Source organism: Tauraco erythrolophus, chromosome 1 (assembly GCF_009769465.1).
Source record: "Tauraco erythrolophus isolate bTauEry1 chromosome 1, bTauEry1.pri, whole genome shotgun sequence".
NCBI classification, from domain to species: Eukaryota; Metazoa; Chordata; class Aves; order Musophagiformes; family Musophagidae; genus Tauraco; species Tauraco erythrolophus.
In genome coordinates this window covers 68,367,317-68,655,674 of record NC_141465.1, presented here as the reverse complement: position 1 = coordinate 68,655,674, position 288,358 = coordinate 68,367,317, and the positions used below count along the sequence as shown (strand labels likewise).

At 39.6% G+C, this 288,358-nt stretch overlaps 2 protein-coding genes across 5 annotated transcripts; both read left to right on the top strand.

Moving 5' to 3' along the window:
* Nucleotides 1–3,970: 3,970 nt before the first annotated feature.
* ATP11A (ATPase phospholipid transporting 11A) lies at nt 3,971–88,577 on the top strand. Its single transcript, XM_086615865.1, has 30 exons — nt 3,971–3,988; nt 23,645–23,767; nt 35,033–35,122; nt 36,267–36,347; nt 39,912–40,019; nt 43,557–43,685; nt 44,173–44,276; nt 47,513–47,563; nt 49,479–49,543; nt 52,172–52,253; nt 53,522–53,672; nt 54,891–55,088; nt 56,184–56,357; nt 57,726–57,889; nt 58,173–58,244; nt 60,301–60,374; nt 60,612–60,715; nt 62,137–62,318; nt 62,998–63,249; nt 65,774–65,948; nt 67,207–67,309; nt 67,558–67,703; nt 68,641–68,700; nt 70,249–70,376; nt 72,094–72,229; nt 72,794–72,817; nt 78,602–78,667; nt 78,988–79,091; nt 80,922–81,087; nt 88,320–88,577. The coding sequence occupies exons 1-30, from the start codon at nt 3,971–3,973 to the stop codon at nt 88,575–88,577; spliced, it is 3,588 nt and encodes a 1,195-aa protein (XP_086471991.1).
* A 26,517-nt stretch (nt 88,578–115,094) lies between these two features.
* Nucleotides 115,095–283,300, top strand: MCF2L (MCF.2 cell line derived transforming sequence like). Of its 4 annotated transcripts, none has more exons than XM_086610764.1 (33): nt 115,137–115,314; nt 214,530–214,613; nt 224,898–225,012; nt 243,766–243,856; nt 254,635–254,754; nt 255,582–255,698; nt 256,183–256,332; nt 257,030–257,154; nt 258,925–259,039; nt 259,995–260,114; nt 260,980–261,171; nt 261,389–261,580; nt 262,279–262,438; nt 262,588–262,658; nt 263,708–263,784; nt 264,760–264,826; nt 268,075–268,190; nt 269,147–269,216; nt 270,883–270,975; nt 271,121–271,213; nt 272,527–272,652; nt 273,371–273,592; nt 274,188–274,280; nt 274,806–274,884; nt 275,036–275,102; nt 276,371–276,486; nt 277,151–277,237; nt 278,095–278,154; nt 278,504–278,578; nt 282,024–282,151; nt 282,766–282,878; nt 282,980–283,083; nt 283,206–283,300. In XM_086610764.1, the coding sequence occupies exons 1-33, from the start codon at nt 115,137–115,139 to the stop codon at nt 283,298–283,300; spliced, it is 3,711 nt and encodes a 1,236-aa protein (XP_086466890.1). The 4 variants fall into 4 exon arrangements, with proteins under 4 accessions (XP_086466908.1, XP_086466890.1, XP_086466894.1 ...); XM_086610775.1 differs by lacking the exon at nt 115,137–115,314 and adding an exon at nt 150,878–150,956; XM_086610782.1 differs by lacking the exon at nt 278,095–278,154 and having other exon boundaries at nt 115,095–115,314.
* The last annotated feature ends 5,058 nt before the right edge of the window (nt 283,301–288,358 follow it).

Genomic DNA, 288,358 nt, shown 5'->3' with positions numbered 1-288,358 from the left:
GATTTAGATATGATATGGCATGAAAATTATATCAGTTACATTGCTTGTTTTATGCCTTTGGTGATGTGCAGTGGAAAGCTATCTATGCCGATTTGATATGTGGAAATGACATTACATAGGTAAGTTGCTCTGATGACCTTTGGTCCAGTAAGGATGAGAATTAATCTTGTGTCTTTGACTGGCTTTACAGTAGTTCTCAGTGAAGGATGATGTTGGATTTAATTTTATTCAGTGGTATACAGATCCTTAGTAGAAGATAGAAGTGATGCTGATAAGCGTAAGGACCTTCAGAAGACTGAAGTGCTTTATCTGTGCTTGAGGCTACTTGTATTTTGGGCTTTTCTTTGTTGTTGTTTTTTTCTGGGTTTATGGTTATGTGTCAAATACAAGGACCTTATGGAAGCATGAACTAACTTGTCCTTCCATCTATGTAAGGTCTTCATTCTTGATGTGTCACGTAGAAAAAGCTACTCACATTTTGTCAACTTCAGATGTATTTGTTACTATGCCTGACATGCTTCATAACCTTCAAAACCTTAAGTAGATATAGAGTCGTTGAGCAAACAGGATTTGTGTGACAGCATAGAACTTTGTTTTGGCAAAGTTTGACAACCTGCTTAATTTATAAGGTTAGCTGTGTTTTTGTAAAAATCTGTGGCCAACCGACATTTCCCCCAGACATGATCTCCTTTCCTGTTTTCTTCTGGACTTTTGTTAATGCTTGAAGGCTGGGTATTTAAGGTCCTCTGACCTTGGAAATTGATCCACTTGAATTCTCTAGAGCCTTTAGATGATGCTCTGAGATTTACTTGCTCAGCATATATAGTTTTTTTCTGTTTTGCTTTGACTTCATTTCTCTTTATTTGGCTGTTTGGTTTTATATTGAATGTAACTAAGAAAATGGACATAACAGACTGAACAGACCAAGTTAATATTTGTTTTAAATGCCAGGCTGATGTGGTTATTACAGGCACTCTTTAACAGAAGCTGGGTATGCAATGTGGTTCTTGGCTATGTCTGGTAGTGGGAGAAACACAGCAAAGTACATTTAGCCAAATGTAAGCGATGATGATATTGGTGAGTTTTTTCTTAGGGCAATAAACATATCATATGTTCACCCCAGTCACTGTAATTATTAAAGCTCAGAAATAGCATTGGCATTTAAATGATCTGTACAAAACACCTATTAAACATACCTTGGGTATTGGTGTAATATTAAGCAAACTAAAGTACCTTTAGTGCTTTTTTCTGTTGCATTTCTCTGAAAGAAAGAAGCAGCAAACAGAGAGCTTGTGTGTGGAAGTGCCTTTATGTTATCATATTTCGCCTACAAGACACAGCGCTGACCTGTAATCTTGATGTAATGGTATTGAATGTCTATCTAGGGATGTGTAAAGAGAAACCTTGAACATTTTTAGAGGGCTTGAGCAGGGAAAGGAAAGTATCAGGAGAGATTGTGAGTTTCAAAATGTCCCAAAATGAACAACTGCTAGTCATTTTTTCAATTTAGAAGCTTGGACAAGTAGTAATCATCTCCTTAAATCTCACATAACTTTTTAAATTTATCTTATTTGCATCACTGGAAGTAATTTTTGTAATTAGAGTTAACTTGCAAAAGCTGTGATCTGTTCTCTTATTTCAACACAGAAGAATGGGAAAAAAAATGAAAGTAATAGATTTGATGTGTATTGATTCCTATTACTTACTATGACTTGAAGGAAGAGTGTTTAATGCGGGCCTTCTTATTTATTTATTAAGTCTAAGGAATCACCAAGGTGATTTCTTTTCTTAGCCTAGCCTTCTGTAACCTAGAGAATTTTTGAACTAAGATGATGGGACAATCCAATAAATTTCATCATTTGTCTGAATTTAATGTGAGTTCCCTGGAGTGAAACTTCTCAAATCAATAGATTTTAGTGCTGCTTATTTTTGAAGGAAATGGCACTGACCAATAATGACAAGCTAGCAATAAAGGAGGAATAGCCTTTTTGGAGAGGTTTCAAAAGAATAAGAGTGTTCTTAGATCTTTTGGTGTGTGATCATTGCAGAGACACTGGAACTACTTAACTAACGTTGGAGAGACCAAAACAGAAAGCTGGCTAAATGTTGGCTCTATATGAAATGGGAGAGATGATCAAAGATGCCGTTTGCAGTTAGATGTAAAGTACTATAGACTTTAAAGTAAAATACAGTAGCAGAAGACCTTCAGACTTTAATTTAGGGAGTTCATTAGTTTATGGCAATTTGAATATCAGTACAAAAGTCAAAGATAATCTTAAAAACAGTGCAAATTAGTTTTAAAAGGCCGTGAATACAGGCTATATGTGTTGTTTTAAAATCTCGAAACAAATTGTCCAATTGTCAGTTGACTTAACTGTGATTCTGCTTAAAGAAAAGGACTTTCCAAGAGGAGTAATTACGTATCACCCCTGCTCTTTCCCAGTTTCACCATGTGAAATAAAATGCTAAAATCAGTGCAACATTTAGTATTGGCATCGCCGTTTTCAGATGATGAGAGGGACTGTGGTGTTTACTGTTATCTATTACAGTATTGACAGCTTAACTGATTCGGTGGTGTAAACTGATCTGTGGTATTTAGAAAGCTTAGAACTGAAAGTGCTAATAGAAGTTTGAGATCAACAGGGTGGCAATATGGGGCTAGGTGATGTGGTTTGGCTACTCTGTGTAACTCTATACCAAATCAGTTTTAACAGAATATGTCATTTGGAGCAAAATTTGATCCCATAGGTGCAAGTCTTATCAGAGATTAGAAACAGTTTTTTCAGCAAATTTAAGGTTGCTTTGGAAAAGATTAATGATTACTTAAAAAAAAAAAGTAAATGTATCTTTTGTTTTGCTAAGATGTGTCTGTTTGTTTGTTGTTTTTTTTTTTTCCCCAAGTAATACATACATTTGTGTAGAAGGTGAAAGGGGAAAAATTTATTCTCCATAGCAAGGGAAAATATGCATCTTCAGAAGGCCAGAATAGCAAAGGAGAAGACTCTTTGCAGTGTCTCTCAACAGCAAGAGGTTGTTGCAATAATCGTTCCAAAAAATTGCATCCCTAGTGCAAGTCAGTATATTTTGCTAAGGTTGTATCTTTGATTTTTGTACTACACTGCATAGGACCTTCTCAGGTAAATGACTTTCCTATCTCCATGCCTGTAAATTAAATTTGAAATTAATGAATCTCTCTGGTGCTATATTTTTGTAGAAATTCTATGTTTGCTTTTGCATCACCTTACAGAGATCTTGCTAAAAAACTTTCTTACCTGATAGTAATGTTCATCTTACAAGGTGTAGAATAAGCAGATTGTTCTATGTGTTGCTCGACCTTTTGGTGGTGATCTCACTGATTTTGCCAGACCTCCAAAATAAATGTGTTAGGTTTTTTAACATCAGGAGGCTGAGTATCGTGTGAACCCAATTCCTTCATCCAGGTGTGTACACTTCAAAAACATTTCTCAGTGAAACTTAAATGCTTGGAGAAAGAAAAAAAGAGTGCAGATAGGTGAATTCCACCTCCAACCTTAAAGGACTACCTCGTTTACTCTGATGGTTTCACTGTCTCACAGGCAGGGGCTTTGCAGCTGTCCAAGAGCAAACTACATCAGCGTTGTGTCCGTGCACCTTTGGTTTTTGGGGAGCGTGTGCTCTCAGGTGCTCCTGTCTCTCTGGGACCCCCCTGTGCAGGGCCTGCCAGCGATGGGGTGCTCCCTGTCTCCTTCCCCATGGCACGGCTAGTTTGGCTGCTTTTCTACCCCTTCCCCTGCTGCCTTTCCTGCTGTTTTGGGAGCACTGCATTAAATTTGTAGCCAAGTGTTGGCTTGCTTTTTGTACTTAAAAGCAGGGCCTAGCAGACGGGGCCCTCGGGAAGGCTCGGAGGGACCCCGCTGATGGTGGCAGCCATTAAGTGGCCGGCCCAGGGCAGCATGGTGAGCAGCTGCTGTCTTCCCGTGTACCTGCAGCCATGGAGGCTGATGCCGAGGTGAGTTTACCCTGTTGCACGTTCTCCTTTGGTCAGTGCCTTAGCATGGTACTTATTCTCCAAAGCCTTTTGACCTTGTCATGGTTTAGCCCAGCCAGCAGCTAAGCTACCACATGGCTGGTCCCTCGCTCCTCTCCCTCAGTGGGGTGGGAGGAGCAAAATGTAGCAAAAGGCCTGAGGGTCAAGATAAAGAACAGGGAGGGATCACCCACCAACCATGGCCTTGGGCAAAACAGACTTGGCTGGGGGACAGATCAATTTAATCCATTAACAGTTTATTCAGAGAGGATAATGAGAAACAAAGCCAGATCTTAAAAAAACACTTTCCCTTCACCCCTCCCTTCTTCCCAGCTCTGCCTCCTCCCCCAGTGGTGCAGGGGCACAGAGAATGGGGGTTGTGGTCAGTTTGTCACATGCTGTTTCCACTGCCCCTTCCTCAAGGGGGATGACTCCTTACAGTCTTCCCCTGCTCCAACGTGGGATCCCTTCCCACAGGAGACAGCTCTCCACAAACTTCTCTGATGTGAGTCCTTCTCACAGGATACAATCCTTACCCATCAGATTACTCTAACATGGGCTTTTCCCACAGAGTCACAGCTTCTTAGGGTACAGCCACCTGCTCTGGCATGGAGTCCGTTCACACAGATGGCAGATGCAGCTCTCCTCCGCTGTCAGTCCCCAGCAGTGTGGGGTCCTTTCTCACAGGAGACAGTCATCTACAAAATTCCTTCAGCACAGGCATCTCTGCTCCAGTGTGGGGTCCTCCACGGGCTGAGGGTGGATCTCTGCTCCACTGTTAATCTCCATGGTCTGTAGCGGGGCTGCTGCTGCCTCATCAGGGGTCGCAGGGGAATCCCAGCTCCGGCACATCTCCTCCTGCTCCATCTTCACTGACCTGGTGTCTGCATGGCTATTTCTCTCATATTCCAGTCTCTTTTGCTGCAGCTGTGCCAGACCTGACTGGCCCCATGAACCTTGGCAGTCCCGGCGGGACAAACTCCGTCCAGTGGGTGCCCCGGGAGCAGGGCGCTTCGGAGCTCTCCAGAGCCATGCTGCTGTGGCCACCTCCACTTCCTTCACCACCTCGGTGGTGGCCGAGCATGGGCAGCCACCTGCCTAGGAGGCCGGGGGGGACTGGCCCCCTGCCTTGGGTTCCTTTGTCCCCTTCTTAAACAGGACGTTTGCAGAGGCACTGATTGACTCAGCCTTGGCCCGAGGCGGATCTGACCCTTTTTGGAGCTGGGAAATCTTCTAGCAGCTCCTTACAGAGGCTGTGTCTGCAGCCCCTCACCCCATACCAAAGCCCCACCACATAAACCCAGAACAGACCTGTATGAACTTTTCCCCTTTATGTGGTGTGTTTTGTTCCCTGCCCCCCCCCCTCCGCTTTTTAACAGCTCCTATCATCTAGAATTATTTTTTTTTCTGTTGTAAGTACAAGAGATAGTATTGGGGACATTAACATCTTTACAGATAGCAAAGCTTTTAGGATTCTTCCAAGGGACTTGCATGTTTTTCTGCCTCCTACTGAGTAGGTCTAACTTCTTCTATATAAAACCCTCTGCTTGCTGGCTCTTCACTTCTTTCACCAGTCAGTCTTCAGTTTACTGGTTTGCTTAGCAAATCCCATTGTGAATAAATTAGTAAATCATACCTATGACATATAGGTATTTCCCTTTCTTTGAACTAGAGAGCTTGTGAAACTCACCAGCATGGGTTGCCCCTCTGTGTCCTTTCCTCTTTGAGGAATACCTGAGGTATACCAAGACTATACCTCACAAGACATCGAGACAAAACCATATATTTGTCATGAGAGTATTCCTTACTATTGAATATTTGGCAAATCGAATGCTGTATTGTGTCTTTATAATATTTAGAAATGCTTAGACTTTCAGAGCAGAGATGTCAATAAGGATGTTGATATTAAGGTGAGGGATTAAAAGGGAGAAAATACTCAGTTTCATCTTGAAGCCAAAATATTTATTAACAGATGGAATTTGGTTTTGTCTTGTTTTTTACCCATAAGGTTTCCAACTAACATCACATTTGAGGAAAATCCTTTCCCATCTGTCCAGTTTCATATCTGCAGATGTATAAACAAAGCACAAAAGGATTTATAAATAATATTTCACTTATCTTGAGTGTATAATGTTGAAATAGAAACATTAGGAGTAAGCAGATTTCTATACAATTAAGAAGGAAACTGGTATGCTATTTCTTCCTTGTTCTGGTGTCCGCATTGGAAGAAATCTGTTTAAATGTTGGAGAGAGTGCAATAAAAAGCCAAAGATAGTGTCTGAGAATTAGAAGGATTACCTTACACTGATTAAGTTGAGAGAAACATAGAAACTAATATTTCATGGCACAGAACCAAAGGCTGCTGAGGCAGTGTGCGTTCCATGTAATGGTTAACCTAAATCAAGTAGCATCGCGGTTGTGACACTAATAAAATTTATATAAAATTTAAATCCAGATCTGACTACTTTTTTAGACATGTTCTGTAATAATGTATTGTGATATGATGTTTAAATTCCTTGAGAGTTGAAATCCATCTTCATATTAATATTTCAATTTTTTTTATTATAACCTGTTTATATGCTTACTCTTCATCTATTCAAAACATTTTCAACAGTGAAATAGTTTCAGACTTTGATATAAAATATTGTTTGTCCTTGGAAGTACTTCAATCTGGTAAGCAAATAAACTTTAGTTTGTCATGCCAGCTATTCAAGCTTATACTTCTTCTTCTGTGTCTGACTCTTGTTTGTGTTTTTTTAAAATATGATGGAGTAACTAATTTTTCTTTAAAAAAAACCCATAAAATGTACTTTTTATCACAGGATCAGCAATAGTAATATTGTTTTCATGATTAACTTGAAAGGAAAACTAGTGATAAGAGAGTCTTGCAGGAAGTGTTAATTTTAATGGACACCTTACCATACAGTACAGATTTGGGCTTTCTGGACCATTTATCTAGTTTGCTGAAAATCAGTTAGCAATGAATTGGGGTTTTTAACAGTTTAAGTTTCACCAAATAATTTGTTGATCAACTTGATTTAACCTCCTGCTTCCATCCCAACTTCCTCTACTTCAGAGAGTAATTTAGAATATTGTTGTCACCCAGTATTAAATCTGCTAATATTGAAGTATGGAGACCCTTAAAATGGTCAGCAGCATATAGCTTAAAATGATAACAAGGGGAGGGAAAGTTACTTGCTTAAGTATTAATTGAAGTTGCTTCATGATACCTTGTTCCTTCCATCTCTGTGGCCTAGCCTGCTTCCCTTTGTGCACACGCAGCAGACAAGACTTTCTGCTAAAGTTCATCCTATTTCGGCTCCCTGAGCAAATGTAGAAGAGTTCTCTCTGAGGGTGATACTGGTTTTTTTTTCCGCAGTGCACTCAAAGAGACAGTAGGGAATATGGTTGTAATCTCTGTGTACGTTCAGTAGATCTGAAGTGACCAACTTCATCAGCTGCACATAAGTAACACTGTTGTAGAGAAACGTTTTTTTAATTTGATGGTCTTGAGTGAAACATTAGTTATTTCACAAGTACTCAAAATTTAGATGTTCTCTAAACCAGCTAATTTTCATGCTAAATTTACAGATTTGTAGCAAAGTAACTTGAAGAATAATTAGTACTGTAGAAATTGAGCAGCTTTCAAAGAAAAATACTACAGTTTTTACAGGACCACAAGGTCAATGTCACTTTTATATTTGGGACATAGCAAGCCTTTCTTTTACAGTATCTTCAAGTCTTTCAACTGTGGCACTATGGAATAAGTGAAAGTATGCAGTTTATTGTTATGCATTCATTCCCTATTAACAGCCCCATGTTGGCATTGCTCCTTACTAAGACAAACCTTTGCTTTTATCTAGTGCTAAGGCTTCATTTTATTGTCTTTTCATAGAGTATATGAGAGGGAAGATACACATTCTAATACAGATAATTTAACATGTGTGATTTACTCAGGTTTTGTAGTTTTTGCTTTGTTTTTGCTCGAGATGTTGACAAGTGCAATCATGGTTGTTCTTTGATGGTTGATATTTTGACGCTATTTCAAAGGTACAGTGAGTCAAGAGAAGTGTGCCTGCAAACAAAATCAGTCCTGGACTTGTCTCCAGAAAGTGTTTTTATAGCATACTATGATAATTTAGAGGCGTAGTCCTCTGATAGGACTTCTTGTAGGATTTTAACAGTTTTTATTTGAAAAGATTTATAGTAAGTGGTTTTGTAAATGTAAGAAATTACCCTGAAGAAGCACCCGTTATCGGCTTAATAGGCTTCTATCAGTGTCCTTGTAAAAGCATCTGTAGGTCTTGTCTCAAGGTTTGCAACTGAAGTCAGTTTTCTTCCTTCTATAATGTTACACCCTCACTGCAAAAACAAGCAAACAAAGCCAAAACAATGTTCTTGACTCTATGAATATATTCTGTAATATATATCCTGAAGAGTTAATAAGCTTTCTTTTTATTCAAAACAATAGACGTTTAACTCGCTTGTGATAGAACTCACCACATAATACCCTTTTTCCTTTTATGTGTCAGAACTCGTCAAACTGGTGTGAACGTGACTTCACCTACCATTAAAAAAAAATCATGTCAGCACCCCATTGACTAGAGGCAGTGGCTCAACTGGAGTAATAAAGTGTTCCAGCTGCCACCAGATAGCCTCTTACATAAGCACATAATCAACTTACGTTAAGAAACAAAGTAAGTAATTACATCTTACAATCAGAACACTTGCTCCATTTATATTCAACTTATAATTTGTAATTGACCCCTTAAGAGCCATGTGTACTAGAAAAAAAAAATAACAGGATAACTGGTAGACTCATGATCTTTCTCTGCACTAGACTTACAGCAGCTATGCACTTCCAGGGGCATGGTGGCTGGATACGGTAACTGGTACTGCTGCTGTGGCAGGGCCTCAGACCCAGTCATGTAAGAAGTAAAGTAGGTGTGAAAATACTTTGTTTTCTTTGGTTTTAATCATAGCTGCTGATTTATAAGATAAAATGGTGAGTTTCCCTTTTTGTTTGTACTATGCCTGCTAAAAGAGTTCAAGTCAGGATCTGTGCCTGGTATTCCCATCTGCATTTATTAAGCACAGCTGTATTTTATTTCCAAGGAATTGTCTAACAGAATGCCTCCTAAAACCAAGAAAGAGTAATTGTTTCTAGAAGGTGAAAGTAAATTGCTTTCCCCTCTTGAAATTACCCCTCTTACTTATGGATTAAATCTGCTTATGTTTAGGTGGAAAAAAAGGAAAGTATTAGGAACTAGACAGAAATAACACCAGTAAGACTTTGTACTACTGACCAGGGTACTGCCAAGGATTAGTTATCTCCTTTGTGGTAATACTTCTTGGGCTAGCACCTGAAGTTTTATTTTTGGCACTGTGATTTTGGTGTCTTGCCCCATCTTCTCTGCCTACAGGATAGCTGATCCTGCCTGTAGGATACATGTCCTGAAGTGTGCAGCATGTCGCCAAAACCATTTGGAAATATGCAGATTTTAAGAAACTGATGATATGCTCTTCTGCAGGAGCCGAATATGCCTCATTTGTTATGAGTGTGTATTTGGGATATGACTGTAGTAGGATTTGTAGAATCTTCTGCTATTTTACTGCATTATTTTTCTGGGGGATGAGAAGCAGGGTGTGTGTGTGAAGAGTCTAGAACAGTGATTTCTGCCTTGATTTGGGTTTTGCCCTGGGCTTTAAATCTTCTTAAAGGCTTAAGGTAGAAAGCTACTTGGTAGAATACATGTCTTGAATGGTCAGGCTTGTGTTTACAAACATGTAGTTCTTACTGAAATTGGCTTGGTAGTCAGTAAATGCATATTAACTGATTTTAGATACAACATAAAATTACGTCTCCTAAAATCAGCTGAGTTGTAAGTGTTTGTGTGGAAGCTTATGTAATCAATTAAACTTATCTGTTGAAATTGTTTGGTCCAAACCTCGGCTCAGAATATGGACAGTTTCACAGTTTTATTGAAATTTGAAGTCTAGTAAACCTGTAGTCATTTAAGAAGATCTATGAATAAGAAAGTGTGAATCAAAGTACAGAACTGCTATGGTCATATATTTTCTAAATAAGCAATATTTGATATATATCTTACAGTATAATAAGAGTACTGGGATTCACTTTAGACTTCATTTATATCCTGGACACAGGGATGTTAAAAAAAAAAAAAAAAACCAAAAAAAAACCATGACAAGCTAGTTCAGAATTCCTTAATGCTTTTCCTAAGCCAATTTTGCAGCAACTGAGGATTTGCAGTATTTATATACATTTTCAAATAGAACAAAATGTTGCAAAATAGAAAAAAAAATCCCCTTTTTATGATTACTTAGCTGTTCCAGTTTGTAGGTTCTTTAGCCTGTCATATAGAGCAGATGAAAATAGATAATCCTAGTAATTCTGATGTAAAGGGTTTTTTCATACTTGTTCAGCTGAAGTAACACCTCTCAGATGTATCATCCTTCTATTTAAAGACTGTCTTTTTTCTAAGATATTCTGTCATAGAGGCTTTCCGTAAACATGATACTCTCAGTGTGGTGCCTGAAGAGCCCATGTACCTTGTACTGGAAGTTTGCTTATGGTTACTTATGGTAGAGATTCCCAATGTGTGGGGTATGGGAAACTGTCAACCTTCTGTAAGCTACTCTTGGCTAATGTTGGTTTCCTTTGTGGTCTTCTATTGAGAGGAAAATGTGTCCAGGTTTTTTCTTATTTTTTGTTTGCTTATTGTTGACAAAAAGAAGGGATGGCAGATCAGCCTTCAAAGTGTTAGAAACATTTGTTTAGGAAGTAGTTCACTAAACGTTAAAGATCTGAGTTAATGTTGTGGGGTACGTTATCTAGGGGCGGGGGGAAAGGGGGATTTTTTACATCGTTAGAGTCCCAAGAGGGACTTTTATGACAAAAGATACTATCCCATCACAAGCTGGTTTGGGGGTGATGTATTGTAACTACTCGCCTCCATCCCTCCCCACATCAAAGAAATCACAGCAGTAAATCAAAGCCTAGAAGTAGGTGCCTTCTCGTGTGTTTTTGTGTATGCTTCTGCTGCTGAATGGAAACCTGCAACATCAAAAGGTTGTTTCAGCCTTGTTCACTGAATGGCAGACATGTGGAGGTGGAGATTACACTTATCTCATCCCAGACAAAGCTATATAACCTCCTTTGTCTTTATTATCAAAATCATTGCAGCTCAGAATATATTAATCACAATGTAGAGTATAATTCTAGACTTGACAGAAAAATCTTTCTTTAAAACTATCTTTGCTTTCCTGCATGAAGGACACAGTTTTGATACATTAAAGTTGAATGTGGACATTTCTTCCACATATAAATAAAAGGAGATATAGAAAGCATTGAAAACTTTCAAAAGCATGTTCCCCGTGTTCTGTAATTACACTGATAGCAGTCTCATAGCATTATTTAGAACCTTGCTTACTGAGCTATCAATAAATGTTGGAGTGTGTGATTTCCAATTTAAAAGTGGGGAAGTAGCTACCGTTTTTACTAGAATAAAGTCATTTATATTTTCTCTACTTTTGATGAAGAGATGGTCGTTGACACTGTACTGAATATACTGGAGCTTGAATTCAGATGTGTTCAGCATACCGTGTTGACCTTACTATGAGTTCCCTGGTTATCGTTAATGTTTTTGTTAGTAGTAGTTTACAAGTATAGAATGTCTACTCAGGATGGACAGTCATTGTGGATCAACTTGTAGTACCTTACAGGTCACTGAATGTATGTTGGAAAAGAGAATGTTTTATTTAAGTGCTCCTCACCTTTGTTAACTCAGAGGGAACTCCTCCTGATATATTAATGATATTTTGGTTTCATCTTTACCTAGTCTTCACAGAACTATTTAAGATGTTAAAAAAATGAAGGTCCATCCTGGACTTCCAGTGTCCTGTCTTGTTCAGTGATTACTTAGGTGTTGGAGTTTCTCTGAATTTAGTTACCAAAGAGTTGAGTTACAGAACTTCCTTTTCACGGTTTTGACTACTAAGCATTGGCTATTTTGATTTCTGAAGTTTGGTATTTAAATACTTGTATAATATGTTCTGTACTTTTTAGATTATTATTTTTTTAAAATAGCAACGGGCATCAGCTTCTAACTGACTAGACAACTTGATTTAATTTATTTTGTATTGTGACTAATTTTTTGAAATGTTGATTACATTTTTCTGAGACTATATATGAGAAAGGAAATAGCTGTAATGTAAAATAATTTCGTATGAATATATAACTTCTACAATGCAACTAGTAGTAGCAAATACTCTTAGAGTTTACTTTCTGTAAATATTTGACTGTTTACAGTAGAAGTGTTTGTTCTTGAAATATTACTTTCACAAACATCAAAAGATTTAAGTTGTGAAATATTTATTGTACTTACTGTTCAGTTGCAAATCCTTCTTCGAGTGTAAAAGTAAATATTGAAAAGCTCAGTACATCAAAGGAATTATCAAGTAATATTTAATCTTTGTGGAATTCATGTTCCTCAAGTGCAGTGAAAACAAGAATTCTAGAAATCTTGTGGATGTGGTTATTGGCGTCATAAAGCTTTTTATGCATCATAAGTAGGTTTACTCATGCCCCTGACATGAGCACCTAAAGGTGATGAATGTCCTTCATGCTATTTTATAAGTTTAAAACTCTTGGGTTTCATCAGTATAGATTTTATCTGGTCAGATTTATACTCCTGATGCCTACTACTTTTGGAAAGTTTGAAAGATCTTCACTATTATGCATAGAGATTGAACGGGATAGTGTATCAGCAACACCTGTATGATAGTAGTAAAACTGTAAAATACAATTTATGAGCTCATACTTGAATTGGCACATGACCTTTTCCCTAAAATACGGCAACATGTGGCATAACTTTGCAATGTTGAAAGAAGTAATAAATTAATATTTTATTCCTATAGTGTGCCAGAGTTGTCCTGGAATACTATTGTATAATTATGTAAGAGTTTGAAGTTTGTTGAAAGTAAGTTTTTCCAATAGCTCTAAGTAAACATTTTATTAACCTTTTAACCTTATCTGTAGTTAGGGTCCTTTCTCCTGTCAAGGTGTGTGTGTCTGTGTGTTGGTGTTCACCAAGCTGAATTTGCGTAACATGGGTTTTGGTGCTGGTGTGCAGTAAAAAGTAAGGAGATGAAGGAAAATGCTAAGTAGCCTCTAATTATACATATTATTATGTATCATTATATAACTGATTGTAATCAGTTATTCCAAACAGTCAAGTTATTTCTGAACTGTTGTCGTGGGTTAGGCCGCTCCGGCAGCTAAACCCCACACAGTCGTGCACTTACCCTCCCGCAGCCCCAGGGATGAGGGAGAGAATTAAAGGATAAATGGGATACCCATGGGTTGAGATAAGAACAATTTAATACAGATGATTTAATACACAGTGTATGTGCTCACCACCCCCTTGTATGCGAAGCCCGTCTCGTCCCGAAGCTGCAATCCCGGACGAACGCGAGGCCCCGAAATAGAGAGGGGCAGAGAGAGATAGTACTTGGAGAGTGGGAGTACTGAGAGAGAGAGGGGAAAAAAAAAAGGCAATAGAGCCAAAGCGCAAAAGCCCTTCTTTCTGACTGCCCCTCACTTTTATACTGGGCATGACGCTGCATGATATGGAATACTAATTGGCCAGTTCGGCCCTCAGTCTTAAGTTCCACCACAAATCACAAGGGGAATCGTGTACCCCTTGTCCCGGCTATGCTCCCCGCTTATCCTGCCATGCTTCTGCACTCCGGGCAGGACATGGCACACTGAAAAGTCCTTGGAGTTTCACTTCCAACTACAAACATCAGGTTGCTATCAACATTCTTCTCAGAGTGAGCCTCTGAGTAAAACCAAAACACGGAGCTCTTCTAGCTGCTAAAAAGAAGAGCTAACTCTGTCCCAGCTAAAACCAGGACAACTGTAGAGACAAGGTTTGTTCAAGATGAAGTATAGGTATGCTGAGATTATTTTGTGACTTTTTAAATAGCTCTCAAAACCAGTTACATATAAAAGAAAGGAAGATCTATAATTTGCAAGTTACACTGCAGGGAATATGGCAAAACATAACTACCCATAGTAGAAATTTGGCTATTAATATTGTTATTTTGACTAATGCCAGGGCTTCCAGACTGTTCATAAACGTAACACAGAGAAAGCTTGTCATTTGTACCTTACTTGTTTACTCCTGTGGTAGTAACTCCATAGTTAGGTAGGCCCATACAGTCTGCCCTTAGACAGGGAGAGTAAGTTGGGAACTGGAGTAAGTGAGTAGAATCTTTATTTGAGAATTTATCAAAACATGACACCCGGTAATTTTGCTGAGGATTTACATCTCTCCTTATATGTGTGGAAGACTAATAGGTAGCAACTGCATTAGTTGTACTGCTTTCAGTAGCACCCATGTGATTGTTTTCTCTCTCATTTTTCTTTGGGTGTTGGCTTCTGATGAGATTGCAGCCCAAGCTCAAGCATGTATAGTAGTATAACTACAGACATACACTGAGAATTTTATTTTTTTTTAATTAGTCTTTATGTAGCAAAGAAAACAAGATGATGTTAAATAATAAATCACCGTTGATTTAGAAATTGTAATTCAGTTTCAGCTAAGTATAAATAGATGAATATGAAAATATATAGAGAGATTTATAAATGAGTTTACAATAAATATTTTGGTGAAATTTTGGTACAAATATGTAACATAAGGACTAAAGCCCTGGGTTATTACAGGTGGAACAGTCCATGTAACAATGTTTGGATGTTCTTTGGCTGCTGTCTCAGTGGATGGGAAGACCAGCATTTTATGAACTGTTAAACTTCTTAGAGTACATGATGACACCACAGAATAGCCCCACCTTTTCTCTGCCAGAATTGAAGTTTCACTAGCTCTTTATCCACTTAGGAATGAAAATCCTTTTAAACTCTAACAAGAACTGACTAGTCAGGACAGTGAATGTAGTGAACTTGTGTTACAGATTTAAACGTGATGACAAGTGTTTACAGGGAAGGAAGGTGTTTTCTTGGTAGGAAAACTGCATTATATTTCTCTAGTGAAAGTAGGAATAGAGAAGTCTCCTGCTCAGCTATGTGTCAGTAGACTGTAGGGTGCAATAGTTAACTTTGGGTTTTTGTCCATAGCTCACCTGAACAATTTAGAAACTGGCTAATGTATAGGTAAGACATTTTGACAGCCCTTGTACTAAGTGTAAAGAGGCACATGAAAACTTACATCTTTTAATTGTCTTTGTTCTGGAATCCAGGCCAAAAATTTGATTCTTCCACTTGCATTTTTCATTTAGGTATAGTCATAACATGATTTTGGCCTGAGGGTCTGACAAGACTGCCGCTGTGTTACAGGTAGGGTAGGTACAGTACAAAAATACAGTTTTGTTTAGTGCTTGCTTACAGAGCAGCTGCACTTCTGAGACTGTGGAGAGAAGACAGGTAAATAAATTGAATATTAGGTTCACTGTTTGCTTTGTGGAAGGCAGTGTCACTGGCCAGTTCTGATCATGTTCATGTGAAGGCTGATGGTAACGTAATTTTGCTGCTCTAAATTTAAAGTGTATTTTTAGAATATGTCCCCTTTTGAATAACCTGAAGCTCCTCTAAGAACACTACTTAGAAATGACTTTTAGTTGCATCTGATCTTGTTGATCTTACCAATGCATATTGCTCCCATATACATTAACTTGTACTTTTGAAAAAATTGACAGCAGGTATTATTACTTTATTTTTCTTCATCTTAATGTCTTCATATAAAAGGAAAAAAAAACAAACAAAGGTGTATCTGTGGGTGCTTTCATTACTTCTGAATGAATGAAAACAATCTGCTGCTTGCTTCCCTCCATCTTCCTGTTTATTTATAATCTGTAAAAAGAATATTATTTTAAAATTTCAATTAATCCTCTGACATGAAAATTTTGATCTCTTTAGAATTTTTCTTGATGAATTACTGCAAATAAAAGTATTTCCTGGTAACCGAGAGAGTAAGAAAAGCCCCTGCATTCTGAAGTGTTTGTACAGCGCTCTCTTTAAAAGTATCTCTAAGTGTCTCTATAGATACTCTGTGAATTTGGCTGGCACTGCCTGCAAATCTTAGTGACGTTTAGTTGGCTTGCAAGAAATAAAATTGCTCTTGTTGTTTTGCAGCTTTTGTTAGCACCTAAGAAAGCTGTACGCTTTCTCCACAAACCTTAATTTCATCAGTTGGTCTGGAGCTATTTAGATGTAAACTTGATTTATAATTAATTTAAGTGCTAAAGCTGCCAAATATCATGTGTCTTGTGTGACACTTTCCTTTCTAGCTTTGCTTATCACTTCTATTTGCAGTGTAGTTTGTTTCTCATTTGCCTTTCTAATTGCAAGTGAGACACTCTTGAAAGGATTTCCATGTAGCAGTTCTTCTTGACTGGGGCTGGGGAGTCATTCAAGGAGGCACGCTGTCTCCCTGTCCCACGGGCAGCAAGGAGCAAAATGTGCCAGAACTGGTACAGTGGAGGAGGAATGAGGAGAAATGAAACAAAAGCAATTTTCAAGCTGTCTGGTAGTTCACATATTTCACAGATCTACCTCTTGCCATCATCCCAGTGATTCCTTGAAATTGGTTGAAGACAGCATGTGTGAAAGGAATAGGAGACTTTAATCTATATGGCTTTTATCACTACTTTTCATGGAGATAAAGAGGGAAACTAAACAAGATTCCTTCTCTCTAAGAGAAAAGCACAAGCATCATAAATAGCTATACCTACTGGGCCGGTATGTCAACAATATTTGGAGCTTAAACTGGCCATTTATGAAAGATTTTAATCTTGCTTGAATAATTTGGATTGTTTTTTATGTATTTGAAACAAAGAATTATGTAGCTCTTTAGGAAGAACATAGATCACTGGCCTTATCATTGTGAAGTGGAATGATTCACTCTAATATAGAACGCCTAGAATTCAGTTAAAGGTGACGCTCTAAATTGGAAATCAAAAAGCACTTTGTAGACAATCATCTCCTACATTAGAATGTCCCTGTGCAAACTGATGTGATGTGATTAGAATATAATATTAGGATTGTATCCTAATTGTATTAGGATAGCTTTGGAATCCTTTTATTCTAGGTACAGTGCTCAAGGAGGCATGAACTACAAGGCTGAGAAATTTATATTGACTACACATACAGAAAAGTTAGGTATTTTACAGAAACTGGAATGTTTGCTATTGTGTCAGAATGTTTGTTCTAACCCATGTGAATTACAGAACTTTACATGATTCCATCATCATATTTCTGTGTTTCCTCTTTCCACCTTCAAGCAATTTCACAAAACTTTGTGCAACCTATTGCTATGAAGCCCTTCTGCCTGCATGCACAAGACACTTGCAGGAGATGAAAAGAAGGATTGGAAAACCAGTATCCACCAAGTGATATGGGTATGGCTTGGTCAGGAAACTTATTTGTTTCCTAGCACCATTTTCTGGAGCTAAGATCTACTTGACTTTGCTTATAATCACATCCCTTACCTGAGATTCATAAATAAAATAACCTAATTGAAGTTAAAGAATGCTTACAATCTTCTCTTCTCGCTCTACATATGCTTGTGTCCAACATTGCGTGATTTGCAGGCAATTGGGAGAGTTTTATTTTCAAGTGTTATTTCTAATGAAAATCACCAGGCAAGGATTTAAAATGCATTTGCTGGAAAGAAATGCAGTAGTAAATATTTTGTAGCAACAGTATAAGACAACAGATCCCATGACAGTGGCATCTCCCATAGGAAATGTGTTAATTAGTCATATGAGTTTCTGGGAGAGAATTGTTATGGGTTTTTTTTTGTGTGGTTGCCTCTGAAGTGCTGCATTTTGGTATTCGGTTAAATTAGTGCTTTAATGGCATATGTCCATATGTCCTATGCTTGTAGGTGCAGGAATTAATTCACTTTCTGTTTATAGTACCTGATATCGAGGTAGTCCTTTTTCAGATTATAAAATCCGATAGGGAATTTGTCTGATAATTATGTTTGAATTATTTTGTCTATGCCATTCTGTATTCATGTGAAACACAAAAAAATCTTAACAGCTTTTAAAGTTGTATTTAGTCTTCATTTGGAGCTTCGTTCATTTGTATGGAGGGCTGCAATAATACTGTGAACAAAATTTAAATCTTAGTGTTCTATATAGGTGAGTTTGCCTAACATTTAAAATCTTACTAAGATTCTTTAAGTAGATGAGAATTTCACCCTTTATCTCCACAAAGAAATACATGTAGATCTGTGAGATTTTTTTTGCAAAGTGTGCTATTTCAATTCTTAATCTCTTTTACCGGCGAACAGTTACCAGAAATGTAGATTATTTTTTTAAAAATTTCTTTAGAAACAATCTGTTTTACAATATTTAGAGAGGGATTCTGTTTTTTATGATTTATAGATCAGATCTACCTTTAAAAGGACAGTAAATTTGATTGGATTTGGAAAGGTTAGGTAAAAATTTGCACAGTGTGCCATTGTTTGCATAGGGAGATGGCTGCATGTTTACCTGCAGAATGGTGCTGGGTCAAGTGTAAAAAAATAGGTATTCATACATTTGACAAATGAAGACAAAGATGAGATTATATGATTTCATGGTTTGGTAAATATCATATGATAAGTAAAGAAGACAGTTTGCTTAAGATGTTAGTAAGGAAAATGAGTTCCTTTTTTTCATGTTAGTGGATTACAGCTTCCTGAGATATTGAAGGTGTTTCTTTCCACTGAATGAAAAATTAGAAACTGAAGGCATTTTTTTAGTGCAGAGCTCTTGTAATGTATCCAATTAGATAAGCGCAAAATGTTCTACATGAGACAGCTTTTTTCACACTGTGCACCATTAGTTCTTCATACAGATTTTGAGTGATACATAGCTTGTCAGTATCTGTTATCCTAATATCCCAAAAGTGATTCAGCAGCTGTGTGTTTGGTGTGCAATTTTAACTAATGGTGCTAATTGTTTTACGGAGATCCAACAGTAGTGTTTTATTGAAACACCAGGCTGTTAGCAAAGCCTGCCTCCGTGAGACTTAAGTATTTCTGTGTGAAAGAACTTGAGTTACAGCTTGGGCAAACAGGGCTACAGTTGATGCTGAGAATTCTTTGCTGTTAAGTCTGTGGTTAGAGTGTACAGTCTGTTTTTATGACTCTGAGAAAGCATTTAGTAAGACAGTAGGAGAGAATATTGTTCAACAAAGTGTACTTACAGCCTGACCAGGACAGTTTTTTGCAGTTTTCAGCTGTACTTAACGCATATTAACTTGTGTTTAGTAGAATTTACATGATTGGGAGAGAGAAGATAATTTTGAACTGAAGATTGTGGCTACTAGTAATGCCCAAATCAGTAGTTCAAGTGGAGAATCAGGAAACATCATTCAGTGTTTCCATTGATTTCCAAACTGTAAGTCAAAAGTCTTTATTAAAGATACTTGGAAAGACTTGGAGTCTTTCAAGGTCAGTTACTTTTCCAGGAGTTACCCACCGTACTGACAACCCCAGTATGCCCCGTTTTAGTTAATGAGCTAAAATTATCTTTGGTTGGAAGGAGCTAAAAGAAAAAGTGAAGAATAACATGAGTGGTTAATCTGCTGGACTCTATCATGTTGGTTTTAGGCTGCTTCTGTGAGAAATTATAGAGACATTTTCGAATTAGTCACAAAGACCTCCCCCCTTGTAATAGACTGAAAAACTGCTAGTGTCTTCCTATCATCCTTTCACCGTCACCTGTTGAATACTCCCTTATCTTTCCAGAGGATGTATTTTTATTTAAATTAAATTTAGATAAAAATTGACAGAGTAGCATGAAGGTGAATCTCAAGCTAGTTTCAGTTTGATTTTCAAATCAGAAAAATAAGCTGCATTACTGTTTGAACTCATACATGTGTTAAGGTGTAATCGTGTTAAGTGGCTCTATTTAGTGTTATGTAAAGATGACTTAGTCTTTTGCTGGTCTTAGCTTTTACTCGTTCAAGCAGGTCAGCATTACTGAAAGCAAAGTAATGCGTCTTCATTGATGTGCCAATGAAACTAGGTCTCAGTACATTGAGCTTTATACTATTAATAGAAGCAGATAATGCTAAGGTTTATTTATGGTTTCTTGGACATATCCTTAATGGGCTTAAGTAATAGAACTTTAAAAAAAAAAAGTGAATATAGTTCATTGTACTGGCAGCAGCATCGGATTGCTTTTTTCAGTTACCCTGCTCTCATTCAGTAAATGATCTCTTGTGCAATACCTGAACATTAAAAGAATTGTTGGATCAATGTGTTTGGTTTTGTAGGTTAGTATTACCAGACATTCAGTTGGTGTGTTTTGGTTTCTCTAAGTGGCATGCGTCCTGACTTATTGTGATGTTTTTCTAAAAACATCTGTTTCTGATTCATGCAAGTGAGTTTTCTTGTGGTCCCACTGAATAATGCATGCTACGTTTTGCATTGCGCTTTTACCTCACTGAACAATAGAGCCTCACTGTTCTCTGCTAAATTTTGCACTCGGACTGTGAATGTTTCGGAGTTTTGAAGTTGTTGAATTAGTTTAGTAAAGTGTATTTGCTTTCTGTTCGCTGTTAACATACTGAAAAACAAACCAAATGTTCTGTGCTGACAGATAGTTAACATTGTTAGATATGGTTTTGTACTTTGTGGTGAATTTATCAATTCAGGATAAAGTCATTAAGCTAACGGAAGAGGTTGTCTTGATTTTTCTATCCAGGCTTAAAGTAAATTGTATAGAACCTTTCTTTAGGGATACAAATTCTGGGTTGTAGTATTAAGTTGGTTTACTTAGTGTGAACATAGTACTCCAGGGCCATCAAACCTTTAAAAACTGGTAGTGAAACAGGAGAATGCTGTTTAACGAGGTGTCTTTTGTAGTTCCTAGTGTGACAGGTAATTTCAGAGGACTGTTCTGAGTCATGATAAAGATAAGTTTATATTGTGAAATTAAAAATCTGCTTTCTTGAACTAATAATATCCTTATCAAACTGTCTTAGAATGTCTCATAGTAAATATAAGACAAGACTGTCAGGCTGGGTGTGTGTAGAGGGAAGGAGAAGCTGAGGGATTTCTTCTTGATGTTTAAAGATTCAGGTGTTGAATTCCCATTAGCCGTTTATGCAGTCGTCTCTGAACTGAGGCACTTAACTGCATTAGGAGTAATCTTTGTGTTACTTTTATGTCTGGATTGTCCTTCCTAACAAAAAATTAACAAACATCATACAATTTAATCGACTACTTGGGAATATCTTACACTCTTGCACTTCTAGGGGTATTACTTGGCACAAGCGTCAGTCAGTCATTTTCGTGCTTTGTACATTCAAGTGCACTGACAAAATAAAAGTTATCATTTTATTGGTGACCAATATAAGATACTGTGTTTAGTTCTTGGCATAGAAGGAAGGTGGAATATGGGAACGTTTTAATTGCTTTACTTCCTTCCAAAATATTTTGACGTGGTGAAAGAATCCTACCTGGTCTTCAGAAATGGACTGAATGGCAGTCTGCTTTTTGAGTTGTCAGGTCCAATTAGGGATACAAGAAGAGTCGTCCGAATGGAAGATCAGTGTAATTTTTCAACTAACCCACATCCTAATTTTAGGTTCTTGGTGGAGGGATCTGATGTGTGAGAAATGTTTTATGTGCACTCCCACTGAACCAGAGATAGTTATGGAGTTTAGCAGAAGGTGTGACTGGGCCATCAGTGTGTCTTACAAATGGCTATCGCTTTTACTTCCTTTAAAAGTAGTTTGTCTTTGTAGAATATTCAAGTGACTCTTTCAAATTATTGAATGTTGAATAACATATTAAAATGGCTAAGGAAAACTCTTAATTTTACATTTATTTTTAGTTTCATAATTTTGGCTTTCAGTAGCTTCTGAACATAATGCCTTTGTTTTTCTGTAATGTGCAAGAGCTAGTAATGATTTAGGGTCCTTTTTAACTGATTCTAGTATAAATGTCTGGGACAGCAGAAATTGCTTTTCTTTAAGCCCCTTATTTCATTTTACACTTTACTTCATGACTACTCAGCTATTCTGTGGTTAATAGTCTGAGTTCAGTAGTTTTTTTCTGTATTTCTGATATTGCACCCCCTGAAAGTTGTACACATCACGTAAACAATTGTTTTATAAGCTTAACTGTTCCAGTTTTCAGAGTATTGCAAGATTTTATATGTATAGTTCAACAATAATTTATATTGAAAGTTTGTTCTTCATGTATGTGTTCCAATTAAGGCAGTGGAATAATCATATAGAAGTGAACCAATGAAAGAAATGTTAGGGTGAGTACTTTTTTAAGTTTGAGAACTAACTTTTATTTTAGACTTACTAGCTATGTCTGTGATAGTAAAGTAAATAGGCCCAGAACTATTGAAAAAAAATACCATGTCTATATGACTAAACTCTCTTTTATTGTCAAGAACTGCGTGGCTACATCCACCTGCTTTGGGGAGTAACTCTTTGGCTGTGTTAACTACTAAACTGCTTCTGGTATTTGTTTGATGTTAGTTTGCTAAGTAGCAGTCTGACAGTTCACCCTTAATGACAAACAATCAAGCACCAGTGCCCAGGAGCACTTTCGGGATGTATTTTATATACTAAATAAATGTTGCTGTTGATGCAGAAAAGAAGCTTTACTCTAATGTACTTAATGGAAGTATATGTAAATGCATCATTACAACATAAACCAGAATTTTTTCAGTTTAAATTGATTACATATTTAAATATTTAAATTCCTCCAAACTTGACATAATGATGATGCTAAAATAGCTGATGCCTGGGCTTCTCTGTGTAGGACAAAGTATTAGGAATGTGTTCTGTAATTGAGAAATATTTTTCATGTGGTAGACGGGAATTAGTAAGACTGTTGATTAAGGGAGGAGCATTTTGTAATCCAAGTCTCTAAAAAGAAAATATATTTCTAAATAAACAAGCCCAATCATTTTGATTTTATGTAATTATTTTTCTACAGTGATTTGTACTTTTTACTTTTTTGCAGTGAATTGAAAGCAAGTGCCAATTTTGGACAAGCTGTAGGTGTGGTGAGGTTTCATGATGGGACTATATGAATTTTGCTTCGGCTCACTTTTTTTTTCCTACTTGCAGACACAGCTTTCATTAAAGAGCAAGCTGAGGTCCTGTAAGAGTTCCTAAGCTTACTGTCCTGCAAATAAAATACCAAGTTATGTCTGGCTAGTCTTGAAAAGGAGATGTGCTTGTCATATATATATATATACACACATGTAGAAACATTTTAATTACCGCTGATATTTTTTATCAATGGTAAAATGACTAGCAACTACATAAACACTTGCCAAATATGTAATTTGACTGAGAAAATCTTAACTTGTTCTTCTTTGTTATAAAACTAAGAAGTCAGAATAGTAGTTTTCATGGATTCCCTTTTATTGCCTTGAGGGAAAGTACAGTGCAATTAAGGCAGAGTTTTGATGATTGACTTAGTTTTATGTGTGTTGGTGGTCTTGAGATTATGCAGAGAAATGTGAGGGGTCATGCGCTGATGGCTATGTATGTGTCAATCATCAGACACAGGATTACTTACATCTTGCTGCAGAAGTACTAAGTGAACTGACATGCTGACTCTTTTTCCCTCATAGTGTGCTGGAGAAGAGAATTGGGTGGACAGTCGGACTATTTATGTTGGGCATCGTGAACCACCTCCAGGCACTGAAGCGTACATTCCACAGAGATTTCCAGATAATCGAATAGTCTCATCAAAGGTAGTAATATTTTCTTCTGTTCCTTTAGGTAAATCAGCTTAAGTTATTCTTTGTGTGTTCATTTATTTCCTCCAAGATTTTCTTTCTGTACTTCCTATGTATTTCTCCTTTACCATGATTGGCAAAGTTAAAATAAAGGTATCTCAAATTTCTTGCACAAAAACTAATTGCCAAATTGCCTCTAACATGAACAGGAATAGAATGACTTCTCCGGTGTTTACTGTAGTGCATAGTAAAGTCTTATACTATGCTTTTCCACAAAGGAGTAAGAAAGCAATTTTCATTTGAGGCAAACCTGGAGTAAAGAAAATCTCCCCAAGCAAAGACTGCATCCTTTGTAATCTAAAGCAATACCTCAGAGTACTAGAAATAATATGATCAATATAAGTAATCAACAAATGAACCTATCTCCACAATAACAGTGCCATTCCCTTCGAAAGCTGATATTGACAAAACTCTTTAGAAATAATATTCTTTGTTATACATCTATAAGTGAATAATTATTAAACTCTTGGTATTGTGAAACATTCGTGCCCTTTAGGAACCGTTCAGTTGTCCCTCACTTTAACTAGTGAATCTTTCCATAAGCTCCAGCAGCTTTCTGTGAGCATTTGGGTTGTTGGTACTCTCCACCTGTTTAGACTGACTAAGGTAGCCAAAGGCTCGTACTGCAATGGCATGGAAAACTGAATGTTTGCAGCTTATATGACTAACACCCCAAGAACTTCAAGTTTTTGATGTACTTAGATTTTTAACCTTCATGAGCACGCGCCTTCAACTAATTATGAGGTAGTGAATTCAAAAGAATATCTCCTCTACTGCGAAAATTTTTTTTGAAGCGTGGCTTAGATCCACAGACTCATTTTAAGAACGTTAGTAGAATTGTGATCTCAAGGAACTGAGTGCTTACCTTCGTGGATCTGAACACTTGCTGTCTGTTAATGTAACGCCTAAAGCTGTAGTAAACCCTACACTTTTCTCAAACTGTGTTTCATTTCTTATGTGAAATTTTCTATTTTACTACCTTCCCTCACTACTATTTTTACTACCTTCTTTCTGTACTTCATTCAAAACCAGTATAATAACAAACAGCATAGTATCTAGGCATCCTTAATTAGATAGAACGTGCAAAAGTTACTGTAGTAGATAATCCAGATGGAAATCAGTCAGACCAGTACCGTGGGAAATCCTGTGCTCTACATATTAATTTGTATTGCCTTTTGGATTATTGAGGAGTAAATACATTTTATGCAAATCTTTGTACTCTTGTGACGAGTCTTTTTTCATCTCTTACATGTCATCTGGGACATGCGTAAATAAAGCCATTCAAGTTACTGCTGGTACTTCTTGAAATAAAAACATCCTACTCAACTCTGCAAGATGTTTGACGTCTTCTTGTGATGATGGAATTGGTGGAATTTTTAGGTTACTGCGCTTTGCAGAGTGAGATTTTTAAGTGTGACTTAAACCTGGATTGAACTGAGGATCCCTGCCATAAAAATGTATGATTTCAACTAGGTCGAGAAAGAGACTTCACTATGTTTTGATTTGGATATAAAGCATATTCAGTTAAATGTTTTACATGTTAAACTCTTTAGTTGTGAACTGTATCTGTAAACGGTTTTCCATAAAATGGAAATAACTTTATATATATACACAGTGTTTCTCAAATTTTCTGTTAATTGATTAAACTTCTCACACATAAAAAATAAAATATAAGGCTGCTTTGTGAAAGTAAGTACAGTGGTGATATTTCAGGAGGGAATAGAGTTCACATAAACGCTTTATAAAATCAAACAGTTCCTTGAACTGCTGAAAGTTCAGTTTTAATGGCAGTTGTCTTCTCATACGAGAACTTTCCATGCTGTCTTGCCTGTACTGTCACTTTCAGGTAAACTCTATTGTTCATATGCTCCATCCCAGGCAGCCTGGGTAAATCACCATCACGATTTGACTTGCATTCATTCTGGTTCTGTAAGCTATCTAGTTCTTAACCTTTCAGTCTGTCCTTGTCTCTTGCTCCCTTATGAACACTCTGGAGGGGCACCTTCTGCAGCTTAGGAAACACAGACGTAAGCTGTTGCTCACCAGAAGGAGGCTTTAGGCTGCAGCTCTAAAGCAGGTTGTTGCTTCTCCTGCAGTCAGGAGGAAATGGCCCACCTTTTGTAGGAAGGGCCTTAACTTCAAGGTAGCTGATTACTTGATTAATTGGTCCTAGCCACCACAATTCCTAGCAGCTGGATCAGCTGGATCCACAGTTCCCCCTTTTTTGTTTACTATTTTTAGAACTTCATGGTGAGCAGAGACCCATTTAAGTAGAATTCAGTAGAATTCTCACGTCCCTCTTTTGGGGTAGCTTCACCTTCTTTGTTGAAGGAATTCTCACTCTGGTTCTGGCTCCAGCTCAGGCTCCAGCACTGACAAGGTTTCTTTTAGGGTCTCTTTATTCTTCTCTTTGTTATCATGTTGGAGTCACCAGATGTTGCTCACCAGAAGAGGGCTTCAGGCTGCAGCTCTAAAGCAGATTGTCACTTCTCCCACAGCCAGGAGGAAATGGCCCACCTTTTGTAGGAAGGGCCTTAACTTCAAGGTAGCTGATTAATTGATTAATTGATTGCTAGCTGCCACAATTCCTAGCAGCTGGATCAGCTGGATCCACAGTAAGCTTTCTGAAAAATGATCAAATGTACAAAGTTAAGATGGAATATCTGTAATTGTTGGAGTAAAATAAAGGTACATGCATGCAAGCACACTGTATAATGTTACTTCAACCATGAAGGATATCTCCTTTGTCTTTCATCAGTAAGACAGTAACTTTCAGCTTTGCTTTTATATGTCTCTAATGCTTATATAAGGAAGTATATGATTGCTCTTCAAGGATGAGGAACTCTGAGCTTCCAATTATAGATTTTACCAATTTAAGACAAACTGAATTTCTAAAAAGGGTGACTTAAAACCATGAAGAAACCTCATCAGTTATGCTATCTGTATGCTGTTATACTAACAAATGTCCTGTAATAAAGCCCTGAAAAAAGATGGCAGCTTGAAATAACTAGGAAAGCTTCAGATTTGTATTATTTCCTTCCAAAGGTTAACTTTATTGTGCTTCACCAGAAGTTTCCTGGTGTCAGCAAGATAGTAATTTAATTCCAGTACAGAGGAATATTTCTTGTATATTGCAGTGTTTCTGTGGAATGTGGTTAATGCTCTGTCTGCTTAATGACATTCCTGGTTGTGAAAAATCATATCTAGACAGACCTTGGCTAGACAAAAATGTTCTTTTGATTTGATGTGTTAATTCAATTATGATTTTAACAATGCATTACAAAAAGGCTGTGTTGGAAGAATAAAAGGCAAAAATTGGATTGTGGATGCAATTTGCTTATGTTCTAGAGGTAGTGACCTTTGTAAGGTGGATCCTTATGTTGATCTAACTTTTAGCTATTTCAGCTGCCTAGGGTGTTAGCCTTTAAAGTAGCTGTTGTGTGCCCTTGATTGAATTTTTCATGACAGTGATGCAGCATGGGAAAAGATCAGCTGGTAGAAAATCCTAAAGTTTCAAATGAGAAGAAAGAAAAAGTAATTCAATTGGCAGGGAGGTTGCTTGCTTTTTTTTCTTTGAAAACTATTCCCGTTTTAAAATTTACTGATTAGAACTGCTATGTCAAAAGGAAAGTCAGTTAAACTTTGCAGCAATAACAGTTAACAGAACTTGGTGGGAAATAACACTTCTGAAATAGGATAACAAAAAATTTCTATTATTTTAAAGACTAATAAATTACAAAGTAACTTTTTAATATGAAACTTCCTTAAGGTCTAAGCTTCATATTTTTGTGCTGGGAGCGTCCCAATCAGTATGCTAAACTGAGTATCTGTACATGCATAGTGGTACGTGGATGTGCCTGACCAGCTAAGAATTGCCAAAGGTCCATCTGCCTCTGTAGGTTGCCACCAGCAGGAGATGCTTAGAGAAGAATACAAGAACAAGTAAGCAGCGTACCTCGCCTGAATATTCTCTTAGTATTTGCTGATCTGTGACTTAGCCATTTGAGAGCCAAAAATGATGATTTTGTAGTTAATAAGTCTTAATGGATTTCTCCTCTGTGAGTTTCTTCAATACTTTTTGAGCCCATGTAAGTTTCCAGCATACATAGTTAAGGCACAGTTAAACTGTAGAAATGTTTGCCAAAAGAAACTATGAACCTTCATTTTGAAACTCCTACTTGCTAATTTCAGCTTCTGTTCCAAGTTCTTGAATCTGAGAACAACCGTTATTCCCTGTTTTATCTTCTCAATTCTTACTCATCTTCCACCATACTCTTTTCCAGGCTGAATAATCTTAATCTGTTCAATAATTGCTTGTGTGGAAACTAGTTCGTATCTTTGCTTACATTGGTCTGTACCTTTTCCCAAGCCAGCTGTAGAGTTTTTAAGATGCAGAAATGCACGGAGCGTTCAATGTATAGGCTAATGTATGGATTTATACAATGGCATAATGATGGTTTTAGTTCTTTATTCATTTTTTAATAATTTCGAACATTCAAATTCCTTTTCCTGATGTTGATCTGATATCTTTATAGAACTACTGTGCTTCAAGGATCTCATTCATTTGTAGACAAAGTAGGGATTTTCATCTCCTCTTCTAGCTGAATCAATGAACCGAAAACTAATTGAATGTGTACATTTGTCTCTTGAACTGAGGGGAAAGTTGTATAGTAAATAGACTCTTTCTGAGACGACAATATGGACTTCTGTAAGAACACATTTAATTACAGCTGCTTACTGCTTTTGACAGCCTAAAGAATGAACCACAAGAAAGAACTACAAATTTCAGAGATGTCAGGATAGGAATAGCCTGTTGAATGAGAGATCAGAGACTTTCCAGTGTGTTGGAGACAGCTGACAAACCTAGAACATGCAGGAGGACTGATTGTTTTTCCATATCACCCACAGAGAAAGCTGAGTTAGAGAGACTTACAAAGTTGTCTATTCTTTTTTTCAGTCTGAGGTAATCGATACATAGTATTTTGCCTTGACCATCCTGTCTAGCTGCAAACTTTTACTGTTGTAGTTTCATAAAGAGAAATTTTTACAGCTACAAAAAACACTTGTGCCTGGGTCACTAACATGACTGGAAGCAGTGGGGCCTCAGCTCCCAGGAGATGATACTGAAGAGCAGTGGGATATGACTCTTAAGTGAAATGCAAGATTGAATCTCCAGTGGATGCAGAACTGTTACTTGAAGAATTTGCCCTAAAGTAAAGAGATTTCATTCAAGTTAATTTATGATATGAAATTATGAAATGCTGCCTTGTGCGGTAGCTTTATTTCCTGTGTAGGTTCTTATAATAAGCAGTGAGGTAAACTTAGATGGGAAACCAGTACTATTATTAACTCCTGCTTTGAAATGCTGTGCAACTGTACTCATAGACCAGAAGTGCTCCCAGTTTTGTTTCACAAATAATGCTATCCTCTGTTGTCTGCATGTTTCCTTGGGACTTCTCATCAAATACTGATCCAAACATTGACTTATATGAGAATGGCCTGAAATAATAATGCTGCATGTTGAGAATCCTCTAAATTGCAAGGGAAACCTTAGCTGCCTTCAGTGCTAATCTGATTAATTGTGAGTCATCTCAATCGCAGTGACTAATAGTTAAATAAAGTTAAGTAGTTCTGACATGTTTTAGTGGATGTTGTTGAAATGTTCCTTTCTTCCGGCAGAAATTCATGCCCTTGTGCTATACCTCTTCCCTGTAGCACTTGCTCTTTGTGTTATTGTCAGTTATAAAAACACAGAAGACTGAGGGGGTGCTGATTTCTCATTTGTTGCCACATTTAGAAGAAATGTTAATACTGAAGCTTAAGGAAACATTAAAATGCCTCTACCAAGATGAGCCACTTGGAACCCAGAGGAGTCCTAGGCTGTCCCAGACGTCTCCAAGGTGATGCTTCATAACTGGAAGGAGTTATCTGGCCTCTCTAGGGCCATGACATGACAGTTTCAAGTTGAGGAGTTCAAACACAGCCCTGAGCAATGACATTTGAAAGTCAAAAAAACATCCCAAGCCCACAGTGGGAACCATCATGGTCATGTGTTTGCGAAGCTGATAAATATTTGTGTGGCATGCTATGTAGGGGTAGAGAGGATGGGTAGAGACAAATGCATATGAGACAGGTACCCATGCAGGGAATGTTGTGTGTGCCTTTTAGAGTGGACATACTGATCTGCTGTAAAAGCAGCTGTAACACAGAGCTCCCAGCATGTAGCCAGGTAATCCAGCGACTCACAGCCATACTGGCTGAAGCAGAAGGTCAGATCCCATGCTGCAAGGGTTAAGTAGTCAGGTTTGCCCAGCCATGCCAAAGGGACAGGAGCTGTTAGCAATGAAGAAGAGTAAATGAACTTGATGGACACTCAATCTCAAATGCTTCTGAATCAATTGGACTCTGTCTGGTGCCAGCTCAGCCATAGCAATACCTATGATGGGATGGGAATGCATGAGTGTGCAGTTCTCCTTCCAGGCACGATAATAGACTTTCCTTCTGTGGACAAGTGCCAGTGCCTAGAGAGAGCAAGGAAGTTAGCTCTTGATCATCCTGCTCGGTGTTGGATTTTCAGGGCAAAGGCTCTCTGCAACCTCTCTTCTGTTCCCAGGAGAAGCCATCTACCCTTCCCCTGACTCAGCCCAGGGTTAACAGTGATCATCTTTTCTGTGCTGGTATGGCCCCAAACAGAGCTCTTAATTTTTTTTTTTGTATCAGTGTGGAGTCTGCATGCAGCAAGACAGAAGTAGAAGAAAGGAAGGAAAGCAAGCAAGTCCAAACCCAACACTATGGAGTACAGGTGTAATTCTCCTCACTTTACATATGAGAAAGTGAAGCTCACTTATGCTCTCATGCTTTTTTCTCTTTTCCTAATGGTCTCTGTCATCCTTGCAGTAAGTTTTTTAAAAATTGTAATTAGATAATCTTCCAGATGCTGGGGGACACCTTTGCAGAGTAGTTCCTGGAGATATAGCCCCTATTTGATAAGATGAAGAGTTGCTGAACAAGGACTACTAAAGATATACTTCTTTAGAAATCCTGTGTAGAAATCCTGTTTTAGCAGCAACTGTTTTTAAGGATCTCTATGACAAAATCTGCATTCTTGTTCATTCAAATGTGTAGTCATCGTTTGAACTGACTTCCCCAAATCAATTTCATTTTTGCGTTCTCTCTGAAGCACACAGGTGGCTCTTAGTCACATGAAAAAGCCCTACACGTAACAGAGCTTACCATCATCTGTGTGATGTGAACACACAGTTAATTATTTATTTCCTTTTTCCCACCCTTTACTATAGGTTTCTCTGCTCTGTTAGACTTTCACAAATTGTGTTTAAAAGAAAAAGTAACGGTTTTAGGTCTGATCTATTAGTTTTATTTCTTTCTCAGCTGTTCTGTTGAAGGAGGCTAACCATAAGTATGTAATATATGTAATACTTATGTTGTTTTAATAGCATAGTAATATATAATGTATCATATATAAAATGTTACATACATGTATATACAGTCCAGTTTTTAAGCTGGCAGCTTTAAGAATTTATTATCTATATGTAGTTGATAAGTACTCTAAAAATCTGTATGTTAAAAATACTGAAGTCTTTATAGACGTATTCGAGTTTTGTGTATCTGTCTTGATCTGTTAAGAGAAAAACATTGCAAAACTTAAAAGAAGTGACTGCAAGATTATTGTTCAGCTTTTCTGTTCTTCCCTGAATTTATTATGCTCAAGATGGATTCTGTTTTGCAGAAGGGATGAGAGTCAGCATAGAAAGATGTCTACAGACCAGGGCTGAAGCAACATAATAGATATTTTTGTCAGAATACTTTTAGGCGTCTGTAAGAAACATTGGAAAAGACTGAGAAAAGAAGTGAATTCAGAGCAGGTTAGAAGAGAGATGGTGACTATTTAAAACAAATAAGCTGTAACAAACTGAGATGTTGACAGAACTCAATAATGCAATATGGAGTGCTTCTTTCTTACAGCTCCAGCTTTTTGTATCAAGTGGTTACTTAAACTCTCCTTCTACTTAAGAAAACATCTGCCTCTTGGAATGGAAAGAGCAGCTTGAAACATGAGCCAAAATTCTGACATACGGATACCAAATGAAAAGGTCAAAACACAGCATTTAAAAAAATTAAACGATTGTTAAGAAGACCCTATTTTATAATTTTGAATTTGTGGGACTAGCTCTAACAAGGAGGTGTTGGAGCTGGAAGCAACATGGCATTAGCAAAGAGGATGCAAGAATTAGTGAGGTGGAGCAGGGACGTAATTGGGAATACTGTGGAGGTATAGGTAGCCCAAGCACATGATTACAGAAATACACCAGCACTGCAGGTGCTATTACTGTTGCCAACAAGAAGAAAATCTACTTGCATTATGCTGTTTTGACTGTAGACAGACTGATTTTTACAGTTCCTTGCGCAGTGCTTCAGATGCATCTGTTCGCACAATGTGTTCATCTCTTGGGTGAATACATAACTACTGCTTGTTGTCTGACATATTACCCCCTGTAAGCACAAGGCATGTATGTGCTCTCACCTCTAAGTTGTTTGCAGCAATTGAAAAAGGTTGTTTAAGCCTTCACCAACTTAAAAGTGTGTAACTATTTGGATAACCTTACTTCCTTCAAGTGAGTTACAGTGAAAAAAGATAGCTAAATATACTTAAACTGCTTTTCAGAGTTTGCAAAGAACATGACTAGGAATTATCTGAAGAAGAGATGGTAGTAACTCTCTATCTGGGCACAGTGATCTGATGTATTTAAGATCTTCATTTTTAATATTTTCTTCAAAGATTTGTATATTGTTCCTGCCTAACTAGCATAGAGAAACTGCCTTGAATGCAGTTAGAAGACAAATCTGGTTTTTAGTGGCAGCCATTCTGTTGTTTCTCCTGGGAGTGGTTATAGTGGTTAAACATTAATCATCCATCTGTAGATACTGCTCTGAGCTACTGATGGCTGGGCAGGGGGAGGTCTGTCTAGACATCTTTGTGGTCTGTCTGTCTTGCCTAAACTCCTTCAAAAATTACTTCTTTGAAGAAGAATGGGCAGAATAAAGATGTACTTTATATGCCCGAAACTCAGTGTAATAAAGTGCTGAAAGTCTGTCAGGTTGGTTGAAAATAAAATTTTGAGAAATTCTCTGTGTTAAAAAAGCATATGTTTCAAGTAGCACCTTTCAGAAGGGAAAAGTGATCTGCCTCCCAGGCTATTCACATTTGTTCAGGTAAGAGAGTTGCTGACCAAAGGTGGAGCTGCAGGAAAGACCACTGCTTGACAGGGAAAGCAGTGAAGTGAGATTGCAGTGTGAGGAGGATCAGATACTAAGGATAAAGATGGACATTCAATCTTTTTATAGATTGTTGTTTACCTAATTTACTTGACTTCCTCAATCAGGTGTTTTAAAGATCTAGTCTGACAATGTACTGTCATCATACGTTTAGTCCAATTACCCTCTAGGAGGTTTAAACAGGAAGTTACTGCTTAAGAGATTTCGTTTTTTATTTTATGAATGGTCATTTGGGGAACTTGTATAAATCATCAAATGTTAATAGTCAAAAAACTGCTTGAACATGGAAAAAATGCTTGTTCTGTCAAAAGAGCTAAACAGAAAAATGTAAACAAAAGTGTTTCACTGAAACCTCTGCATTTTTTCCTTCTCAGCAGGCAGAGATTCATAAAGAAATGCATAAGTAAGATTAGAAAACAGAGGTGATTTGCCGGATAATCAAAGTTAATGATGAAAATGAAAAACTGTTATCATAGAATAGAATCTATATTGTCACGTATCACAGTAGCAGCTCTGAATGATTGGGACTGTTGTGCAAGAAAAAAATAATCCAGTCTAACCAGTTCTGTTTCAAAATTCCAAGGTAAGTAGCTGGGTAGCAAGCAGCATTCCAGTCTGATGAAAAGTATTCTGATTGCGAGATGAGAGCACTTGACTTCCCAGCTGTTGCATGTGTGCCTGCCTGAGTTTTGGGTTACTCACAGGTGATTTAGTATTTAGGTAACTATTAAGCAGGATAAGTGCTTACTTAGAGCATATTTAGAATAGATACTGATTTTTGGCACATGGTAGAAAAAGAACATTTCATTCCTATGTCCTATACCTGTCCAAGCTTTAACCCCAAACAACTTACTCTGCGTAGTAGAAGATTCACCTACAACTAAGGCATGTTCTTGGGGATCCTTTTTATCTGCAAGTGAAATAGAGATATTTTTCTTCCAGAACTGTGTCTGTCTTTGGTTTTGGGGCCTGGCATCAGCAAGTATCAGTGCAATCTGCCCAGAAGAGACAAGGCGCTTTTGTAGCAGAGCAAATAATTGTGAGAAGCTTCTTAACCCATCTCCTTCGAAATTAAAGTTACATTGGAGTTGTCCTTTTATTATGTGTTAAATGATAATTTGGATAATAAGATGATACAATGTTAGTTTTCTCAAGCTGTTTTTCACGCAGTTTTAGCTGATGTTTTTATATGCGTTCCAATAAGCAATGCTTGCAAATTCTTTTGGACCTACAGTATGAGCTATGTAAAAAGTATATTTGAAACTGCTGCAGGGCAGGGGAAGGGACTAGATGACGTAAGGTCCTTTCTCTCTCGCTCTTATATAATTTTTTTTCCCTTTGAAGTTTTTGCATTTTACATACTGTTTCTTATGTCATTTTATTAATTTTTAAATAACTTGTAAGATTACTCTTACTCAGTGCTATAGTTTATTTTGTGGAGCAGGCTTGTGTCCAAGCCATGGAAGAGAAGAGGGGCTGACAACTTTTGTTTAGTCAACTTGCTGTGACTGCGTAGTTAACTCTGAGTGCCACCTACCTCCTCAAGTCATGCATATAAAATGGAAATTAATTAAAAGTGATGTTAGAAGTGACTAGGATGTTTTTAAATTCTTTCGATTTAACTGAACAGTTCCATAAGTAAATCTCTCAATGAGTATTGTTTCTAGTCAAAAACAATTTCAGTCCCTAGTACCAAGATTATCACAGTTCAGAAAATCTTGAGGCAATTGATATGATTCCAAGAATGCACGATCGCCAATTTAAGATTCCATTTCAGTAAGTGATTAAAAAAAGTAACAGAAATACTATCATTTTTTGTTTAGTTTAATCTTGAATTGTGAAATACAAATTTGTTTGACTTTTAGAACATAGAATGTGAATGATACTTCTCTCAGAAACATTGATAATCTGTGCATTTGTTTTCAGTACACGTTTTGGAACTTTGTACCGAAAAATTTGTTTGAGCAGTTCAGAAGAATAGCTAACTTCTATTTTCTCATAATTTTCCTTGTTCAGGTAAGTGATCCTCATTGTTTAATAAATTTCTGGACACTTCCTAAAAAAAATAAGGAGTTGAAAAAGATTTAAAAATCCACTGGTTTTGATGACTGGGGAGAGGTAAATAGTTGAGCTTGGATAGCCTTTTACATTGATGATGTGACAGAAGGAGTTTTATTTCGTTTCCAGGTTGTAAATGTGAATCTAACCTGAAGAGAAATTGACACCATCACTGGTTTGATGGCAAGACATCTCTTTATAAAATAGAAAAGAATGAAAGTAATTTTTTATTTTTGTTTTGAAATAAACCTCCAGATCAGTAAAACCATTGTTATAAGTTATGTGGGCAATACTATTAGTTTTGCTAAATACTCTTATTTTTAATAACAGAATGATGCCTTGGCAGACATCTTCCAACTACATTGTCATCAAAGTCTCTAGAGAAACCAAAATGTATTATACAATACTTGCTTAGGGTAGTAAATAAACATTTGTTTTTGTTATTATTACCTCAGATAACTAGTCTGCTGATTTCTAAGTATCTTCATTCTGAACCTTTCACAATCATGTAAATGTGTTAAACAGTAAAAAACGTTACTAAGTTAAGTGAAAAGCTGTATTACTTTGCATACCAGATTGTGTAGAAAGATTTTCTTATCACTTGGACTCCCTCTCTGGATTCTATCTCTTTGTTTGTAATTGCAGAAGCTACGGCTCAGTATTTCAGGATTTTCTGCTCGCATGCATAAGAACAGCTGCGTTGTATAAAGTGTAAAAACAGTGCCATGATAATTTCTAATGCTGCTCAGTAATTTTGCCTCCAAAGCTGCAGCTTTCTAGTCTGGTACTTACTTAAACTCTTGCAAGCAAATGTTTTTACCAGGCATTAACATCTGAATGTTAATGTGATTTAAATATAAATCACTATAAATTTAAATACTAGATATAGTATTGTATCTTATTATAGCGTATAGTTATTTTTCAAATTTTGTTGGTATAGTACATATTCTTAAAATTGTAATAAAGTACTGTTCTTTTTAATTAAAGTTCCTTGGTGCTTTGTAACATTGGTGAAATGATTACTTGAAACATCTTACTTGAAAAACAGACTGCGTACATTTACAAAAATATAACCAGAAAATATTTGTTCCTTTTGTTGCAGTTAATTATTGATACACCTACTAGTCCAGTCACAAGTGGACTTCCACTTTTATTTGTCATCACCGTCACAGCTATCAAACAGGTGAGTAATTTAGCGAGCAAAAATAAAACTAAAGAGAACATTCTTATTTGTTTGCATTTCAATTTTCCCTGCCTTTTTGTGTTAGACTGCCTTAGGGCAATGCCTAAAGAATGATGGCAATGAATTTTAACAGAGTAATTTTATTTTTGTTTCTGTAGTTTGAGTAGAATTGTTTGCTATATGATGATGTCTCACTAACTGAACTCAAGCTTCTAAATAATTTAATGATTTTGATGTCCTTGTGTTCCAAGGAATCATTTACATTCTTGTGTTAACTCAGCACTTTTTGACTTTTGCTTCTAAATAGCTGTCCACATCCTATTATGTTTTTCCATAATGATTGAAAATGAGTTTAATAAGAACTACAAAAACTTACAAAATAAATCTCCTCTTACCTTTGAGGCTTCCTTAGTCTTTACAGTATGAACAGATGATAAAGATCATTTTGGTTCAAGTCTTCGCTATATGTTGTGATTATAATCTACCATCAATAACAATAGATGCAGTGCTTTATACGGATTAGTATTGAACAGACCTTGTAGTATTCTCTCGTATTTTTGTGTGAAAATCCATAAAATTGAAATGGTTTTTACAAGTCAGTTTTTGTCACATAATTGAGTATAAAAGATCCTATTAGAAGTTCTTCTGTTGAAATAGAATTGCTTACTACAGGTATGGAATTGTACAGGTTTGCCATTTCACTGTCAAGTTAGTATTAGCAAAAGGAAAAGATTACGGTAGTTTTTCACCTGCGACCCTAATGCTGCAGTGTTACAGTTGATATGAGCACTTAAACGTAGATGGGATCTTATTGAAATTAGTGGAATCTCTGATGCATATAGAATGTTCTAATTCATATGGGGATCTTGCAATCAGATCTGCGTGTTATCAGAGCTTCTGATATTACAAATTTGATCTGGATCAGGAATGAATCAGGAATGAGATCATGATTGCCTTTCTGTTGATTTAGCCAGATCCAAATTTGTTGACTTTGTGAGTTTCACGCCAGTTGCAGGAGGACAGAAGATACCCGATCTGGCATAAACCTTGCTAGTGCAAAGTTAGTTCATCAAAAACTTTACTAAATTTGAACTAGGAAGTGAGTTTATAACCAGTACTTTGCATTTGGTGCCTACAATGCTCTTCTGTGTTTACTGTGCCATCTCACTCTAGCCACAGAATAGTTTTTAAAAATCTGGGCTCTTAAAGTAATAGTCACAAACAATGGCCTTTACAGTGGTTCTGTTAAGTGCTTGGCTTTTTGCCTTCAGTCCAATTTAATGATAATTGCTCCTACAGGACAGCTGTCAATGTAAGAAATCAGTAGCACAGTGAGTTCCCTTTTACGGTTCAGTTTTCACTGTTTCTGGGTCTAGACAACAACCACTTTTTTCCCTTCATTTCGGAGAATGGGATGTGAATGTTAAAAGAAAATTTGTGCAAGCAGCTTCATGTTCAGCATCTGTACCTGGACCGTTCAAAGGAGTTAGCACTTTTCATGGGCGTAAGGAAGATCTCTCATGTGATGCTTCAAAAAAATGTTCTATCTTTTGGAAAAAAAAAAAATCCATGAGGTAGTTGAACATGAAGAAAGTTTCTAGGCCAGAGTGCTCCTCGTTTTATGACAAAACTTTGGGGGGGTGTGTGTGTGTGTGTGCCTGTATTTCTTACGTACCTATGATGGGCTATGGTAATTAAAACAGTGACTAACAAAAATGAGGCTGTGGTGGGTTGACCCTGACCAGCAGCCGAACACCCACCCGGTCTCTCGCTCATTGCCCTCTCTTGTGGTATGGGGAGAAAAGAGAGGGAAGCTGAAAAGACTTGTGTGTCATGTTAGTGACGCTTTGATAGGGAAAGCAACAGCTATGCACACCAGCCAAGCAAAGTAAGGAATTCATTCTCTACTTCCCATTGGCAGGCAGATGTCCAGCCACTTCATCAAAAGCAGGGCCACAGCACACTTAAAGCTTGCGTAGGAGGACAAATGCTATCACCACAAAAAAAGCCCCTTCTGCCTGCTTTCCCTGACCTTTTGTTGGTGAGCACAGTGTCATATGGTGTGGAATATCCCCTTGGTCAGTTTGGGTCTGCAGTCCATGCAGTGTCACCTCCCAGCCTCTTGCCCACCCTCAGCCTGCTGGCCTTTTTCTGTTGTGAGGAAAGGTTGGACAGAAAACCTCGATGCTGTGCAAGCACTCTTCAGCAATAGCCAAAACACTGTGGTGTTACCAACACTGTTTTAGCCCCAAGTACAAAGCACAGCAGCACATGGGCTGCTGTGGAGAAAGCTAACTCCATTCCAGTACAGAGGATAATTTTGATTGTCCCTTAATAGGATAACTGATTACCTTCACAGTCTTAATGCTAAATGCAGACTTTTCCTTCATTAGTTTTCAAAGAAACTACGCAGAGCAATGTTTCCATTTCTTTACAGTGCTAACAGTACTCAATTGAGTATATTCTATAGTAGGATTTAGCTCTTGCTGGTGAGCAAAAGTTGTGATGCGCGCAATAGGTAATATTTTAAGTGTGGCTTTACCAGTCTTAAGATTTTAAATGTTACACTTTAGGGTCTTACTGTAGTTTGGTAATGGTCTGTCAAAGCATGGATTATAGCATGCTGTGCCTAGGTACTGCAGTTCCATCTATCTCCTTGAATCTTTCTCCCGACAACTGGTGTAGGCTTTGGGACCTGCTTGAGGAGCTGTACCAGCCCCTGGAAATGTATTACACTAAAGCTATACAGACTCTTGCAAGTTCTTGGGTTCTCTCTGAGAGTTTCCAAGGTAGTGACACTTTTGTTCTACATGGAATTTTCAAATGTGCTGAAGAGAGTTAGATGTAAAAATGCTACGGAATACAAGTGATATTTTCCTTCTCTTAACCACTGGTGCCTTTGTCAGTTCCAGTCTTTATACCATGGCAGGACATTTTGAATGGAAAGTTGCAGATTCCTTGTCCTTTGTCTGTTTATATAAAACACAAATTCGTAGGGTAATTGAGCAATCAAAATAGGGTACTCTGCAAAGTCTCTTGAAACAAAATTTTTTAGGATGGTATATAATATATATAGAGTTAATGAGTCTGACATCATTGTATGACAATTGGGAAACATGACCACTTTCAGTCATGTCGTCGCTTTATCATCTTTCAATATAGAGTCTCAGCCTTCCAAAATATATTTTCTACACTTTTGTCTTCTCAGCAACTGCTTCTGTAAGTACTTCACACTTAATCAAGAGTCAATAGAGCATGAGCAATAGATGATCACTTAAACACCAGAAATTCTTCTGCACATTCTAAACATCCCTGTTCATCAAAATGTCTTCATTAAAATGTATAATTTTGTTGACTAATTGTAACTGAATGCTCTTTTTCATATATGTCCAACATGACTGTATTATTGATGTGTATCACAATTTCATTTGTTCTAGTGAGAATATTTTTTTTTCCTTACCTTGATCAAGGGTAACACTTAAAAAATTTTAGCAAGCTAGGACTGTTCTGTGTCTTTATAGCCAAATACGCATCACTGTGTCCTTCCATTTCACTGTTTTCTAGGGTTATGAAGATTGGCTTCGACATAAAGCTGACAATGCAATGAACCAATGCCCCGTTCATTTCATTCAACATGGTAAACTGGTTAGAAAACAAAGCCGAAAATTAAGAGTAAGTACCAATGACTTAATAAATTTTAGAAGTCAGGCTTTACCTTGCATTTCTTGTAAAACAAATTATACAGAAATGTAGTGTGATGATGATGATGTAGAATTTATTACATTTAATGGAGATTGGACTTACAATATACTAATTTTTAATTTATTGCCTCTGAATAAGGTATTTTTAGAAGCTAGATGTCTTTGCTTTGTTAACTCCTCTTATAACTGTTCCTTTTGTTTTCTATTTTTTAATTTGGAATTTCACTCATGATTTGTCTTTTGTCTTTTCTCTGTGTTTGGTCCTCTGTGGTTATACACATTAATAATTTTTTTAAGCCTAATTATGATAGTCAACACTACTGATTTGTCTAACGTATAAAACACGTATATATGTATACATACATACACAACACATTCAGAATACTTTCTACATTGCCCATCATATCACAGCTTCTTCACTGGCCTTCTGAGTCCTGCTACATTCCTTTCCTAGTATTCTGACAGTTATTCTCAGAAACTGGTTTCTGCTAGGTTTTTTGTGCTTGGTTGTTGTTTTTTTGTGGGTTTTTTTGTGAGGAGATGAACTTTTCATCATTATTTTCTTTAGAGCTCAGTGAATTTGATAGATATTTGTTTGGAATTTCTTTATTTCTAATAACTTTGTTACAGATATCTTTTCCTGCTCTGCCCTCTTTGAACATAAATGACTCTACAGTGTTCACAGCCTTTCTGCTGTGACCTTCCCTGTGAGTGTGATAGTTTCTGCCTAGGGCTTTCTGGTGATAAAAAAATCTAAGACATCACATGCTGAGTATTCAGAGTATGTAGCTGAACAGATTCACAGAACCGTTGATGTTGACAGGCACCTCTGGAGGTCATCTGGTCCAATGCCCCAACTCAAGCAGGGTCACTGAGAGCTGGTTGCCCAGGACCATGTCCAGACAGGTTTTGAACCCCTCAAAGGAAGGAGAGTCCAGAACCTCCCTGGACAACCTGTGCCAGGGCTCAGTCACCCTCACAGTGAAAATGAGATGGACCCTTCCATGTTTCAGATTGTGCCCGTTGCCTCTGGTCCTGTCACTGGGCACCACTGAAAAGAGCCTGACTGTGTCCTCTTTGCGCCTTTAGCTGACACAGTGGCAAATGTTGTCAGAGGACCTTTTAAATTTTATTAAGAATATGCTCTTTGCTAGTATCTTTTAATTGTTTTGAGTGGTTTTCTTATTCTTGCCTTTTTTTCCTTTTGCAAATTGTTTAGATTATTAACTTCTGTTTTGATAGGCTGTTGTATTATAGACTGCTCCTGGCTTGCAGGGTGACCTGTATGTCGTGGCTTACAGAGAGAATCTTGCTAACTTAATTAATGCATCATAGAATCATTCAACAGTATGATCTGTGAAAATCAAAATTAAGAGGAGTCAATTTTGTCTTTATGAGTTGGACCTAAAAACTCTCTGATGTGTAAGTGTTTTCAATGACAAAATGCCCACTGTGTCTGGAGTGGTTTTTTTTTCTCATGCTTGTTCTTGTAGTGGCACTTTACTGTCAGGAGGGGTTTGTTTGCTAAACTGACCTCTTGACTTTCTCGCTGGCCAGATTCAATATTCTGAAGAATTCTGATTTTTTCCTTCTATGACATCTGTAAGAGGTGATTAAACTTGCAGTAGTATTGCTGTGTTTTAGGTAATAGATTATTAAATTAATGTTGTTTTCAGTAGTAAAGAAAGCTAGTAAAATCAGAATAATTACATGGTGTTGTTACACTTTGTTCTAGGAATAGGTGAATTCTCTGTCACCTGACAATTTATTCAAGATAGTTCCCTAAGAGCATTTTGTCTGGTTTTGGTAGAGTTCTCACTTTGAGGGCTTTATTATAATTTACCATGTTACTGTCTTTCATAATTAATGATTTTGTGGCAAAAATGTAGCTTCTCTTGAATATGCATCTTGAAAGAATAAGGCAACTTGAGCAGCAGTCTGGTCCATCAGGGTCCACTGCTCTTTGGGATGAAGGCTCTGTGTTGTTCAGGTTGGTTCCAGCCGAGACATTCACTGCCTTTGGTTCCAAGCCTACCCCTTCACTGTCTCACTGCATATCTTTACTTCCCTAGGTCTGCAGAATGATACATGAGAAGTCATTTAATCAAAAGGAAATACATGAGGAGATTAATCCCTTCCTAAATTTGAACAGCCCAAAACTTTCTATTTTTGGTTACAAGTGCAGCTTTTTTCCCCTAGAAATGGAGTAGCCAATTGCTTTTATGCTATTTCAATAAGTCTCGAATTTTTGTTCAGAGACTGAAAATTCATAAACCACATAGCTCTACTGCTGCATTAGAAGTTGTGATTTTCAAAAAGACACCGTTGTTTACACAAAAGATGGAAAATTTCTTATTGAACTTTCTGTTAATTTTCATACCTGATTGTTGCAGTTGTGCTTGGCAACTTGCATTCTCCTATGCCATATGTACAATCTTCAATTTTTGGTTGCTGGTGGTTAAAAAAAAAAACCCTTTTCATATCTGCAAGAAGTTAAATCTCATTTATTATCATCCTAGTTCTTCAAGACATGTTAGTAAATCTTGTCTAGGATATCACAACTTTATTTTTAGGTATTATTGTTGTTTGTTATCAGACTATTTTGCTTGACTCCTGCCAATTGCTAAGGATATTGGAATTTAGCTTTATAAACGTATCACAAGAACAATGATTAAGCTGAATCTTATGAAAATGAATTATGACATAAAAGTAAATTGAACAGATGTTGAGCTACATGAAAAATTGCAGAAATTATGTATTTTGATGGGATCTTTATTGAAACTTTGGTATTCTTAAAGCATGTAGTATTTCTTTGCCATTTCTTTGGGTTTTTTAATATTCCTTTGTAAAAGATGACCTCCAAAAATGTATCAAAGGCTGTTTTTCTCAAATGAATGGTTTACAGTGGTATTTTGAATTTATAGTTGGTTGGCTGTTCTGTGACACTCTTTAACACCCTGTAAGATATTACCTGTATTTGCATGAATGAAAAATTCATTTGCTCACCTTTAAACACAGACAAAAATAGGGTGGACTTCTAGTCATAGAATTCTACTGAAAATGTATCCTGTTTTCATTGGCAAACTTGGAATTCTTAGCTTTTTCAACTGTCTCTAATTATAATACTCAGAGCTAAATGCTTTTCCTGAAGAAAGAATGAGAGTAGCTCAAATCTCTAGCTGTTTTTGAACCAATGTTTTGTTGTATTTAGTCTTAAAACAAGGATAGTATCTTCCATTTTTGAAATAATGTGGCAAGAATTAATAAGACAGTACTCGCAAAATGGTTATCCTGAGAGGAAAGGTAGTACGCAATAGACCTCAGTCATTCCACAAGGTGTAATTCAGTTTTCCAGAGATATTTCTGTGGTTCTTTGGTAAAATCCTGGTGTACATGTTGATGAATTTTCAAGATATTTGAGTAAATCTAGGTTTTGGGTTTGAAATCTGAAATTTGGGTTGCTACATAAATGATAAATGCATTTTGTTTTGTTGTGTTTTTTCTCTAGGTTGGCGATATTGTAATGGTAAAAGAAGATGAAACATTCCCATGTGACTTAATATTTCTGTCAAGTAGTAGAGGAGATGGAACATGTTTTGTTACAACAGCTAGTTTGGATGGTGAATCCAGTCATAAAGTAATTAAAAGTTCTACGTTTTCTTTTTAAGGCAACGTTTGCATTTCATTTTTTACACAGATCACAATATGACTTCATGCTTATATGTGTGAGCAGATACACTAACGTGTGTAACTCAAGTTTCTACCAGTTGACTTCGTTTCTCTTAAAGTATCATTATTTTATGGAAAGCTTTAAAATGTATTTATTTGTGATTTTGTGTGTGTCCAGTGTAGGCTTGCAGATTGCAGAGAAAATGAATAAACTTTTTTGTACTTAAATGCTTTCATGGTGACCTGATTTGTGAGTACACTGCAAGGTACTTGCATATAATGTAAGAAGATGCCCAATTAGGAGCATTTAAAGGTGCATCTTACTTGAACTACGAGCTCTTACATAGAAGTTGTTAAATCTGTTTCATGTTGAACTGAAGTATATGTGCAGATTAATGTCTTGTATATCTGTCCTTACTGTTTTTATTTTATTTACACCTTTTTATTGATTCCAGACTTACTATGCTGTTCAAGATACAAAGGCATTTCACAATGAACAAGAAATCGATGCACTGCATGCTACCATTGAATGTGAACAACCTCAGCCTGACCTTTATAAGTAAGAAAATAATTCTTAACCTCTTTCATTTAAGGTACCCTAACAATAAATTATAAGAATATCATAATGAAAAGATACTGGCTGCATCTGGCTGATTAGAGTGGGCCCCAGAGTGACCTTGAAGTTAGGTTAATCTTCCATCCGTGCTCCTTCCCTCCACGTACCTCACTGGTCTGCCCTAGGGCAGTGGTCTCTAAAGGGGAATGCACAAGCCAATCCATTGGGGTGCATCACAAAAATTTTAGAACTTATATTTGTTTAATCTAAAAAATAATAAAGAAATTAACTCAAGTAACCCTTGCAAAATGGCTAAGTGGCTTAAAAAGATTCCTGCAAAGAAACTGCAGATTGAAGATAATACTAAAAATGCAAGCACAAGTGAACAAGAAAATGGCACACGTTTCCACTCCTAGTATGAGCTCTTCGTCAGCCACATTACAAGGTAAAACCAATGCCAATCTAATCAGATCTAGAAATTGGCCAGAAAAATTTTAAATCATCAATGCTATTTGAAATATGGATTTGCATCTGCTATTAACGATGAACCTCACCCCATGTGCTTTGAGATATTAGCTAATGATAGTACGAAGCAGCTGTGATTAGCAAGACATTTAAAAACTAAGCATCCAGAACATCATGAAAAACCTCTACAGTTTTTTAGCAATGTTTAAAGTCATGCAATACTCAGTATTTTACAAAGGTACCGTACAAAATTTCCCTGCACTTAATGATAAATCTTTAGAAGCTGCTTTTGTGGTTTCTTTTTTAATAGTAAAAGACAAAAAGCAACATACCATTGAGGAAACACTTATTCTTCCTGCCACAGTAAAAATAGCTGAAATTATACACAGAAAACAATATGGTAACAAACTAGAATGCACTCTTTCATCAGCAAATACTGTTGGAAGATGCAGAGAAAACATTGCTTATTTCTGAGGTGTGGAGATACCTCTTTTCCCCGATCTCAATGACCACGGAACTGATCTAGAAATCTGCGAGAGAACACATTCTTTAGAAAACGGATTCGATGAATGGCTTGGTCCTTCTTTAAATACCTGGCTCACAAAGTGAATGGTTGGAAGTTGAAGCGTACGCTATTATAGATAGTGGAATTTGTTGGGACAACCGTTGACACACGAATAATGAGAATGCTTATTGGTAGACAGCTTCTCTCTGTGCTAATTTTTACTTGGCGCTTTACCTCTCAATGAACCAGAGTGGCAAATCTTTCTTTCCAAAGTTACATGGTCACTTTACATCATCATGCATCGTAACGAACCATACGGTGTCTTTAGATGTGCCTTTACTGTGTTGTATATTCTCTCAGCAGACAAGTCACTGCTCCTCTGAGCCTGAAGGTTCCCTTTCAGGGTCACAGACCCACCAGCTCTGCACAGTTTCCTCTGTCATCCAGAATGCTAATGTCTGGCTTAATCCCTTTGAACTGAGGTTACCCACTTGGACAGTGGTATTGCAAACACAGTGTACTGGGTTGGCTGGAATGGAATAATTCAATTTTCTTCATAGCGGCCCATGCGACATAGTGGTTTTGATTTGTGACTACAACAGTGTTAATAACACACCAGTGTTTTAGCTGTTGCCAAGAAGTGCTTGCACAGTGTCAAGGCTTTCTTTGTTTTTCACTCTGCCGCTCCAGCAAGTAGGCTGGGGTGGGAGGAGGGCAAGTGGCTGGGAGTGGATACAGCCAGGACAGCTGACCTCTGTTGTCCAGAGGGATATTCTGTGCCACATAATGTCATGCTTATCAGTAAAACTAGGGGAGTAGTCTTTCCAAAGTAGCTGTTGCTTGGAGACTGGCTGGGCATTGGTCTGCTTATGGGAGGTGGTGAGTAGTTGCCTTTGTGTCACTTGTTTTTTTTCCTGCACTTGTTAAACTGTCATCATCCTGCTTTTGCTCTTCCGATTCTCTCCCATATCCTGTGGGGGAGGGAATAAGTGAGAGGCTAGTGGGTGCTTAGTTGCTATCCAGGCTCAAGCCACCACAGGTAAAATGTACTTAGAGATATTCAGAAGGAAAATTGCTTATTGGCTTTATGCTTTTGGTTTGGTTTTAGCTCAGTTGCAGGTTTTTGGTTTTGTGAAGGATAGTAATTACACTGGCTTACCTTGGGTAATTTAGAGAATAAGATTTCTTGTTATTTCTTGCTAATGGGTCTACTTAGAAGATTTATTCTTAATTTTATAATCTCTCTTATCTTTTTATATGTTAACTTTACATTGACTTGCTGTTCTATGTATATATAGAATCATAGAATGGTCAGGGTTGGAAGGGACCTCAAAGATCATCTAGTTTCAACCCCCCTGCCATGGGCAGGAACACCCTCCACTACACCAGGTTGCCCAAAGCCTCATCCAATCTGGCTTTCAACACTTCCAGGGATGGGGCATCCACCACTTCTCTGAGCAACCTGTTCCAGTGCCTCACCGCCCTCTGAGGGAAAATTTTTTTCCTTATATCTAATCTAAATCTGCCCTCTTTCAATTTAAAGCCATTGCCTCTTGTCCTATCACTACATGCCCTTGTAAAAAGTCCTTCTCCAGCTTTCCTGTAGGCCCCCTTTAAGTACTGGAAGGCTACAATAAGATCACCCCAGAGCCTTCTCTTCTCCAGGCTGAACAGCCCCAACTCTCTCAGCCTGTCTTCATAGCAGAGGTGCTCCAGCCCTCTGATCATCTTCGTGGCCCTCCTCTGGACCCGCTCCAGCAGCTCCATGTCCTTCTTGTGCTGGGGATTCCAGAGCTGAGCGCAGTATTCCAGGTGGGGTCTCACGAGAGCAGAGGAGAGGGGCAGAATCACCTCCCTCGACCTGCTGGCCACGCTTCTTTTGATGCAGCCCAGGACAGGGTTGGCTTTCTGGGCTGCCAGCGCACATTGCCAGCTCATGTTGAGCTTCTCATCCACCAGCACTCCCGAGTCCTATCTCTAAGTTCTTGTTTATGTTCTGGATAATCAGAACATGTTCAATTAGAAACTGTTCACTATAATAAATGCTTTCTAGAAAATGTTTCTCAAATAATCTATTCTCACATGTATTTTTAAAAGCAAGAGTAATTTGCTTTGGTTTTAAATATGTATGTGTGGTATATATATCTATATGTAGAGAGAATATATGTCCTTGTAAAGTATCTTAAAAACACTGATATATTGGGAGATACATGTGTAAGAATACACAAACTAGCAGTGCTGTTAAACTGCTTGTATATTTCCCTTGCAGATTTGTTGGTCGAATAAATGTTTACCATGATAGGAATGAGCCTACTGCAAGGTAGGGAAAATCCATAGTTTCTATATGTTTAAACATTTTCAGAGTTGAATAAGTATCAATAATGAAAATTACCTTTGGTTCACCAACGTTGTGCTGCCTTGTCTTATTGATAGAATATTTTTCTCTTAGAAGCTTCCAGACTGTTATTTCATATAGCAGAAATATTTCATCTTTTAATCAGATTTCTCTTATTTTATATTTTTATGTCTTTATTCAACTTCAGTTTTTATTTTACATGTATTTAGTTTGTAAATGATGTTGATAGGATTTTGACAGTACTTGTACAATACTGCCCCATTAGCACAGAGTCTTGGTAGTGCACTAAATAATATGAATAGTGTCACTTGTGTGTTTCTCTTTTCTTAGAAATTGAAGAGTTTGAATGTGCCAAATATGTTTATGTTTAGTAAGAGTACTTGTACATTTTTCTAAAATGTCCATGATGTTGTATGTGTTCAGGAAGACAACCACCAGGGAAATGAGTTTGTTTTGTGGTGTAGGAGGTGATGTTTTGTTACCCCGGGTTTGGCACCCAGAGGGTTCTGCCTCCTGTGCAAATAGGTTTCATCCTGAAGGGAGCGCAGTGACTTCTGCTCAAGGAGCAGTCTGTAGCCCAGGATGTTCTTTGTCCAGCAAATAGGGAAGAAAAATGAAGCAGTACAAGAGAGGCACGAGTCTTCCTGTCTTTTCTGCATAGTATCTGCTGTCTACCAGCAAGGAAGAGATTTGCTGTACCTGATTTTGTTCAGGTCCTTGCAACAAAGAGACAAAGCAGTAGGAGGAAAAGCTTCTCGCTTCAGTGATACTCTGAACCTTAGCATGTGGGAAGTTACTCCATTCTGGCTAAGTGCTTTCCTCATCTCAGTGTGTCTAAAGATCCGTGATTTCCTATCGCAATCTGCTACGAAAACTGTCTTTTTTGCTTCTTTAACCTTCAAGATTCTTTTGACTAATAAAGTCAGTCGTATATGAACTTGGGTGGGAGAGGAAAGGAAAATAAACAGAAAATACCTTTTTAATCTCAACAGCAAGAGATTGATCTGTGTATAACACATGAGAAGAAAATCTGTGGCAGTAAGACTTGTATTCCTTAGACAGCATTATTAGAGCAATTGATATTTTTTACTATATTGAGTTATAATATTTTATAATCCAAATCATTCATGTAACATCACTCCACTATTCTAAATGAACCTAGTTTCAAGTTTTACATCAGAGATAATGGCCCTGGGGGTTTTATTTGTATAGAGTTTCAGGATTTTGGGGGGTTTCAGACCACAAGAACACTTAGAATAACATTCAAAAATACTGAACTTCTTGGTTTTTTTTCCATTTCTGTGTAGATAGTCTGACAATTCTTCACGCTGTCTGTCTATAAAGTAGTCCTTGGTCTAAAATATTATTTTAAACTGCATGGGGATTCTTACATTAGTTCTCCTACTCCTTAATAAATGATTTTACCTATATTCATCTTTATGCTTTGAAATGTATACAGTAAATATCAAACAATACCTTATATGTCATTTATACTTGAAATAAAATGGAAGAATGTACTTCCTTAAGTAATTCTAACATGCAGGATGGGATAGTTTATATAAGCCTAAAAAAGACTTGAATCAGAATTGTTAAAAGTAAGCACCTTACAATTAAGATGATGAGTCTTTATTTCAGTATCTACATACGTGGTTTTCAGATACATTGGTTTAAAACTTGAATTGTGAAAATAAGAGCTTAATTTTAGGCATCTCTATATATTTTTCTTAGTTTTCACCTTAAAGCTTTAAATATGCCTAGAAACGTTGTTACGCAAAATAAAAATATTTGACTAAAACTAATTTCCTGTTTTACGTGGCTTCCACTAAGGTCTTCTGTTTCTCCCTAAATGTTCATATTTTGTAACACTTCTCTTTTGCAGGCCATTAGGATCTGAAAATCTACTTCTTAGAGGAGCCACTTTAAAGAATACAGAAAAAATCTTTGGTAAATATTTGTATTGATTATTTAAAAGGACTTGAAGTAATTAGCAAACATCAAACAAGATTACAGCCCTACAGTTACTACTCAGCATATGATTTTTATTGAATCACTTGATTTACAACTTTTTTATAAGGTTTGCTGTTGCTAAAATGGCAGCAAAGTAACTATTAATGATGTACAATGACTATAGAGACTTCTGGGAGGCAGATTCCGTAGTTTAGTCTTTCCATGATTAGAATCATAGCATGGTTTGGGTTGGAAGGGACCTCAAAGATCATCTAGTTCCAACTCCCCTGCCATGGGCAGGGACATCTTCCACTAGACCAGGTTCCTCAAAGCCTCATACAACCTAGCCTTGAACACTTCCAGGGATGGGGCATCCACAACATCTCTGGGCAACCTGTTCCAATGCCTCACCACCCTCTGAGTGAAAAATTTCTTCCTTATATCTAATCAAAATCTCCCCTCTTTCAGTTGGAATCCATTGCCCCTTGTCCTATCACTACACACCCTTGTAAAAAGTCTCCCTCCAGCTTTCTTGTAGGCGCTCTTTAGGTACTGGAAGGCTGCTAGAAGGTCTCCCTGGAGCCTTCTTTACTCCAGGCTGAACAGCCTCAACTCTCTCAGCCTGTCTTCATAGGAGAGGTGCTTCAGCCCCTGGATCATCTTTGTGGTCCTCCTCTGGACCTGTTCCAACAGCTCTATGTTCTTTTTATGTTGACGTCCCCAGAGCTGACCGCAGTACTGCAGATGGGGTCTCACGAGAGCAGAGTAGAGGGGCAGAATCGCCTCCCTTGACGTGCTGGCCACACTTCTTTTGATACAGCCCAGGATACGTTTGGCTTTCTGGGCTGCCAGCGCACATTGCCGGCTCATGTTGAGCTTCTCATCCACCAGCACTCCCAAATCCTTTTCCTCAGGGCTGCTCTCAATCCATTCTCTGCCCAGCCTGTACTTGTGCTTGGGATTGCCCTGACCCACGTGCAGGGCCTTGCACTTGGCCTTCTTGAACTTCATGAGGTTCTCACAGGCCCATCTCTCCAGCCTGTCAGTGTCCCTCTGGATGGCATCCCTTCCCTCCAGTGTGTCCACAACACCACACAACTTGGTGTTATCAGCAAAGGGTGCTGAGGGTGCACTCGATCCCACTGTCCATGTTACCGACAAAGATGTTAAACAGCACCCATCACAATACCGACCCCTGAGGAACACCACTCATCACTGGCCTCCACTTGGACATTGAACCATTGACCGCAACACTTTGAGTGTGACTGTCCAGCCAATTCCTTAACTGCCAAGTGGTCCATCCATCAAATCCATGTCCATTAGTGAAGATGACTCCACTTCTTCCTGTGAATATATGGGTTTTGAACAATCACTGTGAATTAATATTGTTGTCCCAAAGCAGTTAATGAGCTTACTGAAAAATTTTAAATCTGTTCTGCTCATTTGCCAAAACAGACAGGTACCCCAACCAGATAGAAATATATCTAATTAAAAAAAAAAAAAAAAAAAAATTCCACTTAAACAGTTCTTGGTCAAAATTAGACTTTCTGTTAGCCAGTGTATTTTCTGTGTTTGAATTGTCTTTGTTCCATGGAAATATTTTTGAGTATTTTAGCAGAAATAAGAAGCACAAACTGAGATTTATTTTTTTTAAAAAATCTTCAAGAAAGCCTAGTGGCAGTAGTAGTTCTGTTGTGACAAGCCACTCGTTACTGGTGACAAGGATCCAAGTCATCCTCTATCATATAGAATTTCCATACTCCCAAGAAAGAAGATCATAGATAACCATGAACTACTTAACTTCAAATACCAAAATATTGCAACTTTTTCTCCAAAAAGAGTGTAAAAAGTATATATTGATTTAAATTTGCTCTCTTTGCAAACTTCAGAGGATGGTTTTAAGATTTCTGTTAACTTGTATATCGGGCAGAGATGTTCCTAATATGCGTGGTTGGTTGTGGTCTGCCTATCATATGCATTGTTTGCCATTACCCCAGCACTATTCATATCCTAAATTATTTTATTTTAGCAATGTACAGGTGTGCTGGTTTAATAAGTCCTTTAAATCCATCTTCTTGTTTACAACTTCTTGTAGTTGTTATATTTAATTTTCTGAAGTTTAGTTTCTTGATCTGTATTATGAACAGGAAATTGGTAATATAAAAGATCACTCTTTTCATGAATTATTAAATTTTCCTGAAGCAAGCAAAATCAATGGCTGCCTTTTGTTCTTCTTGGACGTATCCTGTAGTAGCCCTGTCTGGATTTTCTTTTACAATATATGACTTAGATTCTAAACTTAAAGCTAAAAAAAGAACTTAAACACAAGGGGATTTGTTCAAAATCTAGCTTTAGTTTGGCTTTGATACATAGCAAAATGTTAGCAATTGGGAACTGTGACTCTGGAATTGTTTGTAATGGGATGTAAATGCTGCTTAAAATTTTTCTCTAACAACCAAGAAATTAAAACTGTTAATAGTTTTTGAGTATCATCCAAATCTTTGTTCTTTTTCTTTAGACTACAGAGTATTAAAGAAATGACAGAGCCTAATAATATAGTGATTTGTGCTTTTATGAAGTTAATGTACTGTGCAATCTTTAGTAAAACAAGTTGTCTAATTTCAGGCGTTGCTATCTACACTGGCATGGAAACTAAGATGGCGTTAAATTACCAGGCAAAATCACAGAAGCGATCTGCTGTAGAAAAGTAAAATTTCTAATATTTGTTTTGGGGATAGAAAACTGCATGTTTGAATGGTGAATAAAAGGAGATGTGATTATTATTTTTTTTTCCCTGAAAGTGCATGTTTAATAGATTTAAATTAAAAAAGATGTAGAGGGATTTACATTTTACGTTTTTTTTTTCTGATAATTTTTTACTTATAAAATCAGTTATGTAAGGCCATATAAATGAGGTTCTCAATACTGAATTATTATTAAATGTTTTTTAAAAAAGGCCACGTTAATGTGATGCTTACCTTTTTAAGATGTGATGTGTTTTGCTGTTCCAGAAGACTTCTCTTTCACTGGTTAGAGTACACCTACTGACAATTTTCCAAGATTGTGTGCTTCAATATCCTAATGTACCTTTAATTGCAATTAAGTCTTGAATTCAGTAAAAATAACTTTTTTTGATGCACTTCACTTTGGATCAACTGCAGTAACACAAAGCCTGTCTGTGGCAGGTTTTCCATGGTTTAGCTAGAACTAAAAGTTCTATACAGGCATGCATGGTGGGAAAGTAAGACGCTATCCTTAAGGAATGAGCTGACATTGGTTGATTACTTTTTTTAAAATAAAAAGAATTGTTTTCTAGACGTACTCTGCTATCTGAAATCATCAGCTCTAACATGTCCAACCTTGTAGAAAAAAAAGATATTGTCGATTAAAGCAAGATGTACTGACCAGCTGATAGCCCTTCTCTTACACAGTGACTGAGCAATGATAATGTATCTCTTTCTATTGTTACTGATGTATAACCCATGGCTTTTAGTTCATGCCCATCATTAATGAAAATATATTTTTAAATGTGAAATGTTCTTGCTCTTTTTTTAGATCTATCTAAAAAGAGTTAAACCATTACAGCTACATAGCAAAGTGTTCTCAATAGATTTATGTTTCTATAAAAGTACTTACGTGAGTGGGTTTTTTTGGTTCAGAGAAATGGCATAAAAAGATCTGCAGATACAAGCCCGGTTATTCTGTTATGATTCCATCTATGATATTGTTTTCACTAAAATATTAGATTTGGTAATGTGTCACACAGATTTTGGAAACAATTATAGCAGTTAACGTTTTAAATAGAAAATGGTCCTGGATAATATTTTTCTTTATTGGGAAAACACTGTAGAGAAGTTAACATCATAGCATTTTTAGACTTGTAGCAAATGTTAGGCTAAAGCACAAGTATAACTTTTTTTAATAAATTCTTTAGTTTATATGCTAATGGAATTCTTATTTTCCTTTTTTTTTTAGATCAATGAATGTATTCCTTATTGTATACCTCTGTATTCTCATCAGTAAAGCACTAATAAATACTGTCCTGAAGTACGTCTGGCAGAGTGAACCATTTCGTGATGAGCCATGGTATAATCAGAAAACAGAGCCAGAAAGGAAAAGAAATTTGGTATGGAAATAAATTGAAACACCAACAAAATTTCACTAAACCCTTGATTTATAAAAATTCTACTGAAAAGAATATTCAGCCTGCTTACTTACCGATCATAAATTGTTGCTTTTTTTTCTAATAATGGTGACAGTATATTTGTAGAAAACTTGTATATTAAATTTTTGCAGTTAAGTTTTATGTGTGAATTTAACTGATAAGAAAATGTCTGGTTTAGTATAGAAAACCTCATTGAAGAGTTTTGGAGTTTCCTGTCATTTATGTGAATTTTGAAAAAAAATGACATCTCGCTGAGAAATACAGGACGGAAAGGAATCTCACAACTATTGTCAATTATATAATAGATGTGTTCCCAAAAAATCTACTGTAGGAATCTGTGTAAAAATACTCTTTAAAAGCTTAATTTCATGTAGCTCTGTAACTCTGTCGTGAGTACTAGAGACTCGCAGCAGAGTTGCCAGTGTCCAGTGTCCATAGGGGAGCAAGGACATAGTCCAAAACAGATAGCCACATGATCCAGAGTAATGAAATGAACCCAGCACTACAGAAAGTGTAATATTAATTCACTAAATCTTCCCAGTCAGACTAGGGGAAAACTTCCTTTTTTACCCAAAATGCATGATGAGCACACCCTAGCCAGGCATGTTCTAGATTTCTGATTACCACCAGTAACACTATCTCAACCTGCTCAGTAGGTTAACTATACCTTTAAGTCTCCACCACTGAAAAAAATCGAGCCAGGTTGTATGCACACCTTCTACTTGTCTTGAGAGAAGGAAGGGAAACACTTTACTATTGAAATGCTGCCTGAAAGTTATGTAATTTGGTAATCCTTGAATGAGTTACTGTAGTTTCATGGTATTTTTCTGGTAATTTATGAATGTACGTTTTCTTCTTTTCCTTGTTCTCCTACAGGTGTTCACCACTCTCATTAGTTGCTCTAGAACTTTACAAGTGATGCGTAACTGTACTCTACACCTGTATGTCTGTAAAGAAAAATACAAATTTAAATCAAAAAAAGCTTTTTTCTTCATGCCAAATTAGTTGTGATGTTATAAATTATGAAGGTGTACATCCTGTGCTGAACTGTGAGCTGTGAAATATGTTGCTTACAGCTTGAAAGTTGTTATTAAAAAAACAATGTGCATATGTAGTCATTTTTTGTTTTTTGATGACACCTGAAAAAAACCCAAAATTTTCATCTTGTTTCTTTGGCAGTTTCTTCGCGCTTTTACAGACTTCCTTGCATTCATGGTTCTTTTCAACTACATTATTCCTGTATCCATGTATGTCACTGTGGAAATGCAGAAATTTCTTGGTTCTTATTTCCTTACATGGGATGAGGAAATGTTTGATGAGGACACAGGTGAAGGACCGCTGGTGAATACTTCTGACCTCAATGAAGAGTTGGGACAGGTAAATTTCATCAATGATCTTTTTTTTTCAACTGTTTTTATCATAATTTTTAAATTGAAATTGTCACTTCATTTTTTTTTTCAGCTTAGTGTGCATTTTCTTTAGTGTTGATTAATTTTTAAAATAAAATTTGAGATCTTATGATTTTCAGAATCAGAAATTCTTATTACTCAGCCAGTCAGTGGAAGTCAATTAGTATTACTATATTAGTAAAGGATAAACGCTTTAAGAAGATCATAATTTCTCTCCATTGACTATAGAAGGAGATTATATAAGTATCTAACTTCCTTAGAGTAAAAGTTAGATGGAAAAAAACCCCTTGTTTTGTCTGGCTAGACTGACTAAATCTCCAGTCACAAGTTTCATCCAGTAGAATGACTGACTATCACTCTCGTTATATACATGCAATCTATATACAATACCTAGATCTGAGATCCAAAATTGAGGTTGTGCTCATCTGTCTGTTCTGGTTTATAGCTGAGGTTTTGATTTCGTTTTTGATGATGTTGTCCTTAAATACTGGAATTCATTGTAAAAGATAAAATTAATGAAAAATTCAATATTCAGGCCAAAAGAACATTTCCAGAGCAGTAACAGTGCCAATGTGTATAACTGTATGTGACCATTAGTCCAGAGGCCTCATTTAAACTAATGTAATTGTAGTGGGGAATTCTGGTACTACCCTAAGGACCATTCTGACACTAACTGATCTGAATCCAGAGATGTACATTAAGTAACGGTCCCTGGGACATGGAATTTGTATGCATTTTGTTTCCATAAATATCTGTCCTGCAGCAAGAAATGCATTAAAAACCAAGAAGGAGCTTGAGAGAAGAATGAAAGTGGGTAAACACATTATTTCTATGTGTTATCAAGCAAAGGATAGCTTTTTTGATACTATTGTATGATAAAATCTTTTGGGCCCACATTTCTGTGGAAGATGACTCCCAAAAGAAATTGTGTCTTCCTTTTCTGGAAGAGCCTGCTTTAGGATCTTTAAAGGAAGATGTAACCCAGTAATAATCTCAGTTTTGTCGAGACCTTGGAAAATCTCTGGTCATATTCTTGCTCTTTTTAATTTGTGCTCATTTGCAGATTGAGTATGTCTTCACAGATAAAACAGGAACGTTAACTGAGAACAACATGGAATTTGTAGAATGTTGCATTGAAGGGCACGTTTATGTACCACATGTTATCTGCAATGGCCAAATTCTCCATGATTGTACAGGCATTGATATGATTGATTCTTCTCCTGGAGGAAGTGGAAAGGTATGATGACTCTTTCTAGGTTCTTGTTTTTTACAATGAATCATGAAAATTGATCTGTGCTGATGAAGGGAATGTTAGAAATATAACATCCTTGAATTTCACTAACCAAAGTAGATAACTGCAGGAAATGCACCACAACATAAACATTTTCCTTTCCTAGTTTAGAGTAAGATTTTAAGGGTTAATAGGAAGTTTCCCAACTTACTGCAACTGTAAAACTGAATTAAATAAACCCCCAAAATAGATAACTTTCTCTGGTTAATAGCTAAAGAAATGTGATAGCTGGTTTCCATTTAACATTAGTTAGAACAGAGAAAGCAAGGCAGGAAACTGCTCAAGGGGGGAAATGAGTGCTCAGTGCAAACACTTGGTCATCACTAAGTGAAGATGTGGGCAGAGAATGGTTTATGATCAAATTAAATTACTTTTAAATGTGACTTAATATAGCCACATCTGAAATGTGCTGCACACAGCATGTATGTGCTGTGGCTTCTTTACTGTGTAAAGCAAAGTTAGTTGGAAGTTAAGGAGAATTCGTATGCCAACTAATGAGCAGGGTGTAAATGGGCAGGATAATCATAGTCAAAGGACAATATATTTTTGAATATATCAGTACAGTCTCACTGGCCACACACTTTGGCCATGTCCTTCACTGTGGCAAAACAAGGCCTCTTCAAATATGTTGGTGTCTTTCAATAGTCTTATGGCTCTCACTCGTGGCCCTCAGAATGTGGTCCCAAGGTACACTGTGTTTTTATACACAAAGATACAGGTGGAACATAGTCAGGTATCGATGAAATAGAAACCTTTCTGATGTCAGAAGCTGTCATTACCAAACCATCTGAAACTTTATAGAAGTTGTTGGCTCCAGCTGCCAAAATGTCCACACTCCTTTTATTTGATATAGCTCTGAGGGGTGTTCAAGCTGCGTGAGAAATTGAAATCTGTAAAGCCTGTTAACACTTGTGCTCCAGGTGCTGCATCCCTCTGCCTGGACTCAGCACTACTAAAATTGTACTTTGACAATGTTTAGTACGTGTTGTTGAAGTTTAAGCAAAAGTAGAGAGAAAACCCTTTAGCCACATGGAGGCATTCAGAGGGGGCAGAAGTTGCACGCTGTCTTTTTTTGGGGTCAGCAGCTTGACTTGCGTGGCGATAGCACTGGCAGCTGTTAAGCATTTGTACGGTTACAACTGGGAAAAACTTGGCTCCCCCTAAGTGACCTGTGACAAGGGCAAGTGACCTGTGACACTGCCTTTATCTGATAATAAACAGTAGTGATGAGCAACATTGCTAACTTTTGAAAGTTCTCAAAGGAATACTTGAAAGTAATAACACATAATGACAACCATTCCTTTTATTTTTTAGGAGAGAGAGGATCTGTTTTTCCGAGCTCTTTGTCTTTGCCACACTGTTCAGGTAAAAGATGATGACAGCGTAGATGGATTGAAGAAAAATCGTCTCTCAAGAAGATCTTGTATATATATTTCATCATCACCTGATGAAGTTGCTTTAGTTGAGGGAATACAGAGGTATGTGTGTAAATAGGTGTTACACCTTTTTAATCTAGAGATCTAATCGCTGAAGTTAAAAATTATTTTCAGCACAAAAATCATAATAACAGACACCAAGTCATCTAGGCTGATGATTTTAACATACAGTCATGATTATTCATATTCATAAATAAAATGAAGATTTTTGTTGTTTTTTTTGTTTTCAGAACATAAACTTGGTCTTAAATCCTTATGACATGCTTAAACTGGATAATTATATATTTGTTGTATTCTTTCTTTTGATGTGTGTTTCATTTTACAGACTTGGTTACACCTATCTAAGGCTGAAGGACAATTTTATGGAGATCTTAAATCGGGAAAATAACATAGAGAAGTGAGTAGTTCAAAATATAACAAAATAGACTGATGAGGAGTTTTTACTGACATGTGTAATAATTCATTCTTTCCTTATACATTAATTTTTAATTCAGAAAAGTTGTAAATTGTACATTTTAGTAGAAATAGAAGTGAACTACCAATATTTATAATTTCAATAGACCCTGTAGTTCTATGTTTTCACTTAGTCTGTTAGTTTGACAGTATATACGATACAAAATATTAATATAACAGCAAAGATGTGGTGTGGGATTCATGACCTAATCTAATAGTTCCTAATAGTTTTAGGAACTCTGGGTAGTTTTCTTTTGTTGGAAGGTTAAATAATATCTTCTTACTAGAAAGCAGTATGTACTCCATTTGTTTTTCACAAACAATCTGTATAATTTACAGAAGGGTAATATCTATAGAATAAATTTTTGTAGCTGGTTCAAACAAAATTTAAAACAGGTACTTTTTTTTGTTATTTTCCTTTGGCATGTAGAATAAGTTTTGTAGACCATAATATGAGTAAAATTTTCAATACCATTTAAGTAGTTGTAGATGTCTACTGATTAGGTCTGTTGTTTATCTGGGTCTTCCTGCATGTGTACTCTAACTACACAGGGACTCTTGGATGTGCATATAGGAACTCTGCTGTTATTTTTTCCCCTTTTAGGGGAATATGGAGGATTTTCCCTAAAGGTTGGTTCAGACTTTGGCTCAACTCATAAGAACTGGAATCAGTATAATTCAGTGACTTCTGAAAGCATTACAATTATTAGGAGTTTTGTCCAAAATGCATTAGAGTTTGTAAATATAGACCTGATCCAGCTCCTTGTTAGAATCTGTTGTAACTTTTAATGAAAAAAAACACTGTGGCCTTAACAGGTTTGAATTCCAGGCTGTTGTAAGGACTTAGAACTGAACGGTCTAATTAAACAAGCACATCTATTTTATAAGCAAAATATTAACAGGGATGAATCCCGAAGAGATTGGAATTAATGATTGGGAGGCTTGTGTTTGTGCTGGGAAAAGTAGGGCTCTCTTAGGTAAAAGGAAATAGGTAAGAGAGTAAATGATAAGAGTATATAAACTGTTGAATGATACACAAACAGTACAACAGGAGCTTGTGTTCATTTTTCCTCCCAGAAAATAAAAGAACATGGGATAAAATCATAAAAAACAATGGCAAACCAGTAGAAAGAAATGTTTTTTCGCTTGAAATCTTGTCATTCAACACTTGAGCAAGATTCATGAAATTAGTTAGGTGCTTTTGGGAGATAGGAGTAGTCAAAATTAGAAAAATATTAAATGAAGACTTCTGTGTAAACACCTATGCATTTCAAGTTCTAAGGCTATGCCTAGGTATTATAGGTAGAATTTGCTTACTCTACAGTAGTCTACTGCAAAGTTTCTAGTCATCTACTTAAATAAATTATATTGACTCTAGATCCAAAGATACTTATGAACATCATGCAGATGAATTATGTTTCAAGTAATTAGGAGCTGAGGGCCTTCCCTGTTTATCTGTAACTTGCTGTTTTATTCTGTACTAGTTCCGTATTCCATAGTACTGAACATGAACTACTCTCTGGAGACGAGAAGGCTCCGGGGTGATCTTATTTGCAGCCTTCCGGTACTTAAAGGGGGCCTACAAGAAAGCTGGAGAGGGGCATTTTACAAGGGCATATAGTGATAGGACAAGGGGCAATGGCTTTGAACTGAAAGAGATTAGATTTAGATTAGATCTAAGGAAGAAATTTTTCACTCTGAGGGTGATGAGGCACTGGAACAGGTTGCCCAGAGAAGTTGTAGGTGCCCCATCCCTGGAGGTGTTCAAGGCCAGGTTGGATGAGGCTTTGGGCAACTTGGTGTAGTAGAGGGTTTCCCTGCCCATGGCAGGGGGGTTGGAACTAGATGATCTTTGAGGTCCCTTCCAACCCAAACCATTCTATGATTCTAATTTTCCACATTAGAAGCTATGTTTTATTTGATATGTTCGAAGTTGTAATAACCAGTTTAGGGATCTGGAAAAGCAGAGTTGTTTAAAAAATGTTCTGTTTCTGTTTCAGGTTTGAATTATTAGAGGTTTTGAGTTTTGATTCTGTGAGACGGCGAATGAGTGTAATTGTTAAATCTTCAACAGGTAGGACTGTCGCATTCTGTTTCTTCTTAGATGTTTTTGTTTTGCTTGCGTTTATTTGAGGTTTATCAGAGTTAAACATTAATCACAGTCTATGTGCCTTTATAAAAAAAGGGACTGGGTACCATCATGAGTGCAAAAAAGTTGGAAGAAATCTTTTTGTAGACTTAGCAATTTAGATGTTTTTTTTTAAGAAAGATATATTTGGCCATTTTGAATTCCATATGCTGTCTCTTTTAGGTGATATATTTCTATTTTGTAAGGGAGCAGATTCTTCCATATTTCCTAGAGTTAAAGAAGGCAAAATTGACCAAATACGATCCAGAGTTGAACGCAATGCCGTGGTAAGATACAGTTTTATTGATCTGAAATTAAGTGACCCGACCTCATGCTTTGTCTGGTAACAGATTTGTCTTCCCAGGCACCGAGATTATTGTATGCCAAAGTGCATGCTGCTGTATGAGTAGCAGTCTGTGTTACTCCCTTATTTGAATCTGTCCTCCATCTCATCTTCGAAGTGGCAGTTGTGGTGAGATATGAATGCATTAGATATGCACAACCATGTGCTCTACCAGAGGTCATCAGTTAGCTTTTTAGTGTGGCATTTCCACAACTGTGGTGGTTTGAATTAACTTCTGAATGAAAGAAAAGTGAACAACTTCACTGAAAATCTCATCCCCTCCGTTCAGTCTCCAGACTTAGCAATTGTGATTGCTGCCTTTGATTGCTTTATAAGCTCTTGAAAGAGAAAATATTTTAGAGCCCGGTGTAGCAACAGTGCAGTGATCATCCTTATGTTTATGGTTTTGCTTGCTAAAAATGAACTATGAACTGCTTTTAAAAGAAATTAGCACCTTTAGAAGAAATTCAGAACTTGATTTTACCTAGGCGGTAGTATTTGAAGTTGTAAAATACTAAATTATACAGTGTCCAAAAATATACAGAACCCTTTGCAATGGAATATAACTGCCAGTATTATAAATAGGATAAAATTTGCTGGCATTCAGCACTAAAACTGAGAACAAACAACTTTTTTAATACTTCTCCATCTTGGATTGGTAATAAGTAACTATACAATGACGTACTGGATTAAAGTTTATGAATATAAATCGCCAGTTAAATGGTAGTGGGAGAGGCAATATATTTGAGGTGGCAAAACTTCCATTCTGTGTTGTGGCAGCTTTTTCTCCTCTTACACAGTCTATACATTCCCTTTCTTACTCATCACGCAGTCCAAAAGTCTGATCTAGTCTGAAACACCCACAGCTAATTCTATTTTTCTCTTGACTGAAATGACACAGATGGATTTTCACTTTAAGCACTCTGTGGTGTTTTGTCCCTGTCTGCTGCAACACAGCATCAAATTCAAACTGTACAGAGCTACTATTTATATTGTTGTTATTTATTCTGACTCATCCTGCCTGATTATATACACAGGGAAAGAAACCTTTGCCTTCAGTCTCTTTTCCCTAGTAATCTCACATCCAGTTGGGTGGCTGAGCTGTTTCTCTTCTGAAGGATTGAGATTTGTCCTCAGGTTGTAACTGCTTCCAGGGCAACACAGAATCAAGCTGATGCCTGTTCCAGTCTAGACTATACTGTCCTAGTCTGTACTATACTCACTTCCCTATAAAAGTGAGCAGTGGGACTCTTCATGTTAATAGTAAAATCATTCAAATTTTTCAAATATTTTAGCATACACAACAGCAAGAAGTCTAAGAAGCATTCTAAGAGGCATTTTGTTTCTTTTGATTACATTCTTTAGGAGGGACTGCGAACATTGTGCGTTGCATATAAAAAACTCACGGCAGAAGAGTATAGCAATGCACAGAAGCTGCTTCAGAATGCAAAGTTGGCTCTACAGGATCGAGAAAAGAAATTGGCAGAAGTGTATGAGAAGATAGAAAGAGATTTTATTTTACTTGGTGCTACAGCTGTTGAAGATCGGTTAGTACATTTCTTAGTTTCTTAAGTTTAGTGATGTTACAAAAGTAACTAAAGACTCGCTTGTATCTCTTTTTCTGGTTTAGAGATTTATTGGAAAAAACCTTTATTTGAATCAATTCCATACCCTTAACTTATTCAAGTTACGCATGGTAACTTTATAATTTAGTAAGCTAGTAACATTAGTTAAGTGACAAAAATCAGTATCTTCAAGCCATTTACATGCAGTTCATGTAATACCTTATTGAACAAATTGCAGGGAAAAGTTTCGGAGGAAAGAAGTACAAAATGGGTATTGAGGAAATGAAGGAAGAATCTTTAGGTCTTAAAAAATTCAAAAACTGTCTATTAAAACTAGAAGGTAATTTTAACTCAACGGTGCTTTACTGTTTGATGTCATTAGCTGAAAGCACTGAAAATATTTTAATTGAAGTACTTGTCTGGGGAATGAAGCATCTTATCTTTTAGGCTATGGAAAGGAAAGGTGAAACTTTGAGCACTTCGAAAGTGTCAGAACTACTCTCCTAAACATTTTTAGATTCACATCTTGGGGAAAATTATTAGATCTGATAACTTTTACTGATTTTTTTTTTGTTCGGTTATGAAAAGTTGTCAGTAAAGACCTCTGAATTTCTGATTTCCAAGCAACCTATCAATGTATGTTGTCAATTTACTCCCACAGACTACAAGAAAAAGCTGCTGACACTGTTGAAGCACTCCAGAAAGCTGGAATAAAAGTTTGGGTTCTGACAGGAGACAAAATGGAGACTGCTGCAGCTACTTGCTATGCTTGCAAACTCTTCCGGAGAAATACACAAATACTTGAGCTAACCACGAAGAAAATCGAGGAACAGAGTTTACACGATGTGCTTTTTGATCTAAGCAAAACTGTCCTAAGACACAATGGCAGCTTAACCAGGGATACTTTCTCAGGGTAAGGAAATTCTCAAGCCAGGAACGGGCGTCTGTGCATTTCATAAACAGTTAAATGATTGATAGATTGCCTTAAGAGCAGCAATATATTATGTTTCAATTTCTGTTGTTAAAGTGTGAATTATTGTATGGCAATTAAGTGTAAGTTTGTTCCATGTTAGTTTAGATTTTTACATTCGTGGTTCTTTGTATATCTCATTTCTGATACTGCTTTAGCTGTTAAAAGAAGAATCACAACTGACATTGTAATTATCTGGTTTTCCACTGCAAAAATATTTATTCTTGGAAAAAATGATTGTAGAGCACAATACTGTTTCTAACTTTTGAAAAGAAAGCAGATATGATATATTCTTGTAGTCATAGTTAGTATGTGATGTGACTTTCTTGCTAAGATCAAGGCAGAGAGCAACAATATATGACCCTCTTTCCAGAGAAGACTAAGCTACGTTTACAGACAGGTGACAGGCAATAGCGTAGTACCTAATCTTCTGGTGTGGATAAAAATGCTTAGTGCCCTAAATCATAAAGAAATCATTGACTTCTGTGTTTTTTAATACCCATAGAATGATAGGTATTGTGTATACAGAAGTGAAACATAGCATAGAATAAGATAGAAAATGACATTAAAAAGCAAAAAACAGGTTTAATGTAAAATATGTCTCATACAAGTAGTAAATTAGACTACTTATTTGAAGCTTCGTAGCTGGTACACATTACTTGCTCTTTTTTTCCACTGCAAAAACCTAAGAATTGGATTCTAAAACATTTTGTCATCTTAAGATGTTAAGAAAAGAAGATACTGGTCTTCCGGACATAATGGTTCATATTTGATTTGTTTTTCTCTTTCATATGGAACCAGCTCTCACGAACATTTTATACATGTTTGTAGTAAGTTTGCAGTAAAGGAACAACAAGCTAACAAGAATTTGTGATATTTTAGCAGAGAATTTCTATAACTCTTAACCTTACAGCTTGAACCTCTGCACCAGAGCATTTTTCTTATCTCTCCTTGCACTTCAAAACCCCATTGATCTGATCAAGAACATTTGTATATTCAGTTAAGTAAATTGTATTTCTCTGTCATCTATACCACATTTAGCTTAAGTCCCACAGGTCTTACAGGGTATGTTTAAACATACTTGTTTAACTTTTTGTGCAACACCAATTTTCTAGACATTAAGACTCATCAGAATTTTTTGTCTTTGGCTCCAGAGTGGGAAAATGTGCTAAGATAGTAATAGCACATTTAGCAGGATAGCAGGATTCAGCCTGGATGTTCAAATTCAGGTGGAAAGTCTTTCACTGTAATACAACAAACATTCAGTACGTTGCCTGAATTTGATAATAATAATACATTTTTGATTGGTATCATTGTATACTAATGGTGTTGCCTTATTTGTGCCAATGGTAACAAAGTGCTGAAAATATCTGTGAACTGTTATTAAATACAGTTTACAGTAGTTTATATAGTTTGTCAGCAATAGCTTGTGTTCTAGTAGTGAAGATGGAGATGCTTGAAATACATTCGTGTTTTAAATACGGTGTTTTCCTCACAAACATTGGTCCTGATGAAACCATGAAACCGCGCACAGTAGTACGACCTTGGAGTACTGAAACTAGAGCACAGCTAAACCTCAGTGTATGTTTATCCAACGCTCACTGCTGAGCTGGAGTCTGGGGCTGCTGTGTAATGCAGGCAAGTGCAAGGGTGCTCAGAAGTAACTAGTTCGGATGCTGCAGAAAACTGCTCTTGCAGTGTGGACTGTCCTCCCCCGTTGTTCAGCACGTGTTGCTGTGGTAAACTGTGCTTCATGCGACCTCGGTTACAATGTCCAAATTATTACAGATATACTAGTAATAGATGAATATAAATAATAATATATTGTAATACTATAGACACCATTTATAATAATTATATTGTAGTATTGTAATTACAGGTATACCTGTACTGGACTTAGCTGCCACACTAAACGCAAAGTATACATACTGTAAATGTAGGCAGTGGCTTTATCTCTCCAGGCCAAGTCTCTTAGGCATTTCCTTCAAAGCATGGTTTACTTCCTTAAACATAGAGCCTTGAAAAACAAGGTTATTTTCTTCATTGAAGTAGATTTCAGCGTACTAAAGGCCTTTCCCTTTAACTTTTTTCTCTATATTATGGGGTGTGCCTCAAAATTAACTTTCTTCCTGCAACTCAGTTTACCTCACTGCAGTTCTTGGAGCCCTTTCAAACCAAATTGAAAGGTCATTAATTATACACTCATACTCACTGGTGAAGTCACTGAGGTATCAGATTTCTGTCTTTTAACTGATGAAGCACTGAATTTTTTTCAACATAATCTAGGATTTTAAAATGTCGTAAATAGCAGTCCTATACAAGGAATTTCCTTTAGAAGTGTATTAATTTTGCAGTATTTCATACTCACTTTTTCATTAATTAATTTTCACAAAAGAACTATTGCCAAGTTTAAAATATGTCTGAGAATTTTACAGTGACTCTTAGTTTATATTTTATCCCTGAACAGACTTTCAACTGATATGCAAGATTATGGTTTAATTATTGATGGAGCAGCATTATCATTAATAATGAAACCAAGACAAGATGGGAGCTCTGGTAACTACAGAGAGCTCTTTCTTGAAATTTGCAGGAATTGCAGTGCAGTGTTATGCTGTCGAATGGCACCTCTGCAAAAAGCACAGGTTTGTGTTTCGTTTTGTAATTGTTTGTTCTTCATGTGCATACGTATATGTTGAATGTTAATATATTCTGTATGACTTACTATGATAAATTAAGATGTTACCATTCATTTTTGTAGCTTCTAAAATGGAAAAAGCAAAATAAAAAAGGAGAGGGGAAAATTTCTTCTGGCAAGCAATTTAGATAATGATATGCTAAAATGGCACCCAGCTGTGCACCTGAATTTGGTTTATGTACATATTGTGCAAATTTTATGGTTGGTACATGCCGATAAATGAACATATTTAATGAACTGAACTAATTGCTTCCTCTTGAACCTAAGAAGCTTTGAAAAGTCTTCTATCTGTTGATACTACAAGAACCGAAGTTATTTATTACTATAGAGTGATATTTCTTCTCTAATTTTTAACATAAGTGAGAAGCCAAGAAAGAAGAATCCAGACAGGAAAATGTGTGCATTATCATTTTTAAGTGCTTCTTGACTGTTGCATACTAGTTTGTATCAAGTAAAAACATATCCTTCCATTATTGAAACATCTCAGTATAGATCAAGAACCTTTAGAGGAAACAAACATTGGAATATACACTTCCTTTTTCTTTCAAACTGTCATGTCTTTTTCTCAGTGCTCAGGTACAGCATACGTAGCCCTTATTCATTTTAATACATTTAGCCAGCACTTTTAACTGTCTGAATTTTGTAGAAGTTCTTAGTTGCAGCTGACTTGGTACCGAATTTACAAAGGTGATCATTTATCATGGAGAGATTTGAAATCCATTGTTTGGACAGTTTCTGTGTCAGCAATGCTTAGATATATACAGAGTCCTATTGTCTTTTCTTAAATAGTAAGAAGAAACTTCAGCACAGTTAAGAAGGCAAGAATCTTTTGGTCTTTAGTTTCAGGATTTCTTTGAAATTGTATGCTCCGTCTCTGAACCCTTTTAATTTATTAATGCACTTAGACAGCATTAAACAATCTCAACAACATCTTCCTTTCTTCTGCTCTTCTTTCTTCCTGTCCATATCTCTCAAAATAGTTTGGAAGTGTTTGAAAAATGTTATTTTATATTTGGAACAAGTACTTGTAATATGAAGAAACTACTGTGATCTTTATGCGTAGTAGTTGCAGTGGGTAATGTTGCGTTTGTGGCCCTTGACAGAATTTCTTATATAACTGCATTGGTGGTTTTTAATTAAGCGTACACTCATGCAAAATAAGCAAACCATTACAGAAAAGAGTTTTTAACACTATTTTTTTCCAGATTGTAAAATTGATTAAGTTGTCAAAGGAGCATCCTATCACATTAGCAATTGGTGATGGAGCAAATGATGTCAGTATGATTCTAGAAGCACATGTTGGTATAGGTAAGTGAACTTTTTAGAATATTAATTCAAGTGAAATGACAAAAAACATTTACTTCTTAAAAACAGGCAGTCTCAAAGAATCAGATTATATAGACAACTTTTAGTGAATTTACCCCAGGAATTTTATGAGATACAGGGGCCATCTCTTATTAGATCAATGTCATAGCATTATTATGTAGTTTTTCAAATAATTGTATCTTTGAAATAGTTCTTCAGTTATTAAGCAGCTTCATCACTTTTTTTTAAAGGAATCATTGGCAAAGAAGGTCGTCAAGCAGCGAGAAACAGTGACTATGCAATACCTAAATTTAAACATTTGAAAAAAATGTTGCTTGTTCATGGGCATTTTTATTATGTTAGGATATCTGAACTTGTGCAATACTTCTTTTATAAGGTAGGAGAATGCTTATTCTAATTACATAAATCTCAAAAACTTACATGGTAATATCTAACTATATCCCGTTTGCGTAGTCAATGGTACAAAAAAGCAATAATTCCATTTTGTTGAGTGCCAGATGCAAAGCTAAAATGCAATTATTGTTTTTATCCAGACCATGAAGTGAAATAGCTTTTCTATAGGTTTATTCTGTAATCTATGGTATGCTTAAAATAAAAATTTGCTTTGTCTTTTTTTTTTCTCTGACAAATTCCAACACAGTAGACTGTTCTACTTATGTTTGATACCTTCTGGCTTCTCTCTTCAGTGGCCTTTTAAATCAAGTTGGAAATAGTATTTGAGTACTTAACATAATTTATATTAGTTTCTAAATTGACTGGGATAGTATAAGTGGAGAAATTTTATAACGTGCATCACTCTGTGTAGACAGTTCTGTTATGTCTAAATGTTGGGATGCAATCAAAGTTCTTTCTGTAAGCAGTGAAGGATTATAGAAGGGAACCTTCAGAAGATAATTCAAGGTCTTAGTGTTTGATGCGTAGTTAGGAGAGATGAAATTTGGCGTCACAGCTAGAAACATCTTAAAATTACTTTGCTGGGAACCATGATAACCGGAGCAATTTATGTCCTACTGTGAATTGTGCCTTATTTGCTTTGCCTTAACTGAGCTGTGCTCCTGGATTGCAAAATTCATTGGCCTTGAATTTTGAAACTGTAGCCTTGTAAGTTTGCTTTGAAAATATTTTATGTATTTTTCTTGACAGTACTACTACTGTAAGATGAGAATGTTTAATGTATGCAGCTCTTTCTACTGTTCCTGCAATGTTTACTATTACTCGTGTTATCAAACTGTGATATACATAGCTATAGCATTGTACAGCATATAAATTAGTGCTTATATTTCACTTGATGACTGTGTCACTTTGTCTTTCAGAATGTCTGCTTCATTTTTCCTCAGTTTTTATATCAGTTCTTCTGTGGGTTTTCACAACAGGTTAGTTGTTCTTTTTCTCTTACTGCCACATTTTCTCTTTGACATTTTTTTTAAAAAAATGGATCCTTTAACACTGTTCCTGTTCGGCTGAGAAAATTTCTAGGTTAGTTTACCTAGAAATTGTAAAAAGAAGAGTATCACTTTTGGTTCATACAATTTTCAGTTGCAATTGCAGTTATTACAGAAATCAATTTTATGAATTATCATAAAAACAATTTTATTTTCAAAGTCAAAGAATACAGGAAACCAAAATTTGGAAATGGCAATGTGAAGTGAAATGTCTTATGTTTAAGCTTATTGAACATGGACAGAGGCAATCCTGAAGGATAAGTAATTGAAGTAGTTGTTCATTTTTAGAATTTGGAATGAAAATGAAAGAATAAATTAGTCTTCTCTGGGATGTGCCGGTATGAATTGCAAACTTCAGACAAATAGCGGCACTCAATTATTTGAAAAGGAAAATAAACACAGAAAGATAGAGGAAAAGTGAACTGCTGCTCACCAGAAAAGTGCCCTCATTCAGGAGAGGATCAAGTATTCTCTTTTCTTAATTTTTTTATTTTCTGCTTTTCCCTTTGCTCTTGTCTAATTGGTGCAGAAAAATCTACCTCTTCTTTCTTATGAATGAGGGAGCAAAAAATGAGTGACTGGACTTAGACAAAAAGAGGATTAAGTTTTTAGGATTAAATTGGACAAGAGGAGGATTTAATTGGGAGAAAATAGTACTGTTGCTTTGAATTTGAGGAATGTCTCAAAATAAAGCTCTAGGAGGAGTAAAAATCACAGAAATTTTTTTTTTGGTCTATTTTGATTTAATTTCAAATGGCCATTGAAAACTTGGTAGGTCTTTATCAAGCGTTATTAGGATTTAGATATGAAAGCATGTGTTGATGAAAATTTAGTTGTAAAATTTCCTGTTCTTTTAAGTGCTAAATATAAATCTGAATCAAAAAGAGAGTTTTGACAGCAATTTTTACAGCATAAATGATCACCGAATAGGTTTTGCAAAACAAGTCGTTTATAGGATGTTGTAATAAGTTTGAGTACTAGTTACAATGATGATACATGCATGGAAAAGTAGTTCAGAGGGAAGAAGAATCAAAGATTTGTTGAGGTGTTTCTTTGTACAGCACATTGCAGTCACCCACAGCTGAAGAACCTCTGGAGTGCTCCCCCTTCCTCCCTGTGTGTCTCCATGTTATATAGACATGGGGTGGATGTGCCAGAGAGGAATTTCTGCCTCTACAGGTTCAGTTTGGTTAGTTTGAAATTCGTGTTACAGTTGAAACGATAGGAGGGGCCGATATGTGGACCAGACCATTACATCGATCTTTTAGTTGACCTTTTGTCCTCCAGATGAATGAGGTACAAGTGCAGAGTTGTGTCTTACATCAGTTAACAGCTGTTCAGCTATATGTGCCTAGATTGTGAAGGGATAGAGTTTTGTTTTTTCTGAAGAAGCTGACTCATTCATTTCAAATTAAGTGTCATGCAGTGGATCGTGTTGTAAAATTAAAACTAGCTGATTTAATTCTTTTCCATCTACAGACTTTATACGATACTGCGTATCTAACACTGTACAATATCAGCTTCACTTCCCTTCCTATCCTCTTGTACGGTCTAATGGAACAACATGTCAGTGCAGACACACTAAAGAGAGAGCCTTCCCTATACAGGTAAAATTAATACATTATGCCCCAAAGTTTGACTGTTCAGTTGCGGATTCACTCTCTGTTGTAACCAAAGGCCTCAGGATTTCTGTACAAGGTTGTAGTAGAACATCAGATCCGCTGCAACAGAAGGCTTGAAGAAGAGCCTGTAAACTACAACAGTTACACATGTGTTTTTACATGCATGTTTACATACTGCGACCCACACCATTCATTTGCTACATTAGTGAGTGAGCATAAAATATAAATTACTGTTCTACAAATCAAAATATGATTTATTTTAGTACTCTCTATTTCTTCCAGCCATGGGCAACAGAAGTATTTTAAAAAGAGAAAACGTCGTTTCTTCTGTATACATTTTTACTCTAGAAAAAAAAGAAGACTGAGCATTAGAATGTTGTATCATAGGATGTATTCTCTGTGGTGTCCAATATTGTCCTCTGCATTTTGTTGACTCACTTCTGGGCTTTGAAATTGTGACTGGTTTAGAGTCTTAGCCACATGAAATACTGTTCTTGCCAATTAATCGCATGTGGCCATCTAAACTAGGAAGAGTGTTCAGTTTTGGTTCTTGTAGCTGCAAAACCAGTACATTTTAGAGAGTGGTAACAGTAGATAATCAAAGGGAAAACATTTTTGGAAAGTGGTAGTATTAGATGCTTAAAGGTTAATCAGTGCAGTGATAACATTTCCACCTATGGATTTGAAGAGGAATATAAGATATTACTGTTGAAACACAACCTCCCATTTTTCTTTTCTCCTCTATATTTTAAATGTTTTCAGTTTAGAAATGGTCATTCAGCAGACTTTTTTGGTTTTTGAAAGCTAGCAGACGTTATTTGGTCAAAACCATTTGTTTTTTTGGTATCTAACAGAGTCTGTTGCTAAGTTGTTTAGGGCAATAATGCCGTTATTCTAGGCCAGATGAGGCTACTGTTAGCCACATAGGATTTTACACTGTATATTGCTAATCTGAAAGGAAAAATTAATTTCGTATGGTCATCGGACAGTTTTTAAAGTGCATATAGTGAAAGTACTGGTCGATAGTAAACGTTTCTGTAATTCAGGGTTTACCTTCAACTATGTTCTGATTTACTCTGCTAAGTTTTATGATAAATTACAAGTTGATGTATACTGTTTCTGTGTGCAAGAACTGAAGTTGTAATATGTAAATTTTTCTGTAATAAGAAAACGCATGCTAGTGATGACCCATATCTTTATTTTTTGTGGGAAAACATTAAAAAAATCCAACTTGACCTGGAGCTTCAACTCAGCTGCAAAATCCTTGTTTCACTTGCTCCACATAAAATTATTATTTTGTTTTGTTACAGTATTCTGTATGAAAGTACCTATGGGAAATAAAGCAAAGTCTCCAGAGACCTCTAGTGTTTCCATTTAAAATCTACAGTGGATCGTCACATGTACAGAAATACTAGAAAAAAGATACCTTCAGTAAAAAGTAAATGGATGCAGGACAGGAGGATTTACCGTGCGGTTGAAATAAGCAGAATTACAGTTAAGAGTTTAGTAAGAATTAAAAAAAAAAAAAAAAGCAGAAATATTCAGGAAGGATTTGGATGTGAAGTGATACATAGTTGTCATGTGGAAATGTGGTTTTGCATGCAGTGTCTCAATTGTTGTTCCTTCAAAAACTAATATGAGCGACATCGTCTAAGCTTTTTCAACATGCTGATGATGAATGGATATATCTTGTTTTACACAGAGATGTTGCCAAGAATGCTTTGCTGCGCTGGCGTGCATTTATTTATTGGACATTCCTAGGAGTGTTTGATGCTGTGGTATTTTTCTTTGGTGCCTATTTCTTGTTTGACAACACAGTTGTGACCAGCAATGGACAGGTTAGTGTTGGATTTGATCCGTCAATCAGAGGTAATATTTTAATGTCAAGTGGGCTATGAACATAGTTTTAATTGTTTTCTTCAAGATTTCCAGCACAGATGGTAACTGTTTTATGAGTTATGGTGAGTTAGATGGGTTATCTTTTTAGCGAAATCCAAACTATGCAATAGGAATTCTGTGTATCATTAAACAGGCATAGGACTAGATACAACTTAGGAGAAATATGTATCATAAATTAAAAGTATTCTTTCAGAATTTATGTAGTAACTTTTCTGTTTCATGCCTAACATGCATTTGAAAAATATCTGATTAACATATCAAAATACTCTTGGTAGAGTAGTTATGAATGATCATAAAAGAGCTTAAATGTAACAAGCTTTTTAATATTTTACTTATTTTTACATATGGCAGCTTAAAATAATCTATCTCTACTTGCTTTGCAGTCACATGAATGCAAGTTTTAAGAACTTTTGCATTTTATTTATTTTACCCATTGATATTTTGGTCTATTTTATTTGTGTGCTTTTTTTCTTTTTGCTACTTGCTTCTCTTCCTATCCTCAGCTAATGACAACCAGCACTCACATGGTAAGACTATTGTGGATTTGTCATAATATCCATTTCATCTTTCACTGTTCTTTAATTAAACTGTTAAAGAGCAGTTAAGTATTTCCTAAAATTATTTCAAAATATCACTTAAATCTATAGATAGAAATGTTCTTTATTGCTACTTTTTAATTACTTCAAATATAAAGACCTTATATAGAATATAAGGTATGTTAAGGTATCTGTGGTGTGGTAATGAGCCAGGAACTTTAAAAAATAAGTGGGCTTTTTGCTTCCTTGAGTTTTGTTATTTTGCTCTGTGCTTTTCCGTGACCTACATTTTGTTGTTGACTCTCTCTGCTGTAGAAAATTTGTTACAGTTTATGATATAAAGTGGAAAAGAAAGGGCTTTAGAAAAGACCCTCAAAGAGAGCGAAAAATAAACTGGGCACAGTTTTGTTGCCTGTATGTAACATACACATTTGCTAGAAATGCAATATCCGTATATCACTAAATACCATCTTTGTGACATTTATCAGGGAAGTGAACTTTCTAGTGTGTGAGAGAACACTTATTAGAAAGAGCTTTTCTAAGGACAGAATGAATTTCCTTTAGACATAACTGTACCCTGCAGCACTTCTTTTTCTGGTACTATTATGTTCTCTGTTAGATGTTGAAGACGCTGCATCAACTCATATTTATAGTCCTGAAAATCAGACTTCTCATACCTGTATGCATTTTGTAAATAGTTTGTATTGCAAATGTTCTGACTGGGTACCTCTTTGAAATTTTAGTCTGCTTCTGTTGCACATATTAAATCAAATTCATCTTGATAAAGCTCTAAAGCCAGACTAATGCCTAATTTCCGAATTTTGAATGTGTATGTCTACAACCAGATACTCATGTTAATATTTGATGATAAAATGAGACATTACTTTATGAGACATTCTGACTCTTGAGTGACAGAGTGGGTTAGAAAATTCATCATCATTCAGCATATGTGCTTGTGTCTATGTATAAAACTTATAGACTTTGAGTTGCAATTTTAGATTTAAAGGCTTGAAAATGTTAGTGTTCAGGAATAGTTAGAGATACACAAGTGAGTTCACACATACGCTAGTTGGTCTTGATGGTTATTTCCAAGTATTTAAACGATGCTCACGTCTGGAAAAAGTCAATGGAGGATTTGAAGATTTGAAAGGTTTACTGCAACAATATGTTGTTATGGAACATGAAATGGGTAGAAAGCAGGAAAGGGGATAAATCATAGAATGGTTTGGGTTGGAAGGGACCTCAAACTAGACAATGTAGTTCCAACTCCCCTGCCATGGACAGGAACACCTTCTACTACACCAGGTTGCCCAAAGCCTCATCCAACCTGGCCTTGAACACTTCCAGGGATGGGGCATCCACAACTTCTCTGGGCAACCTGTTCCAGTGCCTCACCACCCTCTGAGTGAAAAATTTCTTCCTTATATCCAAACCAAATCTACCCTCTTTCAGTTTAAAGCCCCTTTTCCTATCACTACATACCCTTGTAAAAAGTCCCTCCCCAGCTTTCCTGTAGGCCCCCATTAGGTACTGGAAAGCTGCAATAAGATCACCCCAGAGCCTTCTCTTCTCCAGGCTGAACAGCCCCAACTCTCTCAGCCTGTCTTCACAGGAGAGATGCTCCAGACCTTGGATCATCTTTGTGCCCCTCTTCTGGACCCGCTTCAGCAGCTCCATGTCCTTCTTGTGCTGGGAACTCCAGAGCTGAACGCAGTATTCTGGGTGGGGTATCATGAGAGCAGAGTAGAGGGGCAGAATCACCTCCCTCGACCTGCTGGCCACGCTTCTTTTGATGTAGCCCAGGACAGAGTTGGCTTTCTGGGCTGCCAGCGCACATTGCCGGCTCACGTTGAGCTTCTCATCCACCAGCACTCCCAAGTCCTTTTCCTCAGGGCTGCTCTCAATCCATTCTCTGCCTAGCCTGTACTTGTGCTTGGGATTGCCCCGACCCACATGCAGGACCTTGCACTTGGCCTTGTTGAACTTCATGAGGTTCTCACAACCCACCTCTCCAGCCTGTCAAAGTCCCTCTGGATGGCAATTTGTTTGAAACTGTTTGCATGCTGTAGAGCAATGTTACTAGAGTAATGGAAAAGTGTGTTTTTAATCACCAAGATTTACTTCATAAATGCCCGTCTCAGTCATTTCCTGGCAAATAAAATCAAGATGCTGAAGGTTTATCTTTTATTAATATTAATTTGTGATGTTGCTTTGTGTTTGGTGTTCCACTTTGGATATGACATGGTTGGTCTTGTAAAAACATAGAGTCAGATACTAACTACATAAGGGAGGTAGGAAGAAAACAAGGCACTATGGAAGTAATTGCAGATTGTATATATCATCTTAGTTTACCCATATAATAAAATGTATTTCCTATGTGATTTTTTTTTAATTTTAAGATTTGATACAGAGTGGATTAAATATAATTGTTAAGCTGTGTTCATAGATAGCAGAAACTAAGTTAAAAGAAATAACAGAATTGGAAATACAAAACAACAGAAAGGAAGACGTGAGTAGAACGATGAATTGGAACATGGAAGATACAACAGAGTCACAGAAAGAGGAGGGGAAGTCTTGGATAGGCTAGGAGGAAAGCACAGAAAAATTTTTGTTAATAAACTGGAATAGACTTAGGAAAGGATGATTCACAGCTTGAAGACCTGAGTAGTATCCTGAGATAGTCAATGCTGGAAATACATTGTGAGTTTTTGTAACTTGCACCGTCCCATATTACTCTGCTTACCTTTCTCTGTGCCGAATTAGCAGCCATATGGAGTCTGGTGTCCCTGTGCTATGACCTTGTTTTCTGAGCCAAAAAGATGGGTAGGTGAAAGGTTTGGTTGACAAACAGAGACTGGGGAAGTTTGTTTAAACTTTTTTTATTTAATCTAGGAGCTTTTATTGGAAATATGGACGCAGCTGTTCAGTATGCAGAAACGTAGACTGACACTAGGCTCTCTGAGAGATGCCAGATATGACATGAGAGTATTGTAAAATTTAACTGCAAGACAAAAATCAGTAAATGGCATAATTTGAAGTTCCTGAACTAGATTCCTGTCCAGTTTTAACTGCACTGATTTTTCTTAGGGCACACAAAATATTGTAGCAATGACATGACCCTATAAAATTATTACATTATATATCAAAGTAAAAGGTCAAAACGCTGAAGGTTTTCTGCACTTCCATCTTGTGTTTTGTACACTTAGTCACATACTGAGTAATTTTAAAATAATGAAGTGGTTACTCAGAATAATGAATCTTTCAGCCAGTCATCTGTTTATTTTTGAAATGGTTTTCTGTTCCCAGTCGATCAATTGTCTCAGCCTAGTTTCCTCCAGATTTGTCTTGTGGCTGGCTGTGATATCCATTCAGAGTTTTTGCCATGGGAGCACGTTTGTGTGATCGCTTGCCTATGTGGATCCCCTGTCATCTAATATTGGGTGAATTCATACAGAATAATGTAGATGGGAAGGGACCCTGGAGGAGATCCAGTTCAACGCCCTGCTTTGTGCAGTTGCTCAAGGCTTTGTCTATTCTTTTTCAAGTTTTTAATATCCTGAGGATGGAGATTCCATAACCTTCCTGGGCAATCTGTTCCAATGTTTTTCTGCCTTCATGGAGAAAAAAATACTCCTAATACCTAAGCAGAATTTTTCTTGTTGTTGGAGAGAGGTCTGTTCCAGTTCTTCGTCTTTGTAATTGCTCTTCAGATATTTGTGGGCAGCTACTAGGTTGTTCCTTAACCTTCCCTCCACCAGACTGAAGTCCTTCACCTTCTCCTCACAGGAGAGCTATAGACTGCTGACTACGTTGTTGCCTGCCGCTTAATCCCTTCCAATTTTTTTCACATTCCTCTTGATCTGAGCAGCCCAAAACTGGGCACACGGTGTTCCAGGTTCAACCTCACTATATGGGCGTAACAACATTTCTTCAGTGGCCACGTTCCTTCCAGTACAGCTCAGTTTTCAGTTTCCGTTATGTATAGAGAGAGCATGCTATAGGCTTGTATTCAACCTGGAGTTCACTTAACCTCACTGCAGCTTCCTTTTCAGCAGGGCTGTGGCTCGCCCAGTCAGTTCCAGTATACGGCGTTACTCCTCTACAGATACAAAACTTTGTACTTTCTCGTATTTAGTTTTGTAAGATACCTGTTAGCCTACTTCTCAAATCAATTGAGGTCCCTCTGGATTGAAACTCTGCCATTTATTATGTCAGCTATTCTCTATTTCTGTATCGCCTGGCAATTTGCTCATGATGCTCTCTGTGCCACCCTCCAGGCCACTGACAGAGAGATTCAACAATATCAGTCCCAGTATCAGTCCCTAGTGTGCTCCTCTGATTACCAGCAGCCAGCCAAATATCAAGGACATTGATCATTAAACTTTTAGATTCGGTGGTTCAGCCTATTTTCAACTCAAGTAGCAGTCCATTTACTTAGACCCTGCTTCCTTATCTCCCAAATGAGAATGTGGTGCGGGTCAAGTGTCATATGCCTTGCTAAATTCAAAATAGATTGCATCCACGGCTCTCCTTCCTTAACAACTCTTTAAGCTGTTGCTCTGATACTGTTGGCTGCTCCTTTCCTTCCCAAGCTTTGCTGTTAGATGCAAGGAGCAGGTTTTGCTTGTGAAGACTAATATCCAGAGTATTGAGTACTTTAGCATTTTCTTTAACACCTTCCACTTTACCACTCCATTAGTGGACTTACATTTTCCCTCTGAAACAAGGATACCTGTAAATATCCTTTTTATCACCCTCAGCACCCCTCACTAATCTTAGTTCGAGTTGGGCTTTGTGTGATTTTTGTTCCTTTATACCCAAGTAATGCTTTTATGCTACCTGTTTGCTGCCTGCTCATATTGTCAGCTCTTGTACGCTCCCATTTTGCCTTCTTGTTCATTGAGAAATGACATTTCTTCTGCTGAAATTTCATACTTCCTGTAGAAAAGAGTTCACAAGATCTCAGCAGTTTTGGCTTTCAAAATCATTCGGCTATCTTGGGCACCCTTCTCTTTCATGGGTGCATTGTCCCAAATAAAACAAAGTCTCTTCTCCTAAAATGGCGTCCTGACTCTGTTGCTTACTTTCCCAACTTTTCTCTGGATCCCAAACTTGGTCATCTCATAGCTGCTGGAGTCCAAGCAATCCTCTGTGACCATATTCACCACCCGTTCTTCCCACCGTCAGCATTAATGATCATTTCTGCCTATTTGAAAAGCTAAAGTGTTTTTATTTCACTATGCAGATCAGGGGAAAATCAACCACAATCCAAAAGTCTTTTATCTTAAAATGTATGTAGAACATTTATGTACTTAGATGGCTTTGATGGGTATCATGTTCTTTCTTGTACTGTTACTCGTCTGTATAACATGCTGTTGAACCTCCAAGAAATTGTCGGACACAAAGAACAGCAGAGAAGGGAGATCAGAGAAAAGATGACATCCAAGCAGATTGATGAAATTACTGCAGTTCGTTCATAAATCTCAGTGGTTTAACTGTGCTACACTTCATTTTTATTAAGAAACATACCCGTGAACTTCAGGTTGAGTGCATTGATTGTGTTTTTTTCCTGTCTGTATGAAATCTGAGGTTTGTACACATGAGGGCAAGAAAACAAAACGATTTGCACTAGATAGATGACATAAGAATTCAGTGTTGTTGCCTAAGTGTCAGTTCCTGATACAAAGCAATACATAGCTTTAAGAGGTTTATTCTGCACAATTCACAAAGTAGTGGATGATATTACCTATAACTGCTTTGGACCATTTTTTATAGGTGTTTGGAAACTGGACTTTTGGAACACTGGTGTTCACTGTGCTTGTATTCACTGTTACATTGAAGGTAAGGTGTGCTGTATTTTATCCATTGAAACTTTCTCAGAGCTTTTTTCTAATTACTGCTTACTTACATCGGTTTCTCTTTATGACCATACATTGTCATATTAGTTTAAATTAGTTTAAATACAGATTTAAATCAGTTTAAGTACAGATTTTGCTATCTGTGCCTTCTTAACTGTGCTTAAAATTGAATAACTTTTTTTTAGCTAATTCTATGTAGAATCCTTCCTTTTTTTTCAAAGGGCGTCATTTTATTCCATCTGCTGAGTATTCTGTTGCTTCTTGATAGTAATAACACCATATAATCTCTCGTGTTTTTTTCAGCTTGCACTAGATACACACTATTGGACGTGGATAAATCACTTCATGATCTGGGGATCACTGGTATTCTACATTGTCTTTTCTCTGCTCTGGGGAGGAATTATTTGGTATGAACCGTAATAAATTGCATTGAGAATGTTGTTTCAGCAACATACAATTGTTACATATTTTACCTTTTTGTCCCAAACAGAATTAAATTTAGCTTTTATATATTGCAGAACTCCCAATAGCAATCACATTTTAAACACGAGTAATGGTTATTAGAGGATGCTCAGCTCTTCTTTCACTGAATGTCTGCTAAAATGTTCTTAAAGAAGAATATGAGGAGAAGAATAACAGACTTCAGACTGCCACTGGGGCTATCTCAGTAGTGTCAGTCAGAAGCATCTAAGGGTTGGTTCAAGGAGCTGAGGCTGCCTGTCTGAGGCAAAATGTCACAAAGTAGGTCACGTCTATGCAGCTTGGGGCTAGCCACCCATCTGCCGGCCTTCTCTTGGAGGGAACTAGCTGTAGCAATCTAAAGTAGAGCCAGGGAGTGGAACTCACATTGAACTTGTGTAGATGACCAACTCTCCTGTGTTTGAGCTCATTTGCCCCCTTATTTAGCAAAGAAAATTTACTGTAGATGTCTGAACACCTACTTATTCTACGGTTGGTAATAAACTTTTTAAGAATTAGTATAACTCTGTACATAGGTGATTGAAGGTGGTTTGGGATTTTTTTTTTCTGTTCAAAAGTTCTGTGTACTTAAAAATGAAATTTTTGGGAAGGAGGTCAAGCTGAAACAAGTTCAAGTTCTTACTATGCCTGATTGCCATCAGGAACTTGAATTGTGTTTCTCACCTGTACAGTGCCCAGTTACAAGGTTATCTTTTCTAACCTCTTCTGCTGGAGCTGATCTACTTTGTATACATAAGTAAACATTTCAAGGGACCAGACAGAAAGCAGAGGCTAACTGTTGCAGGGTGATTAAGGTGCCATTTAATTTGGATTAAGGACTCGTATTGCCATGTGTCCTTTGCAAATGAGTAACTACCTGTCAACAACTTGGATATTCAGTAGCCTCTTTTTTTTCATTGAGTTCAGATCTCAATTTCTTCAGCATCATAATGAAAACAGTTTACGGAAGCAACATTTGCCCTAATAATGTTTTCCAGCCGGCCTTGCTGTTTGTTAAAGATGTGACTATTTACATGCAGCAGTATATTTTATGTGGATTACCTTTTTAGAATGCAAAGACTTGTGTCAAATTTTGTAAACTAGCAGGAAACTGCCCTACTGGTAGGAGTGCTTTACATTGCCCATTGATCTTTGCTCTCAGTAAACATGGCCTCTGGTTCCCATTACCGTACAGTGATGGCATTTTAATGACCACACAACTATCATGGAGATACAAGGAAACCTGGAAGTGAAGATAGTGAAGGTGGGGGCAGATAAAAACGTGGTGAATAGGTTAGGGAGCATAACATGAAACCGTCAGAGATACTTAGGGGAGCTTGAGAGGTATGAAAAAAGGTGTGGTCAATGAGCCTTACTCTGAGGGTGCATACAAATGAGTGTGTTTTGGGAAGGAGGAGGGAAGTGATGAGTGGGATGCTGAGAAGAAAGGTGGAAAATATCTGGGGCAAGATAGGGAGTAGATAGAAGAGCATAAACAGGATAAGAATGTAACTTAGTTTATCTTTGCAAGGGAGAGGCAGCATGGGAGGAAGGACAGCATGTTATTTCCTGCAGCCTGGAAGAGAAAAAGAAGGTAGTCATGTCTAGTCAGCACGTGTTTAGGTCTCCATTTGAGAAAACTGAGATGAATGAGCTCCCACAAACTGGGAAGTTGAACCTGAAGTGTTTCATCACTGTCATAATTTTTTATGTTTAACATTGCCAGTCTTTCTTTTGTGTATTGAAGTGTAATGTCTGTTTAATCTTTTTCCCACTAGGCCTTTTCTCAATTATCAGAGGATGTATTATGTGTTCATGCAAATGCTGTCTAGTGGTCCTGCGTGGCTGGGTATAATTCTGCTCATAACTGTCAGCCTCCTTCCAGATGTTCTTAAGAAGGTCTTATGCAGACAGTTGTGGCCTACAGCAACAGAAAGAATCCAGGTAAAAATATTTTTCATTTTGAAGTTAGTTTTTTATATCACAGATCTCTAATAATTAGACCTCTTTCAAGGTTAAAGACAAGGTTAGAACAGAGGTTCCCCAGCTGTGGTGTATATTACTGGTTGTATACTACCACTTCTGAGTGGTATGGTGAGAGACGCTGCCTATTATTTACACGGTGGTATTTACCTGAATCCTGGGGCAACCCCTGTGCCTTTGTACCAGTAACCATGGGGAAATCAGCTGATGAGGATGGTGGGAGACAGCTACATGGCTCAACATGATTCCTGATTTGAGGAGATAAGAAGGGCAAGGGGATTGGGACCTCCATGAGGGTAGGTAGGAGGCACTTACGTCAGCCTGGACAGCAGTTGTTCCTGCTGTTGTGGAGTATTCAGAGGCACTACCCACACCTCTGAATTGAAGTAATTCTCTTTGATATCAAGTCATTTTACTGCATAAATGAAATGCTAATGTGGACATCTTGGCGTTTACCATGAAAGCTAAATGTAGTTATCTAAAATGGAAAACCAGCTAAAATAAGCTAAGCTCAAAATAAAACCAGTAGAAAGGGACCATGTGATTTTATTGAAATAACCTTTAAACTAGCGATTTGCACAAGCAGTTGCAATCCTATACCCAGGCACTCTACAACTGCATGTGTGTTTATTATTGATCAAATATAGAGTTTATAGACTTAAAATAAAAGATGAATATATAGTATGTTGGTAAGGAATATGTAGTAAACTCATGCCAACATTCATATTTCATGACCTGTGCAATATAATACTTTTTTAGAAAACTGTTTTATACTGATGCTGTTCCTGTTACAAAAATACATGTATTAAAACTTACTCATATTCTATTATTAATCGTTTTTCCTCTTTTATATTTCACCTTACATTTTGCCTGTTCTGATACATTATTTCTACATAACTGTGCCTTGCTGTACTAATGGGAAGAGTATTTTAAAATCCGTTACCTCCTTTCTTCTGATCAGCCCAGAAGGAGAAGCTACTATGTAAACACAGCCCTGCTCTGCTGAGGCTGAGAGGGAAGCCAGGTTCTGTGGGAAGCATGGTGCTATTCTGGGGCCATCAAACCAACCTCAATAGAAAACGTTACTTGTATTTTTGAGCCCAACAAACTTTCATATATTATATATGTTAGAAGGTGAAGGACAGTAGAGGTGTTGAACCTAAAACTTAATGTTACTGCCCTTGCCCTTTTCAGCCCATCAGCTGCCACTGGTAGGTTAAAATAATGAGTTACCAGCAAATGTATAGGGGGATTAGTTAGTGTTTTGATATTTATTTGAGAAGGTACTTTGCATTAAGAGGAAAGGAATAAAGGAACTTTACTTCCAGGAAAGTAAAATTTCCCCTTTGGCAAAGGTAAAAAATTACTCTCATATCTGCAAAGTAAAATCCCTTGCCGTTATTTTGTATTCTTTGAGTGTACAGCTGCGAAAATGCCCCGCTTCAGGAGGACAGGAAAGAATAAAGGGTAGCAGAAAAGCATTCCCAGGCAGATCAGCATTTAGCATTTTTCTGTTTCAATATCTTTAATAGATGTCTCTCTGTCATATACGCTACTTGTGGAAGAAGTTGATCTCTGTGCAGGTTCTGCATGCTTAATTTCAAAGTCTAAAGAGAGAGGATGAGGATGAGTTAATGCAAAGAAATAAGCTAGCAAACAAAAGCCCCAAACAAAAGTATTAATGCATGTCTTACGGATATTTTATGGTAGTGCTAGAAAACGAATCAGTTGTAAAGCAGACTTTTGGGCTTAACAATGGCAATATTTATTTTTTAATATTTAGTAGAAAATCTTTGACTTTTAACCAGATATATCCCTTGTGTTTCTTCTTCCCTCTCTGTTTCTTCCTGTCTTCCAATCTGCTTTGTCTAAATAACTGCTACCTTGCTTTAAACATAAATGATGTGCACGGTTACTTCCTACAATCTTCTGGGGAAATCAGACTAAACATCAGTGCCTTTCTGTTGAGCAGTCCACCATCTTTATGCTTTCTCAGACTTCAAGCAGTCTAAGTTTCTAATGGAACAAAAGGTGACTTTTTTCTGCCTTTCTGCATGCTTGGCCATTTCATTCAAAGGACAGTAAAAAGTTTATCATCAGAAGTTATTTACCATACTCATTATGTCCATTTCTGATTCACATCAACTATATTTTGAAGAATACTTTTTAGTATAGCTTTTTCCTTCTTCTGTTTATCTCAAAGATTCTATGAATCATTTTCACAATCCGTCGCTATCACTATCATTTTTGTCACTGTTGTTACTGAATTTTACCTAATGTTTCTGCCTCGACGATCTAGGATTCTTAGATCCCCATTTTAATCATTGGTGTATCTAGTTGAATGCATGTCATGTTTGCATTGTACCTGAGTAAATGGAATAGTCGCCACACAAAGAAGTGATAATTCTGATTATGCTGATATTACTAGCATAATACAGAAAATGTTCTGGAAGCCATTTGAGTGATCTTTGGAATATATTAATATATCTGCTCTGCTGTGATAGAAGAAAATGCAAGTTTTTTATTAATAAGTTATTTCCAGCATGCATTTGGAAACTGAACTTTCATTATATTCCATTTTATGAAATTCCGTGCTCTTTCTAGAAAGAAAACAGCTCAAGATCCAAAAATAAAGCTAAAATTGGCTTTTAAGTGCCTTAGGAATTGTTTGAATTGAGCTTTTAACCAATTATTTTTAAACCAATTATTTTAAAACTTGCTGCATTCATAGAATCATAGACTCATAGAATGGTTAGGGTTGGAAGGGACCTCAAAGATCACCTAGTTCCAACCCCCCTGCCATGGGCAGGGACACCTGCCAATAGACCAGGTTGCCCAAAGCCTCATCCAACCTGGCCTTGAACACTTCAGGGATGGGGCATCCACAACTCCTCTGGGCAGCCTGTTCCAGTGCCTCACCACCCTCTGAGTGAAGAATATCTTCTTTATATCTCATTGATGTAAAGATTGAAAAGATTAACATAGGACTAACAGCCACCTCCCAGGTTCTACATTAGTTCTCCTCAGACAATAAGATCACATAAAGCTTTTGAAGCAGTTCTTATGTTTCTGAGTTTTTCAGTTATTCGAGAGTCACTCCAGTGTGTGGTGGGTGATTGTTTACCATCATTATCATTCAGAGGGTTTTAAACATTCTAGATCTAGTTCTGTTTTTTGGGGGGAGGGCTTTTCGCTGATATATATATATATATATATATACACGCACACAAGTACATATATGTATGTACCAGTGTATGTATATATATATGTGCATGTATATTTTTATATATATACATATGTATGAACTGTTGTCTCTCTTTGGCTAAAACATTAATTCTGCAAAAGCTTTGGAGGAATCTGTTGTCTTTTGGTAACTTCAGTCAAAATCTGCTCATGTCTCTCATACATGTAGTCCCAGTGACTCTTTGGCTCAATGAAACAAGCTGAATTTTGTGCTTTAACTGGAAATTGTACGGCTGTGAGGTTTCTTTCAGTCTTTACTTTCAAAAGCAATAGGGTATTTTTTTTTTAATATAGCAAATCTACATTAATTGATTGTATTTCATTTTTCTTTATTCTTCTTTCATTAGTAGCAGAAGCTCACCAGCTCTGTTATGGAAAATATAAATTCAGTTTAAATTACCCTCTTTTCGTTTTTTATAATTATCACTTTGACAGTATTTCAGCAATTCCAAATATTTTCCAGCTGAAATACCAGGTGTTTTGATTCTGAGCTGTAAATAACTTCTGTGCTTTCATCCCTTTTTAAGAAATATTTTTCTTTTTCTCTTCGCTTCTGACTGATGTTTTTTTACTTCACTTTCACTCCAGTCGCAAGATCAGCCCACCAGCCTCATTATGAGATCTCTACCCTTTGCTGCGCTTGGGGAAACCCAAAGGGGTACTTTTGCCTGGGGAAGCCTCTCTGGGGATTCTTCATTCTTCTGTTCCTCAATGGGCTTAGCTGCTGTTGAACAACTGCACGGTGCTCTTAGAAAACTCATCGCCAGCAAACTGTTGCCTTTGTCGTGTGTTGGGCTCCTTTTCTATGGAAAACAAAGAAATGAATCTTACTGTTGCCATATTTGAACGCCATAAAGGAGGTTACCTTGGTGACTGCCCTGCCCTCTCTCCCCGTGGTGTAATGACTAAGTGTAAGTCCGCCTTGATTAGCACTGGCCCAGTCATCGCTGTGTGTTGCACTCCCTTCAGTGTACCAGTTGTTCCGGGGAGTAGTGAGGCGGGACGTCCACTTCTTAGTTTGAAATCGATTTGACCTCATCATATCACGGGGACCTCTCCCATGCAGTACAGGTTGTTGTCGGAGGGGCAGGACACACAACCCTTAGTTATGGTACTGTTAAGTGCTTTTGAGAGTAGTGAAGTATTTTTATCAGAGTTGGAATTAAAAACATCCTCAGAGTTGCTCAAAGGATTCACCTCAGGATCAAGAAATAGAAACCTTCTTTTACACTGCATAAGCTTTCCTTTTTAAATCTGTCAGAAAATCCGTCACTTTTACTGGACTTTGCTACAGTAGTTACATTTGTACCAAATGGTACAATTCATTCACATTTCATTCTTGTATTCAGCAAGAGTCTCACTGTTTTTCCTCATCCTTGCAGAAGAGTATGAGACATAAAACAGCCCTAAATGCACTGGTGAACAGCGATGGGCCACTTCTTGAAGGAAATCTTTCAGCTTCCGAGCCGTAATTAGATCAAAGCTAGGTAACAGTACTGTACGTGTTGCCAGTTTGGATTAATTTCTATTGGTGAACTGTGCTATTTACAAATCAACTGTTTCCTCCAGAGTTTTTGAGGTACTTAATGATTTTATATCAATATTGATAATGTTTTACTTGGAGAGCCTAGTTTTTGCAAGAGATGTTCCATGCCAAAGGTAAGATCTTTTTGTCTTGGACACTTACTCATGTAAGGTAAAACAATGAATCGCTATACCCGTATCAAAGTCCTGTAAATACATTGTGTTATGTATAGGTGTTGTGTGACATTTCATCTGTAAGAACTGCAGTCATCGTTGCAGAGTGTACTCGCATTACACCATGGTGTAGAACACATAAAGTCAGAAGTGATTCTCACACATTAGCAGTTTATCTGTCGTTTCTCGTGCTCTTGAATACATATATAGACCAAACGCAGACAGTAAGAGAGGAAGATCACCATACAAAAGGAAGGGAGTTACTTGTGAGTAGGACCGTGGGTCAGGAGACTGGGACTGTGTATCCAACAGTATCTGCCGTAGTACTGTGTTCTGTATAGACCAGTGCATCACTGCCTCGGGTCAAGAGAGAAGAGCAGTAGCCTTGCCAAATACCTAAGACAGCAGCATGAGTGGTGAGCTCCTAAATCCTCCAGACATTAGGGCAGCAGAATGAAGTTCTCTGCTTTATGTCATCTCTTTGACACGCAACTGATTACACGAATGAGTATAAGAGTGTAAGAAGTGTGTACGAGTGTAAGAAGGTACAGTTTTTACTTCACTCCTACCTGGATGCCGTATCTGCTCCAGTCCCTTCATGCTCTCCTGACCCTAAAAGCAGCACGGGGAGAACTAAATGAAGGTGCAAAGCACCAACATGTGAAGAGGAAAAATGCGATGTAATATGCTGGCATAGGCTGTAGGGCTTCAAGGTAGTTGAGGGGTGCTTTTGATTTACTTTTAATGACTGCTAGACAAGTAGTAGTAGAAAACTCAGCTTTCTTGAGTAGCTTCAGGCATGGCAGATTGAAAGCACTTGCCTTGGAGCTATGCGTAGAAAAAACATTATTTTATTTTTAGAAATAAATATGGTAACTAAAATGCTTCACTTTCTAGCTAGAAGAATAGGAAAAATAGTTACCATATAGCATATGACTACTCCCTCTGACATTTCCAAAACACAGTTTGCTAATCTGTTACCTGATTATCCGCATTTTCTGTATTAATGTTGATATTTGGTCTATATGTGTGTTTAAAAGAACCCAGGCCTCACTGTTAGTGAGCAGTTTGGTACAGCTTGCTGACTTTTCCAAGAGTAACTGTTGTAAGAGAGCTTTCTGATTGCTCTTGGTTATGCAAGAATAGTGTTTCAGGCTTGTGATTGGCAGTAAAAGTGTAATATTGAATCTCAGCCAAACTTCCATAAGCTACACCATTAATATTTATTTTGTGATTTTGTTCCTTTTGCTACTATGTTGCTGTTAGCCGGGAAGGAGGAAGAGGATGATGAAGAATAGAGGATTAACTGGCTTATATAGCATTCATGGAGAGAGTGATTGATAACATTGATTGGAATCATGCTTGTAATGCATTTATATCTTAAATACCATCACATAACGTCCATAGCTCTATACCTCGAAATTATATGTGCATTTAGTGAGAAGAATTAGATAAACTCACTGGGGAAAATGCTGTGCTAGTTTTCTTTTAGTTTGTGCACGTGTTCCAGGGTCTTGTCATTCAACCAAGGTGTTACTGTAGTCCTGACTATTTCCTGAGTGGAAGAGCCGATTCTGCCAGAGTGTGGAGTGATTATGTGGTACAGGTAAATTTTAATGGACAATTAGGCCAAGATAGTATTGTGATGTGTAGTATAAATTGATTGTATAGATGCTACATGTAACCTAAGCAAGTCTAAAATCAGATACTGCTTAGAAGTACAAAGCCAGTGCATTTAACCTCTGGAACTTCCATCTATTAGCACAAACTGACTGTAAAGAATTCGCTTTCTTTGGAAGTACAGGGCAAAGTACTTGAATCTGTTCTGTCTTAAAATTCTCCGTAAGAAATCCTGACTAAAAAGTTCAGAAATAAAAAAGATGTACCAGGAGAGATTGCAAAATGAAATAGAAACCTGATTTAAAACAATTTGACTTGAAAGCAGTCCTCTGTGTCCTCATCTGTTCTCTCAAGAGCCCATTATCAGCTTTAGAATCATTGAGATTGTATGTAAAATTATGCTAGGTTCTGTAGGTCTTAATACAAAACTGATCATGTTGGAAGTGGTTGATTGCTCAACAACATGAGGGTTTATACCTTTATATGAAACAAATAGCCAGAGTGGTGATCTAGTGAAAGGTGTTATTACACCAAGGGCACAATGACCCTATGAAAGAACATAAATTGTAGAGTTTTAACTCCAAAATCATCTATTTACTATGTATTTGGTCTTTTTTTTCCCCTTTTAACAGAATGCATCGAGGCAGTGTCGAGAGCACATCTCAGAATTCACACCTCTTGCCTGTCTGAAAAGCCCAAGATACAGGAGCAGTGACTGCAGCAATTCCCCAGCAAGAAGGTCTAATTCTCATTCTAAAAAAATGATGTTTACGCACTGGAGAGGCGTTGGTTATTCAGTACTTCCGTCTGTCTTTGGCTATTCAAATAAGCATTGCCGTTCCAGTGCGGGCTACCGCTACAGTGGGTCAGGTTTGGAAACGTCTGTATGACAGAACACCAAGTCAAGCCTTTAAAAAAACTGTATTTTTGTTGATTTATTTTTTCAGGAAACAAACATGTCACAGAAATATACTAAACTATATGTGGCTTTTGCTGTCTGAGGTAATGTTCAGACAAACAGGATCAAGAGCTAGAAGTATGAACCCTTCCAGGCCAATAGGCCTCTTTTTATGTTTGAACTACTGGAGCAATGAACAATCTGCACAGTCTGGTACTGTGAGACTGGTAGCACTAAAAATTCTCTTCATCCTGTGTCAAGACTTTCGTGCATTTACTGCTTCTGTCATCTTTAGTCGTTTTCTTTGTTACTTGAAGTGTATAGTTTCAGTCAGTGACCTACATTTTGAGATCAACAGTTTTAATTTTCAGCCAGAAGCAATGACCTCAGTTATCTCCAATGAAAGTCTTCTAAAGCGTATTTTGCAAGTGCTGTTTCTGATTTTCCTCTGTCCTTTTTCTTTCTTTGCTCTTTCTGTAGAACAAACTGGTGTTTCCTCTGTGCAAATCTGCTTTCAAGAAACACTCTCTAATATTCACTTCCTTGTAAGTGGCCAAATCAGGGCTGTGTCTGGTTTTCAGTTAGTTTCCCCCCCTAGAAAGGTAGGCAAAACAGTCCTTGTGTAGAGTATGCACACACTACTTGAAGTGGAGTTGGCTGTTAAATTTTATCATCAGTGTTGATGTCTAGTCAAAAACTGAATGTAATCACTTTGCCTGAAAGGTCTTTGTGAATTTGTCAAAGATGCAGATTACCTGCTGTTCCCACTTCCTATCCCTGTGATTGTAAAATATGCATAGCAGAAAATATTATATATTAAGCTTTTTCTGACACATTTTTTTCCTTAAAACAAGAAAGGCTGTTTTTCCAAATAAGCGTCTTTTACTATCTGGATTCATCCTCTTAATTTTGATTTTATTTTTTTTTTAATGTGTGTGAATGGTTAAATACTGGCCATTCGATTCAGCTTGGTAGATGTATTGCAAAGCACACAACTGTTGACTTTTGCAAGCAAACCACGAGGTGGCACATGGCTGTTCACTAACAGTTGAACCGTATTTGTGATAGAGAGTTGGAATTACTTCAAGAATGACAGCCAACTTGCACTTCTGCTTTCTCTGCTACATTTATGTTACCTTGCACTAATTCGACTATTAGCTGTGTCCTTGTCTTGTTTCTTTAGTCCAGTGTTTTATTTTGGGGTGCAAAAATATCTGAAGGAGCAATCTGATTTCAGTCGATTTCAGCCTGGTGGTTAGAACTGGTTAATAACCATTAAATACCTCTGAGAGGACATTAGCTAAAAATTTATTTCTATGTGAAAACAAAATATTGGAAATCAGAGCTGCAGCCTATATTGGAAGACCTGGCCAAGATATTGTTAGCTGTCTTTCCAATGGACTAGGGTGGCAGAGAAAAATAATAACCCTTTTTGTGTTCAAAAACAAACAAAAAAAAAGAGGCAAAACAGTTTACTTAGTAATTTACTTTTTAATAAAAGAAAAGTCAACTTACTGGGAAATGTTCCTCACAATATTCTGGGTGATTTTCACATTAAATGTTGAAACATTATTAAAATGCCCTGGGACAAGCAGAGATTGTAAAGCGAGTTGTGAAATTTTCAGTATACCAAAGATAAGAGAATTTTAAAGCGTCTAATGGTGAGCACCACCGATGAAGGTATTTTTACCATTTAACATGTAGCACTTTTAAGTTTCAAAGAATGTCCTCGTAGCAGTAACATTTTGAAATACATACATATGTGTGTGGGGGTGTGTACATGTACTTGCCATTGCAGACTTGAATGTTGGTCAGTTACAACCGTCCCCTACATAAAACACTGGTGTATATATTTTTAAAAAGTTAATATGGGTATAAATTTTATACCAGTAGCAGTGACAAATTTCTTGTGTGTAGTTAACAAATTATTTGTAATGTATTTTTTAGAAATCTTAAAATTGCCTTTGCACTGAAATATTTTTCATACTCTAGCTATTTATAAATCTGTTTTACGCATACATTTGTTAACACACCATTTCTATTTTTTTTAAGTATATGTTTTGAAGGCTTTTTTTATACCTATGAGTTTTGGCCACTTAAATTTAGCTTAGAGTGGAGTTGTGGCTGAATGTTAAAATTCTAATGAATGTCAAATTAGAAATATAGGTCTATTGCTCCGTCAGTTTCACCCAAACTATTGATGTTTTGTTGGTATTTGTGATAGCTGCGATGAGAGTGCTGTACCTTCAGTGCTATACTATTACTGCTAGCTTTTTTATTCTATAAAGCCTCCTGCTTTTTCACTCTTCTGAGTTCTATCTTCTAGCCTTAAATAAGGAGATTTTTGCTTGATGTTTTTGAAAATGCTGCATTCCTCTTCTGCCTACTAATAGAGCAGTTCATTGCAAACTTCATGTAGCCCTGCACTTACTGACAGTATTATTCAGGCTGAAACACCTACATAAGTGCTTGGGAAATTTAGTGAAACATGTCATTTTTTTGGAGGAGAAAGAATGCTTGAATTCAAGTGGAAGTTTCTGCTTTGATTTAGCAATACTTTTACCTTTAAAAGTTGGTACTGTTTGTGAAAATAGACCGTTCAATGGAAAAAACATAAAACATCAACTCGGTTTCACTTGATGGGCTTTTGCTTCAGTCCCCGTTACTCTTGCCGTGCAAACCTAGTCCACTGCAGCAGGTGTTAACTTGGAGTTTCATTTAAGTGGAGCAGACGACACAAAGATGAAAAAGTAGAAGTTAGATCGAAACGTATTAGAATGTTTTATTATGGATGGGACACAGAAAGGAGACAGATTTTTACATATTTAAAAAAAAATATTTAAAGGGGAAAAGTATAAAAATCTATGTAACTTCCTAACTTGCCTTGTTTAAATTGTTGCAGCTTTAACAGCATAGTGTCTCCATAACTGCTTCTATAAATGTCTTGAAACTGGTAAGCGCTAACCAAATGTATGTGAAGACGCAGAAAGTATTTCAAGCTTTTCAGCCACTGAAGTTCATATATTCCTGCAGTGGCTTGTGGCAAAAGATCTCTCTCGTTTTACCATGTACGATAATTGTTTGTTCAGCCACTTGGTGTAAAAGCTTACAGTTTACTTTCTTGCTTGCATTAGCCTGTTTGTCTTGACCCAACTGGCTTGCAAATATTAAAGGAGAAAAAGTGGCTTAATTGAGCAACTGCACTACTTTTCTTTTGGAAGCCAGTGGGATCATTGTGCTCATGCTACTGTTTCTGTTAAAAAAGCTTTAATGGAAATTTGTGAAAGTATTATGAAAGTGACAAAGTACGTGATTCTACTTTGCAGAATAATCTAAAAATCAGTTTATATAGCTTTAAGTTTTTACCTTACAAAAATTCACAGAATTTTAATTTGCATTGTCTATGACATGAATTCTGTGCTATGTACACATTGGATTTTAAATATCCTTTCATGATCTAATGTGAAGTAGAATCTGCGAAAGTTGCTATCTGGGGGCTGGTTGGTAGTTATCTGTGCATTAAACATTAAAGATGTCTGTAGTCATCAGCACCAAATACTGACACTTATTTTTAATTGTACAATTATAGGTGCATTTATTTGAAAATAAATCAGCCTTCAAATCCAATGTTTAGATTATCCTATACCACTTCATTTATTTGATTTGAAGAGTCAATGTGTGAACACGTTACTGTAAAGTTTATTTTCAGTGCTATTTTTAACTTTAATTTCTGTAGATAACCAAATATAACTTGTTTATATTCAGTCACATTTTGGATCCTTATGTAGAATATATAAGCAGGAGACATGAATCTGCTTGCAATAAATATAAACATTCAAGACCGGTTTAAGTTTGCTCACGAGTAATTAAAATAATTCCAGTATGAATATGAGACGGTTTCATATTAGTCTGTAATAAAATGTAAGTAGATAACAGAAAAAGGAATGTTTGACTCTGTGATTGAATATGCTTGTAGTCACATTTATTTTCAGAGGTTATATGTAGCCAGCTAAAAAAGCAGGCTAACAAAAAGGGAAACTCGGAGAAAGATGGAACATGAGCGGTGTGTGGGGTTTGTAGCAAAGCTAATAGAAATTGGTGCCAGTCCAGGAGAGCCTTGTTCCTCCCGCACAGATTTGGCGAAGTGCTAACGTTCTTTCCAAACTAAACTCGTAAGCTACACATGAGAAGATCTGGATTTCCTTACGGTTCTGCTCTGCAGGGTGCCCAGAGCTATTTCCCCTTTCTTTTGCAATGCTGGCAATTTAAAGCAGCTGAATTAATGGTGAAAACAATGTGCTTTGCCATCTGAGTTGATAGCAGCGTTCACAGATTCCTACAAAAGACGCTGAGTGCACAGAAGTGCCATCATTTTCTTTCATTTCGTGGTACAATATTATGGGACTTTCTGTAGTTTCAAAACTGTACAGCACAGGAAGGCACTTGGACCGAAGGTATTCCAGACAGCCTCCACAAAGCGCTTCAGAGCATTACGCTAGGTGCCGCCGCCTTCCACTGTGCGGCTATGTAGAATGCTTAGGCACCTTGTTTGGTACTCTGGTTTCATGCTGCCCATAATAAAGATTTTAGATTATAGGTTTTGCATTTATATGAACTTTTTATCCAAACAATACAAGCATGTTGTACCCGTCTCCTTTTTTTGTACATCAAGAAATTTTTTATTTCTGCTGAATGAGCTTCTGGATAAGGTAGTTTGAGGGAAAAAGGTAAATATGGAAGATGTTTTTCCCTTTATTCATGTAAAGAAAAAAATGCACAAATTGCAATTAGATAGAAATATTAAATTGAAACTGCTTTTGAAAGAAATGTGATGATGCATCTGGATTTCAGGAGGAACACAGTAGTAAGATGAACAAATCACCTCATAAGTAGACAACTTTTTACTTTGCATGTAAAAATGTTTACCTATTTAAAGGAAAAAAAAGAATGAGTGGTGTCTGAACAGTATTCTAAATTGAATATCTTATGTTTTCCTTTAGCTCTTTAAATTATGCTCTTTTAGTAAGTTACATTATAGAATTTTCTGAAAACTGTTTCTTATATTCTACCATGAGACTACACTTTTTTCTACAGTATATGCAATACTGCTGTATAAAATCTTTCCTGAAGGTTATTTTGATATGAAGGCAGGTAGATTAGAGACAGACTGAAGTCTCTTGGGTTTGTTTTCTGCATATTCCAATTTCCTCAGGTGGTACTCTACAGGAATTTAAAAATAATATTTGGCCATTCTAATAAGGGTTTATTGTTGTGTGTCTCCATTACACATACTCACAGGTCTTTTAATTTCATTCAAATCCTAAAGGAAAACTCAGCCATTCAAAGGCTTCATTTACACTCTGAAGTGATAGGACAGGGATAGAACCACATACAGCCATTAATGCATCTCATTATACAGAACGGTTTATCCCCTAATGTCCCTCATACAGGTTTCAATGTGTTTATTGGAAAATTACAGTGTGGGATCAGTGCTTTTTTAACTGGTGAGTCTGCAGTAAATTAATAATGGTGACTCTTAATAGTGTTGTGGTTTTTTCCACTTAAAGGAGACAAATAGGAGTAGTATTCAATTTTACACCACCAAAAGGTTTGTTGTTGTTTTCCGTTATTCATTTAGGTTAAGAAATCTCATGGTGCATTAAGCTTTTAAAAATATATACGATGCAGTGTCCTGGTAGGTTCAGAGGCTCCCCATTCAGATTCTATCAGGAAGAACTGTTAACATCCACTCTCCTTATTTAGTGTGGGAAAAAAATTATATGCTGCATGTTCCTAACAAGGGAAGCAATGTTAATAGTTATTCAAAAGGCACATCAACACTTACCTTGAGAATTTAAACATATTTTGTAAATATACATCACACTGAAACATTAATCAAATTTGAAAGCTAGATCTTGCAATCTAATAAACATTAAGCTTTGGAAAAGAAGAAAAACAAATCTTGGTCCAAGGTTCAAGACCATCAAGTGTTATGTCGACTTTTATTTCAGAAAATACTTCCAACCAAGTAGCTAGCCTAGGAGAATATTCTTCTAGGAAATGCTGAGCAGCTTGCTTCTAAGATGATTATAAACTGCATAGCTAGAGAAAGTTGTCAATATTAATTAGGTTGAAGTCTAGTTGTTTATTCCCAGCTATGAGGATGTACTGTATTCCCTTTTATTCTGATAAAATTATAGTCCAGAAAGACAGACCTCACCTCCTAAGGGACTTTAGGCACAAGACCACAAAGCTTAACACTGATGCAGTGATACAGCTCCGTAAGAGTTGTGATTCACTTGGCGTTTTAGTGACTCTTCTTAGAAAGTCAAAACTACATCTTAGTTTAGCCCAAAGCAGTGTTTGTGCATCATTGTGCTTAAAGGAACTGGTCCAGATGGTAAAAAGCTGAAGATCCTTCCATTGTAGATTGTACTGCAACATGAATTGCTTCTCTCTCTCCTCTTGGATAATGCCCACAGCAGATGATTTGTAATCTACCTTCCTTGGAGGCCCTGGATTTGTGTGTGCTTGTGCGAAATGCCCAGCTACCTGATGCCCTCTGACCTCACCAGGTGTTTATTAGAGCAGCTGCACAGAAAGTGAACTTGCATCCATTGTAGTGCATGTCCAGAACAATGCTTCTGCCATTAACAGGTTTGAGTCCAACAGGATCCTACTCCTAGGTCGTGCTGGTCTACGTACAATATAGGAGGTGCTTACTGCAAACACATAGCTGTTGGAGATAATTCTGGGACTTCATTTAAAATCTACTTTTTCAGGGGGTGTAAGTTTAAAGATTTGTTTTCAGCTTAGAAACAAGAGAATGAATTTTTCTAAACAAGGGTTCTGTTCAGTTACTTCTGTTTTCCATTCTGAAAACAGCAAAACAAGGAAACAAAAATCCACAGCCTTACCACTTTACACTAAACTGAGAGTAAAGCTGATCAGCTTTGCCTGCTGCCCTGCCATGTTCCTCATTGTCTTAAAATTATCTTGGTCTTCTAGTTATGCGTCATACCAGGAATTTTTACTAGCATCTAAAATGCTTTATACAACCCTAAGGTAAACTTTTGGAGAAAGTTTTTCTTAAAATGAGATTTTGCACCTAAAGCCAACTATTTAGTTGAAATCTTTGTAATTATACACAATTCACCATCTTTTGCTGTCACCTCCACAGAAAAAGTTCAATTTATGGTATTGCAGCACAGAGCTTTTTAATATGCAGCAATTAAAAAGATTGTGTAACTCATAGTACCAGTGCTGGCTAAGTCAGCTGACCTAAATTTAGTAAGTCCCACTACAGCCATTTTAAGAGTATTGAGATGAATTCTATTTTTTGAGATCTCTGATCTTCTTTTCTTGTCGTAACACTAAACAAAAGGTGACTCCTGGTCTCCATCATGTAAAACATGAGCTACTCATAAAATCATAGAATATCCTGAGTTGGAAGGGACCCACGAGGATCACTGAGTCCAACTTCTTACTCTACCCAGCGCAACCTAAAAGTTAAACCATGGATCTAAGAGTGTTGTCCAAACACTTCTTGAATGCTAAGAAGCTTGGAGCCATGACCCCTTCCCTGGGGAGCTTCTTCCAGTGCTTGACCACCCTCTTATGAAGAACTTTTTTCTAATGTCCAATTTGAACTTCCCCTGACACAGCTTTAAGCCGTTCCCTCGCATCCTATCACCAGATCCCAGAGAGAAGAGATCAGCACCTCTCTCTCATGAGGTAGTTGTAGAGAGCAATGAGGTCATCCCTCTTCTCTAAGCTGAACAAACCAAGTACCCTCAGACACTCCTCAAATCATGCCCTCGTCCTCACACCATCTTTGTTGCCCTCTTCTCTTTTGCCTGGCTTTGGACACATTCTAATATTTTCATGTTCTCCTTACCTGATGTGACCCAAAACTGCACACAGTACTCGGGGAGGCAGCACCAGTGCTGCACTGTATGCAGTCTGATGTGCTGACTGAGGGATAACGAAGAGTTTGAGGGAATTTGGAGAAGAGCAACTGCTTTGACAAGCCAGCAGGAAGAACGTAAAAAAAGTGAACATACACAGTTAAGAGATGGTTAGCTGGGCACACACGTTTGGGTAAGTAAAAAATGCACACAAGTGGAAGAAAAAGCTGTATGTAATTGGGAATTGTCTGTTTAAAGAGCTTCAAACTTTAATGCCTGCTGAACTCGTGTTCTCCCTACAGGTAGGAAATGGGATACACGTTTACATCTCCCCTTTCTTCCTTCTTATCTAGTACCTGATGTGCTGGGGTACCCCCTTTCCCCCCAGAAGTCTGTTTTAGCACTCCATGCTTCATTCTGAAAGAAGGAAACTGTTCCTTCCACGTTTGAGCAAAGCATAGTCCCATACGTGGTAACAACAGAGATCTCCCTTTTCCATGCTGTCTCAGAGGAGCGTTCAGCAGACAAACCAGCGGCTGTGAAGCAGTATGGTCACCACCACAGTGCTTACTGCCTTGGTCACTTCTATCCAAGAAATATTTGAACACGTGCACCCAAACACCACAAACCATGCTCCCGCACCCCATCCCCGGGTGTGAATTTCACGTGGGAGATAATTTCTCTCTTACCTTCCTCCTGCATACAGCTCTCTCGCTTTTCCCAGGTCTCTTTATAAGCAAATGAAGACTTAAAATAAGCTCACCCATCCTTTTCTCTACTAAAATTATGCATGTTCGGGAAATCAACCTCTCTATTGAGTCCATTCATGCTAGTTGCTCAAATAGGATACATGGTCTCATGGGACTTCTTCGATATTTTTTTCCTTATAAAAAGCTGTGATTTGAAGCTATGGGAAAAATGGTATTTTTAACCCACTGAGTTTATTGCAAACTACCTATATCCTACAATATTGGCTTGAGTGACGTTACCTGACCACTCACTTGTTTGAGGGTCTCCAGAGAGAAGCTTTTTAAGACAAGAGAAAAGGTCCACTTTCACACATACACAAAGATTTGAAGGTAACGTAGAAAGAGAATGGCTATTTAAATTCTAACATACTCCCCCCGCGCGCCCCCCACCCCCGCAAGGAAATTCTTATCCATATGTGAAAGATACATTTCCCTCACACTGATCTGGTTCTGCATCAATCATGATTATATCCCTCAACTAACTTTGGGCAATGTGCCACTATCCTGAGGCCAGGAGTCTTTACATTGTAGCCTATCTGAATAATACTTATGCACTCAACTTTGGCATCTTATAGTTCCAGATGTAGTTCATGAGAACCAGCTGCCAACTCTTTATTTCGAAATACATATGAACATTGAAATACGGAAAGTCGAGAGATTATCTTGGTTTCACTGGCAACTAATCTACTTGTTTGAGAAGTCTCCACCCTTAGCCATTGTTTAAGAGCTATTGCTATTTTAGAACAGTAAATAATTGCTTTTTAGAAGGCACTTATGTTTTTCATAAGGTTAATATCCAACCACGCTATTAACTTTTTAACTGCTTCAGTTTATGAAGATTTACATTCCCCTGACTTTTCCCAGAGGTGCACACTTGACAATTCTGAGTTATCATAATTAATTTCATATCCGGGTATTAAGCCAAGACAGTATGTTTGTAATCTCACTGATTTAAGGAACAAAGTAGATGATGTGCGAAAAGCCCAGACAGCTGCTGCCAGGCCCTGTACTATAGAACCCACAATACTCTTGTCTGTCTTCTCGTCATCTCCATGTGTGGACACTACAGATGCTATATTAGAATATGTTGGCTTGGAAGTTAGGAAATTATTATAGCAGGACAAAAATAACTTTCACTGACACAAGGTAGAGTTCAGTCATCTTCTCACATGAATTGACCTGTCAATCTGATGACTGTCCATTTTGAACATTTGCCTGCATGGACTCATCTTTTACATTATTGTTTCACAGATGTTTCATCTTACTGCCACATTACAGTGCTCTTTTCTTCTGACAGGGTTTATGGGTTGCAAATCTGTTTATTTTCTACCACCACGCTGGATGTAGTCAAAGTTAATGAGCTCTTCCTTACTAAAATTTTTAAAGAAATTTCATGGTTTTGTCCAGTCTCCAGCACTTCCTTTCCTTGACTATTAGTCTTCACGATTACGATGGTGCACTATTCAGCTGCTTCATGGTGCACAGCCCAAAACTCTGACCTGCAGTTTGTGTTTCCCACAGAACAGACAGCAGCACGCCATGACTTTGAAATCCCTTCCTTACACGGTGCAGACCAAAGCATACCATGTTTCTAGTCCCAGGAGCTTTTCCACTCTCCTCTTCCCCTCTGTCTCTTCTCTGCATCAGCCAAGGCAGGAACCAAGTGGGAGCTGAGCATTTGAACAACTTGACATCAAAATATGATCCAAGCAGCCAAGCGTGAGGTTCAGGTTCAGGCACTTACAGCTGTGTGCGTACAGTGTACAAGTGTCTAAGCTCCCATTACAGCAGCAGAAGATTCTCGGTTGGATGGTACACTGAGTATCATAACAACAAATAGTACCAATGACATATTTTTAACCATGACATTAAGCCCAAGTCCTTTACTATGTATTATATTTGTTTGTCAGGCATCAAAAATGTATTTACTGTCTAACGGTACCGAATATAAGCAGAGTGAACTTCATTAATGATTTCAGTTCTTTTTTAAACTCTTGATAAAGCAAAGGAAAAAAATCAACTAGAAGGGAAAGAAAACATACATGGCAAAGGATGTTTTGCATCCATGTCCAAGAAAATAAAAAGACAAAATATTCTCAGTGCCTTCTGTCACTATGACAACGTAGACAGAGACATGCAAAATTCAAAACATCAATAGCGGAGGTAGAATTTGGGGCTCTTGCACAAGCCATCAGCAGGATGGACCTACAGGCCCATCCTCCCACATGGCTTTTGTTGCTTATGGCCATGTCCCCAATACTCAGATTAGGACTAATCTTATTTAGCTGACAAGGTCTGGACCTTGCAGCCTGAAGCTGTAGGATTTTGTAGAACCTAAACATCTTTAGAGTCCCAGGTCTCTAGCCCAGGAATCTTCCCCCTTCTGTTTAGATGTATTCCACACTCAGGGTTACAGGCAGATCTCTCAGTCCTCCCAACACCTGTAACAGCTGTGGGACGGCTATTTAGAGGTCTGGCCTGACTCTTATAACCCTGAAAGGAAGGAAGGGAGGAGAGGAAAGAGAATCATATGCTCCACACATCACATATGCTTTACAGGCATCAGAAGCTGGAAGAGTCTGATTCTGTGCCAAGCACCGAGGAAAACAACAGGACAGATTTTCCATGGCCACTTCCAGCACGCTAGAAATCTCACATATTTGCTAAACCAACGTAGAGAGAGATGCCTACCTTGTAGATTTCCCCATGTCTGTAGAAAATCGCCTTCTGTATTGTGGCAGGCCTCTGAGGTCGCATTGCTCAAGAAGAGCCATACCCAGCTCTTCCTGGCCATCTCTGGAAGCTCCACCATGCAAGGTAGCTATGGCATCAGCTGCATGAACACTGCCTGCTTTGTGCTGCTGGTGCTTTCCACACGGTGTCGGTTCCATCAGAATGAAAAAGCACAGAAAAACCCTTTCTGGGTTTCAGAAGAGTTCAGAGATTTTAACCTGTCCTTTTAAAGCAATAGAAATGAAGAGTCTTCCTCCACATTAGCTACGGTTTCCCCTAGTCCCTGCTCATGTTGCTACAGATTTCCTAGTACTCTCCAACAGGAAGGTCCCACCAAAGGATTCCCCTCAGCAGTTGATTCCCTGAAGATCATTTTCTTCCTGGTTTTTTCATTCCTCTTACAAGACTGGAGTGTATCTTCACTTTTGCTCCAGTGACTAGCTCAGGGAATCATGGTAATTAGTGGCAGAAGACTTAAAATGAATGACTTAATTTATTTTCCTTGTAGCAATATTTTTCTATTCAATGCACGTATTTGAGTGTCTTATCCATTTGATTCCTTCCAAAGCCAGTTCCTTTCAACACAAGCCCATTTGTTATGGCAATAATGTCGTGTTTCAGTCAGAACTCTGGTGGGCACAAAAGGATCATCCAGCCATAACAAGCTGAATCTTCAGTAGTGCCCTTTTAGAATCATAGAATGGTTTGAGTTGGAAGGGACCTCAAAGATCATCTAGTTCCAACCCCTGTCACAGGCAGAGACACCTTCCACTACACCAGGTTGCTCAAAGCCTCATCCAACCTGGCCTTGAACACCTTCAGAGATGGGGCATCCACAACTTCTCTGAGCAACCTGTTCCAGTGCCTCAACAACCTCAGAGGGAAGAATTTCTTCCTTATATCTAATTGACATCTCCCTTCTTTCAGTTTAAAGCCATTATCCCTTGTCTTATCACGACATGCCCTTGTAAAAAGTCCGTCTCCAACTTTCCTGTAGGCCCCCTTTAAGTACTGGAAGGATGCTAGAAGGTCTCCCTGGAGCCTTCACTTCTCCAGGCTGAACAGCCCCAACTCTCTCAGCCTGTCTTCATAGCAGAGGTGCTCCAGCCCTTAGATCATTTTTGTGGCCCTCCTCTGGACCTGCTCCAGCAGATCCATGTCCTTCTTGTGTTGGGGACTCCAGCTGAACACAGTACTGCAGGTGGGGTCTCATGAGAGCAGAGTAGAGGGGCAGAATCACCTCCCTTGATTCTTGATTTTTGATAAAATCTAACCTACCATAGGCTAAAAGGACTATTATGGGCTATGCTGGTATTTCTAGCGCATTCAGCTTGAATTTTCAGTCATAGAATAACCCTTGAAATCAAGAGTCTTTGTATTATTTATGGAGAGACTGCTGTTACTTTTAAGATTGGATGAGTTCTTTGGATTTGTATTAAGGTAAATATTTCATTCCAGAGGAGGAGGAATTTCTGGAGACACTTTACACCATCAGAAAGTAGAGTATGATTGTACAGTGTCCCCTGAGCCTATGAGTCATGTTTGTTAATGTTCATGGGATAATAAGAAGACAGGCTAGGTTTTCTTGTAACGTACTTCAAGCATGTCTTGCAAAAACATGGAATTGTGCAGCCCGCCAGTGAGATTCTCTAAAGTCTGGGCTCTTCCTTTTCCCACTTTGTCACTTTTCTGTTATATTTGCCACTAATAAATCATTCAGCCCTGTGCTTTATTACACATATCTCAATTGCTCTGATTTTTTTTCCAGACTGCCTTGTTTTAATCAAAATTGCTTTACATCATTCACTAATTATTGCCACAATTATAGAAAAGAGAATCATTGTCAGTGTATTAAAAAAAAAAAAAAAGAATTTAATTTCCTCTTCCATTACTATCTTATTCTCATCATGTTTCAAAAATTTTCCTAACTTACCCTGGAGACCTTCTACAAATAACAGCTTTGAGGCTTAATGTTCTGCCTATTCTTTTCTAAAAAGATTACTGTGATTTTACAGTTTCAGATTCTGTACAAGACATGGCTCAGACCAGTTGCTCAATAAAGAAAGGTCTCAGATATCTGATAGACACAATTCATGAAAGCTGACGGGTTGTCACTCTGTAGCCCCACCAGACTTCATAACTGGCAGAAACGGGCACAGCTCGTACCAAGAGAACGTCTTGCTACAGCCCTGCAGTTAGTTCTGCTCTCACGTAAAACACACACATGTAGAACCACACCAGACTGCACAGGGCACACAATAACAATGCCCTGTTCAGATACCTTACTAGACCTCTTCTTACTTCTTACAATTTAAAGTAAGCCTATATTTTACAGTGTTCTTCTGGATAAATTTGGCAACAGGCACTGGGCATTAGACCAAGAGAAGTTAACTCGTGAACTAAAGGCCCTTCCCTGAAAATATCGTCGCCTGTCATCCCAACCTGGCTCCCAAAGCACAACTGTGCCAGCAGGTCTCAGATACCTTGCAGAGTTTGTCTGTCCATAGTCTGTAATATCTGTGGAATGGATGAGCATGTCCAGCACCTCAGCATTTGTAACATCCTTCTGGGCTTTCTCATCCCAGCTTTTGTTTGAGCTGAAAAGTTTTTTTTGAAAAAAATAAATCAGCAAAACCACCTCCATATTTATTTATAGCACTTTCACTGACAGAGCACCAGAAATACAACATACATGCATTTGAAGGAGGTGCTCAGTGGTATCATTTTTGCCAGAGCCATAATCCTTTGTCGGTTTACAATTCTTATGAATCCCACCCTACTCCTCTTATTTAGGACGGATATCTCAAGATATCTCAGCCTCATTCCAACCCCTTTACCTTCAGCTGTTGGAACGTGAATGCACACATTTGCTCTAGTGGCTTAGTTATTTTCTTTATTAATTTCTTCAGAACTCCTAATAGCCATCTGTTTTTGACATATGCTTGAAAATTAACTGCTTCCCTGCTGAAATTCACCCCAGCTTCTTGGCATATCTGGAATGAAAGAGTATTTCCCATGGAATATAGCATTCTTATCAAAGCCAGTGATACATTGATGAACAAATTTTATTTAATGCAGAAGAAATAACATTTTTGAGGTAACAAAAGAGAGACTATTCGTAATGAAATAAATTTCTTCCATAAATTCTGATACTACTAGCCAACACAACTGTTATCTTCTTTTGAGCAAAGACTTCTGCAGAAATCCTGCTAAATCAAAAATGTTCAGTCCTTCTTGTCTGACTTCTCATTGCTTGAAACCAGTCAGCACCTGAGGTTCTGGTTTGACACAGAACACAGTGGGGATCTCAAAAGTCAAACCCCTCATGTTTCTCCTAGCAAATAAAGCAGGTCAGGAACTGTCCTTTGGCATGGGAGCCAGCATACGCACAACTAAGCTCTTATTTCCAGAAAAATGTCAGCTGCATGCAGACAGTCTGCTGGAAACGGCCCCTGCTCCACATCGGCTCATGAGCAGTGCTGGGAATTGCTTCAGAGACTGCTAGTTTGCTGGGACAGACCCACGCTGTGGACACCACCACCAAGCAGACAGTACAGAGGATAACCATGTGCCACAGTATGAGCCTGAACCCTAGCCCCATTTAGCTTACTGCTATAGGGGTAGCTGTAGGGATAGAGATCGAAAGGCGCCTGCAACACAAAGCAGAACGGAAATCTGAATTGTATGTTTTATTGATGTCTCCTTTGTGCTCCAAAGACTCTTTCAAAGCTATTTTTGACAGTATTTCCAAATTAAGGTGTCCTCTCTGCTCTTTCATGTCATCATTAATTGGCCCTTTTCTGCTTTCTCTCTGCAGAGTCCCCTGGTTTGCAGTGCAGTGTTGCAGGGTTACTCTTCCCCGTGGCACACTGCAGCACAGGGTATCTCAGGGAGAACAGAGCATGGTTGCTGCTAAGGTGACTTGATTACCTACTCACATCTCAGGTTCTGTTTGACCTGCGTTTCTGGTTAAGCTGCTGTAAGAAGCTGTTAGATACAGAAACCTTGTTTCTGTAAGCCATTTCCTAATACTACCTTGGGTCACTGGGCTTTAAGAAAGAGCATTTCAGGTTATCGAGAAGAACAAGTGCACTCAGCATCTATCATCTGAGGCATTTCTAAAAATCAGATGCCTCTCATCCAAGAAAGTGCAAGAAATACATGGAAAGATTAATGTTGCTAAAAGTGGCTTAAAATACACAGGCACCTACCTGACTGTAGTAACCCCCCCTTCACCCTTGGTCCCAGAAAACTCTTACTGAAAAATTTAGTTCCCAAAACCCGTGGTTTGGTTTTCATGAATGTAAGCCATCACTGTTGCAGCAAGGATGTACGAAGTAGCCTGAAAGACCACTGACAATGTGAGTGGAGAAGGGAATGGAAAAGCCTGTGTGGTCAGTTATGCACCCATCTTGGGTGCTTCCCCTGAAGAGCGTGGCACCTTCTCCGCAGCCCTCGTTTTCCCTATGTTTACATATCCAGCACACAAAAACACATGCAGTGCACTATCTTGCTTACAGGCAGTTTTTACCAGTAAGAGGTAAGTAAATAAGAAAGCAAATACCCATCGTTGGCTGGTTTGTTGTGTGGGTTTTTTGTTTGGTTTTGTGTTTTTTAAGTGGTTAAACTATAATACACTTTCAGCTGTTCAGTTGATGTAAACACAAAAAGTGCTGTTATCTTCATATACACATTGGGATAAAAGCGAAATAAAACGCTGGAAGCCAAACACTAAACCACCAGGAAGTGTCAGAACGGAGGCTGCCAATCTTTCGCGCGACTCAGCCAGGTCCTACCTCTGTGCCGCTACTTTCAGCTGCCGCAGTTTCCCAAAAGAAGAGGCGATGCTCCCACAGGTTGCAACTGCTTTCCTGGAAATAACCGCGACCTCTTCCTACCTCTCCTCCTACCTGAGCCCTCCAGCGGGGCTCAGCGCTGCGGGGCGGCAGTGCCTCACCAGCCTTTTGCCGCCGCGCAGCTGCAACGGCCGCGGCAGCGCTCCTCACAGCCGGGCGCGAAAGCCCGCCCGGCCGCCTGCCCCTCTTGCCCGGTCCCGCACTACTCCCGGCCCCAGCGTGCGGCGGCATCGCCTACCTGCCGGTGGGGGTGAAGGACGAGCGCAACTCGTCCCTCAGGTCGACTCTCCCTCCCGCCAAAACAGCCGTTAACGGACCGCCTGGGTGAGGCGCGAAGGGAGGCGTCGCCGCCGGCCCCGCCTCAGCAGGGTCCCAGCGGCCGCCAGGACTCCAGCGAGGGGCGCGGTGAGGTGGGAGCCCTCGCACGTTGCTCCCGCTCTCCGTCCCTCTCGGGAGCGGGGCTGCTCCCCGCGGCGGCGCGCCCCGAGTTTTCGCCCAGCCCTTGGCGGCGGGGCGGTACAGGTGGCTCGAGGGAAGGGCGGCCGGCGCGCCTGAGGCGGGGAGGAGCGCTTCGAGCCGCTTCGCTTCGCTCCCCTTCCCCGCCCCGCCACACAAAGGGCCTCTCGCCGCCTCCCCCGGGCGCACGCACGGGGCGAAGGTGCTGGTGCCAGGGAGAGAAGCGGCGCCCTGACAAAAGGCGGCCCCTCTCCGCCTTCCCCCCCTCCTCAGCTGCGGGCGGGGCCCCGCGGCGCCTCCCACGCGCCGCCAGCCATCCCGCCGGCCCCGGGGGAAGGCGCTGCCCCACTCGCCCGGGCGAGCTGCTGAGCGCCGGCGGCCACCTGGTCCTGCGGGCTGGGCGCCGAGGTGAGTGGAGGCGGGCGCCTCGTGGCCTGCGGGCAGCGCCGCGCTGCACTGCACAGCCCGCCCGGCCTCCGCTCTCCCCCGGGGAGCGCCACCATCTTGCCGGGGGCAGCGCTCCCCCGCGGGCAGAGGGTGGGGGAGCCGCCGGGTGAGGGGTGTGCGTGTGGGGGCCCGGGTCTCCTCGGTGAGTACCGGCTGTGGGACTTCACCCTCGGCCACCGGGACTCCTCGGGGGAAGGGGGGTTTGTCGGGGGCGGGGTTTCTCTCTCTTTCTCTCTCTCATTTTTGCCCCCCTCGGTTTCGGCGGCGATAGGTCCGGGCTGGGGGAGGAAGCCAAACAAAGGCGAGCGCGGTGACCTGCCTGAGAACGAAGGAGTAAAGGAGTGAATGGGGTGGGCGCCCCGGGATGCTCTCCCCTCCCTGGGCGGGGGGTGGCTGGGGCTCCCTCACCGCCGCCTGCCCTGCGCTCTGGTGGTCCGAGCCTGGCTTGTGCTGTTGGTTTTGTAGTAGATTAATTAAACATTCCGGAATCGGAGAAACAAAGCGGTCCCCTGGTATCAGGAAGATGTTTGAGATATGAGGGTCTTGTTGGCTGGTGTTACCTGCAATGATTAATCGCACGGGCTGCAAAAGAGGATGTTTCTGCCGCTTGTGGTGTTTGTTTACTTTTTGTATTTCACTGAGGCTGGGCTATCAAAATAAATTGGCCAGCTGTGTTGTCTGTGGATTTGTTGGGGTTGGGCTTTTTTTACGTCTGTTTCTTTTTGTGTCTACAAAAGGAAGGAGACCCAAGTGTTTGTAATCCAAAAGCCAGAAAGATTTGTTTAAAGATATTTTTAGCTGAAGACCTTGAAAGAAGAACGTAAAACTTTATCTTGATAGACTTGGCAATAGACTTGCTCTTACAAGCCTGATATTTCATTTTTAAAGCTAGTCCAACTTAGTGATTTTGAAATGACCGAGAATGTGAATAATAAAGGCTCAGAAAGTAAATAAAAAGAAACTAAATTTATTGTCTAAAAGCTCTCCTGTAGCTTGCCTCTTTATGACAATCTTCAAATGCTTTTTGGAGTTTTTTAGTACACATTCAGCCTTTCTGGTTTGACGAGTAGAACAGTGAAAATAATGCTCAGTAGCAGGGTCTCTTTATTAAATGTACTTACCCAATGGACGTTTGGTTAGCATATTGAAAAATAAAGAGTACCGTTCTAAACAAAAGTACACATTTTGTCATGGAAGTAGGAGGGGAATGGCAAAAATCTGACTTGAATCCCAATTCAAGAAGGTGCTAGAGCCCATGCCTAATAAAGGCACAGTCGTAAGGTGGAGTATTGGGCACTCTTGTAGCGCTTGTTGATGTTGGACGGCACTTCTTGTATTTTGAGCCTGACTGCTACCATGCAGCCCTCTTTTCTGTCCTTATTCCTTCTGTAGAGAGGCCTGGGCCACATCCACATGACTCGTTTTCTGTTGGACTTTGGAATTCTTGTGTTTCATATGGCTTCCAGAAGCAATATGCTTCACTGATTCAGGACTGGACTATACAAAAGTAATTACAGAAGTTGCATGGAAAGGCTTTTTTTAATGACAAAGATGTCTGTAAAATCAGTCTTGAAGGCAGCCGCCTGTGTGCTCTGTTGAGGATTTGCAGGAGCTTCAAAGTAGATACCAGGTTTAATAATCTTAAAATGTAGATCTACTTGAAACTTTTAACACAATGCTCCTTTCAAGATGAAAGTTATTGTCAATTGCTATTTCTAACAAAATTATCTTGCTGGGTAAATCTACAACAACTTCATTAGGAAGTATCCAGCATGGTCACTTAACAGAAAATTAAATCCCAAATAGATCAGAAGAGAACTTACCTCTTCTTTCCTAAAAGATCTCCTTTACCTTGCATTTCTCTTCAACAAATTCTGCAGGCACAGGACATTGACAGTGCTCTCCATCTCTGTAGACAGGCAGTAGGGAAGGTTTCTTGAGCCTTAGGAAACCTCAGCCGTGCCTTTTTTCCCCTGTGCGTGTTACGGTAAAAGGCTGAACGCTGAAGCTATGTCTTGAGGGGTTTTTCATGGGTTATTGCAAAACGCTTTTGGTCTGCGACCAGCTGGGGTTGGGAGGGAGCCGGAAGAGAAGGGACTTGTGGAGTAGATGTTCTGTGAGCCCTTTGAAACTGGGCACCTATTATGTTTGTCAGCAAGTCGGTGGGATGAGGTGACCCAAGTGATCTCTGAGAGACCAGTGTCCTCTAAGCTGAGGAAACCACGTACTCCTGTTATATGGTCACTGAACAAAGATGCTGTCCTAGGAGCTTTCTCCAGAGAAAGGCCTTTGACATTCCAAGTTCTGACTTCAAGAGAAACTGCTGATATTCTAATGCTTGTTTTTGTGATAAATTAAAAATAAACAGAACATGCCATCTATTCACTGACCTTCAGAAAGTAGCATATATTCTCCTTCTTTCAACTGAATTAGTCTAGAAGTTAGGATTTGCATGCCTGGCCATGGATACCTCTGAGTTAAACAAATGATATTTGTGTAGTGTCTTCATGCTGGTGGCAGTGTCTTGTGTTTGTCACGGCTTTGCACGTGCAAGAATAACGTATTGGTGAGACAGGAATTACTTTATGATGAGAACAACTTGAATAAGGGGAGATTTATCAGCCCCTTAAAATAAGGGGTCAAGCACATAACCACCTCAATCTCCACAGAATGGTGCGTAGCACTATCAGCTTCTGTTGCGTTTCAGGCTTAATTTAAAAATGAAACCTAGCTTGTCATTCTCTGGGGTCTTGAGAAAAATCTCTGAAACGTGATCCAAGTGGAAACAGATACAGACTGTGAACAGTTTGAGAGATGTAAACTACTCTCTGTGCCGTTTTAGAGGACACCACATTCAGGCCAGTATAATTATTTGATTTCTCATGGATGGAAGGAGAAATGAGTGGAAAAGAAAACTTTAGCATGAGGGGGCAGAAGGACAAGAAGTTTAGATACGTAATTCCAGAAGCTTGGTTTTCAGGAACGTAGGTGGTTTGGTGGGAGTTTTAAGGACTAAGGAAATTATGCTTTTGCTAATAGTGATCTCTAGGCAACTAGAATTCTATAATATGGTGCTTTTCTCACATTTATATTAACACTTCTTAGACTCTGATTTTCTTTGGTTATATTCTCTGAAAATAGGGAAGATCTTTCACCCACTCTTAGACATGAAGTTTGTACAAAACAGACACTTTGCAAGTCCAATACCATATTCAAGTTGAGAGCCTCTCTTTTTTCCTGTGGTGGATCTGAAGTAGAAATAATGTGTGTGTAAGGTCCAGCTTTCTGAAGGACTTGAGGTGCAGCTCAAGTTTGGATGCTTGCAGTTGATGGGAGAGGAGAAGGAACTTCTGGCTTAGTCCATGCCTCATTTCATAGCTGCAAGAAGCTGTTCCCTTCCTCTTGTGCTCTGCTCTGACGGTCTGTGGGCAGCTGGTGTGCACTGAGCCTGTAGCTCTGAAAAGGGAGAGAGAATTTGACTGTGCACTTGAAACTACTACTGTGTGCAGAGTGGTGTAGGCAGGCAGTGAAGAAGGTTGCTTGAGTCTTGGGAGAGCTCACCTACTGTCTGTGATGTGTGTATTTTTACCTTTTCATTCTTTTTGTTAGATGTCTTAAAATATGATGCACGATTCTGGGCTAACTAACAAAAGATACACTTTTCTTGTGTGGCGGAAGGAGAAAGGAAGACAGCTGAGGGACTTCATTTAAACTTGTGAGCATTCCTCAAAAGGCAAGTGGCTATCTATAAGATGAAAAGTTGAATAAATAAAAAGGCATTTCTCTTATGAAACACATTTGTTAGGGTTTTTTTTTTTCCTTTCTTTGAAGAGGCCTCAGTTTAGCTCTTGCTAAATAGTCTTGCAATTTCTTTGAATTAGTATTTCCTACATAGGTCTGTTGGTAATTTCTAATCCTTTGTGAAAAGCTTTTAAATGAAAAATGAGAACATTTATCTTGAAAGACTACTTAGTACTCAAGTTAAATGTTGATCACAGTAAAGCTCCAAATGAGAAAAAATTTAGTTTTTACATTGATTTTGGTTTAAAACATCTAAGAGTATTCTGCGTGCCCTAGAGAGAGATGAGAATGTCTGGGGCTTTGTTGCTGCTGTTTTTCTCCCCCATCTTTCTGAACAAAATGTGAAAGGACTAGGGGAGGGGCAAGAGTTGAAATACAATATCTCCGTAGGCAGAACTTGAGCAGTTTAATAGGCTTTACTAAAATCCTAAAATGCTTTATTGTTTTTATTACATGACTTATTCCTTATGGCGCTCTTATTGGTAGTGTATACAGAAGTGGACTTTTCATCATTCAAACTGAGATTCATCTACAGTTGCCTTGGGCTCTCGAGTCAATGTGAGGGGCTGATGAGCCTCAGGAGATGTCCGTGCTGAAGGCACATGGGTCAAGTAGGTTCTTAACTGAGACCCCTCAGTTTAATGTCTGAATTTAGGTGGAAGGAACCTGGGCTAAAATGTATGTGTCTAATGTATTTTGCTCTTTCCCCGTGTATTGTGCCATGGGAAGGATGACTGGCCAGTATTGGAAAGCATAAAAATTGGAAAGAATGCTGCAGCCCAGATACATGCACTTATTTTAAGATTTTATTTTAAAGATTTTAAGATTCTCATCAGAACAATTTTATTTTAAGAATCTCATCAGAACAATAGAGATGGGTTTAAATACCATTCAGTGTATTTTAATCCATTCTAAGATAAAGAAACGTTAATTAGTACTGTACAGACATTGGTGTCCAGTTCAGTCCAATTCTCCTGCAGAGACCTGTGAAGTACACAGATGAGCTCTTACATTATCAGCTGGACTCCAGTATCTCTGTTGATATGGGTGTACTGAGCCTCATGAATTACGAAGTTTAAGCCTGTTTGTTCAGGCTGGGTAACAATGATGAAAGCATGGTAAAACCCTGCAGTGATTAGATGCTGAGTGAGATAATTCACAGGAGAATCTGAAAATATCAGACAAATGGTCTTAGAAGTGAGATACGTTTAATGTTTGTGTTACACCTGACTAGAATGAATGCCCTGCCTGAATAACTGGTGAAATAGCTGAAGGAAATGCATGGTGTGGCAGCAGCAGAGATCCAGTAATAGCGTATTGACTCAGCAACGGGGACCCTTGGAGTCGGGTTTAACTGCTGTAGTGAAGTGGTTGCAGAATATGGATTTAAGTTTCTGAGGTAACTGGATGCCTTACGTAATCTGGTTACATTTGGAGATGATTATTAACTACTCCATTTGCAGTGCTGTTCTTGAATTGAAGGGGGATTTTGGATGGGAAACTGAAGTAAATTCAGTGAAGTGTGCGTGCAAAGTGGTTGAAACAGAAGGACTCTTGCTTTCAAAAACTGCTCTTTTGTCTGAATTTCATAAGCAATGGTTCAGAAAGCATTTGCACCTTAATTAAGAGGTGTTATGGAGTACTACATAGTAATATTCATATTACTTCTTAATATTGTGTATTTGCAATATTGCGTTATTGGCCCCATATGTAATGACCATTTCAAAGCCAAGATCTCATCCACGTAGTGTGCTGTCAGACCTTGCAGACGAAGCACACTGCACATCTAATTGATACCGGAGTAGCTGGCTACTATGTGTAGTAAATGGGGGGATGGTGACCCCTACCCAACGTCCCCTCTAGAAGTGACTGGCATCACAAGGGGAGAACAGAGCTTTTACATGGGGACTGTGAAGTCACAGTGACCTGTTGTACCTACTGTGTTCTTGGAGACTTTCCCTCCTTCCCAACTGAGAGCGTATGCCAAAGCTGTAATATATCTGTGCCTGTTTTCATGTAGTGGTAAGGAACTATTATGTTCGTCAGATGTACTCTGCCAAGTCCCAAGTGTTCCTGTGTGCTTTGCTGTATCCCCATTAGAATTCTGTTTTGATAGACTTCACTGAGCTGAGAAGCAAGTCTTCACCTGAGTTTGCGTTAGTTGTACCTTAATAATTGGTGTTGAGGAGCAGTGCTGCTGCGAGGCTGAGACAGGACCTGAGGGTGACCCCAGCACGGACGGGGCACTGCTCGCAGGGGCTGAACACTGGAACTGGGCGCTGGTGACAGGCTCTTACCAGTTGTCCCTGACCTGATGAGCCATGAACCTGGTCCCTTCAGGGAGCCCGGTCTAGAGGGAAGGGATATAGAGCCAGGACTGGAGGCAGGGCTGCAACACAGACCTGCCCAGGGGACAGGGCTGTATAGAGAGGCATGACAATGGCATAGATTCAGCAGGGACTGAAGGCCTTGAGCTGAACCTATGTGCAGCTCTTGGGCCCATAGATAGAGGTCCTACTGAGGCTGGTCAGGGCCAGTAAAGTCCACTAGTCCACCTGACAACTGGATCCAAAGTCTGCCTTTGCTTTTCTATGGCTATTCCACCAGCTTTGATGTCTGCAATCAGGTTTAAAACAAAACAGAAAAACCCAAACCCACAAGCAGTATTGGTTTTAGCATGCAAAATTGAGATTGAGCAGTTGTTTAGACGTGTAAGTGTCAAATACAGCTTTCGTTCTTGGGGTTTTATTTCTTGGTACATCAGCCTACTTTTTATACTGGTTGAGAGCATTAATTTATCTTTGGATGTTTTGACATAATAAGAAAAACTACTTGTGTCTGCAGTATCATTGCAGTGATCCAAGTGGACATATGTCCATCAAGGATGCTGTGACTATTCGGAATGTTTTACATTACCTCTTAAGACAAAAGAATAAGTAGGATGTTTTGTTTTCTTTTGTTTTCTGTCATTTTTTTAATATATTTTCCTTTTTATAGGCAACCTTAATCAAGTCAATTTTGTGAATGTCCCTGTGAGCTGCCTCTCTTTGTGAAAAACATACGTAGTGATTATGTCTTGGCCCTCCCATATTTTTTTCACCAACTTCTTTGCCCTCTGAGTCCCTGAGGTGTTGGCTTAAAAACTAAGTTCACATTACTGCTCTTAAAATCGAAATAAAGATGATGAGTGGGTCAGAAAACTAATTAATTAAAGTAGGATTAAGGTCATAAATGTGTGTCTCTAACATGTCTTGCATGTTTGAATATAATTATTTCTGGTTATCTTCAGGAGTTTCCATTCCTTAAGGAAAGGCAATAAATTAAAAACTTATTCCTAGAGTAATTTGCTGACTACTGAAGCATAGATCCAGCTGTTTTTCAGTTCACCTTGCACAGGAGCAGGGGAAGAGCTACTGAAAGTTTTGAGGATTTTTGTCTCTGCCTCAATTCTTGGGGTAAAAAGGAGAGGTTCTGGACAAGAAAACTTTAAACTTTTAAGTGGCTTTAAGAAAAAGTAAGGATAATTGAAAGAACCCCCCGTGCTCCCACAGAACTCAAAAAAACCATTGAAGAGCTATGAAATGCTTATTTCATTAAAACCTCCGTGCATGAGCTGTTTGGGTGCCTGCGTGCGCACACTTGCGCCCATCATTGCGCACAACATGTCAGAGAGCTGCAGAGGCAGATGCAGCTTTAAAGTCCATACTAAGTACTGCTTACATTATTTACTAGCAGCATGTGCTTTAGTACAGCTGTAACTGTTTGCTGGTACCTGTGTGACAAGGAGGATGTGTGTACTGAACCTGTCGGGTTCGACATCTATGGAAAGGCTTGAGTGATTTGCTCGTAACTCCATTACCTGTCCTCTGACAAGCGTTGCAAAGCCTGAAAAGTTTGGGAACAGGCAAAGGGAGAGTTGAGGAAACTGGCAGTATGTTGGCTAAAATAAAACAAAATTACTATCTTTAAACTAGTGAGAAGATGCACTTCAAAGTAGTATTTGGAGAAGAAAGGCTTATCTGGAAATTCTTCTGTTGAAGTGATGTCTAAGTGACAGGGAGAGTACTTAATCCTTTGCAGGTGATTCCTGGGAGATCTGGTACTAAATGATGTAAGATGGGCTTTTTTTTGTGTATTTGTTTTTAGATAGATCACCCTTTTATATCAAGCAAGCTTTTTTTTCATGTTGTTTGCTTTCTTCGGGTCTATAAAACTGTCACCTTTAAATGTAAGGTAGAGAATCTCTACTTGTATCATTGTTAATATCTGTGATCTGGAGTGATGCTTTAACTCAAGATAATCAGCAGCTAGAAACAGAGATTTGCTAGAAACACTTGATTGTGATGCTTGTAGGATAAATGGAGATCGCACACCTTTTCCTGACCCAAAAAGTATTAAATTTGCCGGGAGAGATGCACATCTCCCCTGCTTGGCCTTGACGTTTTCCAGATAGACTTGGAAAAGCTTGTTCATGTCCCTGGTGCTTGGAGGTTTGGGCCATTTTTTGTTGCCCGTATGTCCTCTAGAGGAGACCGGGAACAAACCCATCTCTGGATGTGGTGTAATTTCCTGAAGAAATAACACCTTGCTAGCACTTTGCAGAATTCCCAAATACCATTTAGCAACTGTAAGTATTTGGAAAGCTGAAGCCGTTTCCTTACGTAGAAGAAATCTTTAACAGTTAATGATGCTTCAGTTGTAATTTCAAGAAGGAGGTGATTTTTGTTTATGTAAAAGAGTAAGACCACTGTAGTTCTCTGACATTTGTACATGTAAATTGAGAAACCTGCAGGCATTTGAACGTGCTCACTGTCTTACCTGTATGCACAAATTATTATAGTTATATAATTATTATTATGTAAATAATTAGCTCTATCTAGGCTAAAGGAATTGTTGCCCCTTTCTTCTGCTCAGGAAGAGGGCAGCCCCAAAGGATCTGGACACAGTGTCAGAATCCAAAGCATCTCTTCTTCCTGCCACGTTTCCATTGTCAAGGATTCCTTCAGTTAATCTGTTTTTGAAAATTTCAAACTGTAATTTCAGCCCCCCATATCATGGGAATCATAGTATCTTATTTTTATTATTATTTTAGTGGGGTTTTTTATTCTTACATTGTTGCACTTTTTGACAGTCCATGTTCTGGGATGTTATTTCACCTAGTTATACTGGGTTTCAAAGGTATTTTTAAGGTAAATATTGACTTGTTTTGCTGAAAATATAGAGTGATACTGATATTTTTTTGCCTTTACACAGTTGTTGTTAAGATCACATGTAATTTGATATTTGTGTGTTGTTTGGGGTTTTTTATGATTAACTCCCTGACCTACAATACAAGCATTTTGAGAAACTTCAGAGGACTCTTAAAGTTTTTATTTTGGCTACAATACCTTGGATGGTTTTTATGAACTGCATATGATAGCATAAATGGCTATTATCAACTGCATATTTTTTCTCTAAATAAAATCAAAGATAAAATAATGTGTAGGTAACTGTCAATCTTAATGTTATTTGAGCCTTTTCTTTCAAGTAGCTAGGTTTTTTCCTTCTCACAGAAAATGATTTTCTGTTTGTTTTTGAATTTCAGAAATCAACTAGCATTTTCATGTCTGACTACTGGTATTGGAGGTTGATCCCATGCAAAGAAACTGGAAGCTGCAACTGTTTTGCAACAGCCAACCAGTCTAATGAAGAGAAAGAAGAAGATACAAACCATCAGGTTGTGGTGTCAGATATCATGCAGCTTGTGCGAGATAAGCAGGAGGTGCCAGAAGGTGCAGCAGGTGAGGAAAATGCACTATGTTTTGAAAACTGTCCAACTTGCTGCCAAGTTAACTGTGTTGAGAAAAGGACTGATGCCTTCAAGAATTTTAGCAATGGTGTCTCATCACTAGTGATGAGAGTAGGGTGAGGAGCCTAAAGAAAGGAATAGCTGAGTGTTCACTTGGAGCAGGATGATGTCACCACAAAAACAAACGTTTAGTAGCAGCCAGTGAAGAGTGAAGACCTTTACTCAGGAGAACTGATGCTTGTTATAAGAAGTTAAAATAATTCCATAAATTAATTGATTAGCAAAAAATAGTCATCCCAGAGAAACCTGACCTACCTTCCTACAGTTTTGAAATCACACTCTAGAGAAACAGCTGAGAAGCAAGTACAAAATACCTCTGCACCTTATCACATTGCTTTTGTTGCTATGGTCCATAAGCAGAAAACTGTAGCAAATGCTAGTTTATAGTTAAAAGGATTAAGAATGCATTTTTTTTTCCTATACCATCTGATCTTATATTTACCTGTGCAGGAGGTTGTTGGATTCATATATGAACTTTGTGACCTTTGCCTTAGTACTAGTGCAGATGGACTATAATTCTGTAATTTAATTAGCAGTTGCATCTGATAGCAATTGGTCTTTGTTAACACATCTTAATTTCATTTTGTTAAACAAATTTTTAAAAAGCCTCCCAGGCAATTAAAAAATATCTGCACATGCTTATGCAAACCTCTCTAAGCTGGAAAGATGATCCAAAACCGGAAAGGTGAAATTCACTAAAATGCAGTTTTGCATTTCATACACAATTACAAGGCAGGATATGACTGCTTTGTAATAAAAGAAAAAAAAAGCTCAGTCTTTCAGCCTGAATGAGCTAATGATGTTGGTGCTACTACAGAATGATTCATGTTCTGCTGTGGCTTAACAGGAAATTGTTACTAGAGTAATCATTTTATTTGTGTACTAGTGAGGTCTCAGCGAGAAAACGAGATTTCTTTTCAGGGCAATAAGGAAAGAGGAAGAAAAACTGCAGAAATTCCAGAGGAAGATGTCAGGATTGCTCAGAGTTTTACAAAGTACAGCTTCTGTGGAAATACGGAGGGTGTCTCTAGACTACAAGTGAAAACAGAGTGGAGAGCGCACATGTTCTGACTTTCTAGTGGAGATCTGTGTAAGTTATGGAATAAGGTGGACATGTACTTGTTTTAATTTTCTTGTTGTCCATATCTAATAGAACAAAAACAAGAAAATGTGAACTTGATTTCTGCAGATGAGATTTAGACCTAACTGTGGGGATTGTTAAACAGACTACTTAAAGAGCTTGTGCAGTCACTAGCCTGTTCTTGATGAAATCTTCAGTGAAAGAAACCACTGCTGGAGGTGAGCTGGGTGTACTTGATTCCATCTCAGTGCTTTAAGCTAGGCTAAGAGATTTCAAGAAGTTTTTTTTCTGTATGGTGCTTCTGTGATGGAAGGCAGGCCTGGGGTATGAAGTCAGGGGAAAAGTAGTTCTGTCTTGTGTCGTCTGTAGGATTTTTAAATGGGAAATTGCTGTTCTTCCTCTCCAGAAATTCAGGGGAGAGCTGCGTCAGGTTCAGACTAAGGTGCGTGTGTACTCTTTGTTGATGTGACAGTGAATCAACGGTTGACTGGTTCGCCTGTACAGGAAGCTTAGTGAGCTGCACAAAGCAGAATGAAAGCAGTGAAGGCAGACCAGGAACTGAGTGTATATATACATACTTGATAGGCATGGGACTGCCTATAATAACCTGCATGTACTTGGCTATGCTAATTTCACCTTTCAGCTGTGGCTGCTGTCCTTCTGTCACTGAAGTCCATGTGAAAGGAATATGAGTTTTAATGAAATAAGTTCTGGGCTAAATTTCTTGGCCTGAGATGTAGCAGATTTTTCATTGAGGATTGCATCCTTGCTTGGCTTGACGGCTGAATTGCAAGCCATTAATCAAAACTGAAAAACACCTGATAATACTGTTTATGTTTGGAAAAAGTGAGACATAGTTTTTTTTTTTTAAAATGTATGTTTGTTTTCTTTTGACTTGGAGAACAGCGTGTAGACTGGGAAAGGAGCTTTCCCAGAACTAGGTATGACAAACTAAGTTGCAGATAGTTTTCTGGTAAAGTTATTAAACTTCAAAACTAAATTCAGCATGAAAGCTCTTTCAGTATCATAACTAATACTGTAGCTAGTATTGGGGATTGATAGAATCGTTTTTTTCATGGCCATTTTATTGGATTTTGATTTTTAACAAATTATTGTTCTTAATTTAAGAAATCTGCATGTTAATATTTTCTGGCTTTATGAAGGAACTGCTGAAAAGAATCTGCTCTGAAAAGAACTACAATGGCATAACGGTGAATATTTAAAATGGGCAACTTGTATGTTGAGTATGTGGTGGGATGAGCAGTTGGGTTTGTTTTGCTCTAGTTCTAATACTTGCTCAAATGCTTGTTTCAGGAAAAGAAGCAAGTATTTTTGGGGTTGGTAAAGAAAGCCATAGTGCCTTGTTCTGTGAAGCTAAGCCTTACACTCTTCTGGTGCTGTGGAAAATAGACTCCAACAACATTGCTGGAGTCTTTTTACCTTCTCTCTTTTTGGCTTTTGTAAGCAAATGTGAGGGATCTTAGTTCCTCATGCAGACTAGTAATTCTGTAGTATGAAGAGCATCTTGCTACTCTTAGTTATAGAATCATAGAATGGTTTAGGTTGGAACACACCTTAAAGATGATCTAGTTCCAACTGCCCTGTCATGGGTAGGAACACCCTCCACTAGATAAGGTTGCTTAAAGCCTCATCCAGCCTGGCCTTGAACACTGCCAGGGATGGGACATCCATAACATCCCTGGGCAACCTGTTCCAGTGCCTCACCACCCTCAGAGGGAAGAATTTCTTCCTTATATCTAATCTAAATCTGCCCTCTTTCAGTTTAAATCCATTGCCCCTTGTCCTACCACTACACGCCCTTGTAAAAAGTCCCTCTCCAGCTTTCCTGTAGGCCCCTTTTAGGTACTGGAAGGCTGCAATAAGATCACCCCGGAGCCTTCTCTTCTCCAGGCTGAACAGCCCCAACTCTCTCAGCCTGTCTTCATAGCAGAGGTGCTCCAGCCCTTAGATCATTTTTGTGGCCCTCCTCTGGACCTGCTCCAGCAGCTCCATGTCCTTCTTGTGTTGGGGACTCCAGAGCTGAATGCAGTATTCCAGGTGGGGTCTCACGAGAGCAGAGCAGAGGGGCAGAATCACCTCCTCGACCTGCTGGCCACACTTCTTTTGATACAGCCCAGGATACGGTTGGCTTTCTGGGCTGCAAGTGCACATTACCAGCTCATGTTGAGCTTCTCATCCACCAGCACTCCCAAGTCCTCCTCAGAGCTGCTCTCCAACCATTCTCTGCCCAGCCTGTACTTGTGCTTGAGATTGCCCCAACCCATGTGCATGAACTTCATGAGGTTCTCACAGGCCCATCTCTCCAGCCTGTCAGGTTCCCTCTGGATGGCATCCCTTCCCTCCAGTGTGTCGACCGCACCACACAGCTTGGTGTCATCAGCAAACTTCCTGAGGGTGCACTCGATCCCACTGTCCATGTCACCAACAAAGATGTTAAACAGCGCCGGTCCCAGCACCGACCCATGTAGTTAAACCATGTGTTGCCGTTGCTGAAGTTTTAATGCCTCTGTTCCCTCCCTCTCCCCAGGAACTCTTCTGCTATGCTATTGATACTACATTAATTGCAATATTTTTACTGCAGTGTTTCCTAGAAGTTATAATTAAGATCAGGTCTTCATTGTGTCTATGACTTTACATACTTTTGCTTGAGAACATGTTGCATCTTGGAAAGCTTAAAAGCCTAGCTTCAAAGTGATAGATGAAGAAGCATGCAAAATTCAGCTTGAGGCAGAGCACAACCAAGATGGAAGCATGATAATGTCTGACCAACTAATGTGTGCTATTGCCTCATTTCAAATTGTCTGTGTAGTACATCCTTCCTTTTGTCTTCAGAAGAGGCTGGAAAATGGAAGGATCATGGAGACAGGATGGAGGCATAAGAGAGAGTCATGACTCTTCAAAAATAAATAAAAATAAATTAAGAAAATGCTCCTCATTATTTCTATAATTTCTCAGTGTCTGTTATGTTGTTCTACGTGTTTGGGGTTGGACTTCAGGAGTGCTGTGCTTGGAGGCCTGTTTACATAACAATGTTGTTTTTTAATAGGGCTTTTCTGCTCTGGAGATGGTCCCCTTCAAACAGTGGACACGTTTTATTTGGTTGGTTTTTCCTCCGTTCATGTTCCAAACAGATTTGAGCTGATCTTTTCACAAAGGGCTTTTTAGCCTCCTGCAATGATGCTAAAGCAATAGGGAAGCAGAGGAAACCTTTTGTGGTATCAAGATTTGTTAGTGTGATGTCTTGGGAACTGTACTTGCTAATGTAGCAAAAAGCCATGAGGGTGCTACAGTCAAAGCTTTTACAGAAGTAAGGGGACTACTGTGACTCTGCCCAGGCTTTGAGGAATCCAAGGATACAGGCAACTGCTGACTGAAGTCTCCCTGCTCCAAACTTACCTGAGAAGATGTACTTCATGAGTAGAATTTTTTTGAAAACAATTTTAAATTATAAAATGGATGTCATTTTACATAATTGTTAGGATTTTTGCATGAGAAATTACAAGGCAGCTGAAAAGACAGCTGGGTGACTATGGGATGTGCCAATTCTAACGCTTGTAACAGTGCTGCAAAACACAACATCAGCTGTTGCACTCTCAGGCACGTGAAGTGCTCATCTGTTACATTCATGTGCTCTCGGAAAGAAATGTGCTTGGTATCATCTCAAATGCTAAATTGCATTGTTTTCCATACATAAACACCTTTTAGGCACTGCTCAGTGGCATTACTGAAGCTCAGGTTTGAATATATACTTACTGCAACATCACTGTCTGGAACAGGTTACATTATGAAGACCACTGATGGCTCATCACCTGCATCAGAGAGGGGAAAAAACCAATGACACGCTGTCTCTTAAAGACTTATACATCCTGGCTAACTCCAGTTATACTCTGAACCCAGAGTAAAACTCCAGTTATAGGCATTAGCCCCTTGCTTCCACTAGTCATAACTGTATAAATACAAGATTTCAGTAGTAATGTACAAGGGAAACATTGTAGGCATTCACTGTGATAATAATTACACTGTTTCAAAGTAAGTGACTTTTCAGAAAAACAATAGCTAATGCTGTTTGAATGAGGTCCATTCTATTCCTTAGTATCTACAAATACAACCTTTTAAAAATCTTAACTAAAAAATTAGAAACTTAATCTTTTAGAAGCTGCTTTTATTGGTAGCTAAAAGAGTGCTAGGATTAATCCAGTGCATTTCTGGGGAGAAGTCCTCCATTTATGCCACATATTTGGAAAGTTCCTTGATTCTTGGAGCTGTTTTATGTTCTCCAAGAAGCTTTATCGTACTCAGTATCTCACTAGAATTTTAATTTTAATTTGCAAAGCTGTGTGCATTACACCATACCTCAAGTAACAACTTGATGAAAAGCTTTCTTCAAGGGAGTACTTATGAACTAGATTAATACAGCTAGCAGGCATATGTAGAAAATGAGGCTGTGAATATCATACCAAGTATTGTTGATGATGTTGTTTGCACATGCAAAAAAAAAAAATCAAAATGTCAACACCGAAATTTGTGAGGCAGTTGGAGATTTCTTCTGTATCAGAATTCCGTATGGAGCTGCGACAAGACCTCTTTGTTCACGGGAGCGACAACAGTGTGCTGTCGTCTGATTAACGTTGGTACGTCTTCTGTGGAATGAAGATGGCATTACAGACCTCTCAGCCTGTCCTTGCAGGTGCTAAATAGCCCATGACCTTTTCTGCCTTTAAAAACAAGCCAACTAGGGCAGGAGTCTTTAAGCTATAACACACAAGACACTTAGGGGTCCAGCACACAACTGGGAGCCATTGCTGTCCCTGATGGTATCCATCATAATGCTCAAGGAGGGGGGACTCGGAGTTTACTTTCTTTGTTATGAACATAGAACTGTGATAATCATGACTGTTGGCAGAGAAAAGTGTTTGTTTTGCTTTCCACTGCTCTTTGCTTAGTGGCACTGGGTTGTCCCTAAAGGACTGCCTGGATTTTACTGTGGGAGCTTCTAAGTGTATCCATGCTGAGCTTTCCATTAGCCACGAGTAGTTTGATTGATGTGAGGTGCACATCTAAGTAAGATGTAGCACGTATTATGTGTGCCTGGTTAGCATTTCTCAGTGTTCGAGGCTGTTTGCTTACAGTGGAAATCAGTTTTTTAAATAAATGTCTTTACAGGCCTGTTCCTTTACTGGCCATTGTTGGACTGGTATCAGTTTCAGCACATGTTTATAAGCCCATGTTTTTATGTGTGTGTTAGTTAAAAGAGCTGCTTTTTATTAAAACTGAATTTCTACTGAAAGAATTTAGCAAATTCTTACGAGTTTAGCTCCTCAAAATGAGGCATGTTTAAAGCTAATTGGAAAGGAGAACCTTTGCATGGTAAATCTCATCTGTATTGTGTTGCTGCTTCAAGTAATAGAGCAGTGAAATCCCAGCCTGATTGAAATCAGTAGGAGTCTTGTCAGGATTTTCTTCTTAAGACTTTTAAGCTCTGCAGGTTGACCAGCTTCTTAAATGAAATTAATATTAAATGTCTTATTCTAATTCCTTCTTTCCTGGGAATTACAGCAAATATGGAATATATAAAAATAACTTCTTGTTCAGCTAGCAGCATTCAGTTCAAGAAGTTAGAGCAGAAAAGCTCCATTAATGCAAAAAGGCATTGCCAGCTAAAAATGAGCTATGGAAAGATATTTCAGTAGTGTCAGCAATAAAATTCAGATTGTGTGTAAGTATGTGTGCATATATATGTCTGTAATTTGGTGCCACACTTGATGAATTTTCAGTTCAACTTGCTGTTTGCTTTCCTGCCTGTGTTTTCATACAGTAGTAACAGAGAAAGAATGCAGCTTTAAAAAAAAAAAAAAGACATTTTTCAGGAAACAGTGCTACCTGAAATTATTCTTAGTCTTTATTAACTGGTAGGTTGTTGGTTTTTGGGGTTTTTTTTTGGAGGGGGTTGTGGGGGTAGGGGTGGTGGTGTTTTTTTTTTTTCTTTTGGCCAGGCCACTAAGATAAAGAACCACCTATAGTACCATCTGCAGCTATAGTGAAGGCATGAAAGCATTTTTAATTTTTCTTTGAAGCTCCCTGAACCCAACTGGGAAAGATTTTAGGGAGATGTTTTAATTACTGTGTGCTGCAGTGGCTTATACTTTTTAATGGTGTATTAGGTGTATTGGAAATACCTTTGGAGTATTGTTGCACTTCCTTCTACTTTTTCCTGGTTTTCTGTTGTAATAAGCAGCTCAGCCACAGCATTTGCTATTCTTCCCTTTCTATTCTCCTGTTTCCTAGAGAGTCTTTTGCTTTTCAGGAAGAGTTTGGCTGGGATTCCTTGCTAGCTGTGAGATTACATGAACCTGGGACATATAGCTGAAGCTCTGCCAGCCTGACTGCCTGCCTCTGCCTATTTCGCTGCCTGTCCAATGCTTGGAGAGCTCCTTGCCAAGGGAGAGGCAAACACCAGTAATCTGTACAAAGAAGGAAGGATTTTTAAAGATTAAATTAGTGGGAAGCTATACCTGCTTTGTTCTGTGTGGTGTTCAGAACACTTTCATGGTAAGATGTGGTGCATGTAAACTGAAATTTGGAGTTTTCTCAAACAGTGGTATTTTTATCTTGCGTATGGAGGTATAAAATTATAAAGCTAGTAAAAGTTAATACAACTTTCTTGGGTTATATATTTTAATATGTAGTTATAGGTGTCCTTTTGTTTATAATCTACTTAAAATATATGGCAATTTGATCAGAAGAAAAAGAAGTACCATTTAGTTTAGTATGAAAATTAATAGATTTTGTGATACCTCTGAATGTAATGAATCTCTTTTGATTTAAATCGTGCTTCGCTTTTCAGATATTCTTCCTGCAGGATGAAACACTAGACACTTGCTGAAACTAAAGTAGGAAAGCTTTGTCAATTCTGTTTAGTTCGTAATATAAGTATCTTTGTGCTTTTGGTGCCTCAGGTGGCTCCAAAGAAATTGGCAAAGTGCCTAAGCAGCAAGTGTGGTTGAAATTCATCAGGGGTTACATGACTAACTTGTTTAGGCATTCTGTAAATCTCAGTTTTCTGCATCTGTAGGCAGTGAACATCTCTGCAACTCTACTTGATTATAGTATCTAAAAAGGAAAAAAAAACTATGTTACAGAAACTGGCTTATTCTTCTGACAGGATAATGCATGACCTTAGACATCTCATGCCTCTGATGTACCTCCCATGCAATGAAGAGAGTCACATGGCAAGTTTAGAGTTCTTCCTTGCTTGTTGCCTCCTCTGCTTCTGTAACGGCAGACTGCTTGCTGGATTTTGCCCTTGCTCGGACGGTCATGAAGACGAAGAAGTTGTGAATGTAAACGTTAGATCTTGCAGAGGTTCAATAGAAACCGTCCGAGCTACAAGGTCTCACATGCTGCCCTAATGGTCATTTCAGCGGCAAGTGCACATCTGTAGGGTAAAAAGTGGGGGGTTGGATTGAGACACGGGCTTCCAGCTGGACCATTTGTCATGGAAATGAATTGCTTTGCGAGTGTTCTAGCCAACTCCCAGATTAGCTGGGAACTGTTGGGTTCAGTTGTTGCCTCTGGCACTGAGGAATTACTTAGGGTTGTTTCATGCAAATGCACAGGTTTGCTGGGGTTAATCAATGCACACTCTTTGAGTGTTTAAAAAGTCAAACCATCACTACATAGAAAGAAGGAGCTTTGATAGGAGAAATATTGGAAAATAATTAAAAATTATTTAAGGTATTTTTCAAGTCTATTTTTGCATTTTGCTATAGCTACAACAGGTGTTTGTGTCCACAAGTAAGGTGCGTAGAACTCTTCCTACCGCCGAAAATAAACAGCTCTCTAGGAACACCTTTTGTTCGTTATTCACAGGTACAAACTGCAGACTAGGTGCATACTGACAAGGCTGGGTTTCTTTGCTGTTGAAAATTGTGCTGGTTTAGGGTTGACTAGAATTGGTTAAACTGCCAGCTGTCAAAGGAAAACCTTTTTCCTCCAGCTAAAGATACTATGTTTATTTTAATTGCTGGAGGCTAAAGAGAGTTTATTTAATTTGGACATGCAATTTAAGTTACTTAGTGAGCAGTTTTATTTTCTCAGCTCAGTTTCAGATCTGCCTAAACCTGTTTCTTGATCATAAGGTACATTAGAAAAATTATGATTCTTTAAAGTTATTTGTTGCGTGTAATTAGATTGCTGGTGGTCTTAAAATGTCATCTAAACTAATTATTGAACAGTTTAATTATTTTCCATTGACCATTACTAAACATTTTTTTAATGTAAAGATAAATAAAAATAAATTTGATATTGCATCTGGAGTCCATCGATTTAAGCTTACTGCTGTCAAAATTGTGTGACCTGTTTTGCAAAGGCTTACCTGGGGAAATGTACTTTTACTAATTACTAAGCGTGCAGAGGGAGGGAAGGCTCTGTGGTATCCCTGCAGCACATGTGACTTCCATCCAAGAATCATCTTGAGGTGAAACAGCTACGCTGAAAATGATGGATTGACTTGGTTACTTTTAGGGAAAGCAGTAGTGGAAAATTAACTGTCTGGGATTAACTGCTGCCAAGGAGACCTGTCCAAAAGGTGAAGGTTCCAGGGAAACCACATCAATGTCGCTTCTGCTGAGGTTTCTGGGAGGTGGGGAGCAAGTCCTTGAAAAGCCAGGCAGCCTTGCCAGCAGCTTCTGTTCCAGTAAGGTGTGTGGATACACACATGACGTTGTGTATGTGCAGAGACGGTATTGGAGGCCTCTGTAATTCTGTCAGGATTTGCCTAAAAATCCAATTGGAACAGGACTGGTGGGCCTAGAGCAAGTCAGTTCTCTTAATGCTGCCTGAAGTCCTCTTCACTAGCAGTCTATGTGCTGAGGAGATGTTTTTTCCAGGAGAAAAACTGCAAGTTTCTTTTTCTGCATAGGTAAGGCTTGCAGTCAGAGGAGACGTGGGGGAAAAATACAGCAAAAATGCCCCTTTACACATGTTAAGGAATCTAGTTTACTTTTTTTTCTCTCCCTGTTATTGCTTATTTTGAGAAACAGCTCTTAATTTGAACATGTACTGTGTGTTCAATAACTATACTATATATAGAAATTTGCTGTTCCATCTGTGTACTGTAGTACGCTTTTGTATAATTCCAGCTCTAAGCAATAGTACGATGTAGTGTATCACGTTCGCTGGCATATTTTATTCCACAAATGAAATATTATTTCCACAGAAATAATCTGTGCCTGCCCTTTTTGTTGTTGCAAAACACGTTTAGCTAGGAAGGCTATAAATGAGATTCTAGAAAGTATCACAATGGCATACATGTGTACAGCCAAGACTGGTCCCAAAGGGAGCAGCTGGGTGGTTTTCCCATTTTACCAACCAGTGGGGTTCAGGAGGGCTGCTGGGCCTGCTGTTGTTCACTGCACTGCAAAGGAAGAGGCTCACGAGCAGTGCGTGGGAGAGAGCAGTGGCAATATTTGTGGGACTTCAGTAATGTTTAGGTGTTTAGGTCCAAGAGGATGTCCCTCATTCTCTTCATAATTCCTTCAGTAGATTTTCTTGTAAGGGTTGAGCTACCTGGGGTTGATAGATCACCTTAACTTTGCCCAGAGCTGCTGCCTTCTTGATTTGGCTGTCTGCAGTTTGGCATGTGCTGTGCTCTTGAGCTGCTCCATGTGCCCGGTATACACCTTGCTCAGCTTCTTAAAAGGTAGGATGGTCAGCTTTATTCAGTGCCTCTGGATACAGACGCATTGGAGTTCCCAACGTATGTTGTAGTGAAGTGGTTGGAGCACTTGCCCAGAAAAAGAGAGCACTCTTTGGTTTCCTCTTCAGCCTAGAGGGCTGGGTGGATGCTCAGCTGACTGGCTGCCGGGCTTTGCCTTGGTGAAGGCACTGCCTTGGAGGAGTCAAGATACACTAGACCAAAGGGGGTGTTAGCAAAGGAAAATTTGGTTCCCTGCTGACAGAGTGAGGCCCTAACTTGTAAAATGGGTGTCTTGAGTTTTGCTCTCTGTTCCCAGTAGCGTTCATACATCTAACAAATAATCACTCGATATCTTATGCATAATCAGTGTGTGGAGTAGGGATCCTGTTCTCACCTGATTGCAGTTTAAAAGAAGGAATTGTGTAGATGTCAGAAGTCAGACAAGGGCTGTGATTGTGAACCTGGATTGTGGTGTGTGCCTGTCGTGGGTTATGTTGAACCGCCCCACACACAGCCGGTCACTCCCCCTCCCCCACCCCCAGGAATGAGGGAGAGAATTAAAGGATAAACGTGAAACCCGTGGGTTGAGATAAGAGTGATTTAATACAGATGATTTAATACAATGTAGGTGCTCACCACCCCTCGTATGCGAAGCCCGTCTCGTCCCGAAAACTGCAAATCCCGGACGAACACGAGGCCTCGAAATAGAGAGGGGCAGAGAGGGAGAGAAAGAGAGAGAGAGAGAAAGAAGAAAGAAAAAAAAAACAGCAGAGCAGCAGCGCAGCAAGCGCAAAAGAGCAAAAGTGCAAAAAGAGCAAAAGCGCAAAAAGCCCCTCTTCCCGGCTGACCCTCGCTTTTATACTGGGCATGACGCTGCATGATATGGAATACTAATTGGCCAGTTTGGCCCTCAGTCTTAAGTTCCACACAAATGACAAGGGGAATCGTGTCCCCCTTGTCCCAGCTATGCTCCCCCCTTATCCTGCCGTGTTTCTGTACTCCGCACACTGAAAAGTCCTTGGAGTTTCACTTCCAACCACAAACATCAGCTTGCTATCAACATTCTTCTCAGAGTGAGCCTCTGAGTGAAACCAAAACAGGGAGCTCTTCTGGCTGTTAAAAAAAAACTCTGTCCCAGCTAAAACTGGGACAGTGCCTTTCAGCAGGGAGATGAAACATGAATCTCTGCAGAAAGAGGGGTGGAGCTGAGCTACTCCTCTTCATCTTTGCTTAGATGGAGCCTGCCAGAAATGGGGATTATCCTGTGTCCCTATCACAAGGCCTCAACTCTTCTTGTGCTCTACTTAGGGAATTTTGACCCCAGTAGATTCCATTATGGAAGGCAAATGCTGTGTGTCATTAGGCTGAAGTCCTTTGGGACTCTTGTTCTTAACATCTAATAGGTTCAGATGTGATCATCTTGTTCTCCATGAAGTTTTGGAGAACTTCTGCTTGGTCTGATCTGACTGGTTATTAGTCACTGCTGTTTGGTGGTTGGTTTTTTTTTTTGTTTTTTTTTTTTTTTTAATCTGTGTAATTGTTTAACAAAGAGGAAAGATAAATTTAAAGAGCAAAAAGGTGTATAATAAACCTCTTCATTGCATGAACTTGAAGATTGTTTGAATACTTTTACTAGCAGAAAACCTGTCAACTGGTTTTGCTAGCCCAGTGTGTCTAATATTCCTAAAAGGTGTAACAGAAATATACTGTCTCAAAATGGCAACAAGAAGTCACTGCTATTCTTTTATCCATCTTTTTATTGGGTTTGTTTTCCTTTTGGAGGGATCCATAGAGAGCAAATGCATATTTAAAAGATTTGTTTCTTTCATTTCTGATTTCGCAGTGACTGGGATGCAAAAGTGTCCAGAGATAGGTGCTGTAAGTATTTTCTGCTGCTGTGCATGGCCCTTTAATCTCTTTTAAGAAATAAAATCTTGCCCTTCCATGCCCAGTAGATGTTGCTGTTGAATCAATAACACTGGAAGAGGACAAGGGGAAAGAAGCTTTTAGAGCTCAGAAGGTATCCTAAATATTCCAGTATCTTATCCAGAGAAAAGAGACCTATTTTTTTTTAAAAAAAAAACAACAACCAACAACATAGTGCAGCTTGGAAATCTGCCGCATAAACAAGAAGTAAGTGTTGTGTGTAACTTTGAGTTATAGGTTTAATGTCCTGTGGAAGAACTGCAGGGAAAGTGGATTTTCTACCTTGCATCACCATTATGATTTTACGAAATATTTATATTTTGTACGCTCATCCTAGGAAGCATAAATCATATCAGTCATGGTGATATCTCTGTAGCACAATACAATTTTGCAAAGCTATGCCGTGTGGTAAGGATAGGCATTCCTATAGCCTCTCCAAGTCAGCATTGTTCCTTGGAAGCTGGGGCTTCCAGGTGCGCCAAGTTGTTGGAGCACCTTTTAGGATGAAAACTAGTGATACAGGATGGGTTTGGCATGCTTTTATCGAAGGAGGCAAAGCAGGGGAGGCAGGTCACATGGGAAAGGAGAGTAGAAGATGATAAAGAGGAAAACATTTAAAGGTGGTGTGCTTCCTTTGGCAACACCTGTTCAGTGAGATTATGTGTAGAGAAGACTTTTTAAAATTTTTTTTAAATGCAGTCTGGGCTTTAACAGAGTTTGAGGAATAGTTTGCTAATGATCAGAAAAAATGCGTGAATAAAATATTGAGTAAACGAGTAATCTCACTGATCAATTTTCTTTCTCTCTTATACCTGAAAACATCTGCAGTTATCGGTTTCCTTGGAAACAAATTGACTGCAAAGCTAAATGCACTGTCCTGAGCCTCTCAATTTTACTGCTTTCCAGAAGAGTTTAACATACACACTTGGACCTTTTTACTACATTTGTTTCTCAAATGCTGCGTCATTTATGCTGTCTTTGCATAAAACACCTGATCAAAGGGAATGTGCAACATGCTTTGGATTTTGGACAGAACAGCAAGAAAGGTTGGTATTTACAAGCCTAAATATGGACAGTATGTTGTGTGTGTGTGTATATATTACAGACAGCATCTAGTTTTCTTTTCTGAACACTTAAAGTCTTGCCTTTTAAAGCTTAGTGCTATTGTTTACATATTGTTGCAGTCTTAGCTGTTTTTTGGAGTTGCAGATCAGCGAGCTGCTGAAAGGAATTGCTGGTACATTTGACTCTTAATAGGATTTTGGCAGGATATTCGTTTTTTTTTGTAGTTTAATTAATTCAGTGTGGGATACATGTGTGTGTTCTCACAGATTAGTATTTTTGTTCTGGCTGTGAGAGCAGTATGATTTCATGTATTGTGTTAGAAGATTTTAGTGATGCTTAGGATTAGTTTCAACTGTTCAAGCCAAAATCAAATCTGTGCAACAGTGTGGTTGTGTAATTACATCAGGAAGAATTAATTTAAAACTTACTTGCATTACTGTACTTTAAGAAAGAGAAGCTCTGTTAAGCAAGCATTGTGGAAGAATTAGATTGTTTTTTGGCAGGTATGTTTAACAGCTTCCTGTGTGTACCTGGGTTACAAGTACATGAGGTAGAAGTCTTATTTGTGACTGTCTTTCTGTTAGTAAAATGTTTTCCTGTGTATATTGGAAAAATAACATATAGTACTGAGAAGTACTACACTGTATAGAAAAACACTTTTAACACATGTTAACAAAACATTAACTGTAGCTTGTCAAATATTATAGAGACATCTGGCAGTGATTCCATGGTGGGATTGCTTGCTAAAATAGGCTTTAAAATGTTTCATAAACTTCTTTTCCTCTCTAAAAGGAAGCAGCTGTTCACATGAAATTATATATAAGTTTAGTCACTAGGCTCTTTGCATTTGGGATTTTATTCATGAGTATTAAGCAACCTTTCAACCTGAGACCTTACTGTGTTCCCTGCATGGATAATATTGCCTGTCATTGCTGAGATATATCTTTTTGAAGAGTTGTCTCCCTAGAAAGGGCTTCAAGTGAAGTTTTCATGGACTTGCTTTTATTACTATTTGCTTTGGGTGCTCTAAGTTACTAATATTGCATTAGAATGGTCCATGTGCTTGGTATATACAAACTGAGCCTATCTGGGGATTGAGGAGGTGGGGAGAGGAAGCAGATACTGTGTTTTCCATGAGAAATTAGTCTTTAGTTTTAAATACTCTTTTGCAAATATAGAGGGGAGAGGAAGGAAAGAAATAGAAGGAGAGTGAAAGAATTATTTGTGTGTCAGCTGTTATTCATCTATCTTCCAAATCCTATCCTACCCCTTCTTTTCACCTCTACGCATTTAAAAAACCTAGGAAATTAATACAAAAATACTTATTCTATTGTAAACAGTGCAGTTACTTGAACAGCATGCTGCCTAATCCCATGAAAGCAATAAAATTGAAGTAGTTGTGTTATTAGATGGTTTAACTTTTATTTTTTGGGAGCTGTTTGCCTGCAGGCCATTACGACACCACTGCTTGCTACTGTACATGACATCCCATTTGTACATGCATGCGACAGTAAAGAGAAATCTGATATTTCGAAAGATGAAGTAGGATAACATTTTTTCCTGGTAATACTGTGTTACAGAAAGCTTTTGGGTAGCTAAAGAATATCTGGTTTCTGTATTTGATGACATAATTTCGAACATTATTTGCTAGGTTGTTCATTTTTATGCCTTTCTTTGATTTTGTTCAGTAAAGCCTGCCAGCCAAAGGTGCTTAGTGATTTTTGCTTTTGTAGCAGGAGATCCTAGTGATGGCAGATCCAACTGTACTAATAACCACAGATAGGAGCTGCAGACAGATAGGAGCCTAACAGAGGAGCCTAACCTACAGACAGATAGAAGCTGCCTCATGTTCACAAGCCCTGGTCCTCATGGGGGACTTCAACCACCCCAATATCTGTTGGAAGAACAACACAGCAGGGCATAGGCAATCAAGGAGGTTCCTGGAATGCATGGATGATAACTTCCTTCTCCAAGTGGTAGAGGAACCAATGAGGAGAGATGCTTTGCTGGACCTTGTTCTCACCAACAAAGAAGGGCTGGTGGAGAATGTGACGCTCAAGGGCAGCCTTGGCTGCAGTGATCATGAAATGGTGGAATTCAAGATACTTAGGGAAGCAAGGAGGGTGCACAGCAAGCTCACTACGCTGGATTTCAGGAGAACAGACTTTGGCCTCTTCAGGGATCTCCTCGCTAGAGTACAACGGGATGAAGCCCTGGAGGGAAGAGAGGCACAAGAAAGCCAGTTAATATTCAAGGATCACCTCCTTCAAGCTCAGGAGCGGTGCGTCTCAACAAAGAGAAAGTCAGGTAGGAACACCAGGAGGCCTGCATAGATGAACAAGGAGCTCCTTGACCAACTCAGACACAAAAAGAAGGTCTGCAGAGGGTGGAAGCAAGGACAGGTAACCTGGGAAGAATACACAGCAATTGTCCAAGCAACCAGCGATCAGGTTAGGAAAGCTAAAGCCCTAATAGAGTTAAATCTGGCCAGGGACATCAAGGGCAACAAGAAAAACTTCTATAGATATGTCAGTGATAAAAAGAGATCTAGGGAAAATGTAGGCCCTCTCCAGAAGGAAACGGGGGACCTGGCTACCCGGGATATGGAGAAGGCTGAGGTTCTCAATGATTTCTTTGCCTCAGTCTTCACTGGCAAGAGCTCCAGCTGCACAGCCCAAGCCACAGAAGGCAAAGGCAGGGACTGGGAGAATGTAGAACCGCCTACTGTAGGAGAAGATCAGGTTCGAGACCATCTAAAGAACCTGAAGGTGGACAAGTCCATGGGACCTGATGAGGTGCATCCGCGGGTCCTGAGGGAACTGGCAGATGAAGTTGCTAAGCCACTATCCATCACATTTCAGAAGTCGTGGCAATCTGGTGAAGTTCCCACTGACTGGAAAAGGGGAAACATAGCCCCCATTTTTAAAAAGAGGAAAAAAAGAAGACCCAGGGAACTACAGGCCAGTCAGTCTCACCTCTGTGCCCGGCAAGATCATGGAGCAGATCCTCCTGGCGACTGTGCTAAGGCACATAGAAAATAAGGAGGTGATTGGTGACAGCCAACATGGCTTCACTTAAGGGCAAATCCTGCCTGACTAATCTGGTGGCCTTCTATGATGAGGTTACAGCATTGATGGATAGGGGAAGAGCAACTGACATCGTCTACCTGGACTTATCCAAAGCATTTGATACTGTCCCACACGACATCCTTGTCTCTAAACTGGAAAGACATGGTTTTGATGGATGGACCACTCGGTGGATAAGGAATTGGCTGGATGGTTGCACTCAAAGAGTTGTGGTCAACAGTTCAATGTCCACATGGAGGCCTGTGACGAGTGGTGTTCCTCAGGGGTCGGTACTGGGACCAGTGCTATTTAACATCTTTGTTGGAGACATGGACAGTGGGATCGAGTGCACCCTCAGCAAGTTTGCAGATGACACCAAGTTGTGTGGTGTTGTGGACACGCTGGAGGGAAGGGATGCCATCCAGAGGGACCTTGACAGGCTTGAGAGATGGGCCTGTGAGAACCTCATGAAGTTCAACAAGGCCAAGTGCAAGGTCCTGCACGTGGGTCAGGGCAATCCCAAGCACAAGTACAGGCTGGAGGGAGAATGGATTGAGAGCAGCCCTGAGGAAAAGGACTTGAGAGTGCTGGTGGATGAGAAGCTCAACATGAGCCGGCAATGTGCGCTGGCAGCCCAGAAAGCCAAACGTATCCTGGGCTGTATCAAAAGAAGTGTGGCCAGCAGGTTGAAGAGATGATTCTGCCCCTCTCCTCTGCTCTCGTGAGACCCCACCTGGAATACTGTGTTCAGCTCTGGAGTCACCAGCACAAGAAAGACATGGAGCTGCTGGAGCGGGTCCAGAGGAGGGCCACGAAAATGATCCGAGGGCTGGAGCACCTCTGCTATGAAGACAGGCTGAGAGAGTTGGGGCTGTTCAGCCTGGAGAAGAGAAGGCTCCGGGGTGATCTTATAGCAGCTTTCCAGTACCTAAAGGGGGCCTACAGGAAAGCTGGAGAGGGACTTTTTACAAGGGCGTGTAGTGATAGGACAAGGGTCAATAGATTTAAACTGAAAGAGGGGAGATTTCGATTAGATATAAGGCAGAAATTTTTCACTCAGAGGGTGGTGAGGCACTGGAACAGGTTGCCCAGAGAAGTTGTAGATGCCCCATCCTGGGAGGTACTCAAAGCCCAGTTGGATGAGGCTTTGGGCGACCTGGTGTAGTGGAGGGTTTCCCTGCCCATGACAGGGCGGTTGGAACTAGATGATCTTTGAGGTCCCTTCCAACTCTAACCATTCTATGATTCTATGAAAGGTGACTATTTCCTTAATGCCTGTTTCTCTAAAGGGTTGGTCAAGATCTTGAAGGAAGTAAATGGCTCTTAGGGGGATGCTAATGCAGGTCAGTCTCTAGGGACCAAAGAGACTTTTCCTTTTGTGTTTATCAGTGTGGTATAGCTAAAGTTTCAAGTCAGGCCTTTTAGTACATGGTATCTGGCAGCTTCAAGCCTCCTCTATATGCTGCCCTTTGGAATTGCTGCTTTTAAATTATATTTCATAACTGTAGCCTCTCTGTTCTTCCTGCTGCTCATCTGTGCTGTACTGATGCATAGACAGTATTCATTTCTGAAAATGCTCTTCCTTTTGGGTACTCATGTGGGAATGGTGAAGAGGATCAAAACGTTCTTCAGAGATTCAAGCATTGCCTTGGAGTGTACAGGAACATGATTGGAGGATGGTCCATTATACATCTGCTTGGAAAGGGGCATATGGTACCATAATTCATTCTTTCCTTGAAGTTTTTTCCAGGCTTAACATCCTGACAATAATAATGCAGAAACATTGTATGCTATGACAAATATATGACCACGTACAGTGAAGTAGTGTGAGATGCTGTGATTTTTGTCTGACACGTGTATTTTTCCTTTACTTTCTTGGAAAATTTTGCATACTTCTGTATTTTTTTTATTAAGTCATAATTTTTTTCAATGTTGTCGTGAATAACATCTGATTGGAGGTGAACCAAAACCAGCATTGTAGAGATGCCCTTTGAATCAGCACATCCAAGTTGTACAAGTGTGTTTCAGCAGGCATTCAGCTACGGAGCTTTTGAGGGAACTCTGTGCTGCAGTTCAGTCTTGATGTGGTAGTTGCACCTGATGAGTAGACGCAGATGGGTAAGTGGTGGAAGCGCAGGACAGGACAGCGCTGATGTTCTGCTGAGTCTCTGTCACGGAGCTGGTAGCTGAAGGAGCAAGTCATTTTCACCTATTGAAACTGGTCTCAGAAGAACTCTGAGAGCAAAACTTTGCAGAAAACCTTAAAGAACTTGAGAAACGGTGAGAGTACAGAACCAGAAATTTTATGTAAATCTCACTTCAAACTTTGTTTAGGTCTCATAAAACATGACATGACTCAATGAACAATGGAATACAGTGCAAGAACAGCATGATAACAATGCAACTGTTTAGAATACCAGGGTTGAAGATATTTTGATGCACCGGTTGTTGCATCCTGGAAGTTATTAGTTACCGATAACTGTGCAGCTGACCTGACAGCATTGGATAGGGTTAGAAACAAACATCTCTCATGAGCCAGAACAAGAAATGGTGTACTGTGCACTGGTGATGAGTTTGTTTGTGAGCCTGTCTCGCTGTGTTAATCTTTGTGGATTTATGGAGCCAGGTCTTGGCTGTGGGTTGTGATCAACTCAACTCAAAAGGTGTTTTTTAAAGTATCCAGATGTTATAAAGGTTAGAGAATTATTCGAAATTGAAGGCTTTGCAGCCTCTTATGTGTCATAGATGATTTGTCAAAAATCACGTATTTTTACTGCATTTTAAAGGCAAATAAAGTGAAAATAACCACCATTGCTTTAAGCTTGTCACTGACAAAAGAATCCTTGTTATGGATTGGAAATAGCTGTAAGAGTGAAGGAGGGAAAATAAGAAAAGGCAACAGCAGTACATAATCAAAATAACAAGGAAACTTTTTTCTTTCAAAAGCAGTAACTATTCAGGACTATGGTCCTTCAAGAACAGCAACACTTTCAAAAGCCTATTAGAGCAAAAGTTCAATCTTTCTGTTCCAAGAAAGCATGAAATAGTGGTTTGGATGTGACTTACAATGTAAAGAAGCTTAAATTACATTTTCCTTTCTGACAGCTTTACCATAATGAAGGAAGAGAAACTGTAAACTGAAGAGCCGTCATTTTCCATCTTCTAGTGAGGTACTGTGCAGACCAGCTCCCAGGAAAGATCAATTTAATTTGGCTGGTTTGGGAAGTAGCATCTTCTGTGAAGAATATTGAATGGAAAAAATGATGCAATCTGAAAATGTTCAGTGTTTCATATTCAAATGGAAAAAAAACCACAAACAAATCCTTGTGGACTGAACACAGTGATTTTTGCTTGTCAAGAAATTGAAAGGTTGTAATTGTCTGCAAAAGCCTTTTTTTTGGAGGTGTTTTTTTTTCACTTAGCTGGAATCTCCTGCCACTTGTGATGGGATCTGACCTGGTCTTTCTCTCTGGTTATTTGTGTCGATGGATGCTTAAAACTAAGAAAATAATGCTATTTTATTTACTGAGGATTGTATGCAATAAAATAGATGGAGGGGAATCGGCCTATTAAAGAAACATACATGGAGAAGTTATCAAGCTCTGTTGTGAAAGACACAAAGGCACCATTGAAGGACCCACAGTGAGGGCGAGTGTTCTGCGGCAAGACTGAGATCTTGTTCGGGGTTTGGCCTCTTTGGCTGCAGGCTAAATACCCTTGCGGTTGTTGGAAATGATCCTCCTATTCCTGGATCCTATTTTTCCAGACTTGTTAAATTTTGCTGTTCTGCATCAAGACAAAGCCAAGTCCTTTAACAGTGCTTGGGGTGCAGTCCAGGAGGGCAGAATAGTAAGTAGCCTTGGGGGGAGGACGTCTGCCAGAGGAGGGCAGCTCTGTCAGACCAGTCACAAACTGTATTTGCCCGTGTCCTCAGTGTGTTCCCTCAGAATTGCGCTATTTCCTTTCCTGAAAAGGGAAAAACTTTCTGTCACCTTAAAGCTCCAGTGAATGCTGCGTTTTATAAGTTGTAGAAGTGGAAAAGGACAGTCAAATTTTAAGATACATTGCATTAAAAAAAGTTCTGAATTAAAGTTGACATCGTTCTACTCTGTCCTTTATCTGTGATAAAACTTGTCAGCCTGTACCTCAGGGGTAAGCACTTCAGTTTTATTCAATGCAATCAACTTGAATGGTCCTGGAAATATCCTACTTCTTTTTTTAATTCTGAATACTTTTTAGGTTGCTGATTGTATGTGAAACTAACAATTGTAAGTGACAGTAAAATATCAAATTTTGTTACAGAGTAATTTCCTGAGAATGTTTTAAATGAGCTCTGACTCTTGAATGGTAGACCTGCTAAACTTTTGTTTTATGGCCAGTTCTTCTGAAATAGTGATTTTTACAAAGTGAGGCACGTAATAAAATTTGGACTTTTCTTAATACTCCGAACCTGAAAACACACACACACACACAAATGGATTAATTTAAAGTCTCAATACTTTTTAGGAGACCTCAAGTGTTTGAGCTTTAAAAAAATATGGGACTGGCTTTTCTAGGGGGCAGAAATTACTTCTACGACTCTACTCTGCATTTCCTTTGAAAAGAAAACAACGAAAGATGTATGTTCTGGATCGCTTTCATTTCTGCATTTAAATAGAAAGTTCTGACTCTGGTGGAGAACATGGCTCTGCCATCTCTGCATCCAAACTCTACCACCTATTTAATTATTATGGTACCTTTCAATATCTGCTCTTCTAAAACTAGAGCTTCCCTGATTTCCACTTTTTTCTATGTTTAAAGTACCGTGTTTCATATTTTTTAGGGGTTGGAGTACAGGTTCCCTCGTGTGGGCTTTCCTTTATTTATACATACCTGGGAAGCATCCCAAGGAAGAAAATAACAGTGCTGCTTCATTTATTTCCATGTTATTTCTGTTTGTAGCAAGTTCTTTCCCAACTCACCTGTGTGCTTCCCATCTTTAGTCCTCCTAACTTCCTACTGAAAGCACTTCCTTCATCTATAAAGACATCTTAGTAAACTTAGAAACGTAGGGTCTTACTTGACATTGCACTGGCGAAAAGGCAACATTCATTCATTGCTGTTCCTGCTTTCACCGCAGTGTAGCTGCTGGCACATCTGGGTAGTTTAGCTCCTCGGACTGGAGGGAGATAAAGGACTGGAGCAGCCCTCAGCTGAGGAGGAGCAGTTGGAGGTGTTACGCTAAATAAATTCTTTCAAGGCTGTTGACTCTGCAGTGATTACTTAATCCCATGTCGCAAAAGAGAAGGATGAAGAAGAAAACTGAATGAAGCAGTTACTGGGGAACTTGGTGCTCTTGAGAAACACGGATGATCAGTGGAAGAGATTCAAATGACACTTCATTCATTTGCTTTATACAAGCAAGGGAGGCTGGGGAAAAAGGCGACTCTGCCTGTTATGCTAGGAAGCATTGAAACCCTTGATCTGGTCAATCATTTTAAGCTCATTCAGGCTGAAGAGCCTAACTACAAAGCTTCACAGAAGTACGAGGAATGCTGCTTTGGTATAAAATGGAAATATAGGATATGAAAGAAAGGCATTATGGAAGAGTTAGTGGCTGAGCTAAGATTTAAGAACTAATATTTTATTTTAAGGTGAGGCTAGATTGCAATTGATAAGGAGGAAAGAAAGATGTTCAGGGAAGAAGACTGAAAGTATGGGGAGCTGGACTGTAGCAAGATTGGACTGAACTGGGGAAGAGGCCACCAAATAGAAAGGAGCGTGTTGCATTTCATCCATCTTCTCCTACTTCTCAGCCATGGGTGTGAGCAGTAATGGAAAGGAAGGGGAGCACCTATGTAGAAAGGGGGTGAGGGTGAAGCTTTTCCCCTACTGCTGAGTACTTGGTCCGGGTGCCACCTTGTCCTGGTCCCTGTGTGTGGGTAACACGCATCGCAGATGAGGGAGTGTGGAGAGCAGCTGCTAGGCCTTTTTTTTTCTGTATGGCATTTACTTTCTCAAAGGAAAATACTATGGAGGTTGATGTGACACTGAGGACTTGATAGAGATTCAGTAAATTAATAGATTAGTAAAACAAGGCATAATTTTGATGGAATTCCTATTAAATGCTCCTGTGCATCTGAAGGCTTCTATAGTCTATATGTTCCTAAATGAACCTTACCCATACACTGGCTTTGTATGAGTGTTTGAGTGTCAAGGTTTTAAAAAAAAAAAGCTTTTTTTTTCCTCTCCCTTCCTGCATGTATTTACAGGGTGATGACTTGCACAATGCGAAGTTTTCTGTATTCCTTGAGATTGTGAATCCAGGAACAATTTTCTCCTTGTGGAAGAGCGAGGTGTTGCCAAAAACAGAATACTGCCATCTCTGCTTATGAATCTCAGTTTCAAATCCCGGATGCCTTACATAATAAAGCCTAACTGGGCTGATTACCAAGAGAACTCAGTCATTCAGAAAAATAAAAGGGAAAAATCCCTTTGCTTCGTGAAGGAAAAACTGGTGCCAAGAGGAGGCCGAAATGTTAAAAATGCATTTTCTGTTTGGATCTTTCATATCAACTGTCCTGTCTCCCCTTCCTTTCCCCATTTATTTAAGGCTGGGGATTAGTATTGCTCTTGTGCCGTGGGGGTATGGGGCAGTTTTTTGTAGGACCTATGAGGACCTAGATTATGAAAACCACGTTCCATGGGTCTCTTCCCACTCTGCAGGAGCCCAGCTTAGGTAAGTCTTTCTGGCTATGTCTGCAGTGTCTTAGGGCAGCGGTGGTGATGTGGATGCCTGTAGCTTCATTGCTTACATAGTCTATATAGAGTTTTGTGGCGTGTGATGTTGGGGCCATCTAGGAAAGAGCGTGGCTGACTTGCCTGTCTGATGTTGACCATGTGGTATTGCTGGAAAGCAATATGGGATGTTTGGCAGAAGATTCAGCTGCATAGGCATAACCATCCATATGCTGTGCCCATTCCCTTCGCAGCAAGTGATGTGGTAAGACGCATGCAAAGCAGCAGGGAAACCTGTATGTGTTTTAATTTTGTGTAGTCCTACTTCATATTCTATAAATAGTATTTCTTCCGCTGCAGCTGCTCTCAGGCTCTTAGAGAAACTAAGCTCCTGTGGGTTAAAATGTGAGCCCTTTTGCAGGTTAATAATTGATTAAAAACCAAGAAACAGGGAGTTGCTTTCAGTGATCAGTTTTCTGTGGGTAGAGGGGAGTTACTGGTGCAGTAAAGCAGGGATTTCTGCAGGAGCTTCAGCTATTCAACATAGTCCCAAATAAGCTGGAAATGGAAAGGAAGCGTGGAAAGACAAAATTTGCAAATATGTGGACTTATTCAAAATAGTCAAATGCAATGTCAAATGCAAACAATTAGGGGATAAATTGGTGATGTTAAATAACTGAGCAGTAGAGTAGGGGAAATTAATTGTTTGTAGAGAGTGATACATATGAGAAAAGACAACACTATTCTGTAAGCTAGCTCTACACTCAGTAAGAGACCTTGACTGATTGTGGGTAGTTCCCTGAAAACAGCAGCAGCTCAGTTGGTGCTCAGCGTTGGTCCAAAAGTCAAACAGAGCATTGCAAACTGCTGAGAGGGAAACGGAGAACAACAAAATCCTTATGTCGCTGTGTAATCTCTGCTGTGCCTAGTTCTTGAGTACCATGTCCGGTTTTGTTCGCTTTGCTAGAGCAGAATTAGGGTACGTGGAGGCACGGCGAAGGCGGTCAGAGGTATGGGGTTGCTTTTGTACAAATAGGAACTAATTAGTGTTGGAAATTTTCTGTCTGGAAAAAAGGCAATTGGAGGGGACATAATATCACCTACAGTGGAGGTCTGTATAGGCATGAATGGCTTGGGGAAGTGAATAGAGAGTGTTTATTTCCTGTTTTGGTTTGTTGTTGGTTTTTTTTTTTTCCACTGCTTTGCAAAAAGCAAACTGGGGCACCCAGAAAAATTTCAGGAAGGTAGTTTAAACAAAAGCAGTTTTTCACACAGCACATCATTAGATTTTGGAACTCATGGATGAACGATATTGTAGAGATCAAAGTAAAGTGAGCAGAGAAATCTTTAGGTATATTATTGCAAATATCTTTTGCTCAGGCAAAACTCATTACATGATTATATATTAATGACTTAAGGTTACTGCTTTGGCTCCTCACACAAAGTTAGTTATATGTTACTTCTGGAGTAGCTACTATTTCTTGAAAAACTAGGTAATGCTTTTTGGCTGGAGCTATTCGAAAATAAGCAAGATATAATACTGTGTTTGAACAGGCTTTGCTGGAGACCACAGCCAAAACCAGAGCAAAGTAGAGTACTGAAGTTTAAAAATAATGTTGTGACTTTCAAAAGAAATTAAGTTTAGAAGAAAATCAATACAAACCTGTAAAAATCAGGTCAAATATTACATCCATGTAGCCCTGGAGGTTGATTAAATACAATACATTTAAGGCTTGCTTATTATCTTTGAAGATTCTGAAAGAAATAGGAGTACAGAGCATTTGACAAAAATGTTTTCACTGCATTTTGAACATCTAAGAACTGAAAGGATGTGTGTCCCTCAAATTTCTTTGTAAAAGTATTTTTACACAGTGCCATACTTCAGTATGAATTCCTCTGCTGCAGCAGGGGCTTGCCTGGGGCTGTCGCAGCTGGAAGGCTTCAGGCAGCTCCAAGCAGACCAATGTTCTAATGCAAAGGCTTTAGGCTCTACTCTAAGGAAGGCCCACACTCCTCCAAGGCTCAGGAGGAAATGCCTCACCCTTAGGAGTAAACGCCCTGCCTTAAATAGTCAGGAGTCACATGGTTTGCTAGATGGGTCAAGGCTATTGGTCACTTGACCATCCATCTCCCAGAGTGATTGGCTGAATGCTACAGCACCTGTTTCAAGGTAACCTTCCCAGTGTAACGAGCTACAGGTGTTTCTTAGTTAGCCTGCATAGGGAAAGAACTTTCACAGGATGCTGCAGCAGCCAAAAGGTTTCCCCAGAATTCCCCCTTTTTGTTTTAAGATTAGTTTAAATCAAGCAGGGAGATTTTTCAGCAATACCATGGGAGATACATCTAGCAAACCAGCCATACATTTAGTTATTAATTCTAACATTCTGACTCCGATGGAGACTTGAAATTTAGTCTCTACTTGTGGAAGGAACAGGTTGATGGCCGATGTCATTATTTCCATTAGAAGGGTCATTTGATGGATGATCTCCGTTCTGGCCATCGTTCGGATGTTGCCTGTTCTGTTTCTGATGTTGCAGGTCAGGGCGGACGCATCTTGCGGGTAGCCATCGTATCCCAGTATCTGTGGAAACGCAAGCATACCCACGACCCCAAGCAATAAGCTCATATGGGCCTTCCCACGTCTTAGTGAGTAGGTCCCATATCCAGACTTTCGCTCGGGGCAGGTGCGTCTCGCCTGAAGACTGCAACGAAAGAAAGTGATTCAAAATAATGGGATTATTTGAATTTGATGGCACCGTAAAATGGTTAATTGTGTATAACGCTTTTTCTAGGCGACTCTGTGGGGTTTCTCCATGCATTCCCCCTTTTTGTTTTTCTAAAACACGCTTCAAGGTGCCATGAGCGCGTTCAACAATGGCTTGGCCAGTAGGAGAATGCGGAATACCCAAGGTATGATTTACACCCCATAGTTGTAAAAACTGCCGCGTCTTCTGTGAGACATAGGCCGGGCCATTGTCAGTTTTTATAGAAAAAGGCACGCCCAAGACCGCAAAAGCGAGTTTCCAATGGGCAATGGCATCGCGACTTTTCTCCCCAGTATGAGCAGTTGCCCACATAGCTGAGGAGAAAGTGTCAATAGACACGTGCACATACTTAAACCTGCCAAATTCAGGAACATGCGTTACATCCGTCTGCCAAAGCTGCAGGGCCTTTAGGCCTCTGGGGTTTACCCCCGATGGCAGAGGTGCCGCAAGTCCATGGCAGTCAGCGCAAGCGCTGACAATGTCCCGAGCCTCAGTGGGCGTTAAGTGGAACTGTTTCTGCAGGGTATGTGCACTTTGATGGAAGAAATTATGCGATGCCTTGGCTTGTGCGATTTTATCGGGCTGAGGCGCTACCCATGCGGGGTTAGCTAGCATGTCAGCCCTGGCGTTGCCTTCCGTTATAAAGCCTGGCAAATTAGTATGACTATGGATATGCAGGATGTAATATGGGTGAACTCGATCTTGAATTGCACACCATAAGGTTTTTAACAGAGAAAACAGAGCCGCATTATTCATTTCTTTCAGAAGTGAACAATCTAAGCGTTGCGTTATATCAGCCACATAAGCAGAATCGGTGACCAAATTCAAAGGTACCTGCGAGAACTGTCGAAAGGCCATGGCAACAGCCCTCAGTTCAACCAACTGGGCTGAGCCTGACTCATGGCCTTCCAGCACCTGCCACTCAGATTCCTCCTTCCAGGTAACAATAGCTTTCCCAGACCCATCAGTGAAGACGGTGGGTCCTTGTACTGGCACTTGGCTATTTTTTGGCCGCAAGGTAAAGCTTGTCGATCTTGCCAATTGCAGCAATTTATGGCTAGGCAGATGGTATGCAATTTGTCCTGAGAAATTTTCCAGCGCACTTTGGAGAGGAGCACTGTTAGTAAGGCTCCACTCAAAGTATTCCTGCTGTACTGGCAGAACAATTATTGCAGGATCTGCTGCCATCAATTGTAGACAGCGCTGACGGCATTTGATTATCAGACAAGCAATTAATTCAAATAGCATAGATGCTGTCTTTTTTGGTTGGTGTGGCAAAAAGACCCATTCCAGAATATGCAAGGGGTCAGACCACTGTTTGTTCCATTGGCCAATGATACCTGTTGGATGAGAATCTGGAGTGGTAATAAAAACGGTAATATCAATGGAGGGATCTATTCGGTAAACCTGACGAGCAGAAATGGCCTGTTGAACCTCCTCTAGTGCCCGTCGCGCTTCAGGAGTCAATTTTCGAGGTGAATTCAACTCAGGGTCCCCCTTTAAAATATTGAAGAGCGGCGCAAGTTGTGCCGTGGTTAGCCCTAGATAGGGACGTAACCAATTGATGACGCCCAACAGTTTCTGAGCGTCATTCAAGGTCTTAATAGAACTCGAGAATTGCACCTCTTGGTGTTGTATAGTTTGGTCCAAAATTTTGACTCCTAAATATCTCCAAGGAGAATGCTGTTGAACTTTCTCCAGAGCCACTTGCAATCCATAAGAATGCAGAGCAGCGAGTAGCCGAGGCTGTATCTTCAGCAGCTCGTCCTGGGTGGATGCTGCTACCAGGATATCATCCATGTAATGGTAGCAGTATGCTTCAGGGAACTGCTTACGGATTCTGGACAAAGCTTGAGCAACGTACCATTGACAGATAGTCGGGCTGTTCTTCATGCCCTGAGGTAGGACCTTCCATTGATATCTCTTTGCAGGTTCAGCGTTGTTAACCGCAGGTACAGTAAAGGCAAATTTTGGTTTGTCATTAGGATGTAAGGGGATCGTGAAAAAACAGTCCTTCAAATCAATGATCAAGATTTCCCACCCTGCTGGAATCATGGTGGGTGAGGGCATACCAGGCTGCAATGCCCCCATGCTTTCCATTACTGCATTGATTTTTCGGAGATCTTGTAGCAATCTCCATTTTCCTGATTTCTTCTTAATTACGAAGACAGGTGTATTCCAGGGACTGGTAGAAGGTTCAAGGTGTCCCTGTTGTAATTGTTCCTTAACTAGTTGATGAAGGGCGACTAATTTTTCTTTTGGTAGGGGCCACTGGGGTTGCCAGATGGGTTTGTTTGCTAACCATCGCAAAGGCAACATAGGATATTGTGCGCCCTTCAGTACAGTGGCCCCCATCAAAAATTTGTCCCGATACGTACTCCCTAGGCCGCCAAGACATCCCGCCCCCAGAGGTTGAGTGGAGCTGTAGTGACATAGGGCCGAATTATAGCTGTTTGACCCTCTGCGTTCTTTACCACCACAGGTCGTTCACTTCGATAACTCTGTGTGGTTCCTCCCAGTCCTGCAATAGCTGACCCCGCAGGGGCTAAAGGCCATGTAGGAGGCCATGCGGAGAAGGAGACGATTGTCACATCAGCCCCTGTGTCAATCAAACCTCGGAGCTGAATCCTGGACGGTTGGGCATCTGGCAATATTAAGGTGCAAGTCATCTGTGGCTTTTGGCTGGAGATATCCGCAGTCCAGTAAACTTGCGGAAGTCCTGCGGAACCAAAGCCACCACCTTCACGACTCTGTCGTTTTGCCTTAGGGACACTTGATTTGAAGGGTACAAGTTGAGCGATTCGAGTCTTTTCCGGTATTGTGATGGGGGGGTGGGCGTGGAAATCATCGCACAAATTTGTCCTGTGAAGTCAGCGTCAATAACTCCTGGGTGAACAAAGATCCCTTGAATGGTGGTACTAGATCTTCCCACCAATAATGCACTTAGCCCATGTCCTAGAGGCCCAAACGCATCCAAGGGAACCTTATAGACCCGACAGGATTCTAAGACGACTGTTGTTGCGGTGCATACATCCACCCCGGCTGATCCCTTTGTGCTGGCTGAAAGCTGGCTGAGTAAGCCTGGGTTGGTATCATGCCCTGGGGAAACATTTCTGTCTGAGCGCACATCCCCATTGCGCTCCTGGGGAAGTTTCCCGAACGTGTCAGGGGTCGGCCGTTGGCATGATACAAGGATTCACAATATCTCGCAGAATGGCCTGGCTTATCGCATCTTATGCGGCGAGCAGGTCTTCTGTTATCCTTGTTTCTTCTTTGTCTCGTCTGTCTTTGTCTATTGTCCCTCTTAGGTTGTCTTTTCGGTTCCGGGTCAGCATTTTTGGGTTGAATAGGCCGTAGAATTGTGGCCAGAGCAGACTTATAGCTTTCAGATTCTAGCTTAGAGCATGCTTCGATCATTTCTGTTAGTGTAGGCTCCCCTGGCATGGAATTTATGCTTTTTCTACATTCTTCATTGGCATTGTCTTTTGCCAGCTGCTTACATAGTAGTTGTCTCAGGTTTTCATCTTCGACCTGTTTTTCAAGGGCTGCAGCAACTTTCTCTACGAAAGATAAAAAGTGTTCTTTCTGCCCCGATAAATCTTCACGTACCGTGTTTTTGGAGCAGCCATATCTATGCCCTTTAATAGAGCTCCCACGCCGATCTTTTGGGCTTGCTCAAGAACTTGGGGGTGCCATGTAGCTTGAAAATCGGGGTCAGCGAAAGCATTGGCTCCCAGTAGAGCATCTGCTGGAGCTCCGTATCTGGGGTCAGTTGGGGGTAATTGCATATTTCCGGCTGCAGCTCTCTCAGCCATTCTTCTCCAATTGGCCTCAAAGACCGTATATTGTACTGGTTGAAATAATACCTGACCTAGATGTTTAATGTCGAATGGGGAGAGTAGGTCAGTATTTAATATCCTGATGATCTGCATGACCTGAGGAGAGTCTAGCCCGCATTGTGCTACCTTGGTTTGCAGGTCTTGGACTACCTTCCAGGCAATGGTTTCGTGTTTGTCAATTTGACCTGAGTTAGGAAGCGCCTTTTGTACTGGGAAGGCTTGGATAAGATCCTCTGTTCGTTCATTACTTCCCTGAACAATCTGCTCAGACCCCTTTTCAGGCAACCCAACTTTTTCTATTAGATCCCAGTCGCCAGCCTCCAGAGCCCGCCTCTTGACTTCTTCCCAGAACCGTTTTGAATTTTTTGGACGCACAGTCACCTTGCATTCAGGAAGTGTCCAGGGACGGTTGTGGGCTGGCCATGTTTGTTGTTGTCTGACCATCGCCACGGCTTCCTGCAGTGATGAAACATTATCAGGCAGGGGTGTGTCCAATGGCTTCTGACAGGATGCAGACGCTGGGCCAACGGGTCGTGTAAAGGCGGAGGCTGTGGCCGGTTGTGGAACAGTCCACGGAGATGCAGTCTGGGTTGTGGAAACTTGTGTCGGCACCACTGTCTGTGAAGGTGCCACGGCTGTTGTCAGTGGCATGCTTGGCGCCACTTCCGGGGTCGTTGCTGGGCCGGTTGGCACGGCCAGCCCAGGTTGTCCCGGTACAGATTCGGCAGCAGTAATCTGCCGCAACATTCCCATCAATGCCGTTAGTTGTTGCGACATTCCTTGCAAACCTGCCATAGCCTGCTGTATTATGAAATGCGTTGTTCGGGGTTGCTCCATTTGTGCCCGTGGCAGATAGCCGGGCACTATGGGTGATGCCGCAGGACATGAAGTTGCGGTAAACCAGGGTGCCGTGCCTGGGAACTGTCCTTGTGGTGCCTGGTCTGGTTGAGGGGCCAATGGCGGAGCAGTAGGAAGAACACATTCTGCTGTAATGGCTGAAGTAACCGGTTGAGATGCAGAAGAAGGGGAGGCTGTTGGGGCGAAGGGTGGGGGACGCTCCGATGCTTTGTCTTGTCCGGAGGAGCATTCCTGCAAAAAATCACGAGGAGGACACTTGGGTTGGACATAATCTCCCAGGGAGGGGTAAAGCTTCTGTGCAGTCCCCACAACTTTCTCCATATCTGAGGACAGCGGGGGCACAACTGGTGCACTACCCGTGGTCAGTCCCCTTTCAGATAACTCATCATCCCCTTCAGAAACTTCACTTACAGATTCATCAGAATCTGGCAATACTTTTTCCTTCCTTTCTACCGTCCATTTCTGCATTACATCATATACAGTTCCCCAAATACGTAGCAGACCGGTCAGGTTCTTTCATCCAAATACTGTTTCATAGATTAGCTTATCCCCTAGCTGCTTCCACGCTTCTGAGCTAAAGGGGGTGTTGAGGTCGGTCAGGCATTCATGCTCTGCCGCCCAATCTAACAGCTCACAGAGAGCTGCAATTGTCATTGCAGGTTTGAGAATGGAAAACATCATGCTTTCTTTTGTGGAGCTTTGTCCCATCATTCTAATTTGCAGTTCGTCCCTTGGAGCCCCGTGTACAGAAGCACGTACCTTCAGATCTTAGTTGTGGCTGGATCACGTCGGGGTCACCAGTTGTCACAGCTGGAAGGCTTCAGGCGGCTCCAAGCAGACCAATGTTCTAATGCAAAGGCTTTAGGCTCTACTCTAAGGAAGGCCCACACTCCTCCAAGGCTCAGGAGGAAATGCCTCACCCTTAGGAGTAAACGCCCTGCCTTAAATAGTCAGGAGTCACATGGTTTGCTAGATGGGTCAAGGCTATTGGTCACTTGACCATCCATCTCCCAGAGTGATTGGCTGAATGCTACAGCACCTGTTTCAAGGTAACTTTCCCAGTGTAACGAGCTACAGGTGTTTCTTAGTTAGCCTGCATAGGGAAAGAACTTTCACAGGATGCTGCAGCAGCCAAAAGGTTTCCCCACGTGGGACTAGTGAAGATTTTTTGGTAGAGGTGGTAACGCTAGCAGAAGTTAAAAATCAGAATTCCAGAAGAAGCTTGAATTTTTCAGTAAAAACAAAATATATGTATTAAAAATAACCACATTTTACCTGAAAAAATGAAAACATCTCCTATTGTGTTTACAGACTCTCAGTGTTAGAACTGGACATCAATCCTTTTACTCTGAAATTTTGATTTAGCACGAGATGCGGGGCTGAAATGGCATGTTTAACTCCCTAATATGATTGTCGTGATGACCTGCAGAGGTGTCGGGTGTCAAGTACAAACTTCAGGAGAAGTGAAATTGCAGTAGCTTGTCCCTGAGCTATGCTGATGCTGTTATTTCCACCACTGCACAACTATTTTGATTCCCTAGGTAGATGACAGTAATATACCGGTTTGGTATTTGTAGCAAGAAGGCTCAGTTGGCTCCTCTTGTTAAGAGTTGATTTTAATTAGTTTAAGGTCTGTTTCTTTACTCTGACTCAAGGTTATACGTGAAACCATGGATGATGTGGTTAGATTCCAGTTTCAAACCAGCAGAGATTCTAATCCTGCATTCCGTGGTTAAGTATATTGAAAATACTGCATCTCTGTTTCCTGAGTAGAGAAACTACGCCTAAGCTTGTTACTGTATCTCTCCAGACAGGGCCGCCTGATATCCATGAATGAACATGATTAAACCAAGTGTATGATTACAAAAAAAAACAAACCAGTCTTAGGTAAACTAACAGTCCAGCTAACTGAAACCTTCGCTTTGATGTTCTGCTCATGCGTTGAATGTTGTGAATTTGTTTGAAGGTGTAGGAAGTACATATAAAGTGGTGATGTTGGTATAACTGAGGTTTAACTGGCATGTTAGAGTTCTCCATTCATTTTGCACAAGTATAAATAGATATTATGTGCATGTGATCCAGAAAGTTAACTGGCCAATACGATAAAATTCACCAGTACATTTATGTCTTGCTTTAATTTGCTATTTCACTGAGAGCGCACTAGAAAAAGATAGACCTTATGATATAAGAGAGATGTAAGTAGTTTGCCAATTCTCTGAGGAAAATATGAATCATAGAATCATAGAATGGTTTGAGTTGGAAGGGACCTCAAAGATCATCTAGTTCCAACCCCTCTGCCATGGGCAGGGAAACCCTCCACTACACCAGGTTGCCCAAAGCCTCATCCAACCTGGCCTTGAAATAACAAGGACACTGAGACAGGACACTCGGGGAAAGCTGGGATTGAACTAGCATCTTTTACTGCAGTAGATGCTTATGAATGAGTAAGTCTCCTGCACTTCTTGCTGCACTGGGAAATAGTGTCACCTTACAAGTGAACTTTGCTGTTCTGCGTACACTAAAATGCCTTGGGCCGTTAACTTGTTGCACTCAACAAGTCCCATTGACATCCTCACATCCGGAGTTCTCCCTGGGCTGTCTTTGGACATGGATTCTGTCCCCAGCCTTTGTTTCAAAACAAGCCTCAGCTATCCATACGCACCCATGGACTTGCATGCCTTTTCTAGTTCATTTTGCTCCTGGTTCACCACCTGAGTGGCCAGAGCCTGACCTCGTGGTCGTGGTCCTGCTGCAGATCACTTGTTCCTTTGCAAAAATGCAATCTTAAATGGCAGTCAGATACTAACAAAATACTCTTTACATTTAAAGTTCCTATAGGTGCTGTATTTCCATGGTAATACTTTGTTATGGAAAAGCTTGACTGAAGACTTAATTTTTTCATTTCTGTTAATATAGAAATGGAAATATGTATGACTCTAGCCATATATACTGCATGGAGCTGCTGTAGGCCAGTCATAGTTGAAGTGGAAATGATTTTTATAGATGAATATTTAAATATGATCTCAATTAATTTTATTGACCGAGGAAGCCCAGATAGATTGATGGGTCCTGTTAATTTTTTTTTTTTTTCAGTTCATGCCCTCCCTTAATGTTGTTGTTAAGAGTTATGAACAAGTTGTCATAGATATCCACGTATTTTCCGGAAAGGACTGCTGCTTTTTGCCTGCTGGATGTAATCTGTAGAAAAGAATCTTTATCCCAGATAACACAGTGTAGTCCTTTTAAGCATACAGGAAAACATCCCATTTTCTTTTAGCCGTAGATAGCCATTTATTTGTTTTAATGGCTAAAATACAAGAGGACATAACTAAAACCAGTAGGATGGATAGAAGACTGGGAGAATTCAGCTGACCATTGGCAAAAACATGCCAATAATGCCAATAAATAGTTGTCAGCGAGGTAATCTTGCAAAAGGAAAGTGTTAAAAGCCTCATAGTTTAAAACTTGTAAACGAGTGTGTATAAAAGCACTGTCAATCAATGAGGAGGAGCACTCATGCAGAGAGGCATTGTATGGCTTTCAGTCTTGTAGGATTTTCTGTATCCCTAAAAGTTTTCCAGTGATGATGTACCCTCTATAGCAAATGGAAGTTTACCAGCTGTTAGACTTGCTTTTCCTAGTTACCTCCTGCAGCAGTTCCCTTGTGTATACTCCATACACCTTGTGGGGTCCACAAATCCTGACTCTAAAACCCCTTTGCCTAAGGGAAAGGGAAATAGTTACAGAGGCTGCTGTGGCACAACATTGAAGCCATCGGGCTCCTCCAGATACCCCAGAAAATGGCTGATCTTGGCGTTTAAAGGAAACGTGAAGTCCTCAGCCCTCAAAAATGACCATTTCAAACCGAACGTGAAGGCGTCGTGCGGGCGGGTGGGAGCAGCCTGGCCTTGGCGCGGTCAGCAGGAATGCCTTTTCCCCCGCAGCGACTCGCCCTGCAGCGGGCTGGCGAGAAGGCGGGAAGGAGCCGGGCGTTCCCCGAAGCCTGCGGATGGGGGGGGCTCTGCGAGCTCTGACTGCTCGCCCACCCTTCGCCGCGCTGCCGGCGGAGCGCAGCCCTTCCCAGCGCTCGCCGCGGGCTGGAAGAGACGCCGAGACGTCGGCTCGTCAGCGCTTCGCCTTGATTCTGGCGTTTGAGGACTCCACTGCGAGCAAACCCGTACGCGGAGGAGGGGAGAGAAGTTCTAAGCTGTCCTACTGTCATTGACATTCACGGCTCTGGCTTCAAGCAGCTCCCGCCTCACCCGGGCGCTGCCAGGAGGGAACGTGGGCTCCTGCCTGCCTTTGTGCCGAGGGGGATCCGTGGGGAGTGATTGAAATGCAGGGCTGCGAGGCGCTGCTGTAGTGGTCTGGTTTGGGGGTGGGTTTTTTGCCCTCCCCCCCCCTTCATTCTTGGAGCAGGGGGAGCATGTTTGCTGTGGATTCTTTTTGTTTTATCACAGAATGAGACGCCGGCTGAACGCTGAAGAAATGGCCCTAGAAGAATTGATGCAAAGATTAAATGCGGTTTCCCAGTGCGCTGGTAGGAGGAGCTGCTGGTCTTAAATAATGTGTTGTGTGGCTGCTGTTAGTGATTTTGTAGGATTTACCGAAAGTCCTGGTAGTCTGACTAGCGTTCTTTATGCATGTTCCCATTAATAGGAAAGAAAACGTTAAGAGCTTTTGTCACCAGGTTCAACTTTTGTTTATATTAACACTAATTAACATTTTTACTGCTTAGATATTCATGAGGCAAGCTTTAGAAGGTCCTCTTGAATAGCTTTGGGTAGCTGCTAGCCCAGTCAAATACTCTAAATGGGTCTCGATTCCTTTTTTTATCTCAGACTCAGCTGTAGCTAAGAAGTGGGGGCAATTACGGATTTGTCTAGCAGAATGTGTCTCATATGAAGCGGTGAGAAGCCCAGCTAACTGTAAGGCACTGCAGCCAGTATTTTGGGTGGGTCTAAATTGCACTGTCTTGAGAATGAAGAGTTGAATTCGTGGTTAGATTTACACCTGTATGTATGGATTAAAATTGTGGCAGATCTGCTAAAATGGTTTTAGCATTGCAGAAAGTTTCTTATCATTTCTGAGAGATTTTCTTATTTTCTTGAAAATGTAAATGCTTATGTATTCAAAAGTAGAACTGAACAGCAGTGTACAGTAAGGTGATCTGTGATTAGATCTAGGAGTGTTTTCGTGGCTGTTGCTCATGCAGAGATGTAAACGTATTTCGGAATAAAAAGTTATCTGGAAAGAGAAGAGGTGGGTTTTTTGCATCCTTTGACACTGTTTCTTTTGCCTTTTATTCTTAGTCTGTTGACAGATGTCAGAAGTCTTGCATGTTCTTGTCATCTGAGGCAAATGGGTGGTTTGCAATTATTCATTGCAGTATCAAAACTTGGATTTTTTCTTCCCATTTCCCTGGTCCTCTGTTTCCTAAAGGTGACTTTTTCAGCTTTTTCAATTTCCATGTGTTACAAGGAGATAATTAGCAAGATGGCTGATGCTGTAGTCCAATGAGCAGATAGGTTAAATGACAGATGTGGAACGGACAGATTAGCTGCAGCAGTTTTCCTGGATAGGGGAAGTAGGTATGTTACCTTCTTACTAACGTTTTTTTTTGAGAGAAAACAGGACTTAATCTGATGAGAACAAGCATTAAATTACAAGTAAAGGTCACCATACGTACTGCTTTCTCCTCCTTTGTTTTTCTGATGCAGTTTTCCCCTGATTATCTTCCTATTTTCAAAACATTTCTTTATTAAATGCTTGGAGGCTTGTTTTATTGCCTGTTTTGATTTTCTGAATGTTTAAGTAAGAAGAAAGCTTGCCTGATATTTGCTAGGGCATACTGTCTTTTACAGTTTATTTTAATAATTCGTACATTATTTTTTCCATTCCCTTAAAATTGTTGCAGTAGTTTTTATGAGGCAAGACGTATTTTAATAATGCATGGTAGAATTGGTTGGGAATATGGGAGTCTTTCCTTCCTGAATTGAAGTGGAAGGAGCCTCCAGACTGGCAGGAGGTTTGCCTGTGACAGCGCCTGTCTCTCAGCTGTGCAGATGTAGGTACACTGTGACCTTCATGTAAGCCACCAGCACCTCCGAGTGCTGTTTTCACACTTGCCAGAAGGCTCTGACTGTGTGCTGATATTTCACTTGTTAAACTTGTGTATTTTTCAAAAAAAACCAGCTGTTACTTTACTGCCAATTTCATGTTCATGGGATTTAGCTGATCCCTCTCCTCCCCATTCTCTTTCTCTTTCTGCCTCTCTGTAATCCCTGAGTGGGTGTTCCCAAGCCAAAGGCACCTCTTTTCTGCAGCCAGTGGTTGTACTTATAGGTAACTGTTTCAGTTTTCCTTTTTCCTTCCCCCTCCTTTTCCTCATTCCTTTCAGGTTTCTTGGACCATTTCTCTGTTGCTGTCTCCCATTCTTGGGCTATACTCTGCCCCTGGGTCGAATTATCTGTCTGGCTTCACAAAGCTGTAGACTCAGAAACCTTTTGTAAGCAGAGATTTCCTTAACAGCCCAAGATCACATGCAGGATTTTTTCCAAGCCCATTTTTCAATAGCTCCCTGCTCGGGAGTAATTGAAATGCAAAGGTTCCCCTGGCTGCCCTGCAGCTATCCACCTTCAGGCATCAAGGGATTTTTTCCTTTGTAGGACTATTCCTACAAAAGAAGACGCTATTCATCCTCCTTTGCTTGTTTTTCTGAACTACCCAGGCCATTCCCATGTGCCAAAAGACAAGCCAGCATGGAAGAAGACCGGCCTGGCTGAACCCTGAGAGCTTTGCATGGAACTCAGGAAAAAAAAAAGAGTTTATGACTTCTGAAAGAGGGGGCAGGCAACTCAGGAGGACTACAAAAATGTCATGAGGTTGTGCAGGGAGAAAATTAGAAGGGCCAAAGCCCAACTAGGACTTAATCTGGTTACTGCTGTAAAAGACAATTAAAAATGTTTCTATAAATACATAAGCAACAAAAGGAAGGTAAAGGAGAATCTCCATCCTTTATTGGGTGTGGGGGGAAGCATAGTGATAAAAGATGAGGAAAAGACTGAGGTACTTAATGCCTTCTTTGCCATAGTCTTTAGTAGGAAAACCAGTTCTCTGGGTACCCAGCCCCCTGAGCTGGAAGACAGGGGTGGGGAGCAGAATGAAGTCCCCATAATCCAGCATGAAATGGTTAGTGACCTGCTACACCACTTAGTCTATGGGGCCAGATGGGATCCACTCAAGGATACTGAACGAGCTGGCAGAAGTGCTTACCAAGCCACTTTCCATCATTTATGGAATCATCCATGATGATTTCCATCATCAGCAGTCCTGGCTAACTGGAGAGGTCCCAGTTGACTGGAAGTTAGCAGATGTGATACCCATCTACAAGAAGAGCTGGAAGGAGAATCCGGGGAACTACAGGCCTGACAATTTGACCTCAGTGCCAGGGAAGATTATGGAGCAGATCATCTTGAGTGCCATCACACAGCATGTACAGGACAACCAGGTGATCAGGCCCAGTCAGCATGGGTTTATGAAAGGCAGGTCCTGCTTGACTAACCTGATCTCCTTCTATGACAACTTGTCCTGCTTAGTGGATGAGAGATAGGCTGTGGATGTTGTCTGTCTAGACTTTAGTAAAGCTTTTGACACCATTTCCCACATCATTTTCCTGGAGAAACTGGCTGCTCATAGCTTAGACAGGCGTCCTCTTCACTGGGTAAAAAACTGACTGGTTTGCTGGGCCCAATGAGTTGTGGGGAGTGGAGTTAAATCCAGTTGGTGACTGGTCACAAGTGGTGTTCCCCAGGGCTCAGTAGTGGGGCCAGATCTGTTTAATATCTTTTATCAAGCGTTGATCTGCTTGAGGGTAGGAAGGCTCTACAGATGGATCTGGACAGGCTGGATTGATGGGCCAAGGCCAGCTCTATGAGATTCAACAAGTCTAAGTGTTGGGTCTTGCACTCAAGGCCCCGTGCAATGCTGGAGGCTTGAGGAAGAGTGGCTGGAAATCTGCCCAGCGGAAAAGGTCCTGGGAGTATTGGTCGATAGCTGTCTGAACATGAGCCAGCAGTGTGCCTAGGTGGCCAAGAAGGCCAACAGCATCCTGGCTCGTATTAGAAATAGTGTGGCCAGCAAAACTAGGGAAGTGATCATCCCTCTGTACTTGGCACTGGTGAGGCTGCACCTCAAATACTGTGTTCAGTTTTGGGCCTCTCACTACAAGAAAGACACTGAGGTGCTGGAGCGTGTCCAAAGAAGGGCAACAAAGTTGGTAAAGGGTCTGGAGAGCAAGTCTTATGAGGAGCAGCTGAGGGAACTGGGGTTGTTTAGTCTGAAGAAAAGGAGGCTGAAGGGAGAGAGACTTTATCACTCTCTACAACTACCTGAAAGGAGGTTGTAGCAAGGTGGCTGTCAGACTCTTTTTCCAGGTAACAAGCGGTAGGACAAGAGGAAATGCCCTCAAGTTGCACCAAGGGAGGTTTAGATTGGATATTAGGAAAAATTTCTTCACTGAAAGGGTTGTCAAGCATTGGAACAGGCTGCCCAGAGAAGTGGTGGAGTCACCATCCCTGTAGGTATTTAAAAGATGTGTAGATATGATGCTTAGGGACATGGTTTAGTGGTGGACTTGACAGTGCTAGGTTAACAGTTGGACTCAATGATCTTAAAGGTCTTTTCCAACCTAAACGATTCTACCATATTGCAGACACGCTGAGATTCATCCCAGGTAGTTTTACGCATCTAAGTCAATTAGGGAAGAGGAATTCCCCTAAAATCCATGTGCACTGAAAAGAGAGAAGATGTGTCACAGTTTAACCCCAGCAACTAAAGGCCACACAGCCTCTGGCTCACCCTCCTCCACCCGCAGCGGATGAGGAAGATAATTAAAAGGGAAAACGGGAAAGAGACCCTGGGTTGAGATAAGAACAATTAAACAACAACAACAACAACAACAACAACAACAACAACAACAACAACAACAACAACAATAATAATAATAATAATAATAATAATAATAATGTGTATAATGATAATCATATACAAACAAGTGATGCACAGTGTAATTGCTCACCACCTGGTGATTGGCGCCTGTCCCGTCCCAGCTAATGATCCCGAAACAGGTAAGTCCTGATACCACAATCCTGGATGAGTGAGAGGCCCAAAAAGAGAATGAGAGAGAGAGCACTTTGAGAATACGAGAGAGCGAGTCCTTGGAACAGAGTCCCTTTCTCGTCAGCCCTTGTCTATATACTGGGCATGACGTTGCATGATATGGAATATTCCATTGGCCAATTTAGCCCTCAATCCTAAGCCTAAGTTCAAATCATAAGGGGAGTTGTGGGCCCTTTGTCCCGGCCATGCTCCCCCCCAGCCTGTTGTGCTCCTACACACTGGCAAAACATGGGAAGCTGAAAAGTCCTTGAGGTCTCAGTGCGTTATCAACATTCTTCTCATGAGTCCGAGACTAAAACCAGTACACAGACCTTTTCTAGCTGTCAAAAAGAAGAACTAACTCTGTCCCAGCTGAAACCAGGACAAGGGAGCACATTCAGAAGGGAAATCCTTCCACTTTCTGAGGTGTACTTGTCCTTCTCGTGATGGCAAAGCCTGGAGTAGCTCAGCTTCTAATCTAGTATCTCCCCAATGCCTAACGGTAGGTATGGTAAATCTAAGTTGCAGCCTGTAATATTTTTCTGTTTTACCATGACAGCCCTTCCACCTCTGGCTGCTCTCTTATTAGCAAGTCCCCCGTGTCAGTCTGGTGCTGACACAGCCTTTCTGGGCTACTTGTACAATGTGGCCACGCTAGCACTTTCCTCAGTGATCCTTCTGCTCCCTTTACTCTGTCTAAATTCGGATTTACTCACACTCCCGACCCCCATGGTAAATTACTGACCTCTCTTTCCTTACTCCCTCATGAACGTGTGACCTTCTACAGGATCCGTCGAGTGCCTTCCTCTGCTACGTTTACGAATCTGGACAGCTTTCTCTAGCAAGTCTTATTTCTCATCAAATTTTCTCTAGCAAATTATTTCTCATCTTGCTCACCTTTGCTTTATCATAGAATCATAGAATCATAGAATGGCATAGGCTGGAAGGGACCTTAGAGATCATCTAATCCAACCTCCCTGTCATGGGCAGGGACGCCTCTCAACTAGACCAGGCTACTCAAGGCTCCGTCCAACCTGGCCTTGAACACCTCCAGGGAGGGGGCATCCACAACTTCTCTGGGCAGTTTATTCCAAAGTCTTACCACCCTCCTCCAACACCTCACAGATACATTATCATCCTCTGCTTCCAGTGATATTTAGCTATTATGGTCGTAAAGATCTTTCTCTCTAGTTTAACAGTATCATCCTCTTTGTATTCCTTCTCTGACTCCTGCTCCACAGTTCAAAATGAGCTTGTCCCCTGCCCTCTTCAAACGGCTAATAAGAGTGCTGCCATGGCATCTTCCTCGGTTTTCCCACACACATTTGCTCCTCATTCCTCCCGGACACTTCCCTTCTATGAAACGGCCTCCTGGACTTGGATGACCAGACTATTGCTTTCCCTGTTTTCTCAGAAATCCTTAAAACAAAGCAGAAGCAATTTAAAGAAATTCTGTATTTCTACCTAAGTTTTTTTTCCATTATAATTGTGGGGTTTTTTTCATGAAAACTGTGACATGATTATTGATATTAAAAAAATTAATCCTAAGTTTGTCCCTGAATATTTTTTTGACAGATAATTGTGTCATTTCTGTTCATTTGGCCATAGTTTTTACTTTTCTTCCTCCTTTTCAGTTCTGTTGCTGTGTTAACTTAGATTCTCTTCCAGAAATTACTGTTTGTGGGCAGAACTTCCCCTTCTCGTGGAACAGTAGCTCAGAGGTTGAAGTCCCAGGTTATAAACAGTTCTAGTCTGGGACCTCATACATTGTCCATATTACTCTCTGCCATGGATTTTCTGCTTAGGACTCCATTTGCTCTGACAGATGCAGAAAGGACATTAAGGCACCAGCTCCTTCTGCCGGTCACTACTTAACATTTGCATTGACACTGAGCTTGGAAGCCTTGCAGTGATGGTGTTAGACATCTAATTCATGCAAATGGACAATACAGATCTGATATTCCCAGCCTTAAGCCTGCGGTAGCCCCACTAGTCGTTTCTTTCCACATTGGAATGGTGCCACTACTACAGCTACCATCTGTTTCCTCTCCTCAAACAAAGTTTTGGCACTCTGCAAAAAGAAGAAACATCTGCAAATCAAAGAAGATAAACAGGTGTGTAGTTCCTTAGTAAATACGTATGCTGTGCTAGTGTTTTAAGTACAGGTAGCATCCCCTTAGCCATTTCAGTCAGTTTTCAGTAGCTCTGGATTTTCTGTCGTATTCACAATTTAGGCCAAAACTTTACACTTCGTTTCACTGGCTTTGTCTTCTTGACAGGCAGGGTTTTGAAGTTCTCAAGGCTGGTTCACCTGTCTTGACAAATTAGGAACAGATGTAGGAGGAATGGACTCACATACCACCCCCCCACCCCCCACCCCCGCCCCGAGTGCCTAGCATCACTGGAAAGAGTTGGCTTACTGGAAGGAGCAATGAGGACACCCTCAGACACACTGAAGGGGTGTTATCAAGTTGTGGGCAGCTGGAAGGACCTGTTCTGTGTGTCCTCCCCATGCCTACTCTCTTGTGAGCTTGCCTGCTCTTTCTTCCCCTTGTAGCATCTGTTCTCGGTTCACCTGATTTTCTAGTTCGGGAACTCAAATCTTTCTCCATGTGGCAGAGTGCTCTGTGTGCGCGTGTTAATTTGGCAGGCAGGTCTGAGTGTGAAGGGCATCAAATTACTATTTGGCAACCTTGTCAGCTTTCTGTGTAGCTGGTGGAGTTGCAGACATCCAGCCAAGAGCTCTGAAATCAGCAGGTTGTTGGTGCATCCACTGCAGCCAGGTGGCATTTAATGGTAGTGGGGGATGCGTCTGTCTGGTATTAGCTTGCTGGCCCTGCGTTTCAGCTCTCCTGCTCCCATGTTGAACTTAGCCGTGATGGATGCCTCTGATTTCCCAGGGCATAGGGTATAGAGCAGGCATGCTCTTCCTGTCATGGGGTTTAAAATTTCAGGAATAAGGGTGGCAGCTGCAATTGAACAGACACAATTAAGCAATTAGGAGTGGATTGTTCATGTTTTCTATGAGCATATACTGTTATGGCTTCTGCGTGCACCTACATGGCGTCTGTTTCTTAGTATATTCTGGCCTCAACCAAAATCTTTATTTTGCTACTGAAACAGGTGGATCTAGTGAAACTGGTGAGAGTAAGGTTCAGAGTTGGCAGCAGTCTTGTCGTTACTAGACAGTTGCCTTTTTGGTAATCCGAGGAAAAATATTTTGATCAACATTAAGGTTGATTAAATTTGATTTTTAACCAAACTATTGTCGCTTAAAAATTGCATCCCAAAACATTTCTACTCAGTAGGGTTTTTTCTTTTTTTACATACAATGAAAAGAAAAAAAAAAGAAAATGCCCACTTGACTTTATATCCATGTGCACTTCTTTTTGAGACTGTCAACGATAATGACTTCGCTTATCATATCATCTACTCCAGTCCCTCACTGATTTCAGTTGCAGTTGCTGAACTGCAGCAGTAGGAAAATTGTAATCTGTGTGGATGTCTTTCAAGAGACAAGCAGGTGATTTGGGCAAAATAGGCATTAAACAGTAAACGATGGTACATTTGGAGTGGCTTTATGGACTTTGAGTATATGTACTTAAAGCTTGGAGAGCCAGGAAAGCCCTGCCTGGACTTATATACTTAGTAATATTAAAGAAGAAAAAAGCCTCTTCCTTGGATGCATTTTTATTATCATAGTGACTCAGAATACTTTCTTGGCAAGAGCGCCTGGCACAGCTGCCTGCCACGCTTACAACCGCAGAGAGCCAAGCTGCAGGATTACATCAGGCATATCAAGTAACAGGGAACTTCTGCAGAAAAGGAACCGCACGGCGCGGGGACAGGGATGTGATACCGAACACAGGCTGCGATGTCATCAAGGTGTTTGCTCTAAGCTGACGTGTCGAGCAAACCCAGGGAGCAGGAGGCGTTTGAGTCACTCACCTTTTGCTTTAACGAAGCAGATCAAGTGAGCTACAGAAGAGATTTGCGATTTCCTTGTTTCTGAGTCTGCCCAACAACTTCTTAAGGTTCTCAGTGTCTGAAACAATGCATTTCAGCTGGAAGTTTGAGCCTGCTGTTTTACAGTATCTGGCAAAACCATTTTCATTTTGTTTCATTGTTTCTTTTGTCTTGTCCTACTAAATATCAGCCAGATAAACTTTTATTTCAGACAAAAAGGACATGATCTTGGATGCTTTTATATGGATTAATCACTTGTAGGTCTCTTGAGGTAAGCCTGCAATACCATGTAGATATTTTGACCTCATGTACATTCTCCAGTTATGCCCATAGCTGCATAGTTTGAGCATAAGCCACCTGGCTCACCGCACGAAGGAATGTAGGCATTGTTGTTGAGGCAAACTGGTAGTCCAGCCTTTAACACTGCCCTTAACAGCACTGTGACTGCAGCCAGCTCAAGCCTTTTGGAACAGTGAGCATAAGCATACAGTCCTGGGTGTAGGTAGAAACGGGATCGTCTTGGAGGTTGACTTACTGCACAGTCTGGGCAGTTTCAGACAATAGATGGCCTCACTTACAGCAGTCTTGGATATTAGTTATATCCTCAATCTGTCGTTGCTCATCTTTCTGTGGCTCTTGAGGTTTTGTACTGATGCTTTGAATTTCTTGATGACTGATGGGAAGTGCTGTTTGGGTTGTGGTGTACCAGGAGCATGGAGCTGGCTGTTGGGCTTCCTGCATGGTTTCCTGGAGCAGCAGGGAGTCAGGCACAATGAATCCTGTGCTGTGATGGAGAGACGTTAAACTTGGTCACCCAAAAGGTGGGACTGACTGCGAGTTTCAGCATGAGAGTAAACGGAAATGGAGAAGCCTGGTGATACCAATCCCAAAATGTTTTTATCTTCATGTGAAGGCTGATGGTGTTTGAGCTTGGGAGGAGCCAGTACAACGGGGCCTTAGGCAGTTGAATCCCTTTGAGGGCACAGGGGAAGAAGGCTTCCTGGCAGAACGTGCTGCTCAAATGGTGACAAGCTAGTACGGCACAGCGCAGCGGGATACTGCCTGGTTTTGAGGATGTAGGTGTGTAATGCTGTTTGGCAGCAGTCTGACTTGTTAAAATTGATAATCTGGGCAAATTGGTGAGTTGGGAACTGCACTGCTGTGTGATAGGTAGGCCTTCGCTTTCCACCTGGGCTGTTACTTCAGGGGTGTAAGTGCTGTCCCCCTTAATGTGCTTGAGGCATTTGCTAAGTGCGGTCTTACTAAAAGTCTGTCTTCAGCACTTCATGTAGCAGACAGAAAATTTGCACCAAGCAGTGACTGTCCTAGTTCTTTTATAGTCTCAATTCGTGTTGAGCCAGAAATATATCTTCCTTTTCTTTCAAATCCTGCCTACAGCCTGATGAATTTAAAGGGAAGGTGGCTCTGCGTATGAAACAGCAGGATAACCAATATAAACAGAGAATGATGAGAATACACATAGCTGATTTTAAAAATGATTCTTCAGGCTACAACCTTTGTTAATAAAAATGTCAAACGATAAATTTCAGCCTTTCTGTAAACATTTCTGTGTCTGGCTTCTGGGCTGGGCAAACTGATTTTCTTTGGTCACTATTTTGTCCTGGGCTGCTGGTTGTCGCCTCATGTTACCCCATGTTACTTACCCAGTTGGTCGAGGTTACCTTGTGCCACATGCTTGTGCTTTAACAGCAGCTTTGCAAACCCAGCCTTGGCCTATGGAGTATGCTAAACAAACCGGCGTTCTGCGTGACTCGTGTTTCCTCTTCCTGTGTTTACCTTGCATGTGTTACTACAGGCATGATGCCTCCTGAAGCAACTGCTGTGGAAAGGCCCTGCCAAAATTTAACATTCCCTACGGCTCTGTATCTTGCTGCCACTGAGTATTTGTAATTGAATTGATTATTCCCTGTTTTCGCTATCTCAGCATTTTCAACTTTCAAATTTACTGCAGTGAAGAATGAAAGACTCATTTGGTGAATTCACGTGGAGAGATGAAAACTGAGAGTGGGTTTGTCCGATTCCCTGCTTGCCTCTAAGAAGTGCCCGAACTCTCAGGCAGGTGCCTGCTGTGCGGCAGGGCAAAACTCGCCCATCTTGGCCCCTCCTGCTGCCATATAACATATACTCCTCTCTCCAGACACAAAGTAATTCTTCTCCTGGGTTTTGTTTTCAGCTTCCAGCCGAGTCTGTAGCTTGGTTGTTACTACTCAATGGATTTAACAAAGGCAGCTTGATGCTTTCTTTCCTTAGCATTTCGCTTTTTTGACACATTTTACTCAGACATTCGGTGTATTTGTAATGGCAAAGAACATTTATATAAAGTGGTCTATTCTTGTAAAAATACTTCAGAACAAAATAAAAGCTCCCACACAAACATTCAGTGAAACAAAGTAGAGAAAAAAGCACGTTTGTGTTTGAGGGAGGTGTTTTCCCAGCTTACTTTGAGGACTATTGGACATTGGAAGAAGAGATGAGAAGAAGAAAGATGAGATAAGGAAGCAAAACAGGTATGTTTGGTTGTGCAACTTGGATAAGTATAGAGAGCTGGCAGAAACGAGGTGGTATAGAAATATTTTCTGGATGTTTTGCTCATAGATAGTCATTTAGTGGGACATGGAGCTGGGGCCCCCATAATACAATGTCTGAAACACAATAGCTTTATGTATAATAGTTGTGATGGAATATGACCTACATATACAGAATCACAAGAGTGGTGAAAATTCATCAGCATTGCTTAATTCATGCTTGAGTAGATGCCAAGCTCTAATTATGAGACAGCTCCAGTCTGCTCAGGACCCAGACATTTGCTGTGATCCTGGCACAGCTGGTTTTATTGAGGACAGCCACAGTCCAAAGTGCCCGTTCTAGATTCTGTGCAAAAGCTGCTGAGGCTGCAAGTGACCTGTGGGATGTACTTTGGAATTCTGATACTAGAGATTTGAAGGTAAAGAGAAGCAAAGAGCATCTGAGTGCAGTGGAGAGAGCAAGATGAAGCCATTCAAGTTGTTGGTGGTGTTCGAAATGGTGTCAGCAGTTTACAGAAAAGAATGGTCATTTCCACATCAGACAACCCACTTGTGAAGTAGTTTATGAAGTAAAGGTAAGAAAAAAATACAAGCCAACACATAGCATTCCCAGCTTTCTCATTGTATACTTTCTTAATTTCCTTCTGCTGAGTCTCTTCAGTGTTTCTTATGGCTAGCTCATGCTGTACTTACCTTTCAAGGACATTGCGATCTGCTTCTGACTTCAGTGCCATCATTGCTTCACAGTCAGTTCCTTTGAAAAGAGTATACCTGAATTGCTTTGAGAGCATACAGCCTAGAGCAGGAGTGGAATATTAATAGAAACAGCTTCTCTCTGTTGTTGTGTGAAGACAGAAGATGAATTATTTCAATGTGGCAGGTGGAGGTGTTTTTCAAAGCAATTGTTTACATTTTTTGAAGATCTAACAGGGAATTAAAAAGGTCCGGTAAAAGCTGGATGGCACAGAGAGCTGCCATGCATTTTGTATCAGGAGAGTGAAAGTATGCATTAAATATTATGCTAATTTTGCATGTATCTAAGTTAAAGTAGTACAAACAGTTCCCATCTAGCCTTCAGAAAATCAAGAGCAAACTTTCCTGCATTCTGTCACTGTCACCTTCCTTTTAAAACATGGAAACAGAACAATTACTCCGGGCTTTATTTGACGTTTTTTTGAAACACCCTCTCACCTCCCCTACGGTTCTTAGTGTAATGGTCTAGGACTGAATTCAGTAAAGACTCTGCCTGACATTTATATGGTGCTATAGGGAACTCTTATCAGAGCTGGTGAGAACAGACAGGATTTAAATTTTTTTCCCCTAAGGAGGGCGAGAATTCGGAGAGATCCAAGAGTGGTTTGAAGGGAAATACAGGTAATTGACACAGTCCCGACGTGCAGCTGCCAAGGCAGGAAGGGATCTGGGTGTTGCCGTTTGGCACTTGCATTGCAGAGAAGCCCCTCCTTTTCCCCGACATTCCCTCAGGAGTTCCTCTCCCATCCTTTCCCATCAAGTAGCTCCTGACTTTTTGCACGTGGACATTGCCTGATTTGCGATTTCGCTGGTGGCTCTCCAGTGTATATGGTGCCTGAGAAGGAAGGCAGGAGCAGGCAGTGGTACGAGAGAGGAGCCTTCCTGCTCACTCGTTACCACCACTGCCCTGGACTAGCAGCCTTGCTGGTTTGACAGCCGCTCTGGGAGTCTCCAGGACATGTGAGATGTGATGCATGGCTGGTATAGTGAGTTAGCCCCTTGACATTCAATAGGAGGAAATGCATTATGTAGTATTCAGGTTTAAAGATACATATGGAAGAAAAGGAAGCAAGACAACTTGTACACCCACGCTTCACTCTTTCCTAACCTGCTCCTGGCAGCAGATCAGTTGTGGAGTAGCCGTATAGGGGCTGGTTTTGTTCCTTAGCCTCTGTGGGGACTCACAAGCTTCGCTTACGTGTCAAGAAGTGGAAGGCCCACAGCTCTGCTCAGTTCCTGCCGTGTGTGCAGCTCTGTCTTGTGCAGGGAGCTTGGGCCATGCTGGGTGCTGTGCTGGGGCTTTGCAGAGCCTTCCCCCGCACAGATCTTGCCCTACAGCCTGTCCAGGTCTGCGAGGGCCGTACTCGCCATCAGGGTCCCTTCATCCCATTGAGCTTGGAGCACACCACAGGCAGCTGCACTGACTGTGATTTAACAGAGTTGTGAAGTACTCGGGAAGAAGTTATTTAAAGTATTAGATTTAATCTTATAGCATCATTAATACCAGAGATCTCAGGCTTTGAAAATTGCCATTGCATTCATGAAATAGTTAGGGAGGAAAAAAACTTACTTTGTGCTATTTATACCTTTAGAAAGGAATTTTTTGAGGGTCAAAGCCTGATTTTGAAAGTGTGTTGCTAATAACACATTAGGCAATGAACTAGTAAGTTAGTAAGCTATGAGTAAACAAAACTATATTTGTTTTAAAGGCTGGTCATCTGCTTTGCGCTATTTTTGTTATTGGGTATGGTGCTGCACAGCGTGCCAGGCCCTTTGCAGATGAGCTATACCGCACTCGACAGCTCCCTGCCTCAAGTAACTTGTTATCTGTATTAGACACGGCAAAAAAAGAAACGTCAGACAAGCGTGGTGGAACTGATGAGGGAGGAACATTCTCAGCAAGAAATAAGGTCAGGCGCATCACTGCACAGTGCCTTCAGTAGGCTTCAAGCAATTTTTCTAGCTGTGCCTTCTCTTATTTGGGAGAGCAAGGTGTGTGTGCCCCATGCTATCTCTTGGCAGGTCCTCTGCTTGCAGAGGTGGGAGTCCTGTTGCCGTTCCTGCCCGGCTCAAGTCACCTGGCTTTCCTTTCCTATGGATGGGGTGGGTTGGGAGGGAGCAGGGCAAGGGAGGGCTTGGCACTTGCACCTCCTCCCCTGATAAAGTCAGGGCATGGCTAGGATGGGAGACCGGGGCAACAGCAATCACCCTCACCTTGTTTCATCCGTAGGTAGCCTGTGTGGTTCTCTTTGATGATGGCTGTAGGTAAACCTGGATATCTGGGGCTGTTACCTGGTCTTCTTGGTCAGTAAACAACTGAAGTTATGTTATGAACAGGAAGATATGAAATAATAGTTTTGCTCTAGTGTTTTAGTTTTCATTTTTGTAACATTAAAAAAAAATGATTGGAAATGGCATAAAATATCACGTTTCACAATGCTTAATGCAGAACTGTGGTTTTGTACAATGTAAAGTCAACACTTGGTTAGCTTGTTAGGCCCTGACAGATGTTAGATAGTCAACAAAACTGCAGTTTACCCAAACAAAAGCTTCTAATGTCAAGCGGTAGTTTGACTGCTAGTAATAAACCACACTACTGCGCCTACTAAATTAGGCCAGTTTAAAAAAAACAAAACCAAAACCCAACAACAATTTTCAATAAAGTTTTTGATTTTTGAAGCTCTTTTAAAGCGATTGATCCCAAACCACTTTGCAAGCACATCTTTTGCCCTAGTTTGCCCTCAGTATGTGGATTAGAATGTTTTCCTTATTAGAGCTTTAGCCATGTTTGTAATGAGAAGGCAGTTTTCTGCTAAAGCTGTCAGCAAAAAGGAAGAAAGCAAATTTCAGTGATGTTTTTGCAAACTGGAATTGATTCTAATATACTTCACTACTAAAAGCAAAATTTCAACCAACTTCTGAGAAATGTTCATTGGATTTTATTTTTTGTCAAAAATAATTTTGTGTAGCAAAAAAATTTTCTGTTAATAAAAAAAAATTGCTGGAAATTTGTCATTAGCAGTACTTAGCAAAACAGTATTGTTGAAGCAGAGGAGACTTTAATATTCTTGTGAATGCAAATATAATATGTATCTTATTTCTATATCATAGAATCATAGAACGGTTTGGGTTGGAAGGGACCTCAAAGATCATCTAGTTCCAACCCCCCTGCCATAGATGCCATATTCAGAATCATGGAAGCCTATGAAAAAGATTATCTTTTCTTTTACTGCAAAGATAATGTAAAGTATGTCTGAATAACCAAATTATTATCTAAAATTGTTCTTTCTTTCATTTCTAAAAACAGGTTAGACACATTAGACTGTGCTGGAAAAATAAATAAATCATGACTCTTTCTGAAGGCAGCTGACAGCATAATAAGTTATGGAAAGAACCTGATTTTCTGTTTTATAAAACTGTGTCATAGGATGCATGACTGAAAAGCAAAATATACTTGAGGAAGTAATGGAGCTGCTTGCATGCTGAAAAAATTGCCCAACACTGACGAATTCAAAAGTCGTGCAGTTGAGAAGATTATCCCGTGTGAAGAATCAGCTCCATTTTGTAGTTACAGACTATTTATTCCTTTCAGCCTGTTGTCATGTAATTTGCACCAGCTTTATCTGGCCATCAGTTGCCTCAGCAACAACAATTAATCACTTAAATTCAACTTTATACTTTCTTTAAAAAATAATGTCAGGATTTGATATACTTTTTCATGAGTGTGAGCGTAGTATCACACTGTACTTGTTTATGAATACTGGAAAATTGGAAAATAATGGCCTCATTGGCTTCATGCAGGTGACGTTTGCTCTTTTGGAAGTCCTGGCCTTATGACCTGTTTGCATTTATTGTGAAATACCTTCCCAGCCCACCTCTAGATAACTTGACAGAGGTGTGGAAGGAGCCCTGTGCCAAAGCACTAGTAAATACTGTGACTGATCGCAATGTAGACAAAAGATGCCTCCGTAAGCACATCATTTCTCTTAGCCTTGCTTCCATTTAATTGAGGAATTCAAATATCTAGATAGAGAAAATTATTTTGTATGGCATTTTACTACAGGCAGGTATTCGCACAGGCCGATTTTAGTCTCATAAGGATGATATGAGCTGCCTTCTACAGTGAGTGGAAAGGGACAGTGTCCTCCGAACACCCATCAGTGCAGAATTCAGCTCCTCTGAGCTGCATCTGGAAGGGGCTTCTCTGTGTCCATCCTGGACATTATTAAGCATTATTGCTTAAATAATTAAGCATTATTAAGCATTATTGCTTAAACTAGAGGCAAAGATCTGTAAGATCGTGTAACAGTAGGTAACTCACCAAGGTGTTGTGTTTTACCACACTTGATTAAAATTTGTGTCCCTAAGCAGTCAATACTTGTAATGTCAAAATAAGCTGTAATTAGGTTGTTTCTTATCACGATGCCTTGCTCGCACATGTGCACTGCTCTCTCTGCCGCTCTATCTCCTCTTCCCTGCTTACATGGTAGGGAACATTTCTTCATTGACACAAGATAGATGGGATGATACCAAGTCTTACTTGCCTGTTTTCTTTAACACACTACAGAAAAACAGCTACTCCAAGTGAAGTATCAATCAGCCATGCCCTGAACAGCAAGTGCAGGGGTATTCAGGCAAAGCCAGAAGCAGTTTCCCTTGCATGGTGCAACTACTTTCTCCTCTTCATAGAATCATAGAATCATCTGGTTGGAAGAGACCCTCAAGATCGAGTCCAACCATTCACCCTGCACTGTCATGGTCCCTAAAACAGTCCTGTAAAGTCAACTCCCATCTTGGCCTCATAGTTCCCCATTACTGCTGTCCTAAGCAGGTCCCTCTCCAGATCTCCTGCCTGTGGTCCATCTGCCACACCTTGCTTTATGTCACTCCTCTCCTAGTGCCCGTATCTCCTCTGCCCTCACTCTCCTTCAGTCCCTGGTGCCCTTCCCCAGCCTCCCCTGTACCAAGTCCCTTCCCTTCCACAGGCTTCATCGTAACGTCTCCTCTCACTTAAAGATGACTCTTTTTGCCCAACATCTTCCTTCAGCCAAGTCCAGCCTCTTTTCCCCTCGTGCTGCGGTCTCACTGACCAGCCTTCCCTGAGCTGGCAGGCTGACCTTCACCTTGCACCAGCAACTGTAGTTATTCTGCTGGAGATCCTTCTGCCTCCTGCACCCAGTGGACTTTTGCTGGTGAGAGGAGACAGGGGCTTGCATCAGGGAAAGGAGTGAGCTCCTGGCCAGATTGGTTGTTCCTGGGGAGCTGTGGCAAGCCCCGAGGCTGGAGGTGCTTTTACCTTTCCCTTTTGCTGTTGTTACGCCAGAGGTTATGGGTTTAACACATGTTATGGATAGAAAACTACCTTTTGGGTATGGTGGAGCTCGTACTAGGTGCTCAGAGGGGTTCCTGCTGGACTTAAAATCAATACAAGCTGTAACAGTTTGTCAAAAACAGAGGGTAGGATAATGCTAATACAGTGTGGATAAGAGATGTGACTATTTGTCAGGACACAGAGGAAGTGGATCCTAAATCTTCACTGCCATAAAAGATTGCATCACTCAGTGCCTAACAATAAAGACTACTTTCCGAGGTCCTTTGTTAGAGGAGCCCCCGTCAGAAAAGAAAGGAGATCTTGTTCAGCCAATCCTTTAATGACTATGTCTGTCTGTGTGCATTTGGGGGAAGGAGGGGGTCAGATAGACAGATGAATTTTAACAGAAAGTCTTTGTGTAAAATATATGGACTTTAAGAAAGAAATATCTTTTGAATCAGTTTTCAAGCAAAATGTGACGTTACAGGGCCAAAAAAAAAAAGAGCATAGCAGTATTTTGTTCTGTATTGTGGTTACTTTGTAGTAAATGCTCAAAGGATGATACTTCAAACCTATTTCCATTTTTCAAACCTATTTCTGGTTAGATTTTATTTGAAAAAGGTTGTTCAGCTGCATGTGGAAGACAGTAAATACATATAGAAAGGCTAGATGATGAGGAATTCTGTTTGCTGTACTTATCTTCATCATGTGTGGAGATTATTTGGAGTTATTAGGTATAAAAATTCGGCAGTTCAATATTATTTCTTAGTTCTTTATTTCTTGAGCACCAAAGTAAGAAGACATAATGCTTCATTTAAGCAAACTCTATTAGAGCTCTATTAGAGTTGGTAATTGGAGACTTGAAGATTTTGGATCTGTTCATTGTTTTATAGCACTGTCCACGCATTACAAATGAATTCATAATTTATTCTCCTAGTCTATGATAACCTAATCAGCTGCCAGCACTTCAAAGTTCTGTTCACTTGTGATTTATTCAATTCCATCCTGCTAAAACACGGAGCAGGGCTTTAATCGCCTTTCACGGAGAATTCTGCCAATAGGGAAATGAAGCCTCATTCCTTCATTTGCAGCCAGAAACTGCTTACTCTGATAGCTCTGAAGTTTGTACAGACTTTAGATCTACCTTAAACACATTTGCTTTAGCTCTGTGTAACATCTGAAAAAATTAACACAGATACTTTTCTCCCCTTTGACAAAGGAGTTCGGCTATCATGCTTACAGTTTCTGTACTTTCTAACAAGTGTTAAATAAATAATGCTACACCATTTTATCTGTCTGCATGTGTGTACAACTTGTAAATAATTTAGTGTTTTACTTTACCACTTGGCCTCTTCACATAACTCTAAAATGAGAAAGATAAAATTCTCCTAAATTATTAATTCACTGGGAAAATGAAACAGCCAATATAAATTAAGCACTGAAAATGGTTCCCTTTTTCTCTGTGGGAGTCAAAGCAGTGAACACAGCTGGATAACAGCAAGAGAGATAAACAGGCAAAATGATCATAGAATAGTTTGGATTGGAAAGGACTTCTTTGGGGTCGTCTAGTCCAACCACGTGTTCAAATCCAATCTACTGATTATGGACATGCTCAGTTGAGTTCCAGGATGGAGATGTTCCAAAAGTCTCCTGTGGCCTCAGGTATGTGGGAAGGGCACATTGGACCTCTTGCTTGGCTGGCTGGTGGAATTTGGTGGCAGCCTGCAGTGTTAAAAATTTTCCCACTGGTGAAAATCTTTCCAGCAGAGCACACAAGTGCTCCAGCGCCATTGTGGCAGTTTTTTTCTTGAGCAAAAGATTTCCTGCTCACTCTAAATGGAACTATAATAGATCAAAACATAGTGAGTTTATGAAGGCTTCTAGGTCTTACTACTTAAAATAATCTGGTTTCATTAATTTTCATAGTAGCCAGTTGTTTCTTTTAGTTATTTACTGTTTTTTGTTTTGTTTTGCCATATCTATATACTACACATTGTAGTAGTTTTCCCAGATTGGTTTTAAATGTGTGAAGATAATTAGATGGTTGTATATATGGAAATGTTGTAAGATGTTGTAAGTATCCAGGACAGCAGCAAAGTCCAGGCATGTAGCTGCAAAGCAGAGTGCTCCTCCACTAAAGTCTGATGCAGACAAGCTTGCATGGTATAATTTGTTGTTTAGTAAGGAGCTATGTAAGCGTTAGTTGGGCCTGTATTCTGCAAAGTTTCTGCACTCAGTAAGAACATTTTCCCTGATATGACTTTGGTTTGATTTGGATTTATTTGAATTTAGGAGCAGCTAGAAAGTTCTAAAATGTCTGTTTATTGTGTGTCTTTAACATCAACTGCAGCATCTGTGCCTTTTCTGTTTCATTTCCCTACCTGCTTCTGACTCCAAGGGTATATCTGGAAATCCCATATGTTCTTCGATGGGGAAGGTCATATGCATGATGCTTTCCAGATGTGTTGCCTGTATTTCAGGGTACAAAATAAAAAATATCCTGTGCAGACCTGTGCATTACTAATAGAGGCACCTGGTGCTGGTGGCCTGTACTCCTCACAAAACTAAGCAAAGATTGCTCCTGTGACCAAGTCTCCAATTGATGTTTGATTGCAAAATGAAAGGACCGCTACCCGGGATGAGTCTGTCCTTTGGTTTGGAGTTCTACTGTTGATTGTTGAACACCTTGTTCTGCTAACTGTGTCAGTCGCACAGGGAAACACCACAGGTTGGTTGGGGTGGGATGTGTGCAGGGACCAAAACAGACAGAGTTTAAATGCATAGGGACAGTATATATGGCATGGCAGATGGAGCGGTGACAGCAGGATCAGAATTGTCACCTGGAAGAGATGGCAACTTTCTGGAGCAGATCACCCTCCTTAAAGATCCCAACTGCTTCATCCCTGAAACCAACTATCAGTCTTTTAACGTGAGTGTTGTTGCTGCCTCTTTCTGAATAGTTGCTGTTTCAGTGTCATCATCGTCTTCCTCAGACAAACCAAGATTGATTGAGTCAGTTAGGGATGAAGACTGAGGCAATGGGGTAATGATTTCAAGTGTCACACATTTCGGAAACGCATCCTTGATGGACGACATAGCGTGCCTGTGTAACATTTCTTCTGTATGGGGACAAATAAAAACTGCTGGCACGGCGCTATCTTTAACTGACAAGTGAGAAGCATCATTTAGACTGTCTGGAAAAAAATGATCTTGTGAATCCAAATGTAACAAATGCGACCAAAATCCGAGAGGGAGGAAAGGGCTACTGACTGCAATTGACCTTTGGTCGTACACATCTACAGCTGTGGAGATGTACATTTTGTGCCCTTTGTAGGCTCTATTCACGTGAGAGAATATTCAGGAAAATAAAATATTTTTGCTTGCATATAATTTTTTATGTAATGTTTTGGCTTTTTCTTTCTCAGTAGCTTCCATACTAACAAGATTATCTCCTCCAGTGTTTTCGTGCAGTGAGACTATGTCAAGAGGAGCCATGATTTCATCATTTCTTATTTCTACTTCATATATTTAATTCACAACATTTTCAGTATCTTTCAACATGTTTTGATATAATAATTCCTTTGGAGACTATAACTCCAATGATGTGTTTGCCCGTTTTGCCTTTGTTGGAGCTCTAAGTGTATAGCCATGAATCATAGTCAGTAGTACTGTTTTATTAAATTGTGTGAAGATCTCTGCTGAAGAATCCAGAATAGACAAGCACAGTTTGCAGTACTTGTTTTAGGAAATAATCATTAAGCAATATGTCCAACCTGGAAATTAATAGGTATTCGTAATTTCAGCAGCTTTCCATGTACTGCATTTGGTCCCAGGGTTATTGATTTTAACCAGGAGCCACATCACGTGCCCCTATCCTGCTTGTCCTAGCTGGAACATATCCATGTATAATTCACCATGCGGCTGCACAAATGCAAATGCCCACACCAGGGAAGCAAGAGGGGGAGGTTACTGGGAGCGGGAATCCTCCCTTTTGGCAGCGGTACCGGGTCAGGTCAAACAGTGTCTGTGTGGTTGTGGCTGTATTCAGTGTTGGTGCTTGCTGATAAAATGCTGGAGTTGGAATGAGTTTCTCAGTCTTTCTAAGGATTACAGCCAAGTAACTGCCTATCATACAGCATTTGTTTTACGTTTTCAGAAAGAAATTGTCTGTTGATTCTTAGCTGTCAAAGAGCGTTTTATTTTTAAACGTGGACTTGTCCTAGTCCTTTGCAGTTCCAGATGGTATAAAGATCCTTGATCTCTCTCTCGCTGTGTGGTTATATCTATTTGTTTGAATGTCTTTAATTATAACTGTGTAATTAAAATATGTCTGTTAGAACTGACTAGCTGATAAGCAGAATGAGGCAAACTAACTCTAAACAGACTAAAACTTTGACCATCTACTAAACTGCGAATGTCCCACTGGTAACACCCTTCATCCCCGTTCAACTAAATGTGTTTATCCTATAGGGAAAATAGGGAAAATCCTATTTTGCTGGAGGCCTACGTGAGCGATCCTTGAAATCAGCAGTTAATTAATTCTTTATGAAAATTTCGTTCTTTCTCCAAATACTTACATGATTTATCACTCTTGCACCCCTATGGCCGTTTCAGAAAGTTGCAATAGAGAACCTACTGCACTGTATCCTAACGGAGGCTTGAGAAAAATCCTATTAGATTCTTACAGCCTAGAGATTTTTATAGCATTTCTAAAAGGTCCCTAAAAGGTATTACTTCTAGCTGCGTACCAGCTTTGTGAAGTCTTAATAGCACTGTTTCATTTGTGCTGAGTGGATTACTGCCATATAAATTCGTAATCGGTGTAGCGGTGCATGCAGAAGAATTTCAAAGCAGCTACTCAACTGAAAACTCTTTTGCTTTATTAATACCCTATTCATGGAGAGACTAAAGAGGGAGGATTGTGAAATGTGGAAAAGAATTCAAGTCTGATAGGGAAGAGGTGAGAGCTGAGCACAGGATCCCTCGGGTCCAAAGCGCGTGGCAACAGAGAACATTTTTCAGAGGAAGGAAATTACGGTAGCAGAGACCGAAGGCTGAAAGGGTGGCATGGCAAGACAATGTCATCTATTTGTGTAGGTGCACAGCAGTCATTTCTTACTGTACACACTAGATTATTGAGAACACCATAAGCTTTAGCCAGGCCCACCCCTGCTGGGAGCTGTCTAGATGCATTGATCCAGCAGTGGTCTATACCATATTCCACACTTTGTAATTGTCAAAGGTATCGTCTTCAGGGAAAGACCTTCTGAAAATTACCCATCTAAACACAGATTTTGCAGTGTCCTGAACTTCAGCAAAATCAGCCTTTCTGAACAATTGAGAAACATGCTCCTAAGTGGTGCAAGAGGTTGCTCTGTCTCCTGTAGAGAAATGAAGGAAATGCAGGTTTAATTAGTGATCTGATCACTAATCTCAGATGTGGCAGAGCTGGCTGGGGAAAGCAGCAGTATCTGGCCAGAGTGTAAATGCATACAAACCTCTTTTCCCTCTTTGGCTGCCTCTGCCAGAAATCACGCGGATGGGAAAGTACTGTGTACCTGCTGTAGTTGTTAGAAGATGCGACATCTGAACTAGAACTCTTTTGAGTATAATCAAAGTATTCCTAAATTTCAGCAAAGGTTCTTTCAACATCAAATTTTGGCTTTCTCTTCCTCAGCTGATTCTGCACAGAGCTGTTTGCTGGAAGGTCAGTCAATGTTACTGACTACATGTATTATTCATTTTTGTATGTTCATATGTGTTTATTTAGATATGTATACACGCACATATATACAGACATATTAGATGCAGATGATTTTTGAACAGAACCTCTACTAGCATAACTTAATGTATAAAGGCAACTACTTACCCTCAGCTCCTTAGTTTGATTATTGTTATTGATTATACATGTAGCTGGCATGTGATGGGAATGACCACTGTGTCCCAGGGTGTATGGGCTGGGAATAGCCAATATGCCTGAGACTGTAGTATCTTTACAGGACGTTGTCAATAAAGCTATATTTGATAAACCATTTTAAGCCACTTCTTTCCTCTGCCATTGTTTTATCTGATTTACATCAGCAGCTTCCCCTTGCCGTGACTGTGTTGTGCAGGCACTGCTGTGCAGTGACATCAAAGGTCTCTCATCACTTTTTCTTCTCCTTTTGCCACAAAAATCCCCTCTCTGTGGGCCTACTGCCTGCCACAGTCATCTCCCTCCCTCGCATTGTGCTCACAGCAGCAGCAGTTGAGTACTGAACACAGAGTTGAGCCGGTGTGGTTTGGGTGAAAGTGTGGGCCTGTATCAAGCATAGGACTGAAATAATTCCCAGGATCTTCCTAATCTGAACAGATTCCTATTCTTCACGTTTTCAGTTCTGACCAAAAAGGTGGGCCTCATACCTCTGGCAAATCTGCTCAATCCCAACCTGTAATTGTCATTTGCCAGGTCATTTTACCTAATGGAATTTAAGTAAATGAATGAACTGGTGATGGCAGTTGCTATATTACCTGCAGCTTTGGATTGGCACCAGATGCTAATCAGGCTTTTCCCATGTTTTGCTCTCCTGGTCTCCACCAATGTAAGTGCAGTTTCCTTGCTCTTTCCCAGAACGTGAAGTTTTGAAATTGATTGCTAGTTGCCTTCAAAAGTTAAAGAACTTACATTAAAGGACAAACTAGAAGAGCTGCCTTGTTAGATGTTAAACTGCACTTTGCTTGGCTTGTCAAAAAGAGCCGTTCTCTTCTAGTTATGTGATCCACTGTGATTTTCTGAGTATTTTCTATTGCTAATGATGGAGGAACTTATTCTTTTGGAGATGGGTCAAATTTATTGCTAACCCTCAGGAAATTCAGACGTGCAATATAAGATTACTTAAATTAGAGGACAGATGTTAGGCTTCACAAGTTTTTTGTTATCTTGACAATTAAATATTACCAATTCGAGAATACTGAAACCCTAATTTTATATCTTGTGAATTTTTCTGTTTCTTATTATACATTTAAATTACGAAGCACTCTATTAACCTTAGAATTGATTTTTCTTTATTTTTTTTTATTGCTTTAAAGACAGACCAGCAGCTGTGGTTCAGCAGCATAATGTGCAAGTATAAATAGAATGCAAGCTGTCCATTTATCTCAGTCCTGATCTACTTATTTCATCTGATGCTTATTACAATCGTGGTTTGTCTCTGAGCAGATACATCCAGTTAGGATTAAGCTTGGACAACTAACCTAATTCACTCTTGTGACTTAATTCAGGGTTTCTGTGTAGATTTCTGGTAAAACCAGATAATTCTTTTTAACTCCTAACCTTTAATAAATTAATATCAAAATATTGAGAATGTTTATCACTGTCTATGTTTTTGGGAGATACTGAGTTTGTTTGTAATAGCTTTTATGTTTGCCAGGATATATCTCCATTCATATCTATTTCCGAGATTTCTCTCCACTCCAGCTTCTGTTTATATGTTATGTTATTTTATTAAATGTTATTTCAGTTCACAGATTCTCTAGATTACACTATGGGAGCCCTTTCTTAACTTTTAGTTAGAGAGAATGTTCTGATGGAGTAGCCTGAAAGTGAAATATGAGCACCTGTCCAATTCTAACAAGCGTAAAAATAACACAGGCAATAAATGTACCTAAGCCTTAAATTAATCTCATCCACATTGAGAAAGGAAGATTCATTCTTCTCTTGTATTTCAAGAATGCTAGAATGTTCATGGAATAATGATTTATTTCTTGGGTTTTAAGACAGGCTTTTTCTCAGCATTTTCCCTCTACAAGAGCCCTGTGGAATTTGTGGATATAAAAATACCAAGTTCTGTGCTTTAATGTCTCAGCTACCATTTTTTTTTCAGTTAAAATCAGCCACTAGCTGACTCTTTACTGTTTTAGCCTAGTGACTAGCCTCTAGTGTGGATCTTGTTTTTCATTTTAAGAATCAACACAAGCATAATTCTTGCCATAATTCAACATTTATGTATGGTTGTAAGAAACCTAAGGACTAAGCATAACAACAATGAGTGCTACCTTGTTAACCGTATATGGGTGTTCAACTCTATAAAATAGATTTCAGATTAGAAATAGCTTGAATGTTATATTTTTAATGTGTGCAAAACGATCATTTTGTTCAATAATGTAGCATGAGTCCAATATAGCTTTCTGTTTGTACTACTGTTCTCAACAAAATAAATATGTGTGCAGAAATAATTGATGTAGCATGCTTTAAACGGAAAAATCTAAATAACATTTCGTTTTTCTTCCCCCTCATTTCATTTCCAATGTTCTTGCAAATGTGCTGATGCTGAAAGATACACATGGCACTTGCACCTTTATGAAAAGACTACGAGATTTAGCTTGTATCTATCCTTGTATTTGTTTATTAGAAACCGTTCCAAGAAACAATAATTTCTCAGCTCTACATATGTGTGTGTTAGGTGCAATTCCCCATATAATTTTCATAGTCTTATATTCTTCATGAGAGATCTTTCTTGCAGTCAGTCCTTTGGGTTTTTATCAGGAATGTGATGGCACTTCTGATGCTGAAGTTTCTCTGCAGAAGCTCCTCCCTGCAGGGAATCCAGGGGAAAAGACAGGAGAAGCAGTAGATACAAATCTCAGAGGTGGACTCCTGTGCGGTGTGTGCATGGTGGGATCTCAAAGTGCCAGGTGTGAGAGGTGCTGTGTTTTCTCGTCCATGAGATGCGCTCTTTCCCCTGAAAAACAAGATCTACAATTAAAGAGAAATGGCAACACCAGTGGCTGTGGCATATTGCAGACATGAACATTATCTTGTTTTGAGGAGTGGAAGAAACACAGGAGAAACACTAGAGCAGTGTTGATTCTGCTACCAAAGCCCCTCCTTGCACTCTCCAGTTAGGATTCATACATGGTCCTATAATGTGAACATTTCAGTGCCGCATTGAATGTGAGGATGTAAGGAAGGGCCTGTAAATAATTGTTAGGGTTTGGAGGGAAAATCACAGTAGGGCATTTGAGATGGCCTGTAAAGATAAGGCTCCTGTACAAACAAAAAGATGAAAGGAACAATGAGAACACCCAGTACTGATGAAAGCGATGGCAGCTTAATTTAATGATTCCCAAGAAAACTTGAAATTATTGTACTAAAATATCATGAGATTCCTCAAAAGAAGAGTTGGAGAGAGTATACAGCCATAAGTCAGTGTGGCTGCTTCTGTTGTCAATGTGCAACACTGCGCTTGTGGTCAGAAACAGACCTGGAAATGAAGCACAAGGAAAAATAAGCCCTGTTTCATTGCCACGATTTTGTGGGTCCCATCAGGGACCCACAAATTGTTGTCATTTAAACACAATCATGGAGGTGTTACCCTTTGAATGTTACTGTTTACGTGACATGAAAGAAGAGATAGGTGCAGCCTAGTTGTTTTTGCCAACTAACGCTCAAAGAATGTTACCCTCTTTAGACTGCTGTGTAGTCTGCTGATGCACTATAGACCAGAGAAGAAATCCTTCTAATAGGAGCTTTTGTTACAGTAATGCCAACGGCAAGGGAAAATATTCAGATTATCTTCCTGGAGATAGAGGCTGCTGCTGTTTGGAAAACACTGCATTACACCATCTGTGTCCTTCTGATTGTGCACCACCATAGTCATTGTTGTGATTAATTTCTTTGCTTCTAGGCACAAATTTTGAGTGCTTGAAAGAAGATTAAAAGCTTGTTTTGCGGACAGGGATGTAGCTAATGGCTAGCTTTCAGTAGGATTGTGTGTACTTAACAACTTTACAACGCAAGTCATCAACCTTCTGTATGCATTTGATACACGAAGAAAGCAAGGAGAACGTCCTTTTGCTTCATTGTAATAATCCTCTGCACAAATTGCTGGTGAGGTTTCCACCGTGTGCTACTATTGTCACTGCACACTCAAAACACCGCTGGGACAAAGAGTCACTTTTCTAGCTGGTGGCTCGGCTACTGGAAGAAGATGGACGTCCTACACGATTGACAGATCAGGTCGTTCAGTCAGAAGGCTGGTATGCTCCAAAAGCCTCAAACAAGTAGTAGCCTGTCAGGCAGGAGGAAAACCCTGATGGTTGGCAATCTGCCGCAGGCGTCTCCTGATTATGTTTGGTGCCACCACTCGAAAACTCAGCAGCGAGGAGCAGGTTGCAATGTTTTCTCCGCAGATGCTCTGTTTCCCTATAACTGACTAGAACCACTGCTTTGTGTTCCCCAGTGATAAGCAACACAAGAAAATGTGGAATTTTGTCTAATATGGATGCTGTGCCTTATTTCAGTTCATCTTTTGTTTGAACTCTGAATATACAGTACAGTGGCAGTGTGCACCATGATGGTTTTCCACCACTAAGCTGTTCCCTTCCTTCCTTCCTTCCTTCCTTCCTTCCTTCAGCTGGTAGGCCTTTGATCCACGATGAGTATCATGGCTGCAATATGCAGTGGTCTGTCTGCTTAGTATAGTGAATTTGGAAAACAAGTGATATTTGCATGAAATGCATCAGTTCGTATTTATTTTGATACCTTTCTTAGTCATCATATTTCAAGATTGTCACATTTGCTTGTGATTAAATGTTGAAAGTCAAACATTTTCCAGCTGAAACTGTAATGATTCTCCGCTGTTAGGAAGGTATATTCAAGCTAGTATTTTGTAGTAGGTTAGTTAATATTTGCTTCAATGTGACTTAACTGAAGTTGCGTGTTTTAATTTGCTTTCAGAGTAATATACCATATTTCAAAACACTTCTCCAGCTTGATTGCGCAATGGTATGCACTGGGGTTGTGGTGGATCTGTGGCTATACCGGACTTAGTTAAACTGAATCAAGAGGAAAATGTTGACTGCCAAGTAAAGCAGCATTATCAGTTTCCTCTCTCCTGCACTGAAAGAGACAGGGGGACAGACAGTGTAGGGTTTCCTGATATGTTTTAAGAAAGCCTGGGATTCATTTCTCCTCCCTTCCTTCCTATTAGTTAACTCCCAGGAAGATTCAGGTTTTTCTTGTGAGATCTCTCTGCTCGCATATTGTGGAAATTGGCTTTGCCTTTGAGAGACTCGATCCTCACTTCTCTGCAAATTCAGGAGGAGGAAGAGGAGGAGGATTGATGGTGAGATCCTGACTTAGGGAAACGAACGGAAGAGGAGTTTCTAACTGACAACACTGTATTAACAACAGTATTTTCTTTGAATTTGCTGACCCTGAGGAATTCAGGGTGCTTCAGACACAGGAGTAGGACATGCAGCAAGTGTCAGTGTGAGATTTCTGCCCTCAAAGTGCTGAGCTGTGAATTTGCGAGCAAGACAGTGACGTTCTAAGACCTTCAACTTGCCCTTCTTCAGGAGAAACTTCCGATGTCTCTTCGCAATGACCAAAGATCCCTCACGTTAAGGAGAAGGATGTGAAGACGGAGGCGATAGTAACAGCTACTTGGGATAAGCAGCAGCTGTGGATCGCTGTGTGTGGCTGGAGTGCACTAACAAACTGGATGGCTTGTGGGGGCTTTTCTTCATTGGAAACAGCACAGGGCTGTTAGTTTGACTACAGTTATTTTGGATGAAACACTGAAAAACAGGCTGCTTCACTTTTTCGAGAGTTTCATCTGCTAGCCTGAACTGCTTCCATGAGAAGTTGTGCCTCCTTTATTCATACTAGTCACACTGAAAGCAGACTGAAAGCTGTGGCAAGATGTCCTGTCTGCTGGGTGCAGCATGCTAGGAGCTGAGAGGGTCTTGCAGCTTCGTGCAGAAACTATCTTGGCATTTTCCATCCATTAAATACAACTGATTTTTCTTTTTCCTTTGTCGTAAAACCAGGTTTTGGTTTCTGAGGAAGAGCACATACAATACAAAGAACTGAACTGCACTCATTTCCAGCTCTTTACATCTTCATCTTTTTTTTATCTTTTTTTGGTAACATCTGATTTGACAAAGAAATTTTGTGTTACATGACATTTAAAAACAAAATTGGAGTATCGTTCAGTGCACTAGAAGAGTGTAATTCTGAAGAGCTGATTTTTTTTTCCTGTGGTGAATAACTTGGTGAAGATACAGGGGTGCACATCCATGTCTCAACGCCGCCTTTTACGGGAAGGACATGAAAGTCGTTTTAGGATCCTACCAAGAGCCATCCAAATCCTGCGTGGCAGGCGGCACTCACGGAATAACCCACGCCAAATATGTTCTGGTGAGGTGAATGTATAGGTGATCCTATAGCGTGATTTGTATCTACGTAGAATGTTTGCACTTAAATTGGAGTAGTGTGTGAGGTGAATATGAGCATGTGAGTAGCCTAGTATTGCCGTTACTGATTTTCTCAACTCTGATGATTCTTGCAGGAACTAGTATTTTTTCCTCAAGCATATTCATGTAGGGATCCAGCAACTGTTATAGTTAAAAAATACACATCTTTATCCGTATTAGATATTCTTATGGATAGTGATTACTCTCTGTCACCAGTACTTACTGGAGAAGAATATTGTATCTTGTTTTTTCTTGCAGTTCCAGGTGTATGCTAGTATATAACAGACGTGGATTTAAATGCTTTACACCACCACTCCACTTGATATTCTAGAAGAACTTCACTGAGTGCTCCACTCTTAAAAATATAACTAATTACACCAAAAAATATTTTTAACTGTGCTCAAAAAAATCAGGAAGCCTCTGATCTCTAAGTGTGATGTATTAGATTAAGGACTTGCTGCCATTTATTCGATCTCAAAGCCTGTTTCATACAGTATGTGGGATAATAATATGTTGCTGGACTGATAATTATATAATCTTTGTATTTAGTAGAACTATGTTTTGTTGTTTTTTTTTTTCTGGGAAATACATTTACTGGCTGAGATAAGCTGAAGCAGATTTTTCAATAATTAATTCTTTCTTGTTTCTGTATGCACAGTGACGTATTATGGTTTAAAATAGAACCTTTTTTTGGTTTCCTTTTAAATTAATTTGAAGCATACAAAATTGAAATCGATGTAAGCTAAGCTACCTTTATAGGAAAATATAAAATTTTCAACGTCTTTCAATATTCCTTTCTTTAATGTTGACATTCCTAGGAAAAAAAATAGGAAGAGAAAAATGCCTCTCCAGTGGTTCCTTTTACTCACACCTTCTTTTTTAGTCTGCTCACTTTTTTGATTATGTCATCTATTTTGTTTGGAATTAAAATGGTAAGGTTTTTTGATAGCTTTTTTTTCATGACTTCTGAAATGTAAAGATTTCATCTTTCCTGACTACCAGTTTGGGGCATTCATGAGTCCAAGGCTTGGTACCTTTAGGAGTGCTAACTAATAAATTCTCAAGATTTAACAATTAATTCCCTTCAGCTCAGACTAGAAAAAGTTTTTATGTTAATTGCTGGTAATCACAGTAAAGTCAGGAAAAATTTAATTGTATTTTAAACACATGAATGGAGTCTTACAAAGCAAAGCAAAACCAGGCCTCCTCAAATTTCAGTGTTACCTTCCTTTAGGATTCATCATTACTTGGTAGTAATCACACTGCAGTCACGTTCAAAGTGTAGCCATAAAGATACCACTTGCACCAATTATTTTGTAATGTTTATGTACTTCTGAGTTGTGAGTGCCTGCTGGGCATTTATGAATGGATTGGAGCTGATTCCAAGTATAGGCAAAGCCTTGACTGCATAGGAGAAAAACACAAATTTAATATATTGAACACATTCTAACAGATAGTTTTCCTCATTTTAGCCTAATATCCTTCAGACTCAGATCCTAATATAAATCTTGTAATGCTATAAAATCATCTCTTTCTTAAAGGTCTTATCACTATATATAGGTGTGTGTAGTCAGAAAACTGTATGTTTCTGTAGGAAGTTGTCTGTCTTCTCTCCCACCCATCTTTATTATTATTCCAAAACATCTTTTGATTGTGTCGCAGCCTTTTCTGTTTGAAGTCTTCAAGTATGCAAAAATTCTGTTTCCTTTCCTTCCTGTTACCCATTTTATGTTGACAGTAGGAAAGCAATTATATGCCTCTAATGTTAACCTTACATATCCAGTCAGAATTATTCCATTGTTTTGGTCAAAGCTGTTTTACAGCCTTTTGGACTGATAAAAGTTTTTCCCACCTTCCTGGTGGCAGACCTTAATTGGCATTCAGTGTCACTTCAGACCAAAAGTTGCACAGAAGGTGGATCAAGGGTTTCGATTGTGAAAGAGGAGAGGTACTGCAGCCTGGGAACATTTCTGTCCTGTAGCTACACTGGGTAAAGTTGAAATTTTGGCAAGCATAGATTTACAAAGTAAACGTGCTGGTGATTCTGTGATTCTCATGGTGTATGCATTTCTCTTCTCCTTGTGACAAAATTAAGCCACTCGGTCTTGTTGCCCCAAGTCTCACGGGGCTTTGTTCTGTCTTCATTAGCATCTCTGGAAATTGCTGAGAGCAGGTTGCTTGCTGTCACTTCACCCTTTCCCTCCATGTTGAAAAAAAAACTATAGAAATCTTTATGTGAACAATAAATGTCCTACTTTATATATTGATTTTGCATTACCTTATTTGCCTAATAAGGGAAGCTAGGCTGGCTTCCAGAGTCTTCATGGTTCATCAAATCCATCTCTGTTTTGTTTTCGTTTTTAACAAAGCAGACTTTATTTACTTACAGCTCATGGGCAGTCGAACCTGTCCTTGGCCTAATCCTCATTGTGCGGCTCTCTGCGGGTGTCTTTTACACAGGGCGGCTGTGTTGCCTTTATCCCATTGCTGTGGTTGAACCGTGGCTCTAATGACACTTGCTCTTTGGAATGCAGAGGTTTGAGACCAGGTGCTGTGTCATCCCTCCCGCTTGGGCAGGCAGGGCTCAGGCTGGTATGGCCAGGCTTGTGTGAGACAGGAGGCATCTCTATTTCTGCATCTGTCCCTGACCATACATCTGCATGCTTCTGCATCTCTGACTGCTGGAAGTGGGATAGCAGTTGTAGAATCTGTGGAGGATTTCAGCCCTGGAAACACATGGCTTCGAACAGTCTTCTGTGGGGACACCTGTCTCCCATCAGCAGGGGAGACTTTCCAGGGTGCTGACCTGCTGCAACCCTTTGCAGTGGGCTCCTGGCATGGTGTTTGTAGATTTGAGATTCTCCCTATTCTCACTCTTTTCTCTAAGCAAACAGGAACAGTAAGTCAGCTTGAACCGAGAGCTGTAAACCAGTTTGTCAATTGGAGACTGCAAGAGACATCCGTCTTCAGTGTGTGCTGTGCCTGGTATGGACAGGAGTATCTTTGGAGGCATCCTGTAGTCTGCATCTTTTCACACTGGATTCAGGTTGGTTTTTGAATGAAAGCGACTGAAGCTCTGAAGCTGTTTGCTTTTCATGTGTACACTCTCGGCATGTAATGAATGGATGGATGAGAAGACTGTGTCTCAGGGTCCTTCCAATCCAATCCGAAGAAGTTCTGTGACGAGGTACAGTGAGGCAGCGCTGTAATGTAGATGTATAATACTCATAGACTTCTGTACTGAAATAGTCTGACAAGGCTTGGTTAATCCACAGCTTGGGTAATCCACCACAGCTAATGAAGAAGAGTCTAGAGGAAGAGCGCTCTTGCATCTTCTGTATCAACTGAGGGGATGGAGATGTGATACATCTTTTCCTGGAGTTGTATGAGTGTTTCTGTTGGCTGTTGGGCTTTCTTGTGTGGGAAGAGAGGTTAACTTACAGGTAGGGTAGCGAAATGCATGGATGCAGGAAATGTCAGACTGAATATATGTCAGACTGAATACATGAATATAGCAGACGTACTTGAGTATCTGAAGGCTTTGACATAGCCAAAGCCTGCCTGCAGCCTGTGTAAACATTGAGATTTCTGGTCAGTGTTAAAGTCTGCCACTACAACTTTATTACTGTTAGTCCCGAGTAGATAGGTCCAGGTGAGTAAGGCTATATTTACTGTTGCTGCATTCACACCTTTGTTTGCTGGCTGGATAAACATGTTGAAAAGAGGATTTATTTGAGATTTGGAGTTTCCATGCTTGAAACTTCCATTACCTGTCCTGCTGAAAGTGCCCTGGTACTTTTTCCAGCAGAAAGTTGGAGAAGAGTGTTGGTTATGAATCCATAGCACAGGTGGAAAATATTGAAACTGTGAGTGAGTAATTCATTATAACTAGTTCCAGATAGTGTTATGAATATCTGAGTGAAAAACAGTTTTGCTTTGCCTTGTTAAAGCTTAACGTGAGTAAAAGTACGTATAGGACTTGAGCTTCTAGCCTAGATATACTGTATCAGACACTGGGTATATCTGCAGTCTGTAAATATTCAGGGTGGAGACGTGAGGGGGAGAACGCTGTAATTAAAGCGATAATTACAAGAAGAATGGCATTACTAGAGGTAAATATATTTGTAAAGTCATCTTGTGCCATCTGTTGCGTTTATGGAACAAAGTTCAATTACTATGAAAGCTCTTACCTTCTTGGGGTAGTTTGTTGTGAGCAGAAGAAGGGAAAAGTGGATGTTTTTATTCTCTGACGATGAATCAGAGAGGAATTCTGTAGCAGAAATGAAGAGTTATTATTTTTTCTCTGAATGGTGTTCGTGGCTGGATTTTGTGGCACAGGGTAAGTTGGCTTAACTTTGTAATAGCTCCCAGATTTTATAAATGTAAACAGACTGGGCAGTCTGCTAAGTCAGGGATGGGTAAGGTGTGTGGCTTGGGACTGTATTCTTGGAAGCGTTTTGAACTCCTTGTTTTATATGTGCCGAAAAAGCAGGCATTTCAAGAGTCTTACTACCATAAATTTTGCTAGCTCATTGATTCTTGAAAATACACACTGTTCATAGAATCCACACTGTTGGAAGAGTCTGACTGGTAGGTGGTTGTGTTTAGGTTTTATTTTAAATCTCGTTTTCTGAAGGAAGTAAAATATTAGATATTTTAGGATCTAAATTTTCATATTAGGTTTTTGTAGAACTCTTTTTCCTCTCAAATAGCATCGCTACCCCCAGCTTGTTACCATTTAATATCTGTGATGTGCTTAAATTAAATGATTTATTGGGCTCAGCCAAGTTACTCAGTGAAAAGGGAGCACATCAGCAAAAACCAGTCAGAGCTGACATCCTTCCAAAGTTTCCAGAAAAGTTCCCAAGCAATATGTCCATGAAGAATGAGCTGCTGCTTCCCTCAGAAATCAGTTTCAAAGCATCATCACGCAATTTTGTAGGACAGTTTCTGCTGCTGGAATGTGTTCAGTATATGTTTTCTGATAAAAGGTTGTTACTGTTCAGAGATGCCAGTTCAGCAACACTGGCAAATGTTCTATTTCTTCCTTCACTTAAGTGTCTATATTGACTTGTCTTATAAAACTGTGGGACCCCAGCCTCCTTTTTTAACTGCTTTTTACTGAAATTTTTAATTTGGAGTAGGGGTTTGTTTTAAAATCTTTATTCTTTGTGTTAAAAAAGTAGAAGTGAAGTAAATGCATGATTTGGGGGGTGCATTTTACAGTCACGTTAAGATACATGCTGAAATAGAAAGGAGAATATCTAAAATGGATGACATCAGCACATTTCTGAGACTGGTCCAACTCAAGATCCCTGAAATTGCCTATTATTTCTCATTTCTTGTGTTAAAAGTGATTTGAATTCCTTTTTAAACAACATAAAATTATCGTATTCTAAATTACAGTGTTGTAAAAGTTAATATTTTAAAATTTTTGGTGCCTTAATTTCAGGAAGAAACCTCATTATTTCTCCATCTGTGTGCATAATAATAAAAGAATGTGTAGGCTCTGGGATACTAATGTACAGGCCATCACTTTTATTCCGCTGAATGATGATTCCTCCAAGAAAACAAGGCTTTTAAGAGTCTTTCCAATTAAAGAGGCACACACACAGAATTAGGGGCAATAGAAGGCCTTGCCTCTAGGCTCCTGTTCCAATAGATCCACTGGCTCTGAACTCCCTGAGCCTGCTCCTTTGCCCCTTGGACCTCCCCAAACTCTGCCTATAATTTTCTCTTTGTCCCTGTTTGCTAAGATTTGAGCTATGAGTCTTCTTACAAGGAACAGACCTTTTCTAAGGGTTATTGTTGTGTGATGTTAAGGGTCATGCATGTGAATGGAGAAAAAAACGTCAAAAATAGTTGTGTTGCTTCAATACGTGTAAAATGAATCCTCAGAAAACAAAAAATAACTGTGCCTGCAACTCTTGAAATGGGGAAAAATGTGCTATTTTAAAAGCCCATTTAATTAGAGGCACTAGCATATATGACATTAATGCCATAGTATGCAGTGAATTAGTAGGAAGTTATACATTTCCTGCTTTCATGGCTGCTGAAGAATATATGCCTTTATGAGGAAAGGAGGTTGGAAAAAATAATGCAATAGTGAAAAAAGAACTTAACGGTTTCCCTGATGAAGAAGCAGAGATACTTTGCTTCAATAATTTAAAGTAAAAATGACTTGCTGTTCTTATAGCATGCTTTTGCTTTTCCACATGGAGAATTGTCAACAAGATGGTATTTACTCTCTGGGTAGAACAGTCCTCGAGCCAGGATGTAATTTTATTTACTTCTTTTATCTTCTTCATTGTTCTTGCAAGAAGTTTCCAATCTCATATGCTGTTGCAATGTTTAACTGTACTGAAGTCATGCTTAATAAGATGGCCTGCACCTACTTCCTTCTACTGTGTATGCTTGTAGTGTTTAACAAAGACCCTTGTGATCTTCAAATTAACCTCAAAGGTTAAGCTAACCTGAGAAGGTTGAACATACATGGCCTCGTGGTAAAGCACGCTAAGTTAAAAGGATCAAAGTTTATTGTAAGATTTCTAGCACTTCCTCATTGAAGCTTGTGCTTGAATTGAATTATTTCTTTTTCTTTTTTTTTTTTTTTTTTATTTATTTCACAGCCACTCTGTCTTCTTCCAAAGCAGGAAGCGAATATCAAACTTATATGTGTTCCTTTCTTGCTCAGTGATTTAAAAAAAACGATGAAAGAGATTCTGTTTTAGTCAGCGGTTAATACAGCCTGACACAAACTTCTGTTTCTTGCTCTCTGGCTCGAGTGTGGCATGAAACCTTCCTCAGTCTTGTTGTTTGGTGTTTTTTCTGAAAATAATGAACAAGGGCTGTTGACAGACTTAATTTTCACATTCTGGGACAGCTGGTAAGAGGATCTGGGGCAGGTAATCTTTTCTTCCATCCTTCCAGTTGCGAGCAGTGACACTGGAAGAAGCAAGTGCATTGGAGAGGGACCCTTTACAAGGGCACGTAGTGATAGGACAAGGGGCAATGGATTTAAACTGAAAGAGGGCAGATTTAGATTAGATCTAAGGAAGAAATTTTTCACTCAGAGGGTGGTGAGGCAGTGGAACAGGTTGCCCAGAGAATTTGTAGATGCCCCATCCCTGGAAGTGTTCAAGGCCAGGTTGGATGAGGCTTTGGGCAACCTGGTGTAGTGGAGGGTTTCCCTGCCCATGACGGGGGTTGGAACTAGATGATCTTTGAGGTCCCTTCCAACCCAAACCATTCTATGATTCTATGATTCTATGATTCACTTACTCTTCTAATATCTGTCAGCAGTCTTGGTGTCATTGACGGTGAGTTTGTCAACTTGCACACAATTTGGGGTGAGGGACCAGACTGTTGAATAGGTTAAATCTTTCCTTTTGGAGTGTGGCCAAAGAACTAACTGGAGGACCCTACAGGAATCTTCTGTAGGGGCTGCTTCTTCTTATCCCTTCTTATCCTCAGGTGGAAAAATGTGATATTTTTCCACCTACATTGCCTTCAGCATGCAGTGAGTCTCAGCCTCATCTAATTATTTTAATCAGACTTGTATTTATTTCTCATTTCGAAGTTTCTAGTCAATTTGGAACTTTTGTAAATAGAGGCCACAAAAAAGTGAGTCCAGGGACCAAGTCAGAAGAGGACCTTGAAGGACTCAGTGGGAGTAGTGTGCAGTTGTCTTCTAGTAAGGAGTTTTGTCCATTTAACAAACACATAGCAGTTGGTGGGGCAGTTGGCAGAGAATGATCCTATAATTTCAGATGTAAGTGGTTAGTCAAGAGTATACTTTTAAAAGTTGTGACTAGTACTATTCTGGTGACAATTTATCATAGAGTTGTCCTGGTTTACAATAACTCTGGTGATTTGTGAATTACCTGTGGTAATCTTAATCTGGATGGGGCTGTATTCTGAAAATCATTAGTTTCAGATGGACTGTCTTAACGTAGTTGCTTAGTTGCATTAGTCATAAGTATTCCTCTGAATAATTCTGTCTTTTGATTTACTTGCCTGAGAAATCACTTTAGAAATCTCCACAGTATGTGACATAGTTTATATGAATATATGTCAAAGAACTAGTTGAAGAACTTGTTTATGTATCCTTTGGCTTTTGGGGAAGGAGCTGCTTGCTTTTCAGGCTTTATTTGAAGGAAAGATGCAATCTATGTATTCCCTCCTTTTCTTCTTCTAGCTGAAAGTCATAAGCTTTCATGAAACACAAGCAACTTGTTTCATGCGGTGAATCTGCAGGACAGAATTACTCTTTAATTCCTAAGCCTTCATGATTAAAAAAATAAGCATTTTCTCTGTTTTAGCCAAACACTTCTCTAATTCTTACCATCTTTGGTGGATTCCAAGGATGTATATGAGAAAATGGATAGAGATCATTTGGTCAGTTGTTTTTGAAGAGAGCTAGCATGTGAAACAAAGAATTCAAGATGTTGCCTCTATCTTTTACATTAGAGATGTTTTACCTTTCCAGTACTGCATGTCATAGCTGGGTTTTTGAAAGAGAAACTCAAAACGTGTCCTTCTTGGGAACCCAAAACCACACAGCTCTCCTTCAACTCACTTTCAGACTCTCTGGTTTCTACCATCTAAACCTCTAGGACTCCAGTAGTGTGTTCAGACATTTTAACTGGACTGTGCTTGTGGGGCACAGATAATGATTTGCTATCTATCTCTGTATCATCTACCACAATGGCTATCAAAGATTGTTTAAGGACTTCAGGTGCAAGTACAGGTGGTGTCTACTGTCTTCTTCAGTGTAAACTTTTCCCCTTTTGGTTGATAACATTTGACCTTGGTTCCTTCTCTGATTTTTTTCTGACTTCCAGCTATTGAAAATTATGTTCTTTGCCTGTAAGGTCATATCATAGAATCATAGAATCATAGAATGGCATAGGCTGGAAGGGACCTCAGAGATCATCTAATCCAACCTCCCTGTCATGGGCAGGGACGCCTCTCAACTAGACCAGGCTACTCAAGGCTCCGTCCAGCCTGGCCTTGAACACCTCAGGGAGGGGGCATCCACAACTTCTCTGGGCAATTTATTCCAAAGTCTTACCACCCTCGGACTGAAGAATTTCTTCCTAAGATCTAATCTAAATCTGTTCTCCTTCAACTTAAACCCATTTCCCCTTGTTCTATCCATGGACACTCTTGTAAAAAGTCCCTCCCCAGCCTTCCTGTAAGTTCCCTTCAGGTATTGGAAGGCAGCTATTAGGTCCCCCCGAAGTCTTCTCTTTTCAAGGCTGAACAATCCCAGCTCCCGCAACCTGTCCTCGTAGCAGAGGTGCTCCAGCCCCTGGATCATCTTTGTGGCCCTCCTCTGAACATGCTCCAACAAATCTATGTCTCTCTTATGGTGGGGACACCAGAACTGGACACAGTATTCGAGGTGGGGTCTCACAAGAGGAGAGTAGAGGGGGAGAATCACCTCTCTTGACCTGCTGACCACGCTTCTCTTGATACATCCCAGGATGCGGTTGGCCTTCTACAACAAGATGAGTTGTAATAATAATTTTTGCAGATGCTGTCATGTGACTTTATAGAGTTATTTTAGGGATAGATTCCTTGAAGAAAAAAAAAAACAAGCTACTGAGCTTTTTAGTTTTTTGAGTGTTTTCCTGTGCAATTAGAAGTTATTTCAAAGTTGAGAAGCAAAATTCTCTGATGTCAGTAAAATGAAAACATTTTATGGTATGCTCTGCTATGATAAATATGTAGGTTTTTTACTTGAATCAGATAAGATGTGACAGTCTCCAGATGCACATGCTGAATGATGATAAAGAGTGCTGATTTAATATGTCATGAAAAGATACCTTCTTTGACCGAATGAAGCGTATATATACATTGCTTGTGACGAATCTTGTAATGCTTCGCAGATGAAACAATGTAGATGTAGATCATCTGCAATGATGTTTGTAGACGCAACAGAATGCCCTACAGCAGAAAAAGCATCAGAGAAATAAATACAGAATTAGTCATCTTTTAACTCAAGCAGCAAGACAAAATGTGTATTTCATCTTGCCTGAGGGGAGGTTGCTATTTTTTTAATTCTGTGTGTGACTGGAACTTTTTACAGTGTCAAACAAAGGGGCTCATATTTTTTGCAGTTTGAGAGATGAGCTGCTTTGGCTCCAGTGACTGACTGTGCGGGGCTACCTAAGCATCATGTGAGCCACCGAGGCTCAAAGACAGAGTGAAGTAAATGGAAGTTGGGTACGTCAGCCAAAAAATGGGACCCTCAGAGTCCTTGCTTGATCCTTTGGGTCCCTAGGTATCACTGCTTTGCGAGTACAATTTTCACAGTGGGACCCTTAAGCAAGGAGATCCTCTGTTTCTGTCCTGTGAGGCATCCTGGTCTGGTTAGCGTGCTCTGAGCGCGAGCGACGTGCACCCGCAGTCAGTGGTTCAGCACGAAGCCAACCTCCCCTCCCATTTTCACTGAAAGCATTACAGGAGGTTTGATGGTACTGACCTTTAATACTAGAGCTTAAGAATGTAAGAGCTGTCCCTGTGGCCCTGACAAAGCCTATTTCCTTGCTAAAGGAGGGACTCGGGGGCTTGGCTCTGCTCTTGGAATTTCTTTCTATATTAAATTGTCTCTTAGTTACAGATCAGACTATATGCAAAGCACTTCAGCTGTGTTGGAAAAATTTCTAATGAACCTTCAGGTTTTGAGGTGTTAGGAGATTGTTTTGAAGATACCTCGGACTTGGGTATCAACTTGCTCCTGAAGGTACCTAACCCACCATTTGGCAGTGAATCAGTTTACTGCCCGAACAACTGGAATTTGTCTGGGAGTTTGAGGATAAAGCTCTTACAGTCGCAAGAGTTATGGATCCTCCACCTAGTATTTTCCACTCTGGCAGGCTTCCCGTATAAAAAGAGAAAAGATATTCCCAAGCCCATCTTATCAGGTGGGTTTTCAGCCATTCGCCAAATTCAGGTCACCTCAGTTTAGCTCCCTTCAGTGTTACAAAGTAAGCCAGCATATTTTGGAGAACAAGGAGTCATAAACAATGTAATAACAACTGTTTTCCACATTAGATTGCTTCCTTCTTTCAGTTACGAAAGCCTATTATTATTGTTGTTGTTTCCATTTAAAGAATGAGAATGCTCTGTCCCCTCTCTCCCTGTCCCAGCACACGCCAGCCTCGAACCCGCACGCTCCACAGTAGTTTTACGGATGCTGTGCAACACAATCATGGTGGAGCACTGCTGCCCTGAAGTCTCCACTCCAAACAATGGGCTTGTTCACTCTTGGCTAGTTTAAATTTTTTAAAACAATTTCCTCTATGTGACTATGTTTATTTCAGAAAGGAAAAAACAGAGGTTGCTGTTGATACCTGCGAACAGCATCAGTGGCTCAGAGACAGAAGGCACAATGCCAACAGTTAAGCAAGTGAGGGAAAGCCACATGGTATAAAGCAGTAGCCTAAGAACAGCAAAAAACGTGACAGAGCAGGCTTTAGGTTACAGTTTGCCCAATTGTCCACAAATAAATTAGCTCCTAATTTCTGCTATCGCATGGGAGGTAGTAACTTCAGTTACTGCTACTGCAGATGGGAGTAGGCTTATGTTAGATCTGAGTCCATTTCTCAGTTTTTAGGCTTCAGGAGAAACCTGGGTTGCTGGTTTATAAACACCACGCTTGATCTGAAGACCTGGTTGTGAAAGGAGCATTTGCGCAAGGTCTTTGTCAGCCAGCTGCTGGTGCCTGCACCTGTGAATCTTTAAATGCCTGCAAATCACCCCAGCTGGGCTGGCTGACACTGAATACCCATCAGCTGCCCGGAGGTGCCAGATGGATGCATGCTGCTGTTTTGGGCAAGCTGATGATAGAGCTGCGAGTCTTTTCCTTCCACTCAGGTACAGTGAGAGCTGCTTCCTTCTTGCCTGAGGAAGAACACATGAAATAAGCTCAATGAAGTCATGGCTTTTTGTTGTTAATTTGTGGAGACTAATATACTTACATGTTCTTACTTATTTGCAGCTGAACTGCTGTTTCCTTTGCTAGCTAGTAAACTAGGGAGGTTAAAAAGAAGATGTGGACTGTTTTTTTCTGCTCTAAGGAATTGCATGTAACTAACAGTAGGGACTTGAATACCTCTTATATGTAAGCTGCATCAAATTTGTTCATAGTGTGGGAAAAGAAGTTCCAATGAAGAAAAAAACCTGCGAGCTGCTGGAAAAGATTTCCAGAATCTTAGGATGGGAAAAAAATGAGATATCTGGGGGCCCTTTACACTTTACTTTCCCAAGTGTTCTGAAGAAATCTGTACAAGATATTTCCTAAACAGAAATGCCCTTTCTTGCCCTGAAGTTTCGCTCCAAATGTAGTGCAGCAAATAACTCCTTATTGGATAGTGAGGATACTTCTAATGTTACTTTGCTATTGTTCTTTTTGTCTGATTGATATCTTTGGTGCTTTGCTGGTCCTTGAATTGACCGGGTATCTGTGTTCGTTGTACTCAGTATTGTGCATTTGGTGTCCTGAAAAGGTGCATATATGTGTTCAGCATTAGCCAAACTGCTGCAGCTTAGGCATCAAAACAGCAGTGGTCACAGGGTGTTCTGGGTTTGAGTAAGGGGAGACAGAGACTTTTGGCCAAGGACATAAAATCTGTCCTGTTAAAAAGATGCTGTTAAATACTTCAAAGATTGGCTGCAGGATGAGACCTTAATTGAAGAGGCCTTATTTGCTGCCACCATAGTGCAGGGCACTACAAAGAGTGTCCTCAGCTTTGATCCTTTGGCCTGTGCTTTTTCTCTTAGTGCAAATACAAAGGTAAGAGCGGAGTTAAAATTACATTGAACTAACCAGGTATGTGCTTGGTAAGGCAGGAGCTGGTGGAAACTAAATGCATTTTTTGCGGCAGCAGCAAGAGGAAGAGTGGAAAGAATGGCTGGGGATTGTGTGCGCGTTGTCTCTTATTCCTGTGGGATTCATGGGCGTTAGTTCAGCTGCTGCGTGCGTCAGGACAAGTGGAATTTGCTCTTTGGCTTTCATTTCATCCTTCTTTACATCTTTGCTCTCTTTATGGAAAGGAGAAGAAACACAAAACTGTTTCAAAAGCTTTTCGAGGTCGAGGCATTACCCCAGAACTGCAGAACGGGGACTCAGCAAGTTTTGCTTACTGTTAACTGCCAGGTTCTAATCAGTGAAGATTAGGAGGTGAATATGATGGGTTGCCAAGTTTTTATAGGTCTTTTATAGGTCCTTGTTAGCTAGAAGTTTGCATAATTACATCTCTTGCATGGCTTGTGCATCTATTTTTCTTACTACACATCTCAAAATAGTGTAGTTTTTTGAGGCATACTGAAAAATCCTGCCTTCTGAACTTAGAGGCTAAGGCTAATAACCTGCCCTTGGCAGAGGAGTGGTTTTGTTGTTTGAATCCACAACCCTGCCTGAGCTGTCACACCTAGACCAAAAGTAAACATAGTAATAGGGGAAGTCGCAAGATTAAATGTGGAAAATGAAGGTAATGCTGCTGTTAAAAAGCTTGATCTTCATACTGCTATCCTGAATGGGCCAGGAAGCATCTCAGGAAACTGGAAAAGAAGGAAAATGTCTGTTGCGTTAGGTTGATGAAAATCTCAGGGGCTGGCTGCTTTTTCAATCAGGTAAGGGTATAGGTTTCCTGTTTGCTTCCTGGAGACTGGAAACAGGACACAGTTACAGCTGCTGTGTGTCTTCATTGTGGTTGTTTATAGATGTTGCAACAGCTTTTTGTAGGGTTAGATTTTTTTTTTTGAGACATGTTTTATTAAAGGGATCACTGCCTTTTCTTTAATAATACAATAACTTTGTCTTAAAAATCCTGCATCTACAAAGTAAAAAGATCAGATGTATGTCATGTCTTTCCACAGAGAGTAAACAGTGTGAGGTTTTTCTTTTCTCCCTTGACTAAATTTGACCCAGGTATTTTGTTCTCTTGTTGCGGTGAGATTTTCTTTCTTGGAAGGAAGTGAATTTCTTTTCAGAACCTGAAGCAGTTCTCCACTTTAGCTCTCCAGAAGAAGCTAGTGTAAGTGTATTTTCTGCTATTTTTCTTTTTGATCAGTGGAAAATGAGCTTTGGTTACTCTTTGCTGATGTTAAGTCTCCTCTTCTCTTGAGGGAACTGTGGAGCTTGTTGAAGTCCAGAGGAGTGAAAGGGCTGGCAATGGGAGAAACTGAGATGCTATTTGGGAATCTGTAAGTGGAGGGACCAGTGAGCTTTGAGGATTGTTCGAAGCGTTTGCTTGCATTTTTTCATGCTTTTCCCATGAGTGGGGTCTTAGTGGGTTGCACGGCAAAAGGCAGCTTGCTGCAGCATGCATGTCTTGGCCACAAAAATTCCAAATCAGGAGACAAAATCAAAACTGGCTTGAAAAGCAAGAATCTGTTAAGAAGACAGTGGCGTTTTTATCCTGTCTGTTATGTGGTTTTGACCATTTGCAAGAGTAACCTCACAATAACATGGGTCAGATTTATGCAGGGTGAGTAAGACTTAAGGTCTGAGGGATTTTGCCTATACTCGCCAATCTAAAATGATGGATAACTGAGATGATCTAATAGCCAGACTTTTTTATTTCATTGGGACCTATGAATGATCATCCAGTACTGAAATATCGTAACTAGCTTGTCAAAAAATAACCAAACTCACTATTTTAGAGATGTGATGTTTTCTGTCTCTTAATTGTATCAAAAGTAGGTTTCTCTTCTCTCTGTCCTGTTTACTCTTTCAGGATTTTGGGGGATGATTATTTCCGCAAATGTTCTTTTCCTTTCCTTCCTTTGTAATAAATAGTTTTGCAGCCTTTGTCTGTGTTCATCAGTGTTACAGGAGCATCTGATATTTTTGTTGGAACCAATTCTCTCACAACTTTTGACCTGAAAGTTTTTATGCTTCCTGAGATATCTTGTTAATATGGAAAAAAAAAAAAAAAAAAAAAAAGATTCTGTGTACTTTGAGTCACAAAAAAGGGTTTTCTATTGCTGACAAAGTTTTATTTTATGTTTTGACTATAAATATAGTTGTGATTGTGGCACAGCACTTCACTTCTTGTGATGGTCTGTATTGGTTTTCCTTGCTTTCTGGAGTAATGTTCTTATTAATAGATATTGTTTCAGAATACAAGATAAACCTGGTTTTCCTTTCCTGAGTTCAGTCCTGTGCTGCTTTCATGATATGTTTCTGTTCTCATTAGTCGCTTATGGGTTATCATTTGTTGTTGCCGCTAAACTCCATATCCATTTCTTATCTTCTCCACTTGCTTCTTTAATCCCACTGCTGCTATAAAAATGGATCTCATCCTCTTGATTTTCCTACCTTCTGTCTAGCATCAGTGGTGATTTGATTTCCACCTTTAATTACAGTTTTCAATTCTTACTGGACTGCAGTCTCCCATCCACTGAATTTTGAATAGTGCTGCAGACAACTTCAGCACAGAGCCGGGAGTCCTCTTTTCCTCACTCCAGTGCAGTCTGAGTAGCCATATCTCATTGCGGGCACTGCTGTATGGAGTACTGCTGCTAGTGAAGTTAAAAAGGTCACATACATTTCTTTGTTGGCCTTTGCAGCTGTGGACAGACAGATGGCTCACCAAATACTGCGGGATAAAGGGATAAAGTATTTTACTACTAACTCCTGCACAACTAAATTCAACCTGAAGAAAAGTCTGGTTTTGTGTCTCTGAAATGAGAAACCTTGGTAAATTCTGCAGCACAGTGAAGGAGAGACCCATGATGAAACACTGTGGGAGCTTGTTTAGAAAGGAAAAGTAAACAGAAAAATGTAAACTGGTTGAAATTCAGTCCACAGAACAGCAAAAAGATATCATTTTGAAATTAGAAATGGAAACAGATGTGTGGTAGTCATGAGGTCGGAGAAGTGCCATCACTGATGGAATGTTACGCTTCTTTAAAAATTACTCAAGTCTTCTTTTGCCTTTTGTTTTACTTTCTGGATACCTGATGTAAAGGTTGTGGAATCTTCAAAGCTTTAAAGTTTATTATTGTCTTACAGTGCAAAGTGTGCTTTTAAGATGTAATTCCTTAGTAGCTTTCCTTACATTTCTTCCTGGCAATATCTTTTTGAAAGATTGCAGGGTTCATCCTATTAGTTGAACAGCAGCCTTCACTTTGAAGTGCTGCCCAACTATTGGTATTGTCAGCATGCTTGTTTTCGTGGAAGCAGTGTCTTTCTTTATGGATGGCAACCTTTATGGTTTTCTCTGACCAAGAGTTTTGATTGCTTGTGCTTGCTTAAATTTAGGTTCAGATGTGATACACGGACCTTTTTTGATGACTTAGCATCCAAGTTGAAAACTGCCAAAGCAGTTTCAAAATGGGTTAGTTTTGTTGCTGCTTTGAGATTTAAGAAGCTGCTTTGTATAATGGATTTATTCAAACACGTGTGTGTGTGTGGACGTATGATGTGTTTTCAGTGGTTTGGAATCTTTTGATGTAAACTAAACAGAATTGGCAATTTTGAATTCGTGAAGACTTTAAAGAGAATGAAACCTTTTTTGTGTTTGTTCTTTGAAAGAAACATCAAGAAGGATTAGAAGGAGAAAATGAATAAGGCTTTTAAATAGTCTAGTATGCTAAACTAGGTGCCAACGGATGATGCATCCAATTACTCAATGTCTTCAAAACTCCACCCAATTATAAATTCTGCGGTTACAGGTGTGAGTTAAGTGTATTTTACTAGGTTTTTATAGAGAGACTGTACATCTACGTTATGCTAAAGAGGATCCTATAAGGATAGCTTTTGTCACGCTGAATCCCAGAGTGTCACATAGTTTTATTGATGTGCTTTTTGCTAAGTACTGCACCCCTGAAGGAAAAATACATTTAATAACTGTACTTTAATGTTGAATTTGCCAAATTTTAATACCCTTTACCTTGAACGTTGCCACCTTAATGCTGCACACTTTCACGTGTTTTATTAAGCAGGTACAGTATCTTACACATTTAAGCCACAGTCATAGCTTCCTTCTGTGTGTTTCATGAAACTAAGACGACAGAGCCTTTTACCCTCAATTGACTTTACATGCATCCTTTAACAGCTCCTCCCACAACTTTTCCTTTGCTCAGTGGGCTGGAGTGTGTCACTCACAGCGCATGGTGAGGTGGCAGGGAGAGCTTAACCTGAACGTGGAGCATGAGTGGAGTTGAGTTGAATTGAATTTCTTTGCATTTATAGATATATACATGTGTACCCACACAGATTTTCTCAGGAGGGCTATTGCTCCTGTATGTTTTAATAGAGCTTGAATTTGCCCCTAAGTCTTGTTGCTGACATGAATGTCCACACACCACAGATTTCCTCTCCAGTTGTATTTCAAGCTGGATCATGAAGGCCAAGGAAGGCTTTTATGCTTTGACTTGGTTTTGTTTCTTGCTGCTGTTCTCTGAAGCGCACAGCAAGGAAACCAGGTGTTATAACCATGGAGCAAACATTTCCTCCACGCACACACTCCAAAATTGAATGCTAAAATAAAGGTGCATCTCTAGCCCAGTGAAATATTAAGCTTTCTGTGCAGAATGGAACTGCTAGGAAAAAGAATGACCTTTGCCTGAAATACTGTGTAGCCAGGTGGCTGTGGTCACTTTCTGCAGAGACACCGTGTGGCCTCCGAGTCTCCTGTACAGCACAGGCTGAGCTCTCTGTGCCATTTCTTCATGTGTGTTGTTCAGTCTAAGGACACTCTGGATCCTGAAAGTGGAAGGTGAACATGTGTCTAGTTGGTTAGTATTGAAGAATAGCAGGATTGAAACAAACAGCGCTATATTTTGGTGCTCTTAGCCATGGTCATCATTAGATCTTGAGTGGTCCAGAAAAAACATATGTAACTGTGGATTTAGGAGATTTGAAGGCTAGGAGGAACTTAGGTGGGCACCTGGAGGAACAATATTGTGTGTATCTCTTGTGCTAGTCCCAGAAATTAGGTTATTTTTAAACTATACTTGGTTTTCACCTGAATGACTTGCTCCACTGTTTCCTCTGTTCCTCTGAAGGCAGAAGCCTGTTGAGAGGTGGGTGTCCATGTTATGTACAACAGGAAGGGCCTCTGGAACGGGTAGTGTTGATTAGCACGAGGGTTTGTACTTCCTCTGTCTTTACAATGAGAACATGCATAGCCAACATGCTGTAGGTGGTACTTCTTCTTTTACATTCATGTTTTAGGGTTGTTTTTTTCTTAAGGAAGTAGCCAGCTTGCCAAAATATCCGGTTCCTGTATCTTACTTAATGGGTGTGATTGAGGGTGCTGCCTTTCTGAGAAGGATGTATCTCCTCTTTCACTTGGTTTTAATCTCTGAAGGAAGGCTGTAAAGCTTCCTGTCCTTGTCTTTGCATGTTTGGAAAGCACTCCTATGCCTGCTTTATCATTGTGTAAAACTTTGGATAACAAGAGTTAGGTTTAGAGCACGGTGTGTTGCAGCTGACAGCAAACCCCTTTTACTACCAACAATCATATCTAGCCAGCCAAGCGTATTGCTGAGACCTCTCACTAGCAAATATTTGAGACCAGCTTGATGCTGTTAAGTAAGAAGTGAGTATCAGTGTGTATACTTGCATATGGTGTATCCTATGTAGCAGGATTTCCAGCTGCTCTGGGACTGTTCTTCCTGGAGCCATGTTGTAGCGCAAGAGCTAGAAATAAAATGCTGTACATTGTGATCTTTGTCTGCGGACTGCAAGTCAAGATACCAATCTAGGAGCACCCATCTCCACAGAGCCGGTTAGGTGACGGTCCTGGAAAGGAGGGAGTACAGGTTTAGAGCCAAGAGGTAGATCCTGTTGCTGACATTGTGACAGATGCTGTTACCTGATCCAAGACAGGGCATACTCCATCTCAACTTTCACATGACTTGTGGGAGCAGTATGGACACTCATTCACTAATTTTGAATTCTCTTCAAAATCAAATATGCTACTAATGATGTCATAAAACACCGAACAGTTAAGTAAAGCATTTCTAAGGAGTGTTATTTCTTTTAAATCTACCTTTAATTAAGAACATCTGGTATTGCTTAGTAAACTTGTGTTTTGACATAGTACAAAATGCAATGGGTCCCAAAATGAAATAGCAGAATTTAAAATAAATTACCTCAATTATATCCTTCAGGTCACATTTTAATGCCATGCACTGAATAGAGCTGCTTATACAGATGGTAGATTTATTATAATACAGCTGACTAGTTTGGGATTATCAACAGTTCCTGCCCCCTGGTAGATGAGTGGTGAGAACACAGATGTGGGGCACTTCAGAAAATAACCTCTGGTGTGGTCTGTGGGTGACCTGGGTTTGTTTGGGGTTTGTTTTGTTTTTGTGGTTTTTTTTATGGTACTGTTTGATGGCCAGGAGTGCTGAAGCAGAAACAGAGATTTTCCTCATCTGCAAATGGGATTTTGTGAACAGATGTAACCATCAATCCAAGCTTTTTATCCTCACTGTCCTCTTTCCTTGACCTCTCTTGTTGGGAAAGGGCTCTTATAACACCATGAAGTGAGGAAAAACAATCTGTTTGTTTTCATATGGTTGTTGCTGTCACTCCTGCTCATTGGTTCACTCTTTGTATTAGTGAGTCTGGATGGCCAGTAACTAATCTCAAGTGTATTAATTAACAGGTAGCCTGTCACTAGACAATTACTTTAAAGGATCAAGTAAAGCAAGACAGCTCAGCATTCATGTCTGGAAGATCATTTGGAATATTTTGGTCCTAGTTGACTTCATCATCTGTTGCCTTATTTCCCATTTTCTTATGAATAAGATTTGTACATATTCTACTAGTGTGACTTTGTAAGTTAAAACTGCTTTTTTGGCAGTTCCTGCTGCATTGAGTAGGCTCCTTCATAGGCAACAGGTGCTTGACGGGTTTACCACCAAGGAAAACATCCCAGTTTGGTTCTGCGAAAGGTATGTGGGTGAGAATTCCCTCACAGATAAGAAATACTGGATGCATTTCTGGGGAGCTTCCTAACCAAAGGCTCGTTGGAAAAGGACATCTGCCCCTTGGGCAGTTAATTTCCCTGTGTGGAAGAGGAGTGGGTGGTAGAAAAAGATGATGGTGATGGATTTACTGGATCATCATTTGTTAAGACTAGGGCTCTTACAGGGAGGTTCTTGACAAGGCACACTTAGGATTAATTTTTTAATGCATTCTTACTCTGATGATGGTTGAACAGTACATGTGTTCGCATTTAGAGCAAACAGCTTGTATCTAATGCATGCCAGCGCTTTGTGCAGGAAGAGAAGCAGTAAGTAACCAGCAACCAGTGAGCCCTTCGGAGGACCTCTGAGCCTGCTGACAGGCACAGTTGCTCTGCATGTAATTTGAAGAAAGGTATTGTGTCCCTGGTGGCTTGGCTTTGACTGAAAGATGGAGTTTTGTGCTCTCGTTTTGCACTGAAGACGGGCTCACGGATAAATAGGTCACTGTCTGCGGAACTATTTTGCACTAAATCGATTAGAAGCAACATGACCTTAAGCCTGATCTCCTTGCTCTACAGAGATATTGCCGAATTGTGGCTGCTTCTGAAGAAAAGCACAGGTGTGTCTAGTTTTTCACATTTTCTTAGTTACTTGATTGCAGGTCAGGCAGGAGCTGTGTCAGATAACTTTATCCTATGGAGGAAAATGGGATGTGTTTTAGTACAAAGGCGGAAGTTTTACTCTTTTTGTGTACATTCATATACAAATATAGCTTATTGTTACATGTGTGTGTTCTGTCCTTGTGTAAATTTGCAGTGTAGTGTTTTATTTGCAGATGCATTTCTCAGTACATCAGACATATCCACTAAATCTATTCCTGCATTTTACACGGAAGGTACTTTGTTCAGGATTCACTCACGCAGCGACTATGGCGATCAGAACCACTGCTAAAGCTTACGGAGAGAATTTGCTGTTGCAGAGAGCTGACTTGCTGTTCCTGAATTGTAGTAGGTTTTAATTTTCAATTCATTGCATTTTATGTAAATATCAGATACATAATTTCCCCTGATCTCTATTGGAGGTAGGGAATAAGCATAGTTTCTTTTGCAGGATAAAATTTGGCATCCCCTAGATGTTAGTATGGGAGAGTTAATCTAAAATGCATTATTTCTTAAATTCCTTCAGTCAAAGCTTTCTATAGGAATCTTGTTTCTGTTAAGATATATTGAAACAGTGGAGATATTATTTGCTGTTAATAGTGCAGCTACAGTCCATTGCAAAACTGAAAGCATGTTTTGTGGAATAGGGACAGGCAAAAATCGCTTCCTTATTCTGGTGCTTGAATTCACATTTCCAGTTCTGTTTTCTGCTTCTGGTATGCGTGACTCTTGCAGAGGAGGACTGGAGAAAGAGCACTGAGTCGATGGACTGGTGTCTAACTTTCCAGCGTTGTTGGTTTTGAAATGTCAAATTTAAATGAGAGAGGTACGTAAAGGGTGGATCTCTTAACTAATCTTTAATTAGTGTTACTAATTAAATTATCAACATGTGAGTCTGAGTGCTCTGCTTCTCAGCAGTGCTCCATGCTACTAGAGGTAATACCAAAAAACATGCTGCCTAGGAGGAATGAATGAAAGGTGAGGCTAGCTAGACTGAAAATGTGGAGGGTTAATCAATTTGAGTAACTTTTGGTCTTTACGTGCATCCTCATCTGTGCTGAGAGGGAAAGGGTGGATTTAGGAAATGGCTGATTACTGAGTGAGAGAGGGGTTGTCTGTTTTAAACTGCTGATCTAGGGAGTGTTTTGTGTCAAATCATGGTGATGCACACGTAGCCATGCCCAGATTATTTATATAAATTGCCAAATTTAAGAGTGGGGTTTAATCTGTATTTGATTACTGAGAAATAAGTGAGTAGGGCAGCTTTTGTTAGCAACTGCCAAAGCTTGATTCTCATTTGTTGACTGCCACTTCTTGTGGGCACGTTCAGTGTGCCAGAGATTGCTCCTTCCGGAGATTTAGTGAAAGATTTTGTGTTCAAAGTGGGCAGAGGGGTTGTGCCTTTCCCTGGCACTGTTCTTTCCTCTTCTTCCTGACTGCTGTGTGGGGTATTTTTTGTGTCTACAGTCAGCAGAGGGGAGAAAATGAAACTGAAGGAGAGGTCTCAGATACCCATCTTCTCAACTCTATGAAAATTTCCAAGAAAAACAATGTCGTCTTGGAGAATTCCTTTGTCAGTCCGTGTGTGGGAGTGAGGGTAGGGAGATGGCAAAAAGGATGGACAAACTGGAAAGAGGAGATAGGTTTGGGATATGGGCGCAGGACTCGAGTCTCTGTTCTTCTTAAAGACTGTGCACGTAGTTGTGATCAACACTGGTTCTGGTTTTCAGCATCCAAATGGCGGTGAAAGCACCTCCTGTCTTGTAGGTACATTGCAAGACTAAAAAGTTTCTGACACAAATTGGGTGTTGTAATAGTGAGGTGTGGAGCCAGCGCTGCCGGTCTGTGGCTGTGGATCCCCAGGAGTTAGCAGGCTCTCTCCAGGGGACAGGATCCCATGGATGATCTCTTGTGGAGGTTCTCCTAGTTTTCTTTATAGGTAGGGGAAATGTGGAAACAGGATGACTGGAGTCCTGGCAGAGGTCTTCTGTGCGTGCTTGTAATGAAGGGGAACATCCTTAAAATCTGGCTATCTCAGCTTTATGTGCAATGCAGGTGGACTCCCTTCAGCTGCTGGAGTCACGTGCAGAGCTTGGGAGTTGCATGTCAGGGAACGAATGGAGAAGTGGATGAATCGCCAGCATTTGCTATGTCTTGGGTGTTAAGAACATGCCAAAAGTTTATCTAAAAGGAGGAAAGCAAGGCAAGTCAGTACCATGCTTGTTTGCCTATGAGCCAGGTATGATGTGATCTTCTAAGAGCTATAGCGCTGCAGCAAGAAAGGATCTCCTACTAGGTGATAGTATTGCATCCTGCAAAGCTGTTAGTTGTTAACACGGGACCCTTCTGGAGGGTTGTGAACAGTTCTGTGAAAGAAATTATTGGCTGGATCCTTTTAGAAAGCAGAGCAACTTCATCATGACTCTGGGATGTTTCCTTTCTCCTTTGGAAAAGCTGTTGCTTAAGTTTTCTTTTATTGTTTTAATTTTATTTTCCAGAAAATTTATATACTGCGTAATATACAGTTGTAGACAGATTTTTATTAGCCTGAGATTCAGCAGGTGTATCAACATAACTAACTTTTACCCTATTCTGTATTCATTTCAAAGTCAATTTAGTAACAATTTAGTTTGTATATGTTCATTTGTTGTAAGGCCATGATATCTACATTCTCTTTTCTTTCCATGATTGTGAGGTGGGCTTGGGAACTTCTCACCAAGGAATTCCTTCAAAATTTCAGGAAAACTTAGGTTGGAAGGGACCCCTGGAGTCCTGTCTCCTGCTCCAAGCAAGATTAATTTTAAAGTTAAAGCAGGTTTCTCAGAAACACAAATTTCATATGGGCAAGTATCTTCAAAGATGGAGATTGCTCAGCCTTGCTGGGCAGCCTGTTCAAGTGCTTGGCGTTTCTTATGGTGATTTTTTTTTTTCCCTTGCATTCAGCTGGAATCTCCCATGCTGCAGTGTCTGACTGTTGCCTTATCCCTTTGCTGTGCAAAGTTTTAGTAAAGACATTAACACTTCTCTAGTAAGTGTTAGTGTCCTTTAAAAACTAAAATGAATGCTCCAAACTTCTGTAGAGTACCTCAGTGGTGTTATTTAAACCTGATGCTTACTGGGTCCTAGGGCCAGGTTTATAAAAGTAAATTCCCATCTTAAAACCACTGATGTGACTTTTTTTTGTTCATTTGGCTTTTTGGTTGTTTGTTTTAACCTGCCTTCAGTCTTAAAGGGGCAGACTATCCAGTGAGGTCAAATGAGACTTCAGATGAGACTAACCACCACGAGGGAAGTTCAAAGTCAAAGTTTGCTCTTTAGCCTCTTCACTGCACACGATGTATGAGAGATTCTACCTCTCACCATTACTGCATTACCCTGAAACAAAGGGAGCTGTATATGTTTGTTTCATCAAATGCTTTCATAGATGCTATTTCTTAGGCACTTCTTTAAGTATCAAATATTCAGATGTTTTTTTTCATTTGCAGCCATGCTACATTTATGTTTCGTACAGAAGACTCAAAGTCTTTGAAAATGGAAAAATGGAAGAGCAGTCACTCGTGGTGCTTTTTAAAGACCTTGACTTATAAACATTTGTTCCACAGAGCTTGTGGAATTGTAGCAAACAAAGGTCAGCTTCGTTGTGCTTAGTCTTGTTTTCTGTTTTTAAGCTCAGTTAGGTGAGAGAAATTGTCAAGGTCATCTAATTCAGAGCAAGTGGTGTATCTATTCACTTCTCGGTTTGAACATGACAGGGTTTTGTTGATTTTAAGTTCTAAGCAAGGATTTTGTGTTTCACTTGAGATAATTTATGGACCATGGCTTCTCTTAACAAACAGCAAGTTGTAACTTTTTTAATACGCAACTTCTTTGTACTTTGCACAAACAAAATAGTTTTTTTTTTTTTCTGTTGTTCCAGGAAGCTTAAGTAATTTCCTTGTATGTCCAAAAGGGTAGATTTTTAAGAGAAAGCTGTCAATCTTTGGACTTAAAGTCTAGCAAAACAACCTCTGAAAACAGAGGAAATATCCAGTGAGACTGTTGCACTTACCGAAACAGAATCTAATGGGTATTTTTCAGATGAGAAACTGAAATAAATCCAAGAAATTAACTCTTCATTGATTTGTTTTGCACAGTCAGTTTCCATCAAAAATAACTCCTTGCTTACAGGGCCAGAGCTTTATTTAGCAGAACTCGATTAGTCATTACAGCCATGTGCCAAATTCTCAGATTGGACCATGAATGGATGCTTCATTTGAGACCTAGAAAAGGTGAAAATGGGGGCCTATAAAGTAAAGGGAGGGGAGATTCCTGCCAAACCGCTAGCATGCTGCCTGCAGAACGCCGAATTATGAGCAGCAGACCTGACTGTTGCATTAAAGGACTCTCTAGCTACCTGTGAGAGTTACTGAACTGTGTCCTGCCTCTGTACTACCTGAAGCAGTTAATATTAGCAGTGCTTTAGAGAGACATGTGTTGGGTTTCATCCTTCTAATGGTATTGAGCAGTAAACCACAGTGCTTCAAGAGCTGCTTCGTTAACAACTCTGTCATCTGTGTGGTAAGGTGGTTATGCACTCAGCAACCTCTTCTTTGTAAATCATCTGTAGTAAGAGTCCCAAGAACTGGGAAGCTTACAAACAGCTGCGAGTAAATGTCTTAGCTGAAAACTAGTACTCAGCTCTGTAAAAGCCACTTAGTGAACACTTAGCACTTCCTTCTCTCTCACACCCATGAAATGCTTCACAGCTCCTTTCAAAACATTAGTTTGTAGATGTACAGTTCTATGGAAAAGTGTGCTGAGTGAGAGTACCATAAAATATATTGTTTGTCAGAAGCGATTCTAGCCATCCTCCATATTGTTGAAAGGACAAAATTCAAGAAAGACTTTCTACCAGGGCCTGCAGTGACAGGACAAGTAGCACTGGTTTTAAAGTGAAAGAGGGAAGATTTGGATTTGACATAAAGAATAACTGTTTTTAGGATGAAGGCGGTGAGATACTGGAACGGGTTGCTCGGAGAAGCTGTGGCTGCCCCATCCCTGAAAGTGTTCAAGGTCAGGCTGGACAGAGCTTTGAGCAACCTGATCAAGTGGAAGATGTCCATGGGGCAGGAGAATTGGACTAGATGATCTTTGAAGGCCTCTTCCAAATGAACTGTTCAGTGACAACCTCATGATTGTTAGCACTGCAGCCTAATGCTGTGATTAACATAAAGTCATGTTTCCAGTGTTTCAAGCAGTGTGCTGTGCAGGCTTGTACTGTAGCCATGGGTATCAGAAATCCTCCTTTGGTAAAGGACGTATAATTTCTTTTCAGAATAGATGTGTGCAAGAACCAATTAGATGTTACCACTTTGCTGTTTTTTAAAAGTGGTTTTAATTTTCAGATCAAGGGTAAAATCACACATTGTTTAAAATCTTATCTGGCTTCCAAAATATCACACAGAAATAGTATTCTGTTTAGTAGAATTGCCAGATAATTATGCAGCTGGTCCTGTGCGTGTTGACTTTTTGGTCAAAGCTTTGGGGCATGCTTTGAGATGTTTTTTTTCCCTGCAGAGAGGGGATTGAAAGTAGGTGGTTTCAGTGGAGAAGAATCTTTGGGTTGTTTGCCTGAAAAGATGCCTAATTTAGCATATGTCTTTAAGCTGTGTGATTGCATCATTAGTTTTTAAGTCACGTTGAAGATGAGTTCAATAATTTGCATGCAGTTCTTCTATTCAGAGTTGATCTTTCCTTTTTCTGTGTTTGTAAGACTTCCTCTTCTTTGCAAGGCTTTAGTAATTAGAAAGCAATATTCCCATAATTTTGTCAAAACATTTAAATCTTACTAAATGCAGTTGGCAAAATCTAACATTTTTGTTACATTCTGTGGAAGCTTGCTTGCTAAAGTACTAAGTGAGACACATCTGGGTCACTTGCCTTCTTGAGTGCTGGCTAGAGGAATGTTCTCTGCTGCTCAGGCTGTATCTAATATTTCTCCATTAAAAAAAAATTTGCTTTTTTGCAAAATCTGCTGCTTGTAGCTGACTAAGTACATCTAATACTTTAGAAATATTTTTTATACTGTTCACTCAGCATGATTTGCAGTATTGAGGAGTTAATGATGCTGCAGTTTTGGCAATATTTTTGTTAACCCAATTTTGAGGACTTGGTTCCTAGCAGTCTGAAATAATCCTGCAAGAACAGAAAAGGGTTTACCAGCAAGTTTGGCTTTCTCCAGGACATGCTGGAAGGAAGATGAGAGGAATATTATTGTTGCAATAATAAGACCGCGCCCTACACACCAGGTTAGTTTTTACTTTTAGGAAGTAAGTCAGTGTGACAGTGTTGCTGCCCCTCTAAGTCCCGTTTGTGGCTAACAAAATCTATGCTATGATATGGCCGTGTGGGATGATTCTAAGTTCCCCTTTCTTCTCAGTTTGGGAAGGGAGTAATTATTATGACTCGAAATAGTCCTTGATAGGACAAGGGGCAACGGATTTAAACTGAAAGAGGGCAGATTTGGGTTAGATATAAGAAAGAAATTCTTTACATTGAGGGTGGTGAGGCACTGGAACAGGTTGCCCAGAGAAGTTGTGGATGCCCCATCCCTGGCAGTGTTCAAGGCCAGGTTGGATGAGGCTTTAGGCAGCCTGGTGTAGTGGAGGATTTCCCTGCCCATGGCAGGGGGGTTGGAACTAGATGATCTTTGAGGTCCCTTCCAACCCTAACCATTCTATGATTCTATGAAATAGCATGAAGATCTCCTTCTCACCAAAACAGACTAGGTGCACTTGGGCACTATGTGGAGCAAAAGCATGGCAAAGCAGATTAGATGCTATAACTTGTAACATTTTCAGATTTCTTGCAAAAATTGCAATATCTTCCCTCCCCTCCCTCCCTTTTTGTCTTGTTGTAGATTTTATTCAAGTAGAAAGAAATACTAGGTTGTCTTGTTGATCCCTAGATTGATTTCTTATTTATTACATCCTTTCCTTCTAGTTACAGATTAGCCAGTATTTGATCACCTTTGTAAGCCATATCCAAACTTAAAGCTGATCCCTGAGAAGCTGTGAGACTACAGAGTATGCATGTCAAGTAGGTGCGACTGATGAAGCAGAAGAGGAAGAAGCTGTAGTATTTAGCGCTTATAGTATCCTTTGAGTACATCTACTATACATGGAAGAGAGAGGATTATATTTCCTCTGATGTTTGTGCTTTGAGGTGCTATTATTTAGGCAAACTAAGACAAAGAACTTTCTTGCCTTTTGTGATAGGGGAGGTGGAAGAAGGAAGAGAACAAAGCCAAGTATATCCTTTTACATGCGTTAAGTACTTAAATCCAAAACTTTTAGAGAAGAGTTTGAAAGAAACCAAAGTGTTGGTCGGCTCTCAAAGTAAGCTTTTGAGCAGGTATTTCATAATTTGAGGCAAGAAAACAGGGACTGTTACACCCCTTGTTGTCTTGTGCCAGCCCAGCAGCGCTGCATTTGCTGTACACCTCAAAAAAACTTTTAAAAGGAGAATCAGTGATTAATCTCCCTACCTGAAACGGAACCATCGTTCTCATAGTTTTATAGATAGTATGGTTCCGTATCTCCAACTCTGTGATCTCAAAGAAGAAACAAGTGGACTTTTTTTTTTCTTTAATTGTGGTTACAGGGAACAGGAATGGCAAGTGTTTCAGTAGGCATCTATATAATGCAGAGATTTTTTTTTGGTTTGTTTTTCTGTTATTTCACCCATGACAAGTTCCTGCCCCTTATATTTAAATTCTGGAATTGCAACCTTTTGGGATTAATTCATGTGTCTTCTAAGTAGTTGTGGTGGTCTTCAGGTATGATTAAATGAGCTGAGTTATCAAGTTTCATTTAAATAAAATCATTTAAATACTACTAAAACCTAGGGATTATGAAAAGTGCTTCAGAAATACCATGGACTCAGTGAAAGATCTGAATGGTCAGGGCTTCTGATGTATGAGTCATTAAAAATACCACTCAAACAATAAGTCCCTCTGTCCACTGTGCATGGGCTTATAATAGAGTGAACATCACTCCTAAAGTTTTAGATTTTCCTTGGCAGTACCGCTTTCAAGTCTTGACTCAACTAGATCCTAACTTGACATTGAAAAAATGTATGGCATTCCAACCTAGCCTATTGTAGCAATGGGCTACATAGACAGGCTATTCTGTGCATGTTGTGGCAGTAGGCTATACAGTCCTAGAAAATGAACTGCAGTTATGCTGCAGAAGAGGTGTGTGTGTGTATATATATATATATAAAAGGCATGATTTGCTGAAAAGAAAAAGTATCTCAACTTGAGCATCTCTTTTATGCATCAGGACTCTTGAAAAGAAACTCTTTTATGACTGGGAGATGAAACGAGAAATGTAGCTTGACTGTAGGCTATTAAGCTTTTAAAAGTAAATTATACATACCTGTATCATTTAAAATATTTTTTGGACATTTAGTGCCATACAAGTCTGTTTGGAGTGCTAGGTTGCTTTATTTCTATTTGTGCTAGCAATTGGGATGCTGGTGGAGACAAAGAATTCGTATTTCCTGCTTGCTTGGGATATTTTAGCTGACCAGAAATGCACAAGTTGTGAGAGCACTGCTTTACCTGGGTGATAATTTCCTTTCTAACTACATGTTAGCAGAGAATTGCATTTTGCATGAAAATTCCAGAGGTTTTAATCACTTGCTTTTCCTGGTCCTTTGTTTTGGTGGCATGTAGTCAGATAAAATAGAAATTAACTCTTCTTGAAGATATTTAGAACTGGTGAGGTTTATGAACACTTGCATGAATTCCTGTCATCCACCCAATGTGGCTACAAATAACACATTAGCCCTGTAGCTGTTGTGCCAGAGCACACCTAGCACAGGGCTCATAGGCATCGTCACTATTCAGCAGTGATTTTTAAAATTCAGTTTTAAAGCTGGAGAGCTCTCCTGATGTCTCGACAGGCTCATTAGTTTCATGTGGCTTAGCGTGGAAGGGGACTATCTTCACCAGCCCTGCTGCTCTGGCCCTTCCTCCTTTGGGGGCTGCTCTGGCCCTTCTTCCTTTGGGGGCTACACAAAGGAGCTGACTGTTAGTGATAATGGTTGAGGGGTGAAGATAAAGAGGGAAGAATGAGGAAATAAAGGTTGCCTTGGGACTGGGAGAGATGAAGGGACTCCTCTGAAAGTCATTATCTTGCATTTATAATTACCAGAATGGAGGGTGCTTTAATGAAGAGATTTTTTTCAAATGAAGACCCCCTTCATTAAAGGCATTCAACTCTTTGAGCGGGTAGGCTGTTCCAGAGATGAAGCAAAACAAAACCGGTTGAGAAAAAGACATTAGTTCTTCAATTTAAGGCATGAATTTCAAAGAGAAGCCCTGGACACGTTTTCAGCAAAATCTTGTTGACTCAGCAAGAAAAGAGGAGGAGGAAAAATGATTTGTAGTTTGCTTTATGGTGTGCTACTGGGATCTGTGCTGAAAGGCATAATTGTGTCCATATGCGTACCATCAGGTTGGCTTTCAAGTTGGTAATGGCCATAGGATTTCATACAGAACTACTCAAAGGGTGGTGTAATTCCAGCTGGCTCGGTGGGTATTGGATTAAAGCCATTACGAGGGACTCAGGAGTTGTGTCAGGAGACTTCCTTTTGCGTAACATAGGTACGGTCTGTTCAGACTCCCCTCCAGCATTGTCTTCTGTGACAATGGTTTTGCTTTGGCATGTCAGGCAAACTCCGAATGATGGTGAGTTTTGGTTTGATCAGAAAGGAGAGAGGAGCCTTTTACCAGTAAGTGAAAATCTTGACTTCAGTGACATTAATTGTTTTCTCCGATCTGGGTTTCTTCAGGGCTTACTGGCATCAGGTAATTCAAGCACAAGTTGTCTTTGTGCCCTCATGCTTAAATCTGACATCCTGCTTCATTTGACATGTAGGCAGGGGCCTTTGATGGGATGGGGCCAGGCCCCTCTAAGCCATCTTCCTCCATCATAGAGGCAGGTCTATCAAAGCAAGATCTAAAGTTGAATTAGAAGACTATATTTCCACAAGACTGTGGTTCACATTTTTAAAGAGAGAGGCTTTTTTTAATTAACTGATTCCTTTATGTTAGCGAGATGACACTTTTGTCCTTTCTTACACTCATAAATTAATGTGATTTTTAAAGAACCTCCAGTTAAGGGCTTAGAAAAAAAATCTCTGTGCGTTCCTAGCTATTATTGTGTTCAGTTTTTGTGTTTGTTTTTTTTTTTTTTTAAAAAAAAAGAAGCGGTAATAACTTTACAGAACCTTATTTTACTGCTTATTAGCACCCACAATACCAGATACATTATAAATCCCAGAGGCTTTATTTTAAGGAAACTGCTCTGGAAAACTCTTTAAATAAGCTCTTCGGGAAAGACTGGATATTCTAGCATATTTTGGTGTGAGCATCTTTTTTCAGCCATGAATTTTGGATACAGTAAAACAGACAAACTCTTAGGTCTCTGTTTTGAAAATACTATGTAAAGCAGTCAAGGTAGAACAGGGAAAATCATGGGCTGTGTAAATGTTAATCCATGTAAGTGGAAGTAGAGTTTGAGCTTCTAAAAATTCCTTAGAAAACAGTGAACAGATTTTGAGTAATTCTGTATTTTAATGTGCACTTAATTAGCTTTACTAAAATGAAAGTTGTCCCTAAAGACTGTAGCAGGTGGCAGGTTCTCTATTTAAAGAATATTTCCAAGAAATTATTTTCCCCAAAGTCCCTGAGTGTAAGGAGTGTGTGCCCTCGCAGTCTGTTTAGCGTCTGTGCTTTTCGTTACCTTATCCTGTTAAGGAAAACGCATATTCAGGGAACGATGGACAAACTTAAAGTGAAATCAGAGTCAGTCCCAGCCAAACTGTGATGAACTCTCTTTTCTAGAGGGATGCTAAATATAAGGGAAATTATGCAGAGCTATGAGTTTTTACAATTGCATCTCCTCTGAAAGGAGACATGGTATTGCAGAGGAGTTTCTGGCTAAATCTGTGAGCACTGATACTGAGTTCAGGTGTTCCTTGTCAAGTGGCTGGATGTGAACTGTTCAGCAGTTCCCAGAGTTGCCTTTTCTCACTTTGTTTTGTACTGCTGTTTTTATCTCAGTTGTTTCGAATTATTGAAAATCAGCTCTGATCTTGATGCATGTTCTGCTTCTTGAACAGCATCATGAAACAAGATCAGCAAGAGCAAGATAAGAAGAGTGTTGTGCCTCAGTGGAGGAGAGCACAGCAGAAAGGGCTTCTGGAGGTTTTCCATCTATGAACAGGCACAGTGTGCCGCTCCTCCAGTTGCAAACACACTGGCTCCTAATTTTGAGTTAAAACTGAGTTTAAAACTGGGAGGTGGGGAGAAATTCTGTCCTTTTAGTGAAACAGTGTTTGACCGCAAGGTTGTGGGTGCCCTGTGCTGATTGCAAAAGTTGCAGCACCTATCAGAGAGAATGTTGGGGTGACCAACTCTAGACTCGTGTCTTTACCTGACACTAGTCAGGACCGAAATGGGATTGATCACATGGATACATGAGAAAACGGCGATGGTTATGTGTCTGGGAAACATAAAGTAAACAGTTTCCCTGATTTATAAACATCTTGCCTGCTTGAATGGTGTGTGTCATATACACAAAACATGCCTATTTTATTACATGCTTGTGCTGCAATAATGAAAATTATTTCTGCCTGTGACTGTATGCAGGATGGCATTTACCAAGTGATTACATTCTTTTCCCATTTCTCATCTCCCACCAAAAAATAACGTGTTGAGACTATGATAGGTTATATTCAGGTAAATGGGTCCACCTGCAGGCATTGGTTTGCAGAATCAGGGGTGTTTAGTTTCTTAAACACTGCTGCAGGAGGGCTCCTTACATTATAAAGCACTGACAGCAAAAATAAAATCTAAAATCCTTTTTCCCTTGGGGGCTCCCTTCTTCTGGAAAGGAGCCATTGAGATTGGACTTTTGAGAGATCTGTGTTCAATTTTCTCTTAAAAACATTAAGATGATGACATAACTGAAGGTCTGGGTGAAATATGACTTAACAGTTAAACGTACCCACTTATGGATTTGACAGCATGGTATGCAGAGGTCTTCTGATCAAGCAGCGGTTCAGCAGATGCAGAAAAATAGCTCTGATCAGTGTGTGACCTTGAAAGTGGTCATGGGTCTTCCTCTGCCAGACTGGCTGAAAGAGAACAGAGAAGTTCTGTTTCCCAGTATAAGCTGTTGCTTATCTGGAAGAAGTAACTGAAAGTGGGGCTTTTTTGCTGTTCCCAAATAATTGCAGTTCTCAGAATTTTACACACATAAGAATCACTTATAAAAGTGAGCGACCGTCCCCTCAAGATCTCGCATTTGAAAGATCTCCGTGATAGCAAGTCCCTTCCTTGAGGGCCAGAGCTCTACTTCTGTTTGATCAGCTTGTACGTCAAGTCAGATGACTCTTATCCTTACATTACTTTTAGATTTTTACTTACTTTTCCTGTGAATGCTCACAGTTCTGAGTGTCAGATTTCAGTCTATCTTAATGGCATTTCAATGTACATAAAAAACCAAAACTTCTTTTTACAATGTTAAGAGAATTGTTTAAAAACAAGTAATGAAAATGCTAGGTTATCCCTTCACTGTTTTTAAATGAGGCAAAAAATGTAGAATAACTAATTCTTAGAAATTGCAAAAGAATAAAACCTTTTATTTCCTTGTAAAAAAAAAAAAATAAATATGACACCATAGTTTAATGAATGAGGCAACTCTGTCATGCAGTCTTTATCGTGGGCAGTGAAACAGGTTTCTGCTTGACCTCTGGAAATAACGTAGGAGACACCTCTGCTCAAACACTGTGGCAGAACGTGAAGACTCGGAAAAGCATAGAATCATAGAATGGTTAGGGCTGGAAGGGACCTTCAAAGGTCATCTAGTCCAACCCCCCTGCAAGGAACAGGGATATCTCCAACTAGATCAGGTTGCTCAGGGCCTTGTCCAACCTGGCCTTGCAGTATGTTTGTCATTAAGCTAGAGTGGAAGGGCTGAGATAAAAGATTAAGCAACGCTCTTCGCAGTTGAGGGGTGTGTGTGTGTTCAACGTGAGGATGTACTTTCAAGTCTGTTCTACCTACGTTACTGAATGCAGTTGCTGTTGCCTTGGGGTATTTGAACCTAGACACCATGCTAGAGGGATCATACATTTCTCTTTTTGATGCGAGTTGAGAAGGTTTTCATAAAAATGGAATTTATGTGAAAACCCGCTGTTTGACATCATTCCTCAGGAATATTAACTCTACAGTATTTGGTTCAGCAATGTCCTGTACTGCTTCCGAGTGTCAGCAAATCCGTGTTACTTTACTGTTTTATCAATATGCTGTTCTAAGAAAAGTTTGCCCTTGGCAGACACTTGAAAGACTCCAAACATTTTCACGTATTTTTCAGAACTTGGATAGTTTTCTGGCTGTTTGTGTTCTAGGGATGATTTTTTTTTTTTTATGTCCCCTGTGGAATTTTAAATAAAATGACTTTGCAATGCAAATTTTTTTTCCTCCACAGATGAAATCATGCATCAGGATATCATTCCCCTCTATGCTGCAGACATTCAGGACCAGTTAAAGAAGCAGTTTGCTTACCTGTCAGGTAAGACTATGGTGTCTCTTTCTACAGACGTTTCTCAGGTGTATGGTTGGGCCTGTTGTGCTTTCATAGTTTCATAGTTATAGAGGTCTTATATAGGAGCAACTCAAAATACAGCCTACCAAGACTTGTTATTCAAGGATTTATGAAAAGAAGATTTTTTTTTTTTTAAAGAAGTATTTTTGCTGGGATAGACTCATACCATGAATTTTCTGTTCAGAGAAGCTACATTTCTAAAGTAAGCTGCATTTTTAACAAGACTACAGCACCCATTTCGGTGAGAACAAAGTTAGTAAGACACTTTGGTTTAGTTTGTAGCTAGCTGTGGTATGGAGGTATCTATAGTGCTCAAGGACTTTTCAACTTATTTTTTGCAAATGACTCAGATGACCAAGAGCTTGGGGGTAGTGTGGCCAGGGTGATTAATACCTGAACTGGCAAATGGGTATTCCATACCATGTAACATCATGCTCACTGTAAATTGGAAAGTTTGTTGGGAACAGGAGCTCTCTTCAGCTCTCCTTCACTCTCTCCGCTCTCTTCCTTGATGGTTGCTGTCCCTGGAGGGTCTAACTCATGATTCTGCTCTCAAGGCCTACTCTCTTCTGGGATTGTGGTTTTGGGACTTTTCTGCTCTGGGATCATTGGCCAGGAATGGGCTGGACATTGGCCAAGGGGTGGTGAGCAGCTACACTGTACATCACTTGTCCGTATATATTATTTTTTTTTTTTTAATTTTACTTTAATTATTAAATAGTTCTTATCTCAACCCACGAGTCTTCCTGCCTTTTCCCAATTCCCCTTCTTGAGAGGGGAGGTGTCATTGGGTAATAGACCAGCTGGCTATTGCTTAGCCTCAGATACAGGCTAAACGTAGACAGTATAATAGGAAATTTTAATTATAGTTAATTTTCCAGTATCCAGGATAATGGGATGGAATTGAGGGTAGGATAGAAGAATAAACAGGAAAAATCATAGACTCATAGAATGGTTTGGGTTGAAAGGAACCTTAAAGATCATCTAGTTCCAAACCTCCCTGCCATGGGCAGGGACACCCTCCACTAGACCAGATTGCTTAAAGCCTCATCCAGCCTGGCCTTGAACACCTCCAGGGCATCCACAACTCCTCTGGGCAACCTATTCCAGTGTTTCACCACCGTCATTGTAAAAAAAGTCTTCTTTAGATCTAATCTAAATCTCCCCTCTTTCAGTTTAAAGCCATTGCCCCTTGTCCTATCACTACATGCCCTTTTAAAATTCCCTCTCCAGCTTTCTTGTAGGTTCTCTTTACGTACTGGAAGACTGCTGGAAAGTCTCCCTGGAGCCTTCTCTTCTCCAGGCTGAACAACCCCAATTCTCTCAGCCTGTCTTTGTAGGAGAGGTGCTATATAAATATGAAGTGCTGATGACCCCAGTGAAGGAACGTACAATCTCTTGTAGGCAGTGCTAACAGAGCTGTGGGCACTTACTCTGACCTCCTCAGTGCTTGGAGCTGAGACAGTGCTCGAACACTGATCTAGAGCTCTCTGAGCTAACTGAGCCCTCACTGGAAGTTGGAGAGTGCAGTGTGGATGTGCTGGTGGTTGCTGTGCTCTTGCAGTCCTCGGCCCACAGGCTATCCTGCCGCTGGCTCTGCTGTCAGGTTCGATTCTGAAGTCCAAACTGACACCTTGTACTTGACCAAAGCAGTGTCTGAGCGAGCACCACAGTAGCATGTTCCCCTACAGCCTCAGCAAGAGGGGTCAGGCATGTGTAGCACCAAGTTCTGGATGGAGTTTTTGACTTGGTATCACCATCTGCCTTTTGCAAAGGAACCTGCTTTTAGGCATAAAGCCACCTCCAAAAGTAGCACAGCTGTGCTCACACAGTGCAGAGTGTCTTTGGTGCCCCTGGTTAACCTGTGCCAGGTAGGTGACAGAGGCCTGTGTTTGTGCTGTGCAGGTGTCGGTTGCTGGGCTTGGTCCATCTCAATGCTGGAACCACAGCTGGCTACTGATGGATAAAAGGAGATAGTGCCTTTGCTCGCTGATCAGGCTGTATGGCAGGCGTCTGATAAGCTTCTGAGTTTGTTTTCTGCCCTCTTGCCTGTGAAGCTCTGTCAGGTGTGCAGCACCAAACTTGCTGGAGTTACTGCTCTGCCCTCTCTCCAGTATGTAGAGAGGGAGAGCATCAGTAGCTTTGCAGAGCTGCCCTGCCTCCTTCAGCATAAAGGAGATTTACCTTTCTAGGCTGAAGCTGGGTTTTATTACTGTTCCCTCTTCCATTGAATCCCTCCCTGCATCAGATCAAGAGTCAGGGGGGAATGAAGCAATGTACTGTTTTGCTTGGCAAGAGCTCATTGAGTCTTGTTGTACTCATAATTAACCATTAATTATGATTTATTCCTGCCACACAAGCTTAAACTAAGTGTGAGTCTGCAGTAGTGACTGTTTTTTCTGTGGGATGATGGCAGCACTTGGAAATCAGATAATTTTGTTTATGAAGTTGGCTGTTCATGCTCCATTTGAGATGATGGTGTTTAAGCTACAGTTCTTTTCTGGCAGCCTATTTTTTCGACTTTCCAAGCTCTTCTTTCTTATCCAGGGGCAGAAAATCACTCATAATAGTGTTATGCAAGAATCAGCCTATCTAGAAAATTGTAAGTGGGGTTTACATTTTGCCCCTCTGAAGTGAGGGGGAAAACTGGTGGCTACAGTAGATGAATAAAATCTCCTTGAGTCTCGCTGAAGATTGTTCACATCTTAAGATGGTTGGGTTCGCACAGCCACAAGCGTCTTCAGCACTCATTACATCCACTGTGCAGTGGAGCTTAGTAAGAGCAGCCGTTCCTCATTCTATTTTCTTCTATTTATTCACCCTTATGTCTATTAGAAGTCTGTTTTGTTTGCTTGAAATAGTAGGACAGCTGCATTACTGTAGACAGTGACTATATTCTCTGTTGTGTTTTATTATTTTTGGGCAATTTGACTATTAGGCATTTTAATTTCACTTTAGACTTCAGTTCTTTTATCCTAATGTTCTCCTGCAGGACACTGATGGTTAATTTTCTGTGCTGTACCAGATAGTGGTGTTATGGGCTCTATGAACAGAGGAACAGAGCTGATATTCCGATACTCGTTCTATGTGCAATTTGTTTGGTTTTGCAGTTGTGCTTATGAGTGGCTTTGCTAGAATGCCACTTAAGACATTCACTGTGTGTGTGTGACAGGGACTTTTTTGCTTATTACTAAGTTGCCTTGGAAATAGAATCTTAGGACCTGGCATAAAACTCATTAAAATGAAAGTCTATAGATTATAAATACTTTCGGTAGATGGCATCTTTGCAGGTACGGTGAATTGTGTAATGTCTTCGGTGCCTTTCAGTTTTTAGTTTTTGTCTTTTTAACAGCAATGTGGCATATACTTGAGAATTACTTTAGTTTCTCTAATAGGATGTATCTAGGTCTTGTGGGACACTTGCTTGAGCAGTGAATGAAACCTAGTCTGCTTCTGTGGCCAAAGGCTGTAGCCCTTCCTGAGCGGCTTTCTGTGTTTTGGTCTAAATCGGGGTCGCTTCTTTGTCTTGGTCTCTTTTCCTCTGCAGATACAAAATTTTTTGTGTCTTGTTCTGTTAGATTATGATGGAAATGCTACAGGGACAGCCAATCTAGGTTTGAAACAAAACAAAATAAAGCGAAAACTTGCATTAATGCTTCAGTTTGTGGATAAATAGAGCAAAGTACAATTAGATCAAGGTGCTAGCTACTTCTGCAGATGTTGAAGGCTCTAGCTCCTGCTCAGCAGTGAGTATGCAGTCGTGCATTCAGCTTAAATCTAATGGAGGGGTAAACTGTGGCTGAGGTTTTTAATCCATCATTCGCATAACTAGTTTATAACCCCAAAGTTAATCTTTTACCTCAGGTCCAGCTGTTTACTTTTTCCCTTGGAGTTTTTCTGTGGAACAAGGTCCTTAGCTTTGCAAGAATTGTCATTACTCTTTTTTTTGTTGTTGCTAGGCTGTATTAAACATCCTCTCTACATGGTTCGGTGTTTCACCTGTCTTACTTTTTTCTTCCTTTAATTAATATTTGCGTAATCACTTTTTTAATATTTTCTTTCATAAGTATTTTCTTTTCTCTTTCCCTGATTGGAAACTTGCTGTATGATTTTCATACCCAACTTTGCAACTATCTGCCATTGCTGTATGCAGGTATGTTAAAATAAATGTAGATGAAGAGGAGCATACAGACAGGTGTGTATGTTTATATGCATCTTAAATCGTACAAACTATGTGATGTGCAAATGAAACTCTTGGCCGCCATAAGTACTGAACCGATTATTTCAACTCACTTTCCTTTGAATGTCTTTATGCATTGAACAACTTCAAACAAAATATTTCCATTAAAGGAAATACAAATATGGGTTCATGCTACTTGCATATTTCCCTATTGATTCACAGTTGTTTTTCCTGCAGTTGAAAAAGTTAGCGTTGGCACTAGCTTTCAAAATGCTTATATCTTTGGCCCTTTAAATTACCATTCTAAATAATAAGCTTCTCCTCACTCTCTGTGCTCTTGCTCCCCACGATGGAAATGACCTGAAAATACCTCACTGGTTCAACTATTCCCTTTGAAGTATCCACAGATGCCGAGTCTGTTTATAAAATTGTTTGAGAACTTCTGAGTGGATTCTGTGCCACATACATTGCATCAGTTATTTAAAAATATCAACTTGATTTTTGTTGCCCATTATAACATGTTCAATGTAAATGTTGTGTATTGACAGTGGAAAAGGTATTACTTCACAGTTTGTCTTGCACAGCTGTAGGCTTAACTGCTGTTGTATATTCACTGTGCTATATTCACTGCAGAAATTAAAAAAAAAAAACACACAACTATTTAAGAGAAAGGAAAAAAATGAATCCTTGGCTAAGAGATCTCCAGTTCAAATACATTCAGGTTCAACTTTAGTTATTGCAGTCTGTTTTCTAAGCCAGTATACTTGCTGCTGATCAGCCTAGGCACAAGGCAGCTTGTGAAGTTACGCAAGTAAAACTTCTCTCTCATTTCAAGGAAAGAATATTTTAATAAATTCCCCTTGATTCTCTTTTTCTTTGCAAAGGATATGCAGTGAAGCTTTTATCCACTACCTCCTTGAAGTTGACATCTAATTTCAAATACTCTGAGTACTCTAGTTAAACATATTATGCAAGTAGAAAGGAGAAACTGTTTTTCAGAAACATGAAAACATAGCAGATGAACAAACACAACAGTAATCCAGTATGCGTAGTAAGCTTTTCTCTCGTTCACACCAAGGCCTCACTTTTCGCATGACTGCAAACCAGATTACTTTTACTTAAGCTAGGTCTTTTGAACCAAAGTTGTAGATTCGAGCCTCTTAACAAGGATGATGCTCTTGAATCTTGTGTGTGGATATTGATCAACATAGAGATCACTTTTTTTTTCTTATAATCTGAATACCATTTTGTTTGCATTATAGATGCAGGCTAGAAGACCTACCTCTTTACTCTTTTGTCATTTAATTATGTCCATCTACCTTGCTTCCTTTTTGTGGGTTGGGCAGAGTGCTTTTGAGAATTCTTTTCTTATGCAAACAGGAGCAGAATAATTAGGGCAATGTTACAAAATAACGTCCTACTCTTTTTTTTCCTGGAAGTCTGAGTGATCTCCTTTTCTGCTCCCAAATTTTGCTGGCCGTACCAAAAAACCTAGCTTTCACTAAATGTCTTTCACAGGGTTGTGGGTAATTACCCTTTGCTCTATATGTATGTGCATGTGTGTGCGTGTTTTCAGCAGCTGTACAATTCATAGTTTTTGTAATTTTCTCTGTCAATGCCATTTTAAATTGAAAAGAATACAATTATTTCTCCTTTCAGATTGTTTTTAGATATCAAGTCACTGGTATGCCTCTTGAGTAGAATTTGTGTAAGTGTTGCAATTTCCTTGGCTTGATACTTCTCTATCAGCCTACCTGCTTAATAAAAAAAAAAAATAAACAAACCCAAAAGAGATTGCAGCTGTAATGGGAAAAGTTAGATGTAGCAGAATATAAAGAATACATGCTAAATTATCTAGACTCAAGGTAAACTTTACCAGGCCAATCTCACAGTAGAACAGCTAGTTTTCCAAGGATCACTTTTCCACTCCTTTCATACACGAGATTGCAATGCTCTTGAGTCCACATAATTTTAACGGTTGGTGCCATTGTTTAAACCATTGTATACAAAAATTAGGAACACAAAGTGCTATTTCTTAAGCGCAGTTAAGTCATTTTGCTGCCTGACCTGTGGAGCTAATGCGATTCAATATGTTTTTAAAATGTACGTTTCTCCAAAACGCAGGGCTGTTGCTGTTGTAAAAACTGGCCTTAGACCAAGGTGCATAGATCTATTTAGAAGAACCTCCACCTAACCAGAGGTTTTCTAGAATTGCAGAGGTTTGTCCAGTGAAAAATTTCCATTTTAGAGAGGCAATTTGTGTTTTCTTTGCTTCTAAATCTGTTAAATTAATAGGTTGCCAAAGTCAGTTATAAATGAGTTAATAACAAAGTTTTCCTTTAATGAAGGCTCATGGAAGTAGGATGGAAGCAGATCTACTTAGTTTATAGTGGTGTTAGTTTTGTTTTTTTAATTGCTGACCTAAGCTTCAGTGCTCTTTACTTCTATTGTGTTTCCATTTTTAGACTGAAAAGTAATAATCCTTTACCTGGAGAATGTTTCTTACGGCTGCATGTTATAGGAGTCTCAAGTAATTCTTGGGAATCATTTCAGGTAAAACGTGTAGGGACTGATTGTACTCTCTTAAGGAGCGATGCAGTCTCTTCTGCTCTTTGCAATAAACAAAAACTAAATCTGGCACTTAAGTCGCATTTGTTTAATATTTCAAAAAGAAATAATACTGAATGCTTTTCAGCATTTTCATAGAATCACAGAATGTTTTGAGTTGAGGGTACCTTAAGAGATCATCTAGTCCAGCCCGCCTGCCGTGGGTAAGGACATCTTTCACTAGATCAGGTTGCTCAAAGCCCCATCCAACCTTGCCTTTGCATAGTCACAACAGTGTTTATATTTTTAAACAGAAATAAGAGGGTTTAATATCCTTTCAGAAATTGAGATTTAAAAAAAAAAAAGACTAAGGTTAGACTAAGAAAATGCTCTGTGTTCTCAGAGAGATAGTTGATTGTCTTAGGAACACATGAAACTATTACATTCCAATTGTATAGATCAGGGCACTCCCTGCTTAAGCCTAGAAAGCGAGCTTGTGTGTGCCGTTGTGGACAGCACTTGCGCAGCAAATAAGTTTAGGCTGTTCTACAGCTGTGGCTGAAATTTCGGGACTGTGAGCTAGAAGGGAAGGAGAAAGAGGTGATTTTCCAGTGGTTATGACTGAGGTAATTTAGATACAGTCACTCTACCAACAGACCTGAATTTATTAAAATATTACAGTTAAATCACTACTTTTTTGGATGGTGATTAAAATTCCAGTTGCTTGTTTTAAAAATTACTCTGTACAAATGGAATTATTTTCATGAGTTGTGGCACTTAGAGTTAATCTAAGTTTTCATGTCCTTTTTTCATAATTGGGCGTATATAATTCTGAGATGCTGGAAGGTTATTATGTGGATTGGTTTTAATAAGGGTTTTAATTTTTGCCTTAAAACAGTGTTTCAAGAAGGATGAGAGAAGTAAAATTGTTCATTTTTGTCACTTGAATGCCTTCTCTCTCACTAAAACCATAACGAACAACGAAACCCAATCTAGCTTCCTAAACTTTTCCTTTTATCTCATCTCCTTAAATTCTATGGCTTGATTTACTTCTGGGAGAAGAGAAGAAAATTACATTTTACACAGCTAATTTAGGAATAAACTGTGTACCGCTGCTTTTGCCAAGGTGAAGCAAGAAAAAGTGATTCAAAATAAAAGAAAAAAAAATTAAAAATAATTCCTTTCTGCATGAGGCTCGTTATGAAATAAGGGCACTTTTAAAAGTGAACCCACCTACTGCTTTTACTATTATTTAATACAAACACAATTTACATGTAGGATTTTTACTTTGTTGTATTTCCCAGGCTTTTTTTGTAGCTTACTGTGACAAATGCTCATTTGTGAGTAGTGGCTGCTTCAGTAGAGCGGCCTGTCTCCTACGGATGGCCATGTATTTAAAGTTGCAGTATAGAAAGTCAGTAATGTTAAAGCTGAATAGGTCGGTGATGCTAAAGCTGAAATTTTACGGAATTCATTATGTATAGTGCTTCAGGTCACTCTGCCCTAAAGTCTTGTCAGCAGCGAGGTCCTGATAAGGAAAAGCAGTTTAGCAGCATTTTGAAGGTGTGTGTGTGTGCTTAAGTGTCCCAGCAGGAAAATACTGGAGAAAAAGACAATCAGTGAACAACGATCTTCTAATAGCATGTGGCAGGACAGAGTCACCTCCACCCAAGATAATCATGGATGACAGTGCTAGAAACTGAAAATTAATAGGCAATGTCAAGGCAGGATGGCTCTTGGTTCTATTTGCCCTTGACAATCGGTCGTGGTCTGGGAACTTCCTGAGGGTTGTAGTCCTGGCTTCTGCTTTTAGGAAGTGCCCTGCAAGCCTATTGTTGTTGTTCTTTTGTTTCGTACGTCCTATTTATAGAAATTAAGTAGAACAAAGCAAGCAACAAATGGAGATAGAGCGAATAATATATAATTGTACCTAAAAATAGATATTCTACAGAGAGCAGAACACCTCATGAGCAACAGAAATAAACATTATCATGCTTGAAAAATGTTTTTAATGAGAGAGGAAAATGCTTTGGTCCTGAGAGCATGGGTAAAACAAAAAATAATAGAATCAAAATTGGTTTTAACTTACATTTGCGTTGTGAACATTTATATAGCTAAAATTAACTCCCTTGACTTCACGTTGCTGCCTTTGAATGTGTTGTAAAGGTTATGTTTGCAAACTTGTGATATTTGCATAATAGTTGCATTTTCTTGTTGTTGTTTACATGCATCCAGAGTATGTTATTTTCTGATGTAGTTTGATTTCAAGAGCCACACAGTGGTAGCACCATATTGCCTGTACGCTGGTAGATTGATTTTCACCACAAACTAACATAAGGATACTATTTGAGCTCTTCTAACTACATGTGGTTTTGGAGGGAAATAGTGGTTTCTTTTATCAAATCAATTTAAGCTCAAATATGTATCTTCTTTTTCTGGTGAGGTTAGCTGTAAAGACACTTGAAATGGGTAATAGTGCACTATAATTTTCACAAATCACTGTTGCTGTCATGATGAGACAGTGGTGTTAGTACAGTTTACAGCTGATTTCCGCACAATTGACAGATTTCAAGGCTGGAAAAAATATCCTTATTATTTTGCCACAGTCATTTCGTGCTGTTTTTCTTCTCTTTTTGATCTGTCAAGCAAAGATGACTCTCCAGCAATGTGTCCCTGCCACCCCCTGTTAACTTCACGCAGTTGCTGAGCTCACAAGTCCTTTGCCCACCCTATCTGTATGAAAATGTACTTGCATAAGGCATGAAACATTAACGTTGCCTTTTTTAAAAAAAAAGACATTTTGTATATAAAAAATGTGCGTGAAGTACATTAAAAAGTGTTGAATTTGTGAATTCTACCTGGGGAGGCAAATGCCGGAAAAGATACAGATAGTATCTAGCTCATCAGCAGCCATATTGTGGCACAGATGTTCGGCTCTGCTTTACCTTTTGCAGGTAATCTGAGAAGTTGAACAGGAAACCTCATGTGAAACACCTTCCTCCATTTCTTTTAATGTTCTGTGGCTTCTTTTAGACTGTCCTGGAAGGAGAGCCACTAGCTGAAGGGATTGGGGCAGGGACGTGTTGTAGAAATTAGTTCAGACTGGTAAGAAGGTTGAATTCAGTTCAAGATAGAGATTCGCCTACTTAATTCTGAAATAACTTTTTTTTTCTAAATCAGTTCCTTTCTTCCTCCTAGTTGGTTATATTTACATACAGTTGACATTTAACAAAAGAAAGATGCACTGCCATCTGGTGTCAGAACTGTGTTCACACGAGCAAAGACACTTGTACAAAAAAAATTCTAATATGGTGTAACAAGTTCCTTCCTATAAAACTTCCAAAGCTCTGAAAAAGAGACTAGACTGTTCAGAATAAACACTATCCACACTGATGACCCCTGCACAAAAAAAAAAAACCACACCCCCCAAAAAAAACCCAACACAGTAGTTTCATTACTGGGAAATTGCAGGCTAGGTAAAGGGATTTGCATGTAAACACGCCTGCTGCTTGTTTCTTTTGTAGGTGGAAGAGGGAGAAATGGATGTCCTGTTATCACCTTTCCAGACTATCCAGCTTTCGGCGAGATCCCTGAGAAGGAGTTCCAGAACGTGCTGACCTACCTAACAAGCATCCCAAGGTGAGCACCTGTCTACCTTATCTGCTAAGTGATTTTTCACATTGACACATGATGGTGTGAAGGTCAGACTTGGTATTTAATTAAAGAAAAGGAAAATACAGCTTATAATGCAGTCTCAATAAGTGTTGATTAGTGACAGCTGCCTACTGTAGTTATTAGATGAATTATATAGTGCTTTTTGTGTTTCATCAGAAAATTACTTCCTGGTTTGTATGGATGCAGATTCTGTGATGGGTGTTGTCCTCTTGTTTCTCATCTTTGCTGTATCTTAGAGTGCAATGTTCTGTGTTTTAATTGAAAACATGTATAATTTTGGCAGAACATGCTAATTCCTGGATACTACTCAAGATACTACTTGGTGTGAGGAATACTCCATAATTACATAGAGGTTTGTCCTAAGCACTTGTGCTCTCTTTCCCTGGCTCAGCTGAATGTACTGTCTTTGCAGCCTTTCCAGAACTTTGACTGAGGGTGCTAAGCAGACCCAGCAATTAATCCTGGTCCTCTTAGAGGCCATGGTAGTGTTGTCAGTGGGCTGCTCAATAAAAATTGTGGTTTTGTTGAAGATCTCTTAGGGAATGAAATAGTGGGGTTCAAGATCATGACAGAGGTGAGGAAGGCAAGTAGCAGAGTAGGGTACAGACCCTAGATTTCAAGAGAACAAACTTTGGACTTATTCAGGGAACTGGTAAGTGGGATTCAATGGAAGGCAATTCTGAAGAGTAAATCTGGTGAGGAGCGCTGGCAAGTTTTTAAGGATATCATCCTCCAAGCACAGGAATGCTACATCCTGGAAAACGAATAGACATAACAGGAGACTGGCCTGGCTGAACAGGGAGCTTGTGGCTAAGCCACAGTACAAAGACAACGTGCAGGAAGTGAACGCTGGGACAGGGACAGGAATATAGGAACATTGCCCAAACATGTAGGGATGATTTCAAGAAAGTCAAAGCACACCTGGAGCTGAGGGACAAGGAGCAAGGGACATCAAAGGCCCGCCAGTAAAACTTCTGTTGCTTTAGCAGTACAGGAATAAACAAGGGAAATGTAGGCCTATGCTGTACGGGCTAGATGAATTAGTAGCAGCCAACACAGATGAGACTGAGACACTTGAATTCTTTCCTTCAGTCTTCTCTGACAGCATCTCTCAGGCCTATATGTTTAGAGATAGGAGGAGAATGACTAGCAACGGGTCAGGATCAAGTCAAGGATCTCTTGAGGAATCTTGACCCAAATCTAGCCTTTGGGATAAGATGAACTACATCAAGAGTGGTGAGGAGGCTGGCCAATGTCATAGCAATGCTGCTCTCCATCATCTTTGAAAGGTTTTTGCGATCAGAGATGGACCATGATGACTGGAGAAAGGCAAATATTGCATTCATCTTCAGAAAGGGCAAGAATAATGATTCAGAGTGCTGGTCAACCTCACTGTGGTCTGGGAGAAAAATTATGGAGGCAGTTCTCTTAAAATGCACTTAGGGGCACAAGAAAGAAAGAGGTGATAAGGAGTAGCCAGCATGGATTGAAGAAAAATGAATTGTGCTTGACCAATGTATTTTTGTGGTGAATTACTGGATGCATGAATGAGGGAAAGCTGTGCATGTCTTTAACCTCACCTTGAGCAAGACTTTTAACAGAGTCTTCCTCAGCACCCTTGTATCCACTTTGAGTTGTTACGTTTTGACAGATGGGCTGCTGCGTGGGTGAGAAACTGCTTGGATCATCAAGCTCAAAGAGCAGTGGTTAATGAGTACACCCTAATTAAGTCTGTGGCTGAGAAACCAGTCAATACACTTGAGGGAAGGACTGCCATTCAGAGGAACCTAGACAGGCAGGAGGAATGGGCTGACAGAAACCTCATGAAATTCAACAACAAATGCCAAGTTATGCAATTGGGATGGACTAATGCTCTGCAAGAGTGTGGGCGGGGAACTAACTGGCTGTGGGGCTGCTTTTCTGAAAAGGACCTGGGGGACCAGGTAGGCAGCATTTTAAACATGAGCCATCAGGATGCCCTGGCAGCACTGAAGGCTGGCAACCCTGGCGCTGCACCAGCGGGAGCATGACCCAGAGGGGGTGGTGGCAGGGGTCCGCTGGCTATCCTAGGGTGAGGGCTCAAAAACTAGAGTGGGTCCAGCAGGGCCTCTGTAAGAGTTGAGGCTGGAGATGATGCCCAAAGAGAGGCTACAGGAGTTGGGCTTCCTCAGTTGGAGGAGGGAAAGCTGTGGGGACCCAATTGCCACCCTTCCCACGGATGGGAGGTGGGCAGTGAGGAGAAAGAGACCCAGCATTGGAATGAGAACAGAGAGGTTCTCATCTGGATATAAGTAAAAAATAGTCTCTGGGAGGATAATGAAGCATTGAGAAAGGCTGCCGAGAGAGGCTATGGAGTCTGTCCCTGGAGGTTTTCAAGACCTGGCCATGGAAAACCCTGAAAAACTTTGTCTGAATTTGGAGTTGACCATGCTTTGAGCAGGAAGTTGAACTAGAAGCCTCCTGAGATCTCTTCAAGCCTGAATGATTGTATAAATCAAGAGATCTCCTTTATGTCTTTCTCAAATTGGGCTATATGGCTCTCCCAGATTAAAAACTCTTAGAAACACAAGTTTGATAACACTGATTAAACATTGATCTCAAGCTATAGTTCGCATTCTTTTCACTTATAGCATTCAGTGCAACTCAGCATAGACCCTGCTCAATTCACATTTGGAATGAATCATGGCAGAGTTCCTTCATGCGTGTGTGTGCTTTTGTTTACTGTACATACATGAAGAGAAAGAGTGTTCCTCTTGTAAAGGGCTTTGCTATTAGTTACTTTGTAGGACCTACTCCCTGTGAGAGGTTATGTGAAACACAATGCTGTGAGGAGACCTCCTGGTTGTACTTGTTAACCCCTAGTTTATCAGGGAGAAGAACCGTGAAGCTGGCAGCCAGCTTTGTTTTCTTTGTTTATCACTGTGTGGGTTAAACTGTATGGTGCTAAGGCTTCCTTGATAGCATCTTTCTTGAATACTGTTATTACTAATAATTACGTACTAATTTCACATCTGCTCCTCCTTTTGAAATTCCTTGGTGGTGTGCTTCTTGGTGGCCTGGTGGCCCATTGAACTTCTGCGCAAAGTGAAGTTTATGTGAGAAATTCTCATCAGAACAAACAGCATCTGGTGCAGGGGGGAGGACTAAGCACATCCCAGAGCATCAGTTTGGCAGGAGCACGTTTTTACTAATTAAAAGTCTGGAAGTAGATTTTCTGGAGGTTTTTATGTTTGTTTCCCCTACCTTCCAACAATCATTCTATGCATATTAAGCCAGAAGCGGCCATTCCTTAAGTCTGGCTGTTCTTGTAGGATTTTCTTGTTTCTTTAATTCTTTAGAAAGAGATCACTGTAAATGAAGGAGATAGCCCAGCTGGTTAGATATGAAAAGGTGTTAACTATTGTGAATATAACAATAAGTATTAGGGTGATAACTTTTCAAACTTGTAAAAATAATGCCACTGTTAAGATACTGATAAAACTGGGACCTTTTTGTGCTTGAGAACTGCTGGAATCTCAAAGGGCTGAAGACATCCCTGACATCTTTCCTAGCAGTGTTACAAGCTAACTGTGTAAAATTGTGTTTATAAGCCCTTGTGCAGGTTTATAGGCATAGCAAACTGCAGAAATGTTACTAGCCAGATGCCGGCGTACATCCCCTTGTGAAATACGCTTTGCTAATGATAAATTATCGACTGCCGATACCCCAAAGATGGGCAGTGTTGTAATTTTCCTTGAATTGTGATATTTCTAGTGCTGTTCAAGGTGTCATAAGACAGGATTTCGCTGCTAACTTAATTTTCAAGGGCTAAAATTTCAAAGACTGTTTTGGATTCTTCGGAAACTGCTTTTGAGGGAACTGGAGGCAGTCCGTTGTTTGTTTATTTTGTAAGTATATTAAAGAGGCCTAAGGAGTACAGATTTACAGGAAGGATAAAAATGAAGCCCACAGCTTTTATGCATGGACTGCTCTCCAGATTAACGCCGCTTAGGTTATGAAATATGTAACTCTATCTGTCGGCTGCTCTGACTGAAAGGAAATGGACTTTTCTATGAAAAGCCTTGTAGAACACGGACATCTCTGGAGACACAACACTTCCTCAGAAAACTGCTTGTGCTACTTGGCCGCGTACGAGATTCCTGATCACAGCAAGGGTTTGGCAGCAACAGCTCAAAACTCATTGTCTGACTGCCTGCAGTCACATGTTAAGTGAAATGATATTTCATGCAAATGACAGGGAGAAGCTGCTAAGAGCCTCATAAGAAAAGACCTTTCTGTGGTCTGCTGTAGAGTTCGCCCTATAAAATATCTACTGGTACAGTAAATCTTAGCAGTGGCATCAGGTTTTCAAGATTTGTTCCCAAGCGAAAGAGGAAGTCATGGTAATAACACTAGCTTAGGACTTTGTTGCAAGAGGAAAAACTGAAACCTCTTAACCTACCTGTATTATTCCTTCTACCTGTATTATTCCTTCTAATTTTATAGGTAAACATGACCTTGTCCCCTCTTATTGCATTCTTGTTCTATCTAAGAATCTATCTATCTATTCTATACTATCTAAACGCTGGGTTTTGCAAGCTTTTTCTGTGTAAACTTTCTCTTGTATTTTTCATAATGAACTTTAATAATGAAGAGTTAAATGTCTCATGGGGCACCTCACATTTAGGAGCAGAAGCATGACAAGCTGCATGTTACCAACTTAGATGACCATGGAGTAGAATAGTGCAAATAGCAGAGCTGTCAGCATGTGCTCAGATGTGTAAATGCCTGATACCTGAGGATGTTAAGAAAGGAGACAGTGGAAAGGGAATACCTTATCTCAACTTAAGATGCTCGGTTAACCCTGGTGTGACTGTGTATCAGTAAGCAGAGAGCTGAACTGTCTTCTTCAGGTGGATGTTGTTAATGTTGCAAGGTAAATTCATGTTCTATAGGCAGCTGGATAAAATACAATGTCTAATGTATGGTTTGCAATAATTTCAAAATGTTCAGTACAGATTGTTGACATAGTATATGTCAACATTTGTGTACGTGTATACTTAAAGATCACTGCTTTATCAGGAAAAAATGATGGATTAAGGATAAGTACTATAGACAATGGAAGATTACAACTAATCCTTTTATAACTGCTGTTTTGGTAATAAGATATATGTTGTAAAGGTATATGTGTAATACTTCTGAAACAAGTTTTTCCATTTAGCAGCTAGTATTTGTTCATTATTACTGAAGTACAAGATAAAATTTTATTGAAAAGATGAGAATTGTCTTAGAAAGGCTTTTCTTAGGTCAAGTGATTTTTTGTTTTATACATATAGTACCTAAGATGAAAGAAGGAGAACCCGTGGCAGTATGTAATGTACTAAAGACAATACTTTCTATGAAGAGTATTTTAATTAAAATGTTGAGTTCGTACAAATACTTTACGTATAAGTATTGATCCACAGGAGTTAATAGTTATTACCAATGGAGCTGCTGAATACGGTCTTGTCTGTAGATAAGTGTCTGCAAGAGGTGAGCTCTTTAAATTCAGCTGGGCTTCAGCACAGGACAGTGAGCCAAGTCTTACATCTATTTGAGATGCATTGAGGACATTTTATAATGTCCATGTAGCTGGTTTGATTCTCTTTCTGCAGGGAATAATGTCTCCTGTTACTTCACTGGGTGAGTCCTTTGGGGATTGCTGCTGAGCTGGCTAGGAAAGGGAGGTCATGCAGAACAAAGTGGTCTCACCTCTTAGCTGAGTAACAAACTGACAACCTCCATACACAGTGTCTACCATTCTTACTGCAAAGTGGGAGAGGCACCTGTGGAATGTACCTTTTACATCCCACATATACACGGAAAAAGAATAGTCCATTCAAGTTTGTAATAAGCTCCTTAAATAGCTGCCAATTGTACCCTTAAGAAGTCATTTCAGGGCATTCGGGATTCTCTTCTTTTTTCCTCTGTTTTGAAAGTATTTTTTCCTCTTTCTATTAATTCTAGTAAATAGACTTTTAAGATTTGCAATGTACCCTGAAAGCAAGTGTTATTCATACTTACTTCTATCCGTCATAGCTGTCACTCTAAACATATTTTATTAAGTGTGTACACATTCTTGTAATATGAATTTATCAAATGTGGGGTGTAGCATGAGAACTTAGTCCAAAAGAATTTAATAGATAATTGCAGTGGTTAGAAAAAAAAAAAGAGACAGGATTTTTCAACATATGGTTTTGCTTCTAGTTAATTAGCAGTTTCTACTGCAATCAGAAAACAATATACTGTACGAGAGAACAAAGGGATATATAGTTTTAATGCTTTTCTTTGTTGTTTATATAGGTTTATATCTTTCTTTGAAGAAAGCAAGCAAGCTAAAATTCTTGTGGTCACAAGAGATTGGAAAGTTAATATTTTAAAAGCATAAAACTGAGTCTTGAATACAAAATTCCTTTCAAGAGAAATAGGAAACAGTGTAGATGAGAAAATTCAGAACAAGTTTTGACGGCCAGTTTGAGTCCCAACACTGCTGATTAGATACCATACACAGGCCATTTTTACTTGTATTCACAGAGAGCCGTGTACAGCCTCTCTTTGTAATGCCCTTGTGTCTACTGCATGATCTTGATCATATCTCAGGTTAACTTGTGTTTGACAATTCCTGTTCTGAAAGCTGTTCCTGTGAGTTTCCTGCCTGGGAGAACGTCCCCTTCTTTGAGATCCCAATGGTTTACAAATGCTTGAACACCATGTATCCTTCTAAGAAATCCTGTTGTTTGTGGTACCGTCTGGCGTTGCAAACTAGGGAGCCATTGTGTCTGAGTAACGAAACAGAACGCGATGACCTCTGAAAGTGTCAATGTCTGACAGTTTGAAAATTCAGTTGTTAAGGTTTGCTAAGCTTTGGATAGACCCTTCCTTGTTAACTACACGAGCTTCTCATTGTTTGAACTAACACTGGAAAAACTGAAAAAGAAATGTCTGTGCTAAGCCTTCCAGTGGGTTCAGATCTGAGAAGACTTCATTAGCATGGACACAGAAAAATATGACAGGGTAGGTTTAGGGAGGGACCAGAAGAACATGCCGTAGCATGCTGTGGGTGTTACTGGAGGTAACAAACCTTCTCAGTGCTCTGGAGAGCACAGAGCTCACAGAGGTTGGGTCTGGCCAGTCTCCCTGGCATAGATCCACTACTGTACTCTGGAAGCGGGGCAGCTGTGTTGGGGTGACACTGTGTTTTGAGCTGGTGAGTCCCTCAGGGTCTGGGCTGACCTTGCAAAGAGCCAGTGTGGGAGGGTGACCGCACGTGTTTCCTCATTTATCTGCAAAGTAAACAAGCAGCCCACCACTAGCTAAGAGTTAACCGCTTTTGTTTTATAGAGTGCCAGGGATGAACGTCACCACACAATGGGTAAGAAGTGCCAAAAAACAGACACCCTGACAGCTCACACTGACATGCTGAGCAACAGCTTTGCAGCTTCAGAGCTGTCAGCTGTGTTTCATTTCCACGCTCTCCTCTTTGTCGGATTACAATCCAGGCTGAAGATGTGGAACCCGTACCCTGCTGTTACCTTGGCAGCCCCTCAAATTCGCCAGTGAGAATATCCCAGGACTTCCCGCAGAATCTGTCATGCTATGCGTGCCCTTCCTTTCTCAGAGCACAGCTGCCAAACAGTTGTAGATGCCATATGTTCCTGTAAGAAGAAAGAAAATGTAAAGGTTTACATTTGAAGTAAGAGCATTGCGTCTTAAAGTTACGCGGTAGGTTGAAGCTTTTGTGTCAGATAGGTAATTTGGCAAAGTTAGGTCAAAGCTCAACAACATTACTTAGTCTGAATTTTTACTGGATTTGGAATCATTTACATTTGTTTTAATGTCCAGCTCGTGAATGTCTTAAATTTCTTTTAAAGCTCAGCCCTGTACAGGCAAAGCCTTTCTAGTCTTTAAATCCCACTTACACCTTCGAAGCTTAGCGGATTTGAATAGTATATAGGCTCTGTGTGCATGACACACACTGTCCAGTGATAAATTTAATCTACTAAGGAGACAAAGTAAATTGAGCACTGTAAAACTGTGAAAGTTAATTACTAAAATGCTGGACATCACACAGGAGCTTTCATTAGTCCAGTCTTAAGTTCAGAGTATTTAACACCCTATTTAAGTGTAAACTCACCTTTCTAAAACACAATATGCAGCATTCCAGATAAGGTTGTGCCAATACATTGTGCAGTGGCATTAATGGTTGTTGATGTGTACTGGAACTATGTATAATTCCAATATCATAGTTCTGAATAGGTGTAAAAATGCTTTTATGGAGTCTGACTTAATAGTTCTGAAGTGAGGATTGTGTAGGCTTTCTGTTGCTCGTATTTATTTAAGCTTAACCAATGTGGAGCCCTTTTGCCTTTATTGACCTATTTATCCTTAATTGTCCCTCGAGGATAACATGCCCTATTTCAGCCATCTGTAGTTAAGTCTAAATGAATCCTCAAAGTTGTTGTCTTTCTTCATATGGTCCTTCCAAAAGCAGCTCTGCATGACCTGAAGAAATTACACTGTTTTTTCCGTTTAGAAAATTAAAACTCTGCCTTAAAAAAATTTATTTTAATTAATTTCACACACTAAAAGAGGATCTGTTAAGCAATAACTTTGTCTTTTAATGAATATTTCTGTTACCTGCAGAATCACATCAAGGCTGTTCTGATTTTAGTCTGTGGGGTTCCTTGGTGGGGTAGAGCTTTCTAAGTTACTATAAAAAAAGGCTGATGGATACCACAGAAAGAAAATCAGTGCATGTGGTAGAAGCAGATGCCCAGGTCCAGGCAGATGATGATGTTTGGACATTTCAGTTCTTATTTTTAACACTGGCTACGTTCCCTCAGCTTATTCCCAACAGCATAAGCTTTCTGGAGCAGAAAGAATGTCAGCATATATGATGAAACATAGCCAGCATTACTGTACTCCAATCAGTCATGTTTGCTTGTTTATTTTAAGAAGGAATTGGCTTGAAAGTGGGAGAGAGGCTGATTTGAGGATCTGGAGCAGCTTAGGAGATAAAGAGGAACTATAGGGACTAGTCAAGGCAGATACTGACACTCGTGTCTCTGAATGTGACTGTGTATGCTATATTAATCAGTGTAAATACTTAAAAATAATTCAGGCATGTACCAATGCTGCTTATTTGACTGAGGAACACAAGCTGTGCTTCAGACACAAGTGCCTCAGGTAAACGCTTGGATTTATATCACAGAATTTCAAAAAGACCTACTGCTGTTCAGGATAAAGACCTTTGGTTTCCTTTGAGACCAAGGCTTGAGAGCAGCTCTCCTGGTTGTCACTGAGTTGTCACTCACTTCATCGACAGTACACCTCTGATGGCAACCCATCTTCCTTGTGGGTTCTTCCTTTGCTGAAACCAGGACACAGGCAGATGCTTTAAGCTGTTGCTGTTGCAGTCCTGTGATGACGGAAGGATCTTCAGATCAGAGATAGGCCTGTGTGTAACCACGTGTAGCTTTCTGGGTTACAGTCATTGTGAAGTTTGGATGATAATTCCAAAGTTTTAAATTATTATCAGCCCCTTAGATAAAGGTCTTTGAAGTTTCTTCCGTTATTTTGTCTCCTGTTTATCTGGCTTTTAAGATCTCCTGTCATTGATACAACATCCTGTGTAATTATCTTGCCTATGCTTATAAAGTTTCAAAAAGCATTTTCATGGTGTTGCTCTTCCAGGCTGTATGATTCTCCTCCTCTCTTCTGCCTCGTGAGCAAATTATAACCACTTGCCTATCATGGTTTTTGTTTATGCCACCTCACAACCCAGTGTTCATCTAAATTCTTCTTTGCCCGCTTGCTGCAAGATCCTAAAATGCAATTTTGTGTATCTGATGATTCCTCAATCCTGAGAAAATTGAAATACAGTATGAGTGTTTTCAGACGTACCTGGGGCATGAACTAATAACAGCTGAGACCAAAAGTAAGCATAATAGGAAAGGGAAGAGATAAGGTTTTCATCAGTGGTGCACCGGATAAGAGTTAGGGAGAATTAACTGAAAGGTGGAGAAGGAAGGAGAAAAAAGAAAGTGCATAGTGGAAGGACAGAGAAATGCATCAAATTTCTTATCTGAACCTTGTCTAATGTTGAAACTTTAACAGGTTCAGCTCCAACACAAAGGCTCAGATTTTCTTCATTTCTGGTGCAGCTTCATCTGTTTCTCTGCAGGGAAGCCAGTGACTTCAAAACCAAATTAAAGAGAAGGTCCAAATGCTGTGTTTTGAATGTGCATTTAAAAATCCATCTATTCACTGAGTGAAAAAGATGGTAGAATAGTATACATATTGCGGTATTCATAGTGATTTAATTGGGGTTATTTTTTGAGGGGAGCAGTTTTTATTTTCAAAATCAGACTTCAGAATGAATAAGAAGTGGTGCCTCCTTGCTTACAGGTTGTGCTTCTGCTGTAGAGTGTCACAACATCAGCTGTGTTGGGTGAAATGCAGCTGTTATTGCCAGGAACTTTGTGTTATAGTTTTTACTTGGCTTTCAGTGATTTTGGACAGACCACTAGAGGCTGCACTTGTATAGCAGCACTTCTGACTGTCTCATTTTAAATTTCTTTTGCTGGAACTCCTTCTCTTTTGTATATTTCTTCATGAACAATGGTCAGCCTTAGATTAAGTTGGGTAGATTTTTCCTTCCACAGTTCATTGAGTTGACTATGAGAGGGCTCAATAATTAAATATAACAAATTCTTCTAGATCAATAGCCCTTTGTTGAAGCACAGTACAGGCACTCAGTAGTTAAAAACAGTAAGGAGTAGATGACAAGTTTTGTCCCTGATTCCAGAGATTTGGATACAGAGAGACAGGTGCAGTGCAGTGACTTCCCCATCACCAGCACCAGCTTTAAAGTCAGCACTTCAGGAAGCCTGTGCTGAGCCTGTTCCTTGAGTCTGTCTCTATGGATGGTTTTCCAATGAGCTCAGAAGCAATGGATGTGTCCTCCCAACTGCGCTTCCTGCTCTAGCTGATGACTTTGGTGTCTTCAGCTGAGATGCACAAGTTGTTAATCATTGTGTTCCCATTTTTGTCCCCTATGCAGTGCCATGTGCCAGAAATGGAATGCATTTATCGTATCTGTTTTTTCCCATAAATGTTGCTGGAATAAGAACTGGTATCTGATGGACCTGTTACACACCTCAGCTGAAAGCGATTCTTGCAGGAACCCGAACTGAGATGTCAGGCCCACAGTTTGAATCAGAACCAAAATGTTGTGCCGGTTTGCGTTAGGGGCTCAGGAGGTCTGCTAGGTGGCCAAAGAGCTTCATCTGAGTGTTCGTAAAGGTGATGTTCATAAACGTTACCCTTCGTAGGAACAATTCTGTTCTCAGATGTGTGCGAGATTCTTTGAAATCAGTTAGTCATACGTATACATCTGTGGCAGAATTTGACACCAAACTGCTATTTTCTGTCTAACAAATTAAATGGCGTGACAGGATCATGCAATTGTATATACAGCCATCTTTTGGAAATATGTTTCATTCTATTTCTTTGCTTGGCAAATTGTTTCTTTGCCACTGATATCTCAATACCAATGCAAACCTCAATTTTTTTGTCTTAAAAATATAAAATATAGTTTGAAAATCTGCTAATTTAGAGCAAGTGTAGTTAGTGGGAGGGTGTTACTGTCAGGCTTTCAGAACACTTCCAACTTGTCTTAGGTATGTAATCACTGTATGATTTGTACATTTGCATTGCAAATTTGGGATATCCTTTGTAACATTGGTGTTATGAAGGATTGCAACATTTTTTATTTTCCAGACTATTCTTCAACTGAATGCTTTTAAATAATAATTTAAGTGTAGGTTTCTAGAAAACACATAAGGAAGATCTGAAATAGCAGCAGCATTACAAAGCAGTATTCAACTTCAATACTGTGTTAAAACCTAGAGGCTCACTTACCAATTGAAACTATAAAGTTTATTGCCCAATATAGAGCTCAAATAATGTTTGGTTTATAGTTCTTTTTCAGTTCCTGCTATCTCTAAATTGATTTTATCAGGCACCTTCTACAGTGAGACTCAGTATTATGACCTATAAAGCCTGCCGATACCTGAAGCTTTCAAATTGGAGCTTTGTGGAGTGTGATATATCCTCTTATTTCCATCGTTTACGCAAGAAAGCACAAGATTGCTTTCTTTTCCTTAGAGACTGTGGTTTTCAACATTAAGAAATCCTTAATCTTAGTCTCACTTTGGATAGTGAGAAAGAAACTGTCAAAAGATCAAAATACTTAAAGACCAAGTACAAAAATGTTTTTTAATTAATAAATAGAACACCTTTTAAAATGAGGGGAACATGTGAAATATAGTTTTTTTCTTTTTTTTACAATACTGAGCTGGTGGATTTGTTTTGGAATTAAGTGGATAAACTAGCCCATTTTGAAACAAAGTAGACTTTATGATAATGGGCAATCAAGAATTGTAAGAAAATGAAACTGCTGTAGGTCTAATTACTGTTTAGTGCCTGGGTACGAGATTTTGTTTGAAGATTGAAGTTGAATTTTAACTTTTTTTCTTTGTCAGTTTTGTAATCCATTACATTCTTCTGCTCTAGGAAAAACTCTGTCCTCTAGGACTTACCTAGTGATTGCATAGAAATAGTCTTGGTTATCCTATATAAGGGACACTAGGATGGGAAATGTGGAGCAAGGCTATTCCAGGTGAATTGTTCCTGCCCTTTTACTTGCTGGGAAGCCAGCATAAAATTGGTAACGTGAAACATCATCATAGGGCTTAACTGAATTATTTTCTTTCATAGTTGCTGTGCTGGAGATTTCTGTCTTGATTTGTTAATACCATTAATCATATTTTTCTCCATATTATCTGGCTGTCTTCTAGAGCATACAAAGGCCACTAAGATGGTGGGTCTTCTTTGCTGTCATTCGTTTCCAAGGCATTAGTGGTTTCATTCTTTTAATGTGTTAAACACTTATGAATAAGAAAGACTTCTCGTTTCCCCCTTACCCCCCAAGAAGTCATTCCTAGTAGCAACAGGAGAGCTGGAGAAATGGACTTTGAAGTGGCTCAGATTCAATTGGTTGAAATGCCTCTGAAGATGTAGGATGCAAAATTTCTCTTGGGAAGCAATAACCTCACTAGTTATTGTCTGGTTTCTAATAGCCTGCTCCTAAGTAAAGTAACAGAGAATGCTGGTTTTGATTACACTAGCTTGTTTGCTGATGAATGAATATAGGATGACCTCTGACTTCAAAGACTGGTAGCTGCTGGAAGCATTTTTATCATGGGGAAAATGAGAACACTTGGTGTTCAAAGTGTTCACTAGCACTGTGTTCAGGCTACTGGACTGTCTCCTTTTATATACTGAACCTATTTGAGCTCAAACTTGTCTTTTTTTACTTCACTGGATGCAATTCTACCTTCAAGAACACTTATTTATTTATTTAAGAGCTGGTCTACAAAACCTTTGTGACATGCCCAAGCATAAACATAACTACTGTATGGGCAGGATGGGCAATACCTTTCCTATGATCTGTCACTGTATCTTGTGTGTTTGCCCTTTTGTGATACAGTAGTATGGCCAATGATGAGTGGATGGGCTAATTCCACAGTCCTTCCTACATGGGCCTGCATATTGCATGCCAAAAAAGATCAGGCTTTGTGAGCAGCATGAGACCGCGCATCTCTTCAAGCGATGTGTGCCTGTGACTGATGCAGATTGATGGTCAGCAATGAGCTACAGAGGGTGAGTAGAGGAGGTGGGATCTTTAGAGGATCTAAAGACAGCTTCAGCTGATTATAATGCAGATTACTGTAGACCTTGCATTGCCTTGGTGCTCTGCTCAACACAGTAATTCCTCACTGAATATTACTGATGTCCTACTATCAAAATAGCTGTTCAGACATTGAAAGCAAGAATTTCTAGTTGGTTTGTATGTATAGGCAGATGTAGCCAAGGTAGGGAACAATCTTGAGTGTAATGTAAGCCAACTGATTAATAAAAAGGCTTTAAGACTGAAATTCACTTTTATTAAACTGTAATTATTTAACCTAAAATGCTGCCCAGAATTTCAAACATCCAAAAGCTTGATATTATTGAGTCACTGCAGTGAATCCGAAGATTTACTTCGTTTTGCTTCTAGTAGAGAGCAATGTATGCAAGCAGTTTTCATACAGCAGTGTAGAAGCAATAGGAACTTATTTGTGTAACAGTTGTCACCACCCATACCTTGGAGAAATGCAAGGATCTTTCAGATGATGACTATGTAATTGCTTCCACATACCCCAAAGGGAAGTTTCTTGCTGCAGTCCAATGTACTGTAAGCTTTCCCACCCTTTCCCCCAGGTGCATGAGCTCATAAGTCTTGCAAACAAGACAAAGAGGGAGATGTCCCCATAATCTAAAACTGAGGAGTTGCTAAGTGGAAAATTCAGTTCCTGCTCTAGAGTCTACATGGAGAACTTGGTTCTTGTTGGGCAGGTACTTCAACCTCACTCTCTCTCACCATCTTCAAATGGTGTTACACTGGCTCTCCAAGATGGAGAGAGGGGGCTGAGCAGAAAGTTCACCCTCTGCTTCATTTTTTCCCAGTACGTGTCTTTTGTGGCCCCTGCTATCTGCCTTTCTGACCTGGCCTTCATGAGTTTGCTGGACATACTTCCTGCAGAGCAGGGATGGTTTCTCTGCCTTTCTAAAAACGTTCTGTTCTTTGTGCTGGTGAATAAACAGAAGAACAGAGCTTATCTCATGATGTATTTTTTTGTGCGATAGGAGAGAAACAAAGGAAGGAAACACTAAATTTGAATTACAAGCTTATATAAATTATGTTTCAGAAAGTACACTGGATACAAGTTAATGCATTAAAGAGAACAGGTTGTAAGGGAAATGTCAAGAAGCCTTAATAGGCAGGTGGTCCTGCTAAGGTTGTCTGCTATTTCTCCCTGTAAAGGTTGGTTTCCAGTCGTTTACAACTCTGCCAAATTTTCCTTCCGTTTGTGAGGTCTCACCTGAGTTTTTTGTTTAAAGTGCAGCCAAAATAGCTGAGTTGTTCCCAAGAAGCCAGGCAACAAATCCACTGGGCTTTTCAAACATTAAAACATCCTTTTGTTTGAGAAGCTCAAGTGTCTCCATCCTTTGGTCAAGGACTTGGACTTGACATTTAGAAGAATGACGGCCTTTGTGTCAAGGAAATACCTTGAGAAAAATCTGCCTAAATCTCAGCTCACAGGTGTTCAGTAGCTACTCAAGTCTGTTGTCAAAAATGTCCCGTTTCATCCTGGAGTTGAGCAGGGGCTTCTCTGTGGTTGCAGAATGAGCTGACTTAGAGCCAGGTCCGCTACCAGGGCTGAGAGCAGGAAGACTGTCTCATGGGATGCGAGTGCCGCCTGTTGACAAGCAGGCAGTGCAGGAAAGCTGCCTGACTCAATGGGCAGGGGCACAGCCAAGGGAAGTGCCCGCCTGAGGGAAGACACTGAAAGATTGAGCGGGACTGCGGTGTTCAGGTAGGGTGGGATGAGAACTAGTTTAGCCATTTGTCCTGACAGTATAAAATAAAAAAAAATAAAGCACCAAGACTTTGAGCTGTTCTCGGGACAAGGCAGCAAGGGACGAGAATGGTTAAAGCGGTGAATGGGAGAGACAAAGGTGGGTGGTGGCGAGAAGTTCATTGGAGAGCGATACAGAGGTGTGAGAAGACCTGGGCTAAGCCGATGAGTACGACACAACGGGAGCAAGGGAGCGGGTAAAGCTTGATGAGCAGGACAGGCCATGTCCATCAGAGCAGGCTTCTGCTGAGACACAGAGCAGAAGCTGAAATGCTTTATTCTCAAGCAAATAGGGGTGGGGGGATGAGGGGGGCAGGAAATCAGTATTTGGATGGAGTGTAATAAATATGGCTGGGGGAAAGAGGGACAGCCACCACTCACAGTTAAATCAGGTGCCAAAGGAAAATCAAATACCTACTTTTTACCAGAGCACGATTCGTCCTGTGCCCTGAAAAAGAGGGGGAGTCTTGTGAACTGTCTTGTAACTACATACGCAGGTGTGTGTGGCAGCAACGAGAGGTCACTAGAGCAAGGGTGCGCTGGCAAACAGACCTGTTTCCAATATTTATTTTTCTTGAATACATGACTTTGTTGTCTTCATAATGTTCTCAACTTTGTTGTACATAATGTCTTAGTTTGGTTTGTTGCTTCCTGCCTACGACCTGCTGGAGCTGGATCCCAGAGTCGATAGCCAGCACTTTGCAACAAAACACTGCTGTCAAGATAACAAATATTCTTCCTACTGTGACCAGATCAGAACACAGCATTTAATTTTTTTTAAGCAGTCTGTGTGAATGGAGTGTTAACGGTTTGAAGTCAGGTGTTCAAGAATTTGCCCCTGGGTCTCTCCTAGCCAGCCGTGGGGAATCCTGGCCTTTATGTCTGAGCCTGGAAGGGGGACACATTCTGAATCATGCAGCCACCTGACGTATTTGATCCAGTGGAAGAAGGCAGCTGGCTGAAGACATCTTTTGGGCTGTCTTAGAGATATGCTTTCCTTTGTCAACTCTTCCACTTAAGTAAGCCTTATCATTTTTTCTAGGAGAATGATATTAGGCTCTGCTTATTGCCAGGTGCTGAGGCAGGTGATTAACCGTGTGGAGCAGCCCTCTGAATCTTCTCTGGGATCCTGGTTGAGCCTGTCTTTTCCTATGCTGCTGCAGAGAAATCTGATTGATGCTGTCAGAGGCTTTAATTTTATTCCTATTACACAGAAATGTCAATAGTTTCTTGAAATCTGATACAGATGTTGCATTTAGATACTCTGTGGGATTTGAGATTATGCTTCCACTGAGGAAGTATGCAGAAATTTCAGGACTCCCAAGGACTTCTACTGGGCAGGGGAAAATAGCTCTTTAAAGGAGTCTTAATACTCTTCAAAATCCACATGAACTGCTGTGGGAACAACTGTAGCACTTTTTTGACTCCATTCATCCACATTTAGGCTGTGTGACCTAAGGAGTTTGTTTTGCTACCTGATTATTGTGGAACATGGTTGCTATTAGCATTTTATTTTGCTCAATCACTAAAGGTGAAAGTGGTGGGAACTTTAAGTGGGGAAAAGGAAGACGCTAAAGTCAATCTGGATCTCTCTCCTCTTCCTCTTGCCCTTCAAATAAAGATAGAGAAGGAAGAGAGGAAGCTTTAGTAAATCATGGACTGTAGTGGGAAGCATATTGCTAATATAAACCCCTGTTTGTCTGCAAGGGTTATTCAGGCTTACAAGGCAAGTGCTCAGATGTTGTTTCTCAGGCAAGAGTTAAGTAACATGTGCTGAATGTGGGCAGTGAGGGGTCGTTCCTAATATTTTTCTTTGTTAAAATGACTGCTTAGTTTCTTTCAGAAAGAAAGCAAGTGTTCCTTTGCATTTTTTTATGATTATTCATGTTTCTTCTTAAATGTTTAGTCTGCAAATTTGAGAGAGATTACAGTTTGTAAAGAGAGGGGATAGACTGTGAGTCATCTTTAAATTCGTAATTTTGAAGAATAGCTTAAGATGACACATCTGAGTACCTGTGTTCTTCATCTTCCTTGACATCCTCTTCTTATTATGCTACCAACGTAATCTGATGAAGCAAAGCTGGTGTTTTCATATGATTCAGCAATCTTGAATACGGGATCCTAATGTTCTGTTGTGTTGATATTTATATTGTCTTTTAAGGTATGACGATAACAAATCAATGCACAACATTTCTAAATGCCACACAGTCCAGATAGTAGGCCTTGCAGTAAATTATTATCTGGACTGAAAGTGCAGCACGTGTTAAAAACGACCAAGTATAGGAGAAAATCACAAATGCGAGCCTGCCTGCCTTGTATCTGCCTGTCGTTTCCATTTTGATTGCGATTGGCTGGCAAGGGCTGCTGCTGGCATTGCACAACTGGCTTAGATGGGGAATTACAAAACAGGAGCAGATCCCTTGACTGGGACTCGGTAGCACATGCAGCTGAGCACAGGCAAAAAAGAAAGGTCACCCGTATGCAAGGATTTGAGCGGGATCTCTCTCACAGATGTTTCCATTCCGGAGAAGGGCATCTGATCTAATTTTTCTCATCTCTGACTTGGAGTGTTTCAATGCAGTAGGGATTTTTCGGTACAGTGAATGTAAAAATGCACCTGGGAACAAGTTTGCAACCTGGAGGCATATGAGAATTTCAGATGCGCGGAACAATAATGAGGCATGAAGGACCTGCATTTTTAAGGAGTGTTAAATATCAGTGAGGAGGAAGACAATTCAAACGGAAGCTTAAAGGCAGATGCAAAAAGAAAATAACTTTGTTTTGATCCTGCAATTACACTGAAAACAGCATGAAGGAGGGTTTATATCAGCACCACAACAATGGAGAATCAAAAGGTTTTATTTTCCCCTGAGATAATCCCTGTACAAGGAATGTAAAAACTATTTTTCATTAAAAAAGAATAATTCATTATTTGAATATGATTTGAAGCTCTGTGGAACATATTTGGGACTGCTGCATCTTTCCAATCGTGTATAGTATATCTTCATATGTTTAGATGAAGAAGGTTCTGTGCAAAAAGGTAAAGCTACTTTTTAAAAAAAAAAAAACACCAAACATCTAGTTTTTAACTGCTTTTTTTTGAGTGAGAGAACCAGAGGAGTTTCATTTGTATTTTTAACTAAACTTTCTCTTCTTTCCTTCTCCAAACTTGTAGTTTACGAGATGCTGGAATTGGATTTATTCTTGTCATAGATCGCAGACAGGACAAATGGACCTCTGTGAAAGCTTCCATACTGCGGATAGCTGTGAGTATTGTTTTAAATTAACTCCTTATAAAGCTTTTCCATGTTGAACCTTCCTCTTACGAGTACAAAAGCAGCAATGACTTTATTTCTTCAACAAAACCTTAGCTGATATATGACACAAAAAGTACCCAGTAGTGCTTTTGTATCCCAGCTGACTGGGACCGAGCATCGTGTGTCTATGATGCGCTTTTAATGCAGTTTGCAGCTCAGGACATCGGCCTGAGAAGGCACTTACAGAGCGGGGGGGGGGAGGGGGGTGCGTGCAAATGTTTGCGGCGTGCACCTCTCCCAAGTGGGAACTAATACTTGCATGGGCAGCCTGTGCATCTCACAGAGCTTTGGGTCCACCTGTCACTATTCAAGTGAGCTTTCTTTTTAGGAGTTGAGGGTGAGGGTCTTGATTTAGTTTACCACTTGTGAAAAGAATTCAGGTATAAAAGCTGATCTTGTGGTGTTTCAATTAAAACAGAGGTTGCATGTAAGGAAGAAAAACTTACATACTTACTATGATCAATCAACAACATGTGTGGTTTCTTTCAATCTCTTTTTTAATTAATATTTTTGTAAATATGAAAAATAAGCTTATTAGAGGCTTTTTTCTTTTTTCTTTCCTTTTTTTACACAAGAAGGAAAAGACAGGTTCATGTTTATCATGTGCTTACCATACTATTTGTTCACTTTTTTGGAGTTTTTTTCTTGTTATCCTTGCTTGAATTGTTGGTGTTGATAATATTTCCAGCAAGTGCTGAAAAATCACTCCTGTAAGCATCTTTAATTTTTCATAGCTGAAAATGTTAAGCTCTGTAAAATAAAAGTCAAATCAAAACAATAAATGTCATTTTTGTGTAGCCCCTTTTTTTTTTACCAGAGAAGTGTTGGTTTATTGTAAATTAAAAGATATTTATTTAAAGGCAATGTATCACTCCCACTATATGACTTTTTGTGAATTAATATTTAATGATTTAATATTTCTACAGTACAACTTTTTCCACAATATTTATGTTTAGGAATGTTAAAATATTAAAAATATACAGAAATATTAGCAAAACTTGCTTTTGCAGCTCGCTTTGAAATTTTGAGATGCAGCATTGAGCAGATTCCAGTAGTGGAAACTAAGCGCAGCACAATTTGGGGCGATTAAAGAAAAAGAACTGTATCTCTGGAGTTTTTTAATCTCTTTCAAAATTCAATGCTGTAGTTTGTGTTTAAAGACAGATAAGTATTCCACATATGAATGTCTTTTTATTTCTGTATTTTAAGTGATAGCGGGCAACTACAGACATGTTGCTTATAGTCATAACATTAACATTTTTGGTAATGTTCCTCCAGTGTGTGTTATTTTGCCTAGAAGCACAATATACAGAACCTGAGTATCTGTTCCTCATGATACATGATCCATTGTTGTAGTGATGGTGTTGGTGCCTAAGGGCTTTGCCTGGAGAACAGTAGTTAAGTGCAGCAAGCTCTGCGGGTTGTAGTGCTGTTGATGGTGGGTTATTTTTATTTTGTCTTCTTTTCTCATTCTTCTGTAAGCTTTATTTAAAAGAGAAATCATGCTTCCTATCTGAAGTCTAATATTTTAGAGGCATGATTTTTTTTTTTAATATCTGTTTCTTTTCACTGAACTTGCTCAGCATTGGCTTTATATTGCATCCATGGATGCATGTGGCGGTACTCCTCTTGGGCTTCTGCAATAGTCACATCATCTCTGAACGCTTGGAAATGTTAGCTTCCCATTCCACAAAAAAATGTAGTGAGAAATTCTTGTTTACTGTCTCTACCGTTTCCTTACTATAATATTTGCCGTAAGTGAACTCTAAATACATTTCTGCTGTCCATTACTTAGAATACTGAAGCCAAGTATACATGATACATATCTTGTGCCAAAGTCATGAGGATTTCTCTGGGTCCTGCTGATGGACAAAGATTTTTAAATGGCTTAGGAGTAACTAGAGGCTTAACTTTCACTTCTTCAGTTTTCCTAACCATCAGAGTTGTCTTTTGATGATAATCAAGCATCTGAGTGTCATTTGGGCTGTCCAGATTGAACCTTACGTCTGAAAGCCTGGTACGTCTAGCAGTTTTGATCAATTAAGCTTATTACTGTATGTAAGGATATGAGTCTCATGTTATTCAAGAAGAGGGTTTTGGCCATTGGCACATTTGTACGAGATCCTGCAGTATCTTCCCAGCCATCTTTCCTGGTTTTTCTCTAGTCACCCCAAGGGGGGTTGTCCCTTTCAATCTGTGAAATCAGAGATGCCAGTGCAGGGTCCTACGGCTGGAGCACTGCCCGACAGGAATATCCTGGCTGAAGCATCTGCCCTTTACTAATATCCCAACAACTGCAGGAAACAAATCTGTAAGCACTGAGCAGCTGCTAACCAAAAAACACATACTAACATGTATTTTTTAAATAATTATTATTTTATGCTATTTCCAAGACTCTTCACACACAAATGTTTGTTTTGTACTAGTGAGTTTTAGAAGTATATTTTGAAACAAATCTAATGAAGAAATAATTTTTGTTTCAGGCTGAAATTAATGTGGAAAAACTTTCTATATTATGAAAAATTTCTGGGCTTAATTTTTCCTTCTTTGTTGTTAGGGATCATTTTTTTTCCAGGGACAGAATATGAGCAATGACGAGCTGAATCTTTATTTCACACTGATACTTTAGGGTTGCTATAACGAGTCAAGGCTGTGAGGATGAGGTAAACCTATTTTTGCAGACACAGTGGAAGGGCAGTGCCTGCACAGTTTACCCAGGATGACTGCTGCTGAAGCCCATGCAGTGAGGACAGAACTGAAACCTAAGCCAGAGGCACTAGGCTGAAAGATGACCCCTCTTTTCCTGGGATGAGACAGAGAGGCTGTGGGAAGCACATCCCCAGGCATGCGGGCCTTTCTATGGTTATACTCTACTGGACAAAGTAGCAATAGACAGGTGGCCCAGGAAGTTGTCCTTAGCCAGTGCAAGACTGCAGACACTGTGGCTTAAGAGGCACTGCAAATACGATTATTATTTTTTTTAATTTTCCCTCTGATTTAGCTATCCCAAAAGTGAAGTTACTAGCCTAGTGCAGTCCAGAATGGCACGTGTTTGGAGGGTGACCATCCTATCTGAGATAGATGTGATGGATAACCTAGAGATACTATTGACTATATAGAAAGCTTAGCTTTTAGATGACTGTAAATTGAACAGAATTCATCCCTGTTGTTGAGTCTCTAGGAGGAATTTGGCCTACTGGGATAGTCAGGCTGAGAGGTAGAGTTCTGGTAGAGATGCCAAAAGTCAAGCTTTATGTTGTTAAGTGTGAAGTCTTGGTGATAAAGTTTCACATTCCTAGAGAGGCTGTAGAAAATGGAAAGGTATTACAAGAAAAATATCAAAATTAACCATTGCAAATTGTTCATTCTTATTACATTGTTGTTTGAAGATACAAAAATTCTTAAGGTTTTTGTCCTGTTAGCTGCTGAGATTCTTCTAAATTTGTCTTATAATGTCCTGTTTTCAGTTAAACACTGTATAGAGAGATACACAAGACCTTGCTGAAATTCTTAGCTCCTGTGGCTGAGCAAGTGGGTAGGCTCATGGAAATAAAGCATGGTTCGTGAATGAGAGCGCAAGGAGGAGCAGTCACGTAGCTTGGCAAAATGACTCCATATTGTCCCAAATGAAGCTGGGTGAATGACAAACAGCAGACAAATGAATCCGCTTTCCTTTCCATGAAATCAAAACTGACTTTTTTTTTTACTCTTTTTTTCTTCTTTTCTTTTCTCTCTTAGTGTTATCATACCTAAACAAGCAATATTCAACCCACAGTTGTAGGAGCAAGGCATGTTACTAATCAATGCGTTCTGGGGTTTCACACTGCTCTCGTCATGGTGTTTTCTTAAAAAAATGAAGCCTATGTCATTACATTCTTTGCCTTTGTTGTGCTGTCATTGTTGTCTTCGTCCATCTTGAGGGAAAGGTTGAAGTGTGAACTGAGCCTTTTAGACGAACAAAAAACTGCATTCAACATCATTAAAAGTTCCACCATAGCCATCCATTAGCCTCATATTGAAAGTTCAAAGAAAACAAACTTCCTTAAACTTGGTGCTTAGGAAATAACGTGCACGTGGGCAACTGCTCTTGAGGAAGCAGTTGATATGGAGGTCACTCAGGTGAAAATGGGAAAGTTTTATCCAGTTATGTAACTTTGCAGTTCTTTCTTAATGTGACAGGAGTTGGGTTTTATCCAACCTCCTGGAGAAGTTTGCATCGTGATTTGCCCCCTTTGACCAAGGATGTATTGCATGCAGGTTTCACGCCTTCCATTTTGGACTGCATTGTCCAGAGCACTGTTTTTCTTAGCTCTTCATAAATGAAAATGCAGTCTTCACTGTAGCAGAGGCTTAGCCCATTAATTGCTTTGAAGATTAGGGCCAAGACCTTTAACTGGCAGGAGAAGACCAAAAGCCAATGGAGAGACTGGAGTGCTAATACCAGCCTAAACCTTGCAGGAGCCAGGCAGTCCCATTTTTCTGCCATCTGGAGTCTTATCGTTGGTTTTACATCCAAGGTGAGAAACAGTGAACTACAGTAATCCAACCTTGAGTTCTTTGGCCTTGTCTGTAGAGAGATGTTGAGTTTCTTAGTGACTTGTTGATGGAGAAAAGATGCCTTTAGTAAGTGATGCTCCATGAAAGGCACTGTGTTATGTTGTGGGTAGGTATTTCCCACTAGCACACTTTCTAGCTAGCTGGTTGCATCACGTCCTGAAAACTGCAATGACACTTAACAATTTGTATGGGTTAAGTTTGAAAAAACTGCTTCTTTTTCAGGCCTAATCATGTTTCTTGTTTTCACTTGGGCTCAAAACACCACCAAAAACTTGACACTGTGATGAAGCTATGACAGTATTTGTATTAATTTAGTAGCTATTACCATGAATGATTCCAGTGAATGATAAACTAAAAAGGTTATTTTGAGATGCTGTACAGTTTTGTCTTATTGCTTTGGATATTTTGAGAATATTACATGTGCAGGTACTTTTGCAGTTACCCTTGTATAGTCAGCTGTTTTTTCCTTGTTGTTACATGGTTTTTTTAATATGTAAAAAGAGAGAAGCAAATCACTTAAGCTCTGAAAACAGGGTCATAACATCACAAGCATTAAACTCAGATCTAAAGCAAAACAGCTTAATGCTTTTAAAACTAGGTTTCAAACTGTTCCTTTTATGAATTGATTTAATTCAAGATTCTTTCTTGACAAGAGGCCTGTGTAGGAGACTTCATTCTATTCTAGCCAGGAACAAACAGACTTGCAAAAAAAAAAAATCATACTTATTAGCTCCTCTATATACAGAGGTATTTTGGAAAGAAGTGCCCTGTGGCTTATGGCGTACTAGTAAGTGCAGGAGGGAAAACACCACCACAGAGTTCGGTAATGTGGGTATATTGAAGCTCTTCATAAAATGAAAAACAGTGTTGTTCCAAGTATTTTAAGGCAGAACTACTAAAACCAAGTCAAGTGTTAGCTCTTTGATGGCTTGCATGTTTCAGGTAATTCTGAAAGCTAGCTGTTTACTTTGGGCAGTGGGTTCGTTGTTTATCATAACAGTTTTCCTGTGCTGTGTGGGAGTATAAGAGACTTCTGAGCACTGGGGCACCCGAGTGAATTGCTCTGTGGGACTCAACAGCAGACTGCAACTTTATTTTAAGTGCATCCCTATCTAAAAGGGATATACTTTGTATACTAAAGAAGCCCTAGGAGGAAACCTGAGACATGAAAAGCCTAAAGTGTTGCTTTTCTTTTCCAAAAGCTCACCTTTAAGTATTCACTGCTGAAAGGTGTAGTAACTGGCTTCCAGTTGTAGTCCCCAGCCATCGCTCTGCTCCTGTGCTGCCTCTTCAGGGAGCAGCAGCCTGGCAGCACGACCTCCTGTCTCCTTGAATATTGTGACTATCATAAAGTATGCGATTTAATGAGACTCGTTCCTCCTTTGAAAATGCCTTCTGCCCAATAGCCTATAGCACATACGTGCTGTTTACAGTTGCTGTCAGGCAGGAGTGTGTGGGATTGCTGCTCTGCCTGGCTGCTGCAGGTAGAATTGTTCAGTGACTTAAATAGCTCCCTGCTGGCACCGACAGAGCAAGACCACGTCTCACATTGGAAACCGAAGAGAGGAAGAATCTCAGAACCCATCTTTGGGGAAACGCTGTCCTTCCTTCCCCGCAAATAAGCTGCCGCCACCTCTTCCCAAGTGTCAGGCAGGGGTTGTCTTCTGCTCAGCTTTTGTGGTTATTTACCAGCCTTTCAGCATCGCCTTGTCTTCATTTGTGAGACAGGCTGCCTCTCCTTACTTCTCCCTATTAGCAGCTGCTTAACTCCAGGGTCAGTACTGGAGCTACAGACAGCCTCTGTCATTAATTTTCTGTGAAGGAAAGTGATAGTTAAGATTATATGCAACTAACTTAATTTTACATTTTGTGCAAAACCCAGCTGGGATCAGTCTCTGTAAGTTCCCCCCTTCCAGAGGCCTGGAGCATGCAGTGGAAAGCTCCCCATCCCTGAGAAGCAGAGGCCTGAAAGCAGGCAAGTCAACCTGCTGAGTATTTATTAACTGTTTTCCTGGAAGATTTAAGGTAGCTCCTGTTTTGTCCAGCCAGTGAAGGTTCTTCCCATGTTCCAGGTTTGGGGTGCTCATAGGGCAGCATAGATCGCAGTGCATTGGAAAGCTTTGATTTAAGGGCTGTGCTGTATATAAATTCCTGGTTTGGTCAGATTATTTCAAAGCCGATAACTCTATGCATGTCTACATCTTTTTCTGTATCTTTGGAATTGGCGCTGGCCTGACTGGATAGGGAAGTGAAGGAGATAAGCAGATAGAAAACTAATCCCACAAATGTCATGAAGTATCAAACAAGTGCCAGTGCTGATGAAAATGAGACAAAGACATATATGGGTTGGGCTAAAATAGAATAGGGGCTACCCTAATTTTGGCAGAGGATACCAAAAACATGACCCTAGTCTCTTTTACATAGACATTAAAGTGCAATATTTGAGACAAGGTATTGGGGGAGCACTTAATATTAATTAATCTAGTAAAGACAGACACTTTTGGAAGAAAGTTTTCAAGCGCACCAACCCTTCTTTAAGTCGCAGTGATGTTCATTGACTTCACTAAAACAGTCCTTGAAGGCACTTTATTTTATGGCACTACTGAACGTACGTGAATATTTATTTTTGTCCTTAACATTTGGCACAGCATTATTGAGAAGTCATTGTTTGCTCTGTCTGCTTAGCATACAATGGCTTCAAACAAATATGCTGCTGGCCTGGAATGAAGATTTTTTTTGTTGTTGTTGTTTTTCTCTCATGTTCAGCGTTAAGTTAACTGGTTGATGAAGTTCACACACGTCTAAGGAGTGTCTCTTGCATCATGTCATTGTCTCTGCAGGTCACCAGGGCTTTGGGGGAGGAGAGGAGGATGTGGAAGTTAGGAAAATAGTAATATTTGGGCAGTGCAGATATAAGCTCAGATAAACTGGAATAGTTGGCCCTGGTCCAACATTGTTTACTGTGGCAATCCTCCCTTTTCTTCTTGTTGTTTCACAAAGATCAGTTTGCAGATTTGACTCTCAGCCTCCACAACAAGCAGAGGAGGCATTGTTTTTCAAGACTTCGGTTTTTTGAAAAAGCAAAACCAAATGGGAAGCATAGGAGGCAGAGTAATAGAGACAAGAACAGTGTTGTAGACAAAGTTAGAGTAATCTAGAATTTGAGCTTTTCTTAGGAGAGAGGGGAAACTTCTGGCAAGCCTTGAATAAGAATTGAAGTGGTACAAGACTGTAGTGACTTCAGTGGCGTTGTTTTGGGTAGACAGTACACTGAGATGGAGAATAATTGTAATGTGCATTCTCTGTCTGTTTTCTTTGAATTGAGCACTGATGAGACACTCTATATCTGGTCATGCAATTAAACTCTGTATTTCATAAGAGCTAATGCACAATTTAGAAAAATTTACTATTTCATTGCATTTGGCTACTATTGTCTGCTTCAGTACTAGCCTAAATATCACAGAATGATGGCTTAGGTTGGGAGGGACCTTGAAAGATCATCTGGCCCAATCTTTCGTGGGGAAAGGGAGCCTCGATGAGACTGTCTAGCACCCTGTCAATCTTACCTTGAAAACCTTCAGTAATGGGGACTCTACCATGTCCCTGGGGATGTTGTTCTGGTGAAAGATTGTTCTCACTGTAAAAAAAATTTTCTTATATCAAAATGAAAACTCTCCCAGTGCAACTTGTACTCATTGGCCCTCGTCCTCTCCACATGGCAACTGGTGAAGAGAGAGCCTCTGTCCTTTTTGTAGTTGCTCTTCAAGTGACAGCTGCAAAACCGATGAGGACCCCTGAGCCTTCTCTTCTCCAGGGAGAAGAGACCTATCTCCTTCAGTCTCTCTTCCTCAGCCAGGTTCTCCAGTCCTTTGATTGTCTTCATAGACCTCCTTTGGGCCCTCTCTAGTCTGTTCATGTCTTTCTTGAATTGTGGGGACCAGAATCAGACACAGTACACCAGGGGCAGCCAGACAAGCACTGAGTGGAGTGGAGTGGAATGATGGCATCTCTGCCTCTGCGAGTCATGCCCCTGCGGATGCAACCCAGGATTCAATTTGCCTTCATTGCTGCAGCACCGCACTGCTGACTTATTTTCAGCTTGTTGTCCACCAGCACCCCCAGGTCCCTTTCAGGATATTTTCTCTGAAATTTTTGGAGTAAAAATCTAGACTACAGTCACAGAGTGTAAAAGAGAAAATTTAAAGTTAGAATGAAGAAATTTATTACTCATACATGTAACTTAAAATTTGCTTTTACTATTTGGTGTCTTTCATGCTTCACAATTTCATGCTATTGTGGGTTTCTAATGTATCTACTCAACTTGAAGCTAACAGAATAGATGTTTCCCAGTATTCTTGCTAAAGCTAAATGGATTGCAAACGTGCTGCCAAAGACAGTATGTCTGGATGTCCTGTGGTGGGGTGGATGTTTCACATGAAGACCCCTTATTTTTTTCAAAATGTATGATATTTCTTCTTGGAACTTTTACTTCTGAAACGTTGACATTGCAACTGAATAAACTTCACATTTTGGAAGTCAAAGGTGAAAATTAACAGCTCAATCAGACTCTGCTGTTACAGGCACAAAATAAATTCACACAGGTCTAAATTAATAGACTACATGGCTATCATTCTACAAAGATTATTCAGGAGATTTAACAAATAAATTCTTTTGTCCATTCTTGCAATATTCCTTAGTATATGTTAAATAGTTTTCTTAAATAAATTTGGGGTTGTCCTTGGTACAATATTTGAGGGAAAAAATGGTAAAAATAATTTTTTCTTAACTTTGTCAGGAATTTTCTATGAAAAGTTTTTCTTCTGTTTTGATAACTGTGGGTTAGTAAGTCCACAGGGTACACTATTTCTAGTACGCAGGGAAAGTTCATTTACAGTGCAAGGATGAGAAGATAGTGTGGGTACTCAGAATTACCTGGATTCTCTTCCCAGCCGTCAGACAGACTCAGACTCCTTTGGGACTGAACCCACCATGCTTTCTAGAAAGCATGGGCATCACTGAAGTGGAGGCAGACTGCGAAGCTCAAGCCTTTAAGGTTCCTCAATCAAATTGAGATCTTAGTTGAATACTGAATATCTGGGAGACCACAATGAATCTATGAAGTCTTCCAGAAAAGTTTTTAACTACTTTTCTCTTTAAAAGTTTGTCATTTCCATTGCTAAATACTTGGAACCTTTGGAAACCTGAGAATGAGTATTAAACCACTCTCCAACCTTCCAGATGCTAACAGTTTCACTAGGCATGGAAATAGAGCATAGTATAACAGCTCCTTCAGTCAGTGTTCGTTTTTTTGTAGTAATTCAATTTGCTAGATATGTGACATAATTTCCAACACTACAATGAAGAAAATTGCATACTTAATCATTATAATGATAATTTCTTTAGTGAGCTTCACTGCCTCCCTACAGTGGAAATACTGAATAGGGGAGAAGACTTGCATGATTTCAAGAACGGCTAGATGCCAAGTTTTGCAAACCTCTGCCATAGCAGAGGTGGATTTTTAGTAATTTAATGCTATTTCTTTGCTTTCCTTCTCCTCTGTTTTGTTTTGCCCCCATCACTTGTAAAACTGGGAAGGATCCCTCAGACTACTAGTTGGAAGACAACAAGAAAAAACACAGCCGAGAATTATTATGTTTTATTTTTGTCTGCAAAATTAAAGCTTATTTCTATGCTACTGCCTGAGAAATTCAATCTTGGTGGCAAGAGTTTGTGTAGGCAACTTACAAGGTAGTATACGTGCAAACTAGAAACGTGGTGTTAGGTGTTCAGATGATAATGGAGATTTCTCTTGGTGCCCTCTATTAAAGAGAAGATAAGATAACCACGAAAGTATTGCTGTTAGAAAGAGTACTAAGCCACCAATGTCTGTTCACTAGCCTCCTTGGCTAGGTGTAATCTTGGCTGAAGAGCAGTACAAGCCAGCCCTGAAAAATTCAGTTCCAGGAGAATAGATTCCTGTTTCCAAAGATGAGTAAATGTCTCTTCGACTGAAGCTCTCTGTGCAAGCCTCACTATGTTTACAATTGGTCGCTCTGTTATTGGGAGGCCTTTGGTACAGTTAGTTTGCAGTTTAAAAGGGGCTTCTCCTTGTTCAAAAGTATTTTCTGGAGCTGAGACACAGAAAATAACGGACTAAACTTGTTTTGTAGGCGTCTTTCCCAGGAAACCTGCAACTAGTCCTTGTTCTGCGCCCAACAGGATTTTTTCATCGAGCTCTCTCAGACATTACTTTCCAACTCAACAAAGATGAGTTGAAAATGAAAGTACCTGTAAGTAATCCTCTATTTTCACTTTATTATCAAAAATCTGTTAAAGTACTTAATGTAGCCAGTTAGAAGAAAAAAATCCCAGTAAAGAGCCATGCTTAAAGTTCCAGCAATTTTACCTAATTCATGATAGTTTATTCTTGAAAGAGTGTGTGAATTTTGAGGCAAACACATTTTTCCTATGGACAAATACTATTGTTTCTGTCATTTGCATGCACATACAGCTGATGCCTGTTGCTACATCACCAGCAAAACCACTGATTATATTTTTGTTTGTGAATCTACAGCATTTGTATTTTAAAATAAACTTTGAAACTGTATAAACTGAAGATATACAAGTTAGTTTACTTATCAGATGTAAATTTCAAGGGTGAAAGATAGTCTTTAAGTTAAGATACTTTCCCCTCACCCCTCGTTTATTTTGGAGAACCATTCCTTACATGCCAAATCCATGGAGACGCTATCATTCTCTCCCACAGACTCAAGATAACAGGGGAAAATAGACAAGTAATGAACGTTGCTCTTAGAAAATAGCCATATATGGTTTATCAAGATGAAAAAAAATAATAGTGTAATTTATGTTGTATAATCCATAAGCTTGTTTTTAATATGCCTGGTGCTCATGCTCGCATGTAGTTATTTACATTTACAACATCTTCAGCTGAAACAACTGTGAAGTTTGTTTTTCTGTACCCAAAGGAAATAGTTCCATCACTTGCTTCTATATTAAACTGAATTTTCTCTACCAGAGGCTGAAGGATGGGGCTTAGAATCCTTAACAAGGGACTTTTCACCACGGATAGTGTTTACTTTTTTCTTTGCTGCTGCAGATCATAATGCTGGGCTCAGTATCAGAACTGCAGGGTCACATTGATAAAACACAATTAACAGAAGATCTTGGTGGCACCCTGGATTACTGCCATAACAGATGGCTGTCCCGTCGCACTGTAAGTCTTAGTTTTTGTTTTAACTTTTCAGTTTAATGAACTCTTCTGTTTTATACCCTGTCATTTATAAAACAGATTCCAAGTGATGCAAGTTGACTTGCTCTGAGTGAGATGATGTTCCCAATGGTACTTAGTCATCTTAGAGAAATAATATGAGTAATAATCTGGGAGTGGTTTTCTGAACACTTGGAGCAAAGGAACTATGTGTTGAGGTTTATTGGTTTTGCTACGAGACAGAAAAAGCTCAAGTTGTAAAATAATTTCAGATTATAAAAATATGAGGAAGATACACCTGATACGAACCTAATTAAGGAATTAATGGTGACGGTATCTGTTGCTTGCAAAATTATACTTTGACCATTTTTCAGTCTTGTAATTCATCTGCTTGGCTTTGTTTTGAGCGTTATATTTTGTATGTATGTGTCTGTTTGTACATACGCGTGTGATGAGCTTGAAACATCTTTAATGGTTTTTATTCCAAAAGGCTATAGAAAGTTTCGCCCAAAAGGTTAAGCAAACAGCTCACATTCTTCAGTCCTTTGGGACTGAGCTGGCTGAAACAGAGCTACCAAACGATGTGCAATCAACCAGCTCCCTTCTTGCAACACACACAGAAAAGAAGGACAAGATGAAGGTATGTAATTTTTGTAAAGATGCTGTCTTCTAGATAAACTGTGTTTAATTTATGGAGCATAATGTTAATAGAAAATGTGGAGGATGTTAATAGATAGTAATAGTGCGAAACATTGAAATTTTGTTGAACTTATTTTGCTTGGTTTGATGTTAAAAATCCTTTTGCATTTAAGAATGACATTTCTTGAGACTAAGATTACATATGTACAAATGCATAATGATTTGTATGTGGAAACAGAAATTGTTTTGTAAATAGTGGTGTGTTTAATTTGTAGTTTTGTTTGCAATAAGAAATTTGAATGTATTTGCATGCATATGAAAATATATGACCTTTCGAAGAGTAGACAAATCTTCTTTCAAATCAGCTTAAATGGAAACTATTTGGGGGTTTCAAAACTATGCATCTAAAACTTTTGAGATGTTTGTAGCCTAAGGAGACACTAGAAAGCTATCTATCATGAAAATTCAACTCAGTTACACTGGGATCTTAAGATGGTAAATGTAGAAGAAGCTGACATTTAGCATTTACTGTCTGTATTTGTTGTCAAACACTGCTTTTAATCAAACTATGCTTGCTTTATTGCTATTAAAACAAAATAATTTTTCCAGTTTGATGCCTTATGAAGTCTACTTAAAAAAAAAAAACAAAAAACAACAACACACAGCTACAGTGTGTGGCTTTTTGTTTTCTTTTGTAGGAGGATATCAGGTTAGCAGTAGAACAGGGAGATGATATCCTTGGAAGTATTACAAAACCAGTTACTGAAAATCCGGAATACAAACTGAATCAAGATCAGCTAGACAATCAAACAACGGTAGAACGGTGAGAGGAGTGAACATGTGGCATTTCTGGGTTTTTTGACCCCTCCTTAGCTCTTTTACTTAATTCCATCTGCATGCTTACAAATAGGCAGATGTTACATGTGAACACATAAAAGATGCTTTCAGAAACAACTCTTCTGTTGTCAGATCTGTCTCGAGCAAAGTAATCCTCTGATGTCCATTACCAGATCACCTGGCTATAAGGAAATAGGGGATGGAGTTTGAATTCCAGTACTAACAAAGTTAACACTGTTCAGGGGTTTTTTTGTTTGTTGTTTTTTTGTTTTGTTTTGTAGTTTGTTTTGTTTGGTTGTGGGTTTTTTGTCATATTTGGACTATATAGTTGAGCGACTTTTCCTTATTTTAATGAATATCGATGCTTTGTTTAGAGACTGAAGTGCAATCCAAGGAAATTTCGCTGCCGTAGGGAAATCAAGAGGGGAAGAGAAAAGTGATATATTACTTCTTTTCAGTGGATTTGTCCACTTTCGTTAAGCCCTTTTGAAGTGGGAGATTTTTTTTTCTCAGAAGCTCCTTTAGGCAGATTTAAACATTGCTGATATCTTATCAATGTTGTTAGTAGTCTTTAAAGAACTACTAGGAAGTACACCACTCTTGAAGAATCTATGCACAAACTTCCTATATGCTTCCTTTGGGCATATAAGTAATAAATGTTTTCCTTTGCTCCCTGCCCACCCCCCTCAAATTACTGCCAGTTTCCAAGACATTATATCACCACAGCACAGATGTAAATTTGCACAGAACTATGAAAGCATAGCTCATTTCCCCCAGGCAGTATTCTGCATTCTTTTTTTGTCATTTCATGTTTCTGTTACACTTGGACTGACTTTTCTTTCCAAATAACCATCCATTCCAATCCACAAAGCTTAGCAGAAATCACTATTTTTGGCCATTGTTACTATCAGCTGTCTGAAGGACAGTTGGGGTGGAGGCTAATTTATCCAAAATGTTCCCACTCGATACAATATCTGACAGAAGTTGGAACAAACTCTGTGTGTGTCCCTCCACCTTTCCCTCCACTTGGTTTTAACTTGTAAATTCAGGGTTCGTTTCTGTGTTATTAAAAGCAAAAATTAATTAAAATTCAGATGTAGCCTAAGTACAGCAAAGTGCACTGTATAGATAAGTCCATAGGATACGGTACTGTCAAATGCAATATTGGAAGATAAGTTGAAAAGTATGAGATTTAAGGCATTGGCCAAAATTATGATTGAAGAAGATTCTTTTCATCGCAGTACTGCTGTACACTTGCCTGTGATATTAAGTAGTAATGCTGCTCAGAAAAGGAGAAGCAATGACCTTCAGGTTTATGACAAGCCTTGCTCCAAGGAATAAAATGTAAGGGCAGCTGGCTGGTCATAGCAGTACAAATTTTTGCCTTGATTTTTCTTTATAGCCCAAAGCTTGGGCTCCTCCGAGTCCTAGCCCACACACATTTGCATGTTTGATTTATGTTTGCTAGCCCCATGTCCCCAGGCCAGAGCTGAGAAGTAGTATGGGCAGCAGCTAGCTTCAAATCAGCTCTTGCCAATTTTTCAGAACTTAATGTTTGTGTTGGGTTTCAGTTTTACATCAATGTTATTCTAGGAAACAATTCTGTGAAATACTTTAAAAGGTTTCCTGTATCCAGTTTATTTTTTCTGGAAAATATTGCTTTGGGGAGGCTTTTTGTTTACTGTGGAAGATTGCATTGTCCCTTAAAGGTTGCACCCATTAGTCTTACAGTATTTCTTTTCTTTTTTTTTTAAAGACTTCTGGCTCAATTACATGAAACAGAGACTGCCTTTGATGATTTTTGGGTTAAGCATCAGCAAAAACTTGAGCAGTGTCTGCACCTTCGGAATTTTGAACAGAATTTCAGAGAGGTGAGAACTTCTTGGTGGCAGTCAATATTTGATAATATAGAAATGATTCAGAAGAATATACTTCCCCCTTTTGTTTTTGCAGTTTTTACGTGTGCTTGAAACCACCTTTTCTTGTACGTGTCCTTGCTTGACATCCAGCTCTCTACTACCTTGAATACTTGCCTATAGAGACATAACAGCTTCTCTTTGCAGTCTTATTTTTTTTTCCTTGGGTCCAGCAGTGTATAAGTGTTCAAAAACTCCTTTGAAACCTGTTCTCCACCACAGAAGCATAATACACAGGCTGCAAAGCTTTCATCTTGCCAATAGGCCCTTTTATGGAACCAGGACTTACCTAAACCTTCTGGCTGAAATTTTATAAAACAGTATCCAACACTGTGGGTGGGAAGTTGCAACGACACTGTTAGAAGCTGGGTGGAGGCTGAACTAAAATTTTTACAGCCAGTTTCTGATCTCATGTTGGTTTATCTCATATGCTCGATGGCATCTACAGTCATTTTGTGCTGGTGTAACTGATCTCGGAACACGGCCCCTGTGTCTCCATGGGAGCAACACTCAAAAACTCTCTTACAAATGTGTGTCTGTCTGTATGTCTGTCTCTCAAACAATTGTTAGGGTGAGGATGTCTCCCTTGTGTTTTGCTGTTTACATTAATGTCACTTTGTATTATTGTCATCTGGTAAAAGCAAGATCATAAATGTTTCCTGAGCATTAGTTTTCCTGCATTTTTTTTTTCAGTACCGGGAAACAGGATTACTTCACTGTCTTTTCTTTGTATGTGTTTTCATTTAATTGGGCTAAAGATAGGCTGACAAAAAAGTGATTTGTTTCTGTGCCTCAGTAACCCCATAATTTGAGTCACCTGACTGGAAATAGTGGCTATCAACTATTTAACTAATGGGTCTCCAGAGAGATGGAATCGTCTTCATTGATACATAGCTGTGTCTCATTTCAGGTCAAAGCAGCTTTGGATATTGTGTACGAGAGACTGTCTGCTTTCACGGATGTGGGAAACAGCTGTTCGCATGTGGAGCACATTTTGAAAGATCTTGCCAACTTTGAAGAAAAATCATGTGTAAGAACTCTGCAATACAGTCTCCTTAATTTCTAGTATGACGATGCATGTGTGGAGGGGAACAATATTTGGTTATTGAGTATATCTTATGAGCAGAGCTTAAGCTGACAACAGGGCACATTGAGTGTCTCAAGTAATGTGCAGAAGGAATTTGGAATAAAGCCTTTAACCATTTGAGCAGCCCAGTTCTCAGGCATCCCTCAATAAAGAGCAGAATGGCCAGTCACAAAGTCAGTGTGATCGGTTCGTGGAAGAATTGCATGAAGGTTCTACGTAGCCAAGTTCTGCACTTAGTGATCAAGAGGCCGCTTCCATTCCCATTAAAGCCACTTACTAAATCTCAGCAATGAGAAGGCTTCTGTATTGAACATACAGTATGTTAAAAGATGACCAACGGAAACATAGGCTCTGAACAATGTAGAAAGGGAACCTTACGAAGATCTGTACTTCACAGTAAAGCACACAGCTCTAAGTGAGGTCGTTACTCTTGAGGCTGAGGTGCTGGAGTTCGGTGGTTTTTAATTTATGTTCAGGTTGCTACTGTATTCCAAATTGCATACGTACACACACAAACACACTGCTGAATAAGTAAGGCATAGAAAGCGATAGCGATTTCCTCACAGGAAGGCATATCATGAAACTCATTAATATTTGTGAAGTACTCTGATACGATAAAGAAGGAGGCATAAAAGTTCTTAGGCATCTGGGAATTGATTTATTAAGCAAAGCAGCTGTTAACTAAAGATGTATTCTTTATCAACATATGTATTTTACTTTGTAAAAACAAATGGCATAATTTTTAGGGTTTTTTTCATTGATGTTGATCCAAGGAAAGATGTGCCTAAATCAGTGCTTACTTTCTTAGGAAACTATAGCAAAAGCCAGAATGCTAGCCTCAGAGGGTGATGCTTTTATTCAAAGCAATCATTATGCTGTGGACTCCATTATTCCAAAATGCAGTGAACTTCATCATCTCTGTGATGCCTTCACTACTGAGATAGAACGGAGGAGGAATCTTCTTAACAAATCTCTAGAACTGCATGGCTTACTAGAAAAGGTAAATTTTATATGGTACAGTTCTGTTTCCCATCTTGTTTGCTAAAACTTCAGCCAACCAGTTGTCATCATGACAGGTAAAAATATCTGGGTGTGCTGGAAGTTTTCTCCTTAAATAGCTGAATACTTTACAACTAGAAGTATGAAATGTTTTAGACCTCTTAGTGTTTGATGCTGACATTGGTGCATTCTGAACCTGTTTTTTTGTCTGTTGCTAGTCTATGAAGTGGTGCGATGAAGGAATTTATCTGCTGGCTTTGCAGCCAGTAGATAAGTGTCAGTCTCAGGATGGCGCAGAATCAGCATTACAGGAGATCGAGAAATTCCTGGACACCGGTGCAGGCAATAAAATCAAGGAGCTGAGTAAAATTTACAGAGAGTATGCACACATCCTCAATGAAGACCTAAAGGTACCAGAAGATGTTTATGTGTATCTATGCATTCATTTGTTAATTTTAGAATTGCGTTCATGCATGGACACTGATAAAGCTAAATAGTCAGTACTAGGAGTTATACGTGGGAGCTGGAAAGCCAACACATTTTCCTACCGGAGGTGCTAGTCCTGTCGTATCTTTGGATAAGTATCAAGGACTTCAGAGCCTTTTAATAACTACAATTTTTCAGATGGGAGAATTTTTTTTAAAAAAGAAATTCTATTTGAAATATTTGAAGAGTATTTGAAATATCTTTTTTATGTAGCAAAAACATGCCTGTCCTTGATATTTATATGACTTCTGCTTTGTAACTGCTCTTTTTAGAACTTAAGAATATGTCCCTTTTCCTCTTGGTTGATCTCTTCATGTAACAGAACCATTAGACACTGTCAAAAACACTTTTCCCTATTTTTTTTTTTAATTTGAAACCTGAACCCCATTAGTTTCTCTTCTGCAAGCATGCAAAATTTTTTATGAAGTGATGTTCCAATTTTTAAATGTACTAAATGACTGTAAATTTTGCCTTATTAGGAATAAAGAGTTCGGTAATATTTTTATACGTGGTATAAAAGCAATGGCAACTTCAAATTAATGTGCTGTAAATGGCAGTGTAGCTTGTTCATGGGTCTCTGACAGGGATTGGGTTTTTTTTTCAATTTCTGTGGCAACGGTAGGAGCACGTGCAAAAGGTTTTCCAGAAGCAAGAAAGCATGGAAGAAATGTTTCAAAAGAGACAAGTAAGTCTTAAGAAACTGGCAGCTAAGCAGACACGTCCTGTTCAGCCAGTTGCACCAAGACCTGAAGCCTTTGTAAAATCTCCATGTAGCTCTCCAGGTAAGTAACTTCTAGTAGCCTTTAACTAAGATTTTGCTCTATGCTGAGAAACTTGAAGAAACTTCTAGCAGTAATTTGTGATTACACAAACATCTGTGTGAGATCTGCTCAAGTTCTAACTGCTATTTGATTCTGGTTTCCATGCTTAGGTCTTCAAAGAGAATATGTATCCAACTCAGAAAGCAGTGGGCTTCAGAGGGTAAACTACAGAAGGGGAAAGGTAATTCTTTTTCTTTGGGCTTTTCATGCATGTACTGCTTGAGAAACTCATAATACAATGGAACATTCAAGAATCTTAAGAAGAATGAGGCAGTTCCACTGAAAAAGTGATGGTGTTGCCCCTATCGAAGTAACTCTGGTGAAGTAGTCATGTGGTTTAAATAGAGGCTGCTTTGTTGCTGGGCTGGGTATGAGGGAAGGTAAAGTAAATAGTTGCCTATATTAGGAAAAATGTTAGGGGCAGCAAAATATAAAATCTATGAACAGGAAACATTTATTATTTGCCAGTAGTAATTGGCTACTCTTAAAACTGGTAAAAGCGAAGAGGTAGTTGTCGTTGGCTCCAAGACAGCTTCACCTGACCTAATGGGTTGTCATTGCCAAGTGGGGATGGTCTTCCTGCCCCGCCTCCGGCAAGGAAAGTAACCTGACAGCAGCAACAGAAACAAATAGTTTCACACTGGGTTAGAGAGTTGAGTCAACTCAGCAGAGGTTCAGCAAGAGGCAATGCAAGGAGAAAGACAGGGCCACGTGACCAGTAGGGACAACAGTTGGAGAAAAGGGTTGGTTCAAGTGGGGACTGAAAGTACAACCTCTCCTTTTTTTCAGCAAGCCAGAATTAGGTCAGCCGTGCCAGTAGAAGTTGTAAGAGTGAACTTCTGTGTCAAGTTAGTAAGTTCCCAGAAAGGTAGCACAGTACCTCATTTTTAGTTTGGAAAACTAAAATCTAAAACTGGCTAAGGCCAGTGTTGCCTCCAGGATTATGCTGATGCTCTGATGTTGCCTTCCTGGAAAGTTCCTCAAACCATGGTCTCTTCTAAGCTGGCCTTTCATGGAAAACTCTCTGCATCTAAATGTTCTTGCGTGCTTCAAAACCTTCAGGTTAACTTGGATTTTTGCAGCGTTCTTGCAAATTGCCTTCATTTTTAACAGAGTACAGTCTTTCCTGTGAAAACGCATGCGAGTAGAGCCGAGTGCAAAGCTCTGTATTTTAAAGCGTTTTTTCCCCAGCTGTGATGCTGTGATGATTTTGTTTGTTTCCTTCTTTAGAGTGAAATGACTGAACTCCATCAAAGCAGAGGAGGATCTACAATGGATGATGAAGAAAACCTAGCTGTCTTACGGCAGTAAGTGTATTTTGATAAACAAAAAATGCTTTTTCTCTGATTTAGTTCCAGCAAAGTCTGAGTTTGGCTAAGGATTTGATAAGAAAAGTATGCTTCCCTGAATTAAGCCTCAGTGCTTTTTGAAATGCCATGGCTACACAGAGGAAGATATTTTAGTCTGTCTGCAGCATTATTTGTAGTCTATATAGTACCAGACTCTGGCTTTCCTGCAGCAAAGTGATGCTATGGCAGGATAACTGCATATTTTCATTTCAGAGATGACATAGCTTCAAGTTATAAGTCTCCTGTAAATCTGTCGGAGGTTCTGATCTCCATGCTTCAAAAGATTTTTGTCTTTTTATGACTTTTTAGACCCTGTTTTGATAAATGTTGAGAAAAATCACTTTCTTCAAAACAAACTAGTGTCACAGTCAAAAAATAACTTAGTACCACCTGCAATGTGTGCAGCAGAGTTTGCATTTCTGCCTGTAAACTGGATACATCTGCTGTCTTTTCACTGTTAAAACCATGTGTTAAATCATATAAAATCACAAGGGGAGGGGGCTGAGGGGAAGGATTTTTGCTTGACCATTACGGAAATAAAACTTAAAAGCCTCTAATTTAAAATGACCAGTGTAATAAGTCTGCATTTGATAACACTATGCAACTCTTAACTCCAGCTCCTATAATGCTTATGAACACAGCATAACTGGATTTTTTTGTGTACAATGATAAAATGCTTCACTGCTTCAGTTCGGTTACTACAGTACTTAAAATTCTAGATTTTACTTTTTCCTGTTTAAACACATTTTCAAAAATTTTGAAATGTTTTTAAGGATGTGTAAACTGTTGACAGAAACATCCATGAAATATCACGTTTTCCATTACCTGGAAATTGTTCTTTTAATTGTGTGTTGTAAAAACACAAAGTTACTGTTGCCTTATTACTTTGCGTGAGTGAATAGACCTGCCTTAATTGTCGTTCTTTGTCTATAGGCATGTGATTAATGAACTTATTGAGACTGAAAGAGCCTATGTGGAAGAACTTCTCTGTGTTCTTGAGGTAAAGATTAAATTTCACTGTGGTTGTTAGTGAATCTGTTTATCTCTTCCATTCAGTGGATGCTTTTATGCTTTCCTTATCATTGTGATGCCTCTGCTCATCCCATCAAGCAGTGTGATCATTACGTATCTCCTCTCTCATATTTTCACAGAGGCAGGAATGTGCAATTTTTTTCTAGAAAAACTCGTGCAACTAGTATTTTGTATTAGAAAACACAAATACGGCAGAAAATAAGATACGCCTAACTATTTAGGTGGAACGTAATAATAATATCTCGGTTTGAAATTGTAAAGGAAACAAAGGTGTTCCCTTTGCTCCACACTTGTGGAGGCATAGTTGCAGTACTGCTGAGTTGCCTGTAGAAATACACAACAGAATTCTGTGCTGTTCCTTGAGCTTGTTAAGTCTTCAGACATGGATGTGTCATTTTGTTGTAGTCCAATTTGACTGTAGGAGATGATGAAGTTGCAGAAAACTGAGGTTGAATTATTTAAATCAGGATGAATTGGAATTGAGCCAAGTGGGTACTCTTGATGTTCATGCCAATGTTAAGCTCCTCAAAACGGAGCTGTCTTTAAGTTATGGTCTGGGAGTGATAGTTTCTGAGTACATATCTTCAACAAAGAGTAGTGTGTGAGGGTTTTGAACTCTGATGTTGCTTTTGCATAGTTTGTACTCAGCTTCCCATAGCATTTATGTCCTGGGTCTGGCTCAAGTGCTAGGAAATGTTGATGACAGTAGGATGGTTGCAAGCAAAGTAGGTCTGGAGTGGACCTGAAGGTTCATTTTATTTCTCTGCTTTTGTATGCAATGCTATCTGTACAGTTCCATTATAAAATCAAGACTTGAGTAGGTGGAGAATTTTTGATCCTTACTGCTGCTACTGGAGGGTTGTTGCAGAATCTTTCTATTCTTCAGTACTAGTGTTGCTTTGCATAGAGTGTAGTGCAACCCTTGTCTTGCTAGGCCAAGCTGTCTTGGTTTTCTGCCAGTGTGATAGACTCTCCAGTAGTGACCATGCCAGGCACACTTCCTGAGCCTCCTTGCAGTTGGGATTCATCTCTCTCTAACTTGGGTGATTGGGACTGCCAACAGTAATTCTGGATCAGATCCTTGCTGAGGTATAGTTCAGCGGCAATCTTCCAGCTTTCGAGTAGTTCTAGTCATTAATCCATAGTTCTGGCTATTCTCCTAATTCTTTTGTTTCTCCTATGCTATTAATCTTCCCATTTTCCCTGTAAAATAACCTGATACTCCTTTATGTGTCTCCTATTATTATGTCATATTTAATTGTCATGCATTTTCTTTCTGCCAAGGATTCCAAGAGAAAAGAATAAGGTAGTCCCCAAGATTGATTACTGCTATAGCTGCTTTTATCTGAGCTTGATAGTTTTCTTTTCATTAACAACCATGGTCATCCGACTTTAGTCTGTGAAATCCAATAATTTTTATTGGGAAAAATATTAGTCTAGTCTATTTTTAGGTATCGTATTTGACTCCTTTTCCCATTTACTTCATTGCTTTTGCAACAACTTTCAAATGGAAAACTAAGCAAAGCCTTATATATTATTAACGTAAGATTAAATGATCCCTGTGGCTGCAAGGAGTAGCTTTCCTTCTCCTTTCTTAAAACATAAGTACTGCATAGGTAGTGAAACATGAAGAGGTTTTATATTAAATTTTTAAAACAATTACTACATCAGCCTGAAGTGAAAAAAAAAAAAAAACACAAAAAAACCCACAAACCTGTCAAAAGCTTTTTGTCGATTTATGGATTTAATGCTTTTCTTCCTTCAGAGTTCCAAAGTACTGAGCTCTGTCAGGTTTGTTTTCACCTCAGCTGGGTTAGGTACCCCTTCTTTATGCCAATCCTGGCTTTGCTGCTATGTTCAGCATCATCTTTACTTCAAGTGGAAATTAATCATTCTCTTCATGCATCTCTTTGCTGCATCTAAACTGTGTGGTAGCTGCAGTACTCTTCATTTTCTTATTTGTGAGGAGAGATAAGGGAGAAGGACCAATGGTTAGCTATCTATAGGCTCCAGCATCTTTGCCTATACTGTTGTTGGGTTTTGGTTTTTGTTGTGTTTTTGTTTGGTTGGGCTTTTTTGTGGAAGGAAAGAATACCCAGATTTTTAAAGGAATATTTCTGATTTAAAAAAAAAAAAAAAAAAATCTAATCACTGTCCTATCCAAATGCTAGAATTCTTCAGGCTAGCTGACTTTACCAGCTATTTCTCCTACTTTTTGTAGTTTGGACATCACTTGGAAATGAAAAATCTTGGTAGTGGGTGCACTTTTGCTTACTCTTTCATTTAATTTGTCAGTTTGTTGTAATTCAGTGCAGTTTATTATAATCAATGTCACTGATGCAGTGACCACCTTGTCCATGATAACTATGTTTTAAAAAAAAATTTTAAAAATCTAATTTAAATCTACAGTAGGTCATCTTCCTTTAGTGCCTGTACACTAAAAAAATCTGCTTACAACACAGGTCCTAGAGCATTCTTGCAGTTTTTCTGGTTGACTGATTGGGGGGGTTTTGTTTGGGTTTGGCATTTTTGGGGAGGATTGTTTGGCATTTTTGGTTTTTAGTGTTTTGGGAGGTTGCTTAATCACAGATTAGTGACCTTGGGACCAGAAGAGAACAGTCTCCTGGCGAAAGCCACCTGCTTGTTCTCTTTACTTTACCTATGCCAGATAAGCTGACAAGAGAATGTGGCCTTAAATGACAAATGGAAGATATCAGAATCTAAAGTTGTGATTTTTGGTGCCAAAGCTAATGAAAATGTCTTAGAGATAGAATTTGCGGCTTAAGGGTTTCTGTTACCTGCAGAAATAACTACAGTCATCTCGTTCCCTGATACTAATAGCTAAGACTAATGTGAAGATTTGCATGTGTACTGGAATTGTGGCTTTCAACTCAGGTGTGTAAAGTCTAATAGAAAAAGCATGAACTATAATTTGTAAGCAGTATGGGAATACGTAGCCTTTGCTTGGTGGAAATGATTGCAAACTTTGTTTCATCCTTGCTTAACTAGAACTGCAGTAATTATTCAAGTGTCTTTCTAAAAACTATAGGTGTGTCTTCCTGGACTGATGGAAAAACAGAATTTGTATACTTTTTTCATCATTAATACTGAGGTCTTTCTTTGCTGTCTGTCAGCCTGCACGCAGACTGCCTGGTCAGAGAGAGATAAGTACTGCAAGTCAAGAGATAATTGGTGTGCCTCTCTCCTGTGTTGCAGGGGTATGCTGCAGAGATGGACAACCCCTTAATGGCTCATCTCATTTCACCAGAACTCCAAAATAAGAAGGATATCTTGTTTGGGAATATGGAAGAAATTTATCACTTTCACAACAGGTGAGGATTTGCATTCAGATATAAAAATAGCATTTGAACGGGATTCTTTACTCTTTCTTTTAATGTGATTTAAACTGCTAAAAGATCCGTACTGAGTCCCACTTGGCTATCTGGCATGTCAAAATTCATATTGCACAGAAGAGAAAAAGTGAAACATCTATAAAAGATAAGCAAAGCTATGTGAAACTTTATTCCAATGTTTGGTGTAGACAGGTAAAAATTTGCGTTGTGATCTTCTTCCTGAAGAAAGGTATTGGGATCTGGTTACAAGCTAATTAAAGCAAGATTTGTTTGGATTTCTTTTATTTTTTATGAAATTTGCTATGGAAATTAAATTATTATTCTAAACCACAAATTCTCAACTCTTACTTTTGGTTGAGGCTGGATAATTTTATACTTGAGTGACCTCTCTCTGAAGTTTGAATCCCTGCTGCTAGAGAGATATTTCTTCACAGGGTAATATTTGAATTGGTAGAAAAGAGAAGTATTTTCACGACAAGTTAAGCATATTAAATAGTTGTTTCTTATTCAGACAAAACTAGACTGGAAGCTTTGACATTGATTTTTTTGGGGTGGGTTTTTTTTTGTCTTGGGAGGTGGGGTTTGGTTCATTTGTTTGCTTTGTGGTGTTTGGTAGTATTTGGAAGGAAAAAACACACACTTCAAACTGTACAAATCCTGCTGCTGAATACATAAGGTGGGAAACAAAATCCTCCTTCCCTCCCCAATCTTGTATTTGATTTCAGTTGTAGCAATAGTAAGATAAAACAAATTGATCAGAACATTTGTTTCAATTTGCTATCCTTCTCTGAGTAAATGATCTGGAAGAGTTTTGTTTAGTTTTGTAGTACAGAATTACATCTGTTTCTAAAAGTTTAGAACATGAATTGCAAGAATATGAACAATTACTACAATTGTTTTAAACATGTGCCCTAAGAAAATCTTCTTCCTCATAGAATATTCTTGAGAGAACTAGAAAACTATGTAGAATACCCAGAACTAGTAGGACGGTGCTTTCTGGATCAGGTATGTGTCATCTTTTGCTGGCATTTCATTCTTAAGTCCCTCTAAGACTGTAACATATGAGAGTGATTTTCAAGTAGTAATTGCCACCACATCGCTTTTGTCTTGGACAGGTAACAGGTTGAGAAGGTAGATGTAGATTCTATGATTCTATGTTAATTTAGGGTTGCGGATATTTTCTGCAGTGTGGAGTAATTAATTTTGTTACAAAGAGTTACTGCCTTGTTGAAAGAAAACTGCTTTATTAAAGTGGCAGTTAGGAAAACATGAAGAGGAGTCTTGCACTGCATCATTTCACATCACTATAAGTGATTGATTTACTTGGTTAGATTTCTTTACTGGATTTTTTTGTTCTTGTTCTTTTCTGTTTTCTTTAAAGAGTTCACCTCAACAGAGTAAGTTCAAAATATTTTTATTCTGAAAATAGAAAACTATGACAGAATTAAACTTTTTTTAATCTGGGATTTATTAAACAGTGAGTGTCACCTGTAATATACCCAAGGCTAAATAGGAATCTGTTTATGGAAATGACTCTTCTGTTGTTGCTACCTATTGATGCTCTAAAACTGTTGGGAGGAGCCATCCTTCCCTCTCCTATTTACTGGCTACATCCATGGAGATGTTGTTTTCTAAAACTGGGACAGAGGTACTTCTGTGCTTGCTGATTTCCTACCTGGTCTTTCCTTTATATTTCCTTTCCAGCCCTTTCCGAGGGCTGAAGCATCTCTCCTATGAAGACAGGCTGAGAAAGTTGAGGCTGTTCAGCCTGGAGAAGAGAAGGCTCCGGGGTGATCTTATAGCAGCCTTCCAGTACTTAAAGGGGGCCTACAGGAAAGCTGGAGAGGGACTTATTACAAGGGCATGTCGTGATAGGACAAGGGGTAATGGATTTGAACTGAAAGAGGGCAGATTTAGATTAGATATAAGGAAGAAATTTTTCGCTCAGAGAGTGGTGAGGCACTGGAACAGGTTGCTCAGAGAAGTTGTAGATGCCCCATCCCTGGAAGTTTTCAAGGCCAGGTTGGATGAGGCTTTGAGCAACCTGGTGTAGTGGAGGGTGTCCCTGCCCCTGGCAGGGGGGTTGGAACTAGATGATCTTTGAAGTCCCTTCCAACCCAAACCATTCTATGATTCTGTATCTATAGTTACTGTGACATTCTCAACAGTCTTATTTCCATTTGCTTTCAACATGTGCTGAAGTCATGCTATTTAGTTGCTGAAGTGATAAGGGGCAACAAACTGCTTGGTCTGTCTTAGTGCAAAACACATGCAGAAAATGAAAAAGTATAAAGAAAAGAGAGCAAAGACTTTTAAATAAGTTGCACAGAGGGACTCATGGTTGGACATTCATAGAAGTATTTTTCATATTGTAGTAGAAATATGTTTTTAAATATAATATGTGCTTGTTCATAAGGTGCTTCACATTCAACTGAAGCAGAAGTTAACAGGAACATTTTATTCTGATGTTCCAAGTACAAAACTAATAGCCATTGCAAAATCAATGATTTTGAATAATTGTTTCTCGCTTGGGATGTCTCAAGGAATTGCATTTTTGTTCTAGATGGTGGTGGTGGTTTTTCTTAACCTTATTATGCAACAAATTCTTAGGAACTTTGTCCATTAAAATCACAATAATTTATTAACTTTTTGCTTGTCTCTCCAATTTCAGATGGAAGATTTCCAGATTTATGAAAAATACTGTCAAAATAAACCTCGATCTGAAAGTTTGTGGAGGCAGTTTTCAGATTGTGTATTCTTTCAGGTGTGCTTGCTTGAGTCTCTAAAATACTTGGGGGGTGGGTTTTGTTGTTTGTTTTGGTTGGGTTTTTTTAAACTTCATCATTTATGTCAAGAACAAATTACAGAAATATCGATTAATGTACTGATTAAATCCAACACTGTTACAGGAATGTCAAAGAAAACTCGATCACAAGCTCAGTCTGGACTCCTACTTGCTGAAACCCGTTCAAAGAATAACCAAATACCAATTATTGCTAAAGGTATGTGTTACTAAACTATAACACTAAGTTTATTTTATGCATTTGAATTTTTTTAAAATGCTTCTTCTCTTGTCCTGCTGGAGAGAAACCTAAAAGTTAGCTGACAGATGTATAAATGAAATGGAGACAAATCCCAGTCTATCAGCTTTCAGCTCAATTCCTTTCAGCCAAAAAGCTGCTAGTAGACAGGCAAATGTTACCACAGAGACACCTTGCATAACTTCTTTTGCCCTTATATTTCTGCTGAAGAGAAGAATGAGAAATTGATTAGGGGAAACAGAAGGACCAAGAAACCTTCGCAACAAAGAAAAGAGTACCTGAAGTACTCATTACTCACCAGTTCTAGTCACCTCATGCACATTACAGGAATTTGCCTTACTGGGTTCTATGAAATGTACTTAACTGAAAGCACTGTATGGTATTTTTAGGATGGGTGCCATTGTGATTCTCTTAAACGTGCAAATGAGAGTGCAATATACTATTATAAATTTTAAAATGAGTGTCTTTGGTTTTGCTGTGTTTGAAGCTGTCTTGTTTTAAGAAACATTTCACACACAGACACATTTCAATAATTTTATTTAACAGTAGTTTAAAAAAATTACCTTGGAACAAATTTACTTGAGTTAAAACTGAGTTAAAGTTAACTGGTTTTAAAGAATTAATTACATTAAGCTTGTACGGAGAGAGAGAAGTATTTGAAAGGTTTTCAATTTAAAGTATTTGCAGTCCATGAATAAATGCTTATTTTCATACCATGAAGTCTGGGGGATTCTATGTGAATTCGCAGCTGTGTTTATCTGCATCGAACTGGAAGATACAGCTTCACCAATAAACCCTTTGGAGAAGGAATGCCTTTTCAAATGTGTAGACAATGCTCAGTGCAGTAAGTTTATGTCTGTTACTAGCATTCCAGGCCCCACCATAATTCAATAATAAATGGAATTTGCCTATTTTTAGATTTGTTCACTTCTAAAAAGTAACAAATATAAAAAGTAACTTCTTTTTTCTTAGTGATTATGATAAAAAATATTTGTAAAGTTAGTCTTGTAAAGTTCTTAGGTAGTGCTTATAAAGTGTTTAGATGAACAAAATATATTTGGCTAATTAGCAGCAGAGATGAAAAGTAAAACTTTAGGGTCTTCTGAGTTCCAGACAGTATTTCACCCACTAGATTATATGGTATAAAACTTTACTGGATAACTTTAAAAACTTTGAACGCTTCCTTAAAAACTTAAATTCAGTGTTAAAATTTGAATGTTTCTAGTTTTTACTGTTCCGAAAACTAAGTGTGCTGTCATTCCCTGCCCGCTCAGGAAATGCTGAAGTATAGTAAGAACTGTGAAGGTGCTGAAGACCTTCAGGAGGCATTAACTTCTATACTGGGTATTCTCAAAGCAGTTAATGATTCTATGCACCAGATAGCCATTACAGGCTATGATGTGAGTAACAGTATTTTAATTTACTTACATTTTAATTTATTTTAATTTATTTCTTACATGTGTGTACAGCATACCCCATACTGTGTATTAATGATGAGAAGAATGTTTTACTGAAGGTGCCTTTAGACTGAATTGTGTAATAAAAATAATGGAAGATGGATCTCTCTATACTCTTGTAAAGTTTTCCTGCTATGAATAATGTTTTGCTCTGTCTACCAAGTTTTCTTCATTTGATCTACTTGACACCAAGCTAGAAACAGAAAATCATCATGAAGAGTCTAGTTTAGGCTACTGCCAAATGGAAGTCACTACTAATTTTTTATATCCATGTGTAAAACTACACTCAAAACTTCCAGTTAAAAAAAACCAACAATGTAAGGAGCTTTAGAGCAGAGTTTGGAAAAAAAAAAAAAACAAAACACACACACACAAAAAGCACACATGTATTATGCCTCCCCCTCTCTCTATGTATAGGTCTCTGTATCTTTGCTACTGGTACTCTTGACTGTAAAATCCTCCCTAAACAGTGTTGGAGAGAGAGAAAATCACATGTAAAAATTCATCACTGACTTTATTTTTGTTACATTTCCAAACCCAACATAAACACTGATATGAGAGATTACTTGGAATAATAAAACTTGTAGAGACCTGTTCAGAGCGTGTGTTTTACTCTGATGTTATCTCTTTGTAGTTATAAATATTGCTTTTTTTGGTCCAGGGAAACCTGAATGAGCTGGGTAAGCTTTTAATGCAAGGATCCTTCAATGTCTGGACTGATCATAAAAAGGGTCACTCGAAGGTGAAAGATTTGGCACGCTTCAAGCCAATGCAGAGACACCTCTTCCTCCATGAGAAAGCAGTGCTGTTCTGTAAAAAGAGAGAAGAAAACGGAGAAGGATATGAGAAAGCACCTTCTTACAGCTACAAACACTCCTTAAATGTAAGACATTGAGCAGTCCAGCAAGGTTGAGGTACTGAGGGCTTACCCTGCACTAACACAACGTGAAGGATCCGTGCTTTTGCTGGCAAAGCTGTGGTACAGTTTTGCACTGGGAACTTTGCCCTTTCAGGCAAACCTAACTGGTGCTGCAGGTCTGTGTTACTTTGTGTTGCTGTCTGTTAGAGAGAGGGTGAAGGGGAAATTACCCTTTTAGAAAATCCCAACCGTACTAGTCTAACTGAATGGCAGTTGCTTTAATCACATAGAAAATGTAGAGCAGAGTGGTATAAAATAGACACTTTTTTAAAAATCCAGACCACCAAATCTTATGTCTTGTGGGTCACAAGATGTGGGTCTACAATTTAATGTACCTAAACCTTTCTTCCCTCCAAGGTAGTCGAGCTCATACAAAGCCCAAATCCCATATGTCCAACGTGCAGATCATAAGTTTTTAACTACTCTTTTGCTTGAGCAAGAAACCAAACAGCGTTTTCCTTTTCAGAAACAGGGTGCCAAAGAATACCAGTAGCTGCCTGCTTCTGTTGTTACTGTAATTGCAATGTGTTAGGCCAGCTTCTGTTTTCTTTGCTTCCAGATGGCAGCGGTTGGAATAACAGAAAATGTCAAAGGTGATGCAAAAAAATTTGAAATCTGGTATAATGCAAGGGAAGAAGTTTACATTATACAGGTAACTAACATGCCACTATATTTAAAAAAAAAAAAAAAGAGAGAAAAGGGGGGCAAGGGGAGGTCTAACCCTAAAAGGATCTGGAGATTTTTCCCTCTGTTATATCACTAATAGACAGTGGTGAGGAAATGTAGCAAAATAGGGAGAGAGAAAAAAAAAAAAAAAACCCAAACCACCACCAGCTTAATTCATAAGGTAATTCCTTAATATATTTCAATTGCAGAGTGTTTTGAGGGAAAAAAAAATTGTTTTACAATATCCGTGGAGGATATTGTATACACCACTACTATTGCTCTCCCTGCAGTAGTGTATGGCTTGGGAACTGGGGTTTGACTGGTGCATGTGCACAGGCCCCATCTCGGCATGTTTCAGTTGTCACAACTAGTTTTCTGCTGACTGAAGGACTAGATAGGGAGCTCTGTCTGTCTCTCTTGAAGGATTCCTTTGAGGCGGTGCTTTGGCACGCAACTCTTTGTGTAATAATTATTCTATGCTTGATGGCCGATTGTGCTTATTTTTGGGTAGGCACCAACCCCTGAAGTTAAAGCTACTTGGGTAAATGAAATAAGGAAAGTGCTGACGAGTCAACTGCAGGCATGCAGAGGTAAAATATTTTGTATATGTATTTTTTTAATCTCTTTTCTCTTTGAACTTCAAAACCTACCTAGTGTATGTTCACTGTGTGGGATTGTAAAAATGAAAAGCTCAAAACACAAATCAATTTAATCCTTCTTTTTCTTTCCTCCATTGGAAAGAAGCTAGTCAGCACAGGACACTAGAACAAACACAGAGTTTACCTCTACCAGCATCGTCTTGTACAAGGTAAGTATCCTTGTTATCAAATCAGCCTAGCTGTCTTGCAAATATACTAATGCATCCACTTTGCAGTTCTTCATTACTCCTATCCCTTAATACTGGCCCTAACATTTTAAAGTTGTTTAGGTCTCTTCCTACTATAAAACTGTAAAGCTTGGGGTTTATACATCTCCCAAACTGTTAAATGGAGCAGCAGTGGCATGGGCTTTCCCAGTTGATAGAGAACAGCACAGAAAAGTAATTTTTTGCACCAGCTAATATCCTAGTGATATTATGGTTCTGTTTGTCAAACAGCTAGTTATACATTTTACACCTGGATAAGAGAGTTATGTGGAGCAGCCTTTTCCTTCCTTCTCTGTTCTTTTCCATCACCTGGATTATTTTTTCCTTTCTTCCTCTTCCAATGTCACGTTACCTTTTTGTCCTTTTCAGGACATTATCTTTTCTCCTTCTTTTCCTCCCTGTTGTGTTTTTTTTTTTAACCTGATATGTTGATTCCTCCACTGTCTCAAGCTCTGATCAAGCTTTTCTTCTTTTCCTATTTTTTTATCCTTCACCCTACCAACCTGTTTATTATTCTGCTGCCACCTGCTGTTCTGTCCTTCTCTGACAACTCTTTTTAATCCTCTGCTACTGTACCCATAAGCCCATGTACTCACATCAAACATTCGCACATGGTGTGTGCTCGAATATGTATCAGTAGCTCTCCGCCCCATGTTTTATGCATTTGCTTATCACTCAGGGAGAACTTCCCAGATGTGTAGTATTTGTGGGATGTCTTTCTCCATTCCATTCCCAATCCAGAGGTGTGATGAGAATCCAACTGCAAGATTCAGCTCATGTTCTTTGTTCATCCCTCATCTGTTCCTGTGTTTGAGAGCTTCTGAGGAGCAGAGTTTATTTCCACCTCCCTTTTTTTTTTTTCTCCTTTAGTACCTTCAGAAGGAAACTGTCAGCATAGAATGTGTATCTGTAATTGTGAGTGAGTGGAAGTTGCCTGATCTGTTTCTTCAGTAGCTCCCACTGCCACAGTTCATGTGGTTGCAGTCAATTAGGGGACCCTTTCTCCTTTGTATGTGCTCATGGTCTTTCTATGCACAGTCACCGATGACTTCTTCAATCCTGGAAGCTATGATCTGGGAAATAGCTAAGAAATGGTTTTCAACCTATGTATCTGTATGTAAAAGGCAGCCTGTGACGAAGGTCATCACCCCAGTTCAGACCCAAATTTGCTGGAGATGGATTGATTGTCTTAATTTTTTTCCAATAAACAGTCCTTCACGGAACCACATTAGAAGTACCAAAAAAATGGATGAGAGAAAAGCTGATCTCGCAAGTCTAGAAGGTTATGGCACCACAGTAGCACCAAAGTATCCTGAGAAAGTCAAAGGTGAGCTTGCACGTATGTATTGCTATCTTGGATTGCGAAGAGCATGCCTGCACTGCAGATGCACAGGCAGATCCACCAGCAGAGTAGCCACGGTAGTGCAGGGAACGCAGGGTTACGCCTGAACAAGCAGGGCTCTGCTGCTTTCAGCCCCAAGGCAGCCCACCCACAAAGTGCTGCCCACACTGCACCAGCGTGCCGGTCCCATCTGCCCTTAGCTTGGGCTTTCTGCATTCCACTGTGTGAAGAGGACAAGCCCAAAGCCACCTCAAATGGAGGATAGCCAAAAGGAGGTGGGAACTACGCATTATGAGGCCCAAGTCTGCAGTAGGTCTTCTCTTAGAGCTGCCGAGCTTCTCAAGGTTCTCTTTCTCTGGATAAATTTCTCAGCATTACCTGTTCTGAAGAGTTCTGTTCTTTTGGGCTTTTTTTTTTTTTCTCTTTAATTTTGGTTCCCATGATGGAGATTTACTGAGCCAGTGACAGTACAAGCCCCTGCACGGTGAAAACAACTGGCCACTTGGGTTCTTCTGTTGTTCCTGGACTTTCAGTTGTCCTTTTTCATCCTAACATGCAAGGTTCCCTGGCAGGGCTGCCAACGATTTTTTGCCTTGATGTTTTCATGGCCTTCTGCCCTTTCTTTCTGTGTCTCTCTCTTCCTTTGTAGATGACACTAGCTCTACCTCAGAATGCTCTGTACTGTCAAAAAAGCGCTTTAGACTTCAGGGCTTTACTAACCTCAAAAGTCAGAAAGGTAATTTTTTTTAAAAAAAAAGCTAGACTGTTTTCTGTTTAAGGCTGTAACTGAAGGATCACTTTGTACGTATGTGTAGTGTAACAGATTTTCAGAGCATACACTAGCTTGTTCTCCTCAGTTCAAGCTAGGTTCCTGAGTCACTGACCCTGACAGGGAGATTTTGAGATAAACCTGCTCCAAAGTGGGAGGGGGAGATGCAGCTGGGAAAAGTGGAGCTGTTGGAGTTGCAAGGGAAGGAGTGCAGTTTCCAATGCCTCCAGTCTCCCTATCAGGGCCAAGGAAGGAGTTTTTAGTGCCTCATTCCTGTAGGAAAACTAGAGGAAGGAAGTTGTCTTCAGATCAGACTCCTGGCCTGCTTCTAGCTTCAGTGGATCTGCCCCAAATGCACGTGTACTTGGCAAAAAGGAATCAAGGTTTTCTAGAGTATTTCTGTGTTAGCATCTTGCTAACAGAACTTCAAAAGCATGACTATAGCAGAAGGTGTCTGACAACATTGTTTTGCTGGATACAAAAATAAATAAGAATTTCCCTGTGCTTCCAGAAATGGTCTTTACTTTTCTTCCTAAAACATGAAATAGGAGGCTGAGACCTTTCTTGCTTCCTCCTGCCAAGTAATCACACTGGTTCATTCACTTCTTGCTTTGAACAGCTGTCTTTGAACAGTTTGAATTGTATTAAGATGATGGCACTTGTTCAAGAGCATGTTTTGTTTTGGTTTCTTTTTTTTTCCCAAACATCTTTTCAGAATGCCTTTTAAAAACCTGATTACCTTTGAGTTCTTTCTGGAGAGACTCTAGGGTTGTGTTTCTAATGCTAATGAGGTGAGCACTAATATCCCATGCTTGCCTTGACAGAAACTCCATCTCCTTCTGCTAAAAGCCAGACATTGCCAATGATCCTTCTTACAGGACCAGGTATTGCTGTAACACTAGATTTATATAAAAATGATTGCTTAATTTGGTAATGTTTGTCTAAAATTGAAATTAATTGTATTCAATTGATGTCTAGTTCGTTCAGAAAAGTTTACACATACTTTCTTCTATTACTGTAAAATAAATTTGTCAATTTATCTTCAAATAACAATATGTAAATAATTCCTTCTGCTGTAATTGACCAATGACAGCTAAAATTAGAGTGATTACAGAAATCCGCTTGTTTTCCAGTGTAAACTCAAAGGTATTTAGCATGCAATCCACCTATTCTCTTTTTTCCAGTTCTTCAATATCTCTCTTCTGTGTTTTTTGCCTATTCATCCTCCTGCAGCTTCTCCTACCAGTCCTGACAAAAAAGCTAAACGGCATGAAGTAGTGAGTGACCCAACTCCTTTTGGTTTAAGAGGTATAGTGACACCACATCTTGTACTCCACAAATACCTACACATCCCTCATGTAATACATTACATCAGAGTGCTGGGGATACCTATATGATGCTGTTGTGTGCAGCCATATTGATATCGGCTGAGTTTTTCCGAGTGGGTCTGTCAGCTTCTGTAGATGCTGTTTTTGATAGCACAACTGGTTGAAGTTTTACCTTGGCATCAAATAAAGAAGCATATGGCTAACTCGTTTTTTAGGAGAGGGCAGTGGGAAAGGATCTTCTGAAGAAATAACTGGAAGCTGGGTGTTTAATGGAATCACAGGGGCATCTCGTTGTTATGCGATACATGGTTTTCCAGTTAGCATCCTCCTGTCACTGTGTCCCTTGTAGAGAAGATTTAACTTTTTTTAAAAACAAGCAAACAAAAAAAAACCTCTCATACTCCAGTCAGAGTGGAGATCATCACTGTCATTTGAAATTTCCATTTGAGATCTGCGTTTCTTACTGTAGTCACAGTCCTGTTGCATCTTTCTTTGGGTGATACCAGGTAATTTTTTCAGCCTGTGAAACTCAGATGATTTAACTGAACCTTATGTAGCAATTTGCCTCCTGTCCTCCCAACCCTCAGCTAACCAAAGAACAGAAAAGCATTTCAGTTAAATGCCCCATTTCTAACCAGCAAGGCTGTTGGTGAAGGCTTGAGTACAAATCTCTAGGGCTAATTAACTAGAGAGTACAAGGAGAGCAGTGTCCCTCTCTTCCTGACTTTTTCCACCGCTGTATTAGAAAATACTACTCTAAAGGTGAAGCTGTTTCAAGCCCTACCACCATCCTCCTCTCCAGATTTCCACAGCCTTTGTCTTTGTTCACATGTGGAAACAACACAGGTTCAGCTACTGTGCTGGGGGAACTATGGAACACCATTCACCTTGTTTAAGCAGCAGGCAATGCAATCCCAGGCCAGACGCATGCAGAAGCTCCACAGGTGTCGATATGGGAGTTAAAAGGGTAATTTTTCTGAGGTAGTGGTCAAACCTCTGAGATCTCCAAGTACCATGGAAATCCTGAGGGCCTGAAAATGCTGTCAGAAAGCAAAGGGTGTTTTGTGGCCTGTTCCACAGATGCTGAAATTTTTCAGAGTGGAGAGTCCTTGATCATTGCTATTTTACAGTCAAATTGTTGGGTCCTCAGAAGAGACTTGTCTGAATTGCTGTCCTGTCCAGCAGCCTCTAACTTTATGAAACCACTAAACCAAGTAAATGAATCTAAAGCATCTAGTAACTCCCCTTTCTGTCTTGCACCTTCCCATCTCTTTTCTGACACTTTTATCTCTTCACTTTCCCCAACTCAAAGAGGGATAAGCAGGCAGTTGACCTGGGCCTTTCAGGATGAAACTGCACCAGGTGATGGTCACAGCTCCCTGGTGCAGAGTGCATTGCCACCACTCGTTTCCTTTCACTCCTGCATCGCTCCAACTTACATCACAGTGAGCTCAAGGAAAATGAATTGGTGACAGAATCACATCTTGCAGATAGATGCAGATAGATCATTGCTCTGTGAAGAAACCTGTGGGCCCGTTTCTGAAGAGAAGTGGTTAATGAATTCTTGGTTTTCCTAACACCATCAAATCTAAACTCATTTCTGCATAACCTTGTCTTTTCTCAAGACTGTCCACCATTTTCTTAACTTTCCTGCCTTTACAGGGAGCTCTGATTTAGTCACACCTTGCAGAATACGCACATGTACATTGAACGTGCATGCATAATTTTGGTGCCTGTAGTTAGCTAATATGAATGTGACCATAGTGACCAATTCCCCTCCCCACTCAGGATCAGATGGGCTTTTACATGGATTTGTTATAGTAGAGTGCCTGCTTGTGTGAGGAGTGTGAGTACTGTTGCTATGGCAGGATCAGGCAGGTCTGCTCTTACCCACATCAGCACAAGATATGAAAAGACAGGGGCTGAGGAACAAGACCTGTTTCCCAAAATGTTCCAGATGAGCAGGCCAGCGAGTATGGTGTTACAGGCAGAGCAATTACAGTGATTTCACTTTCTTTTTCTTTTGTGCAACTCGTTGGTTCTGTTTCTAATGAGAGCTTGGAACAATTAGGAGAAACCAAGTTTTCTTTTGTCGCATTGTTCTTAGCTTGGAAATAACGGAAAGGGTTTCAGCTGTGTCCCACGAGCCGACTATAAGATGTGAGCTTCCAAGGAAATTTGCATGGAATACAGCAGGAATTTATTGCTCAGTTTCTTCACAGATGGAAGTTCATTCTTAACCCTGGACAGGGTCAAATGGGTCAGTACTTCTAACCTTGTGCAGGTCATCCAGCAGCGCAGGCGAGGTAAAAGTCCCACTTTGTTTGATGTGCTCTGGGTGTGATTTCTTTCTATGATTCTTAGATTGCTTTGGCTTTACTCTGACGATGCTCAGTTTTTTTCCTAATGCACTGGTATGACCAGCCATGAGACAAATGCCTCAGAAGCAGTGAAGAATGAAAATGCTGGTGCTTTCTCAACTTAACTGATAGTTACATAAAAGTTGTAGGTTTGTTCTACCTTTCATTCTTTTCATTGAGTTTCATTGTGATTACCATTTGGCTTGAACCAAAATCTTACTTACAAGTATTTATTTGTCTTTTATCATGACTTTTTTTTCATTATAAGTTTGACATGTTTATTAGCAGCTGCTGATCTCAGTGAAAAGCATCCCACTAGTAAAACTTAACTGTAGTTTTATTTGGAAAAGGATTTTGTGCACTCTGGATGTGATTCAGCCTTGTAAATAAATGAAATGCTTCACCCTGAGAGAGAAAAAGGAATGCTTGGCAATAAGTGACAGGCAGGAGATTGTTGTTGAGGTGTTTGGTGCAATGACATAATACCAAGATAATTCAGCATGATTAAGTAATCCTTGCACCTGAATACCCTTAATAATAAGCTGCCTCATCAGATGAAGTACAGAGTGCCTGTAGCTTGTGTTTAATTTCTTGTCAGCAATAAGTGCTCACCAGTTTGAACAAAGCTATGTGCATCCATCCCTTGTTCCAGCAGGCTGATTAGGTTGTTTTGGGCAAAACCCTGTATGTTCATCCTCTTCCCATAGAGTGCATTCCTGTCTTCTACCTCCTACCAAGAAAGAGTATCTATCCATCGTTCATCTTTGTAAAAGGGAGAAACAGCTTCTTTTTAGTGGGCATTTGCATTCTTTCCATTTGTTTTCCTCTACATAAATCCAAAGGGCCAAATTCACTGCCGAGCATTGCCACAACTCCACTTACTCTGATGGAAACAGACAAACTTTTGCCAGCTGTGAATTTCACCTAGTGGCTGTCATAACTTCCCTGTGTATGGTTTTCCTCCTCTTTATGTTGATCACTTAAGAGCTTATCAATGGGAAGAACATTTCTCCCAGTCAGTGGCTCACTGCTGCAAAGTTAACTGGTGGCTGTTTGTTCCCCAAGGTTGGGCTAAAACATCTCATTCTCTTGATGCATCTGAAGAAAATGATGGCTGGTCTAGTGCTGAAGATCCGCTGAATTCATCAGATGCAGAGGAAGAAGGAGGAGGTGGGGGAGGCGAGATGAAGCTGGTAACCAGAACTGCTTTCCTATTGAGCTAAGCAAATGTTACTGATACATTGTGTGTGGCAGAATATAGGAATGCTTTTGAAGCTTGCAGGAAGGAGAGTGTCTGCCTTGAAATCCTTGGCAGGGCAAAAATGGAAAATATTCCCTTCTCTTAGATCAGCCTTGTGTTGTATCTTGGGAAGGTCTGTCTGTGCCTTAGCATACCCACAGACTAGTGACACTGTGACTACTTACGCCGCGGTACAGCAGTCAGGCGATGATCTATGCAGCTACCATGTTAACAGACTTCCACGCATACATCGTGTCACTTGTCTGCCAGTTTGATTTTGGTTGGGGTTTGGGTTGTTTTTTTTGTAGAGATTTGAATTAATTTTTGTAATAGAACCATTTCACTGAATGTTTTCCAGGGTGTGAGAATTCATGTACTGAATTTGCATGTAACTGAACAGCAAAGTTTTACTGCCTCTCAGTATGTATGTTTACACAGTCTTCAGCATGCATGTGCATGAGAAAGAAGAAGAAAAAAAGTACTATAATGTCATAACAAAAGCTGCAACATACCTTAAAGCACTCAATAGAAATAATTTGTTTATGTTTTTCCTCTGTGTGCATTTAGACTCCTGGTAAATATACAGTAGTGACTGATTATGAGAAAGGAGTTTCTGAAGAATTTACAGTGAAAAGTGGAGATCTAGTTCAACTGATTCGTGAAGGGGAGGATGGACTTTGGTATGCAGATCTGTGTTTGGAAGGCAGACATTTAGAGCAAAACTTTCAAAGGCATCAAATGAAGCAATTTGATTTATTTTTTTTTCCTTACATTATTGTAGGTATGTAAAGAACTTGAGCACTGGTAGAGAAGGTTGGATCCCAGCAAACCATCTGCTGATGCTCATAGGCAATTCAAAATCAGCTCAATCTTTAAGCAGCTCTGGTAGGCTATTTATTATAAATGAGATGATTGCCTCTCTGAAGATTTCTATTATGAAACACAGTGGTGAAAAAAACCAACCAACATATCATATTTTCTTGTGTTTTTTTTCTTTCCTTTCCCAGAATCAGGCACTGCCTCCAGCACTTTGAGCACATCATCAAGTTGCAGTGATAGCTGCAATGCCAGTAGCACCAGCTTCTCAGACATTAAGGGCTAACATTAAATTTTCACCCACCTCCAAGGGAGGTAAATCTGGAGTTTCTCATTCTGTGCAGAGTTCTGGACATTGGACTCCAACAGAGAACCACCAGTTCTGTGTTGCCAGCTTTGAGTATTTTCACTCGTGATTTTTACAGGTTCTCCCAGAAGATCCCAATGAAAAGTGCGTGGAATGTGAAGCTGTAAATAACATCCAAAAAAAATGAAGTGGGGTCATGTAGAGGCTTCTGCTCTGCCGAAGCTGCAGAGCTGTTAGCATAAAACACGTTTTCTTATTGATATACAGTCAGGTTTCTGCAGAACTGTATCATTTTGTAACAGCCAGAATCTGAATGTGAACAAACAAAATGTGTTCAGTGCTAAATCCTCATTGTAAACTAGTAACACAGTAATCATTGTACAGGATAGGGAAAAGGAAAATAAATCTGAGTTTACAATTTCTCATCCCAAAAAAACCTTTCTCCAAGGATGTACCTCGGTCAATGCAGTGAATGGACTCGTATAGCAACCAGGAAGGAGGTTTGGTCCAGCCTTTTCTCTTCTCTTGCGTCTTCAGGATATCCTTCTGCTTCCTAGAGACTGGGATGCAAACAAGACCAATTCACTGACCACAAAAGCATCAAAAGAAAATACTATTTTATCCTTTCCAACCTTTTAATAATGTATGCAATGAAATAGCTGTTTTCTGAGTTATTTTGGCCTCACAACCAAATTCTTTACCACGACCACTGTGTTTACATGGTTTACATTAGCCTTGGTAATTTAGTAGTATCTTTTTCCTTATGCAGGTGCACAGTGAAATCAAATGTTCTTATTTGCTAAATGATTTCTTAATTAAATGGTAATTGCATGGTTACCTTCAGCTCTCACAATTAACATGCTGTTACAGGCAGAGGACACTATTGTGGCTGCACTATGGGTCAAGAGCCTTCGTTCAAACAAACCTGTTAGGGCTAGAAACCAGACATATTTTTAGTCAATGGTGTTTGTTGCGGATTTACGCAAAGAGCAAAACACAATGACAAATTTTCCATAAAAAACACAATGACAAATTTTCCATAAAAGGGGAGCACAGGAGAAAAAAAAAAAAAGTTAGACTTACGCTACAGACAAGTATTTTTTTTTTTTTAAAGGAAGAGTAATGCTAAACTTTCCATTTTTCAAGGTGTAATGCAAGCCAATGTTGTAAATTTTCACCTTGTCAGACATTCTTTGCACGTCACCCTTACAAACAGCCCAAAATTGTGTGCATGTATGGAATACTGTTTCATTCCTGTCCATCTCTCAAATATTTTTACTTAGATGAAAATCAGTTTTTAACTGATTCATGTACCATATTACTTAAAAATAATGTGAACATTAAGAGCATAATTTTTCAGGAGCGCTAAGCGCACCAGATTATGTCAACAGCAACTGCTGTTAATCATCAGACTCCCTGATGGCTGAGCCCTGAAGTCTACCTTTATGTCGGAGTTTTATGCTTTAGAGGCTGCAGCTTAGGAAACTTAAATGACAAATACTCTAACGAATGATCTCACTCCTGAGTTGCAAAAGCAACCCTACCCCAGACGCAATCAAAACGCAGCTGACTGTGGTCAGTACAAACTGAAACATATATATGCACACATATATTTATGCACATATAGATGTGCATGTATGTGCGTGTGTGTATATATGTGTGTGTAGATATGTATATGTGTGTAGATAAAATGTATCAATGTAAAAGATGTATTTATAGTCTTCATGCTGCTGAACGTGTCACTTTACAATTCGTACATACTTAGGTTTCTTGGAATACTGCAATATAAAGGCTGATCAGGGTTTTACTTCAGGCATCTTTTCCAATGCAGGAATCCTCTGATCTTTTTTTTAATTATCCCATAAAATATTGTGCTGACCAGGAATATTTAGTCTGATATTTAACGATGGAATGGCAACACGAGACCTAGTTTATCTTCATATATGTAAGTTATTTTGTAAATTATCTGTAACATAATTTACCTATATATTGCTGTCATTGCTAGGGTGAGACTGTCCTTTCATTTCTCACCGCAGCCTCATTTGTGTTATTTCAAGGATTTTCTCTACATCATTGCACTTTAATACAATCCATTTCACCATTTCCTTTTTTACTGCTGTTGTGAATTAGAAGTTCAAAGTCAGAGGTCTCTGTTGTAATTATGAAAATTTGAATAAATTTCAGCGCTTCTTGCTGAATGCCTTTATGTAGACATGCTCTGTGTTTTACTTTGTCTCACAGTCTTAAAAGCTTCTTACGTTTATCATATAAAAGCAGAGCTAGGCTGAAGGATTTGGGACAGAGAACCAGGTCTGTCTAACTGTTGCAAGCCTGGAAAGTGCGATGCTTGTCAGGGTCCATGTGTTCAAATCCTTTGCCTACTCATTCTGGACCGTATCAGAAAAAGCAATTTTACCCTTGTGATCCTGTCTCACTTACCTGGCACTGGGGAATTAAAGCATGTCTGCAAGCTGAGGATAAAAAATGAAATCCAGATTGATTCCCTTTCACCTGCACACCCTTTTTTGAAAGACAGCACATCGCTGTTGGATTTTCCTGAAGAAAGCTGTGTATCTCGTGGTTCCCCTCCTGTATATGCTCCTCTTGATCCTGTGGTCTTAGCAGAACAAGCTAGAGGTCCACGTCTGGCAATGGCTGCAGCTGGGTGAGAAACAAGAAACTACATTCACTCTTACAGCATCTGAAGAAGAACATGTTTCAGCATTCCCTGATTAATGGCTTTAAGAACCATCATAGAATCATAGAATGGTTTGGGTTGGAAGGGACCTCAAAGATCATCTAGTTCCAACCCCCCTGCCATGGGCAGGGAAACCACTACACCAGGTTGCTCAAAGCCTCATCCAACCTGGCCTTGAGAACACTTCCAGGGATGAGGCACCACAACTTCTCTGGGCAACCTGTTCCACTGCCTCACCACCCTCTGAGTGAAGAACTTCTTCCTTATATCTAATCTAAATCTGCCCTCTTTCAGTTTAAAGCCATCGCCCCTTGTCCTATCGTTACATGCCCTTGTAAAAAGTCCCTCTCCAGCTTTCCTGTAGGCCCCCTTTAGGTACTGGAAGGCTGCAATAAGATCACCCCAGAGCCTTCTCTTCTCCAGGCTGAACAGACCCAGCTCTCTCAGCCTGTCCATAATCATCCATTATAAAAGGACAACATTATGTATTCCCCAAAACTGTGTAATACAAATCTAATATGGCAAAAATGGAACCTTCATTCTGTATTTTCTCTCAACAATTTAGAGTGATTCATCGGCATAACAATCTTGCATAGAAGATGATTTGCTGACAGAGAAGTGAAGGTAGGGCTCGGTTGGGTCTGGTTAGGCCAGATAGGAGGTGAATTTCATAATGACTGGAGTGATTTGGGCTGAGTTGGTGGCCATGTGCAACTACGTGATCCAGCTAAGCTGTCACTGAGATTTGATTGCTTTTATTTACTCTTGTTCTTAACATAACAGCTACCTCTGTAGTAGGTATTCCTACTGTTCTGAGCAAAAGGAGGTCTAGCCTTTCTGAGCACAACCACTTCATGCTTGTTACAGCAAAAGAATAAAAGAATTCCAGCCCAGATTTACCTTAGTGGAAAGTAAAGAGTATTCTGTATAAAAGCCCAATAACGATTGATTTCTGTTTAATTGTAATAATGATTATTTCCTATTGCAAGCACTGTGGACTTATCTTGGGTTTCTTATATCCTAGATAATTGACTCTATGTTAGAGCACAGTCTTTCCTAAATACAGAAGCAGTTTGCTGGTTGCAATTCAAAACCCTTTCTCCATTCTGCACAGATGTTGTCCGTGAGCAAAACTGAGGACTTTGGGCCATGACTCATTTACACCACTTATCTCAAAATGACAGGGACTCCCATTCCCCTTCTGTATCATACATCAGATGGTTATTATGAACTGCACTGTAAAGTTTGGAGTGCCCATACAAGTCCCCAGAATTAGCAGTAGATTTGTGTGGGTGAGTGCCATATCTGCCTGGTATGTGGGAGCTACACAAATGCAATTCCCTTAACTTAGGATGTAGGAATAGAAGAGTCAGGTTCTGTTATCCCTTAAGATTTGGTGTAAACTGTGCCTCGATACCATATTATCAAAATAAGATGTTTAGATGTTGAAATAGCTTCTCTGGGTTTTCATTTGAAAGGAGATGAATAGGTAACATGTAAGCTATAATGGCCACATTAGCAATAACTATTGTTTATTTTAACAGCTATTAAGGAAGATAAAGATGAGATGTCCAAGTGGAGGCCAGTAATGAGTGGTGGTCCTCAGGGGTCAGTACTAGGGCCAGTGCTATTTAACAGCCTTGTTTGTGACATGGACAGTGGGATCGAGATGCAGATGACACCAAGTTGTGTGGTGTTGGGGACACACTGGAGGGAAGGGATGCCATCCAGAGGGACCTTGACAGGCTGGAATGTGGGCCTGTGAGAACTTCATGAAGTTCAACAAGGCCAAGTGCAAGGTCCTGCACATGGGTCGGGGCAATTCCAAGCACAAGTACAGACTGGGCAGAGAATGGATTGAGAGCAGCCCGGAGGAAAAGGACTGAGGAGTGATGGTGGATGAGAAGCTCAACATGAGCCGGCAATGTGCGCTGGCAGCCCAGAAAGCCAACCGTATCCTGGGCTGTATCACAAGAAGCGTGGCCAGCAGGTCAAGGGAGGTGATTCTGCCCCTCTACTCTGCTCTTGTGAAACCCCACCTGGAATACTGTGTTCAGCTCTGGAGTCTCCAACACAAGAAGGACATGGAGCTGCTGGAGCAGGTCCAGAGGCGGGCCATGAAGATGATCCGAGGGCTGGAACACCTCTGCTATGAAGCACTGAGAGAGTTGGGGCTGTTCAGCCTGGAGAAGAGAAGGCTCCGGGATGATCTTATTGCAGCCTTCTAGTACTTAAAGGGGGCCTACAGGAAAGCTGGAGAGGGACTTTTTACAAGGGCATGTAGTGATAGGACAAGGGGCAATGGATTTAAACTGAAAGAGGGCAGATTTAGATTAGAT

What these genes read in the sequence shown, in the direction of transcription:
- MCF2L (XM_086610764.1), top strand. Translation starts at nt 115,137, where the DNA reads ATGTCTGACTACTGGTATTGGAGGTTGATCCCATGCAAAGAAACTGGA. An exon ending in GCAGTTTGCTTACCTGTCAG is followed by an intron (nt 214,614 to 224,897) that starts GTAAGACTATGG and finishes TTTCTTTTGTAG; the next exon opens with GTGGAAGAGGGAGAAATGGA. An exon ending in TCCTCAATGAAGACCTAAAG is followed by an intron (nt 261,581 to 262,278) that starts GTACCAGAAGAT and finishes TGGCAACGGTAG; the next exon opens with GAGCACGTGCAAAAGGTTTT.
- ATP11A (XM_086615865.1), top strand. An exon ending in ATGGTGAATCCAGTCATAAA is followed by an intron (nt 43,686 to 44,172) that starts GTAATTAAAAGT and finishes TATTGATTCCAG; the next exon opens with ACTTACTATGCTGTTCAAGA. An exon ending in TGCAATACTTCTTTTATAAG is followed by an intron (nt 67,704 to 68,640) that starts GTAGGAGAATGC and finishes TTTGTCTTTCAG; the next exon opens with AATGTCTGCTTCATTTTTCC.